Source organism: Dryobates pubescens, chromosome 9 (assembly GCF_014839835.1).
Source record: "Dryobates pubescens isolate bDryPub1 chromosome 9, bDryPub1.pri, whole genome shotgun sequence".
NCBI lineage: Eukaryota > Metazoa > Chordata > Aves > Piciformes > Picidae > Dryobates > Dryobates pubescens.
Window position 1 is genome coordinate 21,253,011 of NC_071620.1, and position 264,221 is coordinate 21,517,231.

Consider the following 264,221-nt stretch of genomic DNA (forward strand, 5'->3'; position numbering starts at 1 on the left):
CATCTGCTCCTGGTCTGACTCCAAATGCTTTCTGGTGAGTAATCTGAAAGCAATTTTTTAGAATCAATTTTGTATCACATTTTCACAATATGACATATGTAGCTCTAGGTCTTAAAGAGGAAAGAACAATCCCATCAGTAGTCTGCCTCCCACTGCAGAAGAAATTCCTCTAAATTAGGGGAGAGTAATTAGACAGATTCATTGATCTGATATAAATATCCTTAATGTATTGTCATCCCATTGTGGTTCATGGAATTAACTTTTGTTTTTAATGGCATTTTCTAAATTATCTCATTCCTGAGGCATGGATGAAATAAAGTTCAGTCCACATGCTTTCCAAACAATAATCGGTGTAAGAGGATCACCAAATCTTTGGAGGGAGGAGGGAGAACCCACAAAGTGATCAATGTAAGACCAGAAATGTCATCTGTCATCTTAGAACAAGGGCTGCATGGAACAGAATCCCTTGAGGTGGGCTCATAGAAGAGTCATGTTTCTCCTTCAAGGGAGCCTCCTTGCTCAAGCCCCAGTCCTGCTGAGGCCTTTAAGCCATCCAGCAGCAAATCTGTATCTGCATGGGACAGCGAATGTTAGAAAGGTGGTTGGTCAAGGAGAAAGAACTGAGGTTCCTGGTAGGTGCAACTGTCCTGCAAGTCTTTGCAGAATTGATACTTTCTTTTCATGCTCGTTAGTCTTTTCTGGGTCCAAATGGCTTATGGTATTAGGCAGAAGTACACCTTTAATCTGCTTTTAGAAAAATAGAGTAAGTCATAGCTAAAACTTGGGCTATCAGTGACAAGTTTGCCTGCTCAAAGGTTCCAACTGTAGATGGTATAAGAACTTCCTAAGGGGCACCAGTGGATCTCCTCTCAGCTGCTGTAGTAGGGCCTGTGAGATTCCCTTAGACTCCTCATTGTCTGTGGACCTACACTGCTGCTGAAGGTGAACATCTGGGCTATGATACTGTACCACATTCTTGTTTTTCTACTTCACATCTGATGTATCCTCCACTTTATACCTGAAGCATCAGAAGAAAATAATTAGGGACAACTTGACCTTAGTAACTTTAATTACATTCTTTGATAGCCAAATGAAAAACTACCCAAAATTTACTTCTCAAGAATGTTATAAATCACACTAAGAATAAATGCAGATTACTTGCATGCATCTGACAATCATAGAAAGGATGTCCTTTGACAGATAACAGCCTTGATAGTTTTGAAGGGAGATCTGCATTTTGTCAGGATAGTGACTGTTTGAAATGTTGCTCTCTTAACAAAGGCTGTATGTCATGTGGAACGATTTGTCCTCAAAGGTTTTTTTAATAATAAAGATTCAGTAAATGCCTACTTCTGGCCAGAAAACCTGAAGTAGAAGTCCTCTCAGGATCTGCAAATTAAGAATGTGGCCTCTACTGACAAAAGCATTCTTTGAGCAGACCTTCCAGATTCAGTGTAGTGCAGATAATTGCTAAAAGATGAGAGGTCTGGCCTTTTTCCTCTTACAGTTTGATGAGATGACCCACCTAATTGCAAAGTCCACCACTGAATCATGTCCCTGTATGCCATATCTACATAATTTTTAAACATTTCAGGGATAATGATTTCACCATTTCCCTGGGTAGCCTGTCCCAATGTATAATGACAGTTTCAGTGAAGAAATTTTTCGTATCCAATCTAAACATCCCCTGAAGCAATTTGAGGCCATTTCCTCTCATCCTATCTCTTGTTACTAGGGAGACGAGACCAACACTCACCTCACTACAGCCTCCTTTCACGTAGTTGTAGACACAGATAAGATCTCCCTCCATGTTTCCTCTTCTCTAGACTAAACAGCCTTAGTTTCCTCAGCTGTTCCTCATGAGACTTTTGCTGTAGACCCCTCATCAGCATCATTGTCCTTCTCTGGACACACTCCAGCAACTCAATGTCTCTCTTGTAGCCCAGGACCCAAAACTGAACGTAGTGCTCAAGGTGTGGCCTCACTAATGCAGAGTACAGGGACACGATCATTTGCCTACTGCTGGCCACACTATTCATGATAAAGGCCAGGATGCTGCTGTTGTCCTTCTTGACCACCTGGGTACACTGCTGGTTCATGGTCAGCCAGCTGATGACAGACAGCCCCAGGTCCTTTTCTGCTGGGCAGCTTTTCAGCCACTCTGTTCTAAACCTGTGGCGTTGCTTCAGATTGTTGTGGCCCAAGCGCAGGGCCCAGCACTTGGCCTTGTTGAACGTCATACAACTTAAGATCCCTCTTTAGAGCCTTCATACCATCAAGCAGATCAACACTTCCAGCTAACTTGGCCTTGTTTACAAACTTACTGAGGATGCTCTCAATCCTTGCATACAGATCATTGATAAAGGTATTCAAGAGAACTGGACTCAGTACTGAGCCCTGGGGAATGCCAGTCATGACCACTTGGATTTAACTCCATTCACCATCACTCTCTGGGCTTGGCCACCCAGATAGTTTTTTACCCAGCAAAGAGTACACCAGTCCAAGCTGTGAGTAGCTAGTTTCTTCAAAAGAATTCTATGGAAGACAGTGTCAAAGACTTTATTAAAGTACAGGTAGACAGTGCAGCTTTTCCCTGATACACTAGGGAGGTCACCTTGTCACAGGAGATTAGTCAAGCAGGACCTGTCTTTCATGGACCCATGCTGTCTGGGCTCAATTCCCTGGTTGTCCTACATGTATCATGTGTTTGCACTCTGCTCCATAACTTTCCCTGGAACCACGGTCAGGCTGACAGGCCTGTATATTCCTAGATTCATGTTCTAACCCTTCTTGTAGATGTGTATCACATCTGCTAACTTCCAGTTAACTGGGACCTCCTCAGTTAGCCAGGACTGCTAATAAATGATGTGAAGTGACTTGGCAAGCTATTCCACCAGCTCACTCAATGTCTTTGGGGGGATCCCCTCTGACCCCATAGACCTTGTAAACATTTAGGTGGAGTAGCAGGTCACTACTGTTTCTTTTTTGATTATTTGGGCTTTATTCTGCTGCTCCTCATTTCTGACTTCCATCTCACAGGGCTAAATACTCTGAGGATAAGTGGTTTGACTTTAACAACTGAGGCAAAGAAGTAATTAAGTAATTCAGCTTTTTCCTTATCCTTTAGGGCAATGTTTCCCCTCACATCAAGTTAAAGGATGGAGATTCTCATTGGGTTTTCTTGTGTTGCTAATGGCTTTGTACAACTAATTTTTGTTATCTTTTATGGTGGTGGCCAGATAAAATTCTAGCTGGGCTTTCATCTTCCTAATTTTCTCCCTGAATAATGTAACAATAACCTTATAGTCTTCTTTTTCATCCTGAGTGCCAGCAAAAGCCCCCTGTTCAGACTGCTTCCTCACCTTTTGACACAGGTGGACAGCCTGCTACTGTGCCTTTAAGATTTCCTTCTCAAAGTATGTCTAGATTATTTCAGTGTGTCTTTTTTAAATAGCTTTGCATTAAATCATTAACTGAGAAGAGCAGGAAAAGTTAGAACAGTATGTAATAATTAAAAAAGCACACAGTAAATCCTTCATACACTGAAGAGTGAAAGTCAGGTCTCTCCTGTTCTCCAAGGGTGTGCTACTAAGCTTCATGGTCGTTCTCATGTTCTGTCCTTGGCTGATTAAATATTTTGCCAAACAAAAATAAATAATTTAGACTGGAGAATGACTTGTTATTCTTTTCACGTGGTCAAGTGCATAGACAAGACTTGTAGAAAATACAATTTTAAATCACTGCAGAAAAAACTTGTATTTTAATGCGAGTTCTCAATACTCTGCATAAGCAGCCTACCCATGTTTTTTTATTGATGGAGAAGGGTAATCTTCTCCTGCCACCTGGTTTCTAGGAAAGGTTTGGCTTAACTGGCTAAGGAGAGATTGCATCCTTTGCAAATGGCAGATTAAATACAGGAAGTCTGGTCCAGACTTGAATGGACTATTAGATGTCTGTGTTTCACTCGTTTAAAGCCACATGATGGGAATGCTTTCAAACCTTCATGGTGGCCTGCACTGAACATTGGCAGAAAACATGAACTGACTGTTGCAAAGTAATGGTGCCCACAGGATACAAAAATCACCTGCCTAATGTGTGCCTCAGCTCTGCATTCCTACCCTACAAACCAACAAAAGACATGTTGACACCTTGCAAGGCTATGTTGTTCAGAGGTGCATTTTAATTCAGAGGATGCTGAGATTTGCACACAGCTTATCACACAAACCAAGGTAATACCTAGTTTGTGTCCAGTACAGCTAGATTGCTCTGTCTCTTCTCTCAGCTTGGTGAAATTGAGCTCTATATAATCCCTTCTCATTTTTGGATGGTACTAGCTTGATGATCCTGCTACAGGAGTGGTGGAAATATGCTCCTATAAGCTCCAGTATGCAGGGCAGGTTACAGCATTGAAGATTTTCTTTTAGCTTTATTCTTATTATAATTCCCCACCCCAGGATTCGAGTTGAAATCACAGTCATGCTAGGGTCCCTAAGAGTTTTGTCACTGACTGTAGTGTCAGTGGCTGGATTTCATTCTGAGTCACAGTCCCTATGTTCTCTCCTCCTCTGTGGTAAATCTATGAATGAACATTACATGTTTTGAATAAATCCCAATTTCTCATGTCAAAAATGAGAATACATGGTATAGCTTGAACGGAATCTCCTATCGCAGTACAATTTTGAATCTGTCTTCCCATCTAGTGTTATCTGGCATCCTAGTTGAAAACATATTATGCATCTGGAAAGCAGCTGACTTTGATTTGGAAAAAGTGAAAACACTTTCAACATGTCATTTCACTTAACATCTTTGATGTCCAAAAGTATTCATTTTCTTTATCACATTATTGGAGCTTAGAGAATACAGCAATTTACAGTTACTAACATTAAGTTAGTCAATGTGTTAATTGCAGGTCTAGCACTGAGAACAAAGGTGTTTTTGTAGAAGGGTGGCATGAATGTATTAGTCTCTTTAATGCTGTTTCTGTTTGGATGATCAGCATCTCTTAATACTCCCTTCTCTTCTCTACCACCTTGTGTTACTGCTTTATTTTGTACAGCCCAGAAAGAGCACATCTCTCTCATTGGAGCTTAGAGCTCCATCTCAAATTACAAAATGTCCCTGACTATTCAGCCTTTTGAAAAAGTTGTAAATAGAGATATAACTTACCTAGCAACAAACACCATGTAGTCTGTGAAGACAGTGAGTTTATTCAGTTATTGTAATGCCATAGCTCTTGGTTTTTCTGTCAGTAGTCTTTTCAGAGACCAACCACAGAAAAAATCTTTTCTGTACTCAGCTAATGTTAACAAATCCTCTTGATAACAAGCGGGCAGAATATGAACAATCTAAACTTCTGAAATAAATGTACTGATTAAGTTTCTGCTAAGTCAGGTAAAAAACAGAATTGTGTGAACACTGGAAGAAAACACAAAGTTTTGAAAATGTCAGGCATTTGGCTAAATACAATCTGTATCCTTTAGCTCATACAGATATATTTAGTCAATATTTTTACAGATAAGCTTACTTTCTTTCTTAGCACTTTCCTTTCCCCTCTCAGTTTTCAATCTCCACCATACAGTGATAAAGCATAAGGGAAAAGAAAGATGTAGACAGAAAGGAGAGAGAATGTTTCCTCATCTCTCCATCTTAACATTAAAAAGACTTATTTTCTTCTTCAAGTTTAATAAAAGCAATAAAAATATTGACAAAATAAACTTACTAAGATTTCAAAGGTTGGTCAGCATTTTTGCCTATATACCTTCTAGGTAATAATGACCATGATGACTCTTTTTTGATCACTGAAATATTTTATCAGTGTATTCTATCAGTTAAAAATGATGCTCAGTAGTGACTTCCATACAATTCTGTCATAAAAGTGCCTGTGAGAATGAAAATGGCGGCCAGACTCTGATCTCTCCTCTTCAGAGCTTCTGCTATTGGATTTCAATGTTCAGTGTTCATGTTAAAGAAAATTATGCCTGTTTCCAAAATATATGTGAAATCTAAGAATGTTTCTAGAAGAATTGGTATCTACTAGACAGTTTTCATTAGTCAATTTAATAAAACTTCAAAAAGACCTCTGTTTTCTCTTGGAGCTAACTTAATTGTAAAGCTTTGTGTCCTTTGGACAAGTTCTGAAAAGGAAAGTCACCCTACAGAGTCCGAGTCTCTGGAAAACAAACGAAGTCCACTATTGCCAAAACTCCAATAGTCGTTTATTATTAGGTCCTGAATCTTAAATGTAGCACTAAATAGACAGAGAATGTCTATATTACAGTTAAATTTCAGACCTGTTTTTGAGGCCTCAGCACACAAGAAACTTAATGTACAATTTCTAAGGAGTGAAAATGGCAAAGAGGGCATTTTCTTGGCTTTCCTAGTGTTTTGAGTAATAAATTGGAGAATAAATTGACATCCTAAACCCATTGCACCCCAGGCTTTGATCTTGGTACCTGTGGGATAGCAGGACCCTCTCCAGCTGAGAGAGGACTGCATGTCCCATCTTCTTCCCCATTGCCCCTGCTCAGGGGTGAGCACAGCCAGGGAGTCTCATTATTTCTTCCATCCAAGGGGCAGTGGTATCAGTGTTCTCTAACCTGAACCTTAACCATTACAAAGAAGAAAACAGGGAGTTGGGATGAACTTCTCCTGGCACAACTGCCTGGCACAGAAGACCTGAAGGCACTGAGGCTTCTGTGCTGGTATTTGCCTTTACTTTTTGGACTGCCCTTAAGCAAGAATAATGTTTCCACAGTCAATGAACATTATTGCCATCATTATTTCTTGTGTGGTTTTTCTTGCAGAAAATTACATCATTTTTTCTTAGAGAAAATACTGACTTTCAGGGGTTTTCAAGAGATTTGTTACTTAAGAGAAAAAAAAAGTTGTCTGTCATGTCTTTTCACTGCTATTGGAGGGGTGCATTGCTACTTCTACATTTAACAGTTTTAGTAGTGCTATTTTGAATAAAAAGCTTTATGGCAGTTCAGTTTTGTCTTGAAGGACACAGCTGTAGTCTAGGAAATTAAACATAACTTTCTTAGTGTTTTTATTTGTCAGAGGAGTATTTTCAACACTGATGAGTATCATTTTTTTTAACTCACCACAAAATGAAAAATACTCTACCACCACAACTTGGACAGTCTCTCATTTTTGTATGTATTAGAAAGAAATTTAAGTACAGGCACATGCATAATAATAATCCAATTGAACATTTTATCATTGTCAAAGACATTTGTAGAGGAATCCATCAACCCTTCTGATTACCATACAAGTCAATTTACTGTCTTCAAAATGTTTTCGCAATTAATGGCACTCAGCGTACACACTGTAATCCTTTAAAATAATGTACATGGCAAACGGATATATTCTCATGCATTAATAATTTAAAAGTTAATTTTAGATACTTACTCAATATGATTAACTGATGGATCAGCAGTCTTATATAGAGAAACAGTGAGCACACTTAAAGGAAAAGCATGCTGGAAGATGGCCAGGTAGCTGCCTGCCTGTGTGATGGTTCAAAGACACCTGGGCTTTATCCCTCCAGTTTCCTTTTGGCACTGAATGCAGCGCATCATGGTTAGGGTGGTCTCTGTTTTTAAGATTAAATGTGTGAAGTGCCTTTGAGGTTGAGGTAGCAGGACTTTTGGGTGAAGAAGATGGATGTTTTGGAAAGCAGGAATCCCTGTGATGCAATCCTGCCAGTGGCTTGCTGGGTCTTCAGAGCTGTCCCAGTTATATAACTTCTCTCCTTTCACGTCTCACTTTTTGAGGACACCCTGTAACACTGGGCTGTAAGTTGATATTCCAGGATGGAAATACTACAGATGACAAAGTATAACCATTTCATTGCACAACTAAAGAATGTGCTGAGGCAAATAGCAATAAACAGTGACTAGAAATAAAGACCTTGGTTGTGCCCATAGCACTGATCTCTGTGAAAGCTTCATGAGCCTTACACCTATTGCACAAACCCTGGTCAAATACTACAAGCATGTGCATGGCTACAAAGAGGATGGAGGCGCTCTCTTCACAAGGAGCCACAGTGAGCAGACAAGGAGTAATGTGTACAAGTTACACTGGGACAAGTTTCATTGTGATACAAAAAAAGAAAATTTTTCCAGGAAGAAGAATCAGCCATTGGAACAACATCCCCGGGGACATGGTGGAGTCTTCATCACTGAAGGCTTTAAAGCTGTGATTGCAGAAGCTGCCAGATAACCTCATCTAGACTCTTTCCCACAAAAGATTGGCCTAGATGATCTTTGGAGGTCCCTTCCAATCTTGGCTACTCTTATCATTCTTATGTAAGCATGTGGGCTGTGATGTCAGCCATGCTGGTCCTGGGATTTGGCAGGTAGCAGCTGCCTCCTTACCTCTGGAGTAATCTAGGGCAGAAATCTGATACCACCTGCCTTTCACCTTTTCACTAGGTAGTAACCTGGATAGAAGCCTTCTGCTAGTAGCAGTGAGGAGGCAGTTTTTCCTCTGGTGAGGTACTAGCAGTCTGAGGATGGACCCACAAAATACACAATTGGGGTGAACGATGGTTCACAGAAAATCAGAGTAAACCAGCCCAGCAGTGGAAAAAGATGGGTGGACTGGGTGCTGACAAGTGATGGCGCATGGAGCAAGTTCCCAAAGGACCAGGCTAGGCTGGGCTGGGCTGGGCTGGGTGCTGATGGTGCTGACAAGCTGAAGAGCAACGCGCAGCACAGCATCAAGTGGAGACGGCTGATGGAAGTACAGTCTCAGGCTGAAGTGTTACAGAGGAGGAAATTGGAGAGATTATTTGAGGAGCTGAACAGGGAGAGCAAGTGGTGAAAACTGAGTGAGACCAGAGCAGGGCTGGATCTGCTTTGGGGATTGGGAGGGCAGACTGATAACAAAAGCATTCCTTTAAATACGGTAAAGAAGTGCCAAGGAGGAAAAAAGAGAAAGAGCAAGGAAGGCATCATGTTACATTTCAAACTATATTCAGTGGAGGTGCTCATCCTCAATGCTCCCACTAGCGTGCATGCATTTGTCTTAGGAGGAAAAGCCCAGAGATTTCTCCAGCTTCTCCCTGATTTCCTTTTATAGTCCTGGCCACTTCTTATGAGAGGTGTTTTTGTCTGGCGAGCTCCTCCCAGAGTTCAGAGGTATTCGCTGAAGTCCGTGCGCTTTAAATAAGTCGCTCTTAGAGAAGTGTGCCACTTCAGTGCTCCTCGAAGAGGTTTTCTGCAGTCCAGGTTATTAAAGCTACTTGCAAATACGATTGCCTGGAGCTACAGTAAAGCTCTGGTGATCCACGGAATGAAATACCAAAGGTCTCAGTGCACAGAAGTTGTCAGCAGCAGTCTGTGGGAGTGCTGGTGGCAGCCTGAACATTCAGGGAGAGCAGGGTGTTTGGCAGTATAGAAGAGTGTCCTGAACAGTCCGCTTTACAGCTGGCGCTCAGTGAACGCCTGTTCGGTGCTACCTGGAAGGCAGTGCCCCAGCTCTCAGGCCACCTATCCCTGGGCAGTGTGTATGGAAGAATGCGAGAACACGGCGGATGAGGCTAATGAAAAAGTACACACACAAGTTTCTCGTGTTTGTAGCTTCCCCTGGGCTCTGCTGGCTTCACTATAAAGAAAAAAACATCCTCCCCCTCTTTCCCTATCCACCCCGAAAGCATGCGCTGGTGCTACTTGTGGACAAGCTCTGGTTAGGGGTAGCGACCCTCAGTAATAGCCTCCTAACTTGCTAACCCCAGCGCTTCTCCTCACGGGAAGGGGTGCCGCCGCCGTGCCGCCCGTCACCACCGGAGCTCCCAGCCGCCCCCTGCCCTCGGCGGGGCGGTGGCGGCGGCAACAGCGGCTAGGCGCGGGCCGGGGCTGCGGCTGCGTGCGACGGGGGCGGGAGCGGGGCGGGGCCCCGCCGGGAGTCAGCTGGGCGCGAGGGGAGAGCGCGGCGGCGGTGGGTGCCGCTAACAGCGGAGCCGGCGGTGGCAGCGGCGCGGGCAGAAGTTTTTTTTTCCCCAGACTGTAGCCGGGGGTCGCTTTGCAGAGGCGCGTACGGCCCCTTCCGCATTGGGTGTGTTTTGCATATTTTTTTGTTTGTTTAATTGTTTTTTTTTTCTTCTAATTTACGAATTTTTTGTTGGTTTTGAGGCGCGTGGCTACTAGAGCTTGCCCTCCCCCACCCGTGCCTTCTGCTCCCCGCCGCCTAGAAGACCCCGCTCCTCCTCCGCGCTCCTGCCCCCGTTCACGACCCTGCCCCCGACCCCCTGCGCTTGCCCGAAACTTGGCGGGTGTGCAGCGCTCGGCGAGGAATCGTGCCGGCCGGCCGCCTGCCCAGCAGGTAAGGGGTCGGGGATGCGGCGACTGCCCCCGGGGAGCCGTAGCGGGGGAGGCCGGGCCGGGGGAGGGTGGGAGCTTGCCGGCTCCTTGGTGGCGGAGGCCGGTGGGAGGAGGAGAGCAAACTTCCTTTTCCTGGGGCCGACGGCGAGACCCCCATACCCGCGGGGAGCGACGTCTGCGCACCTCCCGCCGCCCGGCGGGGCAGTCCCCGGGGTCAGACGCGGAGCGGCCGGCGGCTATTCGCCGCGGAGCTTTGGGGGAGCGGCCTTTCTCCCAGCTTGGGGCTTCCTTGACGCGTTTTGTTTGCTTGCCTCCGTGCTTCTCCCCGGTGGTGCCGGGAGCCGGGCTTTCCTGTCGCCCCGTTTTGGAAGGGGCTGAAGACCTGCCCTGCCAGCTGCTGGCGGTACTGCCGAAACTCTCCCGTTTGACCCCACCATGCTCCCTCTTCCTCTCCCGCCGTTTAGTGTTTGCGGGAGGGCTGGCGGATGGGCAGTTCGCAGAAACGCCACCCCGGAGTGCTGCCACCTTCCTGCCTATCCGCTGCGCGGGTCTGCGGCGGCGGCCGCCCCGCGGGAAGCCGTATGCGTGGCGTGCGGGAGGGAGACGGCCCTGCGCGCCGCCGCCTCCCCTGACCGTTCCGGGAAGCCCCTCTCGACACCCGGCATCGGGGGATAATGCAGGATTTCTTCGTCCCCTGGTCCTCGCCGGGGAGAGCCGCGCACGCATGGATCTCTCATTGTATAACTGTGGTACTGCAAGCTGGATCTGAAACTGTGGCATCTCCGTAAGAACAGTTTGCAGTTAATTGGTTTGGCAGATGAACCCTGCAAAATCCTCTTGCCCGCTTCTGTTGCTTAAGTGCCAGCGCCGCCTCCCCCCGCCTCCTCTCCCACCCCCCTTCTCCCTTTTCTCCTGCTTTCCTTTGAAGCGTAGCATAACTCTATTGCCAGCAGGATGGAAAGTGCTGATTCAGCAGCTTGGAACCCCACTCCATCTGAAGTGGTGGTCTGCCTGAAATGTTCCCATTTGTTGAAATGAGAACATGTGTTGCTGGTATGTCAAAGCAGCATTGATTGGGTTTTCTAAAACAGCCCCAAAGACTTGTGGTTTGCTTTTCCCTTCTACTAAAGAAGAGTGAATTTGGGGAGGAAGTGACAGGGTGATAGAAGCACATGAGTAGCTACCATGTTGAGTTATGCTTGAAAGGGATAGTTGGAGTTGTGTTGCCTCGTAAAAGTGCTGAGCAATTTCTCTTTTTTAACAAAGATTTTGTAGAACCTGTAGCAATGATGCTCTCTATGCCTGCTCCTAGATACTAGCTGTGATTAAAGCTCTAGAAAAGGTATGGAGAAGGGCAACAAGGCTAGTCCTAGGATTAAAAGGAGTGAATTTTTGAGGATGGGTTAAAAGAAACCTACCACAAACATGTGGAGATTAGAAAACCTGCATGGAAGAAGGAAATATGCTTTAAACTTTAAACAGCAGCTCTAGATATGCTGCATGATCATTTTGGGGCTAGGGAAGAGTGCAGGAGGTCAGCAGACTGCACTTTTCATGGAGTGTTAGACTTCCTGAAGGGTGTACCTTGCACTGCAGTTGAAGAGGGAGAGCTGCTCCAGGGCTGTACCTATGTACAGTTATGCCAATGTCAGGGCTGTTCAGGTTTTCTTTCCCTCTCTTTAAAACAACAGAGCAAACAGTAAAACCTGAAAAGCAGTGTTTGGTATCCTTGTTGCAAATTATAAACTGATGGACCTTGATGCTTGCTTGCTGTGATCATTTTACTGTTATACTGTGAGTGCTTTTCTTCACTTAGACTTTTGAAGTAAGTCTTGTCTACTCTGACTACATATTAAAGACCTTGTGGTACAACTGTGGTTTTACTTGGTTTTATTGATCAAAACATGTCCTCCCTTACTGCTGTGTGAGTTGGTTTTCATTCTCAGATACAGCTACACCTGTATGTTAGTAGCATATTTCTATGGTTTTTTTATAAGGTATTTAAAAAATGCTGCTTAAATGCAGACTTGGTCTCTGTATTTTGGTTCCGTTTAAGCATTTACAGTGCACTCTGTAAATAAAAAAAATTTGCAGCCCCTTTCTTGCAGATACTTAGATTACTCCAGCAAGAGTTGTCACAAATATTTTTATTATTGTTTTAGAAATCTTTGATTGTGTTCTCTGCTGCACTTGGGATGTAAATGGATGAAAAGTATCTGGATCTCTCTGGCAAAGGGATCCTCCCAAGGTGGGAAGTTCCCAGCTGGCAGAGGAGAGACATAGCAGGGTCATGTGCTGTTTCTGCCAGGAGTATGAGAGTGTTGTGCTGGGAGTTTGTTTTCTGACAGCACTGAACTAACATATGTCCCTCTAGACAGTGAGGCACTGGCAGCTTTCCTCAATGCGTATGACAGTGGCAGCAGGCTAGCCAGGGGGGTCCCAGGTAGTGTCATGCTGGATGGGACCCTGTTCTTGCTTCTGTCTTTTGACAAGCCGTTACATGTGTGCTTATGGAGCTTTGTAGTGACAGTGCTAAACAAGGCCAGATTTTCAGGCAAAACTTTTGCTTAGACCAGCTGAGCTCTGTCTTTAGTAGAAGTGTGTCTATGCATGCACTCAGGTGCTTCTTCAAACACCTGGAAGCTGGGGGGCAAGGAGTGATGAAGGAGATGCCTTTTGATGACCAGTGGTATGCATTTTTAAGATGCACTAAAGTATTTGTTCAGGTAAAATATTCATTTGTTACAGCAGGCAGCTGTGGTGGAAAAACATTACCAGTTTCTACTGGCTTTTTTACTCTAAACCTCTGTGTGGACTTTATTAGTGGGGTCAAGGAAAAAACTTTTCTTTTGTTTTTTTTCTTTTTAAGACAGCATTTCTAATCAAACGTAAGGCTAAGGATCCATGTTCTTTGGATTTGTCTCAGCTATGAGGGTATTGATAGCAGTTCACAGTACTGCTCTTCTTATGTGTGCCCACCTGGCCTGGTGTTTTCACAAACAATGAAGATAACTCTTGAGACCTCTGCCTCTGTCAGGCTTGCATGAAATTTGCCAGCTGGCTTGGCTACAATGTGATTGCATAAGCCGCCTTCTGTAGGAAAGCAGGCTAGGGAGTTAGCATTGTATTTCTTGGAAACAGGAGCTGCTCCTGGGCATGTCCAAAATATACCAGTTGTGACTCTTCACCTAGGGAAATCTAGGAATGGAGATCCTTTTCCTGAAAGTTGAAACTCCACAATCTCTTTAGGATTTCTGAGGAATGAGGCTGCCAAGGAATTCTTTTATAAGCATGGAACTTCACAGGTTTCCTGTCCTTGTGCTACATGCTGCTGAGGAGATGGCTTGCAGCCTAAACTTGGATGTTACAAAGTAGTCTTGCTTCTCATCACTTTTTTTGTCTCAAACCACTGGTAGTTATGAAACACATTAGCAAGTAAATGGATGTCACCCTGTTGATTTTTTTTTGTGACTAGTTGATCTGTGCACTTCTGGACTAGTCTTGCGCCAGGTTTTTCCTATTCTATGTTGTAAATATGTATGCTTCCTATCCTATGTTGTATTGGATCATCTTTTTTTGGAAAGCAGTTCTCCTATTACCTCAGTATGGCTTCTCTGCAGCGTCGTAGTTGTGGAGAGGACTATTGAAGGAAGCTAGGTTTCACTATGAGTGCCACAAAATTGTTGATCAGTATGAGGCATTGTGTCTGCAAACAGACTGTTAATCTCCTCAGTAATAAAACAAGAATGGCCTGACTTGATGAGATCTGGTTGGATATACTCTACAGTCTCTTACCTGGCATGCTTTATTCCTGGGGTATCGTCTCTTCAGCAGATACCTGATGTGAGAGAGAGACAGGCACTGCATTTTTTGTACAGGTGTATTCATCTGCAGTCTGTGGTGTTTGTGGTTTCTAGCAGCTTTTGGACTTACGATGTGCATAGGAGCTGAAGATTGAGGGTTTTACAAAGCAATTCACCACCAGTGACCAAGTTATCCTGAAACTCTTAAAAGACTTTTTTTCAAATTCAAAATGATGCATGTCTATAACCTGAAGACTCATCTCCCTCTTTGCCTTTGTAAGTCGTAGATGGATAAGTTCATGAAAAGCAAATGGGTTGGGACTGAAAGCATCACAAGTTCAAGCCCTGCTTTACAGTAGTGTGCTTGTAAACAGTTCTGTTGTTCTTGGAAAAGACCAATGATTTCTGTTTAATGGTGAGGAGCCAGTGCTGCTAATGAACTGGACATCTTGTAAGACAAAAGCATGAGGGTTTTGAGTACTGGGTGATTCTTTTTCTATTGGGAGAAGGCAGTGGTGGCTCTGTGAATGCTTGAGATTTTGCAGGCCCATAGTGGACAGGATGAGAATCTGAGGTGTGGATTGAACAAAAGTATAGGCAGGATGAATGGTGGAGGTTGTTTAAAACCCAACATGAATGTTCATTTACAAGTCAAGAGAGATTTTAAGGAAATGTGCTAATCTCATCCGAATTTTAACTTGTGGGGAGATGCAGGTTGCCACTCCTGGATGATTACAGCAAAAGATTGTTTGTTTTAAGTGGGTGATCTTTATAGCAGAGTAGGAGACTTTCTCCAGTAGCATGGATGATAGAGTGTGTGACTAATACTGTTAGTATGAGGGACTTTTCCCTTCCTGAAGCCTTTCAGAAACTGTTGATAAGTAACTTTTGGTAAGTCATTACATCTTTAGGTATCAAATGATAACTTTAACCTCTTCTTGGAGAAAAGATCAGTGGTAAGAAATTTCCCTTTTGCCATATGAAGATGGGACAGACTCTGCATATTCTTTCCTGAAGTGAGAATTGGGGAGAGGATGAGGAGAGTTGCAAGTCTTAATTACACTGCACAGTGTATTTCTGAAAAGAACTTTATGGTGGTAGTTATGGTCCTTGTGTGCAGAGGTGGTGAGCGCTCTCGACAAGATTGCTGGGAACACCATGACTATCTGTGTTCTCTTACTGCAGGCAGATACTGTATAGTATCTGAGAAAGAAATGTGGTATCCTATTTCTGTTATTTTTTTTGTTGGACTCCAAGGGAAGATCACAAGGGGTTTTTCCATTTTCTTACCCTCCTCCTGCTATGCTGTGAGCCTTTGGCCAACGGCAACAAGTTGAGCAGCCATGTTGATCTTAATGCCCAACAGTTGCATTAATGAGTATAATATTAACTGTTGTTCAGTTCTGTTCTTTCTGCAAACAGTGTATTTCTTAGTGACTCTGTTTCAGCTTTTTTGAAAGCCCAGTCCAAGGAACATGGGCAAGTTGCAAAAAGGCAGTTTTACACAGGCAAGTCATGATGAACGGGGTAATTGTAAACACATGTTTGGTTAAACCACTAGCGAATCAGCCTCTGATTCTTCCCAGCCTCCATCAGTGCTGGCTTCTACTAGTTCTCAACATGACAAAAATAGGAAATTACTTTCCTGGCAGGCAAACCATAGAGGAAATGCCATGCCATCTTGTTGGAATAAACCTATAGCCCAGTGGGAAGGAACTCTCCTGCTGAGCAGTGGTGGGGATTTCTACATTTGATCACAAAGTAAACTTTGGAGCACAGTCCTCGCACTGCGTTCATGCTTACTTCTGCAGAATTTGTGTCAACAGAGAAATCGGAGAAATGAAGTGGCCACTGTGAAGTTGAGCCTGTGGTTGCTGAAGGCAGCAGATAAGTAAGGATGGATTATATTCCATGACCCCAGTATCATTCTTCCCTTATGCATCCCTGGTGAGAAAATCAATAAGCAGGAAGAGTCTAAATGTGTAGATTCTTTTCATGGTGGAGATTAGCACTTGATGAGCACTTGGAAACTTCTTTCAGTGCCTGGGATCTAAATTCTGCCTTTCTGATGACTTGATTAAGTGGCTGCAGCTCTGTTCTAACTCATGGTTTTGGTTTGTAGCACAAAGTAAGTTTTCAGAAGCTCTTTATGTTGATTAGTTTTATTTCTAGGTCATCTCAGGTGCTAATTTCAGTTAAAACCATGGAGATGGGAATCCTTGAAATATCAACCAAATTTCTTTCACTGTAGATGCTCTTCTCACAGTGTGGTTTGCCTCTTAAATGTGTTCTGGGTCAGGGAGTTGCATGCTTCATACGTTTGTAGAGTGTTTCAGACAGATTTCAAAACTAACTGGCAGCAAGGATTTGGCTTGTTTTCTAGAGGAGAAACTGCTAGAAATTTTTCCTAGATCTTCATGTAAATGGAGCACAGTAGGACAAGATAGTCGTACATTAGAAAGGATTGGACCAGAAGTTGTTGAGCTGAAAGAAAAATGGGGAACTGGTTATTTAATTTTTGTTCTATAGTTGATGCTAAATAGGTCAGGAAAAATCTCTGTGGAGTTCCTTGATAGCAAAGGTGGATTATATTGTTACCACATGAAAAGTTTGAGGGGCATTGCAAAGCAGTCTTGCAGCTGATGCTGTGCAGGACAGATGAGTTCAGGTGTATGATGGTGCTTGCAATACCCAGTTGAATTGTACGTAACTTCCCCACTGTCCTTTGGAAAATAGTACTGCTAGTACAGCCTTTGGAAGGAGAATAGTTTTTCAAGGTGTCTTATGAGTCTTAGCCTCAGCTCATTTTGGTAAATGTATAATCAGTCCTGGTTTGCTTGCAAATAGTTCAACTGTTCATCCCAGGAGCAGGAGAAGCTCTTGTGCATTTGGAAAATGGGCCATTTTGAGACGTGAACAGTCCTGTGCTGCAGCAGACTACTATAGAATCATAAAATTGTGTTGTTTGGAAAAGTCCTCTAAGGTCATTGAGTCCACTTGGCACTTCAGGCCATGGTGGTCTTATGTTGACATGCCCCTGTGTTTCTTGAACACCTCCAGGGATGGTGACTCCACCACTTCCCTGGGCAACCTATTCCAATGCCTGACCACTCTTTCAGTAAGGAAATTTTTCCTAATATCCAATCCAAACTTACCCTGGCACAACCTGAGGCCATTTCCTCTTGTTCTATCACCTGATACTATGGAGAAAAGACTGACCCCCACCTCCACCATACAACGTCCTTTTAGGTAGTTGTGGAGAGTAATGAGGTCTCTCCTCAGCCTCTTCTTCTCCAGAGTAAAGAATCTCAGTTCCCTCACCTGTTCCTTTTAAGGCTTATTCTCCAGACCCCTGACCAGCTTCGTTACGCTTCTCTGGACATGCTCCAACACCTCAATGTCTTTCCTGTAGTGAGGGGTCCAAAACTGAATGTAGTATTTGAGGTGTGGCCTTGCCAGTGCAGAGTATGATCACTTCTCATGCTGGCCACACTGTTCCTAATACAGGCCAGGGTGCTGCTGGCCGCCTTGGCTGCCTGAGAACACTGCTGGCTTATGTTCAGACATCCATCAACCAACACCCCCAGGTCCTTGTCTTCTGGGCAGCTTTCCAGCTGCTCTGCCTTAAGCCTGTAGTGTTGCATGGAGTTGTTGTGACCCAAGTGCAGGACCCAGCACTTGGCTTTGTTGAAGCTCCTACAGTTGACCTTGGTCCATCAATCTATTCTGTCCATGTCCCTCCATAGAGCCTTCCTACTCTCAAGCTGATCAACAGTCCCACCCAATTTAGTGTCATCTGCAAACTAACTGAGGGTACACTCAATTCCCTTGTCCTGATTGTTGTTAAATATGTTAAAGAGAACTGGTCCCAATATTGAGCCCTGGGGGACACCACTAGTGACTGGCCACCACCTGGATTTAACTCTGTTCACCACCACTCTTTGGGCCTGGCCATCCAGCCAGTTTTTAACCCAGTGAAGTGTCCACCCATCCAGGAATGATGCAGTCAGTTTCTCCAGCAGGATGCTGTGGGAAATGGTGTCCAAGGCTTTACTGAAGTCCATTTTTCCTTATATTTGCCTCCCAAGATTTTCTTGTCCTTCATAACTTGTCTAACTTTTCCTTACAGGGTTTGTTGCCTATATCTCTTATTTGAAATTCAGATAAACCAGGATGCCATTTTTGTGGGTGATGTGAAATAGCCTATCAGGTTAGTTTGTTGTTGCTTGGTAGAGTTTCAGGGAGATGGCTAGAGTGCAGCCAGCACTGATAAAAGTCAATTTTCACTTTTTTATTGTGCTGAAATACAGATTTTACTTGTGAAGAATCTGCAGTGTGAGCAGGTGAAGAAGCTTTTCTGCTGGAAGTGAGGCAGGTCTTCATGTCTCAAAATATGTTGGCCATATTAAGAGCTTGCTTCTACTAAAAGATGATGTTATTTTTGTTAGAGCAATTGGGTCTCTTACTTCAGGCCAGTGTGGTTGTTCACTGCATGTGTTCATGGTTGACACTAACCAGCTAGAAAGCTGTCCTGTGTATGTTTGAATAGAATAAACCAGGTTGGAAGAGACCTTCAAGATCATCATGTCCAACCTATCATCCAACACCACCCAATCAACTAAACCATGCAACCAAGCATCCTGTCAAGCCTCGCCCTGAACACCCCCAGCGACGGCGACCCCATCACCTCCTCAGGCAGCCCATTCCAATGGGCAATCACTCTCTCTGTGTAAAACTTCCTCTTAACCTCCAGCCTAAACCTCCCCTGACGCAGCCTGAGACAGTGTCCTCTTGTTCTGGTACTGGTTGCCTGGGAGAAGAGACCAACCTCTGCCTCACTGCAACCCCCCTTCAGGTAGTTGTAGAGAGCAATAAGGTCACCCCTGACTCCTCCTCTCCAGGCTAAGCAACCCCAGCTCCCTCAGTTTGGTTTTGTTTTGTTCTGTTGTGTTTTTTGGTGGTTGTTGGTTGGGGTTTTTTCTTTGTCTGGAATTGGTTATCTTCTGGATTAGAGGATAGGATCAGCTCTTGGAAAGATGTGGTGAGGCAGGTGAGGTGCTGTTCCAGGGAAAGGATGAGAAAGAAAAGGTAAAGAGTGGGTCCTCTCTCCACTCGCTGGTAGCAAGCTGCCTGGGCCAGCTTGGCCAAGGAAGCCTGCTGATATTTCTGAAGACCCAACACAGGGTTGTTTCTCATTTGAGTTCAGCAAATATTATAAAGCTATACAAGCAAACAAGCTAAAGATTAGACTTGGTTTTGCAGAGAATGTCCAAAGCCTGCCTGTACTTGCAAGGTTTACCTGTTGAAAGGAGTATTCTGTAATGTGAGCATGTAGGGAAGAGTGTTTTGTTAGTCTTGCATCTCATCTAATCAGTGCGATGCTGTCTTTATTCATGTTGTTTTGTTTGTTTTTTTTTAATTTGGGTTTTAAGAAAATGGATGTGTTGTAGGGTTGTTTTCTTAAAATGGAATTGACATGCACCAATGCTAGGTGTTTTATTTTTAAGCATCTTAGCCGTAACAAAAACGTTACTATTGCTCTTGTGCATTTAAAGATAAAAATAGCACCTTCACAGTTGGAGAAGATTATATAAGGTATGTTTAGCTGTATCTCATTATATGATCATCATAAACCAGAGCAACCAAGAAAGTAACTGGTGATAAATCCATCATTATTCGTATTGCAAGAAATACCAATCATAATAGCTGGTCATGCATACAGCAGTGCTGTGAAGAACACTGGAGATTTGGTTGACTTGCCCTGAAATGTTGTGGTAAAACATACTTGTTTCAGGCCAGTTACCAGCTGAAATGTTTTTTCCTGGAACATCTTGGCTGTTCCCAGTCTCATGATCCCAGAGCTGGCTGTGAGCTGGTTTAGCCACTCCACTCTGACCCAAAGGGATTTTTATAGCCAAAGTCAAATAAAGGCAATTAGAAGTACCTGCTCTTGTGTCTCCTAAGAAGCAGACTTGGTGGCTATAGGGCAGATCTTGTTTGTAAACTCTTGTGACTGTTGAACCTTGGGTATAGCTGCAGACTTTTCAGTGTTGCTAAAGCTAGTGTGCTTTAGCCTGAAAAAAAAGCCCCACCCTGCAAACTGAAAACCAAAGTAAGTTCTTCAGTAATTTTTTCCTGTGGTAAGTGCGGAATCATTTTGGGGGCAAAGTGACACATCATGGATTTCCTTGGCTCTACCAAACACAGCTTGAAAAGATGTGGAGTTCAGGTTTTGAGTTGTGAAGTGCACAGCAGTGACTGGCTGCTTTTTTCCCTTCCCCCCCCCCCCCCCCCCCCCAAACCAAACCAACACAAAACCAACCCCCACAAAAAAAACCCCAAAACAAAAAAACGCAACACATTTCATTTCTGGTTGATTTTCTCCATAATTTTAACACACAAAAAAGGTTCAACTAATTGATTTAGCTCGGTCTTCGTGGCTGGGTGCCAACTCTGCTATATGTGAACTCTTGGATGAACTGAGTAAGAGATCTTTTCTGAACCTTCACTGCAGATGTCTGTCCCTTTCTAAAAGAAGTTTGTATTTTGCAGAGTTGTTTGGAGAGTGACAAACTGCTTATTTTATGTTCTCCCCATACCCTGTGTTTTACTTTGAGTGCTCTGTATCAGCTGCTGAATAAAGTTAAGGTTTTATCATTTATGCTACTCCTGATGTTTCAGTTGCTTTGCATAGCTGTATTAGGCTTTTGGGTTATTGAGATGAAGGAAGTAATGAATGAGAAAAAAGTCAATTTTGTGGCCACACTAAAATGGTTGCACAGAAAGAGCAAGTTTCTTCTTTTTAGGATATGTGGCCAACCTGTGTGCTTGACTTGAGCCATGTTGTGTGTCTGCTGACTTTGGCAGTGATTCAGGGAAGATTCATCCAGTGAGAGAAGCATCAATGATGCTTTTCTTTGAAAAATTATTTATATGTTAAAGTGTGTGGGGGCTGAAGCTTTCTTCCTGTGTGCAACTGCAGCTTGTCTGTTGTCAGTATTTGAGTATGGATCTACATTGAAGCTGTGTGGTCAGGGTGAATTTTTGCCTTGACCTGTGGTTGAGCTGTAGGTTGTTGCGCTGTGTGGGCAGTGATGCTTTCATCCAGTAGCTGGTCTTAATTCACCTCTTCCTGGCTGCATCCTCGAAGTCTGCAATTGTAACTCTGAAGACAAGCAAGGAAGTGTGTGTTTTGTGTGAGGAGCTTGGAAACTTCTAAATCCTGACTTGCTGAGTGGAAAGACCAGAGGTTTACAAAGTGGTGTTCTTTGCTTTGTCTTGGTGTTCTTTGCAGTGTCATGCCGCCAGGGCTCCTTCCCAACAGCTCACTTCTGAGCAAGATTGCCTTCTGCTCCCAGCAGCCCTGTGGGCACACTGTGTCCCCTCCTGACTATTCAAACACACCATTTCAATCTTGGGAGTGGGTGCACTCTATGCATCTCAGGGTTGACACAACTGTCAGAAGTTCCTAGCTGTGACAAAGTATGCAACAGGGAGCTGGAGTTGATGGTATTATAGAGTAGAAGAGGAAGAAGCTTGAAAATGTGTGCTGAGAGAGACAATATTGTAGTAAGACCAGTATGCCTCTTGTGCTTGCCACTGTCTTATGTGATGTACTGACACTTTTGAATTCAGACAGTTTTTTATGGTAGAAATGGTCTAACATACAGAGTTTTCGGAGTATCTTACAGATATGGAAGGCCAGTCATTTGCTTGACTTCAGTATAGACGTTATAACTGATCCACAGATAAAGCTGGCTCTTTATGTGGCATGGGAAGATGAGGGAAAAGGTAGAAGGAAGATTGTATTGCTTCTCATGGTCAGGGTAACAAATATCTGAATTGAAACTATGTAGGTCAGGATTAGGGCATCATCATCATGGTTTCAATTGAAATTTATTAGCTTAGTGTACTCTGACTGTTTGCTATGTTATATAGACTCATTATGGTATCTGAGAGCAATGTATCTCCTCTGCAGCTCAATGCATGATGCATCCCACAGCATTCAACACTTCATTGATACCTTTGGGATCTTAAGAGTCTTTTAGCAACATGGTATGTATGCAGGGCTGGTTCTTGGCAGAGTGTGGAGCGGGAGCTGTAGTTGTTAGCTGGACCAGGGTCTGTTTGGACTGGTGGTAGTGTGGAAGCTTTGCAGGGCTGTGACTGTGTGCAGAGCTGGGAAGGGATTGAAGGAGGAAGCTTCAGGTTATGTATTCTGATGGTCTTCTGGGATTCTCTTAAAAGTGCAGCTATAATGGGGTAACTCATGATACCTGACACCTTTAGCTGTGTTGAAATGAGGTGGACTGAAGGGTGAAAGTCACTTTTAATATAATTCTAAGATTCATAGACTGCCAGGTTGGAGGGAATCTCAAGCATTATTTAGCCCAGCCTTTCACAGTAAGAATATAATTTAAATGAGATGGCCCAGCACCCTATCAAGCTGGGCTTTGAAACAATCTACCTCCTGCCTTGGGAGTTTATTCCAATGTCTAAATGCCACCTCTGAAATCCATTAGGGGTTTAAAATTAACCAAATACTCCAAGTAGCTTAAATAACTTCTATCTGAAGAGTTTGTTTACAGCCTTGTTGCAGCCTGGACTAGAAAGTGTGTGTGGGTAACTAATGAGTGAAGATGATTTTGCAGTGTGGCTGGAAATCTCCATAAATATGTCTGGTCAATGAAGAAATAACAGAATTTCTATAAACCAAAGCAAAACAGTAGCTATATCCTAAAACTGACCTAACCTATAAAGCTTTGAGTCATGATGTCATATTCTACCATGGAGCATTGCAAAGTCTTAATCTGAATACAGACTGAAGACCTAAAATTTAAGAGTGGACAATATACCCTGAGTTTTGGATGTAACTAAAAATGGGTTTTGTTTGGTGTTGTTTTTGTTGGTTTTTTGGTGGTGTTTTGTGGGTTGTTTGTTTTGTTGGTTTGGGTGGTGGTTGCGTTTTTTGGTGTGTGGTGTTTTTTTTTTTTCCTTTTAAAATTGTGATACTTACTGTAAAAAAATAGGAAACTCTCCCGTCTGGTTTTGGGGATTTGATTGACCTCTCTGCTCATGTGTGTTTTGCAGCAGTGGAAGTGTAAGGTAGAGGAAAAATTCCTTAGAAAGAGAGTTTGGGAGATGTGATGAGAGCCTAGGAGAGAAGGTGCAAAAGGTGATGCTGACACGACAGTGGAGTTTCTAATTGACCTGATTTTCTTACTTTTTCTTTCCTCCTAGTGCTCTCACTTTTCAGCCATCTGAAAGGAGAAGGAATCAAATGAATTTCCATAGTCATATAGGTATTTCTAGTGTGATGGAGAGAAAAGGCAAAGCAGGCTGCTTCCCCCACCCATCTCTCGAGTGAAGATGGTGTGGTAGATGGGGGAGTGTCTTAGCTCACAGCATGTCTAGATCAGGGCTCTGAAACTGATTACCCATATGATTATGTTTTTGTAATAATGCTAGCACTCACCAGACAGATGCTTCAAGAAAAAGCCTGTTGTTTCTGGGGGCTGTCTTTTGCATGTGTCATAGTGTGGCCATTTAGGCTGGGTGCCTCTGAAAAAAGAAGCCACAGGGTTGAGACCACTAATGTCCAGAGTGTCCAGCCCAGTGGGTGGACACAGGAAATAGTGTATTTCTACCCATAAACCCTGCACTCTTATAAATCTGGCTGCAGAATTATTGTCTGTCTTCCCTCTCTGCTCCTGTGGGAGAGATGCTGGTTTATCTAGTAATGATTGGGCCTTTTTAGTCTGAAAAACTTTTTTTTTTCCCCCTCAGCACAATTTTTGTCCTGTTTATGCCTAATGCCAGGGTAAAAAGGGGGGCAGTTCAGGCCTGGCCAGCCTGAAACCAGCCTAGCAATAGTGGGGGGGGGGAAAGAAAGAGCCCTGGGGTTTTTGGTGAACCCCAGGTGGGGAGAATGGGAGTGTTGTTTTTTCTTTTTCAGTCTGGTGTAAAGGAACTTGTGTGTTAAGTTTAGAGTGGGGATTTCTTTGAACTTTCTATGCTTTGCTATGCTCATCACTCTGTTTTGTGGTTTTTGTAGTATATTAATTGATTTTCCATGTAAACTTTCCATTTCTATCCAGTCCCTCTGTGTGAGCGTTATTCTTTTGGCCCTTCTGGAGCAATAGAGCAATCTGTCCCACTCTAAACTAGGACACAGGGCTGTATTGCTCTTGTGTTCTGCTTCTACATACCAGCTCATGGAAACAAAATTCTTGGAGAGAATGATTGCTTCATCAAAAGTGTTAGGAAGAGTTAGAAAATGAAAGAACAAGTATCTATATCACAATGCATAGTAAACATCCTGCTTGTTATACAGGTAGGTAATTCACTTGTAAAACTTGGCATGACTTCAGTCCTGGTCTAAATCGCAAGTGTCAGTTCTGAGTAGATGTTTATTTGCCATGCCCTGTGGTCTGGTGGCCATTTGGGCAGCTGGAGATTACCACACAGTGAGGTGCCTGAGCAAAAAGGCTGCTGCTTTGGATGCAAATGGTGGGTGTCTGAACTCCATGAAACAGCAATCCTCACTGAGCTATCTTGACTTAAAATGTCTGTACCTATTGATTTTTATTTATTTTTTTAATACTTTATTTTCCAGCCATCTCACTGTTTAGGAGTGACTATTGCTTTGACTTTGCAGCAGAATTGTCAGCCTTGTACGCTAAGATCCCACTGTTTGCAGTTGAAAAAATGCAAAGTGGGGAGCAGACAGTAATTTTTGTGAGAGAGGGAAGGGTACTGGTGCTAATCCAGTAAATCCAAACCAGGCCTGCCCCTGCCTAGAAACCTGATCTTAACTCTTAGATCTTTCTTGCCGTTGCTGTGATACTTGCATATAATTCCTACTTCTTAAAACAAGAAAGTGTTTGGTCTAGTCAGTTTTAAGGAAAACTGCATGAGCTAGACTTATAAATATCTCTGCATCAGCATCCTACTCTGGCATACTCTATTTAAAATGGGAAATGACTATGGTTTTTGGTATTCAAAGTATATATCTGGTCAGAAGAGACCTCTAAGATCATCCCAGTACTGAAGGGTCAACACTAAACCAGGTCCCTAAGCATTAGGTCCACATGCCACCTGAACACTCCCAGGGATGGTGACTCCACCACGACCCTGGGCAGACCATACCAATGTTTGATAACCCTCTGTGAAGAAATATTTCTAATATCTAGTCTAAAACTCCCCTGGCACAGCTTGTAACCATTTTGTCTAGTTTTGTCTCTTGTCATCAAGGAGAATCTAGGCCCCCCCTTGCTCCAACCTCCCTTCAGGTAGTCGTAGAATGATGAGGTCTCCCCATAGTCTCCTCTTCTCTAGACTGAATGACCCCAGCTCCTTCAGTTGCTCCTCATAGGTCATGTGCTTCAGGCCCTTCACAAGCTTTGCTCTTCTTTGGACATGCTGCAGCACCTCGGTGTCCTTCCTATAGTGAGTGGCCCAGGCTTGAACATAAAACTCAGTGTAGCCTCTCCAGTGCTGAGTACAGAGGGATGATCACCTCCCTGTTCTACTGACCACTCTTTCTAATGCAAGCCAAGGATGCCTTTGGCTTTCTTGGCCACCTGGGCACACTGCTGATTTTTGTTCTGTCACCCATCAACCAATACCCCCAGGTCCCTCTCCAAGCTGCAGCTTTTCAACCACACAGCCCCAAGTCTGTATCTTGCCATGGTGGTTGTGACCCAGTTTGGGGACCTGTCACTTGGCCTTGTTGGACATCATACAATTAACCTTGGCCCATTGGTCTAACCTGTCCAGGTCCCACTGTAAATCTTCCTCTAGCAGCCTGGCTTGGTGTCACCTGTGTATCTATTGAGGGGTGCATTCAATCCCCTCATCCAGATCATTGATGAAGATATTAAAGAGTACTACTGAACCTTGGGGGACCCCACTAGTGACTGGGCATCAGCCAGACTTAACTCCATTCACCAGCCAGTTTTTAATCCATTGCAGAGTGCACTTACCCAAGCCTTGTGCTGTGAAGAATGCTGTGAGAGACTGTACAATATAAAGCAAATGCAATTCTGAAGTCTCCCTTAAGCCTCTGTGATATGCTTAAATATTTTTCATGTGCATGGTTAAAGGATAAAATAAGTCTTGTACTTAAGAGAAGTCAATTTGTGAGATTTGTAAAATGCCTGTTCCCACCTTTTTTGTGACACAAATGGCAGAGGCCAAACTGTGATGAATGAGATGAGGCACTGGCAAGAGAAAATTAGCTGAACAATATGACAATGCTTGCAGTTATGTTTAATGTTTTATGTTTTACATAGTAAAACCAAAAGGAAATGCAGTTTGGAATATGGTGGTGGTACAGATCAATGAATGCTTAGAATTGACAAGGTGGAAAACGAAAAAAAAAGGATTGAAGTTTTGGGTTGGTGATTTGCTGTTGTGGTGGGGTTGGTTTTTTTCCCCCCCAAGACCTCCAGAAATTTTTCATACTGAGTAAGTGTTAATGCCAAGCTGCAGAATGATAGGGTTACAGCTTACATCAGTGAGTTCAGTTAATTGTGCTGGGGTGAACATGTATAGATAATTCTCTGGCACACTCCTCAGGAAGAAGAAATTTCTCCCATACTTGTACCTGTCAAAAACCTGACAGCCAAGGAAACAGTAAGATTTTGATCTACGACTCAGGGATTTTGGCTAAGCATTAAAAAAAGTATTGAAGACCTTAAAATCAAAGTGGTGTTTATGCAATTTGTTCTCCAGAGGGAGACTGGAGAGCAAACTTTCTAGCACTGCTCTCCACAGGATGTTGCCCATGTGTGCCTCCTGTTGTCAGGTTCTGGTTTGTTTGTAGTGTTAGAACTTCGATGGATCCTTGTATCAACAGAGGCAAGTACATGGGTTAGACTTTGGGAAAAAGATACTTTAATACTTAAGATTTGCAGTGTTTTAGGGTGGTGGTGTTTGTTTGCTAAGACATTATGCCTCTAAAGGTTACAGTTGGCATGTAGCTTCTTGTCATTCTCACTTTGGCGGATGTTCTTAAAGGAGACAACATGTCCATGTTAAACTTATTTTTCTTGTAGCACAGACCTAGGTCTGGAAAGGAGGCTTTAGAGAGGTCAGTTAGTCAATGAAAAGCTGGAGCGTAGTTGTGGTTTTGATGGCAGTTTGGTGACGTTGATGGGGAAACTCCATGTACTCCCCAGACAGTCTGTCTCTTGACTCAATTTTTTTCATTATAGCCGTTTTGACTGTGTTTTTTTCCCAGTACCCTCACACCACACCCTCCCTGCCACTCCACACTGTCATGGTTTTCTAACTCTTTGTTGCTTTATAGACTTTTCCATTTTTTTCTGGAAATTGTGGGCAGGGATGCCAGATTCTTTCCTCTCTTTACAGCAGGCTTTCATGTATTTCAAAGATACCATCATGACCCTTAGGTTTTCTTCTTTTGGCTGAGCTCCAGTTCATTCTGTTTTTTCTCTGACTCCCGGATATCGTTGCCTTTCTAAATGTGTGATCTTCCTATTACTTTTGGATTCTTTTCTCTTGTTCTTTTCTGAAATGGATACAACTTTATCAACCACAAGTAGAACAAAACTGTTACTTAATGATTCTCGTGTGTTTCTGTATATGTTCTTGTATGCTATTTACCTCTTTTCAACAAAGAATTTTTCCGTTTCTAAAAGTGGCTTTGAATTGAGTCTCCCAGCAGCTGACAGCTTTAAGTTAGCAGTGTCCCCATGTTTAATGAGTGCAATTTTCTCCTTCATTATATAGATCATTAGAGTAGTATGGGACTAGAGAAGATCGCTGCAGAAGTTATTCAGTACGTCAGGATGTTTTGTGAGTCTTTACATTTGTTTTCAACTCTGAGCAAATGTAAAGTCAGTGGAGTTATCCAGTCACTTTCAGTTCTGCCGTAAGATGACTGTTTGTGCTGATAACCTCTACGACAAAGTTTGCCTGTTTTTTCATAAGAATTTGATTTGAATCTTGACATAGTTCTGCTAATGTCAAGATTCATCATCTACTGTTTCTGTGTTTCTAAAATACATGGAGTTGGTTTGACATGGTTTATCCGTGAATGACCATTTTTTGTTGAGTTCAATCTTTCACGTTCTTCCCAATGCAAATAGATAGGTTTAGTGGTAATCCATCTTTAAATATGCCACAGTTATCATTCTTCTTCTCATTCCTTTCCTACTTTACTATATCACTGTTTACCTACTCTCCAGCCTCTGTTACCTTGTCGGTATTTCATGAACTCTGAAAAATAGCTGTTAATGATTTAAAGCTTTAAGAAAAGCCCAAACTGTTCTACATTTTTATATTTCATGCAAAAAAGCTAATTTGAGAAAAGACTGATTCAGCTAATTTTTTTAAATCTCATTTTTATTTTCTTCTTCTGTTACCTGCCATAGCTAGTATTAGAGATTTTAATTGTCCTTGTTCCCTATAGTTTTCTTGAGAAGGTCCTGTGTGAACTGAGCTTCCTCTTAATCGTTTTATTGCTATGGAATTAGAAACTGAGTGATATTTTTGAACTCTCTTGCTTTATCCTTGCTTATTCTGATATTACAATAACTGTCCTCAGACTGTTGCTCTTTTAGCGGAGTGCAGATTTTGCATGACCTCTTTAGGAAGGAAGAACTACTAGCTGTTGGCTTTTGGTCATGTATGATCAACAGCAAAACTTAAACATTTTGAGTCTGAGGGTTAACTGGAAGCCAAGTTAAAACTGGAGATAGAACAGTCAGTGGCAGAAAGCTCTCATCAAATATGAAGGCAAGATCTTTAATCTAGATCAACCTGTCAGAATGATTAATGGGCAAATGCCAAAAGATCGGATCTTCCCCTCAGCTGGTATTGTCAAATTTGGGTTTGAGAACATCATTTAGTTGGTGCTGTGGTGTGTTCAAACATAATTTGGAAGCCATGTAGGGTTTTATATATGGTGCTTCTGCTGCTGAGACTAGATAATTTTAAATGGAAAGTACTGAAATGTATTACTGAACCCCAAACAGCTAGATAATCTTATGATAAACTACAGGCTTGGTAGTTTATCCTGTGTCATCACCAGATCTACAAGCATGTTGGATAAGAGGATGTTTACCAAGTATAGACAGTGAACCATGGAATGCTAATTTTGTGCACAAAATAAGAACCCTTCTGAGAAGTAACATACAGTTTCAAGAACACATGGTCTGGTTGTAGTAGAGACTGAAGTTGTTGGCTAGCAGCCATCTTTCAGGTTAGGAGCTTGTCTTGAAAGCTCTTTCATAGAGAGAACTTCTTTTCTGCAAAGTACTTGATAAAAAAGCAGAGTAAATTCCTCATGGGAACTTGTTCTTCCGGGTCTAACAAAACCATCTTATGATGAAAGCACAAGGTAAGTGTTGGTGAGCTCAGGGAGGCAGGTTATCTTTGTTAGAGCAGCCCGTGGCTATTTCAGGTTCTGTTCTGTACTCCATAATTAGCATGTTGCAGGACAGTTGTCACCTCTTTGATGGAAGATGGGAAGACTGATTTCAAAAGCCTTTGTTTGATCGACTCATTTCTTCTTCAGAAGCAGCATATTGTTTGAGAGACAGAGCTTACATAATCCTCCTTCTGTGTGTGTAAACTTATTTAACCACAAGCCTTTTGTTTCTTGACTAGTTCAAATTTATCCAAAGTGTGCATGCAGTGTGGAAGGGGATATAAGGGGGATGAGTTGCAGGATGCATTTTGGATTTCTCCTCTCTTCCAGTGTTCCAGAACTTGCAGAGACTCGTAACAAGCAAAAGGGAGGTGAAATAAGCCTATTTTTATTTTCTATTCGTGCCCTACCCTGCTGAGAGCAGACTGACCGTCTAACTAATCAATGGTCTTGCAGCCTTCACTCTTGCCTTGCTGTCTTGATTCTTCTGTTGCACAGTAGCTGGTAGACTTTACAGGCAAAATTAGCCTATAATCTTGTGCTGGTCTTGGCTGGCTGTTAGCATTTAAAATGTTTAAAGTCACCCACTGAGGACAACACATAAGAACAAAAGTCGGCCTGGATATGTGGCATGTGTGTTCTTGTTTAATATCAGAATTCCTGGTATGGCCAGGGATACATGCCAGCTTTGGCAGTACAGGGCACAGTTCAGATGCTTAAGTACTATACTAAAAATAACGGGACTATTTTAGACTGGGACCCAATTAGGGAGAGAATAACTTGTTGCTCTGCAGTCAGTAATCTGAAGTAGCAGACAGGCTGCAATGTGCAAGTAAACTCAGCTGTTTTACGTGTGCAGTTGCCAGTTTTGATGCTGCTTCCTTGCTGTGCTCCTTGGATGTTTCGCCAGAGGTTTTAAAAATAATTAAAAGCCTCATCTTTCAGCAGACTTGGTGTGCTTTAGTTCAGATTTTGATATTACAGTGTTTAATAGCATTACAGCTCCTAATCTTCTAGTGGTGGCTTGGGGAATTCCTGGAAGGCAGGGAGTGAGAGGCGAGGAGCTGTGCGGTGCACTCCCTGTCACAGCAAGCAAGCTTCACTCTGCCCCGTGGAAAGATAGTTAGACTGAATCTGGGCAGCCAAGAAGCAGAAAGTCTGGTTTGAAGACTGTTGAGTTTTTCCCCCAGACTTACCTGCTGGGGACAAAGACATTATGGTTCCAGAGATGTGCCATTTGCTTTTCTGTGTCAAGAACAACAGTGAAAATAACTTGCACATCTAAGTGCCTGAAACAAAGTGTTACATTACACTTCAGTAGTTTCTCTGATGGTTTTATTTCGGGTGATGCTGTTTTTCCTGACACCTTGCCTGAATTTCAGTGAAGTGACTTAGAGGAATCTGAATTTACTGGTGCATGAGGTGTGGGGGGGCAGTGGGGAAGAAGTAGGCATGCTCCAGCATCTGAATCCTCTGGTCTCAGAGGGTTTTCAAGTAATGGGCTACGTTTGGTGTCAGTTGTCTGCCACTCATCAGAGCAGGGTTGTGGGTGAGGAAACGCTTACGCAAATGCTGCATTGGGTAAACTTCTGCCGATGTTCAAGATGAAAGCTAAATGCACCTAAAACTTCTATTTTTGTAGATGTCTTCCTAGCATGGTATTTTGAGAACATGAAAAAAAGCCAGAATCTCTTTGGTGTTGTGACACATGCTATTTTGAAAGCAACTTTTTATTTAAAATAAAACGCTGATAAGCATTGAAGGTGTTGTTCAGCTGTGGTCTCTAAACAGCTTTCTTACAGCATTGAGCTTATGCTCTCATTTCAGAAAGACTTCATCAGATTTATGCAGAAAGCTTTATGTTCTTTAAAATCCTAGGTTTTGATTTGTTCATGACTTGGCCCAAAATGCAAAGGAAGAGACTTCCTAGATGTCTGTTATGAATATGATGCCTTTCGTAATTGGTGCTGAAACATAGCACACCCTGACTGTAGTAAATCCCATGGAAATGGTGGTAGAGGTACCCTGGTGAAGCAGTTCATGTTTTGTGTTTTAGAGAGCCAGCCTTTAGGCATGCGCTTGTCGACCTGCATGCTACATGTATTTTACCTTCTGCATACTGCAGCAGCCTGTGGGACTTGCTGTTAGAATGAAATGTTACATGGAGGATGCCTAGCAACTCTAGTTTTTAGGTCTATGCCAAATTGTTAAAGGTGTAAAGCTGTGAAATGGATGCAGTGTTTTTTGGAGGATGAAATGTGATGCTGAGGCTGTGATTCTGGACCTGTGATGGGGCTGTCCTCCTAGCTCTCCTTCACCATCCCTATTAGGTTAATGTCTATCACCCACAATTCACATCCCAGAATATTAATTTAAAAATAAATTAACAAACTTAGTTCATATGAAGGGCAATGTTAAGGAGCCTAGCTGAGGGGCAAGTAGCCCTCTGTCGTGCTGGTTCTGATGAGGGACATAACCTAGACCAGAGTGACTGAGGGCCAGAAGCAGGGAATGGTGATGTCTTGAACACAGAGCTTGTTGCTCAGAAACCTGCCTTCTGCCAGTGCCTATGCTCAGGGCCTGCTGGGTGACTTAAATTCTTTCCAGATCTCTGGGTTTCTCTGAAAGTGGAATTGATACAAGGCTCCTTTGGGGAAGAAAAGTAATAATCTTACTAAAAGTGGGAATAGTTTTTGCTGTTTTTCTTAGTAAGCACAACTGTAGTGGATCAAACCACCAGTTCACCAAGAACTGTTTTGGATGTCTCTGGGCCATTGGTAGCAGATGCTTAGGTAGACAACCTGCAAGGAACTTTCCTCTATTTTTTAGGCCCTTCTGCTTCATGGTCAGCTGTCTTCTCCATGCTGAATGATCCAGTTTTAGGAATTAGTCTTCACTGTACTCTTTCAAATTATATTCTACCCTTGTTAATGTCACAACAGCTCACAGTTTTCAAGAAGTGGGTGTGCTTTGAGTTTAATGACTTGTCATGATTCTGCTTTGCTTGTGGCAGTTCCTTAATTCTTAATACTGTGTTTCCTTGTGAGATTTTGAGGTATTGTCTCTTTATTTCAGTTATTTTTCCTGCTATGATGGTACTTTCAAACAAGGCACTGACTCTTACATCAGTGCTACACACAGGCAGCTTTAGTTTTCTTTTTGTGTGTTGGCTTGAGTCTGTGGAAATTAAATCACCATTGCCCTATTGGTTGTCCATTTGTTCATGATCGTGGGATTGTTGCACTTTACATAAAGCTACAGCTCTGACTGAACACATTGTTACTGCTATCAAACTCTGTACCACTTCCATGTCTGTTTCAGAGCACCTAAGAGTACATTGAAAAAATAGTCACTGCAGTCATTCTTGAGACATCTTGGATGGAAAAAATGCTTCCCCCTCATCCCCCCCCTTTTAATTCTTATCCTTCAGCTGAGTGTTAAGGGGGGAACCACTCCTGCAAACTACAGCAGTTCAAAGTGCTTTTAAGAGTGTCTAGTTAGGGGTAATGTCCAAAAATGTCTTTGTCCATATAATATCATAAATTTTGGGTAGGTTTGAGTTATAGCTTCTGCAGAAGCTGTATTGAGACTTTCTCATGTCATCTTTATTTATTATTAATGTCTGTTACCTAGTTTTAAGTATTTCTTTTGGTAAAGAAGTCACTTCCTGTTTTGTTGTGGTGTTTGGTGTTTGTTTTTTGTGTTGTGTTGGTTTTTTTTTCCCCCACTAGTTTCCTGGATTTACCTTCTACTTCTAGAAACTCTAACTTGATTGTTTTTTTTCATGCTATGTCCAAATCAATTTAGATGTGACCATGTATATACAGCAATTAATAGTTTGGTGGTTTGATATTTCCTTTAAAATTCATGTCTGAATTCATTCTGTTCTAACAATTTACTGCAGCCTTTTAAGGTTTGTCTTAAAATTTCATCTGACAGTAGTTGTTCAGTATATATGGTGCCTGGTGAACTTTTTGAGGTTGGCATACTTATTTAGTAATGAATAAACAACATGTCTTAAAGCAAAAGTGGTCCTTATCTTTTCTGCCTGTCAAAAAACCTCCAAAAAACTTTGAAGACATTTGCAGCTAAGGAGAATTTTGAGAATGAGAGGAGGAGAAAGACTTACTTCCTGTCTTTTGCTGTAGAACTGATAGCAGGTGATGTTCCAGTCTGGTCTTTGGTTCCAGCCTTGTGTCCAGGTTCACCCTGGGCATTTGTTTGAAGGTAACCATAAACATGAAACTGATCTTCACTATCCTGACTTCTAGGGCTTTTGCCTTAGGTTATAGGGTGCGCCTGTTGTAGCATCAGTACATCCTGTGTTTCATTTCTGAACTTCAGTGTAGCCTGTTCTCAAGTTACTAGGATACCAAGTTAACATCTTTGAGTACACTTGGCAGAACAAAGTCAGAGGAATGTACTTCTTGGTGAAAAGACTTAGCCTCCAAAAAGATGACTACAAAATTTCTCTCAGACAAGCCTCCCACTGACAACAGAAAGACCTGTGAAGTTCTAGTGTTATCTTTTTCAGTGTTCCTAGCACATAATGAAATGCTGCTTTCCTGTGCAGTGTGAGAACTTGTTTATGAAATCTTATATTGCCCTGCGAAACTCAATACTTCGCTGCTTAATACTACAGCCTGAGTGATGCTCAATGAGGTGGATGGAGTGCTTTGTGTATGAGCTGTTTCAGGAGTCATAAAGTCTAAATACAGCACTTCCTTAGCTGGCACTTGGAAGCTTCACCCGCTGTTGGGAGGGGAAAGAAGTCTTGGTGTCACAGCACAACCCTGTAGCAGATGCATCCTCCAAAAAAATAAATAAAAGAGCTGAGTCATTAGTTCATTCTCTTTCGTACTGCTGGCCAGTGCCAGGGCTGCTGTATTTTGTGCGGGAGGGAGAAGACAGACAATATTGTCTCTAGTGTCCTGCAGGGTATGAGTAACAATCTCCTTCACAAAATATGGGTGGCGTCTGTCTGTCTCCGCGCCATGGGAAAGATTAACAATTAAGGTCAACAATTAAGGTTGTGAAAAACTTTGAATAACTGCAACATTTGCTCTTATGCTAGAATAAATAAAGCTGGAGCACTAATTACCAGCAGAGTACTTGCTCATATCTGTTTTGTAACTGTGGGCTCATAAAATTCATACTGTTAACCAGTCCCTTGCTGACCAGTGGTCAGTGCAAGTAGAGGTTTGGCCAAGAGCCGTGTGCTGAAACTGGTTGCAAGATGAGAAGGGGGAATCCTTTATAAAACCTGGGGCATTGTGAACCTTGCTATGGCAGTGGTAGTCAGGCGGCTTCTGAAGCAGCTGTGGTATGTCATTGGCCACTCACCTCAGACATGGCGGTTGACCCACTGAACTTTACAAATCATTTCAGTGTCACATAAACCAAGTTTTCCTTAACTGCTGTTGATTCTGGTTTTACTCTTGCTCTGAGACACAGTAAGGCTGTTGAGGTGCAATTTGCTGTGTCTCAGCTGATTATTTTTTTCCATAAACTCCTTAAATATGATGGCAAGAGAGCACCTGAATGTGTTCTGAGATGGATATTTCTGGAAGTAGACATTGAGGCAACAGTGGAAATTGCTGATTTATAATGCCTTCAGACCTTCTGCTAATCCATCAGGAAAAATTTACAAGTAAAGAGAGGATGTCCTGAACTTCACTCTTAGCATCATTCATTCAGATAAAGCTGTTTTGGTATCATGGAATCAATGTTGGAAAAGACCTCCAGGTTTGAGTCCAACCTAGCACTAACAAGTCCATTGTGGAACTATGTCCCTAAGCACCACATCTATATGTGGTGTGTTTGGGTGGTTTGTTTTTTTTAACACTTCCAGAAATGGTGATGCCAGCAGAAATGTTCTCCTATGAATGGAATAGACTCTTTCACTTGGGAGAAGTGATCTAGTCTGATTGCTTCACTTCAGGGCTGATTAAACCTTGAAGCGCATTGTTAAAAGCATTGTTCAAATGCCTCTTAGACACTGACAGGTTTGGGGCATCCAACACTTCTTTAGGAAGCCTGCTTGGGTGTTTAACCACCCTCTCTATAAAGGAAATGTTTCCAAATATCTAGTCTGAACCTCCTCTGATGCAGCTTTGAACCATTCCCACACATCCTGTCACTGGATACAAGGGAGAAGGTTTCCCAGAAGTAGGAATCACATTACTAGTTTTGTCTGACTGTACGGGATGATTTCTTAACTTTGATCATTTTCTCTGCTGATGTGTTGCACCTTCCCTCCAGAGAATGAAAACTTCAGTGCTGCTCAAGTTCTGGGAACTGGAACCTAGTCTTTGGCACACATGGCCTCTACGGAGGGAATAGTTTGTGTTCTCACTTGGTGCAAAAGTGGAGTAATCCTGCTCTTTCTAAGGATTTTTTTGGGTGTGTTTAAAAATGTGGCGTTAAACCTGAAGAGACTTAAGCTGATAGAGATCTGTATAAAAAGAACTATTAGGGATCCACCATCAAAGTCTGTTAGAAAACACTGATGCCTTTCTATCCCTCAGACCATGGGACAAATGCAGGTCTATTGTTCCTTGGCTTGCTCAATGTTTCTCCTTCTTGCATCTATTGGTAGTGGTTTTCTATTGCCTTGCATTTCTTTAGCTGCCAGTGCTTTTCTGGCCAGTGCTGCTTTTTGCTGTCATAGGAGACTCCTGCTGCTTGCTTCACCATTCTGAGTATTCCTGTTGAGACTGACCAGAGTGCTCTATTGGGCAACATGCCATTGCACCTCACCAGGAGCAGGGCATGAGGATATGCCTATGGTTAGGAGACAACACTGGGAAGGTTTACAGCTGGGAGCTTCTCTGGGGGCCATGGCTATATTCCACAGAGAAGAACCCTTCTTCCCTATGGAGCAGTATTTTTAAAACTGTGTCTTGAGAGGCATCCAATTTCAATGGACTTTGGTCATGTGTTTTGGAGGGAAGCTTTTTGGGTTTGTATATTGAGTAGATTCTCGTTAAGTTAAATGAGACAGTTCTCATGAAAATCACACTGCTTATTCTAGGCTATTGACTTAATACAAGATAATGGGCTAGAAAAGATGCAAAGGTGGTGAAGAAAACAGATGGTTTCCAAGCCATAGGGCAACTTACCTAAGACCAACAATGACATAAAGAGGGGAGAGTGTTAGATACTGATGGCAAATTCGGTGGTATTTGAAGGAGAGGGGTAATATTTCAAGCTAGGTATTGTGAGCATCAGAGCCTCAGATGAAGGAAATAATATCCCTTTTGCAGTGAATGAAAGTAGCATGAAAGCCTACTGTACTTGTGTAAAGCAGGCAGTTGTGTGAAGCTATCTCTTCATGCAGAACTGGGTTTTAATAACATAGTACTGCCAATTAGTGAAGATGAAATGAAAATCAAGTCTTCTGGTGCATCTGTCAAAATGATTGTATGCTTTTAGAGATGAAAATGTGGAGGAACAAAAAAGAAACTTTGAAAATTATTTTGTCAATAGTAGCAAGTGGAAATTTCAAATTTCAGGTAGCCAGAGACACTTTTGCAACAGTTTTTTTCTTTCTTTTTTGTTGTGGAGAACTCACCATGCTGAGCTCTGCCATATTGGCTGAAGAAGTTCTGTTTTGCTTTCTGTTGCTGCTAAAGAGACTCTTCATCTGCTTACTGAGTTCACATGCATAATTGTGTGTATTTATAATATATATGTATAACACACAGTGAAATTAAACCCTAAAAGTTGTTGGAAGAAGCTGAAGCTTTGGCAGGATTGACTTCAACAGTACAGAGACTGTATGTCTGTGGGTGCTGTGTGACTGGTCTGGCAAGATTGTCAGTCCTGTCCAGAGGTGCTTAGAGTTTGAAGTGACCATGCTGTGCTACAGGGAGGGATTCCTGTGGCTGGTTTTGTGCCATTAGAATATGAATCATAGAATGGTCTGGGTTGGAAGGGACCTCTGAAAGTCATCCAGTCCAACCCCCTCTGAAGTAAGCAGTAGCATCCTCCACTAGATCAGGCTGCCTAGAGCCCTGTCAAGCCCTCTCAATATCTCCAGGGATGGGGCCCCAACCACTTCCCTGAGCAACCTTTTCCAGTGGTCTGCCACTCTCATAGTAAAGAACCTACAACTCTACAACTACCTGAAGGGAGGTTGTAGACAGATGGATGTTGGTCTCTTCTCCCAGGCGGCCAGTACCAGAACAAGAGGACACAGTCTCAGGCTGCGCCAGGGGAGGTTCAGGCTGAATGTTAGGAAAAAGTTCTATACAGAAAGAGTGATTGCCCATTGGAATGGGCTGCCTGGGGAGGTGGTGGAGTTGCCATCACTGGAGGTTTTCAGGAGAAGACTTGATGGGGTGCTTGGTGCCATGGGTTAGTTGTTTGGGTGGTGTTGGATTGGTTGATGGGTTGGACGCGATGATCTTGAAGGTCTCTTCCAACCTGGTTTATTCTATGTATTCTATAACCTGTTCCTAACATCCAATCTAAATCTACTTTTCTCTAGTTTGAAGCCATTGGCCCTTGTTCTATTGCTCCAGGCTTTTGTAAACAGTCTCCATCCTTCTTGTAGGCCCCCTTCAGGTACTTGAAGGCTGCTGTTAGGTCTCCCTAGAGCCTTCTCTTCTCCAGGCTGAACAACCCCAGCTCCCTCGGCCTATCCTCACAGCAGAGGTGCTCCAGCCCCCTGATCACTCTCATGGCCGTTTTCTGTACCTGCTCCATCAGCTCTATATCCTTCCTGTATTGAAGGCTCCAGAGCTGGATGCAGTACTCCAGGTGAGGTCTCACCAGAGCAGAGCAAAGTGGCAGAATCAACTCTCTAGATCTGCTGGCAATGTACCTTTTGATGTAGCCCAGGATGTGATTTGTCTTCTGGGCTGCAAGTGCACACTGTCTGCTCATGTCCAGCTTCTCATCCACCAGCAGCCCCAAGTCCTTTTCCACAGGGCTACTTGCTATCACCTTATCCCCCAGTCTATATTGATAGGATTGTTCCAGCCCAGGTGCAGAACCCTGCACTTGCACTTGTTGAACCTCATGAGGTTCACCTGGGCCACCTCTCCAGCTTGTCCAGGTCCCTCTGGTCTATTGACAACACCCCTCAGCTTGGTGCCCTCTGCAGACTTGCTGCTGGTGCACTCAATCCCACTGTCTATATCATTGATAAAAATATTAGACAGTACAGATCCCAGTATGGACCCCTGAGTGACACCACTTGTCACTGCTCTCCATCTGGACTTTAAGTCATTGAGCCCTATCCTCTGAATGTGACCATCCAGCCAGTTCCTTATCCACTGAAGAGTCCATCTGTCAAATTTGTTTCTCCAACATGGTGAGTGGGATGTCGTGGGGGATGGTGTGAAAGGCCTTGCAAAAGTCCAGATAGATGACATCGATAGCTCATCCCTTATCTACTGACATAGGCACTTTATCATAGAAAGGCACTAGGTTTGTCAGGCAGGATTTGCCCCTAGTAAAGCCATGTTAGCTGCCTTGAATCAGCTCCCCATTCTCCACGTACATTAGCATGGCATCTAGGAGGATCTGTTCCATGATCTTCCCAGGTACAGAGACAAGACTCACAGGTTGGTAATGACCAGGGTCCTCCTTTCTACCCTTTTTAAAAATCAGTGTAATGTGTCTCTTTTTCCAGTTACCAGGCACTTCACCTGACTGCCAGGGCTTCTCAAATATTATGGAGAGTCTCTTGACAACTACATCAGCTAATTCCCTCAGGACTCGTGGATACATTTCATTAGGTGCCATGGACTTACGTATGTTCAGGTTCCTCAGGTGACCACGCACCATGTCTTCACTTGCAGTGTCTCCCTGGTCTCCAGCTTGTGGGCCATCAACATGAGCGCCATGAGGAGAGAGGTTGCCAGTGAAGGCTGAGGCAAAAAAGTTGTTGAGGATCTTAGCTTTCTTGTCCGCTGATGCAAGTTCCCCACTGTTGCTCATCAGGGGGGATGCTTTCTTTAACCCTCCTTTTCTGGTTAACCTACCTGCAAAGCCTTTCTTGGTTTTCTTTACATCCCTGTACCTTGGCCTTCCCAACCTCATCCCTACACAACCAGGCAACATCCCTAAAGTCTTCCCAGGATACCTGTCCCTTCTTCCATTTCCTGTGTAGTCCCAATTTGCCCTTTAGTTTGACCATCAGGTCACAACTCGGCTATGGTGGTCTCTTGCCTTTCTTGCCTGATTTCTTACATGTCTACATCTGAGGGAGTTTTCTAAATTCCTTGTGTAGTGCTGTGCTTCACTGAATCGTGTAGGTTGGAAGGGGCCTCTTGAGATCATTAGTCCAAACCCCAGCTTTCTCAACTTCTTCTAGGTAGCTGCCAGGGAATGAGATGAGCTGCATGTAAAGAGTACTTGTTTCTTTTTACTGACTGATATGACAGCACACCGGTGTACATTTCCCCTGTACTTATACCACGTGGGATACATGATTTTCTTCATGCCCTGTAGTAGAATTGTGATCAGCTCCATACACAGCCTGGAGGTGGATTTGTTCCTGTAGGCAATGTACTGCAGGCCTATGAAATGATGTTGTGTATAGGGATGCTTATGTGCTGGCTCCTTCTGCCTTTCTACTGCTGCCAGTACCAACTGGACAGCTGTAGGGTGGGAGAATGCAGATGACAACCTGTGTGTGGGCTCCAGGCTTGGCGTACAGGTGTTCTGTGGGTTGAAATACATCAGCATGTAGGGAAGACACTTTGGCTACATCTGGAGCCCACACCCTTTGAGAACAAATGTTCCCCTTCAGCAGCTCTGTAGTCTGAAGGTTAACTTGTTTCTCGTTTAACACATACCTAGTTAACCTTCAGTTCTGGTGACATTCACTGTCTTACAAGGCCTGAAACAACAGATTTTCTTTATGGCACCCTGAAAGAACAGGGAAATAGCTCTTAATGTAGGTGGCTTGGCAAAATATTCTGGTCAAGTCAACTATTTGGCCTGCTACCCAGCCTTCGATACGTAATCTTTGGGTGCTGCCAAAATACCATTCTAATTAAGCTGACATAGTCTATGAAGCCTGGGTGGTATTACTTTGGTTTTCTTTGCTGTGCTTTCCAGCACTGCATTTTGAGAGGATTGATGGAAACTGTGACAATTGGACCCTCACCAGAGTCTTCATTAAGTGAGGATTTCAGTCACCTTGTGACCTGCAGGATCAAAGGAAGGAGTATTCTCTTTCTTCCTCTCTCTGCAGGTGCAAGTTAATAGCAGTAAACAAATGTACACTAATGCACATTGAACATGTGATCAGTTGGACAGACTTCAGCTTTCTGTTGAACATTAATACATTAACCCTTCTACAAAATATTAACCTATTCTGTTATTTTTTGTTCTGTTTACACTTAGTCAATCTATGCTCTGTTTGTCCCAGGGTGGTATATTTGCAAATAAGCCAGCATACTCGCTTTTGAGATGTCATCTTAAATCTGTTTTTCAAGAGCTGGAAAGCATAAAGGGGTAAGAAAGACTTTGCATTTCCTATCCTGTTTGTTTATTTAGTTTTTCAGTTATTTTAGACATTCACAGCCTGTAGTCAAGAAGAGAGCACCAGTGATATTCTAGCTGTGTCTTGAAAGTCAGGCACTGCAGCAGCACTGTTTTCTTGCTGCTGCCTGTAAGCCACCCGTGGATTTGGAGCTTGTGTGTTGCATAATACCAGCAAATGTATCAGAGGTTACAAAATGGTCTCCTTCCTCTAAGAAGAGATTGTTGTTAGTGAGGCAGCATTAAAATATGTGAAGTATCTATGACATCAGTATCTTAAAACTGCAAGTAGTTTTCTGTAATTGAGCATGCTCTGGCACTGTGTGCTTCACTGCACAGGAGTGAATACTTGTAGCCTCCAGGTTGTGTACTGCAGGCTGGACTGGCACAATTTTTGTTCCAGTCAGTCAAGGGTGTATGTATTGCTTTAGATTTCTTTCGGTTCCTTTGCAATTCATACACTTCTTTACTATATTCTTGAATAGATGAGCCTGTTTGCATCTAGAGCAGTATTTGTTGGAGCTGTCTTGCGCTCTTTACAACTAGAAGTGGTGTTGGCCATAATCTGCTTTCTTGGAGCTGATGTAGTCCAGGACTTGCCTACATGGTTGAGCTACTCATGGCTTTGAGTTATTGCTTACCAGCTATACTATGGTAGCTCCTACCCTGCTGTGCATGAGAGAGAAAATGGGTTTGATTGTTTGTTTTTACTGCTTACAGCTATGCTTGCTTACTGCTTTGCTGCATTTCTGCTGATTTGTGATATCTTTATCTTAGTTGTTTAAACGGTTGAATTCTTTGGAATAAATTGTACTTGGGAGTGTGTTACCACAAAATTCTCTAGAGGATGAATTAATGTCCTGTTGCTATTGGAGAATGCATCTCTGCCCACAGAATGTATTTTTCTTCAGAGGCTGAGCAGAAGGGCTTTCTCTTGAGTGTTTCAACTGCAAACAAGAGGTATATCAAGAATACATACCTCTTATGGTATCTGAAGAGATGAGTGGCTTGCTGTTTGAATTGAAATGCCTAAAGTTGCCTTCTGGCTTCAGCTGTTGATTAGACACTGTAAATAAACTAACAATGCAAACTAACTAGCATAAGTTAGAGCTATCTGTAAAAGCCTCTGTCAATTGATATGCTTAAAAACATGAACCTTGCTGTCTAAATAAAAGCTTTTTTATATTCCTAGTTATTAACTCTTGCTGTACCAAGAGGACAGCAAGTGATGCATGTACACTTGCTGTGCTAACTATTGGTATTAAACACTGTGAATAATCAAAATGGGGGGGGGGAGAAAAAGTCTAATGTCCTTGATCCACAATGATGACTTTTTAATTTTTTATTTTAATTCAGGAGAATTATTTTAACCCATCTGAAAACTTTAGAGGGAAGGGCAGACTGAAGGAGCAATGTGGATGGTGTTGATATCTGCCTATACCTGTCTGTGCATGAGTGTGGAATTTAACTTTGACATCAGTCTTATGGTCAGCCCCCTACAGCCTGTACTGTTAGAAAAACTAGCAGGTTTGGTGACTGAGCCCCCTGTGTAACTCTTACCAAGAAAGGAACTTCGTTGTGGAAAGTGTCCAAGTAAACAAAAATGGGCGGTAAATAACTGTAGTGATGGAATAGTTCATCTGGATGAAGCAGACTTAAAATGCTTGAAAGACTGATCAGTGGGGACTGTCTTTTGTTCTTTCTCTTTTTTTGTAATTGTAGACAGGAAGGGGTTGGTCTCTTCTCCCAGGCAACCAGCACCAGAACAAGGGGACACAGTCTCAAGCTGTGCCAGGGGAGTTTTAGGCTCGAGGTGAGGAGAAAGTTCTTCACTGAGAGAGTCATTCACCACTGGAATGTGCTGCCCAGGGAGGTGGTAGAGTCACCATCCCTGGGGGTGTTCAAGAGGGGATTGGATGTGCCACTTGGTGCCATGGTTTAGTCATGAGGTCTTGGGTGACAGGTTGGACTTGATGATCTTTGAGGTCTCTTCCAACCTTGGTGATTCTGTGATTCTGTAAACAAAGAAAATGAAAGCTCACAGGTTGCTTCAACCAATGTAATAGTCAGTGGAAAAGGGGAGCCTGTTCTCTTCCCTGCTTGCTCATGTTCTTCTGCTATTCATGTTGTGCCAGATGAGCTACTTGTCATATCTAAGTTTATTGCACTTGCTTCCTTAGCAGAAAACTAACCCAGCAAAATAAAGGAGTTAATTAACACAAGATAGACCTTAACTTGGCACAAAAAAGGGGAGAAGGGAGGGAGGGAGTGCTATGAAGCTGCTGGGAGGAAGTGGGGAAAGAAAGCAGAGCAAGTGGGATGTCTGTCCTGTTCTTGGCAGTAACAAGCTATTAAATCATCTTAAGTTGTGTAACTTCACTCAAAGTCTTCAGGTTGAATAAGAAAAGCCTAAAATAACGGAAGGTAATGACTAGACTGCTTCCCCAAATTACAAAACTTTGCATTGTCTTATAAAAAATGTGTGTGGGGGAAAAAGATCAGAAGATGACAACAAGGAGGACGGAGGTAGCATTTTTGTTCTACGAAAGCAAAAAAATGTAGTGAGGAAATGTAGATACAAAATTAAGAGACAATTAGTCACCATGTTTTCATTGTGTTTGTCCTTGGGCTGCTTGATTATGCATCTCTTGTCCCAATCATACATCTGTGCACCTACCCTGCTATGACATATGTCTTGCTGATGGGACTGTATACTCTATAGTTCTTTATTTCTGTTTCTAATTAACATTTCATTTAGACCCAGTACGATCTCTTTGGTTGTCAGTTTCTGCTTCAAAGCTGTAGATTGTTTGTTCTTGAAACAAGTTATTTCTTTGAGTGTTTTTTGGAAGGGGGGAATACATGCTGCAGAGTAGCAGAAGGACCCATTAATGATTTGACTTGATGATCTCACAGGTCTTTTCCAACCTAAGTTATTTTTTGATTCTATGATTTAGCTATTAAGAGACAGAAGAGGATTTTCACTGACCAAGAAAGATAGTAGAACTGCAGAGTTTTATAAGTATTTCTAAATTTCATTATAGATTTGGATTTTGAGCTAGAATACTTTCTTCAGAGACAAGGGGAAAAATTCCTTACTTACATGAACTAGGTGCAAAGTCACTATTTTTCTCACAGGACTTTATCCTTGTTATCAGTGAAGCTGCCCTGCCAGAAGGTGAATGTGAATTCACAAGCTATGAGTCTTGAGGAGCCTTTTCTGAATTTTTAGGCAGCTTCAGAAAAGCAAAAAATGCTGAACTGTGTGTATTTATTTAATTTTATTTGGCAAGACTTGAAGCAGGATGGCATCAGCGCTTCTGCGCTGCTGCTTCAGTATGTATCTGTTTTGGCTTTCAGAAGCCTGAATTGCTTTTGCCAAGATTTTTCACTTTCTGGCAAAATTACAGTGGCAAATGGGTTCCTTTACAAGGTGTAATATTTAGACTAACAGCTTTGCAATTAAGAATGGCAAAGAGAATTATATTCCCTTTTTTTTTTTTAAAGACCAGATTTTTTAAAGTATGGAATCGTGGGAGTGTTTGGATGTAACTGAAGTGCTTTTGATTGATTTATATTTTGAACAGTGCTTTTCATTCTAGTGTGCAACACTCACTTGAAATTTTAGCTGGAACAATGCTTTGTTTTCAAAGATATTCAAAAGTATTACTCTAGTTAGGCAGTTGCTTTATATCATATACTTGCAAATGCCTTTGGGATACACACATAGAACAAGAGGCATATACCCATGCAAACCTGGGCAAGGGAAGTGGGAAGAAATGAGGAAATCTGCAAGTATTCTTAAATAGGACCTGCTGCTAATCCCAGTAGGCCATCAAGATGTCAATGATCGTGTGATTGAATTGTTTGCAGTTGGAGAGTGATTGCTTTCGTCTTTGAGGAGGTGTTTTGGAGGCAAATTTTCCAAGCAGTAATTTCCAACATGGGAAACCAAAGACTTTGAGTGTGGGGAGGGATTTTTGAAGCTGTGGAAAGAAGCAAGCATGTGTTTGGAGTGAGCAAAATGACGAAGGGGAAAAATAAAAGTTTTGAGATGATGAATCCAGGCCTCTGACTAACAGAGCAATGCTGCGTTCCTTGTACAGGAAGCTGCCAGTATTATTTTGAAGTCTGTGTCTTTTGTTTGTATTTGTTTGGCAGCCTGTGGTAATGAACCTTTGAGTGCTGCTGGTCTTGGGGGTAGAGGGAGTCCTCAGTCTTGTAAACTGGCAGAGTCGCTGCATGAAATAGTCACTAAAAAATGGGGAATTGCTTTAGAAATCCTTATGTACTGGTTGCTAAAGCTATGGTGGAATCTGGTGGCAAATGTGTGCTGCCAGGGATTCAGCTAGCTAAGGAACCTGGTGTCTCTTTCTTTCCAGCTCACATCATAGAATCATTCAGGCTGGAAAAGATCCTTGAGATCATCAGGTCCAACCATTGTATTGATCCTACTCTACCAAGCTCACCACTAAACTGTGCCACATCTAAACAACCTATAAACACATCCAGGGATGGTGATTCAACCACCTCCCTGGGCAGCCTGTTGAAATGCTTGACTACTTTTTCAGTGAAAAAAAAAAAAAAAATTTCCTAATATCTAACCTAAACCTACCCTGATCCAGCTTAGAGTTGTTCTCTCTTCATAAGACTCTAGGCCCTTCACCAGCTTAGTTGCTCTTCCTTGCATCTGCTCCAGTGCCACAATGTCTTTTTGTATTGAGGTGCCTGAAACTGAACACAGTATTTGAGCTGTGGCCTCACTAATGCTGAGTACAGGGGTACGATCACTTCCCTACTCCTGTTCGTCACACAGTTTCTCATGCAAGCTAGAATGCCATTGGCTTTCTTTGACTTATGAGCACACTGCTGGCTCGTGTTCAGCTGCTTAGAACCTCCAGGTCCCTTTCTGCCGCAAAGCTTTCCAGCCACACTTTGTCAAGCCTGTAGCATTGCATAGGGTTGTTGTGGCCCAAGTGCAGGACCCAGCATTTGGCCTTGTTGAAGCACATATCATTGACCTTGGCCCATTGATCCAGTCTGTCAAAGCCTCTCTGTAGAGCCTCTCTACCCTCGAGCAAATAAACACTCCCACCTGACTTGGTGTCATCTGCAAATTTACATCATCAGGCTTTCGTCATGTGAGAAGTTGTGTGGATATTGTCTTTGCATGGAAAAGCACATCCAGGTCCCACAGTTTAAATTCACGTGGGAACACTGTTGGCTGTCAAGTCTTTCAACTACAGAAAACTCATTGGCATATCTCATACTTGGCTGCTCATATGCAAATCTTATTTCCATTGTAATTATGACAATGGGAATAGACTAGTAACAAAGTGTGTGTCCTCATGCCCTGAGTGGTGTAAAGGATTGCTGGATACGTCCATTTACCTTACCTGGAAGCCATGCTTCAGTGATGTATATAGGTCTGCAAAAAAAGCCCCAAACGCTCTTGTAGATACTGTGAAGTAGTTGGGGAGTTTAGAATCAGGTGGGTGGATAGTTAAGATCATGCAGATTTCTCTGTGTGCAGAACAAGACGACAGCATTTCCCCCCTGGCTCTTCAAGATGCTAAATTAAAAATCCAGTAAAGTTGACTCAGACAGTCCTGAAGGTGACTTAGGGGAGAATATTTTATGAACTCAGTTGTTTTGAGACTTTGTTGTAATTTCTCACAGAAATCCAGGTTTGGTCTGTTAAGCCTCATGCTATGAGGCTAACTAACCGTGGGTTAGTTGTTTGGGTGGTGTTTGATTGGTTGATGGGTTGGACGCGGTGATCTTGAAGGTCTCTTCCAACCTGGTTTATTCTATGTATTCTATGTAAACTAAAGGGTGACACTGAACGTCTGAGAGAGTGAAAGATAGGTAAAAGAGAGGGGAAGATTTGAAATCTGTATGTTAAAACTGAGGTTTTGGGAGAAGATGGTCTTAAGATAGATCAAAACTTAAGGCTATATTGAAGCTTCTCCCCCACAGAACTCTTTTCTATAGTGGTTCAGTTATGGAAAGCAAAATATTACAGAATAAAAAATAATTAAATAACCCAGGGCTTGCAAAGGAATAGTATTCAACCAGTTGGTTAAGTTACCTTTCATAAATGAGCATAACACCAGTTTTCAAGGACTATGGGTCTTGTCTTGCAACTATGCCAGGTTATTTTATTTATTTTATTAATTTTTTTTTACCCTTCCTCCTGTTCCTAACTAATCTGCAAGTGATTGCATTTTAAAAATTCTTTTCTCTTGAATCTAAGGACATAGACAGATGGCACACGTAGAAACTGGAAAACTTCCTGAATTGGCAGACTGACCATACCCCTGCCATCTTCCCACTGCAGTATCTGTAGGTGCGTAGGCTGTGTGTGCTTCCAGAGTGCTGGAAATGATGAGATACTGTTTCCTCTGCTGGAACTATGCAGAGAGTGAGTAATGAATCAGAAAGGCATACCTGGTGACAGGCTTCACTTGCTATAGGCAACTTAATCTGTTGGTTAAGTGGGTAGTTCTGATCATGACTAGAAACGACTCCTACAGAGTAGTGGCAGAGTGTGTACCTTCAACATTTTCCATGTGGGGTATCAGTCTTTAGATGATCTGAGGTGATTTAACACTGTTGAGAGACTGAGATGCCAAAACTATGCCTCATGATAGTCTTCTTTAGAGCAGCAAATATCCTACTAAAAATGAATCTAACGACCTACGAAACTTGGGGGTTTTGTTTGGTGGTTGGGTGGGTGGGTTGGTTGGTTGGTTTGTGGTGGTGGTGTTATACATCTTTCGGGGACTTTGTTCAAGGAGAGCCTCTTAGGCCAATCAAAGCACATGAAGTTGTTTGGTTTTGAACATGCATGAGCTGTCTGGCTTGATGCTACGTGACAGTCATTCTTGCTGCTGAATGTCCTGAATTTTGCAACAGGGACTGACTGCATAGCTTATTTTCTGTTTACAGTCCTTTGGAGTTTCTCTATCCTAAGTGTTTTAAGATGAGGGTAGTAACTTGGCTGTTAAGGTCTCTGAAAAAAAATTGTCATGCTAAAAGTCAGATTTAAAGACAGTCGTAAAAAAAAGTTGTGATTTTAGGTGGTGGCTTTTTGTTTATTTTTTCCTTTTAAATACTAATTTTCATCTGCTGAACATGTGAATTGGTATAGAGTTACATTCCTATAATACTACTCATTAAAGCAATACAACAGGGCCTTAAATCTTAAAGGTGAGCAATGGCTTTTTGTATTCTTACAGTAGGGCTATGATAAATTGCTTTTAGACAGACAAGAAAGATTTGATCTTAAATCAACGTTAACGTGTGACTGACCAGGAATGATATCATCTAGAGATGATTGCTTTCTGTTTCTGTGTTAACCAATGAATAGTGAAGTACATAGCAGTGAAGCAAATAGGTGTTAGTTGTAGTCAAGACTGCATAATTCCTATTCTTTGAGAGAATTTATGCTCTTCCATTGGCATAATGGGCTATAACAAACTATAGCACACCCTAGAGTAGACAAATTGGGCTGGTATTATTTAGGAACATATTTAATCCATCTTTCTGTGAGTCAGTACCTTTTGCTGAAACGTGAAAGACAAGTGTTTTGATACTTAGTCCTAACTAACCTACAGTTAGATTTTCAGCAGTCATGCCTTTCCTCTTCTGAAGTGATAACAAACATAAAGCTATTGCAATGTAAGGCAGATTTTTGTTGTTGTTGTTATTCCTTAACCTAAACTTTGGGTTTATGGAGTAATCCTCCAGTTCTCATTGTTCTTAATGCACTGTACCCACTTCAGAACATTTATTCCAGCGCCTTGCCTAACTTCACTTCAGATGTATTTACAGAAAAGTGTAATCCTCAGAGTCAAAAGATTTTTTTTGTTTCTCCCCCTCTTCCCTCTTTTCTCTCTTGCTTACTTTGTCCCAGTTTTTCTTGATACGTCATCCAAGCTAAGAGTTTTCCATAAATCTGTACTTAATGCTCCCAGAACAAACCAGGTGAATGAGGCAGGTCTTGCCCCGAAAATGAAATCTTCAGATCCATCTTAAAAAACTGACTGCAAACTTTCAGCTGTGGAGTAGGAGTTAGGTGATTGTAGACTGCTGTTTGTAAGTTCAAAGACTAGCAAGAGTGCAAATTCTACAGTTACATGTTTGAGGTGGTCTTCCTGCCCTCTCCCTCAATGTGAATTCTTTTAAGAATTTGGTTTTAAACTTAAGTAAATGCTATGGAAAAGAGTATCTAGAACAAACAACTTGATTTATGCATCTTCAGTTAAATAGATTTTTAAACTTCTTGTTGCCTAAACCTTTTTACTCCCAAGTCAGTTGGTATATGAATTGATCCCAGAGGTTGCTACCTGGGGAATACTGCAGAAGCCCAGTAACCCATTCCTGGAAAGAAGCTCTCAATATTTTGCCTGCCTTTCAGACAGAGGAGGTGGCTACTATATATCATCCAAACTTATCCTGGAATTAGATAAAGTAAAGCTTCTTCAATGAATGTGAGGTTTTTGTGGGCCATAGATGACAACTCTTTAGGGAGCAGTTTTTTACAAGATACCTTTTATCTTTGTCCATAACCTAACTGTCTTACAAATTCTGCTGGGAGATTTGGTTTGATGACAGTGTACGCCTGCTAGCAAGCATTGGCTAGCCTCTCTAAGACGCTAACTTTTGTTTTGAATACATAACATACATAACTGGTAATTAGCACTGAACAAGACAGAAGTTCACTTGTGGTTGGTGTATACGTTCTGACTCTGCTTTGTTTTTTCTCCCTCAGTCACCCTTTCTTTCATGTGCTCAAAGGTGACATCACTTACCTTAATCTGCAGGGATATCTCTAGTTGAGTGCTGGAGCCAGCAAATAGTTCTTTATTTATGTTTATATTTTGTTACAAAGCAGGGAATGCTTTATTTGATATATTGCAAGAGAAAAGCCATGAAATAAAAGGCAGGTGGGAAAAGGTGTTGAAGGCTAATGCTGCATAACGATCTCCATAATCTTTTCCAACCTAAATGATTCTATGATAAGTGACTGTCATCTTCACTAACTCCCAGATTTCTAGCGTTTTCTTTTTACAGTCAAGCTGGTTTTCAGATCATTAGTATCAAGGTGTGAAGAGAGGCTTTATTTTTAGCCTGGAATATGAAAATAATGGAAGAGCCATCCAATCTGAGACTAGTGATGCTGGGCTTCTGAATGCAATAGTGACTTGGGCTTTCCAATGCAGTAACAGATTGGATGTGTTTTCTAGGCTACAGACAGCAAATATGCAGGTTTGATACTCCAAGTTGATGCAAATTCTTACAGCCTCATCTGGCTCATCTCAGTCTTTCCCCAATTGTTTTCAATAATAGGTTGATGAAATGTCTTCATTATGGTTTCTGACAGTTTGTTTGTGCTCTGCAGGTCCTGTGAAACAGTAGATGTAATTTGAAGAAAATTTTGAGGAACAAATGGCTTTAGCTGGCTGTCCAGACTCCTTTCTACGTCTTCCTTATCGGATAGTAAGTTACAAAATTGCATGCTCTTGTCAGCTTGTAGTATGATATTGCTGTGTGCCAGTGATTGATTGTGCATTCAAACTTTTCATCAAACTGCTAAGAAGTGTCTGTCAATTTTCTGTGTGTTGCTAAAGTTTGGGAACAGACCCTCTGTTATCATCCTGTATGCAAGACCTACTGCTGAAAAAAATTGAGTCACTAACTTACACTGATTTTATATCTGTCTTCAAAATAACCAGTTCTTATCTGGGAGAAGGTGCTTGTTTACCAAAAAAGAAAAAAAAGGCAAACTATCATACCATTGAAATGCCTTGTACCCAAAAGCATCAGTCTGCTAAGAATCCTATATTTGTAGAAACGAAGGCAGATTTTTACACATGGTTAAATGCTATGTTTGTCAAGTTGTTATCCTCTATCTATGCAGCCAATACAGCATATGATGAGGATTACATTTTAAAAAGCAACAACTCAATTGAAAGGTGCTAGGCAAAAGTGAATTTAGATTTTTGTTCTTGCAATACCCCCAAGGCAGTTGTGATGGGCATAATGCATGCTTCTTGTTTTCATTTTTTTGTTGTTTAGTTGTTTTGTTTGGGGTTTGGTGGTGGTGGTTTTCCTTTTTTTTTCTTTTTTTTTTTTTTTCTTTTTTTTTTCTCCTTGTTTGGTTTGTTTTTTAATGAAACTTCAAGTTTGTTAATTTGGGCATGACCTGTTTTTTGCTCTTGTTTTCATAGGGTGTGCTTACCACCCTAAGGATTCAGTAATAACGGATACAAAAATAAACCTATGACATTGAAACGTTTTTATCCTGAGAGCAACATTACTGGTAGTGATTACTACAGTCATGCTACTCCCTTAAAAGCAAAAAATCCCCCAAACCAACCAACCAAACCCAAGAACAACAAAATCATTAGCAAATCTGTATAGGATTTATACATCTATTTCATAATATGACAGTTTATACTTTTTCCCCAACAGGAAACTTCTGATCAGTTAAAATACTACTGTTAGCATATGCTGAATTGTTGTTTGTATGTACCTGAGTGCTTTTCCTGATAACAGGAAAAACAGCAGTTTCTTTATAACTCTGTTTGCAGTTATAAAAATAGAATGGACTTCAAGAAACTTGGTGTCTTGAAAATCTGTTACTATACTTGGATCTGCGATTTTAAAAATATGTGAACAGATATGCCTGGACTTCATAATTTTGATGCACTGTAAAATTATGCTTCCAGTTAGTGTCATCTGCATCATGACAAAAAGCTAAGGGAAAAGGGAGCTATGTAAGAGAAACGTGACATTTTGGACAGACATTTCTGAGCTGCGAGTTCTTTTCTGGATGTTAAAGGCTCAAGTCTGAATGACTTTAGTGGTTTGTAAGCAGCTAGAATGTGAATTTTCCATGGTACTTTCTCTTGTTCTTACAAACCTTGTAGATAATCTGCTTTAATGTGGGGGCAGTCAAGAGGCTGAAAGTATCAATGCAACATGACAAGATGGTGGGAAAGTGACTCCCTATTAAGTAACTATTTTTGGTCCTAACTTATTGTGTGTTGACTACCCTAAGTGCTTGTAACTGTTTTAAAGACTAGCTTAGGAGCCCATTCACAACTACTGTGCTTTCTGTCAAAAGTGAAGTTTGCATTAAAAAAAACCCTGAACATCTGTTTTTCCACCCCTACTAAATCATAGAAGCTTTCATCAGCTTGTCTTTCAAATTTGCCTACAGTGCCAGTATTGTGTTGGTAAAAGGTTGAAAGAAGGTTAAACTAAATAAGCTGTAGAGTGTAATGAAGGATTCTGTTTTTTCCAGTACTTTCTGACAATGTGAATGAAAAGCTTTGGAGAACATTATTCCAGGGTCCCCAAGGTTGGGACCTTAATGCTGTAACTTCTGTGTTTAGAATAAATTGACACATTGGAGTTTGGGATTGTATTCAAAGCACAGCACAAGAGAAACAAGAATCTGGATACATGCACTATAGAATATCTTTTAAGATGCCCTGTTGCCAACCTTGCTCTACCCTTCCTTTTTCTAGGTCTTGTGGGTATTTTTGGGGTGGGGGGAGATGGGCAAGGTCCAATCTTTGACTTCTACTGGTCTCTTTGTTGACAGTGTTTGCAGCTTTCAGGTCTTATTTAAGAACTTCCCCCCCCCCCCCCACTTCTTAAATTCATTTAAACTTTTTTTGTGAGCTAGCACATAAACCAGCCACTCTGAGTGCATTCTCCTAGAAACAATCTCTAGTTCTGTGGAAAAAAATCAATGCTACCTTTTAGTGGCTTTCAGGAGCCCTTTCCAAATTCTCAAACTCTTCAATCAAAATCCGGCAGAGAGATTTGGCAGTGTTTGTCTTCTGTTCCTGGAAATTCAGAACATAGTCCTAGAATTTCTCAGAAAAAAAAATGGGATGATTTACTGTGTTTCCGTTCTTTTGCAATCTGTAGTCACAACAGTATTTATGCACAGTGACTTGAACTCTTGAGGAAGATCTAGTTTTTTAACCCTTGGAATGAATTGTACAAGTCACAGTGACATAACTAACTAAAAGATATTTATTTTTTTCCCCCTCACTGAGGATAAAATTCTGAGCATGCAGGGATGTTATGTTCATCTTCCATTTTCTGTCTTCCATTTATTATTTTGTCAAAGCCAAAATGCTGGCATGACTTTATTAATTATTAATAGATTTTGTTTTCAAAGAGCTGAATTCTTAATAGAGAAAGGACTTGTTCACATGATGCTCATCATCTAATTTGGCATAAAATGCACTACAACCACTTGGTCACAACAGGAAGAAAATGGAAATGGCTTTCTCTTACGTGTGCAGAGCTGTGGAATTCAGGATTACTAATAGTCCTCTTGGCCACTGGATTAGAGAGCAGGATATTACACATCATACTTGAGAAGTTTTGTGCACTTAATGTGGGGATGTAAATACCTAAAAGAAATACTCAGGGGCTAGGTACTACACTAAAAGCCTCCTTTAATGATATCAGATTTGTGGATGTGAAGATGATGTGTTGTTGTCACAAGTCACATTTCTTTACCTTTATCTGTAATAACAACTAAGCACAGGTTTTCCAGGTTTTAATGTGGCGGCTTTGATCCTTGTTTTCCATAAAATGATACATGTTAAAAGATACCTTTGGAGACCATCTGGTTCAAGTCCATTTGTGATGGTTTAACCCACACACATCAAACAAAAGCTCATCTGAAGCCAGTCGGAGAAGCAAATGAAGCTGTATTTTACAAGCAATAATGGAATGCCACGAATACATACAAAAATATACAGTATTTACAATATTATACAAGTATTTACAAAAAGCAAACAGCACAGAAATCCTCCTTGGACAGGAGGCTTCCACCTTGCCTTCCCCCCAGCCTCTCCTTCCCTTTTCTCTCTAGGAAAAAAGAGAAAAGGAGAAAATGTTAGAGAGATTTTTAGTTAGCTCAAAGCATCATTAAGAAGTTAGTATTGCTTATCTCAAGGTCATTAGATGATAAGCTGTCTCTCTCTCTGTCCAGACCAACAGCATGCATGCCAGCAGAAAAAGATGGAATGAGAGAGGAATATAAGAGCGTAAAACTACATCCCACTCATCTGCCAATGAAAATTTGTGTAGAACAATCTTTGTTTTCCTTTTTATACCAACAGTAGCTCCTAGCTTAAAGGCACAGCCTAAACTGTCACACCATGGTATATCAAGATTATGCTTGTTTTCCTAGGGTGAGTTCTTCTTAGTGAATGTGGTTATTTTGGGAGATGTGCTTTTTCCATTTTAAGGGATTGTTTGCTTTGATTGGGTGGTTATAGAGGGTTTCTCTTCTAGAGGGGAAACACCACCCAGATGATGCTTATCTCTAATTCAGTTACCTTGCTGGATGCCATATTCCTCATCCCTATGAATCCCAAATGCCTTCCATGTGACTTAGTCTTGTCTCTGCTTATTTGAAATTGAACAGTCTGATACTGAGTCTTTATGTATGTGTATACATGCTGCTGTTGGTTCTTTGCATTAATAAAATCTATTTCGTCCTAAAAATCAGAGCACTAAAAAAAAAAAGAAAAAATTGCAGAATTTGTGCCCAAGTAGACTGAAAACCTGTGTGGGAAGCGTTGTCAGGACCTATGATTTGGCCCTCATTATCTGCCTGACTGTTTGAAAACCTTCATTGACTTGGCTATTGACAGTTGTTTATTGAGAAATCTTAGGATTTGTTGTGTAATAACCTTGGTTGGATACCACTTGCCAACCAAAACTACTCTTATCACTTCCCTCCTCAGCTGGACAGGAAAGAGAAAATAAAACAAAAGGCTTATATGGGTCAACATAAGAATGGGGAGATCACTCAGCCCTTACTGTCATGGGCAAAACAGACTCAACTCAGGGAAATTAATTGATTACCAATTAAAATCAAAGTAGGGTAATGAGAAATAAAACAAAGTCTTAAAATACTGTCTTAAAACACCATCCCTTGCTCCAGTGCAGGCATCCCACAGGACACAGGATCACAGCCTCGTTTGAATATCCACCTGCTCTGTCATGGAGTCCTCCCCAGGCTGCAGGTGGATACCTGCTCCACTGTTATCTCAGCGGGCTGCAAGGAGGCAACCTGCCTCACCATTGTCTTCACCACAGGCTGAAAGGGAATCTCTGCTGCAGTCACTGGGTCTGTCGGACTGAGGGAAACAACCTAGCAGCTCTTCACAGAAGCCACCTTTTCAGTCCCCCTGCAACCAAAACATTGCCACACAAACCCACTACTCAAGTCTTAAGATTTGAAATAAATACTGACTTAATTTATTCTCATTAGGCTTAAATGTACAAGGATACTACTTGTAAGAATTTGGGCTGGAGTTTGGGTCTTCCATGCTAACAGTGCAAACAGACTTTCAAAGTCTGTGGGCATAGTTGAGTGGGGAAAAAAACCCACATCAGAGATATTATTGCATTGCATCATTCTTCTACATATTTTATGAAGAAATTTAGCTGAAATGTTGCTACTGCCAGTGCAGAATGCTATCAGATTTGTGAAATATGGTGTCAGTCAACAGATTTTGTCAATGATGCTCTTGTTTTAACAGTTTACGTGTATGTGGTGTAGAGGGTTGATGGACTGCAGCAAAGCACAAAGCAGTGAGAACATTAGCAAATGCTTCTACAAGGCATGTTGCCTTCAATATGAAGTTATGAAATCTGTCTCTGAGTGCAGACTGCAAATGTTTTTCACAGAGAGAGTTGATGCTATTTGGTAGTTTTAGTTGAAGAGCAACTGGACCTTAATTTATCTGTTTTTCTGAAAAAGAAATTTGTTTTAATAATTGTCCCAAAAGCAGTTGTTTTCACTTACATTTAAATAAGTATGGTGCTTATCTCTTAGGGCATTGGAAATGCACTTGCCCCCACTATTGCATGTCACCAGAATATTGTACATGAAGCAAAATCATGTCAAATAAATTTGTATTTCATACTAAGCTTTTATAGAATTGATTACAGTTTCCCTTCTTAAAAGAAATACCTATCAGTTGTGTGTTTTTACTGTACCAGTTTACCTTTCTACAATTCCATTTGCATTTACAGTTTCATGTTCAAATGGATGCAGAAGTTGATTGGCAAAACAGGAGGTATTTTTTGAAGGTGAATGGGAGCAAGAAATTTCAAGTGGATAGGTCCCCATTTTTTAGTTCTGTTGTGGAATCATATGAATTACAGAATGGTTTGGGTTGGAAGGAACCTCAAAGATACATAATTCTAACTCCCCTACAATGGGAAGGAACACCTTTCTCTAGACCAAGTTGCTCAAAGCCCCATCCAGCCTGGCCTTGAAAACTTACAGGGAAGGGGCATCCACACCTTCTTGGGGCACCCTATTCCAGTTGCACTAGTTGACCAGCAGGCCACAAAATGATAGGGGTTAGAAGGGACTTCTAGAGATCATCTAGTCCAGCTCCACTACTAGAGCAGGTTGCACAGGATTGTGTCCAGGGAGGTTTAGAATGACTCCAGATATGGGACTTCCACCATCTCTCTGGGGCAGCCTGTTCTAGTGCTCTGCCACCATCAAAGAAAAGTTCCTCCTCATGTTTAGATTGAACTCTTTTATGTTCAAGTTTGTGCCCCTTACCTCTTGTCCTGTCTGAAGGAATACAGGCTTCATCCTCCTGATGCCCACTTTTAAAGTATAAGCATTGGTAAGATCTGGTCTTGTCTAATCTTTCTTGAAAAGAGATATTCCAGTTCCCTAATCATCTTCATAGCCCTTTGCCCTACTCTCTCAAGCAGTTTCCTGTCCTTATTGAACTGGCTTCATGGCTGTCTTATGCTTAGGCTGTTAGAGACGATTGCGATAGGCCAGGTGGACTCTTCTGAGAGTGGAGTAGAGGACAAGAATCACATCTATTGACCTGCTGGCCTTACTACCCTTGGTGCAGCCAGCCCAGGATGCAGTTGACTTTCTGGGCTGCACGTGCACCTTGCTGGGTCATGTTGAGCTTCCTGTCAACCAACATCCTCAGGTCCTTCTCCACAGGGTTGTCGGTCTAACCCAGCTTGTATTTGTGCTTGAGACTTCATCAACCCAGGCACAGGCCCTTGCACTTGGCCTTGTTCAAGTTTGTGAGGTTTGTACAAGCCTGCCTGTCAAAGTCATCCCTTCCCTCCAGTGTGTTGACCACACAGAACACAGAATTAACCAGGTTGGAAAAGACCTTCAAGATCATAAAGACCAACCTATCACTCAACACCGTCTAATCAACTAAACCATGTCACTAAGTGCCTCATCCAGTCTTATTTTAAACACTTGCAGTGATGGTGACTCCCTGGGCAGCCCATTCCAATGGCCAATCACTCATTCTATGAAGAATTTCATCCTAACATCCAGCCTAAACCTCCCCTGGTGCAGCTTGAGACTGTGTCCTCTTGTTCTTACACAGGTTGCTTGGGAGAAGAGACTGATACCTCACAGCTTGATGTTGGCAGCAAACTTGTTGAGGGTGCACTTGATTTCACTGTTCATATTCCCAGCAAAGATGTTAAACAGTGACTATCCAAATACCAAACTCCTGAGGAACACTTGTTATTGGTCTCCACTCAGACATTGAGCTGTTGACCACAACTTTTTGAGTGGGACCAATCCAGCACATTTCTCATCCACTAAGCGGTCCATCTGTCAAATCTGTCTTTCCAGTTTAAAGACAAAAAAGTCACATGGGGTAGTGTCAACTGCTTTGCACAAGTCCAGGCAGATGATGTCAGTTGCTCTTCCCTTATCTGTCAGTGCTGTAATCCTGTCACAGAAGGCCCCCAGATTTGTCAGGCACAATTTGCCCATCGTAAAGCCATGTTGGCTGTCACCAGTCACCTCCTTATTTTCCGTGTGCCCTAGCACAACTTCCAGGTGTATCTGCTTTATGATCTTGCCAGGCATATGGGTTAAACTGGCTGGCTTGTAGTTGCCTGGGTCTTTCTTTTTTTCCTTTTGAAAGTGAGAGTTACTTTTACTCTTACTCTTTTCTTCTCAGTAGAGCTGCACTGCTTTGCCACTGCTTTTCAAATGCAACGGATAGTAGCTTAACAACTTCATCTCTCATTTCCCTTGGGACCTGTGGATGCGTCTCATCAGGTCACATGGGCTTCTTCAGGTTCCTTAGATGGTTTCAAACCTGATCTTCCCCTACAGTGAATGATTATAAGGTATGTTTCAACCCAAGCCTCAAGCATTTAAAGAGTCAAAGGACTCTAATTGTCAACCATACCATTTACTGCTTGCATTACTTGAAACATTGGTGAGGAAACAATGTAGACATTGCAAATCAAGTGAGAAAAGAAGTTTAATTTTGTGTCTTCCTGTTAATGGTTTCATGCTTGAAAAATAGACTGAACCTCTTTTTTTAAAAATCTCATGTCATTGTATACAAGCAAGCTGTAGTTTTCTTACATATTGAGATTTACATTTTATTGCTTTTTTTCACTTGCGAGGAGACTGAAGGTAGATCTTATTAATATCTGTAAGTACTTGAAAAGAGGATGTAAAGAGGACAGAGCCAGGCTCTTTTCGTTGGTGCTCAGTGACAGGACAAGACAACAGGCACAAACTGAAACAGAGGAGGTTCCCTTGGAAAACTGGGCAATACTGTTTTACCATGAAGATGACTGAGCACTGGCATAGGTTTCCCAGGAAGGTGGTGAAGTCTCCTTTCTTGGAGATACTCAAAAGCCACCTGGACACAGTCCTAGGCAACTGGCTGTAGGTGGCCCTGCTTGAGCCAGGAGGGTGTACCAAGTATCTACAGAGGTAGGTCCCTTCCAACCTCAATCAGTGATCCTATGAAAATCAAAAGCAATGGCTCTTTTTAGGTTTTGATTTGTGTGCAAATTCAAAGATGCTGCTTCCAGAATGATGATAAAAGTAGGCCATTTTCTGGTGTTTTCTTACAAAACTTTGTGGGACCATTCTGAAGTAACAGGAACAATCAGTTCAGCACCAACTAAATCCTGCATATCTCCTTTTTATGACAGATCTTTTTCAAACAAATATTTAGCAAGCTGTTTACCAACTGGTTAGGTTGGGCAACTATCAGTATGAATATTTTCATGTTAGCAACAGCACTTACTTACTGGAAGAGAGAGGTTGATGTACCAGTCCTGAGACAGTCTTATAATTCCTCTGTAAATATAAAAAAGTAGAAGCATATACTTTCTAAAATTGTTACAGTCAACTAGAATTATGTTAGTGATAGCTTAAGAAGGGGTATTTTTAATGAGCCATTCTCCTACAGATGTTCTATGCTCTGCATAATGAGTAAATAGCCACTGGAGAAGATTATTTGGTTTTTAAGAGCGAGATAAGAGTGCTGTGCATTTGGAGCTATCACCTCTCAAGAAACTGCTGCAGCTCAGCTAACTCCTAGTTTTGTTGCTCCTGCCAGTTGGCTCAGACAGGCTTTTTTTATTCTTAGAAAAGACCAGTAATATAATGTTGTCTTAAACGTAAGTATTTCCAAGAAATACCTCTAGACCTGGCTAAATGTCTAGTAGATTTTCTTGCCGTACAGAATCTGAAAGGATACTGTTTGATCAAAGGAAGATCAGTATTTCACAAGCCATTACAATATTGTCTTTTTTTTTTTTTTTTTTTTTTAAAGTTAAAAAAGGACAGGAACATCCCCAACCCCCAAAAAACAACCACCACAACCAAAACCTTGTGATTCTGCATTAAGTTGTTCAACCATGATCAATTTGAAGAGGGGAATCCTTCTGTTTCTAAAAAGCAACCATGGGTGCAGTTTCCAAGCTTAGTAGTTAATGTGATGTGTCATGGCAAGGGTGTTTTTTATTTTTATTGTATGTGGTTGCAGACCATTTAGTTGCAATGCAGCAGCTGAGTCCTCAACTGAAGCTGCTGCTTCAGACAAGAGTGGGTAGCCTACACTCACCATGGCTTCAGTGCTGGATGTGCCACTTACATTGCAAAGCTAAGAATAAGTACATTAAGTCCACCTTAAGCACTAACTATGACTGATTTGCTTGCTGCTTTTGTATCCTGCAATTTTTTTTTTTCTTTCAGTTCCTAATACAACAGTCTGACTGTTTGGAAAGTTCTCTCTGCGTTCCCACAGAACTCTTGCCACTTTTCAGGTGCATCTTTCTTCCCTAGTGTTGCTGCTGTTTTCCTTCCTTGGAGATGCAGACTAGAGAGTGCAGCATAGAACAAGGACTTTGTTCTTGAAGGATTGGCTTTGCTTTTCAGGATGGAATTTTACCAAACTGATCAGCTTTCAGGAATCTTGCATGAAAAGAGAGCCAGATTATTGGTATTAATGGGCTTTTATGCTAGATAGTATTGATATTTTAATCTGAGGCATTAAAATACAGTGTTTTTCTTTCTGGTTTTGAAAGAATAACAAGCAATCAAAGGTAGAACACAAATGCCCAGCAAAGCTCTCAGGCTTTAATGCTATTTTAAGATGGTTTTGGCTTGCATAGTGGTAAGACCAGTGTGCATATTTGAAATTTCTAGCTTCTACAATGAAAAGACAAGCCCTCGGAAACAGCCAGTGGTTTTGGAGCATGCTTGTCCTTTGCAAGCTGAATGTTAAACAATGACTTAAGACAGTACTACACACTGGCTGTAGGTCTTGATGTCTTACACACTGGCTCCATTTTTTGACATAATTTTGGCAAGTGGGAGAACCTGGCAGTCCTTCATGCTAGAGGCCTTAACTCTAATAAAGCGCTTAGTTATTAGCACAAGTAAATAGTTGTCCATTTGTGCTTCATTAATGTGTATTAGTCATACAGTAAATACTGTCATGCTGGCAAATTCCCCAGAATACTGAATACTTCTGCATGGTTCAGGAGAGGGTTCCTGACAAAGTGGTGTTGGCACCTTTCTTGAAGAAGTTCTTGAAGCTATTAGTATAGGAGAGTGACAGACCATTATTGCAGTTTTTGTAAAACTGATACTCCAGTGCAGGCAAAGTTGTTGTTGTTTTGTTTCATTTTATTATTTTTGTGCTGTTACAATAGATTGTGCTCAAGTTTGCGGTTAGCTTTCCTATAGTCTTCATCTGTATCTGAGGCAGATTGTTCTGGTCTGTAGGGAGCACAAACTAAGTGCTGACTTCTCTAATTAAAGTGGTTATGTATTCTAAAATGCCACAAGGTTATAAAATATTAACTCTGTAGCATACGCAACAATATGAGGAGATCAAAATGCATCACAGTGTTCCATTGTTGGTGTGGATTTGTTTCTTGGGAGATAAAACCCTTAATATAAATGGTATAAAACTGTACTGAAATGTCAGGTCTGACAACTTGTTTCGAACAGCCAGAACAGTTTTACCAATTGCTTTTTTTCATCCTTTGTATGCCTGGCAGTGACTTCCAGGAAGACTTGCTCCATAATCCTGATAGAGACTGGGCAGGGCTGACTGCTTTCTGGTTCCTCTTATTCTCATCCTTGCATATTTTGAAGACTTTTTGCTTTTGTAGGTATCACAATTCTTCTCTGATCAATGACTTCCCTTTTGGAGATAAAAGGCACTAGCCTTACAATTATATTTGTCAACTTCCTTAGCACCTTCTAATGCACCCAATCGGGTCCCAGGAACTTGGTCCAGCTTGTTTGGTTCATAACCTTTCTTTACTGTGAATAATGGTTCAGTTCCCTAGATGCTGACACTATGCTCAAGGAAGGGAGATGTGAGCATGAACTTCACTAGGAAAATCATTCATCTTTTGTGTCCTTAGCTGCTGGGTCACATCCACAGCTGAGCACTAACTAGACTAATATTGGCCATCTTTTGCCCTTGCTTTTCTGTAGAAACGTTTCTTCTTTTTTTTTCTTGGCATCCTTTGACTGTTTAAACTCTTCTGCTTGGGCAGTATCTCCTTCTGCATAACCTCCTCCTGCTTCAAATCTTTTTGCATTTGACCTGAGGCAGGGGTTGCCTGTCCATTCATCCTGGCTTTCTGCCATTCCCCTGTGAATTTCTGCATGTCAAAGTGGACCTTTCTAGAGCTTTGAGGAGCTATGCTGGGAAATCTGCCTGTTGTCCTGGGCCCCTTGCTTCTTCAGGGCAGTCTCCCATGGGAACCTGGCAAGCAGATCCTTAAGCCGATAATATGCTTTCCTGCAGTCCAGGACTGTAATTCTGTCAGTGGGGTTTGGTCCCTTTGCTTTGCTCTTATTACTTTTGTCTTGGCATGGTATCAGGCTGCTATCAATCTCTTACCTTGCTAACTATTTCTTCTTTGTTCATGAGTTGGCTTTGCTAGTTTGTTGGTCAAGCAGAGACAAGACAGCTACTCTAAGCTTTCATGGCCAAGATGATTTCTTTTTTTGGAAACAAGCATTGAGATGGAAAATGAGGGACTTGTTAGTGTGACAGAAGCAAAGGAGAATCCTGGGGTGCTAGTCAATAGCCTAGGTGTTTCCTGGCCCACCTGTCCTAGTGGTCTCCCAGCCAAGACATGGATAGTCCATTTCCTGGCATGGCACCCTCCTATCTTCCCTAGTTTTTACTTTCTACCTCAAGATTTTCATCCAAGTGGGCTGTCTCCCCTGCTGCCTTCTCTAAGAATGTTCTGCCATCCATGCATGAGACAGTAGGAGTCCTGGTCAAATGTTTCACTTTTCTCTCCCCTGTGGGGCTCATCGCAAGAGATGTGACCCTATGCCTGAAGTATGAAGAGGCAGTGCAGGAAGTAAAGGCTGATACAAGCTTTGAAATGCATGAGCTGTTTTATTGATTGTAAAGAGATTGTACCTAGCTTGGCAAGGCTAATATCTCCTGCCCATCAGTTTTCTGTCTACTCTACCCTGGTTGCAGGGGTGTGAGCTTTCCAAAATTTCTTTGAGTGGTTGTGTGCAGTCTGATGGAAAGGAGTGCCCTGGGGGAGGTTGGGAGAAAACATTTTGGCCCTCCTGGAATGAGACCACTTGCCTGTTTCTGGAGGGCATATTGGCAGTGATGACATCAGGAGGCAGTGACCATACCTGTGACTAGTCGACCTCTAGAGTCTCTCTTTCCTATTCAGGTTCTATGGGCTCTGGTCTCCCGTTTGAGTGAAGCCCTTTAGTCCTGCACAGTTCTCCTTTGTGCATTTATGCTGTTCCCCTTCTGAATATTTTTATTCTTCCAGAGCTCCCCCTTCCTTGGGCTTATCCTACCTTGACTAGCAGGGAAGCAGGAACCCTTTGAAAAGTCGAGTAGTTGCTGACCGCTTGTTGTGACCTGTCGGAAAGATTTCTGCAGGATGTAACTCTAGGATCCTGTGTTAATAAGTATGCATTCTTTAGTGTCTCATGTGTTGCTTGTACTTGTTAGACTCCTGATTTTAGCAGATACCCATTTATTAAAACAACTTGGAGCATGTTTACTTGCCCACATGTGCCCACTTGATTTATGGAAGGGGTTTTTTTCCCTTTTCAAATTCATCACAGACTCAACATTTTTCAAACCAAATATTAATATCAACATTTGAAATAATCAACTTAAATGTTTTGTATCTGGAGTCACTTGTAGAGCCCATTCTCTAAGGTGAATGCAAGTAAGAGTTCAGAGTGCCCATTTCTCTATTTCTGGCTATACAGAAGTATAAGGCAGTTTATTGGGTTGATGGAAAGAATGCCTTCCTACATGCATGCTGATCAAAGTTCTGCATGGACTCTTTTGTTTTTACTGACATGAGCAAATAGTTAACTGAGTGTGCCAAAGATCTTCTGAAAAAGGCTTCTCTTGCAATCTTGATTTTTTTTCTGGAGTCCTTTATGTTGTCAGAATCATGACAAACTGCTAGCTGTTGAACATCAATTGGCTGTATGGTTTAGTCAGAAACCATAACTGCTATACTGGATGAGAGCAGGTTGGAAAAATAGTTTTCTGACAGCCTGTCTTTAGAACATGCCTTGCCCTGAAGAGTAGAATAAACTCAAACCCACAAGACCAAAAAGCTTCTCATTGACTGTCCCATTAGCATCTTCTGAAATAGGAGTATTGACACAATAACTTGCATTATTAGGATGCAAGATTACACACATGCTGTCAGTATTGTGGTGGTGTGCTAAGGAACATCTAGGTAGTTATATACAGTTAATTTTCTTGGTTTAGCTAGGTGTAATGGTCTTCAGTTCAACCCTGTCCAGAAGATGGCTTGTTGCTTCTGAAGCCCAGTTCAATTTTTTCCTGTTTCCTTCCTCCTGCATCCTGGGGTGTGTGTTTTGCTTGTTTGTTTTGTTGTTGTTTTGTTTTGTTTGTTTTAATTGGGTTTGTTTGTTAGAAAGAACTGCTCAAAACTAGGGGAAGCAGTATAATAAATACTGATTGTACTCTGCAAGTTACCACCCTGAAACCTGAAGTTCATCACCATCTCAGCTGAAGAGGGGCAGCTCCTCATGTGCAAGTTGCTAATCCCTTGAACTGCAAAGTAAACAAGTCACACTTCTTTAGGAAACCCTCATCTTCAATAGTGGTTTTGGGGAAAAGGAAAGAAGTGAAGGAATGATATTTTAAAGCCCTTTCAATACTGATTGAACAGCTGCTCATCTGTTTGTATCCTATCTTCCTCAGAGTGAACAGCAGAAATCCATTTATAGAAATGCTGTCAAGGATGGTAGCCATAGCATCTCAGCATTACTAAAGCCACCACAATCAAATGTTGTGCACATGGCAGTATTTTAACTATGGGGTTTCTTGAATTTTTTCTTTCATCTGACCAGCTTTTCAATCTCTCTTGAAATCTCTCTGTGTTTAGAGACCATGTACCTGAGCAGGCCTTGTTTGGATGGTTTGCTACCCTGACAATTTTTGGCACATCAGACCTTTCTCTTATAGCAGCCTGCTAGTTAGGAAATTGAAACTTTACTGTAGCCCAGTATTCAGAAGGTTTCTGTAGAATTAAATTATCTGCTTCTGCTAACCATGTTGAAGCATTCTGGTGTATGTTCAGATGTACCCCATATAACACTGTTGGATGTGCCCAGTAGGCATTAGCAAAAAGTGGGAAGAAGGCTGTACAAAATAAGGGGTCACTTGGCACACTTAGGCTGTGAGCTACTAGTTATAAAACAAAAAAAAAAATCAAGCCAAAACCTTCCAAGTGTGAAGAGCTACTTGACAGACTTGCTTTTAGCAAGCAGATTTTTTACAAGTGACAGTTTGTGCAAAACTAAATCTTTACACTCTGTATCGGATTTTCCTGGGACAGCTTGCAACTTTACATGTATGTAATCTGTTACTATTTAAATGCAAACTGCTGAGCTTTTGTGAATTTTCTTTCTTTAGAGAATGTTAAGTCAGCAAAGATAGTCTGTTAAAGCTATCTTCTTGTTGCAGGATAACTGATAGAGCTACTTGCAGTCCTCTTGCTTTTCCTCAAAGAGGGGAAAACATGGCAGCCACCACATTGATTTACGTATAAATATTTCATTTATGTATAAACATCTGTATTTCTTAATAGTGGAACAAGTGTAGCAATTGGATGTGGCACTTGGTGCCATGGTCTAGCCATGAGGTCTGTGGTGACAGGTTGGACTCAATGATCTTTGAGGTCTCTTCCAACCTTAGTGATACTGTGATACTGTAATTAAGCACATTTCATATTGTGCCTAGATTTTCGAAATTAAGAGATGCCTAAAGTAACCAGGGCACTGAGTGAAATTCTCTGGCTAAAAAGTACCTTTTCAGCTACTTACTTTTACTATAGTTGAACTTGGGGTTTTTTTGAGGTTTTTTTTGTGGTTTCATTCTAATAAAGACTCTGAACATGTAGAAAACACTGCAAGTTTCTTTCATTCTGAAAAATGTGGATAAGGCATTGGCGCACTGAGCTGCACAGGACAAGCACAGTTGTTTTGAGCATCAGTGTTAAAAGGTGTGACGATGTAACTTTCTTAAAACTGAAGATCAAATTATATTTAAATGTGATTAAAGAAAGAAATGCAGAAATACAGGTGTCTTGTGGTGGTGTGTTTTAGGGGTTTTGTTGGTTGGTTTGGGGTTTTTTGTTTGTTTTGTTGTCTTTTTTTTTTTTTCCTGAGGGCTTGTAAAGTAACCTGTTACTGCAATGTAAGCAGTACAAAAGAAGTCTACAACATACATATATATATATATATATATATATATATATGTTTCCTACAGTCCATCATTTTCTTTGCATAAATTACACTACTGATTTGCTCTGAGAGAGTGGAACCCTGCTATCTGGTTAGGGGAGAGCACAACTGTGTGCTCCAGCACAAGAACTGATGATGGACTGTAAATAATGAAACAGTGTGATTGTTGTGCTTTAGAGATGTGTCTGTGAATATCTGAGGGGTTTTCAATAGATTATGGATCTGTTGACTGAGGTGTGAAAATCTTTATCTCATTTTCTGAGATTGTTAAATAAAATAGAATTAACCAGGTTGGAAGAGACCTTTGAGATCGAGTCATCATCATCCAACACTATCTAATCAACTAAACCATGGCACCAAGCAACCCATCAAGTCTTTTCCTAAACACCTCCAGTGATGGTGACTCCACCACCTCCTTGGGCAGGCCATTTCCGATGGCTAATAACTCTTTCCATGCAGAATTTCTTCCTAACATCCAGCCTAAACCTCCCGTGGCACAGCTTGAGACTGTGTCCTCTTGTTCTGGTGCTAGTTGCCTGGGAGATGAGACCAAATATCTTCTCTTTGGTAAGGCTTGCTATTCTGGAGATGTGTAAAGAGTTAATTCTGTGTCTAACTAAAAGTAAGTCACCTGAGCTACAAACGTCCTTGTCTGAGTAGAGTGTAGAGTTATTTCTGGGGCAGATTGTACCATGCAACAGGTAAACGGCTCTTTGTGTAAGCAGAAAGGTGCATGTTCAGTGTAATTAGGATTGTAGGTTTGATCAAATCAAATAGAATTTCTAGACACAATTACTTAACTAGCGCCAAGGATCACTTCAGGGAAGGAGGGGTGTCAAGCACACACTATACTTCAGCAATTGAGCAAATTGGTTAGGGAGTAGAGACATAAGGTCCATACTGCTGATAGAAATTGTTGAATGTGATGCTTGAAATAAATCAGATTTTCAGCCTGAAGAAAATTTCATTAGCAGTCTGAGAATTACTTTGTATTCTGGTGTCTGGTTAATTTGTGAGGTCTGAGCACAGTGGCTCTTGTCCCACTTGAAATTTATTGTTTCATCATCTCTGTCAAGGGCAAGAGTAGGGAAGAATCATTTTGACCTATCAAACCCTCAGTTTGAACCTGAACCAACAAGAAGACAGTGTAGCCACTGTTGCCTTCAGGACCCACATTCAGATGGGCTATATTCCTTTGCTATGTGTTTTATGTCAATTTCATTCCTTTGTTAGAGTTCATTGGTCTTGATTTTTCAGGTCTGCCTAGCTATAAGGATGTATATACTTAAATGTAATTTAACTTGGTGTCATTGATGCTTCCCAAAGTGCAGAGATTTGAACATCTATTCTTAAAGAAAATGCATTTGTATGGAAATGGTAGTTTTGGCAACCCAGGTACCATCTTCCCTTCCTTCCTCCTTCCCTGGTCTGAGACACTCAAATGTGTTGCCGTGGCAATGCCAAATTGCAGAGTCCATGAGGTCATTCTTTCAAGCATTGAGTCTTCCAAGGTTAATGCAGGGCATCATTAGCCTGTGCTGGGACAGGCTGTCCGAGAGAGTTCACAGAACATCTCTTGTCTGTGTGGTGCAAGGGTGCTGTCAAAGTGTGACTTCCAAAGACAGTGTTCTTTGATGCAGCTGGTCAGCGACACTGTTACAATCAGAGCTCTAGTACATATGATGCCAAGTAGAACACATGAGCTACCTTTTATTTCTCAGGTCTGAGCATGGGAAGGGCAATGGGCTGAAAAGGATCAAGCATCCTGTACCTTATTTCTGTGTGGTAGAATTTCCTATGAAAGAATGTTAAAAAAAAAAAAAAAAAACAAACAAAGAAAACAAAACACAAAACATAAATATTTATTTACAAGTGAAAGCTAAATGAAAGTAATTTTGAAGACACTTCTTCAGAATACACAGGTGTGTTAGCAGACGTGTGGCATGCTTAAATATTCCATAGCACCTGAGTACAAATATTCCTATTACATTTGTTTTCATAGAATCAACAAGGTTGGAAAAGACCTCAGAGATCATCAAGTCCAACCTATCACCCAACACCTCATGGTTAAATAAACCATGGCTTCAAGTGCCACGTCCAATCCTTTTTTGAACACCTCTAGGGATGGTGACTCTACCACCTCCCTGGGAAGGATATTCAAATGGCCAACAACTCTTTCTGTGAAGAACTTTCTCCTCACCTCAAGCCTAAACTTCCCCTGATGCAGCTTGAGTCTCTGTCCTCTTGTTCTGGTGCTGGTTGCCTGGGAGACAAACCCCAACCTGGCTACAACCTCCTTTCATGTAGTTGTAGATGGCAATAAGGTCTTCCCTGAGCCTCCTCTTCTCCAGGCTAAACAATCCCAGCTCCCTCAGCCTCTCCTCATAGGGCTTGTGCTTGAGGCCTCTCACCAGCCTTGTTGACCTTCTCTGGACACGTTCAAGTGTCTCAATGTCCTTCTTAAATTAAGGGGCCCAGAACTGGACACAGTACTCAAGATGTGGCCTAACCAGTGCTGAGTACAGGGGCAGAATGACTTCCCTGCTCCTATTTGCCACACTATTTCTGATGCAGACCAGGATGCCACTGGCCTTCTTGGCCACCTGGGCACACTGCTGGCTCATGTTCAGCCAGCTGTCAACGAGTACCTGCAGGTCCTTTTCTGCCTGACTGCTCTCCAGCCACTCTGACCCCAGCTTGTAGCACTGCATGGGGTTGTTATGGCAAAAGTGCAGCACCCGGCACTTGGACTTGTTAAATGACATCTTGTTGGACTCTGCCCATCTGTCCAGCCTGTCTGGAGAGCCCTTCCACCCTCTAACAGATCAATACCTGCTCCCAACTTGGTGTCATCTGCAACCTTACTAATGGTGGGCTCAATCCTCTCATCTAGATCAGCAATAAAAATATTGAATAGGATTGGGCCCAACACTGATCCCTGGGGGACACCACTAGTGACTGGCTTCCAGATGGATGTGGCACCATTCACCACTACTCTCTCCTCATCTTTCTGATGAGGAAGGACGAGTCTGACAACTACCTTCAGAAACTTGGACAAAACATAGAAAGCAGCAGTTGTAAGGATTCTTGAATAGGCTAAAGATTTTATGAGCAGCAGCACATCATTATGTAGCAATCGGACAAGGGGCAATAGTTTTAACCTAAAGAAAGCTAGATTTAGATTGCATATTAAGAAAAAATTCTTTACTGTGAGGGTGATAGAACTCTGGAGCAGGGTGCCCAGCTAAGTGGTAGAGCCCTATCCCTGGAGACATTCAGGGTCCGGCTTGATGGGGCTCTTAGTGACCTGATCTAGTGCATGATGTCCCTGCTTACTGCAGAGGGGTTTGACTAGATGAACTTTAAAGGTCCCTTTCTACCCAATGCATTCTGTGATTCTGGTTTGCATTACTTCATTAGATTGCATGAGCACTATCCAGTGTATCAGTTAGTATGTATGAATCACTAAGTTCAGCAGAGCCTTACTATGATCTTAGTGCAATTCATGTAGTGTTGTCTATTAAGTATTAGTTCTTTGGTAAGAGAATGATACAAAATCTTACTGAAAAGCCTCTCTAAAATGAAGAGGAGTATGACATATTAGCATATTAGTTTATATTTTCTCAGGATATCAATTTTTTTTTGTTTGTTTTGTTTTGGTTTTTTTTTTGTTCCTATTGGTAAATAGAATACTCCCCCATAGAAAGCAGACTTTTTTAGGAACATTATTGCTGTAGTCAGTATTGACCAGAACCAAAGATCTTGGAACATGCAGTAACTGATGGTTTGGTAGCTTTGTTGGTGGCAGTTCCTTGCCAGTGACAGTGAGTTGCTTTGGAGGTAAGGCTATCTTGCAGTTAAATACAACCTAATGATACATTAACAGGATCTATGAGCCATGAACAGAAGAAAAAATTTCCATATAAGCATGTAATTTTCTAATGTGAAGAAGTGTCTAATATGAACTTCATTTATTCAGTGATGACTTGTTAGAAATGAAAGGGAGCCTAATTTATGTGTTTAATTTTTTTAAAGAAGCAAAAAAGATACTATCAGAAATTAACTGCTTCATTTTTTAAGTGCTTTTAGAGAAACACAGCTTTAAGAAGTGGCTTCTTTCACTGAGTACCTTGTGAATGCCTTTTCTGTATTCTAAGACACCTTTTTAGCTTTAAACTATATAAACTGCCTTTTAACAGCCAAGGTGGTTTTAGGCTCATTAAAAATAGAACAAAGCTTTTAGCATTTCTATGCCTGTCAGTTGGATTCCCTCCTTGCTAGCTGATTAAAAGAGAAGAGTAACCATGATGCATCAAATTTTTTCCTACCATAATAAATGGCAGTCTAGTCCTAAAAGTGCACACTGTGGATATACTATCCATTTTCTTTGTGCACAGTACTGGGAAACAGCTAAATTCTTCAAGGAGTAGTTAGTTTTACCCAGAGAGGACTGCATCTAGTGAGAGAATTTTAATGTGATGTAGTTCTTGCCAAATTCTGGGTTCAGTAGTGTTGAAAATCCTTCTAATGCCAGTTTTGCAAAAACCAGCCTAGAGAAGCTTAATCTGTAGTGCTACTGTGTATGCATGCTGTAAAAGTGCATTGCTGAAGCAGTAGGCTACCATGGTATGCTCACTCCTGCCTTACTGGAGAAAAGCCTTTTATGAATAAACTGCTGCTACCACATGCAGTTGGACATTGCTAATCATGGTTCAGTTCCTGACAGATCAGATTTTAAATCTGTTCTTCCTGAAGAGCTAAACAACCACACTTTTTTTTTTAAAAAAAAAAAAATGGAACAACTACACCAAAACCCAAAATGAACCAAAACACACACAAACCAATCAAAAACCCAACACACATACACACCCACCACCCCACCACTCCCAAAAAACCCCAAAAAAGGCAAGCACTAAAACCACACAAAAAAACCCCAACCCATAAACCATGAGAAAGGAAGAAGCTGGGTAGTTGGTAACACTTCTTGCTGTAAAACCATTCTGTTGTGATAGAAGTTGCAATGCAAGTAACGAGAAGTCACATAACTGGTAGAATTTCTAAAATAAATCTGAGACACCTTCAGAAAAATAACTTTCTGGCTCAGCTGTAGCATTATATTATATAACTATATCAGCCCATGCATTAAAGAAAGCTGTTTTTCTAGGTGCTGGAGAAGAAGCAGTTTGCTGAATTGGGACACACACTACAGGATTTCAGCATTGACAACAGGGTCCAATTTTTTGCTGAATTGGAGGACTTTCTGGTTGCTGGGTTATTGAAACCCAGGTGGGTGGTCAGGAAAGAAGTTACTTCAAGGTTAGGCTGACAAGCCTTTCTGCCTTCCTCTGCATCATGGGATGTAATATAATTCCTGTGTTTCACTTAACAAACTCCCTGCCACTACAGAGGCATGGAACATGGATACAAGTCTGTTAGTCTCTCATTCTCCTTGTTTGCTGATTTCTGGTCTGTTGTGTTTCTCATAGCTATTGTGTATGTTGCATGGTGGGCTGGTAAGCCTGCTGAGAGTTGTATGAATGTTAGGATAGTAAGAGGTCTGTGCAACCTGTGAGGTTACTGCATATTTTCAGTGATTTGCAGCACCAAGGATCAGAGACGCTGTGGTATGTTGGAAGGACTGTGTTGCTGCCTTAGCTACTCCCACAATCCCAAGATGGGCATGTTTGTTCCTGGTCTCTAGGGTTATTGCTCTCAGTCTTGAGAGCCAGGACTGTAAAATCAGGAGGATTTCTGACACTACTGGCTTTGCCACTTCAGGAGGGAGAGTTCCATTTTTGACAAAGCTAAGTGGATTTATTTTAAGCCCTTGTTTGTACAACCTCTCTTAACAATGGGAATTCTAAGATTCTAGGTTCATGGTTACTCTGTTGACTTACTGCGCCTTTCACTTGGCTCTTACCTAGTCAGATGACTATGGTTAAGGGGCAGGAAACCTAGTTACAAGTCTTTAATTATGTAATAAGTGAGTTTTCTGAGAATGTGCTTTAAATATTTTTTCCTAGTGTGCACTGTCTGGTTGTTGATGTTTGTTTGTTTTCTTTGCTTCTATGACATGTTAAGCAGTGGCTCAGGGAAGATGTGATTTGAGCGTGGCAGAAGACAGTAAAAAGTATGAACTGTATTTAAGTAAACTTTAAATCATTTGCAAAGTAGTGACTTTGGACAAACCTGAGAGCCTTGCTGTGACCTCATGACCTTTATAGGGACAAATTTTCTCAAACTCTGGGGTGTTAACTGTATGAAAATACATTATTTCTGTCGTACAGCTGTCTGGTAGGGGACTATCCTGCGGCATTTAGTCACTGAGAAGCCCAGTGACTTAAATATTTTAAGAAATGAGCATCACATGCATTACTAATTGATCGAGATTGTGCAGTTTGGATTAGAACTTGGAACACTGGTCTGGAACTGTCAGGTGGATTTCTTCCTTTAACAGCCTATGTGTTTGCCTTCACAGGGCTAAGAGTAAAATTGTGTGACAGTAGAAACTCTGTGGGTGGCTGTGGGTGCCAGTAAGCTATAGGGAATTTTATTTAGATGAGAAGCTGGATACTTGTCACTGTATTTGAGACTATTCTCCTCCATGTGCATTTGATGCTTTAAGTAAACTAAAGCTGCAAAATCATGGTATAAAGAAGCATAGCTTAGAAAACAATGCAGAAACTTACTTAACATAAATGTCTTTTGTTTGAGCAATGAAGAATCATATGAAGCAGTCCTTGTAAGAAATGCTGCCTAATCTGTTTATGGCCTAAGGAAACTCCTGAAGCATGTTAAGAATGGCAGTACTTAGTAAAGAAAAGTCTGCCTGCTACCATATCCTTTGTTTAAGAGCAAAAAGTTGTGGATATAAAGAGGCAGTATAATTTTTTGAAGTATCTCTTTCCTGGAGCTGGGAGGTGTGCCTACTCTTTCACAGCCCTCGGTGGACACCTCTTCAGTGAATTTTAGTAATTGGCTTCTTTTGGGAAACAATCAAACCTGAATTCTTGGCAATAGTTTATTCAGTTTGTGCTATCAGAATTTACTTCATTTTGCTTTACAGAAGTTGCCTGAAGAGAGTAAAGGTAAGGTGGCTAAGTAATGACTGACTAATTTTATCTTTATCCTCAACTAGTTTTAAGACATCTACATAGAAAGACTAGGTAGGCAGAGAGCTCCTGGCATGGCAGAAGTGCCTCTGTTCAAACTGAGGCATATCTGCTTTGATAGTCTTCTAAACTGCAGTGGAACCCATCAGCATGTTTGACTTGACTTTCTGTTCTGCTGGATAGCGTACAAACATCAGAAATATGTCATGGTCTTAATTTGTTGCTTTGGGACTGCTGGCATGAGTATGCGTGACTCTTGCTCAATTGAACCTTTTGTTCAGGGGCATGGCTGTGTGGGTTTGCATACAGCTACAGTAAATTCAAAACCAGGGACTATCATCTTGGTGGTCTGGATGTCCTTGGTCTGGCCATGCTCCCAGGAACTTCCGAGAAGCTGCACTGCCACTCACAGCTTTCCTTCATCTTGTAAACTTGCAGTGACTGCTGAAGTTAGAAAAAGTTGAAGCCTTCAGTAAAAGGGAATTTTCAGATCTCTTGAGAAAGCTACTCTGTCTGCTAATGTAAAGCCCCCTTTTTCCCAAAAAGGAGGAGGAAAGCATGGATGATACTTCAGTATTTGTACTTTCAAATCTTCTGTTCTCTTTTAGCATTATTCACCTGTGAGATGGTAGAGAGGCTCTGCAGAGGGACCTCGACAGGCTGGACAGATGGGCAGAGTCCAACGGCATGAGATTTAATACATCCAAGTGCCGGGTTCTGCACATTGGCCACAACAACCCCATGCAGAGTTACAAGCTGGGGTCAGAGTGGCTGGAGAGTGGCCAGGTGGAGAGGGACCTGGGGGTGCTGGTTGATGGTAGGCTGAACATGAGCCTGCAGTGTGCCCAGGCAGCCAAGAGGGCCAATGGCATCCTGGCCTGCATCAGGAACAGTGTGGCCAGCAGGAGCAGGGAGGTCATTCTGCCCCTGTATACTGCACTGGTTAGGCCACACCTTGAGTATTGTGTCCAGTTCTGGGCCCATCAGTTTAGGAAGGATGTTGACTTGCTGGAATGAGTCCAGAGAATAGCAACAAAGTTGGTGAGGGGTTTGGAACACAAGCCCTATGAGGAGAGACTGAGGGAGCTGGGGTTGCTTAGCCTGGAGAGGAGGAGACTCAGGGGGGACCTTATTGCTCTCTACAACTACCTGAAGGGAGGCTGTAGACAGGTGGATGTTGGTCTCTTCTCCCAGGTAGCCAGCACCAGAACAAGAGGACACAGTCTCAGGCTGCACCAGGGGAGGTTTAGGTTGGATGTTAGGAAGAAGTTCTATACAGAGAGAGTGATTGCCCATTGGAATGGGCTGCCGGGGGAGGTGGTGGAGTCGCTGTCATTGGAGGTGTTCAGGAGGAGACTTGATGGGGTGCTTGGTGCTGTGGTTTAGTTGTTTAGGTGGGTTGGATTGGTTGAGGGGGTGGACGTGATGATCTTGAAGGTCTCTTCCAACCTGGTTTATTATTATTATTATCCTGAATGACTGAGTGGATAACCTTTGCTGAAGGTATTAGGATGAGAGAAGCAGCAGTAGAGTAGTAGCAACACAGTGGTCAGCCTTATAGTGTTGTCTTGTATTGCTGAGTACTCTTCTGAGCTTTACTGCAGGTGGGACCAGTAGCACTTGAAGCTAAAAAGTGATTAAAGAGCACATGTTCAAAGAGCAGGACTGCTGTAGTATATGGCTGTCTGATTCCCTGATTAAAAGACCAGATTTAATGTTTCCTTTGATAATTGAAATGCTTATCATGCTGGCACAAACAGCGGCAAACATTTTATGTCATAGTTGAGTGAGTGCAAGTTGAAAGGCTTGGTTATAGATTGAAAAATAAATCCAGATTGTCTTGATTACTGGTATGCAGAGATAACGCTGTCTATGAGTGGACTTTGGCTCCTAATGCAATGCAAGCGTGTCTCATTTTGTGTCATACAATATGGGTTTGCAAAAGGACACTGAAATCTAACCTGCCATGATGATGGTATGTTCACCTATAAGAAAGGCTAATGCTTTGAAGGACTTCAGAAAAAAATAAACTCTGCTTCAGATCTTTCTAGCACTCTTGCTAGTCGCTTGATTAAATCGTCCTTGGTCACAGATGCTTCTTACTGACAGAGAAAATAGTACATGCAAACAAGTCAGCAAGGGCTAATGCTTGGCTGGCTTCTAAAAATACTACAATAGCTGGATGGTACAGTAAGTTAAGTAACAGTCTTTAATTTCGTTTTGAGAACATTTATTGGAAGAGGGAGAGATGGAGCTTAAAATGTGGAGCAAACATGATTTACCAGAAGCCTGGTTTCAGCAGCAGTGGAGGGGGTGATAGACCAAAGAAGGTGCCCACCTTCCTGAGGGAGGGCCTCAGCCAGGGCCTTAAGCTGGAGCTCAACAAGGAGGCCTCTGGCATGGAGCAGTTATGTAACTCTTTTTTTTTTCCTTTCCATTTCTTCTTTCAACCTTGTTTCAGTGTCTGCATGATCTCTGCTACAACTGGCCAAGTGCCACGGTTTGTCTGTGCACAACGGACACAAACAAATTCTGGAGGATCGTGTGAAACTACCCTGAGCTCTTTTAATCACGACACCCTTACCTTTTCTCCTCTGCTGCCCACATTGCTTTAACAGGTGTGGCTTTGTTTTTGCATATCTGTTGATTTACTTCAGCACCTGGGTTGTGCCAGCCCTCAGTGCCCGGAGGAAACCTTTGGTTCCACACTTTGCTCAAGCTGCAAGAGAATTCTGTAGGCCTTATGGGCAGGGGTTTACATCTAATTAGGCAGGTGTATCAGCTTTGTAAGGACAGTACACGCAGTCATTAATCATTGTAACATCTGCTTCTGAAAACATTGATGTATTTTACTGTGACTTGGGCTTAAGCTTTGTGAACAAGGCTTGTGGTTCTCAGCATCTTCTGCACAGCTGATTCCAGAGAGACTGAATCCTATTCCTGTACATTACCAGCAATTGCTAGGTGCTTGGGGGTTTTGTGTAGGGTTTTTTGTTTGTTTGGGGTTTTCTTTCTTTGTTGTGTGTGTGTGTTTCAGTGTTTTGTTTGGGATTTTTTTTGGTGGTGTGTGTTTGTTTGTTTTAATAAAAAGAAAATTTAAAAAATAATCTGTTTTAGTTTAAGAGTTATGGGCTGGCAGCCAGCTGTAAGCCTGGAACAAGCTCTTCTCAGTTAAGTGTGTTACTGCTGTGGAAAACCCAAAGGTAAAAAGATGCACCTTGGCCACATCTCATCCTCTGCTACTACACAGTACTGCACAAATCTTGCTTTCCAATAAGAACTTTTTAAGGCTTGGGACAACTGAAAACTTACTTACAAGTGTAACAAATGGCTTATGATTGTTTTTCCTGTTTCACCTTTTGTTTCTTTTGGGATGTCTGTGTCTCAGATGTCTGGACTCATTCCTGGGAAGTGGAAGCAATGCTGTTAAATTGTGTCAGTGAGGTTTTAGCTACCCAGTAAAAACATGTGATGTTGAATTGCATAGGACGAAACGCACAAAGAAAACTGCACTAGGAAGAGGGATGTTCTGCTGCTTTGTTCTCTGTGCCTTCAGTGTTCACCTTTCAGCCTTTGTACTAGGTTTGAAATAACCAGAGAGTAATTGATTTCAGCCTTAAGTTTTGAATGAAACTTTTCCTAGATAAACATTTCCTTCCTCCTGATGTCCTTGGAACATTTGAAAGAATTACACTAAACTTTCTGGGGAGTAGACTCTTAGTTTTGTATGTGCTTCCTGCAAGTGGCTTTTTCATGATGCAGGCCTCAGATTTCCTGCCTGGAATTTAAAATTGAGATGCTGTGGGCCAGGTTAGTGCTGGTTCTGTGATGTCCCATAGAAAATGAGATATATTCAGTGAAAAAGACTAGCCCTCCAAATGTGGTAATAATATCAGGATGCAATACCCTGCACTTACAAGCAATTTGACAGAGATGGGAGGTCATGAGTTGCTTGTTCCTAACACATACTCTGGTTAGCTCAAGTGAAAGAGCTAGAAAATACTTCCATGTTTCAAGAAACCAAATGCTGGTAGGAGGTCTAATTTTTGTCCTCATTCTTAAGAAGAAATTATGAAAACATGTGAGATTAGCTAGATGTGTCTCATGAAACAACAGCCAATGTCACAAAAATCAGCCGCAAGGACGTGAAGAGCTATAGGGGGAAGTAGCTGATTTGGAGGCAGAGTGCTGAGTGGTCCCAGTTTTCTTTGGCATAGATAGATCGATGCCATATGTATCTTATCATATATTGTTTATTTGTGAAAACTCTCCTTAGTCATACAACTGTTGGTAGTTCTTGCCAGGGGCCTGTGCACTCTTGAGTTGATCCCTGATGATGAAGGCACTCAGGAGTGATGCTTGAGTACTTGAATCAAAACTCAAGTATTTGCTGTTTGAGACAGACGCTTTGAAGAAGAGATATTATAATTTATTTCATCTCTTGTATAACTATATACAGTTCTTATCCCCAAACACTACATCTATTATGTTTTTGAGTATTAGCCTGTATTCCGTAAGCTGGAAATGTTGGACTCAGAGCTCATGGTTGTGCATAGTTGATTTACTGCTCACTGTGTGCGTGTTATTGTTCTGCCATAATTACAGTGTCATTTGCTGTGAAGGTGGTTCTGTGTTTTGACATAAATGTGTGTCATGCTGCTGTGTGTTTATCCCATGATTTGGGCATAGCAGAAATACGTATACAGTCACGTATATTACTGCGGCACAGTTTATGGGCAGTGATATACATTAATGTTGTCAATTTTATGCACTTGTTTCTGTTTTTCCTTACCCACCCTTAACTAGTATATGCAAAAGTATGCCAGCTTTGTGAACCTTGCTTTAAAAGTCCTTCTTATACTTCTAAAACTCAGTGTGACTTATCTTGCTTTTCTTACTTTATTTCACTTCTCTTGCTTCCTCCTGATTGTTTGGGTTTGGGTTGGTTGGTTGTTTTGTTTTGGGTTTTTTTTAATCTGTGAGTAACTGTGGTGTTTCAGACTTAGCCAAATTCAGTTTCTGTTAAAACTTCTTGAAACCTGATCTTCTGAGAGTTCTAGTATGAGAAAATGAAAATAAAAAATACAGGTTGGCATCCAGAGCAATGGATGTTTATCCAAACTGAACTTCTGATTCCTTCTGAGGTTTGGTAGTGCACTACTGAATCTGTTTCAGTCCAGTTAATTAGTTACAAACCCCTAAGCCACAGGCATTGAATTAAAGGAAACAAAGCCTCAAGCCTCCATATAATTTAAAGTAAGAAGAAGCTTTTATTAAACTAAGCAGCGCATTTGCATCCCTGTTTCCCAGTTTGAAATGCAAAATTGATGTACAGATGAGCCAACAGTGTAGTTATTGATTCTGGATTCATGCTATCTGTATTAATGTGATATTCTAGAGTCCCCCTGTTTTCCCTCTTCCAATACTGGTTTCTCCTTTCAAAGGTATGGGAAGGATTTTTTTTGTATCAGTGGTTTGGCTCTGTGCAGTGTAGCTTACAGGGAGTGCAGAATGCCTTGTTTTGATATGATTTTGTGCTTTCCTGTTTTTAGGACAATGTAGATCAGACTTCAACTCATGGTCGTCGGGATCTGATGGAACCGGGTTTCCAAGAACCATCTAACCGCATCTCCTTGAATCACCAAGGTAAGGAACAGTGGGGTAGGGATTCTGGGCTCCACAAGGGAAACCCAATGCACTGCATATGTCTCCTCATTAAAGAAAAGGGAAAAAAAATATTACTGAATGGTTAGAGGAGGATTGCTAAGAAATAGTTGGGGGGTTTTTGTCACTGTTGTCTTATGAACAATGGATGAAGACCATGAAGAACTCGTGCATCTCATGCCAGGTAGCCCAGACTGGAACTGCTGGTCTGGGTGGTAGGTATGCTCTACTCCTAGGAAGAGGGAGGAGGGAAGTACTGAAATTGAATTCAATGTGATGTTAAAGTTGCATTTGAAAAAATATTTGATGTCTGTAAGCAGGGTTCAGGGCTCTGGCTCAACTTTTGCAGGAGGAGAAAAGAGTATGCTTACTTGCTTTGCTTAACAGAAACTGGCTCATTTGGGGAAGGAAAGTTCTGAACAGGATGCAGCTCAAAAATCTTTGCAAGCTTTTGTCCACATATTTGAATTTAAAAAAAATGTTGTTATAGCAGGGACTTCTTATTTCAGCTTTACTTTTTCTTTGAAATCATTAATAACAGAGTATGCCATCTTAACCAGTTAAATCTGTTACCCTCAGAGTTCATGAGAGCTTAATTTGGAACTGAGTCCTTGAAAGTCATCTTTTGTTTTGAAACCAGTAGTGCAGTCAGCACATGCTACTGAAACAAAAGGCCACAAATGTATTACTTAAAATATTTACTAAATATGGCATGATTTACTTTGTCTTTGAAAATCCAGCTTCTTTTGTTTGTGAATGTCATAACTTTTAGGTCTTCAAGACTATTTAAATTTCACAAAAACGTCCCAGAATGTAATGTATGTCCCCAGAATGAGGAGGGTATTTTAATTTACTCCCTCTTCCTAAGTCTTCCAGTTGTTTAAAGCTTTGCTTTCAGTTGAAAACAGAAAGTAGAAGATAATATGTTATTCAATCTAAAGCTTCTAGCAGGACAGACATTGTGTTGTGGTATGCTTGCATGCTTACAAAACAGACCTTATAAATTCCATTTTCCATTTGTAGTAGAATAGTGCTGTCGCGTTGATTTCACTTACTCTGGGCTGTGCAAATCCTGGAGCATTTCTATATAGCTGACTTTTTCTGAAGGTATTTTAAAATACCCTTTTAATCAAGGGGTTTTGTTGGGGAGCACATCCTGTGCAGTCTAAGTTTATGTGAAGAGTGAGAACATGTGTGGCTGCTGAACATTTATTGAAGAGATATATCATATTGTATTTTGACAGCAAAATGCGGTCTTTGTAGCCTGATGTTTCCCTTACAGAGTATGCTTCCTTTTTAGTTCCTCCTTTGCCTCTGTCAATAGTGTAGTACCACAGAAAGATCCATACAGTGTCACCTGATGTGTGGGTTTTCCTCAGCTACTTTGAGACAAATGGACAAATGTCTGTATGTAAAACTGGCCCAAATTAATTTTAGAAACAGCTAAGTTTAAAGAGAATATTTTCATAGAGATACTGGCCGTTGAAGGCTTCTTTATAAAGAAAAACCTTATTAATGTTTTCCCCAGTAGTTTCTGAAATAAAGATCACTTTTGCACCTGCAAATTGTTTGGGATTTTTTCCTACAGCAGCAGACTGACAGTAATCAAATCCAGTATTTCTAAAACTCTTTATGATTCTGTCACCGAAGTAGTTATTTAATATGTTATTAATCTTGCCCCTACCCCTGTGATCATAAAATGCTATTATGGGAGTGGCATGGATTGAGAGCTGAAACCCAAATCCCCAGAGGTGGCCTGGAGTGCTGAGCTGGGTAGCACTTCTGCCTTTGTGCAGTGTTGGAGGGAAGCAGTGTGCCTTACGGGCATAGTATCTGCTGCTTTGGGAACTATTTGAAAGCCGGAAGTGACTGCAAGCGTGATGTTATGTCCTTTGTGTTTTTTCTGTCCAAGTGTGAGCATCTGTAGTCTTTCATAGCCTTGTCCAAGAACTTGAAAGAACCAGTATTTTAAGAGCTACCACATAATTTAGTAACTGATTAATGAGTACTGCACAGAAGAGTAGAGCATGCAGAGCTTCAAAGGGCATTATGGTATGGTCTGAACTAGCTCCTGTGCGGTTGTGTTAGTCACACAGCGAACAGGAAGATGACCTACTGGTCTTGCTGCTTGCAACCAGCAAAGGACTTGTGGGCAGATAATAATTAGGAACAATCTTGTGTATGATGTTCATGAAATGATAGGCTTCTCAATTGTTAGAAAAGAGGGGAGGTCAGCAGAACTGCTACCTGGGACTTTCAGTGGGCGTGCTTTGGTCAGGTTTGGAGACTGGTCAACAGAATCCCTAAAGGATGTGAGACTCCAGGAAAGCTGAATGTTGTTCAACAAGGAAGTTTTAAAGATGCAGGAACAGGACATGCCTTTGTGCCAAAAGATGAGTGGGCAGGGTAGAGGGCTGGCCTGGCTGATAGAGAGATTTGGTTGCTGCTTTGGAAGAAAAGAAGAGTTCCTGATCTTCAGAAGAAGGGGCAGGCCACTCAGGAGGACTAAACAGTTGTGAAGCTATACAGAGGAAAATGGAAGACCCACAGCTTGACTAGAAATTAATCTATCTTCAACTGTTCAAGACAAGAAGAAATTGTTCTACAAATACATTAGCAGCAAAAGGAGGACTAAGAGGAATCTCTGTCCTTTATTGAATGGGAGGGGGAACATAGTGGTCATGAGGACAATGAGGTCATGAGGTACTTAGTACATTCTTTACTTCAATCTGTAGTAGTAAGATACCCATCACTGAGCTGGAAGACAAGGATGGAGAGCAGACTGAAGCCCTCATAATCCAAGAGGAGATAATTAGTGACCTGTTACTCCACTGATACATAAGTCTGTGGGGCCAAAAGTCATACACTCAAGGGTACTGAGGGAGCTGGTGGAAGTGCTCACCAAGCCACTTGCCATTATTTATCAGCAGTCCTGACTAACCAAGGAGGTCCCAGCTGACTGGAGATTGGCAAATGTTATGCCAACAAGGGATGGAAGGATGACCCAGTGAGCTACAGAGCTGTCAGTCTGACCTCAGTGCTGGGGAATGTCATGGAGCAGGTCATCTTGAGTGCCATTACACAGCATGTGCAGGCCAACCGGGTGATAAGGCCCAGTCAGTATGGCTCGACAAAGGGCAGGTCCTGCTTGATGAACCTGATCTTGTACAAGGTGTTCCACTTGTGGAAGAGCAAAAGGCTGTGGGTGTTGTTTATGTGGACTTCAGTGAAGCATTTGACAGTCTTCTGCAGTCTTCTCCTGGAGAAACTGGCTGCTCCTGCCTTGGATGGGTGGCTGCTTTACTGGGGGAAAAATAATGGGTGGATTGATGGGCCCAAGGATCAGTGGTGAATGGAGTTCAGTGCAGTTGGTGACTGGTCATGAGTGATGACTGGTCACAGTATCATGCATGATGTTTCCCCAGGGCTCAGTGCTGGGGCTGGTTCCCTTCAATATCTTTATCGATGATTTGGATGAGGGGATTTAGTGCACCCATGTTCAGTTTGCAGATTAAGCCAGTAGGGAGTGTTGATCTGCTTGAGGTTAGGAAGGCTTTACAGGGGGATCTGGATGGGCTGGATTGATGGTCTGAGGTCGATTATGTGAGATTCAATGAGGCCAAGTGCCAGGTTTTGCATGTTGGTCACAACCACCCCATGCAACAGTACAGGCTTGGGGCAGAGTGGCTGGAAAGCTGTCCAGCAGAGAAAGACCTGAGGGTGTTGATGGACAGTGGGCTTAACATGAACCAGCAGTGTGTTCAGGCAGCAAAGAAGGTCAACAGCATCCTGGCCTGTGTCAGGAATAGTGTGGCAAGCAGGACCACAGAGCTGATTGTGCTCTGGTACTCAGTGTTAGTGAGGCCACACCATGAGTATTGTGTTCAGTTTTGGGACCCTTACTATGAGAAAGACATTAGTGTCCTGGAGTGGCTGCAGAGAAAGGCAGAGAAGCAAGTGAAGAGTCTGGAGAACAGGTCTTATGAAGAGTGTCTGAGGGAACCGGTGGATGTAGTCTACCCTTGACCCTAGCAAGGCTTTTGACACTGTCTCCTGTAACATCCTTGTGAGTGAGCTCAGGAAGTGTGGGACAGAAGAACAGACAGTCAGATGGATTAGGAACTGGTTACACAGTAGAGTCCAAGGGGTAGTGGTCAGTGGTGCAAAGTCCAGCTGGAGAGTGAAGTCCACCAGGGGTCAGTGCTGGGTCCAGTCCTGTTCCACATCTTTATCAGTGACATTGATGAGGGGACAGAGTGTCTGCTCAGCAAGTTTGCTGATGATACTAGAATGGGAGGCTTGGCTGATGCACCTGCAGCTGTTCAGTGAGACCTGGACATACTCGAAAGCTGGGCAAAGAGGAACCTAATGAGGTTCAAAAAGGATGAGTGCAGAGTCCTGCACCTGGAAGGAATAATAAACTGCACCAGTACAGATTAGGAGGTGGTCTGCTAGAGAGCAGCCCTGTGGAGAAGGACCTGGGAGTCCTGGTGGATAACAAGTTATCCATGGGAGAGCAATGTGCCCTTGTGGCTAAGAAGGCCGATGGGATCCTGAGGTGCATTAAGAGTATGTCCAGCAGATCAAGAGAGGTTCTCCTCCCATTGTACTCCGCCCTGGTAAGGCCCCACCCAACTGGAATATTGCATCCAGTTCTGGGCACCCCCGTTCAAGAGGGACAGGGATCTACTTGAGAGAATCCAACGGAGGGCTGCAAAGATGACGAAGGGACTGGAGCACTGCCCTATGAGGAAAGGCTGAGAGACCTGGGGCTTTTTAGTTTATAGTCTGCAGAGGAGACAACTGAGAGGGGAGGGGAGTTTTCTTTTTAAGGAAAACTCATAGTCTTCCTTTCCTTTTTAAGAAAACTGATAGACTTCCCTTCCTTTTTAAGGAAAACCAACAAAGCTGCTTTAATAGATACTTAATGTGAGGAGAAATTTTGGAAGGATTAAAGTTGGCTAAAATATTTATTGTGTTAGGTTCCTTACCTTTTTCCCTTTAGTGTACCTTGCTGTGCTGGTTTAACATAGCCCGTTCTCACACCCCTTGACACATAGATGGGAAGGAAAGTAACACAAAAAACCCTCTGGGTTGAGATAATTAGAGCTTAATGAGATGATAAGATGCACAATTACCTTAGCCTGTTTGCAGAAAAGTGCATCAAAATGCAGAAGCAGCAGCAGAAGCCAGTGACCTCCCCCACTTCCTGACATGCAGCCCACCCAGCGGGAAAATACAGCACCCCAAACCCAGAAACTGAAAGCAGCAACCTGAACAGGAAGCCTCTCATGTTGCAATCTCAACTTCAAGCCTTTGCTCCAGCTAGCACTTTGATTTTGAAGCTGGCATGACAGCAGCATGGTATACATAGAATAGAATACATAGAATAAACCAGGTTGGAAGAGACCTTCAAGATCATCGCGTCCAACCCATCAACCAATCCAACACCACCCAAACAACTAACCCACGGCACCAAGCACCCCATGAATATCAGCAGCAAATTCAACTCAACCCATGACACTTGCCTTAAACACCGCAGCTGAACATTGAGTAACTGTACTTACTACTTCATGTATATGCTTCCAGTTTAGACCTGACCACTTAGCTCAGTGAGCAGAGTAGATCTGCAGTTTCTGTTGAACATTAACTTGCGGCCCTTTGCTTTTCGCTGGGAGAGCTTTGGTAGAAGCACTTGGAATTCAGAATCAGGCCATGGAAAGCAGGGTCTATAAAAATGGTGGTTAGCTTCCTCCCAGGCATCTGAATCCCTTCAGCACAAGCTGGAAAAGGAGCATTCAAGTGGAGACTGAGATATCCCTAAGAACTGTCCTGTGTGAATAAGCTCTTTATTGTGAAGGGTATTTCAAGTACATGTTTCCTGATAAATCACTCTCTTTAAACAAGCAGATGCTTTGTAACTGTTCAGCTTTCTGCTTTAAAATAATGTCTTCTAAAGATTGGAGAGCAGAGAATTCTTTGTCAGGTGAAGAGACTTTAAAATAAGCAGGTTTCATGTGAAAGTCGAGTGCAGATGGAATAGTGTTTTTTCCTAGATATGGTTCAATAGCTGCTTATGTGTGGGTATGTGGATAAACTTGCTTAGTTTTAAGTGTTTTTATAAGACATTATTCAGTATTCACCTTTCAATGACTCTTTTTGCTGTGCAAATTTCATGAAGGTCCTAAATGCAGAGAGCAGGAACTAGGATTTCTCTTTCCCAAACTCTACTTCATAAATTAAATGCAATAGGAAAGAGCAAGTTTCATCCAGGTAAACAATACTAACATCTACTGATGCAAAGGAAGAGGTACACTTCAGTTGCCTATTGAAAGTTATAGAAAGCTGACAACAGCTAGGCAGGATTTGATATTTAATCAAGTCAAGTATTTCTCAAGCAATCCTTCCAGAAGCTGTACTAAAGCCTGTAGGCTTGGAAATGAAAAATGTCTAAACTATGTGGCATTTTCTGAAGAGTTAAAGAAGAGGCTAAGGAAACAGTCAAAATAATTATTTACCATGTTTAAAAACACCAAGAAGTGACACCATGCTCAGGGTGGGACAGGTATTACTATTTTTCTACTTTTTTTTCCTTCAAGAGTGGAGTGTGGAGATGAAGGAAACTGCAACCTACTCAGCCACATCTCGCTTGGCAGAACATTTAGCACACACAAATGTTTAATATTTTGCAATGATAGGTTCTTTGCAGTATGTAGCCTACAGCATTTGTAGCCTGTCCACTAATGAGAAGCAGAGCTGGGGAGCATAGGGACAATATTAATCAAAACACATGCACATGGAAATGCCATTTTGAGGCCTTCTGTAGAGATGAGGGGCTTAAATACTCATTCTCTCTGTCCTATTCCAAAGAATACTGCTGATTCTCCTCACCAGAAAACAGTGCTATGAGTTGCTTTAGCCAACAGCTGTACTTTGCCAACATCCAGCTCATCTTTTGGTGTTTATTGGCTTATAATGCCAGGAAACTTTGCCTAGAGTGGGACGATGAAGATGCTGTGGTTGTGGATTAGTTGGCATTGGGTTTCCTGCCTGTATGGGACAACTTGTTCCAACCAGAACTAGAGAGATCTAGATGAGCTGTCAGTGTGCATCACACTGCAGCCTGCTCTTGAAGTAAATGCTTTCCTGTAGCTCACTAGACAGCAGCTTTTACATGGTTGGTAAATGTCAGCAGTGGTGGAAACCACCCTTCTAGCACACTGCCTGGATCTAAAAAATACAAGCCCATGTAAATATGGACAAACTTTTGAATGAGTGTGGGCTTAGGTGAAGTATTACAATTTAACTCAGAGAAATAATCTTATGTAGTACTCTTCTTCTCCACCACTATTATTATTTGCTTTTAATAATTTTTGTGTCTGCCTCAGGATAGACATATGAGGTTAAGGCAATTTTGTTATTTGTTCTCTAATGAAGAAGCATGTTTACTAACAGCTTGTGCTGCTTCTAATATGCCTCAGTTGTGGAATTCAACTGGTTTATTTGGTGTATCAGAACTAACCCATGTTTTTGCAGAATCCAGCTGGTACTGAATTGAAAATGTAGAGTGAAAAACAGATAGTCTTGTTTGTATTGCAAAGACAATACTGCCAGACACTCATGAATTCTCATGCTTTGTATAAATGTTGTTGTCATTGTCCAGCCTAGAAAAAAACACCATTAATGCCAAAAAAATTTACACTGACTAGCCTTACTCAGAAAGCAGAGCCCTCGCTTCCTGCCTAGCTTTGTCTTGTTTTGGAGAAGGCTTCCATTATATTTGGTGATGAATCCTGTTAGCACAACTGCTAGGAGAGCAGCCATAAATAGCTGTGCAGGAGTATGACTTCTTTCATTATAGTAGTTCCCAAGCCCTTGGGCTGACAGAACTCTGGAAAAAGACGAAGTAGATTGATAGTTAGTGCAACTAATCAGAAATTTGTAGCAAGCTATGGGAAGATTGAGTTTAGCAGGAAGATTCTCTGTGTAACAAGGCTGCTTATGAAGATTGAGTGAAATAAAGGAAACCAGAAGAGCTAGGTTAAAAATATCTTAAAATGTTCAAGAATCAAATATGCAGGTGATTGATTATTTATTTCTTCAGTTTTAGGCATATTTAAAATGAAATATGTTCCTCTGAAGCCACCCAATATGAATAAAGAAAGGTTGAGTATCTTGTAGTTTACAAGATTAGGACATTAAATCTGTTTATAGTCTCAGAATTCAGTGTGTGCTTTGGGTTAATTTCTCTGACAAGGTGTCAGGCTTCAGTGCAGGGAAGGAACCCTCTGTCTTATTGAGGGTGTAACACAGGTTGCCTTGGGGCCTTTATCCTTTGAAAGTTTTACAAGTGGAGGTGTAGAAAAATTTGAGAAAGGTATGATTAAGAAGTTTTACAAGACAATAGATTAGTCTTCCTTATTTGTGTGACTATCAAAGTAAATTTTAAGCCTGTTTTCTTCTGTGGCCCGTGGAAAAATGATAAAGTTATTTCTAGGTTTGCAATGACTCTCTTGCCATGTTAGAGGGGTGATGGTTGCTGGGACAGAGTGATTGCATTGGGAGAGCAGGTGCAGCTGGGCTGGAGAGTTGGATTCCTCGCCTCAGATAATCCATGATGTACCATACCTATTTGACATCTAAAATGTACGTGTATGGGGTTCATACTGAAGATAGAAGGATTGTGTTCTTCCACCTTCCAAGATATGCAGTAATAGGAAGGGGGCTAGCAGGGGGAGGTGGGGCAGGGGTGGGGCAGGGGTTACAGATTCACAGGGTGTGAATTTAGGGTGATTAGAAGCTCCTTTTGTGTTATGATTAAATTATTATCTAAGGCTTTGGGAGGGGAAGGTGTAACTTAGGCTTCTGGATGATGTGATTCTTTTACTTCTTTCCATGTCTTTCTTGGAGCAAGAGGTCATTTACCTCCTTCACTCCTTGTGGGTTAGCTCCTGGAGAACAAATTAGTTTAATACTGGTATAAGCCTAATGTGATGCCTCATTAAGAAACTCACCACAAAACAAACAGGGAGAGGGAGAACCTGTCAAATAAATTAGAAAATTAAGTGTCCTTTTTAATTCACGTTTGTCCTTAGTATTAAGGGATGTGCATTTCCTGCTACCACTGAAGCAGAGCTAAGACTGACTGTTGGAGCAGTTGTCATTGTGCATGCTTTGGCTGGGTAGTGCAAGGGAAAGTGTAGGGATGCTTTCTCTTCTAGGGATGTGCACTTGGGCATCTTGCAGGAAACTTTTTCCTGTGCTGCAGCTATTGCACCAGAACCAGATGGGTGTAGTGGCATGCTTTGAGGTGGTTGGGGAAAGGCAGAGGTGCCGTGAGGTAGGTGCATAGACATATTAGTCTATTACAAGTATCTGCTTTGTTATCAGGAGGCAAATACTCATATCATGTTTTTGTTTACTGTTGGCACACTTCCCCAGGGGTACATCAACTCAGTGAGGTGTCACTGGTGGCATAAATACTTTCTGTGCTGTTGTGGCTCATACAGTTCTGTCAGGGCAGCTGGCTGCTTGCCATGTGTCTGTCTGCAGGCAGCCTGATGCAATAGCCTCACTAGGGACTGCTTTGGAGGAACAGCCCCTTGCACAGTGAGTGAGAGGCCTCCTCAGTGAAATCAATCTGCAGATCCTTAATGAAGATGATCTTGTTTAGGTTTTTAATTTTGGGGTCTTGAGCTTCAGTCCAAAGCTGCTGTTGGAAATGATGTGCTTGGGGAGGCTTGCATACCAGAGGGGAAAAAAGATGTCTCGGTATCTACTCATGATGAGGTGCTTCTCCCAGGGACCTGAGCTGAGCTCATTTCTTGTGCGCTTACCTCATGCCTTTTGTGAGCACAAGTCCCAAAATCCTATGGCTAGTGCACTGTCTCCTCTGCAAATGTATTTACTTAGCAACTTGCATCATCCCTCATCCTTTTTGTAAGCCGATCACTAATGTGCAATAGAATCTGCTTGGGGTTTTTTGTTGTGGTGTTTTGCTGGTTGTGGGTTGTTTTTTGTTTTGGTTTGGTGTTTTTGGTTTTTTGTTTTGTTTTGTTTTTTAAAATTACTTTATATAGCAATTTACTTACTGTCCAACAGGAATGGGGAGGCTTGTGGTGTCAGGTTGCCCTTTGCATCCTAGGTGGCTTATTTCATCCATTTGAGTTAATGGTCCGTAATTGAACTTAGTGATCTGAAATACCTTCTTCTAATGTAATCAATAGAAGTTAACTGGAAGATCTCTGGATGAGCTCATATGTTTGCTGGAAGAGATTTTATTGCCTTTATGTTTCCTTTTGTAATCTGACCATCTTTGTGCTGTTGAGGATGTTAGGAGAGTGAAAGGGCTGGTTGTTGATTTTAAAGATCTCTTCCAACCAAAATGATTCTGTGATTCTGTTCTATGAAAATTAACACTGTCAGCAAAGGCTCTTTGAAAGCTTCTGGATGACATGTTTAATGTTGCTAAGTTGAATTTTTACCTGTGCCACTCCATCACATCCTGCATGTTCTTTGGTTCTACGTATTCTTCCCTGTTAGGGGGCAAGTTTTAAGTGTATTTGGCTTTATATAAGAAGCTTTTGAATCTTTCAGTGAAGGTGTTAGAGTCGAATGACAAAATATGGCTGTGGGGTCTTAAATAGTCGCAGTACTAATGAGCTTTCCAGCTAGGTAAGTTGATTTATTATGTAGCCTAGATTTTAATCATACCATAACAATGGCAGTTGTTCAGTGAAAATGATATCTCTGCAGTATCAGAATATTAACTTCAAATTCTGACACCTTAACCAAAATAAAATCCTAAATCCCAAAGGCAGTTTGACATGTAAAGGAGGAAAGAGTATATTTAGAGATGGAAACAACTCCATACTCACTGCAGCTTTGCTGCCTGTTATGAAATACTGCTTAAAATAATGTTTTAGAAAATGTAAGTATCTCTGATTTCTGAGAAAAAAGTACAATGTCACCACACAAGGTCATCTTTAATGGAGAGAGAAAAATATCTTTCAGTATCCAATTACATAGAAGGCTCTAGGGCGCTAATCTTGTTTCATGACTGTTATGTTCAACTCTGAAATAAAGCTATTCTGCTTATTCAGACATTTAAGAGTGTCACCTATAAATAGCTCAGACATTGATTACCATTTATCAGCGAGGCATGCAGTGTTTGAAATTACTGTGACTGATTTGGGGATACTAATTTCTTTTTAAAATGCCTTTCCTGTGAAACTTACTTTCTAGAGTGTGGTAGCAGTGGTGTGGCAAAGTGGAAGAAGCAACTGTAATGCCAGAAACTGCTCCCTGAATTCTTGAGATTGATTAGACTTGAGCTTCACAAGAAACCTTTTAACAGCCTTAGGTTACCAGTGCATTTAGCAATTTGGGGACTAAATGTAACTTTTCAATATTCTTTCTCCTCAGAATGAAATCCATTTAACTTCTTCAGATAAAGCTCTGAGCTGCTCCCACCTCCTTTTAAAGCACACTGATTTGTGTCCTACCTCTGATCAACCATGCCCCTCTGATCATTCTTGTGATGGCAGACAATTTCTAATAGCTGACCCTGTGCAGCTCTCTTGTCTGTGAATGGTTCTAAGAGACGTGTACTCAATTTTAAGGTTTTTGTTTTCCTCTGACCTTCAAGGGTATATTTTTGGTCTCTATCAAAGTAGAGAGAGGGTGGAGAACAGGCAGTGCAGCTCTTGGTTTCCTTCTATTGTTTCTCCTAACGATAAAACTGTCCTAACCTTTCATTTCTGTGTCTTCTTATCAGTGCCTCAGGTAGAGCTAAATGTAAGCTAATTGACCTTTTTTATGAGCTCCATCCTCTAAGCAGAGCTTTTATCATCTTAGGAATGAATACAGAAATTCACTTTGCTTCTCTTTTGAAAAAAAAGAAAAAAAAAAAAAAAAGAACAAATTACATTAAAAAAAAAAAGGCAAGTGTAACATTTTCAGGGATAAGAAACAGAATGAAGACTAAGTAAGACTTGTTTGCAAGAGTGAAATGAGGCATATTAATGATACTGCAGTACAGGCAAAAGCTTCTGTTGCTTTAGGATACCTTACAATTCAGCAACTTTGTGCCCCTCCTTTTTCAGTTGTTAGAAGATCCTAACTAGGCGAATGACTACAAATGCTAAACAAAAGTTGTCTTCATACTTAGAATGTGTTTTGGAAGTTGGCTGATGCTTTCATAGTAAATTTAGGTGAAACAGTTTGGACAGGAACAGAATTAGTGTAAGGTTTTAGTATCCATTTCTTGTTTGTTAGAAAACCAGGCTTGTCATAAAGTTGTCAGACATCTTGCAGCTGAGAGTAGAATGCTGATTTCAAGTTATAGCTTAAATGTCATTTTTCTTAGCAATGCCTTTTCTAATCTGTTTTTAAAAGATACTGGTTCTGCCTGGTGACTGGAAAGTTGAGGAATGTGGATTTTAAGATTTTTTTAATTATTTTTTTTCCCAGCATGGGAGTGTATTTCCTTTAGTTGAGGCAAGTTGCACTGAAATGTACTTAGGGCCTATATCAGCAAATATAGCTCAATTCAGTTATATCAAGAATAATATATACTGTGGTATATCTGAAAAAAATGGAGGACACTAAAAATACCTAGCAAATTTTTGTGGTGTTGGATGAATGTGTAAGTGGGCTTTCTTAGTGCCACTGTTGTGTTTATTTAGGTATCAGCATGATTTTCTATGTTTAAAAAAAAAATAATAAAATCAGTGAAGTTTCATAACTGAAGTCAGACATAAGATAGCCAGAACAGAATAAAAGGGCACAGGGTTTGATTGCAGCAATGTGCTGGTCCTTTCTGTAAACCCTGTGTATCTACAGAGTGCACTTCCTGTACCCACAGCTTCACTTAAGGCAATTTGAAGGCAAAGGGGGACTTCGAGCTGGCTGCCTGCTTCATCAGTATCAGGGTCTTTCTTGGAGGGGTGGTTCCTTTTTCTCTTGTTTTGGAATTTGTATGGAGTAATGAACATCCAAAGTCTGTGCTGTGAGGTTGCCCAGAGACTCTTCCATTCATTTGCAACTAAGCCATTGCAAACTATAGCAGTTTAATTATGGCAGGTTTGACTTCCATGTGTTTTAAGTTGGTTGTCCATACATCAGGCAGGTAAAATCTCAGAATATTTGGCCTCCCTCAAGATTTTGATGAAATTGGAGTTGTTTGTATGACATGGAAACGGTGAAAGATAACGCATCTTCTAAGTACTATAAATGTGCTTTGATTGAAGGTGCGTGATACTTGACACGCAGTAGGGAGACTGTCAGTGAATCAAGCTGAAGGGTAGTTGAAGTTTCCTCTCTGTGTATATGGAGGTTGAAATAAAAGTTTGGAACAGTGACCAGCCTTGCAAGTTGGCAAGTTACTTAAAAAAAAAAAAAAAGTAATTTGACATTAAATTTGGGATAATTCAGTAAGGGAAAAACACTTGAGGCATAAAGCATAGTGAAAAGCCATGGAATTTCTTTAAGATGGTTTTAGTGTGTAGCCGAAGTAAAACTGTAGGAAGACATGTAATCAATTTTCATTACTGTAGGAGCTGAGATGTCTTCTAATACAGTATTTATATTTGTGGTAGTATCTTTCCACCAATGTGTATCTCTATAAACATTACGTTTATAAAAAAGACCAAAAAAAGGAAAAAAAACACCAAACAACAAAAAACAACCAACCAACAACAAAACACCAAAACCCAACCCATCCAAACAAACAAAAAACCTCCCAAAACCCAGCAAACCCTCTCAGCTCTCTGTATGGCAGTAGCGAAAGTGGAGATATTTGGGCCAGGATACATGTCTCCTGCTGTGTTAGGCTGGTGAAATACAAAGCAGAGACATCTCTTTCTGAAGAGCAAGTTTAGAGATGAATCTGCCAGATTGCTGGCTCCAAGGCAGATTGAGACTATTGGGGAGAAATTTGTTGAGGGTAAGACTGGAGTGAATGCCTCCTTTCTTACGGTGAGGGTGTTTGAACAAGAGAACTTGGTGATGACTTTGCTCTGAAAAAACATGTCCTTTCAAGTAGGCTGTTCTCAGACCATTTACATTGCCTTGGGTCTGGTGTTTCCCGGGGTTTGGTGGTACAGCTGTCCTGGCACACTTCCTAATGTACTTGCAATAGCAAAAAAAACCACCCATGTTCTCTTAAGGAAGTTTATTCAGTTTTGAGAAGTAAAATGGAATGCAGTAGTAGAAGCATTCCTAGGCATTTATAATGGGCTAGAAACAGGGATATTTTAACAGGAAAAGCAGTTGAAATACGGAGTAATTTCTACTGAACTGGTTGTAAGCAACCTTTCTTTGTATTTCAGACAGATCTATACAAAGTGAGGGCACTGAATTCAAGAGCTTAATGTTGAGTACTGTGTGCATCTCAGCTCCACCTTGAAATTAGTCCTTTTTGCTGATTGTGCCATGCAAACACAGAGGAAGGCTTAGTCCCACACCAACAAATGGAGAGATGAAGAAACACTTCCGTACTTGATGGTTTCGTGTCTGTGAGGTAGAAGAGAGATTTTTCAGAGCTGTGGGTTAAATAGCTTTTATATAGTCTTGAATATAAGATACAGGCTGGTATAAGCTATATGAGTGCTTTTCATATGTTAATGAGTGCTTGCTGAAAAGCATGGGTCAAAATACTTGACCTTTCTCATGCAGGCATCTAGATTACTTCAAGATGCATTTTATTGAGAGCTTGTGGAAAGAGAGTCTTCTAGTCAATCCTCAGTTTTGGAGAGCCCAACAGGCAGTCTAGTTGAGGGCAAAACTGTGAGGCATTGTTGACAGAGTGGACACCCTAGAGGTTAATATTGTAGAAAAGAGCTTGAGTGGCTCTCCATAAAATGGTATCACTGAAAGAAGGAGGAAGAAGATGATAGTAATACTCTGAAATTTATTTGAATTAAGTATAAAATAAAGTATTGCTCTTCAAATGAAGCAAACTAACTCAAAATTAGTTTACCAAGAATTGACATGAAGCCCATGTGGGATGTCCACTCTGGAGTGTTTGGGATGGAGAAAACTTTGAAGTGAGTTCTGGTGCTTTACATAGTACAGAAGCTCTTTGTGCAGAACTTCCCTGTTCTCACACCATATGTTGGGGTTTTATCTATTTAGTGATTAAAGCATGTATAGGTGTATTGGAAAACAAAGAACCTTCATCTACTTTTCTACTAATAAATCTTCAAAGTATTTTTAGGTAACTGTACATTCTCATGTTATGCTACAGCTACTGAGACTTACATTGTAATTATTATATGCTATGTTAGGGGCTTGTGTTAAGCTCACATAATAAGAGGAGGGAGAAAGAAAAAAGTCTAATTTTGTAGCTTAGTAAAAGAAGCAAAATCTGTAGAAAAACTCTTGTAGTTTGGTGTCAGTTCTGCCCTAAAATTTTTTACCACAATGAAGCGTTGTAACAATAAATCTCAATCCTCACTGTCTTTGAATTTATCTTACTGTGATAAGCAGTACAGTATTTATTTCTGCCTTTATGTAAACACTGTATTGCAAATGGTTTTTTACAGCACTTCAGTATGGCAAGTTGTGTCATGTCAGGAGGCTTTAGAAATGCATAATTTTGAAGTGGCTGAAATTCTTATATTGGGCACGAAGCAGGGTGCAGTGCTTCTATTAAAGCCAGGAAGCTTCAGGGGGGGAAATCAGTCTGAATTAGTTAATTTATTTAAGTCTTTTAGTGCCTCTTAAAAAGGACAACATTTTAGCAAGCTAGTTCTATGTTCAGCTAAAAAAAAAAAAAAAAAAAAGAAAAAGAAAAAAGAGAGAGAGAGAGACTTAAGCAGGGCAAACCAGCTAAACCAAACAAAATTGTTGCGTGAGAAATACTTAAATTTGGAGTTCTTCACAGCAAGAAGCTGCTGAAGTAATTGAGGTACATAAGGTGCTACTGACCAAAGCAATTAGTATGTAATTTTATTAATGGTATAAGGATTGCAGCAACAATATTTAGGTCTTTCTGTCCAAATCAAAATTGTGGGCAATTTGTGACATGTTACAACATGAGATTGGAAGCAGTGTAATGTTACCATGTGTTAGAGCACCACAGTCTGAGTGGATGTGTGACTGCACATGAGAATGTCTTAAACTGCTGTGTATCTTGTTAGTGGTTCTAATTGGGATGTGTTGATTGCAAGCTTACATATATATATATACAGACACACACACATATATATATCTCCTTGTAAATTTTTATAAGCTTGTATGTATCTAAGTTTATATATATAAAAGGCAGTTAGGTAGCTTCTATCCTCAATAACCATAAATATTCTTCAGAAGATGAAGACTAGCTAGAAGTTAGAAGAAGTTCTAGAGACTAGCTAGAAAAAATATGCATGAGAGAGAGAATATGGTAAATCCCAAATATAGGTCAACACCAAGGCTAGGGTAGCATTACTGAAGAATCAGTCAGATAACAGAAGCAATGAAAGCTTGCTGCTGGAACACTAGTGGGTATTACTACCACAGTAGCTTACTTGGAGTTGCTGACATTTGTTACAAAGCCATCAAGAGAAGTCCTTCAGAACATTAAGGCTTTACAGAAACACTTTTGGTCTGTCTTATGGTCTGTCCTCATCACACTTTGCCTCTTTCTAGGTCTATAAATATGTGGGTGTGCTTTTGGCAGAGAAACCAGACTTCTTGCTTTTTTGCACACTTGCAGCTTTTGTTTTTGGCTGATCCTCATCCTGATCCTGACTTCTTTTAACCAGTTCAGTTTACCTGTGAAATGATAAATAGTGAAGGATGACACTTCAAGTAGCTGATTTTAAAAAGTAAACTTGATTTGGTGAGTCTGGAAGAAATATAAACATATCTCTGTTTTTCTTAGGCCTGCATAAATTTATGCTGGTGTAATTGTTCTTTATTGAAGATTTGAATGCTAAATTCAAGTGATTTTTTTTCTTTTGTATTGCTGCTAGTCTTTGGTAAGTGACTGAAATGTTTTGGGTTTGATTTCTTTTGCAGGGTTTGAGGTTTTTCTCTGTGTTGTTTGTTGTGGGCTTTTTACTTCAGTTGGTTGGTTGTGTGTTGTTTTCTGTGTGGGTTTTTTTGGGTGGTTTGGGGTTTTTTGTTGGGGTTTCTGGTGGGGTTTTTTTTGGTTGTTTTTTCCCCATGTTTTGTTTTGTTGTGTGTTTTTAATAGATTGGCTAATAGGAGCTCTTTGGGTCAGTGTAGTCGTGGCACAAGAAAGCATTGTGGAGCTTTTATAAATGACTGTTTTTTGTATTAGTGGTGTGGGGTGTGGATAACTTCATCAGTGGTTCCACACCACCATTTGGGATGTGACTGCAGCAATATGCTCTGCCGTTTGGGGATCTGTGTGGCAGGATTGTGGTACATTTTCTTCTCACGTAACCGAGGTTCATGCCTTCTTACAGCAGTAATTCCTCACAAATTATCCACCCTTTGCTGACAGGGCCAGGGGAGATCTTGTTCTGCACCCAAGAGGACTACATGCTTTCCTGACACAACAGCTAGGCTTGAGTGAAAGGAGAGCCTAAAATAGATGTCTGACTCAAGGACAAAATATCCATGTGCACATGAAGTTAAATGCATGCCCCAAAACTTTGTTCCCTTAGTAGGGCAAAGAAATGTAGGAAAAGCTTATATTGAGATGCTGCCAAGGACACCAGAAGGCCACCACCTTCATCTATGAAGCAAAGCTAAGGTAGGCAAGGTTGCTTAGTATTTGTCAGGTGTCAGGTTTGAAATTCCTGAGTCATGGTCTCTTAGACTTTTTTGAAGGAGCACTGCAATGCCAAGCAACTCTCCCCCAGTTTAGTCTCTTGCACGTGATTTACTGAAATATCAATTGTAGTTGATATGAAACTATTAAATAAACTGGTAAAGGAAGCCAAAATTACCCTGGTGTTAAAACATTTTACTTTTTCTAATGACTTTGGTTCTGTTAACTAAACTCTGACTACAGGTACCTTAAATGTGAAGTAAACCTTTTGTCTGCTTTGTAAGTACACTGGTCAAAGCTGGGTAACGATTACGTGCTGAAAATGCAATCTTTAATTAACTCGGAGGAATAGCTCATTCATTAATTGCTGTATGCAACTTTGGGAACTTGAATTACATCCTTTTAAACATGCTTTCTAAGCCAACAGTGAACCTGTTCAAAGCAGAAAAAGTTAGCTGGATGAAAGGTTAGCCTGAGTATCAATTGATGAGGTACATGCCTAATTTAATAATGTTTCAGCATTAGCTCAGCAGACCTATGGCTTCCTGAGGAGAAACACTAACAGACTTTTTGGGTTAATCCCACCACTTTTCACTTGAAAGTTTTATTTTAAGTTTTTGTAGAGTGAGTTTTGAAATTAAACTTTGACACAGGAGGCCTGGGTTTTGCTGTCTGCCAGGTGAGGACTTCCCTGAGCGGGTGGGAGACGCTCTTGCTGAGCGGTTGCTGGCAGTGGTGCTGGAGCAGGCAGGACTTTAGAGGCTTCGGCTGGAGCTACACAGCAGTATGTTAGGAGATTATGCACAATGTTTCCCAAAGTGGGATAAAGCTTGAATTTCCTTGACAGGACAGGAGGGACTAATACTTGCAATGGTAGTTGCGTTGGTGTGGTGGGTTGAAATTCCTGCCAGCATAAAATTGCCAGAGCAGCTCAGTTGAAATGAAAGGAAGCTCTATTTCCAAGCAAAGCTACAATCTAAAATATGAAATGCAATGACTATGGACAAAACAGACTATATTTACATATATTTGCAATTCATAAAGTGCCCAAGGACTACCTTGGACAGAACCAGGGGGTTACCAACTCCCCCTCCCTGCTCCCTTCCCTCCCACCTGTACACAGGACAAGAGAAGAAAGGAGAAAAGCAGAGAGTCGCTTCTTAGTTCTTAACCACAACAAAGCAACACAGCCAAGGTCAGCAAAGCCAGCAGAAGCAGTAGCTGCCAGAGTGAAGGAAGCTGAAAAAGAGAGAAAGTTAGTTTGTACAAACTAACTTTAGTTAGTTGTCAGACCAGTGGGATTATTTAGACCTTACCTTTTTACATGCAATGGTATTTTATTTGCATTCTACCATTTTGTGTTCAGGATCTGTGGAAAATTTTCCAGGCACAGCCTGAAACTACCACAACTGGCTTATAAGGAGTGTTCAGCTGAGATAGTTCATCTGGGTGTTATGGTTTTAATCATGGAGGGAGAACACAAGTTCCCTAAAGGAAAGCAACAGATGCTTCAATTTGTGTGTTTAATTTTGCCATTAACAGCTTTAGACTTGCAAGATGCAGTTTTTCTATTCTCTGAATTTTTGACCCATTTTTGAACTGTGACTTGTTTATTAGTGTCAATTGTATATATCTGATTTGCACTCTCTATTTAGGTTTGTCTTTTGTCTGTGACAAGGGCAATAAGAAAGAGATATAGAAGTAAAACTTTAGAGAAGCGTTATGAGTAGAAATGTGCACATAGGAAATTTTGGAAAATAATATTTTTTTTTTTGTCATTCATGCAAGCACAGGGAAAACATGTAGTATTTTAAACCTTTTGTTTCCTTAATGGAAAAGTATCTCATCTTAGTAAATATGCAACTAAACTTGACTTTTGCTGTGTCATATTGCAGCTTTCACTGATACAGCATATCCCCTTAAAGCCGTTCACTTGTAAATGCAACTGTTCAATATGAGATGCAGTCTGCCAAGCTTTACCGTGTGGCCAGCAGACAGTATTTCAGTTAGTCAATCCACTTCCATCCAACATTGCACTTCCTGAGTTCTGACTTAGAAGTACCTTAATGGCTCAGTAGGTTAACAAGGTTTTCCCTATTATCTGGACACATAAGTGGACTTTCTGCTTGGTTTTGTATGGGCTACACAGTCTAAAAGCTGTTGTGCTGCCCAGGTGTTATGCTGACCGTGCTATCTTGAGGGGTTGGTGATGGTCTTTCTATAATCATCATTGATAAAATCAACCATATGAGGTTTAAGAAGGGCAAGTCTTGCATTTAGGTCACAACAACCCCATGCAATGCTACAGTCTTGGGGCAGAGTGGCTGGAAAGCTGTCAGCCAGAAAAGGACCTTGGAGTGCTGACAAACATCTGACCATGAGCCAAACAGTGTGCCCAGGCAGCCAAGAAGGCCGATAGCATACTCGCCAGGATCAGGAATATTGTAGCCAGCAGGAGTAGGGAAATGATTGGCAGTGGTGAGGCCACACCTCAAGTACTGTGTAATTCAGTTTTGGGCTCCTCAATACAAGAAGGACATTGAGTTGCTGGAGTGTGTCCAGAGAAGGCCAAAGGGCCCACAGACCAAGTCTTATGAGGAGCAGCTGATGAAACTGGGATCGTTTTGTCTGGAAAAGAGGAGACTGGGAGGGGGAACCTCACTGCTCACTACAACTACGTAAAAGGAGGTTGTAGGGAGGTGGGTGTTGGTCTCTTCTCCCAAGTATCAAGTGAAAGAAGGAGAGTAAATGGCTCAAAATTGCACTAGGGGAGGTTTAGATTGGATATTAGGAAAATTTTCTTTACACAAAGAGTGATGAGGCATGGGAATAGACTGCCTCGGGAGGCAGTGGAATCACCATCCCTGAAGATGTTCAAAAAACATGTGGACATGGCACTGTGGGACATGGTTTAATTGGTGTTAGGTTGACTGTTCAACTCTGATCTTAGAGGTAATTTCCAACATAAGCAATTTTAGGATTTTGGAATGTCTTGCCAGAGCTCTCCTTCCTGCTTTTGCAGTAGAGGTGATTCACCAAGACTGAGGCATCCAGTTTAACAGGAAGAGACTATTTGCACATCCCTGTGTTGGTCAGCCTATCCATCACGTGCATTCAGTCATTATCACTCTGTTGTTTTCTCACTCTTATTATTCTTTTTATCCTGAGTAAAGAAAGGGCCACAGTAAGGGTATAGGTATGTGACTGTTCCTTGCACAATGGTGACTTAAGCTTTGGATTTCCATTTGTTCATATCTCATTCTGGGTCAGGAAAGTCAGTCTAGCCTGCTCACCCTGTGGTGTATCACATCCTTCACTGATGCAATCAATCCATTCTTCTCAAGCTTTTTTTGAGGAATTATCTACTCTAACTCTAGGTTTGGCATTGAAAGGATACCCTATTCTACCCTCTGTGGTGCTGCTTCTCTCCCCAGTTAATGTTATTTTCTTCTGCCTTGATAATCCCAATGAAATGCTACCTTTTAAAGTCTGTCTTGGTGTTTTTCTTAAACTAATGAATTGAAAGTAGGTGACATGAAGACATGGTATAGGAAAACCACTAAACCTGATGTTCATAGGCTAAAGCTGATGAAGTTCCAAGTTTCTTGAAGATGAATCTGGACTTTGTAATCAGTTCAGAAATAAGTTTTCCAGAGGTATGGTTAACCTCAGCTTTAAGTGATCTATTTACTCAGTATTTACTGTACAGCAGTGATTCTGCAAGCACTGGACTGCAAAGAGGGATTTGAAAGGCTGGCAGTTGCTGGCATTTGCTGTTACCAGGAGCTCTGCTGTCAGTGTTGGCTGGATGAGAGTGTGGTGTGTTCACCCAACAGCAGACAGTCTCACTGTGCAGTCACACAGGATCTCCTGGTGCCTATTTTTGACTTTGGGTTCAAACATGAAAATGGTTAAAGTGGCATAGAAATCCTATGGATGGCTCTCAACAGAGAGCTATCCAAATAATAAATAACATACTGGATTATTTGGCAGGCTGAGACATCTGCTGGCACTTCCAAGGTAGGCTGCAGCAGTGAGGTTTCCTATTGCAGCATGCTGAAATCTCTCCAAAATGTAATGGTGTTTAGTAGTAAATGCTCTTGTATAGAGATGAAACTGTATGAAATTCAAGATTGCAGGCTTTGTCTTACGGATCTGCACTCTGCAAAAGTTTCATAGCAAGACTGACGGCTGTTACTAAAAGAGCTACAACTGCAGAGAAAAGGAGCTGACAGAGGAGTGAAAGCAGATTCTGGACTTTAGTGCAACATATTATTAGGAAAACTCTATGTGCACCTTGTCAGTGCTTGTGCTGTTGGAAATTGAATTTACGTGTGTAATTGATATTCCTAAAAGCCTGCTAATGGTAATTCAATGCTTTAAACTATGTACTTGGGTTTTTTAGTATTTTGCATAAAGTGCCTCACTTTATGCATATTAGATTTCCTGTTATACCTTTGTGTCTGTTTGATTATTCAGGGATGTCTTGAGCTTGACTCTTAATCGTTCCTCCCATGTTACAATCGTCTGAAAACTTAATGATCTTGCATACGAATAGTTTTGTTTAAATTGTTTATAAATTAACACCCTTGGGGACCAAGCCACATGGACTTCCACAAAATGTACACCTTGACTTTCTTCCCTTCCTGCTTTTCATGCTGCTAAACATTTGCTGTTGCTGTAATTAACTTCCTGGCTCAGTGGCCAGTGTCTGTCTTTTATATTTTCTTCATCCAACCGCATAGCTTTTACCTGACAGCCATCTGACACCCTACAGCTCAGTCTTCTGGTACTTTAGATGAATGATAAAATTCAAAAGCCTTGTAATTCAGCCTCTCCCTTTGTATAGTCCTACTCCTGTCGTTCCCTTGCGATTGCTCAAGAAGTATTTTCTCTACTCCTGTCCAAACAGGATAAGAATCAGGAAGACAGAATGAAATTTAAATTGTAACGCTATCTTGAGATCCCTAAAAATAGCTGTAAAATTACTGTAGACTTTATCTGAGCCTGAACTAGATGACAGAAAAGATGGTGTAGCCTAGTGAAGGTGAGTCTTAATAGTAGGGTAGTAGCTGTTAAGTGCAGAGACCTAGGGAAATAACCAGAAAGAAATGACAGGATGAAATCTCTTTGTAGGTAGATGGTTTTGTTTTGCTTAACACCTACAAATCCTTAAGTTTTCAGTGAAGGCTAAGTGGCTTTTACTTTACTAAAGGACCTACTGAATATCATTGAGGAGTATAGTATTTCAGGTCATTAACCAAAACTTGGACATACAACTCTGAGAACTGGGATCATCAGCATCCAAAATAATTGCTGCATAATTTCTGTGTTCAGTTCCTGTTATGGTTTTGGAGACATGGTATTGGTGGAAAGAAATTAAGTAGTGCTGTTTAAGAGTATATCTTCAAAGAAAGTGGTATTTGCACAAATTCACAGGATCTCAATGAAAGTACTGTACTTGGTCACAAGCTGAATAGCTGCTCCTGTTGGTTTGTATACCTAGAAAAAGAATGGTTATCAGAAAATATTTTAGCTGTGTAGCACTGCTTGCTGACTCTACTGCTTGGGTTTACTTTCTATCCTTGTCATCAAGTTCTGCAAGATACAAGGTTTGCAGGCAGCAATGGTATGTTTTACCAGGCCAGTTGATACAACTGGGAAACAAGGGCACATTTTTGGATGCACAAAGTTATGTTTGGTTCAGGCAGTGGCTATGCAGTAGTGAGAAGCAGATATCAATGTGTATGTTCATCAATCTGCTGAACTCTTGATAGGGAGTAATTGCGGTACTCTGCAATAGGAGTTCAGAGAGTGGTTAGTGCAAAGGACTCAGTTTTCCTGTCTTGCAGAGTAATTATGATTGTTAAGGAGGAGCAAATAAGCATAAGTTATTTATTGCGAAGTAAGGTGGTGTATGTAGAAGGGTTTATGCAATCTTTGGTTACTGATATTCCTCCAAACACCCATATCACATCCCTAGTTGATTTACTTTGAGCTCTTTAAGGTAAGGGGGGTCTCTCTGCCACATTAAAAGAGGAAGGGTACACAACTTAAGAAGTCTTTGGAGTGACAGTTAAAAGCTTGTATTGCCTTTCAAAGTACCATATCACAAAACCAGGCAGAAATACAGGCAGGATTTTTAATAGACAGGATTTTTAACAAACTATAATGATTGCTTTCCAATGTGCACAGCAGAGGAGTGTGTCTTCCACCTATTGACTTCTGCAACACTGTCTTGGTTTTTTGTCTTCTGAATTATTGAATATTGCAGTCTCTATTGCAGTGTTTGACAGTCTGAACTTGATGCACTGACAAGCTGAACTGAGCTATGTCTAAGTGATATTTTCTTGAAGTGTATGTCAGTTTATCAGTAAGTGAAGTCGTGCTTCACATTAGCATTGCCATTATTAAAGATCCCACCAAATACTACAGTAAAAACATTTCTGTCAGTAGCTTTTCACCAGGAGAAACAAAAGAAATATCCATTGCTGGTCATTGTTAGCTGTGTTTTCCTGTTCTTAAAACAAAAAACCATTATTTCTTAGGTGATAATTTTACTGAAGCTTAGTCCTTGATCTTTTCAGACTTTTCAGACTGATTATGCTGCCTTCATTTTGCCTTCCAGATGATGATGTGGACTTAGAAGCTTTGGTCAATGATATGAATTCCTCATTTGAAAGTTTATACTCTACATGCAGTATGCAGTCAGAAACCACTCCACTCCTTCAAAATGGTCAGCTCAACCGCAGTCAGTTGCCAGCCTCAGGATCTGGTGCGCTGCAGCCCATGTCTCCACGGCAGAAGGTGCAGCGGTCTCAGCCGGTGCGCATTATGGCAGTCAGGTAAGATCAAGAGACTTGCCTCATTTTTGGTAAAGCTGTCATGAGCTAGCTTCAAAAGAGACTGGACTTTTGCACAGGCAAAAAGATGTACCACGTAGGTGAAGGACATACATTTTCCATATATTTTGTAAAAGGCAAAAATGCTACAGTTTCACCTTTTTTAGGTCAGTGTTTGATGTACTTGTAGTAGCAGACATGTAGAAGCAGATCTTTGGTACCGATATGTAGAACTAACGTCTGTATTTGGATTTATTTTCAAACTGATGTCCATATTTAGATTCATTTTTTAACAGTATACCTCTCAGGTATACTGACAGTTTCTTGGGCTTAGAAAATGTAAGAGATCATGTAGGTAGATGAGGGTGCATCCAGCTAGTTTTGATACACACAAAAAACTTCTCTTTGTGGAGGTTTCCTGAACAGTCCCAAGACAAAAAAGGGAGATCATAATTATTTAACTGTTCCTTCTAGAGTGCTTTCAGCTCTTTCATTTGACTGTGTCATGTGAATCACTGGAAAAAAAAAAGAGAAGTATTTGCCTCCCTGTTGAGATGGGGACTTGAATTCAAGCTTGAAGTGGATTGCTCTTGGTGGTGATGGGAGAGTCTTTAGAAGATGCTGAGGCTCCTAAAATCTTTAGGCAGAAGGAGGAAAGGAGCTTCCATCAGAATGAGTAGGTCAATCACCTGAATCAGAGAGATTTTGAGTTTTACTTCCAGTTAAGTGTCTTCTCCAAAAGAAGTTTGAAGTAATAATAATAGAAAAATCCCAGTTGTGGAAAGGGCTGCTCCTAATTCTTTGCACTGATGTATGTCCTACAGGAATAAGACAGGCAGCTTTTCTGTCTGAGCAGGTAGTATACTCAACCACTGTACAACAAAGTCTGCTACTGATGCAATCATTTTTACAGGTATTTCATACTTAACCTTGAAAAGGGCTGTACTTGAAAATTTGCTCTCTAGGGTACTGTAACTGTTGATGCTTTGTAAATACCTCAGTCGAAACACTTCTTTTAAACTATTTGTGGCATTTCAAAACATAGGAATCTTTTGTGAGAAAACTCTGCTTTTCCAAACTCTCTACTTGCATATACGCAGGAACATCATGTGTTCAGCAATAAAGAAAATAATGGCAAAACTTCTGTTCAGTGTTTGTCTAGACCCCTTTCCCACAGAGGTGGTTGGATGCACCTTTTTTGCAGCCAGAACGGAATGGCTGACATGGTGGTTCTCTTAAGAACACAGTTTTATGTGTGTATGAGTCATGAAGCAAATTATGCACTACAGCAGTACAGGCAGAGTAGAGTGCAGCACAGTGAATTCTCCTTTTGAGAAAACCACACCTATCTAATGAAGTTGAGTCTGTAGTTCCACTTCTTAAAATGTAGATCAGTCAAAACCTTGCAATACAGAGCACCATCACACAGCTGCCAATAAAATTCTACTAGGCTGAAGAAATCCTGTAACATCCTTTACCCTGTACTGTAGGGAAGCACATACACACAAGAAGCACAAAAAAGACCAAGCAGGTCAGGTAGTCATTTGCATGGTTATGGTTGGACTCTGCTATTTATAGCAAAACCCTAAATCTGTAAGGCTCATTTGTTGAACACCAAGGCAACTGAATTGCAGGATAGAGTTGCCTGTAGAGCAGATTTCTCAGCAGGTAATCAGCCCTCCACAGGTGCTGGTACAGGCATAGCCAGGTGTTATACCCAGAGCAGGACATGCTGCCAGAGACAAAACTATCAGCTGTCTCCCATGCAGCTCTGTTAAGAAGGTTCTGCTTGATGAAAAGCATGGAGGAAAAAAATGACAGCAAATTGAGTTTCTAATGATTAGCTTCCACGATTGCCACTAGGTGGTGCCTTCTGCAAAGGCATTTCAGGCCAGCTGCTGCAGGGTCATGTAGTGCATCTGTCTTAGTGGTGATGCCCTCTGAGTAGGGAAACCTAAAACAGTTTGTGTGGTCATGAATAGATCTTACATCTTCTCAAACTTTTCTGTGGCAGTTTATAAGCTTTAGTCCTCCTTTTGTTGGTGTGGGCAGCACAGGAACTTGAACTTAAAAACTCTACTGGTCCTAAGTAGGCTTGCGAGGTGTATCTCAGGAGGTGCAAACTTGTCTGAACAGTAACCATACAACTATCATAAGATGAGAAATTGTAATTACAGTTTATTATTGAAGCTAAGTCTTTGCATTTCCATTTCTCCAGGCAATGCAGAGTTGCTTGGAGATGGAATCTGGGTTTGTAATGAGGTGATTAATATTGGCTTCAGTCTCAGTTTAGAGAGTTTACAAGGGTTCATCTTCATGTGCAGAGTTTGGCTCCAAGTGACCCTGCATGTGTTTTCCTCTTTCGTGTCGGTTTGGAAATGCCTAACTGACTTTCTGGCACAGAGGGCTTGAGCTTGTAAGCTGGTGCAGCAACTACAGACTGCTATGTCTGTTTATTTTATGTGCACAGTTACCTTAGTTACTCAAATGGGTAACCAAATTATAAGCAACAAAACAGCGTAGATACCAAACTGATCATTTCACATACAGTTACCTACTTTGTGCTCGCAGTTGCTGTAACTATAGCAGCTGCTTAGAGAATGGTTTTGATTAATTTTCCTTAGTATCATTGTTATATATAGTGTGGCAGGAGATTCAGGTCTAGTGATGCCAGTTTGCTTTCTTAATCCTTATTGCCTCTGTGTTTCTAGGCGTCTTCAAGAAGAGGAGCAGCAATTCAGAACATCATCTTTGCCAGCCATCCCAAATCCATTCTCAGAACTTTGTAGCCCCGCAAGCTCTCCAGTGCTGGCCCCTGGATCTTTACCTCAGAGTCAACCTGCTAGTAAGCATGTGAGTATGCGATGAAGCTTTGGGCCAGCCATTTATGATCAAATAAACAGTGGACTATTGCATTCTGAAGGCAGAAATAAAGTGTCAAGATAAGTAGAAATACTTGTGGGCTTTGTCTATGAGTAGAGCAGCACTGGCCAAGAGATTCTCCTCAAACAGGCTTCAGGCTGTTTCTTAAAGGTTTGTAAGAATGAAGTGTAAAATTGAAGCAAGTCTCAGATACATGCATGTCGTGGATGAAGGAGTAATGTCTAATACCATTCTGATTTTGTTATCCAAGGTAATGGCTTACTAATTCAGGCATCAAGTTAATTAGCTTAGAATTGGAGGAGAATCTGTGCACGTTATGCTACATATTTTCAGTGCCACAAAGATAAACAGCTGTTTGCTTTAAGGACATGGTGCTGCTTTATATTGCTGTTTTTCATGAAGCTGTTCAAAAAGCAAAATAATGTTCTTGGAGCATATAATTAGGCAGAGCTCTGTGTAACAGGACTTAAGGGGAGCACTGTCCTATGGAAAGCTGGTTCAGCAGCTCTTTGGGTTCTTGGCAGTAAACGTAGTAGTCCAGGATGATAACCTCAGTGACACTGCAGTGTCTCTTCTCTATCCTACTCCACTCTGAGGAGCACCCATCTTGTTTAGTATCCGTCTTTGTGTACCTGCTGGCTTGTGTTGGGATGAAAAGATTTATTGCTCTTACTGACTAATGGCTTATAACAGTTCTGTGCTTGCATACCTGAAACCGTGATAATGTTCTGTATCACTGCTGAATTAGTTTGTAAGTAGCTCCTGCATCTGCTAGGACTGATAAAAGTGTCTGGGTGGACAGACTAACTGCAAGCAGTAAAGCCCAGTGTATGGGCATCTTCCTTACTGCTTTACACTGCCATAAAGAGCTGTCTGCTTTCTTGAAGTACAAAATGTATTGTCATTGGTTGTATTGTATTAAATGTACAAGACAGAGAAATAACCAAACAGTGCCCTAGGAGAAAATTGAGTCGTCCTGTTGCAAATTTAGCAGGACTTCGTAAGAGGCTGGGGTACTGGTGGTAAACAGAGAGGCTGTTTTACTGATGCAGTGCTAGTCTGACTTCGGAGAGCAAAACCAAGGGGGCAATTCTGCCTCCTGGCACTTGCTGGGAGGACAGAAGTGTAGTTGCTTTTCTGAGGCAGACTGAGGTTCTTGAGGAACCTCTGTTTACCTTTCCAAAGGTTTCCCACTTTCAGGGATCGTTTGCCTTTTAGTTTTATGTTTTACTGAAGTTAACCAAGCCACCTTAAAGATTGCTGTGTAAAGCCTTAAGGACCCCAAATAATCTGTGCACCAGTTTTTGGTGGAATTTAGAAACTAGTGATTTAACAGCACATAAAAATAAAAGTAAACAATCTTTAAATGTATGTGACAGCTGTAATGATAGAATAAAAGTAGATTTTTTTTTTCCCCCCTAAATTTTACTGTTTGTTTTTTTTTAAACAAAGTTAATCTACCTAATTTTAAAATGGAAACTTTTGACAGGCTTTTTAGAAAGCCTAAAATGAAATAAATATGATGGTGTATATGCTTGTGGCTGAAGCTTTAATCAAAGACAATCCATTATAGTGGTAAAGCCTTTTAAGGTACGAGATGAGGAAGTAAAGCATGCTGAACAATAGTGGTAAATGCAGATACACTTTTCAGTTTATCAACTGATTGGAGGCAGATGAGAAACACTGTCTCAGGGTGAGGGAAGGGTAGGAAAATGTTCTTTAATGAATTAGTACCCTGTCTTTAATGAAGGACTAGGGGAAAGAACTAAAAAAAGTCCTCTAGTTTTTAATTATTTATGGACAAAAGAAAGAAAAAAATAATGAGAAAGTCCAATTTCTTCATAAAGGAAGAAAATTTTATTTTTAGTATTTCAGTTTTAAATGCAAACTATCTGGGGGTATAACAATCTGTCCAACCTCTTCATAGGATGTTATGTTTAATCCAGTTCAGGTTCCCTTTAGTGGAATCTGTTTAAACGTCGTGAGTAAAAAGATGGGTAACTTAAGAAATGATATACATCCTTCCAACTTCATGCCATGAAAAAAATGTAAAGTTTGGGAATTTGAGCAAATTATTCTTGCTTAGATGTATGTCTGTAGATACAGTATAGACTACTGATTAACAAAATAAGTGATGAACTAAGTTAAAGGTCTGCATCAGCATGTTCTAATGTCTGAGCTGTGTTTTGAGAAAAGATATTAATAAAACATTAAATGCAAACCAAGACGAAGCATAATGATGCTTAATTTTAGGTTCTGTGCTTTTAGATTATAAACAAAGATTGACACTGGAAGCCAAAATGAGCCATTCTGATTACATGGAATATATGAGGTGTTAGTAAAAAGTAATTCTCTTTATACCTCTTGAGCATATGCAGGTAAATGTGCAAATAGCAGTTCTAGCTCTGATCACACAGGGAATCATGGCACACACGTGGTGTGAAGGAAATGCTGCCTTCAATCAGTTGGTATCTAGGGGACTTGAGAGGAGCTCAGGTTAATGCAGTCTAAGGGGATTTCATAAAGGAGTGAATATTTGGTTTGCTGATCACGCCAAACAATCCATGTGGGGTCACTGAGAAGCTGGGATGTCTGATATACCTTCAGAAGAATCAAAGTAGCATTAATATTCTTTCTCATGGATCAACTCAGTCTTATTTTTTTCATACTTATAAAATAGAGCTCTGCAATGACAAAACCTTGTAGTGGTTATATAAGAGGAATTTAAAAATCCACCTGTGTTAAAGACATAAGAGTTTCATGTCATCTTGCCAAGCCTTGAGCATAAAGAAATGCCAGTTCTGTTCAGATTTCACTAAATAAAAACTTTTTACAAGTATTTTGCCTGCCATGGAAAAAGATGCACCTGTGGATGAAAGTGAAAGAGCTTTCAAGTCACAGTATCACAGTGCATTAGAGTTTGGAAGGGATCTCCAAAGAGTGAATCCAACCCCCCTACCAAAGAAGGATCACCTAGGGTAGTCTGCATGGGAATGCATCCAGACAGGTTTTGATTCTGTCCAGAGAAGAAGCCTCCACAACCTCATTGGGCAGTCTGTTCCAGTACTTCGTCACTCTCACAGTAAAGAAGTTTCTCCTCATGTTGAGGTGAAATCTTCTATGTTCAAGCTTGTACCCATTGCTTTTGTCTTATTACTGCACAGCACCAAAAAGAGCTTGGCCCCCTCCACTTGACACCTACCTCTCTGATATTTATAAACATTGATGAGATCCCTTCTCAGTCTTCTCAAGACTAAACAGCCCCAGCCTTCTCAGTGTCTCTTCATAGGAGGTGCTCAAGTCTCCTAATCATCCTCTTGGCTCTCTGTTGGATTCTCTCCAGCATATCCCTGTCTCTTGAACAGGGGAGCCCAAAACTGGACGCAGTATTCCAGGTGTAGCCTCACCAGAGCAGAATAGAGGGGTAGAAGAACCTTCCTAGACATGCTGGTCACACTTTTCTTGATGCACCCCAGGACACCATTGGCTCTCTTGGCCATAAGGGCACATAGTTGTTCCATTGAGAACTTACTGTCCACTAGAACTCCGAGGTCTTTGTGGAGCTGCTTTCCAGCAGGGCAGCCCCTAACCTGCACTGGTGCCTGTCATAAATCTTGAATTATATTTGCCAACTGAAAAAATGGATTTTGTCTTTTTTCATATGCAAAACTTTATTCATGTAGCTGGAACCTGAGATATATTTCTTGTTAGTAAGATGCTTCTGATGTTCATGCAAAAAACTACTTTGAGGCTGACAGAGCACTGGAACAGGCTGCCCACAGAGGCTATGGATTCCCCTTTTGTGGGATGCTCAAAACCCACCTGGACATTCCTGTGCAGCCTGTTCTAGGTGAACCTGCTAGAGCAGATGGCTGGTCAAGATTATCTCCAGAGGACCCTTCCAACCCCTACCATTCTGTGATTTTGTGATCTTTTTACTTGTGCCTTTGTGGTGTTTTTTTTTTTAAATACACAGTTGTCAAGATTGCTTATGCACTGCTCTGCATTGGTTTTGTGCTCGCTCTTGTCTTGGCAAAGAAAGATAGAAGCAGTAAAGCAGAAAAGTAGCTGTAATAATCCTTTCTTGCTCTCTTACAGTAGAGTTTGTTTTCTAATGACAGTGAAGCATTTTGTCTTACTCAAAGTGCACATATCAGAATAATAATTTTTTTTTAATAAATTTTCTAAGATCTGTTGAGTAATGGTACTGATTTCACCACACCAGGAAGCAGTAAATCACCTCTAGCTCTGCTGCCAATCAGGCTCTGAGTACTGCTTTTAAAGCTGACGGTTTCAGGAGCGTAATGCAGCTGCTCCTCAAAAGACAGAGAGCGTTGGGAAATAATGGATCTTCTCTACTAGCACAAAACTAAAAATACAGGTAGGCAAACGGGCAATAATTTACTGGGAGCATGGATACATCAATTTGGCAGATAAAACTGGAATATTAGGCTTATTGAAATCAGTGAAGATTTTGGTTTTTCTTAATTTGACTCTGGATAATCTCTTTTTAGGAAAAAAAGCCTAAATTAAGAGATTTCATAGATACATAGGCAGGATGAGTAATTGACACATAATTCAACAGTAGAAGACTTAGAAGAAAAATAACCATGAATATTTAGGTTATGTTTCAAAGGCTCTTCTGCACTGAGCAACCTCCGAAGTGTCAGATTCTGGGCTAGCATGTGTGTGTGACCAAACAGCTCTGGTGGCAGAGGTTAAGCGATTACTTGTAATTAAACAGATACATATGCTCCTTGGGAGTTGAGCACTATCATCCTTTGTTACTGTTCTGCAAGTGGAAACTTGTAGCTAAATTTTGTGGTGAGAAATGTCAGATATCAACTTGTTGATGGTGAAAGGCACATGGTTCTGTAAGAACTGGCACCACTTAAGTATTAGTAAAGTAGTCACTCAGATGGTGAGTTCCTGAGTGAAAATTACCAACTAGCTGTGCTATTGAGGTAGTAGCTACTGGTGTGGTGATCAAGACACTACAGATGTCTTGTGTTTGGAGAAAGTTTGACCTTTCAAGCAGTAATTGCCAAAAGCTCTTACATTCTTAAGAGCTGTGCTGTCAGTGAGCTTGGGCAAGGGAAGCTAGTGGGCGAGGAGATACCTCATCAGTGCATACACAAGTGTTTCCTTCTGACACCTATCTGCCTCTCACTGTGGAGCCTGACTGCAAGCCAGGGGAAACTTCAGCAGACCTCTGTAAACACTTGAGTGCTCTCACTTTCTGAGCTGGAAGAGACAGGTAAAGGCAGGAGAAGGAAGGACATTTTCTGTGGGGTGCTTTTCTCCACATCTGATTGGGACATTGATTTCAGGATGGAAGAAGGGACAGCTGACAGGCTAGATGTTAGGAAAAAGTTCTATACAGAAGGAGTGATTGCACATTGGAATGGGCTGCCTGGGGAGGTGGTGGAGTCGCCATCACTGGAGGTTTTCAGGAGGAGACTTGATGGGGTGCTTGGTGCCGTGGGGTAGTTGTTTGGGTGGTGTTTGATTGGTTGATGGGTTGGACGCGGTGATCTTGAAGGTCTCTTCCAACCTGGTTTATTCTATGTATTCTATGTATTCTATGAAAGCTTTTAAAACATCATTTACTTAACAGGATAAATATGTTTGTCTAAGAAAAAGGAAACCAAAAAATTACACAAAACCAAGACCAAACATTTGTCCAAAATACTGCTGAAAACATCAGACAGCTAGGTTACTGCTGATTGAAATCCATCTTTCTGATGCTGGTTTAAACTAAGAACTGCTTGGTAACTTAGGTTATAATTTCTGGTTGTGTACAAATATTTTGGAAAAAGCGTGCAATAATTACATGTAGGTCAGTGCAATGTCAGAGGATATTAGGCTAAAGTATCTTGTATGAGTCAATGAAGCTTTCAGCTGTAAAAATAGGGCAAATTTCTCACATCCCCCCTCTATACAGCTCAGGCAAATTTCCAAATAGCAATGTGATGTACCAGAATTATTTACTTTTTTCTAGCAAATTACATTCACATATGGGTATGAATTAATGCCTTCCCCCCCACCCTGATTTAGTTAGCTTTAAGGGAACTCCTATAAACAGAGTTCTTAGTGTTAATTGTTTTCATTGCATGTTATGATGTGCATCTTTATTTTTCTTCCTGTAAAACTTTGGTGTTGCCTCTTCTGAAGACAAGGATGTTGCTTTACATAAGAGAAGCTGTATAAAAATACTAATTTTTGTATAATGAAAACTTCATGTACAAAGTTAGATTCTGCATGTATGAAGACAAATTTTGTGCTTAACCCTGCAGTTGAATCAGCTTTAGCAACAAAATATTCTGAAAGTAAATACAGACATCAGGTTGAGTCAAGAGGCTTTACTTTTCCTATATTGGCCAAATCCTGTAGCTGGATTTATCTGGATAATTCCTTAGGTTAAGGTCTGGGCACTCCATTTGGTCCAACTTCAAAATACAGAATTCTGTGGGTATCTGCCATGATGTATCATGTTGTTTCTCTTACATCTTTCTTTGAAGCGAGGCCCTTAAGATAATCAAGTAAATAAATAGTGCATCGATTGCTCTGTGGCATGTTGCTTCTTTTTGAGCAAGTTGGAATTGTGCTTGGGAAAAGTTAAGAAAATCAGGCCTCTGCTGTGCAGGGCTGTGATCTAACTGTATGGAAACAGACTTGCACTTCCCTGGGTGGCCTTCTCTTGTTTGGAGAAATGCCTTCCCAACTTAATTTGTTAGCATAGGGAAAAAAAGTTGGATTAATTTGTCTCCCGTGTTACACAAACATGTCTTCCCTTTACTCTTGAAGAAACTGGGAGGTTGAGCTCCCATTGTTTAGCTTGTTTACTCATTTGCTTGTTACTGAAGAAGAGAGTAATGAATATTAACAAGTCTGCCGGACTAAGCTAAAGGCAGGTAGTCCTCAGTGCTGTTAGGGTTGAGCAGTCCATGAGTCTGCAGGATCTTCAGCTGGAGCTGCACACAATCTGCCAGAAACCTGATCAGCTCAGAGTCGAAGTTGTTCTTTCTCCTTCCACATGCCTATTACAGTAAGAAGCTTGGTGATAGAAAGAAATGAGTCTCTTCATTCCTGCTTTTGAAAAGTGCCAGAACAGTAGTTACAGTCCCAACATGAATTACTGGAAATATTAAGGGCATCTTACACTCAATCCCTGAAGTATGTTATTTGTTGGGAGTTTTTGTTTTTAATGACACAAACCTGGCCCTGCTCCCAGGAGCATTTTGGCTCCCTACTCATAAGCGATGCTCTGGCAGCAGGAGCGTGCTGGGAGGAGGACCAGTAGCAACGTGCCAGGGGATTTGTTGCCCATCTAAGGGTGGTCTGGCACACTCGGTGGGACAAGACTGGCCTGAGCCAAACCTTCCCTACTGCACATGTGCTGGTAGCCACACCAGGTGTTCAGCCACACAGTGATGCTTGCAGTTACTTTTAATATCTCTTTTACTGTAGTAATGCCATTGCAATTAACCTTTAGGACTGCCTTGTGTGAATACTGAGCAGTGTCTAGTACGTGCTGCAGTAGCTGTGTATTAGCATATTCACACTAGATTTTTGTGTGTGCATCTTAGTCATGTGTGCCCTTCTACATTTTTGTTGTGCAGCATTACTCCTGCTATATTTTATTAATGCTGTTCTATGGTTTGATCAGGAATTGACAGAATTAAGAAACTGTCAGGCTGAGAGTACAGAGAAAAATAGGAAAACATTACATGAGAGAAATTCTAATCCTCTCTGCCTAGTGAGGCAGAGTTGGGAGTAGGGAATTGAAAAAAATAACAGAACTCTACTGAGTGATTTTAACTATACTGAGAGTGTATGTTTGAGATGAATCAGAGATGTCTTAAATTTATACTGATAGCCTTTAAGGAGTTGTTCAGCACAATGGGAGTAGCTACACTCAGTCTTTGCTCTCCTTGCTGTCTGGACACAAGTTGTGCAGGCCAGCTTCAGACATTTTAGGTAGAAACCTTTTAGGATCTCTGCTACGTGCTAGGACAGATACAAGCAAGCATCAACTCATAGGTTGGTCTCTGATGTGTATCCTACCTGACCTTGCAGTAATCAGTAGGTCAGCTGACCACAAAGTCCTTTCTGAAGTGACCCTGAGAGAGCCCTTACATAGCTGTAGGTGCTCCCCTGGTGGATGATGTGGACATATGTAGTGCAGGACTGGGAAGACACACAGTTTTTTGCTTGCTTGCTGGCATCTGCTTCTAGGGATGGAAGGCAAAGCCAGTGTTTAGTTTATTTCCAAAGATGCAGTACAGTGGTTTCTTAAGAATCAGAGTGAGGCTGTTCATTCACATCAGGAAGAATGCTTCCTTGAGCTTGCTTTAATTACCTGTACCTACATTTGAAGTGAAAATCTGTTTGAAATGCCTGTTTTCACTTAGGTGGTGTTTGTGTCAATGCATAGCAGAAAGATGGGCTTGCAACTTCATTGGTATAGTAATGGGATGTTTAACATTGCTCCAGACTGTACAGATAGAGTTTTGTTCCATTTCCTAAACTGAGGGGATATTAGGTAGAATTTAATAACATTGTTTGCATTCAAAGAATACTGCTGGGCTAATTAAATCATTGTGGGCTGTTTCAGTGCTCTTGTTTTCTTGATTTATAGTCTCCTTACTGCTATCAAATTCTCATTGTATTACTCTTTCTCCTAATAGAAGTGCAGAATTTAGTAATTAGTGATTTTAGTAATATAGTGATTTTTTTTTTCTAATTTAAGCACCTTTAATCTGTTACTCATCTTGGCTGTAATCTGACTGTCATTTCCAAAACTTACATAAAAGCAAGTTTAATCTGAAGCTGTTAAAAGGCTATCACAGATAGCTGAGGCAGGAATGAATAGTACTCAAAAGTAAAATGATCAACTGTCAATTAGGAGTTTGGATGTGAGATTGCATGTTGATCATGAGATTTTTCTGGGGCAGGTGAGTAAAGCAACTTTGTCCCAGCAGACCTGTTGCCAGTGAAATTTCATTAACAGTAAAGCAAAAACTATACTGCAGGTTTTTATGAGGGAAGGGTGAAAGTGGGAGAGACCTTTAAAAGCTGTTTTTGTTTCTTACCAAACAGGTGCCACTTTAAAGCATCCAGAGCAACCTTTTTTATCTGCCTAGATCTTGTCTGGTCAGAGTGAGGAACAGCTCTGCTTTTTTGAGGGTATTTAGATACAGGTTATGGGGACACCACCCTGTGCACACCCAACATCAGCAGTGTGCATTGTCCATACAGAAGTCATCCCTGCCACTGCCGTGCCTCACGCTTGCCAATGGTCCACACCATTGCTAGAGGCATCAGGCTCGCTGATGCATGCTCATGGCAGCTATGCAGCAGTGCCTGAGCCAGTGTGAGGAAAGGGCTTCAAGTACTGGGAGTACTGTCTGTGCCCTGAGGCCATGGGGGAAGGTTGCCTGCCACCTCCTGCAGTGATATTGCACATGTTCCTCCTCTCACCTTTTAGGTTCACCTTTCAAAATCACCTTTACATACCATCCTTGCCAGAATAGGTAACTAGAATAGGAACAAGCTAATCCTAAGCAAAACCCCATTATTTAAAACAAACACCAAAAAACCAAAACAACAACAAAGCCCCAAACAAAACAAAGGAGGTATGAAACATTTATGGAAAAGACTACTCTAAGATAATCACATCCTGACAGTAAAACACCAGGATTTAATTCTACACATTATTTGCCCTTTGGAAGTAATCTTTTTAAATCTTGTCCTTGCATATAAACTGTTAAGAGCAGCTAATTACTGTAAAGTAACATGTTTGTAATGTCATTACTAGTCATGCTTATTTTCTGTAAATTCACTGAAAGTGAGCCAATCACAGTATTTCCAGACCTTATAAATAGTTTTACAGATGTCTATAGCAATTCCCATTCCCCAGGTGTGCTCAGTTATGTAGAACAAGCTATAGAGGGATCTTTGATAAGTGTCAGGTATCAGGTACATGGTTCTATCATATCTGTTGGGCCTGAGTTCGTGAATGCTGTTTATTTAGTTGTTGGAGACTTTGGAGTGATGTTTCAACTGTTTCAGGTATGTGTGTGTGCATATATATGTATGACTATATACAGAAGAAAATCAAAAGATAGCTTGCAATACTGTCACACACATTGTAATGAATTTATGGAGCAGCTTGAAAAGAAGTAGATATTAAATGTATAAAGGTCACTCTCCTGTTCCTTAGGCAAAAAAAAAAAAAAAGGAAGACCAACATCTAATCATGCAAATAAAACCTTGTATTTGATATTCTCAAAGTATTTTTCTGTATTATATAGTGGTTTGTTCTACAGATTATTATTTTTTCCCGACAGCTGACCTTTGAACTTCAACAGCGTAGCTTGGCAAAGCTTTGTAAAGCTTGTCATGTGAGGCTGAACCTTGTCACTTCTGTTAGGGCCTTCTCAAATGAGAATCCTCTGACAGGCAGACTCAAATAATGCTTGGCTGAAAAATGTCCTTTCTGTGCTTGGAGCTAATTATCATTTCACTTGTAGCATTTAAAAGAACCTAAATATGTTTTAGAATCTAATATTAATTTCCTCTTTTGTCTGAATCACAAGAAGGTGCCAAGGCTGGATTTCATCCCTGAATAAGGATCCAGTCAATGTTTTAAATGCTATTTGGTGAAAGCTTGGTTTACACATTCTGTTTATCTTTATACTTACCTATCATGATGTGCATCATAGTGTGTTGGGGGTTTTGAGTGTATTTTTTGAGAGGTGAGGTTGAGGTTTTTTGGTTGCACAGCTGGAAAATGCAATCCAAATTCCAAGTCTTTCATCATCTACAGAAAGAGGCTGTCTTGCCATGGGAAGTGGAGTGCTTGTCAGCTGAGAGGATGGGATAGCTCCACATTCAGTTCCAGTGATGGAGAATGTGTATTTTTAACCATTTGTAGTATGACACATTTCTCAAGATTTTCTAGAATATTAATAAGAAGGGAAAACCGTGAGGCAGACGGCTGTGTTGAATGTACCCTCCGTGTCATTTCCCTCTCTGAACGTTTGGTTCAACATTACATTGCAGGCAAGTTGCAAAGGAGCGTTTGCTTACAGACTACTTAAAGCAGTACTCAGTTGCAACACTTCAAGAAATACAGAGAAACTTCAAGCTGATGTGGCTGACAAATTAGCTTCGCGTTCTGCCCAAGATTTGAGCTAGTTACTGCGTCTGTAAGGTTTTGTTACTTGTACCGTGTTCACAGTGAAGTGAGATCCATTGTGGCTCTGGATACGCTCAGGCATCAGCAAGATGCTGAACCATCATTTTAAGGCTTCAATTGTTTGGGCTCCTGTGGCCTCACTGGTCGCTGTGGCCATGGTCAATCCTGAGGCTACTTTTGCACCTACCAGGATGTACTTCCTGCCATGTGACGGCTTCAGGGAACCAACATACTCAATTTGCCAGGTACTCCAAAAGTCTTATCCTGTCCGATATGTTGGGCTGGCTCAAGGTCCAGGTGGCTGCCCTTCAGCCTTATCCTGCATTGTGGACAAGCTGAAATAATAGTTTCACACGTTGCCACGGAAACCAGCCATCCACAGGACCTGCTCTATTCACTGGCTTTTACTTCTTTTTTTGCTGCTGCTGCTAAGTGGCATGTAAACTAATAAACATATTTGAACTAATGAGCATAGTTGTTTTTTCCAGCTATAGGCAGCCCTTTCTCAAATTTCAGCTTGCAAAAAGTGGAGATTAAAATCTTGAACTTTAGAGTAGGATACTGGGATTTCTTGCTGAAGGTAATCATCCCTTTTTGTGTGTGACTTTGTATTCTGAGTGTTTGTATCAGCAGTTGGCTGGCACTCAGTGTAATAAGCAACATGGTAATGTTTTTTTACATCCCCCGGTCTCTTTTATGTAGTATTAGGCAACCACATTTTTCAGTGTCAATAAATGCAATCATCTTTAAACAGCAATTCAGTGGGGATGTGTGTGTGTGTGTGTAAAAAAACATGGTTATATAAAAATTAAATCTCTCATTTGAGTTGCTTGTCGGAGTATCTTCGGTCAGCAATGAGATAGACTACTTTTAGAGTACATTCATGCCATCTAAGCGTAGCAAAACTATAAAAGATGATAAATTGCACTGACATGCCTCTTTCCATTGATCACAGTTGGAACCTGAATGGTAAGTGAAAAGTGATGTGCTTTGACTGAAGTGGCTAGTAACAACTGAAATGACTGCCACCTCTGTATAGTTTGAGTGGAATGCAAACCAAACTAGGAAGTGGTCTGTGATGGAGAAGATCCTTTCCTTCCCCTAAGTTATGAAGCTGTTTTATTAGGACTAGATTTGGCCTTGTTTCTAAGTGGGATTCTCTTGTTGACCGTTTGCCTGAATGGCCAACTTTCTCAACAGTTTCTCTTCATAGAATCATTCAGATTGGAAAAGACCCCCTGGGATCATCAAGTCCAACCATTGACCCTAGTCTACAAAGTTCATCCCTAAACCATATCCCCAAGCACCACATCTAAAATGACCTTTAAACACATCTAGGGATGGTGACTCAACCATCTTCCTGGGAAGCCTATTCCCGTGTCTGACCACTTCCACAGAAAATTTCTTTTGTAATGTCCAGTCTAAACCTATCCTGTTGCAGTTTGAAGCCATTCCCTTGTGTTCTATCACTAATTATCTGGGAGAAGAGACCAGCTCCAGCCTCTGCAATGTCCTTTCAGGTAGCTGTAGAGAGCAATGAGGCCTCCCCTTAGCCTCCTCTTCCTCAAACTAATCATCCCCAGCTCCTTCAGTCACTCTTCATAAGATTTACTCTCCAGGCCCTTCACCAGCTTTGTCATCCTCCTCACTTCGACACGTCCACATCTCTCTTGTATTGAGGTGCCCAAAACTGGACACAATACTTGAGGAGATCAACCCTCACACCTAACTTGGTGCTGTCTGCAAACTTACTGATGATACTTTCCATGTCCTTATCAACAGCATCAAAGTTTGCCCTCCGGAAGTTCAAGGTGGCAGTTTTACTAACCCCTTTCCTTGTTTCCCCAAGGATAGAAAACTCAGTCATCACTGTGCCCTAGATGGTCTCTAACCTTTGCTTGCCCAACACATTCTTCCTTGTTCACAAGAAGCAGGTCCAGTAGGGCACCTTCCCTGCTTGGCTCTCTCACCAGTTGTGTCAAGAACTCCAGGAACTCCCAGGACTATACTCTCCCTGCTGTATTGTATTTCCAGCAGACATCTGGGAAGTTGAGGTCCCCCATGAGAACATGGGGTAGCAATTGTGAAACCTCTCTCAACTGCTTATAAAAAATTTCATCTACCTATTCATCCTGGTTGGGTGGTCTGTAACAGATTCCCGACACAATATCACTCTTTCTGGCCTTACTCCTAATTCTTACCCATAAGGACACAACCCTATCATCACCCTCATAATTTGCATGGTTTCATATGTCTCCCTAACATAGAGGGCCACTCCCCCACCTCTTCTTCCTTGCCTGTTGCTTCTGAAAAGTTGGTATCCATTGATTGCAGCACTCCAGTTGTGGGAGTCATCCTACCAGGTTTCCATGATGGCTACTAGATCGTAGTTTCCCTGTAGCACAATGGCCTCCAGCTCCTGTTTATTGCCCATGCTGCGTGCATTGGTGTATAAACATTTCAGGGAGGGAGTCAAGTACATAATTTTCAATTTTGAGGGGTGGTAGACCTTCTGGTTATCTAAGATGCCAACATACTGTTGCACAAGTGTTGGGCTACTACACCAAAGGTGCTTACTGACAATGCCAGTTACATCCCCCTCCCCCTTCAAAACCAGTTTAAAGCCTTGTCAGTGAGCCCCACCAGCTCATGTGCAAGGATTCTTTTCCCCTTTATGTGACAGATGAGCTCTATCTGTCACCTGTAGACCCAGTGCAGTGAAAACTTCCCCATGGTCAAAAACCCCATAGTTCTGTCAGTGGCCCTAACCTCTAAGCCATGTGTCAATCACATGGGTTTTCCTCTTTACTTTGAAATTTCTCCCTGTCACTAGAGGGGTTGAGGAAAACACCTGTGCTCCCATGCCCTCAAGAAATCTCCCCAAAGCCCTGAAGTCTTTTTAATTGCTTTTGTACTCCTGTCTATAATCACTCCCAATCTACACAACCCCTGGAAGGAACAGCAGAGTTTGTTTATCTGGACAGATAAACTGGCATCTGCAGGGCTGATTTTTTTCCTTTCATTGTCTCTTAAGGGCCTGTGAAAAATGATCCATTTCTAATCGCATTCTTGTTGTGCAAATTAAAGTTAGTGCTCTTCCCCAAGTCGTCTTAGTATTTTAACTTCAGCATGCAGTGTTCAGTCATATGACATAGCCATTTTCAGTAGATTAACATATATAAGATTTGGGGAGGGAATAGAGGATTTCATGAACAGATGCTTTTAGCCATTGGTACTTGGTACACAGTAGTGACACTGAATCTTGAAAATCTTTGGCTTTTTTTAAGGAACATACAGGAATCTAGGGGAGTAAGGTGTGTGAAGATCTTCTGAAGAGCCAGTAAGCACATAGAAACTCCTGCTACTACTCTCCTTTAAGGTAGAGAACTGTGTAATTGGAACACCATTTCAGAAAGTAAACGACCTCTGATTTGCCTGCTGATTTTGTACTGGGGAAAGGTACCCTCAGCTTCTCCTTTGAGTGGAGGACCAAGTGCAATAAATATCAGTTTGTTTGTGAAGAAGGAGGGAGAGTTGATTTCCCCCCAGATAATTTGTAATGGCCAGTCATTAGGATGTCCCTCTGATGTTTTAGTTGAAAAATACACATTTGTCATCTCAAGATGGTTTCCATGTCAAACCCTAAAATAAAGGTACCTGGTAATGTATTTCATGTAGTCTGTGCACCTGGTAAATAATGGCTCTTTATGGAGAAGGTTAAACCATTTGGCTTAACACAGCACTGTCTGTGGAAGAGAAATGTGTTACGCAGTGCCTAGAATAGGATACACCTTTTCACTTACTCTTTAAACACAGTATTGCTTGAGTAAATCCATGCACTAGCTATTTTATTACACTTTAAAAAGTGAAACTCATAGAGTGCATATGTTGGCAAAGCCTCATTTGACGTGAGCCAAGCAAACTTGGGTTGTTTTCTGTACAGCTGGGTGCACTGAAAGAAGAACCTGCAGAACTCTGGCAAAAAAAAATCCCCAAAATGACTTATTTCTTACAAGTTACACTTCAATCCTGATCAGTGTCTGTTGTGTTGAAGGGTGTATAAGCAACAGTTAAACTGAAAATAGTTTCAGTGCAGAGTAGTTTTTTCTTAATACCCTACCGCTAGCCAAAAATTTTTGCTTTTGCCATGTGCCATCTTGTGCAACAAGATGGGGGAGTTGTGGAAGCAGAAAATGTTGTGGCACTTATCTACAGTGTACAAAAGGCGAGGTAGATTTTTCTCCAGTAAGAAACCAATGGTGGTTATGCTAAACCATCATCCAAAGACACAACCTTCTGAAGCTGGGAAAGGGTATAAAGACTTTCCCACATGTAGAATTATCTATGCATGAATTAATAAAGAGTGATAAAGAGCACCATTCGCTGAAGTCAGCGGATTTGTGTTGGATATGGAGTTAGAAATGCAGTAATAATTATTAAGAGGTGATATTAATTGTTATTGCTAGTTATAATTATCAATGCAATATGTTTTTCATGAACACTTCACTTCAAAATAAATCTGTTTTGACTCATACAGTTCTGTATTTAACCAAAGAAATTCTACATGAAGATTAAACGGAGGAAGTATGTTGCAGGCACTGTTCTGAGGGCAGCTGCTGGATGCGTGCATGATTCCTTAGCTGACCAGTTCCTTAGTATGCTGTGTAGAGTAAAACAATAACAATCCATGTGTGGCAAGAATGACATCCTCATGTTGGCACCCCTTGATTGGAACATGCTGCAGAAGCCACCTCCTTGGCATGCTGCCCCCTCTTATTGGGAAAAGATTTTAGCTTATATAAATGTGGTTGGATTTTACTGGGTAAGGGATTGATAACAAAGAGTATACAAACAGCCCCTCTGAGCAATAGGAATCTTCAGTTAGGGATTCAGCTAGGGCTTTGGTGTAGGGTTGCTTCTAGGGATATGCTTCTGTTACCTGCTTCATTCGTTAAGGGCTTCCGGGACTACTTCTGTAAATGGCACTCTGAGACTCTGTAATGCAAGGGATTCTACAACTCTGCAACAAAGGACTTCTGGGAGGACTTCTGAGATTCTCTGCATTTCTGGAATCTTGTTGCTACATAGCAGCAGGGTTTGTGCCTTCATTTGTCACCCAGTGGCCCCCGAATTGGGAATAAGAACAACAGAAGTAGATGTTATTATTTGAAATTTATAAAAGGAAGTTTAAATATATGTTACCAGATGTATACATGTAAGACTGCAATAGGCATACAGTCTGAAGGAAGCAGATCTTAATGTTCAGATTGATCCCAAAACCAAGCTAAGGGGCTAAAGTTTAAGGGCCAAAAAAGAAAGGAAAAAAGAACAGTCAAGCAACCAACCCCAACCCAAACAACAAACCCCCCACCGTTTGCATTCATACAGATTTATTTGCAAAATTTTCTCTAGAAAGGATTTTTAAAATCATTGTCCAGGGAGATGTTCAAAAATATGTAACCTGGCTCTTTGGGACATAGTTTAATGGCCATGGTGGTGTTAGATCAACAGGTGAACTCGATGATCTTAGAGGTCTTTGCTAGCCAAAACAATTCTGTGTCCTGTAATACATACAAATACAGAGTCAGCTTTCATTGTTACTGCCTTTCTGAATCTTGGTTGATTTCTCCATTATCAGCTACAATAGTGAAGATTGAAAAAGATGTTAAAAGATTTCCCATTTAATACCACGTAGGGCTGGTTTCTAGAAAGTGTCATCTTACAGAAAAGATTTGCCCAATATATGGTCTTTTCCTCTGGGCATCTTCTTCATACTCATTTGCCTACGCTAACCCACAAAACTAGGCATGTGAACTATTTGAATATAGACGCTTTTTTAATACAGCTAATTATTTTAAATGTTTAATGAGAGCCTCATGAAAACTGTTGCATAAACTTTTCAATTAAAGAGAAAGCTTGTTGATTGCATTTGCATAAGATATTTAACTGGGTGGACAAGCTAGAATAAATAGATTTAGAAATTATCTCAAATTACCTACTTTTAGAGGGATGCCTATAGGGAGGAAAAAGCTTTGCTTCAATCAGCTTCGAAGATAGCTTAATTGGAAGCTGACTGTGCCTTGGCAGTTTTGGAGCAGCAGCGACTTCCCTGTAAAATAATCTGAAGCAGATGCTGAACGAAGAAGTAGCATTTTCTTCTTGCAAGCTTTGGCTTCGAATCGCTAGTGTTATCTAGTTCTATATCAGGAAGCATTTTTTTTTCATTGTGACATTGGTTTCAGCACACTACCTCATACCTCATTCTTAGACTTACACAATTAGGTTCATCAGCCTTTGACAAATGGTCTATAAGTGCTTCTGAAACACATAAAGGGAATTTTGAACCACTGTGGCATGGCTTTGGAAAATACTGTTAAAAGATCCTCAGAAAAAAAAAAAAATAGGGTTCCTAAATTGTGGTCAATCTTGACTAGATTTTTAAAATGCTTTTAGTTAATGTCATGGTATTTATGTAACTACACTATTTGAACAAAAGATTATAGTCCAGAGAAATGGGCTGTCAGAAACCTTGTGAAGTTCAGCAAGGGCAAGTGCAAAGTCCTGCACCTGGGGATGACAACCTGAGGCACTAAAACATGCTGGGAGCCGTCCAGAATGGAAAGTAGCTTGGTAGAAAAAGATGTGGAGGACCTGGTGGACACCAAGTTGAACGTGAGCCAGCAATATGCCCTTTGCTGTAACAAAGGCTGATGATACCCTGGACTGCCATTGGCAAAGCACGGACAGCAAGGGGGTGATTCTTTCCCTTTACTGAGCACTGGTGAGACCACATCTAGAATATCTGGTCCAGTTCTGGGCTCCCCAGTATGAGAGGTAAGGAGGTACTGCAAAATCATCCAACAAAGGCTGCAGAGATTATTAAAGGAGTGGGATATTTCTTCTGTAAGGTAAGGCTTAGAGAGCTTAGACTTTTTATCCTGAAAAGGAGAAAACTTGGGGACATCTTATTAATGTATAATAAGTACCTGAATGGACAGTGCAAAATGGACAGATCCAGACTCTTTCTAGTGGTACCCAGTGACAGGACAAGAGACAACAGGTACAAACTGAAACACAGTATGTTCCTTACAAACATCAGGCAGCACTCTTATCTGTGAGTGTAACTGAGCACTGGCACAGGTTGCCCAGAGAGGTTGTGAAATCTCCTTCCTTAGAGATATTCCAAAGGTGTTTTGTCCTGAGCTACAGACTCCATCTAGGTGATTCTGCTTCAGGAACAGGAGGTGGACCAGGTGACCTTCATAGGTCTTTTTCACCCTCAACTTTTCTGTGACCCTGTGATTGTTAAAATTTTAAAATAAAATTTAAAACAAAATAGAAAAAAAAGGTTAAGACAGGATGATTTCAAAATACATCATCTCTGTGTTATCTCAGAGGGATAAAGCTCAATGTAAATTCACTTTTAGCGACTGAGTTTCTAAGAAGATTAATCTTTTCACTTGCCTAGTGTGTGCCAGCATTATCAATGTAATCCACTTCTTGTAAGAATTCAGTTAACATTTACTTTATGGGAGGATTTCTGTGTTGAATATTTGACTATTATTTGCCCATCATTAGTACTAAAATTAAGTAATGACAGTCAAAATATACCTAAATAACTGTTCTACTTCATATATCAGCAACCTACATCAGCAAAAATAGAGATGAGACAGTTGTCTGATTTATAAATGCTGAAAACCTGAACCAGAACACTTAGATGATGATCTGTTCTCATGGGAAATCCTCAGCCTTAGAGGCACTAAAAATGAAATCACTCAAATGTTTATTCAGCTAATCATAAGGGATAGTACAGTTTTAGAATAAAAGATGATGAAAAATATTTAAATGAAATGAGGTTTATATGATTCAGTGAGACTTTGCACTGAAATCTGTTTGGTAAGTATCAGTGGATACTGATAGTGATGTACCCACAACAGTGGGGGGATATTGGTATCAAGATGAGTTGGTTTTGAACATGTAACTCTGTTGGTCAGCAACTTCAGTGGTGCTCATGTCTCTGTGGTGTGACCTGCGAGTGTAGGTGCAGAGAGCTGACATGTTAGTAACCAGGGATAGGCTAAGGAGAGGCATTCCAAGAGGAGGACAGAGTGAACTCTTATACTTAAAATTAGGCTGCTGAAAACAGTGTGGAGAATGTGAGAGAGTAGAAAGGCTGTTACTGTTCAGAGACAGCAATGGGGCCACAGTCCTTCAATGCAACTTGTGTACGTGTCTGCTAATATTTTATTCATTGTAGCTTTACAAGGTAACCTTTTTTCCTTTTAAAGTTGGATTGAAGGCTGCAGACTTCCAGCCAATAATACCATCTATAATGAGCTAACTACTACACATTTGAGCATCTACTGATCCAGTGTTTGTAAACCTTGTTACACCTAGGTGCTAAGGGGAAGCTTCTAAGAGGCTATTGTTCTGAGTGAGATTGTATAGAGGAAAATTTAGTTGTTTTTGTTTCCTGGCTTTTGGTAAAGACTGGTTGAATCAGTTTCTAATGGACTGTGTTCAGATACTAAGCTCTCTTGTTTCTATAATGTCATGTATTGCTTGTTCCATGTCCTTGATATTTATTTTTTTTAGTCCAAATTAAATACGCCAGATGTAGCTGATTTAGAGGCTAACAATGATGAGAGAGGGGAGGGAGAGCTAACATTATAGCCGTCTGTTCTTAGGGAAGTTGGTGTGTTGTGGTTTTTTTTTTTTTTATTCCTAGTTCCACAAGAGAAGTTGGAGTGGTAACCATGGCAGCAGGGAATTTGTCCCTGTGAGCTATGCAAAGGGTTGGGTTGTGTGGGATTTTTTGCGTTTGGTTTTTAGTTTGTGGTGCTCTTACTAGGATGAAGAGGTATGCAAAACGGTCTGGATCAAGCCCTGGAGAGGGAACGTAGTCAATGAATCAGAGGCATTTGCCATGGAGTTAAAACTCATGTTGATCCTGCCATAGCATATAGGGATGGATGGGTGCAGCAGCAAAGCAGAGCAGTGAGAGATGTGAAAAATTTCTTGGTAACTTGGATCTCTATGCTAAATGTTTTGGGGCAGGGTGCTAATAAATCTATTGTATGGTTGTGTTCGGCTTTTCTCCAATATTTTACTTGCTTTTTCCACTGAAAATGAGTAATTCTGACAAGGTTGGGAGTGAGATTTGTGTGGGGCTAGATGCTTGCAGAAGAGAGTATCTAGCTTAGTCCTGATGACATAACCACAGATTTTACATCAGTCCCAGATACTCTTCCTGTCTCAATCTTGAAATGAGGGGAAAACATTGTTTTCCTTTGTCTATATTTACCAAAGTGGAGCAGTTTTATGGAGCAGTTTCCCACTAAAGCAATTGGTGAAAATGAGAACTGTGTGCATGTTGAGAGGATAATGTAAGTCCTCCTCTCCCCCACTGACACAATTTTTTCTGGGCTAAGATCTACAGGGGGTTAATTCTGGCCACACAATCGATTCTTACATAGTTGCACAGAAATACTCTCCGAATGTGAGCAGCTCTGTTAAAAGCATTTATTGTGTGTGCATGACAAACTGACCCATAAAACATCCTGAACATTGCAGGCAGCAACAATTAGCCAATACTTGCTGCTTGACATTGCCAGCTTCCAGACCTGGTAGCTTGGGAGATGAGAAGTTAAGCAATATTGCTGAATACTCTAGAGTGAGGAGGCAGCTGATGGCTGGGCATTAGGGATGCTTTGCCATGCTGCTCTGGTTAAGCCTGTCACCTACTCATTATAAATCACTCCTCTTTTATTGTCAGAACAGTATGAACTTGGTCCTGTCAGGAAAATCTATTGTGGGTTGAGACTTATCAAATCAGAGTGTGGGAAATTTGTATTTCCAAGGTGTGCTTGTGCTTTTGGTGTTTTCAGCACATGGAGGCTCCGAGGCTGTGAGTTTCATAGCGTATTTATACTTCAGATTCCCATCGTTAAGTGTTCATCATTCCTTGAGTGCCTGGAGGTTATAGCCAGTCTTCAATAGGAGTCTTTCTCCATGTTTGGGGTGCTTTTTTTTTCATTAGCTTCCATTACTTTTGTCACTGCCCTAAGTTGTTCTCATCTTTTCACGCAGTGGCTGGTTGTAGCCATTGATTTTTCTCTGAACAAGCTGCACATACTATTAAGTTCATAGAATTTTTTCTTAAGTTTCAGGTTTTTTGTATTGGTTTCCACCTTCCACCTCTCTCCCAGCAGTTTTGGTGTAACTGCCTGGTCTGGGATGTCAATGTTGGTTTATGGGGATGTGGAAGAGAATAAAGAGACTCTTGTAATGACAGATAATTGATTAAAAAAAAAAAAAATCTTGTGCACCTGTATGTATCATGGAGCTGTGACTTCAGCTAAGAAACGGTGCTGGGGAAAGGGTGTATCTTTGTCGTCTTCTGTATTTCGTCCAGCTTTGCATCTTATGCTTGCTTAGATTTCTTTGCTACCAGACTAGGTAAATTGGATTCCAGTTATTCAAGACAAATTTCGTAACTCCTGCTTCTTAAAATAATGTGGTGTTTTGTTTTGTCTTGTCTGGACATTCCAAATATAGTTTCTTTGGCATTGTCCCTGATTGTTGGCCTGTTGTTGTTTTGTTTTGCTTTTGTTATTGTATCAACCACAGTCAAAATCCCAAGGTCCCATTGTCTCAGATAAGAGAAGGTCACTGCACTGAATGTTTTTCCATGTATTAAATATGTACATTAAATCAAATGCTAATCCTCAATTTCCAAAGGCATCTTCAAAGGTGGTCTCTGATCCCTTTCCTAATAATACATAGCTGGACCAGTGTGTGCAAGTGGAGGGCTGGAGCTGAGTCTAGCAATGTCCACAATCTTTAATGTAACCTCTCTGCTCCTTTCACCTCAGAAGAGCTTGCAGGGAAAGGGGAATTTTGTGGACTGCTTATGAAGAGGTTGTAGTTGGACAATAGTAAATAAGTGAGAAGCCAGTTGTACGTTGCTGAACCTTGTGTGGGAATGGCTTTCCAGATCATAGGGTGGCCTAGGCTCTCAGATGGCAAGTGCCTGAGTTGCAATTGTCACAGTGTCCTGCTGGGAAAGAAGAAGACATCCAAATCTTTGGGATCTGCACCGTTTTTCTAAATCCTGTGGGAAGCTGCTCCCTGGAGCCTTGTTGCACAGTCTGCCAAGCTTCAAATTAATGTGGTTCCTGTGGTTGAAAGTCTGTGCCGCTAGGAAGCTGTGGTAATAATTCCTTTTCTACAGAGTAATTTATAATAGCAAAACAACTCAGTAACTAGCTTGGTTACTTAACAATTTTAATCAAGAAATTATTATGTTTTTTCTTTGTAGTGCTCTTTCTAGGGCTGATGGTGACTTGAATTGTGTTTACAAGAACTTCTGCTCCAAGAGAAAGGTTTAGTGGAAATTCAGACTGTAAGCACAGCTGAGGATGATTGTAAATCATCTAGGGATGAATTTCACAATAAAATACATGAAAGTTAAAAAGTTAATGCCAGCAACACCACTTAATGCCTTTCATTACATAATCAAAGGAGTGTAACAGTGCCTGTGAGTATCTTTTCTTTCTGTACATAAAGGAGCTTGAAACTAGAAAGGATCTTTGTATGAAAAGCAATTGCTGTTGGGAGGAGCGGTGTGGAGAGAAGGGAGCTCATTTATGGACTTTTAATCAAAACTAATGGGAAATTCTGAGTGGGGGATGATGAAGGAGAAGAAGAAAATGTAAGCTGTCAGTGCTGTGACCACAGGAAGAGTCTGGACCCCCAGGTTCAAGACTGGGTGAGATGGCTGTTGCTGGGCTGCCTTTGCAAAGGTATGGACTGGTACTGTGTCAAAAGCCTGTCCAGACTGCTTCAAAGCTTTCTCTCTTCCAGCATGCTACAAATACCCACAAGCTTCAGCACCATTCATAAAGGACTATTGTTAATCCTAAAAGGATTGAAATTTGCTCTTCCTCCTTTCTTTTGCCTAAAAATGAGAGGCAAAAGAGGAATTGAGTTGAAAGATGTGAAAACGTTGAACAGGTCAAATGAATTATTTGAACATGTCAACATTAAACCAAAGTGGGAAGGAGTGAAACAGCTTTTGGGCATACTGTCACAAAATCGGTATGTTGTCTGTATGTAGGCATCTATCATTTAAACTGGTGTTCTGCCATACTTACAGTTTCCAAACCTCCAACCCCCAAGTATGTGAGCACACAGAATAAGTATTTTCTTCAGTGGTTATGTCTTTAAAACATGCTCTGTACAGTCTTTTCTTAAAAGTACATAGCACATTTCACACCTTTGTGTGTAAACAGCTGAGATTTTTGAAGAAGCTTCCATACAGTTCCTATACAAGCCTTAGCCTATACACAAGGCATGAGTACTTTAAGTTTTGAGAAGGTAGAAACAGACGGGTATGGATTTCATCCAGTGTGTCTGTAACAAATGGCCATTTTCATGTGTAGTTTTGAATGAGATAAGGAGAAGCTTTGTCCTGTCTTTTACAGCATTTGGGTTTTAGACTTGTTGGATATGTTCCTTTTAAATGTGCTTTGTGAAAGTGAAACATCACACCCTTTGTTTATTGTTTTGAGCTCAAATGTCAACAATTGCAGTGTGTAATTATGCCAGTAGTAAAAGAGACATATTTGCTTGATTAGTCACTGTGGCCTGAATTCAGCTGATAGAGTTTACAGTGTCCAACTGAAATCCAGAGTCAGGAGCCTAGATTCCCTCTGCAGCTAGCAGAGACACACAAATGCCTTTGTTATGTGCTTTAGGTCAAAAGTTTCCACATTTCTCTACCTTAATTTCAGAAGGAATTTAACTCTCTAATGCTGCCTGGGATGAGCATAGGCCTAGGCATTTGTACATAATGGATTCAGAAGCACTAAGTCTCCAAATACTGAGGCTGACTTGAACACTATTCTGATACTGCCCTGCCCTTCTCTGCCCAGGCCACTGTGATTGCCAAAACCTCTCCCACTGATGCAACCTGCGCAAAATTCATGACTTAGCATTGGTGTTTGATGACCACTGAGCATGTGATGATACTGTGATTCCCCTTCAAGTCAAGTTACACATCTGACTCTTGGAAATGTGTTTAAAATTTAGCCCAGCAAAGGACAGAACCAACAGAATCAGGGGTTTGTAACATGGCCAAGGCATGTTACAAGGCTCCCCCTGCCTTTTCTTTTTAAAAGATTGCTGTTCTGAATATGGAAGTCAAAGACTAAGATCTTGATCTTACAACAATTGTTGTACTTTGTTGTTCATAGGCTTTCAGACATGTACCTAAATATAGTATATACCACAGGAGAGTTAATGTTGCTATGAAAACCTTAACCTCAGAATTTCCTTGGGTTTTATGTCTGTATGTAGGGGGAAAAAGCAATGATCAAAAAACTGAGCAGTTGTTTTTCCTTTTTAAGGAAGTGCTGTCTGATGCCTTGTATGTAAATGACTATCTGCAATGTATTGCTGTTACTGCTGCTGTTTGTCTGAAGGGCTTTTAACCTGCCTGAAGAGATATGAAGAGCCATAGGGTTGACTTACATATTTATTTCATTGTAGCACTTGACATTCCCTTCTCTTACAATTCCGCCTTAATGCTGCTGGGCAAGTAAGGGGGGACAGACTGGTGTTTGAGTGTGTAGATGTGGTTGACCAAGTTGCTTGCCTGTCAGGTGTGTACAAAGCTTAGAGACTTTTTTTAATTAAAGGTTTGTTACTTTAGGAAGTAAGTCCTTCCTTTTTTAGTTACCTCTTCAACTAGGCAAGTAGCAGTTCAAGGGTAACCTGCATACAAAGCTTGGGTAGCTTTGAATTGACTGAGCCTAACTGAAAAGCATCCCTGTGCCTCCAGTGCCTCTGACTCTGTTCTTGTGAGCACATGAGCTTTGAGTACAGAAAGCTTTCAGAAAAATGATCTCATCAAAACAGGATTCCACTGAAAACAAGAACTACCTCCCTGGTACGTAGGTGCCTTCTGAGATAATTTGCTGCTTCTGCTTGCACAAGGTACATGCATTTCAATTCAATTTTCTTTGTTTGCCTTGCTGATGGTACAGTTGTCATGTCTGAACAATCTCAATGAGTGAAATCAGGAGCTAAAAGTAAAAACTTGCTGGACTGATTTTCAGTTTGTGCAGCTCTTGCTAGTGATTCTTCAGTGTATTTTAGTAGCAGTAGATCTCTGTGATGTCTCTGATACAGGGAAAGTCTTGAACAACTAGTGTACTGAGCCCTTTTATCTATTAGATTCCAGTCAGAGGGCCTTCTGATGATGGATACACTCTCCTTATATATTTAGTTTGGAATTACAATCCAGCATAAAAAAGGTTGGTTTGTACTGATACAAATTACACGGTGATTCTTTTCAGTTTGTAGAATGCAAATTGGGTTCTGTTTGATGCTGAAGATTTTCAACATAACGTCACTTAAAAGTGTGGGTTTGTTTGGTTTGGGGTTTTTCTAATTGTATACAGTCATAGGTTTGCTTCTGCAGAAAAAGGAAAAAATAGAGAAGTGGAGAAGAAGTAATGTGACTGTGATATGATTGCAGGATTTTTTTGTCCTCATGCAGTATAATGTTTGTGTTACATGATGTACACAAAATACTGCAGTGAGGTTGAGGAACTGGAAGATGAAACAGATATGAGGGTAGTCAAGATATACAACCCATTATATGAAATCACTGAAGTGATAAATATTAATGTTCTTCTAAATTTTTAAGTCTTTCTTTAAAAAAAAAAAAAAAAAGAAAAAAAAAGAAAGCTTGGAGGAAGAATTCTTCCTGGAACAATGGTGCAGTCTGTTATCTGCTCCTTTACACTGTAAAGCACTGAGTGTTCAGCCAATATAGTGCTCTGGTTGGCTTAGCATTCTTAACCTTAATTTTGAATAGAAGGTGCCTTGTGCTGCTGACGTAATTAGGGCCTTTTGTAAATCACTGTTGCAGGCAGTCTGCTGTTGCATTTCACTACATTTGTTGGAGGGATGCAGGGCAAAATGTCAGAATAACTTTCTGAACTTATTTTCAGGCCAAGTGCTTTCATTATTGGAGCATTTTATTCACAATTAGTTGGTTTATTTTCCTTTGTAGATTATAAGCCCCAAATCAGTTTTGCAAGTGAAACTGTGTTTCTGGTGGAAGAAGTTTGAATATGGAGCCTGTAACATCTTACAGTAGGGGGGGGAGGAGGAATATAGGAAATGTGAGAGGGTTAGATTTGACTTTAAGTCCCCTCTATGATACAGGAATATTATTTGCCTTTTTTGTTGCAAAAGATGCCACAAAGTTTGAGCTGAACCTTTGTTGTTGAGCCCATTCTGTATTTGTGGTTATACATCATGCTTTGCAGTGTGTGGAGGCATAAAATCCCCTCTCCTTTTGCATAAGCCCCTTAGGGACAGGGACTGTTGCACTCTTGCCTCCACAGAGGCCCCAGGGTTTCATCTCATTTCTGTCGCTCCTGTTCTCTGGGGCATGGTTCAGCTCAGGCCATTACATCCCCTCCTGATGCAGTCTTTTATATATCCATGATGTCAGTGGTGATACATGGCCTTGTGCTGTCCTTGATAGCAAACACAGCATTATTAATAGTCATTTCTGCATTCAGACTGTTCACCCCACTGCACTCCAGTCCCAGGGCTATAAAAGCATTAAAACCCCCAGCACTGACCAGTCCTGTGAATGAACATACCCACATGTTTAAGGTAGCTCCCAGAGCACTGTGGGAACAATGGGGCGCTGCCTGTAGGGCCTGGCTCACGGGATCAGGAAATGTGGGATTACAGCAGAGTTGTGCACTGGACAACAACCATTGTGTGTCCTGTACCTGCTTTAAGATGCTGCTGTACACAGGACATCTGGCATTGGCTCAAACTCTGGGCAAGGAGGGGGAGTACCCCTGACCCCTTCACACTGAGGCAGTGTGGCATGAATGAGCATGAAAGACAGCTACAGCCTTCTTCCAGTGGCCATGCTCCATTAAGTCTCCTCATACTTGGAAGAAGGGGAAAACGTGGTGGCTGTCCTATGGCTCTCTTTTCTGCCTGCTAGGACTTGAGAGGCACCCACAACAGAGTAGATTTCCATCTTTTCTGGGACTTGGCAGTGACACGGATCAGGTGCAGCCTGCTTTATATCGCTGCCTCATTCCCAGCACAGCTGCAGGGAAGGAAAAAGAGGGGTTCTTTGTGCTCCAGGTGTTGCAAAAGTGGCAGCTCGTCTAGCGTGTGCCTGGTAGAGGCTCTCATGTGAAATCTGAGGCAAAAAGCACAGGGCTGTGCTGTGCCTGCTCAGTGACTAATGAATGAATGGATGATGTCACCAGGTTGGTTCCTGAGGCAGGAAATCCGTCCAAAATAGTTTCAATACAGAAAAGCGGTGTTATGTGCACAGATTAAGCAGAAAGTAGAAAGGAATTCTTCCACTGCCACCTTTTCAGTTCTTTCCTGAAAAGTAGTTTGAAAAAAAATGTATCAAGGGGGTGTCTCTCCCCAGCTAAAACAAACCAGCAACTTTCTGTCCTGTTGAACACTGGCGTGTTCGTCCTATTGCAAACCGGTGTAATTCCTGACGAGTATTTCGGGCATCCATCTGTCCGCCCGCCCATGTCCCTCTCTTCTCCCCCCGAGCGCGCTGCGCTGAGGCCGGTGCCGGGCAGGCGGCTCGCTGTGGCGCGGTGCAATGGTCTGCTTTACTTCGGAAGAGGTGCTGCCGCAGAAAATAGACCTGCCCGCAGGGACAAATAGCCGAGTGACACACCCCAAGGCCCTCCACCAACAAATTTCTCTGTGTGTGATGCCTGAAGTCTTGGCAGGAGCGGGAGTGCAGCTGTAACATTGTGCAGCACGCATGCCTTCCCCACAGCTACAGCAACCGGGATGCCCCCTCCCTCCAGAGCCTACTTCTGAAAGAGCTGCCTCATCCCTGCTGTCAGACGAAGCCGTTTCCTGAACGCACGGCTTTGAGTCACTTGGGCTAAAGGCGGCTTTAACTCCTCCCTCACTGGGCTTGAATTTGTACGTAGCGAGGTGGGAGGGTGGGAGAGAGGCGGCGGCCGGCGGGAGCTAGGCGTGCGGTGCTGCTACCGCCCTCTCGTCCCCGGCCCGCAGCGCCCGGCCCGGGGCAGAGTGTCCCGCGACTGCCGGGGGCCGGAGCGGGGCTGGGGCCGGGGCCAGCCTAGCCCGGCGGGGAGCGGCGGGAGGAGAAGTTCAAGTGCTTTAAGTTGCAGGCAGATGACATCAGCCGCTGCCACGCCGGGCTGCGGGCAGGCTCGGCGCCGGCGCTCAGGCAGCACGCCTGCCTCCGCCGCCGGGGTCGCGGTTCCCCCGCCTTGCAACTTTGGGACTGCTCAAACGCCCGTGGGTGGTCATAAAAACAAATTTCCTTTGTAATTTCTCTTTCTTTGGGTGGGGGGGACGAGAGGGGGGGGGGACGGGAATAATTTGGAAGTCTGATAGTGTGTGGGAAATGATTACATCAGTCAGAGGGAGGGCTAGGATTGGTCTACACAGTGTGGTTTGATTCACTACCGCAAAGATTGCGTGTAACCCTTTGAGTGGAGCTGTGGCAGAGTTGTTTCCCTCCCCAGAAACAGTCCCCATAGCAGGGGCTACGTAACAGGTACGGTACCGCCATCCGCTGACACCGCCGGCACCCTGGGCCGCCCAGCTGTAGGCTACAAAGGGTCGGTGGAGGCAGAGAACAAACTCTCTCAAGAGGCACTCTCTATTTAAAATGCCATCTTGTTCTTCTGACTGCTGCCTTTTACGTGCTGTTGAGGTAAGATTTTCGATATCAAATTACCCTCTGGGTTTTTGTTAGAATCACCCTTTCTTGCCAAGATCTGGAGTGTTTTAAACGCGGAGCTGATTTAAATCTCAGACCTGAATGTCCACCCAGAGATATAATTTTGTGGCAAGTGTCTCTCGCTTGAGCAGAACAATGCAAAGACGAAAGCATCTGTATAATTCAGGAGATGGGGAGAAGGTTGCTGACTTGTTCTCTCATCTCCATTAATATTTAGGATATGCAGCATATGCACATTTGGTTTCAAAATGGAAATCAAAATAGAAGTATGAGCAGGGAGAGAAATGCGTGGACTGTGCTAGCTGATTGATCCACCGGCAAACTGCAAGTTGGACTTCCCTTAGCGAATCAGTCAAAAGTTAGGGAACAAGAGAGCCATTTTTAATTTTCAGGGCCTTGTCCTGCTCCTAAGTATGTTTGGAGGCCTCCAACAGGATCACAAAGAAAATTGTGTTACGTGTTTGGATGCAATTTTTCTTGCCTACTCTTGCTGAAGTACTCTCTTGATATTGTTTCACATTTGGTTACCTTACGCAGCTTTATACAGAACCTGCTCTCTCACTGTTTCTGCCTATGTGTTCACATTAACCCTGCTGAACCTTTGTTTAGTGCAGGGAGGTGTTGGGGGAGGGGAAACAGGACAAGAGGGCATCAAGAGAAAGTGTTGGGAAGTGAATCATCCATGTCATTTGTCCTGGCCGCCAAGGTGCTTGGAACCCTCACACGAAGAGGATACTGTTCTACAGTAGCTGTGTGGTTTGCCTATGTTCAGAGCTGTTGATCTGTAAGTGTACCCTTTATGTTGCAGGATGTAAAAGTCTTTAGTGAAGATGGAACAAGCAAAGTGGTCGAGATTCTAGCAGACATGACAGCCAGGGACCTCTGTCAGCTGCTCGTTTACAAAAGTCATTGTGTGGATGATAACAGCTGGACACTAGTGGAGCATCACCCTCACCTAGGATTAGGTAGGGAATGGTCAAAGGGGTGGAATTGTTACCTGGGAACATAAAATATGTGTAATTCATATTAATGTGCTTCCAGCCAGAACATTTTTTCTTTCCACTGCTTTTATTTGTACAATTAGCTGAAGTCGTGTACGTGTTTTTCATGTATTACAATTTGATGTGTTAAGCATTTAAGCCATTTAAAGTCTTTTATTTCCCATCCTGTTTTTTTGTTTTGTTTTGTTATTATTGTTATAAAAAAGGAAAATAACTGCCAGATCTTCATGCTAACACTCTGTTGCTACCTTGCTGTGTCTGAAGCTATTGCAAATAAACAGCTTAGGCAAATTAAGCTTGATCCATAGAGTACTGGTCCTGTGAAACAGCTCGGCTCATCACCAGCTGGTAGACCTGGGTGAACAGTCTCAGCTTTGCATACCTACAGTAATGCTTATGAAAGCTAGATGTGCTGTGGTGGGGAAGGGGGGTTGGCTAAACTTGACTTCAGGCAGCGAAAAAATGGTGGCACCACCTGCAAATCCATGGGCATTTTCTGGACCAGCAGTGGCATCTGCTCTCCAGTCAGCAGCTCTTCCACCTAATTGAAATTAAGGTGTCATGGTTACAGTTTCAAGAAGGCAAGAAGAGGAAGAACGGTGGAGAATTAAATAACACCGTGAATTGGTTTAATTACAGTACCTGAAAGGATCTCACGTTATTCAGTTTTTCTTTTCCTGTTATTATGTGTCAGTGATTAGTTGCAAGGCTCTGCTCTGGATCTTGTAACTGCATATCACTCAAACATGCTATCTATAATTCTATGTAGCATTCAATAATACTTTTAAAAGTGTGGCATTTGGGATATTAGTCAATATATTTCACAATATATGTTTTCCTAGAAAGTAAAGGAAGGCAAATCATAATAAGCTGTGATCACTAGCACTGTAATTGTGAATAGTATCTGTAGCTCACAGAGGGTGGGTTTTTTTTGTCCAAAAATATATTTCAGAATCCTTACGAATAAAAAAAAATGGAAACAATATGCTGGAGATGCAATGCCCTAAACTGATACTATTAAACACAGGTACATTTGCTGCTCTACAGAATAGCACTAAAAAAAACCCCACAAACCCAAAACCAATTAAATCCTGATTATTTAATGGTTTTATTAAATATCTCTACTAATATAGAAATAAGTGGAAAAAACCAGCATGGAACACTTGTTTGTATACGTCCATGATAAACTTTCAGTTCTGAGAAGACAAGGTGAAGAATTAAGGTCTAAATACAGAATCTTTATCTCCGTAGCTTAATATGCCACATGCATGCTTCTAACAACCTTTACAAATTTTCAGTTTTATCAATGCTCATTAAACTACCAGGCTCTATTTTTCTATATTCTCTTTCCCATCATTGCTGATTGCCAAGGTATTGTGTAAACAGAAGCCTTCTCCTTTGTAACCAACATCCTTCTCCTGCCAGATTCATTCAATGATGCCACAATTCAGTGTTTGTGACATCACAATAGCTTCCATGGTGACTAATTGTGCTGTCAAACTCTGGTGTGTGACATCTCTGAATGAATCGGGCAGGAGGCTGATTAGGAAATCAAAAGCTTCTGTTTACACACAAATAACTTGGTAATTAACAATGATGGGAAAAGAGCAAAATACTTATTGAGCTGCATTTATATACGTGGGGACCTGCCTGTCTTGGACGTTTGTTTCATACTGAAGCACAAAGACTGGCCTGGCTGTCCCAGAGAAATGAGGTGTGCAGGTTGGGGCTTCTGCAGCCACCAAACTTTGTTCTGCAGGGATTGCTCTAGGGCCATCCTCTGCAGGCCACACAGTAGATCTGTGTGAAAAGTAATGCAGCTTTTGAGGGTGTAAAGTGAACAAAAAGAAGCATATTTAAAGCATTAAAAAAAAAAGTAATGATACAGATTTCAGATATTTGAAAGGACATAGACAGGAAAGGGAATAAAACAGTTCATTTAATGGGAGACAAAAACATCCAGTTTCTTGTCCAACCAGTTTTGGTTGCAGTTTGATTTTTTTGGTTATTTGTTACTATTATATTTGGGTGGTTTTTTCTTGTTGCTTGTTTGTAGCTTCTCTATAGATAAAATGTTTCCCTGTATTTCAGAGACTGTCAGGTCAAGGTAGTAATATGTCTGCATCATAGATGAAGTTATTATCAGGTGTGTGATGTTCCCTACTTTTTCCTCAGGAAATAAGATTGCCAGTATAAGTATGAAACAATGGCAAACAGATCTTTAGGACTGTGTAAAAAAATACAGCTGAAGAGCAGTGAGAATTCTGTATCTCCAGAAGATGTTATTTCTTACTCAAAACATCGTTTCTGACTTAATGCTCTAAGTGGTAATCTTGAGGCATACCACAAAGAGGGGAGTTTCTTTGTTAAGATCACTTTTTTTTTCTTCTTTCTTTTTCTTTTGTCTTTTTTACCCCCTGGTCTTGCCTAATACTGCTTCCTAATAAAGCTCACTTTGTGGAACCAGTTCGTATTTTCACTATTGGGCAGTCTGAGGACAAGAGCACATTTCTGAAGCCAGCTACTTATTTATTATTGTATTGATCTTTGAGGTCCCGGTTTTTAAGGAACCTTCATCTGACTACTTAGTTTGCATGGAAAGTGAACTCAGTTCCAAATAACATGTGCACTTGCAAATTACTTCAAACAGCTATTGGACTATGCATAGTATTTGTGTTCTTATGGGAGGCAATGGTATACCAATTAACATCAGACCTGTTTAGATTTGACATGTGCACTGTCCCACTAGTATCTAAAACACTTTTTGGTTGAGATTTAAACAGTCTGTGAAACTTGAATTGGTCCCATTATTTCATTTGCAATTAAAAATACACCTAACCTGTTCATAGTGTGGTATTCTCCCTTTATGCTGGTCCATAAGTAACTACTGTCAGTTTAGGATAGAGACTGAGGTATCTGTATTGGGCATTAACAGAAACAATAATAATGATGAAGACATTGTGTCATGATATTATGTCTGGACCCTGATTGCTTCCCGACCTGCAAACCTCATTTTATCAGCTCTAGAATTGACTGTTCATCTTACTCAATATAACTGAAACAAGAAAGAAAACTAGCAGGGCTCTGAGATATTTGTAGGCTTAGAAGAAAGACTTGCTGCATAGTTTTGTACATAGATTTTCTTGTTTATGTGTGCATGGAATTTGATTTGCCTTAATCTGAATGAATTAAAAGTGGAACAGTTAGACACAGCACTTGCTAAAATACAAAACCAAGGTGGGCCATTTCAAACTTCAGTCTGCCTGTCATTTGTAGTGATTCTCTAATTGGTAATTTGGGGCTAAGCTTGTGAGTTGTTCATTATGGAATCTAGCTCCTTTTCTTATCTTGTAATTTCTGTCTAATACAGGACAATCAGGGGGAGGGGGACAAGGGGAACGTGTCCTTTTCTTCTAGCAGGTGTGTAGGAATGACTGAGCAGAGCCTATCATAGATTAAAAGGAGACATTTCTGCCCACTTCAACAGCAATGCCACTTGAAGACAGACTGACCTATTGAACTTAATATACTGACATCTGTGCTAGTTTTGTAGCAGGAAGCTCAAAGCAGGGCTGAGGCTGAGCTGCAGATGTGTCAAGTGACAGTTCATCTCATTTGTAATAACCAAACACACATTACCAAGGACTTCCCAAGTGCACAATGTCTATGAAGTAGTAACAGACTGACCAGGACTAGCTTCTTTTCTACATGCATATGCTTATGAAATGCTGCACCTTTTCTTCTAGAGGATTTTTAACTCAAAATGAAAATATAAATATTAAATCAGTGCGAGTATCACCACAGAATTTCAAAAGGGCCTTGATTTAATAAAATAATACATCTGGGTCAGTTGCCTAAACCATCTAAGAAACAGTCACTGAATATATTTACACAAACTTTATCAAAATACAAAACATACTGTTCATCTGCACTGTACTTTTTTTCAGGAGAGAATGAACAGGATATGATTTGTCCCTGCCCTTAGGCAAGTGTTCTTCAGTGTGTTAGGAAAGTGAAGACCACACTTCGTGCAATGACAGTAGCAGTCAATAGCAGGATGTTTGATCTTTCAGGATTCCCACTGTGATGAAGATTCATGCCAACATAATGAATTTTTTTTTTAGAGAAAGTAGTATTTAAAAAAGCAGAAAGCCTTTCACCCTTATAGGCCCACTGTTCTCATCAGCCTGTGGTTGTCTAAAACCTATTACAATAGTAGCAGTAGATCAGCTGCAGCGCTTTCAGTTTACCTGTGAATCCCCAAGATCATGTGGAGCTTTAAGTGGTAAATTCTCAGTTGGTGCAAAATTACTTAATTAACTCTTGCCAACGGCAGTATTGTTGTGTATGTTAAAGGCCTACCCTTTAAAAAGTGGTATGATGGCTGATGCACTGAGAGAAAGCTCTGTACTTGAGAGCAACCCACTCTGGAAAACGTTGAGTGTTAACCCCTTGACATGCAATCTGTATCAAGGCTGGACATTGCAAATGTGCAGTAAATGCTGAAGTCATCAGTGAGGTGGTGATCACTGATAGTCTAAATGCAGGTGAAAAAGATAATGGGATTATTTAGCGATAGGTTGATTTTTCAATCAAATAATTTACATTAATCTGCTAAATTGGAGAATGCAAGTGACATTTCAAGAGCTTGCTGCTTTGAGATATCAATGATGCTCGCCTTCTATCCTGAAAACACCCCTAGAGAACAAATGCCTGGCATTTGTAACCATGGGAATGCAAGGATGCATGAAGTGGGGAAGGGACTCTTCAGACTTCCTTGGGCAGCAAGTCACACACATTTCAGATAGAGCTTTGCAAAGTTTATTTTTTGTTTGACCTCATTTTTTATTTCTTGTTATATAAGGGATCAAAGTACTCACTATTAAGACAACTACCTTGCAACCAAATCTAGAGCAGAAAATTGCCCTGTCATGTGTACAAAGCATTTGTCTCTGTCAGTATTCCTGTAAAGTAGATCCTGTGAACTCTTTCATAATAAACCCCATTGTCTAGTATCTACAATAACGACCTGAAGTTCACCTTGAAATGAACTGGTTTTATAGAGTGTGATCAAATAGGACAATGTATTTCTGTGATAATTGGAGACTTAATGGTGGTCTTTCTGCAACTTTTTCCCCCTTAAATCTGTCCACCTTGCCAGTTCCAGAGCGTATAGCCAGCACCAAAAGAAGAGGTTTTTGTGTGTTATTTAACTGCACTACTGCACACATTAAAAAATCTTACGTTCTTTTCTCAGCAGTCTGTGCTTAGGAAGCCCTGATGTAGAAAGTCTGTGGAGAACACTGCTATGTAATGTTAAGCTTTGTACTATTTATACCCTGGTTAAATGTTTCATGGCAGTATGGTTTGAATGCTGTAACAGGTTTTGTACACTTCTTAAACAATTACACTAGGTTGTCTAGCTCCTGTTCTTTAGAAGCTGGTTTTGCTGCTCCTGCTGTTTGGCTCTGCATTAACATCGTGTTCTTTTTCCACAGAGAGGTGCTTGGAAGATCATGAGCTCATAGTTCAAGTTGAGTCCACAATGGGAAGTGAAAGTAAATTTTTGTTCAGAAAGAATTATGCAAAATACGAATTTTTCAAAAATCCCATGGTGAGTCTCATTACTTAGTTGTTTACACCACAGAGAGATTGCAGTAACATTGCTGGGCACTGTTATGTCTTAACATATATTACAAGAAAAAAAGGTAACCAACAAACTGAATTCTTTCCAAAGAAGTTTTAAACAGTGTTTAAATTCCTCTCTTTCCAGCCTAAAAACCTCAAGTGTTTTCAAGTTACCAAATATACTTGTTTCAGAATGACTACTGTTACATTGGACAGTGACCAAGACAGGAAAAAATCTTTATTGGTTTAGGAAGAACAGAAGTGTCATTTACTAATTTTGTTCAAACTTACTTGATTTGAAGCAGTTTGATCACGTAGTGGGCAGTACCCAAACGTTTTAATTTCTGACGGTAATAATTTTTCTTTAAAAACCCTAAGAACAAGCCCTAAAGTGCTTGTTATGTACAAGGAATTGCCAGTTTATTGTTTTGGATGTTGGACAAGTGCCTCCCCTGTGGCTGTGCTTTGCTAGTATGCTCTACCTTTTTTACTGATTGGAGTAACTCACCCCCTCTATGTCCTAATGTGTATCTGTGCATGAAAAGTATCATATGTCATAGCTATACTTATTCCTGGATTTGTAAGATCCTTTGAATGTTGTAATTCTAAACTGTTTGCAGTGTAACTGCTTATTTGGGGATTGTGTTTCAAGTTTTATCTAAACATTTAAGTTTGGACAGGCTGTTGGCATGAAAGTGATGTCAGCTGATGTGACCCATCTAGATAGCTGAAGAAGGATAATCCAGAGGTGATTTAGGTGGGAACAGATCTTGGATCAGCTGGGTGTTTGTGGTGCTAGAAGAAAAAGGATACATGAGGTCATATGAAAATTTATTGCTGAGGTTACTGCAGACGATACATTAATTCCTTGCACATGTGCTTGCATGTATATTTGTCATCTGCTAGTGCCTGTTTCAGAGACTGTGTCTTGACTTACTGTGTGAAACATTTCTGTACATGGACTGTTTGTAATCTGTCACTTGTGTTATTTTTCCTGTGTGATAACCTATAAACATCTGAGTGTTGTACAAAACTTTGGTATCATAGAAGCTAGCACACTGTTTTCATGTGGTATACTTTAATTAATAATAGAGCATGGGTGTAAAACCCAGAATGCTTGGCATTTGGTCCCAGGCTCCTCCAATCAGAGAATAAACGATTCTTTTGGTGTAAGAATGTGAAGGCTCCATATCCGTTGCATTAGCTGTTGCCATATGGCACTGTCTCTGCTCAAGAGAGGCTGGTAGATGTGAGCTTTCGTAATTGATTGTGCAACTTACCTGGCAGAAGAGCGATTCCTCTTCAGTCTTCCTCTTTATGCCCTAAAGACTAAAATTTCAATTGCCTGAAGAATGACAAATTTTCTAAATTGAGAATGTCTTCCTTGTGATTCATCTTGTTATAATCAGTCATTGTTTTATTTCAGACATTTCTGCATGCCTTGATGCTCTAAATAATGCATGCCTCGATGCTCCAAATAATGTTTAAAAAGTTCAAGATTTGTTTCATATAATTGCTGTGCATGGTAAAATACAGGCATTTTAAAACATGGCAGATGGAAAGGGGAAGTGGAGGAATAAATCTGAAGTCAAGTCACCAATGTGGAAGTCAGGAAACTGTCTGGCCTTTGTCATGCAAAGATTCAGTATGAATGAGATAATGAAACGGACGCCTGAAACTGAAAAGCTCTGTAGAAGCACCTGTTTGTGTGTTAAACAGTATTTGCTTCTGTGTTTGTGGAATGGGGGAAAGGAGGTAGATGTCTGCTTTGAATTTATTCAAATACAGCACGTGAAGTAGGGCATGCAGTACAGAGCCTAATTATTACATGGCCTTCAATGAGTTTTTATTATTTCATTTCATGGAATGTATGCTGACCTACCCTTAGAAGAAAAAAATACTGTGCTCCATTATGTTACCCTGAAATACAAAACATTGGGGTACAATGTGCAAAGGGTTTTTCTCTTGACAAATTGAAGGGTGTGAAGCCCTGAACATAACCTGGTTTTTGAACAACTGAATGAAAGCATCAGCAGTCACACATGAACTCTTTCTTATAATTAAGGTCTCCAAATAGCACTTTGTAGCCTTCTGAGGGAGTGAGCAGGTTATAGGGTGAAGCAGACACAGAAGAACTAACTGTATTTTGTATAGAAAGAGACTGCCATCAAAGGTAAAGATCTGCAGCATCGCCATCTGAGAATTCTTGTAATGCTTTTATCTCCATCTTACCCCTGTGAGGGTAGAGAAAACTTAATTCTTCTTCCTCCTCTGCATCTTCCACATAGCAAGTGGAATTACAGAATTTGTTTGCTGAGCAGCCTTTCTGGATGGAGAGGGAAGCTCAGAAATTTGATGGCAGAATATGCAATAAGTAAGTAGTCAGTGTATACCAGACCTTGAGCACCATTTATCCTGCTGTGTGGCTGTCAGTGGGTCCATGTCCAAGTGGAAGCCAGTGACAAGTGGAGTCTCTCAATGATCAGTACTGGGACCTGTGCTGTTTAGTATTTTTATCAATGATATAGACAGTGGGATCAAGTGTGCCCTCAGCAACTTCACCAATGACACCAAGCTGTGTGGTGCAGCAGACAGGCTGGAGGGAAGGGAGGCCATCCAGAGGGACCTTGACAGGCCGGAGAGGTGGGCCCAAGCCACCCTCATGAGGTTCAACAGAACCAAGTGCAGGGTCCTGCATATGGATCACGGCTGTCCCAGGCACCAATATAGGCTGGGTAGTGACTGGCTTGAGAGTAGCTCTGAAGAAAAGGACTTGGGGGTGTTGGTGGATGAGAAGCTCAACATGAGCCACCAGTGTGCACTTGCAGCCCAGAAAGCCAACCAGATCCTGGGCTGCATCAAGAGAAGTGTGGGCAGTAGGTCAAGGGAAGTGATTCTCCTCTTGTACTCCACTCTGGTGAGACCCCACCTGGAATACTGCATAGAGTTCTGGAGCCCCTATGACAGGAAAGATCTGGAGGTGCTGGAATGTGTCCAGAGAAGGGCCATGAGGGTGATCAGAGGGCTGGAGCACCTCTCCTATGAGGATTGGCTGATAGGGGATTGTTCAGTTTGGAGAAGAAAAGACTTCAAGGAGACCTTATTGTGGCCTTCCAGTATCTTAAGGGGGCCTACAAAAAAGCCGGGGAGGGAATTTTTAGGGTGTCGGGTAGTGATAGGACTGGGGGGAATGGATCCGAGCTAGAGGAAGGTACATTTAAATTAAATGTTAGGAAGAAGATCTTCACCATAAGGGTGGTGAGACACTGGAACAGGTTGTCAGGGAAGTGGTGGAAGCCTCTTCCCTGGAGATTTTTAAGGCCAGGCTGGATGTGGCTCTGGGCAACCTGCTCTGATGTGAGGTGTCCCTGCCCATGGCAGTGTGGTTGGAACTAGATGATCCTTGAGGTCCCTTCCAACCCTGACAATTCTGTGTGGTTCTGTGATTCTTTCTCAGAAAATACAGGCTATTAGAGATCCCTGAAATCTCTCACTAGAAGAGAAAAGGATGGAAAAATGCACTTGTGAAATGCTGCATATAAGATATTCCTGAAATCCACATTCTGTCTGCATGGATTGTTTGGTGAACAGAAGGAAGAGAAAAACTATACTTGAAAGCTATAGTACTACTTGGAATATCAGGAGATCTCCAAGCTCATTTAAGAGCAATAGTTTCAAAAAATAATAAGTGGGAAAAGTTTCTCTTCTGTGTAATAAGTGTTCAAATATGTCACTTCCAATTCTCTTTTTGTGTCTAGAATTTCTTTCCAGAGCAAATGGTTGCCTGGTGCCAGCAAACAAATGGCAGTATCCCACAGTCACAACTTCTGCAGGTACTGTAAGTTTATCTGTATTGACAGAGAAAGTTTTGGAGCTTAAGGGTCAAGGTTGAGAGGAAGGAAGAGAGAATTCAAAGGTCTGGAAACAGGTGGTTGGAGGAAGACCAGTGTAGTGAGCTAGTGTGTGGTACTGATATTGAAAATACGTGACAGAGATCTTGCCCAGTGGCAAAGATTTGTAAGTTGTAAACACAAGGTATTCATAAATATGTTCATGTCTGTGCCATTAATATTCGGCTTACTCTGTGGGTATGTGGTTTGGCCACCTAGTTTTGTTCCTAAAACAGTCTCAGTGAGTACATTTCTAGAAAAACAAATATACCTCATAAAAATCAAAACAGAAGTACTCTTCTATACTCCATGTCATAGCACAGGAGAAGGTGTAAAAATGCATGCATACATTAGAAGATGGGTTTGAGCTGGTGAGTGCTTTTTGTTGTACTTTTTATATCCCATGTTTTTGCCTGGCAATGATTAAGAATAAGGACCATGGTTCAGTAAACTAGCTGGGGTTTTTTATATCTAGAAAATCAGTTCCCTGAGAAGTAAGTGCAAGCAGTTAGAGAAGATTGTAGCATTTGCAAATTAGCCCCATTTAAAGCTTCCCAAGTTAAATTACAGAGGTTTGTACCTTATGCATACGTGTTGGTACAGTTGTGTAATCTGCATGCCAGTGGCATGTTTATACTGAAGTTTTGATACATACATACATAGAATAAACCAGGTTGGAAGAGACCTTCAAGATCATCGCGTCCAACCCATCAACCAATCCAACACCACCTAATCAACTAACCCATGGCACCAAACTAACCCATGGCACCAAAAAATAATGCCCACCCCAGATGGGACATGAACCCACAATCCCTGGCTTAGGAGGCCAATGCCTTATCCATTAGGCATGATGTCACTGTACAGTTTCTTGCTTGATGAAGGAGCTGGTAGTGACACAGATGGCCTCCAAGGGTGATGCTGAAGGGTTAGCTACCTCTCTGACCAGTAACTCATTCAGTTAAATGTCTCAATTTAAGCACTTCAATCTAACCCTTGCAATCTAAATCTTTTTCACTTTAATTGTTTTCTCAAAACACTCAACTCATGAGGCCAACTTAAAACAGTTTGTTAAGAGTACTTTATTAAGCATGTAAGACTGATACCTTGGAAACAGTACCACGAGTATGAGGCAAATTACAAAGCCAGAAGGGCCAAAGTATACGTACAAATAGCTGATGTTAGCTTGTTTTCTATCATTTTGCCTGTTAGCAAAATGCTCTGAATCTCTTTTTAAATACAAGAAGTTTCCACTGACTTTTGAACCAGTGCACTCATTTTATTCCATTAGCACTTCAAAGTACTGTCTCCAGATTCACTGAGAAGAATTTAAAATGCTAGCATCCATGCTCAGCTGGGAAGCAAAACAAAAATCAAACCAATTTCTGGAATTAAAAATGAAATTCATGTGAAGCGAGGCTGCACTTGGGAACCAAAACTGTCACAAACAGAGAGAATATATTCTTCATTTGGTCTTTCCTTTTCATAGTTCACAAGGGGATTCATAGTACAAGTAACAGGAAAATTGCCTGTTCATTTCCATTGTGTTAGATGAGATGGAGAGGAAACTGGAAAAAAATAGGTGTCAATGCAACTAAGAACTCTTAACACAGGACACTGATATTTGGTATTGTTTCCTATGGGTTTTGTCCACCAGATAACACCAAAACACAACTTTAAAACATTGCAGAGGCATCTAGATCAACCAAGTTTGTGTTTTTTCTTCCTACTGTTGAATCTGTTAGTTTGGCATTTAACTTCAGCAAGCCCTCTGTTATTTCAAAATCTGACCCGCTGTAATAAGGGTGAGATTCATCCATCAATTCTCCAACTGTAGTTAATGCTTCCTTTCTTTGATGTATTGCAAATCAGATAATTATAGTCCTTCTAATTAAATCAGTAACTTATATACTTCTGGATCTTGAAGTCTAGTATAATTGGTGACACTTACTGGAGTGATCTATGTTTCTTTTTGAGTTAAATATTCTTGTGGTCTGTCATACCTCTTGTCTTGGGACAGGAGCATGTGCTATATATGACGTCAGTGTGGGAAATCCTAAAATAGGTTGTTCCCATTCTAAAACTTTGGAATAAAGTTGCAGATTTTAGCTCATGTTTCAAAGTTAGACTAGTTGCCAGAATTGTTGTGACAAGGTATTCTCTAAGAATTAATAATGACTTTGTGTCCCTTCAGGATAAGTGCAAGATGAATGAGAATAGAGGTAAATGATTAGCCTTTCAGAGACTGAAGTATTGAGACAGAGAACAGGAAAATGTCGGTGTCAGGAGAATTTATCTAGGTAGATGTAACAGGAGGAGCAGGAATATCCATTTTAGTCCTAAATCAGTTTAAACATCTAGTTCAGTTTAAGCATACTGTGAAACTGTACCTCAAGCCAGCAAAGTGATTTGCCATTTGCATTTCTGTTCTGCAAATACTGTGACAATTTTATGATCCATCAGTAGGACACAATCCTAATTTACATTCTCCTCCCCAACAGAACTTTTTAAACTCCAGTAGCTGCCCTGAAATTCAAGGTTTCTTGCATGTGAAAGAGCTGGGTAGGAAATCATGGAAGAAACTGTATGTGTGTTTGAGGAGATCAGGACTTTATTGTTCTACAAAAGGAACTTCAAAGGTAAGATTAAAAAATAATTGGCACAGCATGTGAAAGCATTTTCTGCTCTTACAGTGGGTATTTTTTGCTGGTTTTTAAATATCTGCACACATAGTTTCTTTTTTTTATTGCATAGAAAAATATAAGCAAGCCATGAAGAAATGACAATCAAGCCCTGGTTCCTCAATGCATGAAAAGAGCTAATATAGCTTTGTTATATAATAAAACTAAACTAGCCAGACAACATCATTGTGGCTACTAAAGTCATGTTAGCAAGATAAATCCTGCTCCAGTGGTACATGAATTCAGTTTAAATGATACATTAAATAATATTTTCTATTATCTAACTCTGAGATTGCTCTGGAACAATGTAACAGACTATGCTGTTTTTAAATCTGATGTGTTTGTGTATTGGGTTTTGCTGAGCTGGAGTTAATTCTCCCCAGAGCATCTTTCTAGTGATACGTTTTGCAGTGCTGTAGCTGGGTGTTGATCTCACACCAGTGTTTTGGCTACTGCTGAACAAGCATCAATGCTGTGCTTTTCCAACATTTCCCCACCCCAAGAGTATGCTGGGGAGAGGCAAGATAATATGTATTTTGTCAGCTTCTTGTCTAAAGCACCCTCTGCTAGTAGGCTGATATTTAAAAGATGACACACGACGTCCACTTCAGGCTGACCAACGGAGGAGCAGCGTGTTTGTATACTGCCCTCTGTTGGAGGCTGGTCTTAAGAGACTGCAAAGCTGGCAGCAAGATCTTTCAAAATCTTACATGTAACTACGATAAAATAACACTATTTCCCTAGGAGCCAAGGCATTTGCAATTGTTGGCTGACCTAGAAGACAGCAATATCTTCTCGTTGATAGCAGGCAAGAAGTTGTATAACGCGCCTGCAGAGTATGGATTTTGTATAAAGGTAATTATTCTCATTAAGTTCTCCTTAAGTTCAAGATAATGGTGGTAGCTCAGACCTCCCCCTGCCCCCAGCTGAATGGCATTCATATGTAAAATTCTGCAAGCATTTCTGTTGTGAGGACTTGATCTTTAACGTCTTTGATTTGGCAGGCATGTCCTGTGAGTCTTGCCATCATTTTCCGTGACACTTTTAACACTTTATCTGGTGTTCTTTGGCTTGGGAAGTTTCTGTGCAAGATCAGCTTAGTGCTGAAGCATGATGTGCCTGTGAGGCCTTGGTTCACCTCACAGAAAATTTTTTTCCAAGTGCTTTAATTGAATAGGAAAGTTTCTCTGGACAGTGAGCAGCATAGCAACAAAGGATCAAGCTGTGGTTGTGTGTAATTGTACCATTACTGTAGGCCAGAGATTTACATTTCTTTAAAGAAGATGATTGTCTTGGAAAATGAAAATAAGAATAAGCAGCTGCCTTCAAGGATCTAAAAAACCTCTTGTGCTCCATGTAATTTCCTGAGAAAAAATTAAGGCTGGGAGATGGTTTTATTGATTGCAGCCATTCCAGAGCTAGACAACATGGACTTGCCTCATAGAGCAGGACAGATCCTAAACTGTGATAGAAGCAGACTTTCAGTAACTTTCAGTTATGGAAATTTTGGTTCCATCTCAAAATGAAGGGTCATAAAACTTCTCACGGTTCTAACAAAAAACCAAACCCAAAACAGCAATGCTTTGGTTCTGGTTCCTGCATGACCCAAGTACCTTCTGGCAAACTATCAGAACTGCAGGGTATTTCAAAGCAAGCGCTGATGTTCATCTTACTGGATCCAGCTAAGAAACTGATTTCTTTCAAAGCATCTCTAGCTTCTCCTAAGCCTCAATTCAGGGTGGTGGGAACTCTTTTCTGGCCAGTTCTTAGACTGTACCTGTATTTTCTGTGCGGTAAACTTAAGAGTGTTGTTGGCTTTCTACTGAATGTAGCTGACTTCCCTTTAATGCTTTATAGCCCAACAGAGTGAGAAATGAAACTAAGGAACTGAGGTTGTTGTGTGCTGAAGATGAGCAAAGCAGGACATGCTGGATGACTGCCTTTCGACTCCTCAAGGTACTTAATCTCTTGTATGTGAATGGAACTACATCTATAGTTAAGGTGTATTTGTTACTTTCTTTGTGAGAAAATAGCTATGTTCTTTAACATCATCTGCCTCCAGAATGACACAGCTAGGAGCAAACTGCCAGGTAGATCCTGTCCCTTCTAAATGTTAGAGCATAGAACTGAGCTCAATTCCTTCCACATAAGACTCAAGTATCATTTTCATTTTTGAGCCAAACTTGAAGTTATAAAGCTAAAGAACATGTTTTATCAATGGTAAGTAACTTTATCTAGAACAGATTGGTATCTGGAGCCTTTGCAAATGTTTCTGTTTTCTAAGGTTCGGTTAAAAAAAGTAACAAAAATAAGCAGCCTTATCTCCAGGTGTAAGTTGCTCATATCTCAGAGCAAACAATGAGATTTCTTGATAATAAGGTGGGAGGCTTCACAGGGTTTTTTCAAACAAAATCAGCATGGAAGGAACTGAGGAGAAATTTGACTATTTTGTGCTCTTTGAAGCAGAGAACTTTCTGATCTTCATAGGGAAATGTGCAGAAGTTTTAAGGTTGATTTGGTTTGGTTTTGAATCTTTTCCCAGAAGATGCTGCCTTGAAAACTACTGTGTTTTTTGTCCCTTACTACAGCCTCCTTCATGTTAAAGGGAATACACACCTATATTTAAAAATACAATAAATACGTACAGGAGCTGCCCTTGAAAATCCCACCTTAATTCCATTCAGTTGTCCTACCCTCTAATATTCTGTGCCAAAGTATAATACACAGAATGTGATTAAAAAAATAGAGTTTTTTACAAAATGGTATTGCAGTACTTGATCCTAGGTAGATGTCCACCAAAACAGGATGGAGAACCTTGAGTTCAGTCAACTTCATCTCTCTCTGTAGCAAACAGATAATTTCAGATTTGGAAATGAGGGAGGCATGGCTGTTCCCTGTGGTTGTTAAGGTCACTGTGCCAGTATCCTTGCTGGTGGATGCCATGTGCCAGGCTCTACCCAATGTGGGATGTGTAATCAGGGGTGCTGCAGGCACTTGGTCTCACTGTCCTGACTGAACAGAGCTGCTTTTCCTGCCTAAGTAGTAGCCCACATCAGTGAAGCCTTCACACCCCTCTCTGTCAAAATACTCATTTCATACCCACCTGTTGAAGAAGATGCATTCCTGCAGCATGGGTCCAAGAAGCTAAAAGGGAGCAGATGCAACAGAAAGTACAAAATTTTACTGCTTCCTGGTCCGCATGTGGCAATGACTAGGAGAAACCACAGAGATTCCCACTGCTGTGTGTGCATCATTTGTTCCTCCCTTTCAAAGAAGTTCATCTCTTTTGTTTATCCCCAAGACATGATAAATGTTTGCTACAATGACCTGTTCCTCTTCCTGTGCAGGCTGGCTATTATGCAAAAACCTATAAGCACAGGGAAAAGCACATCAGAATCCTAGGCTTGTGGGTATGAAAATACAATTCCTGTTCTCCCTCTGCATTAAGTGGTGCTCTCTAAATAGTAACTCATTTGTTAATTGTAAGAGATTCTTGTTTGAGTACAGAAATTCCTAAGTAGCTACCAAAGCAGGTGCACTAGCCTTAGTATGAGCCAGGATGCAAGAAGCAATTCATTACAAGAGGCGTATTTGATTTCTCTGGTGCTCATACCTCTGTTGGCTCTAATAATCTGGTCCCCATTTACTTGACTTGTCTGGAGCTGAATATACACTAGCAATTATGGGAAGAGTTTTAGTTCCAAGGCAATTCCAGGTATTTTTTTCTCAGCTCTGCCTTTCCTGTTTATACATTGTTTGCATTGTGGGGAAGTACTCAAGCAGAAGATCAGCTAACAGTAGTGAACGGTGCATCGAAGATACCACTTGTTCTGAAGAGATCAGTTACACTGATCAAGGCACAGGTGTTTCTGAATGGCAATGAAAAACCTTCACAGTATACAAAATCAGCTGTTCTTACCATATGTGTAGACAAGCATCTTGCCGTGACCATTCAGGGGAATTGTTCTTTGGAGTGCAATCTATGGCAGCAACAGTTTGGTATGGCAGAAATTTTTGTATGCTAGCATACAACATTTACCCACAGGCAGTTAACATTGCAGGAAACCTGGCTAGTCAGGGAAAATTAAGACTATGCTCCAAGGTTGTAGCTGTGACCCTCCTTTTTATTAGCTTACTGATTTAGCTTTCCATAGTCACATATTACCCTGTTTCCAAAATCATACACACCATTTAAGTTGCAACATTCAGTAAGCAATGTTGCTACACATCTGCACCGTGCCTCTAGGGAAGGCACTGCATAGGTGTTTTCCTACGATCCTAACTGCTAGTGTTGTTAAAATCTACCATGTTCAGTGCCCTCACTGGAGTTCAATCACCTTATTTTTATAGAAATAAGAAAAGCATCAAAAGTGTTCTTTCCTGCTAAAATTCATTAGAAGAGCTCATATATTAGAAAGATTATTATTTTTTATAATGATGAAAAGAGAGTTTGAACATCTTATGCAGACGGGCTTTTTACAGAATCACAGAATTGTCAGGGTTGGAAGGGACCTCAAGGGTCATCCAGTTCCAACCCCCCTGCCACGGGCAGGGACACGCTTCACCCTCAGGTTGCCCAGAGCCCTATCCAGCCGGACTTTAAAAGAATCCAGGGATGAGGCTTCCACCACTTCCCTGGGCAACCTGTTCTAGTGTCTCACCACCCTTAGGGTGAAGAACTTTTTGCTAATGTCTAATCTAAATCTACCCTCCTCTAGGTAGACTTAGATCACATTAACCAAGGGTAAAAAGAAGGAAGGTTAATACGTGTTCTACCCTAGAGTGAAAGCTTGTCTTCTATAAGGAAAACATGGTGATGGCTGAAGTCACAGAAATTACCTGTGTGTTTCTCTCAGGCTTGTACAATTGAAATCTTTTAACTAAAACTTGTCCTGCAGATTTACTGCTTTTTTGCCACCTGCCAGTCACTGTTGCTCAGTTCAAAGGCTTTTGGACAGTTTTTGATCATAAAAGAAAGAAATTGGTGGCACTGTGTTCCAGTGTAAGTGGTATTACGAAATCACTACTTTTTTTTTTCCCTAGGGTGTATATTTGGTTAATAATGTTCTTGCATTTCTGTTGGCAGTATGGAATGCTACTGTATCAGAATTACAGAATTCCCCAGCAGAGAAAAGCCATGCTTCCACACTTTTCCACTCCAGTAGTAAGTAATGAACTTTACCTCATTAATGTATGATGTTGGAAAGGATACATTTACTTTTGCATTTTAAAAGTGGAAAATACTACACTAAGAAATGTAAATTCATCATTGTGTGGCAAATCAGTGTAAAGTTCACATTTTGTGTGAGTACAGTTTATGTGGCTGGCTCTTCGTTATCTTAGGCTTACATAATCCACATGACTGAAAAATCTTGGATACGTCAGGCACTTCAAGATCTACAGTACAGACATCTGGCTGTCTCTGTAGAAGCCAGCTTGGGTCTGGCAAAGCTAACACATAAATTTCCTAAAGTATATCGGGCCAAGAGCTGACTGTTAGATAGCTAAAAGTGAAAAACCTATATCTGGATCCCAACTGGCCCTGAAAATGACTGGATTATAGTAATAGGCCCAGTGGGCAACTTGAGCCTTTGAATCCTCTCCCTATGGCCTAAAAAGAGAAGCCATCAATTTTTGAGGCTGCAAATATTTTGGAAGTGGGGAAAAAAGATGTCTTTTCTGTGCCATTGAAAGATAATTTTGGACAGTCTTCTGAACCAAAATATCTTTGAATTAAACTCTCAAGCTGGTTTTCTCCTTCCCTGTTTTTTGAAACAAGTGAAAATTCCTTTTCAGAGAAGTGTATCTGAAAACTCACTAGTAGCAATGGATTTTTCGGGGCAAATAGGAAGAGTAATTGAAAATCCTGCTGAAGCACAGAGTGCTGCCTTGGAAGAAGGACATGCGTGGAGGGTAGCTATCTTCTCTTCTTTTCCATTTTTGTAATTAGTAAGTGTCTGTCAAGAGCCAAAACAGAGAGTGTGCTATGATGTTAGTGCAGTGCTGGTCACAGTATAGTTTAGCTCCGACCTGAAGCAATCACACTGCAAGCATGCAGATCTGAAAGTCAATATCCATCTTTAGCAAAACTGTCACATTCACAACAACCTTCTACCACTGCTTCTCTGTCCCCCTAGTGTCCAGAGGAAAGTTGAGGGGGAAAGCAGACCCACCAGAACTTTACTGCCAGTTTGCAAAACCAGTCTCTGAGGAGGAATATGTCAAATTAAATGCTTCCCCACATGGAAGAGGCTGGGGCTCTGACTAATGGCTTGCTCCCAGTAAGTTTAATTGCAGAATATACAAGAGGCAGGACCTCTTGCAATGAAAACTGATGTAACTTGTTTATAGTGTCTTGTGGACAGACAGCTGCAGTACAAGTTTTCAAGTTTTCCCACATGCTCGTCTCTTAGGGAATAGGAGTCATTCCTGAAGCACTAGCTGGTGCTTTATGTACGGGAGGGAAATACTGCTTGATTTACTGAGTGCCTGGTGTTTTGCCTGAGCAGAAACATATCAGACTTTTCTTTTTTCTGTCTTTTTTTTTTTTCTTTCATTTTGTTCTTGGTTGGTTTGTGGTTTTTTTTGTTTGTGGTTTTTTTTTTTAATGTATAGATACTGAGCTTTCATGATTAACATCTGGCTTGTGTTTTAAGCCAACTGAAAATGAGCTGCTGCTTGTAGATTAGCTCCCTTCAAAGTTTGTTTCTTTTTCTCATCTTTGCATTAAACTTGCCCAGCCCCCAGTTTCCTATAAATTAAATCTGTATTGCATGTGCACTAATTCTCTTCTGTTGAGGCTTTAGTGTGGATTTAACAGTAATTCATTTTTTCCATAGAAACGTAGCACAAGAATGAACATCTTGGGTAGCCAAAGTCCACTCCATCCTTCCACACTGAGTACAGGTAAATTCTGCTGGTTTGTAAGCGTAGCCTCAGCGTAAACAAAACTTTCATTTTGTGTAGAGGCAGAGTGTGCAGTCATGTATTATTAATGCCTTGATGTCAAATACAATGTATCAGTAGCTTCTGCATCATTAACATGCTCACCCATATAGACATGGTAGAAGGAACTTGTTTTCCTTGAAGGTGCCCTTCAAGCTTTTCTTCAGTATGAATTTTTTGAAACTCATTTTTTATAAAAAGAGACTCCATAAATGTTTACATTTAGAACAATCCAGAAGTTAATTGCTTTGTTTACAAGAAGAAAAGTCAAGGAGTGACCTCTTAGTCTTTAAAGCAGTATAAATGAGAGTCTTAAAGGCTAAAGAATAGCATTCGTTACATAATAACTGAATAATGTAAAATATAGATGGTTGTAATGTGAGTTCTGAGCATCTCTCCAAGATTCTAAGTTTATTAAAATATTTGTAAATTGTGGATTAATATCCTGGACTTAGAGGAGACACAGCTATGCTTAGTTTCTGTTCTGTTGAAAAACAATATAACAACAAAAGTAAAAATATTTGGGGGTAACGCTACCCTTGAAAGCATAAGCTAAAGTGCTTTTCATTATTTGAGAGTTAGGGGAACTTAGTTCTACTAACTGATTAGCTTATACTTTGTCTTCTTTAGTCACAACCTTTTCAAGAAGCTATGAAAAGGCAATATTGTGAGACATTTCTCTCGTTAACCTAATTGTGCATCTACAGATCAGAAGATAGATGAGGGTAATGCCTGTCTACTTGGTATACTAAGTAGATGCAATGGCTGGTGCATCTTTTTATATCGATTCCCTTTTTTACATGAATTTATGAAAAATATTTGATATCCCATGAGAAAACTATACCCACTTGTAAAATGTTTAAATAATTAGTGCGGGCGGGAAAAACGATGCACGCGTTACTGATTTAACAGTCCTCTCTTTGCCTTCACACCTCCAGTTATTCATAGGACACAGCACTGGTTTCATGGCAGAATCTCTAGAGAAGAGTCTCACAGGATTATTAAGCAGCAAGGCCTTGTAGATGGGTAAGTATTCCTGTTGCTTAGGATTTGTAATCTGATAGTCTGTGTTCTGACAAGAACACAAGTTTTGCTGTAAAGTGCTACAGGATCATGAGCACTTCTGAGTAACGTCATTCTTGAGTGTAACCTACCTGGATTTCAGCAAGTAAGAGTGTGTTTGTTAGAGTGGGTTCTAACTCCTAATTTGAAAACTCAAATATCAAGAATACACAACATTTTTTCAGAGGCAATGAAGTCTCAGAGAATGTTAGAATTTGAAATGGCTGTACCTAGCCATTTGCCTACAAATTTATAATTCACCATTTGTGCTCATTTGCATGAATCAGAGCAGTTATGATGAGGTCTTACTATTTCTGTTCTCTAGAGCAAAGGAATGAAAGTACCTGTTGCAGTGCTCTGTAAAATGCCTGTAGTTGAGACTGAAGTATTTGCTGAGCATTATTTATATGTAATAATAGTTACTGAAGTGAATTTGCTTAAACTGCATTCAGTGGTTTTTCATTTGTAGGATGGGGGAAGAGCACAGTTGCCTTCAGTTCACTAATCTCACTGCTGTCACAGTTAAGGTAGAAACTTCCATGCTGGCTTCTCAGGAGACAGTCAAGTTTAAACCTTTTTTGTTGTTTTCTGATTCAGGAGCATCACTAATCTTTGTGAAAAATGAACCAGAACAGAGAAATAGAAGTTGCTTGTGCACGTACATACTCATCACGGCTTTTTTCTTTCCCCTTTGGGGATTTTTGCTGGGCTGTGGCTATTGGGTTTTAGCTCAGCAGGTCAAACAGAGAAGAGAGGCTGAGAAAGCAAAGGTGCACTGCTGACTTGTCTGGTTCACACTACAGATCTTGGGCTCATTTTGACTTGCTGCCTTAGGCATCACAGAATGGTAAGGGTTGAAAGGGACCTCAGAAGATCTAGTCCAATCCCACTGCTAGAGCAGTGGTCATCCAGAGTAAATCTCACAGGAACATGTCCGGGCGGGTTTTTAATCTTGTGACCCATCCTTCTTGGGGCTTTCATAAACGTGTTAATGCCTTTGAAGCAGTGTTAGTTCTATTCCTAGACAGTTTACTCCCTGTGGAAGGTGAAGATTTGTTAGTTTGGCTGTAATGAGGTCATTCAGCAGTGGCAAAAGGATCATGTTATCTATGTTCTCTGAGATTTAAAGATTGTGATTTTCACAACATAAAAGTTGTGCCTTGTGCTTTCCTGTTCTATGTGTCCTTAAACAAAGGCAGGCAGAAAGTTAACAGTATTCTGATGGGTCATGTAAGATGTTCAGTGAAATATATTTGCAGCTGATAATGCTATCATTTGGTTGTTTCTGGAAGCTATTGTTGAGGAGGCATCTATCTTTATAGACATTGTATGGACAGCCTGTTGCTTGCCAGAGGTTGATTAAACACCTGCAGGATTAGTTGGGCTGAGCTTTGTTTTGTGCTACCATATTGTGATACCATGCGTTATCTGAAATAGCTAGATGAAACATAATTTAGATACACCTGCATGAATTGCAGTAACCATAGTGCAAGGGCAAATAAGATCTTTCTCTCTGAGATGAATCCTAATGTGTAAAGTCTTTGGTCCCTTTTCCATACATCTGGTCTTGATACAACTAAAAAGGAATGTTCAAATACCATGCATCATTTCCAGTGATGGCAAGACAGGCTTGTCTCTCAGTATTGAACTGACTCTGGTTATGATGGTGCACTCTGAAGAGCTGGAGTAAGTTCTTTTGGGTTCATAAAGCTACATGTAGTTTTTGCAACTAAACTTTGGAAAAATGTGTTCCTAAATATGTGGTTAGCAATGCAGAGGGTTTGTGGGGCCTGCCCTAGTACTGTGCTTGTTCGTCTTGCAAATCCACTAGTGATCAGTGCTGTGAACCTTATGCCAAAGGTAATTCTTGTTTCTTGTAGCATGGAGAGGTTCTCCTTTCTTAGCTCATAAGTGTCCAAGGAAGTAAACATTTTTTTACTAGATTTTTTTTTTCCTTTTCTAAGTATGTATTTAAATCATTTTAGTTATGACTCTGGTTTGTGGGTCAACATAAAAGTAACAGTTGCGTAGGGTATGATGTTGCTATCAGAACTCCTAAAGTATATTCATTTCCAGTGAGGAAAGAGGGGAAGAAAATACTGTGACCATTATTAGAGGAGAAATGAGTGTGTATTTTCCCCGTCTTGATGATGTGGATGCCACTAAACTGTTAAGTCATTTTAAGAAAGTACTGAGCTGTTCCTGCACAATTGGAGGTACTTAACTGAAACATAATTTTGCTAACACTGATGCAAAATATTGGAGAGTGGGAACAGATTCTCATGTATTACTTTCCTATCTACATAAATTCAGATTTGGAGTTAAATGAGTACATTTGTTTTCATGAGAGTTCATGTCAGTAATGGAAAGCTCAGACAGAGACAGCCTTAAAAAAACCCTCCTGCATGCATTTATAGTGGAAGAACTACTATCATCATCTTTCCCTTCTTGTTTCTTCATCTATTAATGTTGCATAAGCCGTGGTAATAAAACTGAAAGCAGCTTTCCAGTTACGGAATTGCCTGTTAATGCAACTGAAGAGAGTTAGGCAGTATGAGCACAAAATGACTCAGTAGTTCTGATTATTGATGAAGAAATGGATTGTGGTATTCAGTGTGCACTTAAAAATGTTCTCTCCTAGACTATTTCTTCTCCGGGACAGCCAAAGCAATCCAAAGGCGTTTGTACTTACGCTCTGCCATCATCAAAAAATAAAGCATTTTCAAATCTTGCCGGTAAGTAGATTAATTTTAATACTCATCGCTAACGTTTCAAATCCTAAAGCTTTGCCAGCATCTGAGGAGACCTCTTACCAATTACTGATGTAATTAATAGGGATCCATTAGCAAGCCATATTAGCAGTATTCTTTGGAATTGTCAGATGTCTGATTAAATTTCCTGACGTTGCCTGGAAAAGAAGTGGAAGTCACTTAGGTATGGAAGTAACACACAAAACTTATCTCTATGACCAATAGCAACGACAGCAGCAGTTGTCCTCCTATCACTTAGGCAAACATAGAATAACTGTGGTGGTTTGAGCCTTAACTGGGGCGTAAAAGCTCAGATGGGGGCAAGGCTGAGAATCCCCTTCCCCAACAGAGAGAAGGAAGGGAGGGGAGCAAATCCACCAAGAAATAATTCGGGTTTGGCTTGGAAGTAGAGAGGCAAAGATTTTTTCTTTAATCAGTGTGTTTATATATATATACACACACATGTATATATATATTTATGTAACAATGACAGGCAGGCTTCACAAGGGTGAGGAACAAGGATGGGTGGGAGAAGGAAAGGAAAAGGAAAAAAAATCATGAGATACAGAACCAATCCTTTGCAAAGTGTGGAAGCAGCAGGAAAGAGGGCAATGGCCACAATTCTCCTCCCTCTTATACCCCTGCTGGACAAGGAGGGGGGGAAGTGGAACAGACCAAGTCGGTTTCCCAGGGGAGGAAACACCCCCCAACCCCCCAGGATGAGCATAGCCCACCACAATAACCTAGAGAAACTTTAAAAAGTTTTATTATGGAGGTTATTCAATAAACTCCAGAGCTTTAAATAATGTTACACTGAAATGTCAAGAACCTATTTGATTTTTATGTTGATCAAAAACACCATGAGAAGTTTAAGACCTCTTTATTGGTTCAAACCCTTGCTTCGCCTGCCAGTTTTACAGAGTTAACAAATATTTTAGGGATATTTTTTGCTTTGTGCAATAAAGAGCAGTACTACCTCTGCAACTTTCAATTACTATGCCCACAAGCTTTCACTTTCATAAACAAAACAAAACTGCTTTAACATATATTCTATTCTAGTGCTGTGCATGGTTTCATGAAGATCTCTGGGCACTTGGTTGGTTGAGCAGCGCCCATCATTTATCTTACGTTATACGCTTCTACTCTTTTATGTTTTGCCATGCTCTTCATGTACAGTCTAACTTGAAAAGGATGTTTTGTTTCCCCAGTGTGAAGATGATGGACAGGTATTTTTCAGCCTGGATGATGGAAACACAAAATTTAGTGATCTAATCCAGCTTGTTGAATTCTATCAACTAAACAAAGGAGTCTTGCCCTGCAAACTCAAACACCACTGCATCCGAGTGGCCTTATGACCTCAAATCTGACTCTCACTGAAGACTGGATTTGCTAGAATAGTAATTGTAAGAGAAGGTTGACACTGGGGAATTGGCTGATTTGTAAGTTGGTAAAAATAAATAAATATTATGCACCTTGGGACTCTGAAAGGGATGGATTCAACAGGTGCCAACAGACCAAGATTGCTGGTTTGTCACCTAAGAGTGATTGCTGCTGAGTGTCCCAGCATCCCAAAAACGGGGGGAGGGTATGTAAAACCATGAGTAAATTTGAAACAAAACTGGAAGCTATCTTGGCTGGGCCACTTAACAGGAACAAGTGTGAAGAGAAGTCTTTGAAAAGAACTCTTGCCCTGGAATAATCTTGACAATTAAGACTAGTGTGTTTACTTTTTGTATTGATCACTTTTTTTGCACTCCTTTGTTTTGGATATTGTATGCAGCCTATATCAGGAGCTGATGTGGCTTTTAAAATTCATGCAGGAGTTGGGTATTAATCTGCACCCTAAAAATGTATGGAATGCTTCAGCCTAAAAGGATCTAGAAGAAAATCAAGAAAAAGCGTGTGTGTGCCTGTGTGTGTGTGAGCCTATGTGTCTCAGAACTCCTCTGGAGACCTGACATGTTTAATGGTCTGCAGATGTCTTTGAAGAAGCAATGAGGATGCAATTCTAAAAGAACTTACCACCATACATACTCTTAAAACTTGTAGCATTATGGCTGTAGTATGTTGATGGCGTATTAGTGGCATCCAGTCATGCAAAGACTGTATTAGATTCTATGCACAAATTTTTATTACTGGAGTGGTGGTTTGTTTTTTACAGCCTTTTGACTGTTTTCCTGACGAAACTTACTGTTACTAAATAGAATAGGATTGAATGACTACACTTGTATTTGAAACCACCATTTTTTGTGAGAAGATTCTTCTGCGGGTAGTCTTAGTATGACAAAATAACTTTAAAAAAAAAGAAGAAAAAACAAAAACAAACTATAAAAATCTAAACAGTGTTTTTAGCTTTATAGCTCCTTGAATTTTCAGACTGTTTCAGAAAGCTCTTTCTGTATAGTAAAGCTACAGTGACACAAAGCTCTGCTGGCAAATAGGGCATAAAAAGAACTGTACCCCTCTGCTTTCTATAGAGCCATGAAAGTTTACAGGGTGAGAAAGAACATACTGGGAATGGAAACACATTTGATTGAGAACTATCTGTTGGCAGTATCATCCATCAAGGTAACTAGTGATCCCCTTGTCATACACACTATAGCATGCCAATCTCTATGGCAGACAGGCACGTATCCTACTCTGGTGCTGATTTGTCGTCAGAACTACTTTATTGTTAATGTTTAAATCAATATTTAATATTTACACAACAACACTTTCTGATGATAAATCAGTATTAAAGTTAGACAAGTCTCACCTTGATCATTCTTTCAACAGGGTGGTTGGTGCAGGAACTGCTACTGAATTAACTTCCAGTACTTCTTACAGTTAGCCACAGTGAGAAGTGTTCCACCCTGGGAACTTGCAGAGAATGGAGCATTTGGAAAGACTTACACAGGCTAGTTCATCCTTACTAATATTTGCCACTAGGTTTGAAATCCTAGCCATCTAAAAGGATAAAGAAGGAAAACCAATTCTACACCTTTAGGTCTACATGTAGTGTTGAGAGTAGTTTAAGAGAAACCATAACCTGCCTGAGTCGTCCATATCAGCTTATAACTATGTCAATGGTATAGAAACACTGTATTTTAGTTTACAGAACACATTTAGTATTCTTTTTTCCATTAATGTCTAGATATTAAAAATGAAGAAACTTGATTTTGGTTTTGGTAGAAGCCTTTTCTTTTTTTGGTGGTTTTTGTTTGTTTGTGGGGGGGTTTTTTGTTGTTGTTTGTGGGGTTTTTCTCTTGTTGTTTTGTTTGGGGGTTTTTGGTTGGTTGGTTGGTTGTTTTTTTTTAATTGTACATAGTGAAATGAGTGTTCCTGCTTTCTAGACAATGTGTTTTAAAACCTTGAAATTAAGCTAACTTAAGTCTGACTTCACTTTGCATGCTTCTATTTGGCCCCTATTAGGAGGAAAAAAAAAAAGATACTTGTATTGACTACATTACCAGTTTAATAAGACCATTTATGCTGTAGTTTTTAAGTTTTTCTGTTTACATAGCTTAGCAACAGCCATGCATTTTTCCCAGTAGGCAAATAGTATTTGCAGTGTTTCATATTTATGAAAAAAGGAAGAAAAAAAAAAAAACAACTAAAAATTGCATCTTATTTAAATTGAGAATAAACCTTTGACTATGAATCCTGATTTTTGTATGTAGATAGTTGACTTAGAATTTTGTACTTTTCCCAGCTTAAGTGAGCTGTTTTGAGAAAGTGACCACCTTAAAAGTGGCAACAATCTTACTTTAGCAGATCACTGCTTTGTCTTCTTTCTGCTGGAAAACAGTCAGCTCCACCTTAGTTTTCCAACAGATTCAGCTGGCTGCCAGCTCAGAATACCAAGGACTGAAGGACATTTGACTCTTATTTTTGTATTTAAATGACATGAATGTAAAGGGGATGCTCAGGGTTGTTTTGGAGCCTGTTGAATTTTTATCTTTTTGCCTGTGATTTTATTTTCTAAATAAATACTTCATGTAGCAATCTTGAATATGTTGAGAAGGAAAATGCCAAACCATTTTGGTAATGAGGTTACTAGTTAAGTTATGTTACGATAGGTGTTAAAGTACAAAAAAACGTTTTATTTGTTAATTAATCTTGAAGAAACACGTGCCTCAGTTTAGATGTTTTGTCTTATCTTTTCTGCACTAAATACCTGACAGTTTGACCAATCAATGCACCTTTCCAGTGGCAAGACTTGCTTATCATAAATTATATTGTCACAATGCAAGATTTAGTGACTGTAAAATGGAATAAAGTTAAAAGTTTCAGGGAATGCAAAAGGTATTAACTTAAGAGACAAAACCTTTATTCAATATGCTTTGCTTCATACTGTAAATAGCTTTTTGGCTTGTGAACCTAAATGTAATCTTTCAGGTATTTTTGTACAAATAAGGGACTGATATTCTGTTTCTTGTAATTAGAAATAAACGTTAATACAATGCTATTCATTTTACATTGGAATGAATGTCATCTTTTGGATATATCTATATTCCAGGTATCTCTTGCCTTAATTGTGGGTTATTTGGGGTGGGTTATATTAAACAGACAACTTTAAGAAGACCTAAGAGGACAACAGAATCCCCAAAACTTCTTTTCTGTCTCATGATTCCTATTAGGACAAACTGTCCTTTGTTTAAAAAGGAACTTTCTCACCCTTTTTTGTTCGGGGAGAATTCTTTGGGATATTCTGCTGTGATATTTACAGTATTCATTTGGGAAGGTTGCTAGAATCAAATCAGGATATATACCACAAGCATCTTTTGTGTCACAAACAAAGCTATAATTCACTGAAAACATGCATTCTACAAAAAGCACTTTGTTTGCTTGATAGCTGTTGGATCAGAAAACTTTTCAATAGTATTTTCAGAAGGTAATTATTTCACCCCTGTAATCCTTGTATTTGAATGATCCATGGTATTTGTATAGAAAAACACAAAGCATGTTTTTGCTTTAAAATGCCATTGAGAGGGAAATTAGTGGCTCTTCTGGTAGATAGAACAACATAAAGTTGGAAATGTTTCACTTTTCTTGTTGGACACAATCCTTTCCTGTTTCTACCTTGCTAGTCCATAAAAGCCTTCAAATGCATTCCACTTCAAGCCTCAGTCACACTCTGGTGTCTGCATACTACATCTTCATGTGAGTTTGCATTGCACTGGGGCATGAGTTATATGTTAGCATTATGAAATTTATTCATCAACACATAAAGGCAGAATACTTATTTGGGGCTTTGATATTCTCAAAAATGTTTATATCTGGAGATGCATTAGAGCACTTAAGAGTTCACTGTCCTCCCTGTAATAGCTTACTCTTTCAATTGAACAAAGAGGACTGCTTGCTTCCAAAAGATTTAAAGACACCTATTTCTTGCTTAGCTAAAGGAAGCCACATTAACATTGAAAATGGCCCCCTCTCTAATCATTACAAGTCAAGAACTATAATTGTATACAAACCTGAGGAAAAAAATACTAAAAACAAATGAGAAAACAAACTAACCCCCCCAAACCCACTTACTTAAAAAAAATATATGTATATGTATATATACACACACACATATATAAAATGTTTGGAACAGACATCTTTTGGCAGATGGCACCAAAAAAAAGCAGCATGGTAAAAAGGTGTTGGTAGGCATGCCCAGTGACAGGGAAATACTGTATGCATATTTGTTCAAATTGCCCACAACTGTGGCAAGTACAAAATTATGCCTGTAAAATCTGTCCCTAGATGTTAACAGCAGGTATCTTGGGTGTCAGAATGTCACCAGTACAAAATAATCTGGGTCAGAAATGAGCATACAGTACAGATTTTAATTAATTGCCTAACAGAAGGGTTGTGCTGCTTTTACATGAGTTGAGGGACAACAGACACAATATCTGATCCTACATGAATCCTTCTAGCATCAAGTTGACCTTGCAAACCAGCTTCAATGCATCTGATCCTATGACTAAACTTGTACTAGACCAATGTTTTACAGCACATGGCTGCAGCACTTTTATCCTGATACACAGAACCCTAAAGCTGGGTTTACTTTAACATTGAATTGCTGTTTCAGCCTGTTCCTGCAAAACCAGATGAGAAAAACATCACCAGATGAGTCATTTGCCTTCAAGCAAGTCACACTAGATGACTTTGGGTTTATGTTATTGCAAATTTAGTGATGCTTTAATCTGGTTTGCTAATGTTTGTATATTGCTTTGTGTCTTAGGCAGTTTGTCTTAACATCTTGAGAACCTACATAACAGCACCAGCAGATGAACCAAAAAGATACCTTACTTGGAAATATCCACAATACCTTAATTTAGGTTGCTTCTGCATGCTAAATCTTAATGTCTTCCTTCCTTAACTTGAAGCACAATCCAATTAGTATTTCAAAATCTAATATAACCACAACAATGTCCAAGAGCCATATGATTTTCATTAGATATTGTGGTTGGTCACATCTGAGACTTCAAAATAAATTAGTTTGCAATTCACATTGCAAACTTTTAGCCCAAAGATATTCTGCTCTAATTGTTCATCATTTTGCACAGATACTAGCAGGCATTTTAGCAAAAAAGATCTGTTCACTGAAAGAGACAGAGCTGTGATTAGCAGGGTCTTACAACACTTCTTGGTTACCCAGGTTTGTATGCTTTGCTGTAATCAAGTGTTTTCCATCTGTGGGCTGCAAGATTCTGGTGCCACAATTGGGAAACAGGAAAGTGAAATTACAAACACAGCTGCCAACTCGAAGTTCAGCCTGAGTTTATGGGCTCTGAAGCTCAGCTCAACTGCAGTCAGAAGTGTAACTTCACGAAAGCTCAGAAGAGCTAGACTGAATGGGAAATGGAGAAAATAATTACTCTTGGGCAGTATTGTCCAAGTGATGGTTTGAGTGTGACCAGGAACATAGTGGTGTGATGCCTGAGTGCTGCTCATCAGTCCCTTAGTTTCCTCTCCCCTCAAACTTGTAAGGGAACTTCTATGTGAAGACTGCCATTTTATTTGCCATTTGAAACACATACTCTAGAGGTGTGAGGACTGGTATTTTGGGTTTTCAAGCAGAGAAACAGCTATGGAATTGGTGTTCTCTACAACTTGTCCCTTCTACAGAACTGTTCAACTGCCATTAAGAGAAAAGGAAGGTGAAAGTGTAGTTCTGCCACTGATGATGAGACAGGTTAAAGGAAATGGCTAAACTCAGAACTGAAAATCTACAATTTTAGTGCCCCGCAAAGAAGGATACATCCTATTTTGAATCCTTTAACTCAATATCTTTTCTCTTTGCTGCTGAATTTTGGTCTCTTCTCCCAGGCAACCAGCACCAGAACAAGGGGACACAGTCTCAAGCTGCACCAGGGGAGGTTTAGACTCGAGGTGAGGAGAAAGTTCTTCACTGAGCGAGTCGTTCGTCATTGGAATGTGCTGCCCAGGGAGGTGGTGGAGTCACCATCCCTGGAGGTGTTCAAGAGGAGATTGGACGTGGCACTTGGTGCCATGGTCTAGTCGTGAGGTCTGTCGAGACAGGTTGGACTTGATGATCCTTGGGGTTTCTTCCAACCTTAGTTATACTGTGATACTGTAATTTCTGCAGGATATCAACGTGCTCTGCACAGCTCTTACCAACTCTTTAGTTTCCAGGTTACTGTAGTGGTCTCAGAATCAGGTCCCAAAACAACTATGGAAACCAGGCAAACCGTGAGGATTAACCTTGAAAAGTTATCCTGCAACACTGCTAGTCTTGGATGAAAACAAATGAATAATTGCAGAGTTGGTGGGTAGAACAAGTAATTTGTTGTGGGTTTGGTTTTTTTTTCACTAAAGACTATGTGGTTTGTGAAAACAGATGGCTAAACAACTATTAAAGTAGGTAAAGGCTTACAAAATATTTACAATTCATTGCCCAGATAACTGTTTGATGTGCTCTAGAAAACAGGTTTTTAGACAAGTGTGCCTGGAAAGGTATTGCACGCTTTTGCTTGTCTGTATGCCATCACACACAAAAAATAACAACCCATACCACCACACACAAAAAAAACAACCCCAAAATCAAAAGCCCTAGAAGCTGCTGTCCTGGAAAGCATAAGGGAGTGGGAACTCCTAGAAAGGAGTGGAGTGGGAGGCTTAGGATATAAAAATGGAAGAGATAACAAGGATGGCTAAACAGGATGGTCAATCAAGATAGTTTGGCCAATAGAAACCAGAGACTGCGGGTAGCATAACAGACTTACAGAAAGGCATAGGCAACTGAGCAGAATTTAATTGTGATCTCTGTTTTCAATACAAAAGTCACAGAGCATCACCAGAAATGTGAAGGGGCCCAGTTCAGGAAAACCATAAATGCTGCTTCATAGGCTGCACATGCAAGCTCTAGTGTTCTCTACCACAAAATGTAGCATGTAGAAAAAGTTCACAAAGGGCTTAAACATCATGACAGAGAACACTCAGCTGATAAACAGTAACTGCAAAAATAATGTATTTCAATCTGGAAGTCTGTGGGCCACGTGTCATCAAATACCAGGAACAGTATTTATGCAACAGCCCATATTTGTACCCTTTCTTACCTACATGTCCACTGCTAAGTATTGGACAAGGTCTAGAGACTTTTAATGATTCTATTCTATTCCTCAGCCATATGCCCACATGAGAGCCAGCTCATACAGAAGCAATTGGAGGTCTCACTAATAGCTGAGGAAAGGCCATGAAAGCCTAAACTACGATCATTGGCTAGCTTCCTTCAACTGAGTTAAGACTGATTAAGGGCAGCCATGTAAGAAATAGCAATGTAAACTCTGAATTTGCTCCCGAATACCCTAGAACATCATCTCCAGGGCCTGCAACAGCTGTCCCCTCAAGCCTGCCAGCAGGAGAGTTTGCTGGTTCAGCCGCTACAGCAGACAGAGCCCATTGAGTCAGTGAAGCTGTGTGAAGGTAGTGTGCAGCTTCATTCAGCCCCGGAATGATGGTAAATGACAGTGTCTGAGTTTAGCTTATGCCTCATCCTCACAAATGAGCACTAGACTGGGGACACTGCTCACACGCCTGTCAGGAGCAGGTATCCTGAAAGCTGCACATAAATGGGTATCTGCATGCATCGGCGGTGCACAGGGGTGTGTTGTAAAGACTGTTTCCAGGTAAGTTGAAAATTTTCTTTCCTCTGTGTGGAACAGAAATGGGCATATACCTGCTAAAGCCTGACACCTCTTCTTGCAAATGAAAACCGTGGTGCAGCAAGAGGGAGAGGGCTGTGCTGGGGCAAGCAGGCCAGGCCCGAGGGGGTCCAGGGTAGGCTGCAAGGCTCTCCTTGGCCATCCACCACTGGTCAGGTGGGGTGAGAAGGGAAAGAGCACATGCTGGCACTCACCCCAATTACATCCCAGAGTGCCCCTGGGGAGCCTGCTCCCAAATGGCCTCCCAGCAGCACACATCAAAAGGGTGGCTGGGTCCAGGGACCAGCCAGGCAGTCTCCTGCCCCAGGAAGCAGTTCTCCCAAGACCCTGAGGCAGCTGCTGCCCTCTGTGGGGCTTTGCACCCTTCCAGCCAAACACCAGTTTTGAACAGACAGGAGCTTGTGGTGATAACATCCCATTTTGCTAATCCCCAGGCTCCATTTCTGATCAGTTTAAACTCTGGCATGAATCAGGGGGAAAAAAATAAAAAAAATCCGTCTTCCAAGAGAAAAAACAAGCCAATAAAGAAGTAGCTGGCGACACACCAGCGCAGGCCAGCTGAAATGCAAATGCAGCCTGGACTTTGCCGCATTCCTCAGCTGAAGGCAGCCGCGCTTTGCATGCCGGGAACCTGCAGGCAGGCAGAGCTCCTTTTTCCCTCTGCCGCTCACGCAGCCCTCCGGCGGCCAGGCCAGGCCGGTCCAGCGCGGGCCGGCAGAGGGCGGCCACGGCTGGGCTATACATACGGTGAAGCCCGAGTCGGTGCGGTGTCACGGTTCTGCGTTAAATACGCAAAGGCTTTGGGGATGTATTTTTCTTGCTTTGCTTTATGGCGGCAACGGAGCTGGGCCTTGCCTCCTGTGAAACAGCAGTAAAACAGGTGTAAATTCAGCTCAGGCTCCTGGGAGGCACTCGCTGCAAATGGCGGCCCTGGCTGAGGGCTGGCCCTTCGGCCCCGGGCGAGGCCGACCCCGACAGCAGCGGCGTGCCCGTGCCCTCCCGTGCCTCGCCAAAGGCAGCTCTCCTCAGCTTTGTCAGCGTGAGGGTTTCACGGCTGAGGCATCCAGGTGCAACCAGGCCTAGGTGTGCAGAGTGTCTGCCTTTGGTGTGTCCTTAACTGTCCAGCTTGCGTTGCGTGAACTGCCAGTCGTGTTAACTTTTGGCCAGTGCAATTCCCTGTCTTCAGTCAGAGACGGGTTCTGCTGAGGCTCCCAGTTCTCTATGACCAGTCTCATTGGCACCCAATATATTTTACCTTGAGGCTCTGTTAAGTGTAAAGTCAGTCCCTAATGCCTGTGAACTGCCACTGAATGAATTAGTAAGATTTTCTTCCCCCACCCCATCATGTTGAGAAAGAATGACTGGTAAAGCTAATGAACATAGAGCTATGTGTGGTTAATCATTAATGAAAATGTGCAGGGCAACAAGAGTATCTTCCTTGTACCAGATAGTTACTGTGAAAAAGTGTTAGAAAGTTCTTAACATTAAAATTCCTTAGCCACTTCTGACCAGCACAGGACTGGAGAATATAAATTATCTACAGAAAATACCACTTCCCAAAGTACCTGGGAGAGGTGTGATATCTCCAAAGAGGTAAGGATAAACTCACTAATGCCTGAAAATGAAGTTATCTCTGTACTTTCGCCAAATGATCCACTCTGGCAAGTCCATGTAATTTGTTAAGTATGTAAGCTAGTGAGCATTTAGAAATGCAGCATAATATGCTAAATGGTATTCTATTTTAATTGACACGTGCTTAAGCCAATTGTGTTGAAATAGTCAAGAGTTTATGAAATGTTTTAATATCAAAACTTTGCAATTCACAACATTTAAAAAATAATCTCTTAAGTGCTTCTGAAAACTGACTTGAGGGCACTGCTGGTGAAGTGAAGGGATGGCAATACCTCGGGATGATGGTATACTGGGCAATCTCAGAACTGAATCACAGACTCACAGAATGGTAGGGGTTGGAGGGGACTTCTGGGGATTGTCTAGTCCAGTCCCCCTGCTAAAGGATGTTTGCCTGGATCAGGTTGCACAGGAACATGTCTAGGTGGGTTTTGAAAGTCTCCAGAAGAGAATTTACAGCCCCTCTGGGCAGCGCATCCTGGTGCTCTATCACCTTCAAAGTAAAGAAGTTTTTCCTTATGCTTGGGAGGAATTTTCTATATTCTGTTTCTGCCCATTGCCCATTGTGTTATCACTGGGCACCACTGAAAAGAGTCTGGCCCCAGCACCAGCTGACAAAGAAATGTTACTAACCTTTTCAAATTTGGTCAGAAAAAAAGTTGTTATTTGTTGAAAATTGAGTTCTCCTGTTCCTGTAGCTTGGTTTCATCGTGAATATGTCATATGGTATTTGTCCTCTTGTAGAGGTGGTGTTTACTACACAAACACTATGTTGACAGTACCATTTTATGTGTGGCTAGATGTAGAACAGTGGGGCAATGGCATTTCATATGGTCAGTTGTTATGCTATCATGGAAAGAAAATTGCTAAAGATTGTTTAAAATTGTCCAAGTTTGTTTGGATGGACAGTTGATACACATCCCTGGGAAATAACCCTGTTGTTTTAGTCTTTCCAATAGTCTCCCATTAGTATATGTTTCGTGCTCTGTTCCTTCCATTCTATAACAAAACCTGGTTTCTTCATTCTCTTGAAGCACCAAAGATTATTTATTCTTTTCATTCATTGCATCATTAGCAAAAATATCACATCAATGATATTTTGTAACACCATCGTTTGTAAGTGAAAACAGTTAGTCCAACCTGTGCAACAAACTTGACTAGCAACACTTCCTGATCACAGTCCTGTTACTCAGCTCAGCAAAATCTGTTGCCTTTGCATGTATGCCAGCCTCCAGTGTTCCTCTCCCCATCCTTGTGCTGCTTATATGTTCTATCTCTTGGCAAAAATATCTTTCCTGTGGATAACATTTTGAATGCAACTGTTTTGTTGTACGTTTTTCACCTTCTTTCTTGATCCATTGTAGGTTGTATCTCCATCTATTGACAAGTACATAAATAGAAGAGATCTTCCAGTAAGTAGTCATTACTTGAAAGATAAATTGGGATTTTGGGATTAGTTTCTTTGTCAGAGAACTGGCTAGAGCGTTGTACAATTAAGATTTTGCTCTTACAGTTTACTACTAAATACTGCCATGCCATTTCCCCCCTTTTGCTTTTGAAAGGAATGTTTGTTTTTAAAGTTTCAGGGAAAGTTTGCTGAGTTTTTCAAAAGCGTAAGAGATTTGCATTTTACCCTTCCTGGTTGTGTATTTTCACAGGAATTGAATGGTTTATAGGAAGCCAAATGTAGCTTAATTCTTGTTTTATGTCAGGTATTTATTGCTGGTTTTATTATTTGCAGAACTCTAAGTGAAGGTTATTATTAGCATTTTAGGGTTTGTGACATTTCTTCAGAAATGTCTTCAGAAAATGCTTCAGCAAATTGTTTTTCAGATATACCTATCTACTCTCTGGTTGACAGGGTAATGTCAAGCCCTGCTGTTAGCAACACTAAGTTGGAGTTCAAAGGATAAAGTAGCATCCTAAAATTCACAGAAGGATGCTACAAAAAGGAAGGAAATAACCTCGTCCTATTTGGTGGGCAAGATGTAAAGTAACAGACTAAAAATGATGGAAAAGAGATCCTAGAAAAAGTGTATTGCTTAGGAAAATGCTACTGGTAGGTTGCTTGCTACCCCTCCCAGTGTTTTGCTCTCATTTGCATTCAATTGTGTTGTTGACAAACTGGTTTATTTAAATGAAAAAAACTCAGTTTATAGATTTCTTTGGCATATGACAGTGTGGGTACAGTTAATATGAAAAAGCACGAAGCAAGCATCTTTCTGTGACTACTTAGTTGTGTAAAAGGTGAGATGGGGAACTGCAGAAATACTACATATGGTACTTTCTGCTCTTAAAAACAAGCTGAGCTCAGAAAGCTAGAAGCAATCCAGCTATTTGTAGAACCAGGTACATGAATTTCAATGTGAATAAACATTTCCAGGTACTCTGGACAGGCTGAAGGCTGCTGAAATTCCAGCATGCTGGTGAGGTGGCTAGCAGACATCTCTTCGTCTCAAACAGTACCATAAAGGAACTGGTCTTTCAGTAGGGCTCATATTGTCCCTTTCTGTGCTGATCCTTTACAGGGAGGGAGGAAGAATGAATGCAAATGATTTAGGAGGAGGTGACATTTTTTTAATGGCATCCTCTGGGTACATTATCTCAAGGAGACCTTTTTCTTTGTGTCACACTCTGGTTAGCACATTCCTTTGTGCAGTTTTAAATGGTTGGATAGTTTTCCCTGAAGAAATACATAAGCCTTCCAGAAGTTTTGAATTGCTCCTGGTATGTGTGATATCCTTGTACATCTGCAAACCCGTCAGAATCTTGCTGAGTTCTTGACTGCAGTCTTTCCTGTGGTAATTATATTTTCTGCAGTTTTAACCACACATCATGTGCAAAAGTGTTTCCTTATGTCTGTTCTAAATATGCTGTCTTTTATTTTTACCAAGTAGTCCCTTTTGTAATTTGAAAAAGAAAAATAAGTCCTTTATCTTCTCCCTTTACTCTTTCTTTCCCTCATCCTTTCCCTGTCTTCCCTCATGTTGCTATGTTTTCAAAGCTAACCAAGCCCACTCATTTGAATCTTCCCCAGAGAAGGGAGTAAGTGCCTTTGAAGAGCAATCTTCTCTTAAACTTCAGGAGTGCCTTTTTGAAAGTGAAAATTTGAGAGAATACTGAACATTCCAGAACTGCCCCAACAACTGATCAAAAGTCACCAGAATTTCTAATTCCTGAACTTGTTCTTACTGGATCCAAACTTCCTGCTATTCTTGATCACACTACTTAGTAAGCAGAAGCTTTCATTTGACAGTGCCACTGAGGTTGCTTAGACTAAGTCCATTAGTTAGGCCCTTCAGATTTTTTGAGACTTAATTCCACTCTCCCTGTGTTTGCTTTGTTACTTCAGAATTGTTACCGAGCTTCCTGAGACTGTGCTGACTATTTAACATGCAACATTCCTAGCTGTCCTCCCCAGTTTCTGTGGCTGCATCATTAATAGGAAAAAGAAAAAAAAAAGGGGGGGGGGGGGGGGGGGGGGAGAGAAGGAAGAGAAGAGGGGGATGAGATGGTGGGATGATGTCCTTTCAATGACAGTTTTCATATGCATAATTAACAAATAGAAACCTCCCCAGGTAATGCAGCTTTCATGTATTTTAGGTAGTCTACCAGACATCATCTGCAGCAAATATGATTGAGAATGGGCATAGAACAAATGGATCAGGAGGAATACTCACTGTAGTGATGGTTAGTGACAGATCTGAGATGGGAGAGGATGAGTAAGTGTACTGTATTAAAAATTAATAAGAGGAATGCTGTGTGTGTTTTGCCCATGCCTGTTGACACCTGTTCAAGATGTTCCATAAAATGATCCAAAATAATGTGTAAAACAAATTTAATGCTAAAATGTAGATGCAGATGAAAGCCTGGACTGTACTGAAATAGCTTAGGAATCTATGCATGACTGTACTGAATGCTATTCAGTACTAAGGATCGATGATAAATTGGAGTATACAGTCAAACTTCATACCAGATGTAGATACAGGATTATCATTGCTCTGGAAGAGAGGAATCTTGAGATCAGATACCTTTTTTGGTATTCATTCATTCACCTTTATTAACTAAGTCAACTGATTTATTCAGACTAACCAATTAAGTGATAGAAAACATTTTGAAAGCTTTGTAAACAATAACAGCATTTGCATAGCTTTAAGGAATGTGCATACCCAAACATAAAACAATTCACACCCCACCCAGAGTGCAAGCACAGGCACCCCTAGGCAGTCACCAGTTCGTAGCAGGGCCCTGCTGCAGTCCTGGCTGTTTTCAGCACTTGCAATGTGGCCTGAGCCAGCAGGGAAAAAAGCCATCTGCAGCTGGATGCTGTAACGCTACACATACTCCCTGTTTTTCCTTTCTTTCTGTTTTTCAGCATTTTGGTCAGTTTTCTTCTGGCAGGATCTTTTGTTTCTTCAGTATTCTTTTTTACTCCAAGGAAATTTATATTTAATGTTGGCATCTGTCCCTAGAATCCTTCCTTTGATCATGTCCTAGAATTTATTTAATTATTTAGTGATCCCTTCCTTGTCATGTTTGCTGAGGATTATGACATACTACTGCACAGCCTTTACTTGGGTGGGTACATGCTTGTATACGTTCAGCTTCTGTTACAAAATCACAGGCTCACAGAAGTCATTTATTTGCGGGTTGCTAACATGACAAGTGCCGCATGCTCACTCTCTGGTTCTCTGTTGCCTTGCACATGCCAGAATTTGTTTCTTGGCACTGCTCACTGGGATGATGACTTGTCCCCTCATGCGCCTGCCTCGCCAGCTTTGAAATAGGCTTATGTCATGCCATTATCTTTACATACCTGTCAACCAGATGCCTAAGTGTTGATTCCTAAGTATTGCACAGCCAGAGTCCTGAGGCCCGTCACTCCTGCCAGGATATTTGCCTTACTGTGCTAGGCTACTGAAAATAATGTGTATCATGATGCAAAGTTTAAATTAAAAAAATAAACCCCAGAGCTTTACAAATGCATAATGAAAGATAAGACACTCATTATGAATTCTTATGATTATATGCAAGTGTAAGGACTCTCTGGAGTGATACCAGCAACTATCTAGTTACAAGGCTAATCTACAATAAGATGACCCACTTAGTGGATGAGGGAGGTACCATGGGCATTGTCTACCTGGACTCCAGTAAAAAAGGTGGGTGTTTGGTTTGGTTTGGGGGTTGTGTTGTTTTGTTTTGTTTAAAGCAAGATTAAATGAGCAAAAAATATGTTTGTATCTCAGATTCTTGGATAGCGCTAGAAAAGACATCACCCAAAGTCAGAAGCATGCTCATTAGGAAGTAAAATAGAAATATGCATAAATAACTGTGAAAAGGAGGAGGTATTGGTAGGTGCAAGAACAGCCTAGGGCATGGATTTACACAACAGCTGTGTGCCATGGGGTGATATACTTGAGATCAGCATTCTCCTTCAGAAACTCATAGCACAAGGCTTGGATAAGTGCACTTTGTATTGGATAAAAAAAGTGGCTGGATGGCTGGGTCCAAAGAGTAGTGGTGAATAGAGTTGAATCTGGCTGGCACCCAGTCACTAGTGGTGTCCCCCAGGCTTCAGTACTGGGGCCTGTCCTCTTTAATATCTTTATCAATGGTCTGGATAAGGGGATTGTGCATGCTCAGTAGGTTTGCAGGTGGTTCCAAGTTGGGTGGCTATGTTGATCTAGAGGGCACGGAAGATTTACAGCAGGATCTGGGCAGGTTAGATTGAAGGGCTGAGCCTAATTGTATGAAATTCAACAAGGCCAAGTGCCAGGTCCTCCATCTGGGTCACAACAACCCCATGGTAAGCTACAGATCTGGGGATGTTTGGTTGAAGGCTGCAACTCAGGGAGGGACCTGGGGGTATTGATTTGCAGTTGACTGAATATGAGTCAGAAGTGTTCCCAGGTGGCCAAGAAAGCCAATGGCAATGAATTTGAAAGACTGTGGAAGCTTCACTGCACAATGCCTCTAAGCTCCCAGTTCAGCCTCATTTTCCCTGGGGGGGGGGGGAGGGGGAAAAAAAAAAAGTTGAAATTTTTCCCTGATAAGGATGTGAATACTGTTTCATTGTATGAAGCCCCATGGCTCACTCCACCTGTCTATCTTCCAAATTAAACAGGCAGAGACATAGCAAATGTTTTGAGTCTTAACACATGTTCTGGATCCCTTATGCCCCAGTTATCTTCCACATGCTAGCTGAGGATGCTTGTGGTCACCTTGTCATCACAGTTTCACATCTTGTCTTCCTGGGTAGCAGTAAGAGCAGCCAATAGAGCTGCAGGCTTCAGCGCTGAAGGGAAGTGTGTGGTCTTGAGGACCTAGAAATACTGTCAGGCTTTTCATGACAGCTTGCTATCCTAGGATTGTTAGAAACCACTGTAAGTATCCACAGAATAGATAACTCTGTTTCTTATGTCTTTTTTTTCCCAGTAAATAGGAAGTGTCTGCCTTTGTAAGGAGGTCATGTAATTGATCCCTTGTTTAATGTTGTATTTTCTTTATTTAGCAGTGTTGCAGGCTTGGGATATGCTTGATGTGAATTGTACTTGCAATTGAAGAATCTAAAGTTAAGCTGGACTGGATGACCTTTGGAGGTCTCTTCCAACCCAAACCATTCTCTGTTCCTATGTTTAATCTTTATATAGTAGATTAATTACTTTTACTTTTCCTGAAGACTGCAGTTACATTACATGTAGACTACTGACCTGGGTGGTATGAGTGTATTATTGTGCAAGATGTAGTAACTAGATAACAGTTTTGATGAAAGGTTAGTGTGATTTTACATGCTGAATACACAAATTAAGAAAAAACAAAACCCAAAAAACAACCAGTATAAAATATGTAAAAATGGAGATGCAGAGCAGGTTTCTTTATTTTCACTTGAGTGGGCAGTAGGATTAGGCTTAGACTGATGTCTTATTAAAAAGAGAGAAATGAAAAATACTGTCCCTTAGAATTCAGTAGAAGCCATAGGCAGGTAAGATACTTGACTCCATAATAAGTTGTAATGTGTGTAACACAAAATGTGGTAGTGATTCTCCTTCTTTCAGCATGCTTTCCCTCCATTGCATATTCTCTGACCACTGGAGAACAGTGAAAAATGACATTTCTTAATCTCTTCCTGCTTACAAATGTTAGCCTGGTGTTAGCGGTGAAAGAGATGTCTCTTGAGACTATGCAAATCAAGATCGCTCCTAAATGAAAGAGAGGTTTTTTTAAGAGTTAGCAGGAAAGAAAAAAAAACAGAAATCTCAAAATTCTCCAAAGTTATCTGACTGTCTTTCAGGGAGCTATTGAGAATGTCAGGCTGCTGCAAAGGGAGGTTTCTTCTAGACTAGCGCATCTGACCTCAGCACACTAAGTTCTCTGAGCACAAAGGTAATAACTGCATTGGACTATCCTTCTTATTTAACTACCTGTCACCTCCAGTCACATCATCACAGAATTATGGAATCATGGAATGGTTTGCTTTGGAAGGGAACTCCAAAGGTTATTTAATCCAACCCCCCTGCAGTGAGCAGGTACATCCTCCATTGGATCAGGTTGCATAGAGCCCATTGAGCCTGACCGTGAATATTGCCAAAGAATGGGCCTCAACTACCTCCCTGGGCAACTTGCTCCTGTGTTCCACTACCCTCATGGCAAAGAACTTCCTCCTCACATCCAACCTAAATCTACTCTTTTCTAATTTAAAACCATTGCCCCTCATCCTATCACGTCAGGCCTTTGGAAATGGTCCCTTTCCAGCCTTCTTGTAGGCCCCTTTCAGGCACTGGAAAGTCATTCTTAGGTCTTCCCAGAGCCTTCTCTTCTCCAGGCTGAACAGCCCCCGCTGCCTCAGCCTGTCCTTGTAGGAGAGGTGCTCCAGCTCTCTGATCATTTTTATGCCCCTCCTCTGGACCCGCTTCATCAGGTCCATATCCCTCTTGTGCTGGGGGCACCAGAGCTGTACACATACTCCAGGTGAGGTCTCACCAAAGCAGAGTAAAGGAGCAGAATCACCTCTCCTGATCTGCTGGCACAGTTCTTTTGATGCAGCCCAGGATACAATTTGCCCTCTGGGCTGCAAGACATGCTGTTGGCTCATGTCCAGCTTTTCTTCCCCAGAACTCTGAATTCCTTTTCTGCAGAGCTGTTTTGTATCACCTCATCCCCCAGGCTGTATTAGTAACAAGGATTGTTCTGACCTAGGTGCAGGACTCTACACTTGCTCTTGTTGAACTTCATGAGGTTCACCTGGGCCCACCTCCCCAGCTTGTCCATCACCTTCTGGATGACCTCTCATTCCTCTGGAATATTGACAGCACCACTCAGCTTGGTGTCATCTGCAAACTTGCTAATGGTGCACTTGTCATTGAGAAAAATATTAAACAGTACAGGTCCCAGTATGGACCCCCGAGGGACACTGCTTGTCACCAATCTCCATGTGGACTTTGAGCCATTAGCCCCTACCCTCTGGATGCAACCATCCAGCCAATTCCTTATCCACTGAACAGTCTACCCATCAAATCCATGTCTCTCCAACTTGGCAAGCGGGATGTTGTGGGGGACCATGTCAAAGGCCTTGCAGAAGTTCAGATAGATGACATCCATAGGTTGTCACTTGTCCAATGATGGACATCATCTATCTGTGCCTTGTCAAAGCGTCTAGGAGAATCTGCTCCATGATCTTCCCAGGCACAGAGGTGACAGGTCCGTAGTTCCCAGGGTCCTAATTTCTGGCTTGTATTAAAATGGGTGTAATGTGTCCCTTCTTCCAGTCTCTAGGGACTTCACCTGACTGTCAGGATTTTTCAAATACAAAGGAAAGTGGCCTGGTGCCTAGATCAGCCAATTCTGTCAGGACTCTGGGATGCACCTCATCAGGTCTCATATACTTATGTATGTTCACGTTCCATGGATGGTCACAAACTTGATCGCCACATACACCCTTATCTCCACCCTGTGTTTTATTAACTTGGGCATAAATCCTCTTTAAATGAGATCTTGTCTGTTGTAAGGATAATGTGGAAGCTGTGATTGTATGAGGTGTGGCAGCGAACAGTACCATAAGGAGAGCAGACGGCAGTTGGTTCTGTGTGGGGATCTGGCTGGCTGTGCTGTGGTGAAGCTACCTGCAGCAGCTTAAGCTGTTATCTTTCCTGGCTGGCTGTTTTACCTCCTAGCTGGATATGATTGGGCAATCTTACAGAGTTGGCAGGATGGAGTGTGTGAACACTTGGTGGCTCTGTCACCCAGCGCTACAGGAATAGGCAGGTCCATTTCGGGATCTTTGGTAGAACAAGGACTGGATACAGGGCTGTAGTTACAATTAGAGCTTTATTATTGCATAAAATATTTAATTATAGGCATAGCTTATTGTTATCTACAGTTTCTAGATTGTGTAACTTGTTCTTGCACAAGGTTTTTATCAATTATCATACTTGCAGTTAAGCAAAATATCTAGCAATCGGTGTAACTTTCTTACTCTATAGAGTCTTTAGTTTCTAAGATTTTTAAATACCTGGACCCTCTGCAGATCAAGTTAATAATCAGTGCATGATTCAGTAATCAGAATGTGGACTCAGACTTCACCCAAAAGAACACGAGTCACTCCGTTTTCAGAGCAAGAAGACAATGGTGGATGCACCCCAGACTTCTAGGGAATAACAGGTTTTGCTGTGCAGCAGAAGGACTTGCAGCTGCTAGATTTTATAGGCAATATCTCATGTGCTGTTGACTTCCCTGTTCCTTAACGGCTGTCACCACATCCTGGCAGCAAGGCTTGGTGGTCAGATAGTCTTGTCACAATGCCAACAGGGGATCTGTCTGTTTTGTTATGGGGGTGATGACATAGAATCATAGAACTGTTTAGGTCGGAAAAGGCCTTTAAGATCGAGTCCAACCATTAATTTAGCATTGCCAAGTTGACAGAGCTGAAAAGGGGAAGAGAGAAGGAGGTGATATGTGATCAGCATGCTTACATTTTTGTGGTCATTTGGCTTAGGAAATGGTGTTGGTTATGCTAATAGTATCACCAGGAGTCCAGGAGCAGGGCATAGCAGTTACATGGCTCCAATAGAGAGCTTTATCTTAGTGTAAATGCATTTTCCTAAGCAAAAGTCACACACTGCACTCAGGCAGTTGAGGTGTGTACATATATCGCTGCCACCTGTGAGACAGAGACAATAACCCACAGCAGAAGGTATCAAACATTGCCTTACTCATCACTTCAGCTGTATGTGTCCATGACCAAGGAAACCTGTGGATGTGAAGATTCAGTTCCCACTCAGTTCTTCAGAGTTCTAGGTCTGTGATATACTTAAAGTAAGTCCATAAACTTGGTAACTTCTATGTTAAGCATATATTCTCCATCAAACTGGCATTGGTCTTTTCTAGAAAGGTGCTCATGTTAGCACAGGACTCAAGGGATGTCAATGACTTGCAACAAACCAGTCAGTGAGGAAGGGCAATGAATCCCTGTACAATCCCTTGCCACAGTACTTGCTGTATTCTCAAGCAATTGAACACCGACATGCTCTTTATGAGAAGACTCCAATGTTGTTATGGATCCAACCTAGAGGAGGGTAGACTTAGATTAGGTGTTAGGAACAAGTTCTTCACCATAAGGGTGGTGAGACCATGGTTGCCCAGGGGTGGCGGAAGCCCCATCCCTGCATGTTTTTAAGGCCAGGCTGGATGTGATTCTGGGCAACCTGATCTAGTGGAAAGTGTCCCTGCTCATGGCAAAGGGGTTGGAACTAGGTGACTCTTGAGGTCCCTTCCAACCCTGACAATTCTGTGTGATTCTGTGTTGTTCTTATCCCATAAAGAATGACTCAAGGCTTGTACTGGTTGCAAATGCTCGTCCAGGCTTATTGCAAGCATTGCGTGATCCTCATCATAATCACAGAATCACAGCCAGGGACAGAATATGTTCTGCACCAAGCATTGACTCAAGGCTTATATTGGTTGCAAATGCTATTCCAAGCTTATTGCAAGCATTGTGTGGTCCTCATCACAATGCATTAATCACAGCCAGTGACAAAGCATTTTCTGCACCAAGCATTATGTGATCTTTGATATCTTTGTAAAGAGTGAACAAAACAAATTAGGTACATTAAGAACAAGCACTGCATTATGTTCCTTCTGTATCTGAAGCCATCTTGTTCCTCATGCCTCACCTAGACCTGTCTTTTCACTCACACAGAACTAAGTCCTACAATTTACTTTTATGACATGAAGTCTCAATAGCACATTTAAACCCCACATTTAAGTTCATCTATCAGCCACAGCTCCTGTGAGGCTCACAGTAGCCACTGCTTGAGAAACTTATTTCTGTGAGTAATATATGGCTGGACAAGTGCCCCAGCAGTGTGTGCACCCCTATGGTAAGCACATCATCTCAGCTCACAGCAGAAGCTGTTCCTATCACAGTATTGGAAGTGCCTGCCTACTGTGATTGCAGCCTGCTCTCACTGTCTCTGTGACTCTTCACAGCCTGTCAGTTTTTCTATTGACACTTTTTCAGTTCATCACAACGTGTCTTTCTTCTGTAGGCTTGCTTCCATAAGAGTAGAGTGCTTCGGTTCCCTCAAACCAGCAAGTGGTACATTAACACCTCCAAGGCTTTCTGTTTGAGTCTGTGTCCAGGTTCACTTTGTTAGCAGTTCCTTTTTTATTCTTGTTGGGTTTACCTTCACATGGTGACACAGACAGCAGTACGGAACTGAATGGGTGAAACAAGTCACACATAAAACATTCATGAAAGACAAACTTAACTTGTGTTCTGCAGGAGACTTAGTTTTCATCCTTGTATAATGCAAGTAATCCAACTATTAATGTCCGAGGGCTTTATTAAATTCTTACTCTATTCCAAAGAAAATGCAGCTTCTGTTTTATTCAGAAAATTGTTAGTTGCACATTTCTGAAAAAACAACTCTTCTGTCTTGTCTCATCTTTATGGCTCATGCAGATTTGGACCTTTTTTATGGAACATGTAGGGACTTTTCATTCCAGTATCTGCTTGATTCTTAGAGGCTCTTTCTTTGCTTCTCATTTTTGTAGGGAGTTTTCTTTTACATTACTAGTATTATTACATTTATGGAAAAATATATTGAGATGAAAAAGACAGACAAGGACAGAGGAGGAGCAGTAGAGAGAGAAGGAAAAAAAGCCTGGAGCCTCCAAGTAGCATCCTCCAACTATGGAAGAGTAAACCAAATACTAGGCAACAAAACTGTTTTCTCTTATGCTTAGGCAACAGTGACTGTTCTTTTGATACCAAATATTGAAAAAAGGCACAAATATTGATGATATCTGAGTCAAAAAAGCCTTTCACATTATAGCTCAGGTTTGTTCAAATAATGTTAGGCTCAGTGATGTACAAAACAAACAAATCTTGACTAATTTTAGTAGCTAGAGCCACACTGGGAGGATAGCACGCCCTTCAGGTGAGTGAAAAATAAGGTTGGGAAATAAATTCATCTAATCATAAGTGGACTGAAGACCTCAGAAGACTGCCTTATAATTTCTAGTCTGCATTGTGTAACAACAGAAGAAGTTAAAACTATTGGAAAGTAGGTACAAACTGTTTAACTCCCTCTGCTTCGATCCATGTCTGTGCACAGGGACTGGCAGTGCGACTGCAAAGTGACTGATAACTCATTGTCTGCATCATTCACCAGTGCTGCATTGTAGCCTCCTGTTCAAACATGTTATCTCTCCCACCTTGTTTGCAGTCCAAGCAGTTCAGCAATGGTAATAAATTGGTACCATTACTGCATGGGCACAGCATCATTATATATCATTATCAAGGTGACATACCTCCATGTGCAAAAACACTTTGAACCCTGTCTCACGTTAGCTGATCTGTTGGTTACTTACCAACAAGCCCTTTCAACCTTTTAGGATCATCTGTTACTTCTCAAATGCTGGCATCTAGAATTTGGAAGCAGTTTGGCAGTAAAGGGGAAGTCTGTATTCACTGTGTTTCAGCAGTAAGTAAAATTCTTTGTGAAAGAGGCAGCATACTGGAGGTCTGGACCAAATTTTAATGGCCACAGCAAGTATGACTTAGCCAGCCCCTGTTAGGGAAAATGTAATGAACTTGCTTTTGTCCACTATGGAGAGCTTCTATTAAGCAAAGATTTGTGTATTGGCAACAGCTGATGAGGAGGATTAAGAAATGTAGTATGAGCTAGAAGAATTACTAGAGTTATATAGGGACATTGGGATATACTTTTTGGAAGAGCATTTCATTCCCTTTGCCCACCTTACCTATTGTACCTCTCACATTTTATTTCATTATTTTCTTCTGAAGAAATAATTTTTAAAAATTGATAGAAAATGCAACTACTGCCTGCTCACAGCAAATTTAAGGTAACTTAGAGGTATAGCAGAGAAGTGAAAACTCATCAAATTACTTTGAGATGGTATTTCATCACCGATTGATTACACCAGCATATTAATACTCCAGCCTTAATTTTAGTTTCCATTTTTAATTTCTTTTGAAAATTGTTTACCTTTTGCAAGCCATGGAGACATCTTCAGTTTCTGCATCTCTTAGACCCTTACAACACTTTTTTTTTTTTTTTTTTAAATGGAGTCCAATTTGTCCAGGCTGTGACCCTCCACACTCAGGAGTTGACTTGTGGGGCAAAGCAACTGAAAGCCGGATGTAGCTGACCCTGGGCTTACTGGATGTTTTCAAGAGTAGAGACTAATCATTGCAGTAAAACAACTGAAAATGTAAGAACTGAAAATATAAGTCAGATCACAGAGTAACAGCTACCACAGCTAGCACAAGTGCAGTGAAACCTGCAAGCCAGTCTGTGGGCCAGTTGCTGCCCCAGATCTCCTGCTACACTGCCTGGCTGTAAGTTGTTCAGGACTATGAAATGCTGATTTTAAAACAAACTTGAACTAAATAAAAATGACAGGCAGTTACCTGAATTCATCCAGGAACAAGAACTCCCAATAAACCTTTTCTTTTACAATAAGGAAACAAGTCTTGAACATTTACCATTGCTTTGAAGTTTATGTATGATGAAAGAGAAACTGGAGAAAGTTAGATACAGCATATCTGAAGATGTTATGTGTACCGTGTGTTCAGAGCTTACAGTCACTCAAGTGGTATTTCAATCATATCTATGGGCTTTTTCTTGAGAACTACAGAAGTGGTTCATAGCACTCGCTTTTACAGCAAAAGCCACAGCAGAAATGTCCCAGAACGTGTTAACCCAGACGAGGAGCATATGATCAGAACTCACTGTCAGACCTGTTTACAGAGTTCAGGGAAGGAAACACATATCCCTTCTCACTTAACGTAGGCAGTGGCCGTTTCTCTGTCAGATCTCTCTGCCTTTTGGGTAGCTTGCTTAGCGAGGTGTATTTTGGAGGAGGTGTGGGAGGAGGGAGAGATGCTGCTGCTGCTGCGTGTTCAATGCAAAGTACTTGGCTGTGATAGGCTGAGGGGATGTGGATACTCTGCCGATGTATGCTGGCAACGGCATCCTTTGCTCTTTATAGCTGTCACAGAAGAGCAAACTGTGACAGAAAGACAGTGAGAAAGACAAAGGAGAGAGAAAAAAACCTTTCCAACTCGCTGTAAGTAACATTTTTTGTCATTAAAGCTTTGTGGCTGTTGACTTCAAGCAGGTACATTTGGATTGGTGCAAAAATTGGTTACTTAGAGTGAGAGCTCAGCTAATAGTCACCCAGGGATAATCCAAGATATTAAAAAAAAATATTTCTTTTTAATGTAAGTTTGCACAATGTTGTGTGCACCTCTCATTTTGTGTTTGTTTAGTGCTATATATGATGTATGTCAGCTATAACCGTTTATGTACATTTATGCAGAATCCCCTCTATTCAGAAGTTTATATCTTTCCAAATGCAACAGTTCTGAACAACCAAACAGGCCCTGAGAAATTATCTGCCAAATGTTTTAAATAATATTTTCAATATAAATTTAATACATGACCTTTTAGTGTGAAGTTTCTCTCATAAATTGCCCTTCCCCAGCACTATATTAAAACCTCAGAAGGGGGAATTACCAAGTTGCAGACTCTGTGCCAGTGACAGCAATTAATAGACCCAACAACTTCTTACTGAAAAATTATTTTTTAAAATTAAATATAGGGCCTGTGCCATATATACCTAATATCTGGCTTGTACAAAAGTACAAGTACAGAGTAGATTGAATTGCTTTTTACTCATGCTAAAAGAAAATTGATCCTACAGTCCTTATCCAGGCAATACGCCTATTGCCAATAGCAGAAGTTTAGCCTAAGAGTAGCCACAGCTGCAAAGAGCAGTGGTTTCAAGAGCAGAAAGTCCTCATGGCTTCAGTTGTGTCACTGTGGCACCACAAGCCTTGGAATTGCATTATATTCTGCAGCAATCAGTTGGTAGAACAGAAAGTGCACTTACCTCATTTATTGAAAACACACAGTTATTATCTTTTGGGCCAATCCAGCTATCAGTTTGAAATGCTATTAAATGCATCTATGCATTCTTCCTTTATGTATGTAGTAACAGGAGCTGCTAAAAGATTTTATTATGTTAGCTGTTTTTTGTTTTACTTTGATGAACAAAAAACCAGGCATTCATAAAGTTCTAAACATTTAGTATACCTCTTTCTTAATTCCCTTTTTTCCCCCCTCTTTCCCCCCCTTTTCCTCTATTATTTCTTGTTCTTCCTCATAACAGATTTCCCGGTAGTATCTTTTAAATTTCTATTTAGTTAATACAAAATGTAAAAAGTTTAGACAATACTTTTAAACAGAAATAATAAATTGAATGTTATAACCATAATAATATACCTATGCATTTACTTAATACTTAATTGTGCATAAACAGCTCATTTTTATGGTTCCATTTCAAATAAAGTAGAAAATTATTTGCACCTGAACTTTGACTTGAATGTACACTCTAGCAACAGTTTTCAGTAACTTAAAATGGCAATATTTTACTTCAGTTGAAATTTCAGTGGACTGAAGTAGAAGGAGGATGTATCAACTTTACATTGTGTAGCTTACTTGTACTGTGGCAAATTCCAGCAAATTAAAGAGCAATGAGTTCATATATAAATTTTTTAAAAAAGAAATACATTTAGATATAGTTCATGTTTTTACATGATTATTCTTGGTTTCACTTGAAGTTAAGAGCAAAACTCAATCTTCTCCAGTACAATAGGACTTGATTTGAAGAAGTATACAGTGGTATAAAAATGTTCACAAGCTATTTAACAAAGTATCTGTTGTGGTACAATGACAAAGTAAGTTTATTTTTCTCTCACACTATTATTTTGAGCTTACACACAATGCTATTTATGCCATTTGAGTTATATTTTGGGAAAAGACTATATTTGGGAAAAGAAGCTTCTATGTTAAATCACAAAATAACAGAATGCTGGATTGGAAGGGACCACAAGGATCATCATTTCTAGGTGATAGTCTAGTAGAAGCGAGATGGTCCATCACCCTGTCAAGCTGAGTCTTAAAACTGACCAATATAGGGGAATCCACTGCTTCCCTTGGGAGATGATTCTAGTGTTCTCATGGTGAAATATTTTCTTCTGGAGCCCACTGGGAATCTCCCCAGGAGTAACTTTTACCTGTTACCCCATTTCAATGGGACTCCTTCTTAAAAGAGACTCTTCATCCTCCTGGTTGCAAACTTTTATGTACTGGTACGTGGTAATGAGGTCCCTTTCTCTTCTCAAGGCTGAACAAACCCAGTGCTCTCAGCCTTTCCTCACATGGCAGGTCTGCCAGCCCTCTGCTCATTCTCGTGGCCCCACATATAGCCTCCCTGAAAAATCCACCTTTGGACACCACTGTGTGAAGGTGTGTCATTCTTGAAATGCCTTATGAATAGTATAACGATAGCCACAGACTAAAACAGTCAGCTACTGAGTTAAAATGCCAGTATTAGCAGGAGAGTTTTGGTAAAACTTCACATATCATCCCACATGGAATTGATGATAGCTGAGAATGAGTTAAGCCAATGGTAAGAGGGGCAGATTGAGCCAGGATGAGCTGGCATTCAGAGCAACAACAGCAAGGGTAATGCAATTTCATAGAAATTAAGTGTTTTAAATAAAAAATATAGCTCTGTGACAAATAGCCTTTATTTCCCCCTGATTACAGATGATGTCCTGTATTTGATATAATAGTAATGGTAGAGAGTGGTGTGGTGATACTCCTACCTGTGTGATGTTGTACTGACAGTTCATTGGACTCACAGATACTGAATGAAATGTTAGTCTGAAATGATCCATGTGTAAAAGTTCATAGGAACAACTGTAACTCGGTAGTGAATAGCAGTAGTGCTAGAGACACCAGATCTGAGTCATTTCAGTCTCAGGAAACTCCCAGTAATTAGGCTATCAAGGGTTAAATTCTTCCTTTCACAACTTTCATCTCTGAAAGCTCAAGCAAAAATAACATTACCGCATGCAAGTTCTTCAGAGCATGCTATAGCAATGAAATGAAGAATGAAGTATCATAAAAGAAATTATAGCATCAGTTAAGTTAGAGATACTTTAAAAAGAAGTGAAACAGTACAATATTTAGATTTCTTTTGGCAAAAATATCTAAACCTACGAGCTGAGCCTTGAAGTGTAATTAGATTGCTGCCACAGGGATGCATATGGATTGCTGCAGTCCCTGCTGATTTATTTAGAAAGTTTATTAAAATTTTGAACTGCAACCAAAGATGTGTTAAATGAAAATGCACATAAGAGTTGGGGGCTATTGAAGAAATGGAATCATCCTGAATGTAAAAGAGTACAAACAAAACCTGCTTGCTTAAACAGTCTTTCAAAGGAGACATGGCCCTAATGGCTGCCCATCAGAATCTGTTGAGGACTGTAATGACTACTGGACATGAATTTCTGGCAACTTAGTAGCAAAATGTGAGAAATGTCCTAATTCTCCTTTCACAAAGGGGAGAGAGCCAAATAAACAGTTAACATGCTGGATAAACTGGGTATAATACAATTTCAACAAAACATCAGCAGTAACAGCTATTTTCGGGGGGGGGGGCGGGTAGAAGTCCCTAGATCCTTGCTTTCCCAAGTTGTTTACTACCTACTGTAGCACCCTGCCCTCATAAACAGCAGCAGCAGCTGCTCCACTCAGATACTCTGTAGCAGCAGAGATGATTCTAGGACAGTGTTTATCAATGACGCCTTTCTTTTATAATGTGATAGCACTGATTGAAATATGAAAAGGCCCAGAAAGGTCTCTTTTTTTTTTTCTCAAAATAATGTCCTCAGCTATAAAACATAATAGTCATTTTAGTTATAAAGTCCAATAGTCATAATAGTTATAAAGCTTATTGTGCTTAATAAAATTATTTCTTATGAAGTGAAGACCTGAAGGTGTGTGAACTTACAGTTTTCATATTGGAGCAGTGAGGAACAGTATCACTTACTCAATTTGAGTGTGCAAAGACTCTTGACACATTTTAGCCGCTGTGATCTCAACCCTGGATTCACTGGACACTCAAAATGCACAGCCACATAGAGTAAAAAGGTTGGTCAGGATGACAGGAACAAGTGCCTTGGCAATATGAATTTATGTTTGAGCAGCACTTTGCAGGCAAACTGCAGCTCGTCTCAGCTGAGCTATATATCGCCTTCGAGGTGCTCACACAGTCTCTGCCTAGCTCAAACAACACATAGAGCTCCAGCCCAACATCTTGGAAATAGGGACAGCCCCAGACAGAGCTTCCTCATATCCTCCTGAAAAAGGCAGTATTCTAAGTGAGTTCTAATGGAAACCTCAGTAAAGCAATAAGGCTTTGTAAATGGCACAGCATGTGCATTTCCAGAGAAATATTAAAGAGGCTGTATCTTGAGGCAAGACAGGAGGCAAGAACTAGATAAAATGACAGGGCAGCACAGTGAATCATAGCTTGTTATTAAGAGATTATCATAGAAACACACATAATGCTATTTTCTTAGACTTCTTTATAAGGCAGGAGGGAATTATATGCCACATAACAGTACCACATCCTTGGGTCAGCCAGTAGCAGTAGGGATTGAATCTGTGATTTCTGAGTCTTCATCCACATGCCTCTGCTGCTTTTCTGTGCAAAAGGCACAGCCCGTCTGTGTTAAGCTAATCTACATCATGGCCTAGGCATCAAAGTCTTAACAGTGTAATTTACTTCTGTATAATATCTAGCTAATACTGGAGTGGAGCAGAATTCTGCACTACATAGGCATTGGTCTAATATACAGAAATAAAAGAGCATATAATCTTTTCAGAAAGGCCACATGAGTCATGCTATAAATCATCTGAATAATGGATTTAAAACTAGTAAGATTTTCTTTCAAAAGTGACTTTTGATTTTTTTCTTTTTTTTCCCCTCAGGGTTTTTGTGATAATCCATCTTAGCCTCTGATACCCATGGATGCTGCAGAGTTCCGCAAGAGAGGGAAGGAGATGGTGGACTATATTGCAGATTACCTGGAAAAGATAGATAAAAGACAGGTCTTCCCAGATGTGGAACCAGGATATTTAAAGCCCCTCATTCCAGACTGTGCACCCCAGGATCCCGAGAGCTTTGAGGATGTTTTTAAAGACATTGAGAAGATCATTATGCCAGGGGTAAGAAAAATGAATCTATAATGTTCAGTACTGCATTTAGGTTTTCAAAGACATTAAGGAAAGTGTGAATTGAAGCCTGTGCAACTGAACTATACAAACATAAGTACCCACACTGATTAGCTTTTAGAAGGCAGGAGTCTGCTTTGTTTTATAGTTAAAATTGATCTAACACTTTACACAACTAATGTTTTTTACTCCTGCTGGAAATAGTCAAATCAGTCTCTTGCTTCGTGCAAAGTTTGCTTTTGAAAATAATCCCCTTTCCTCCCTTGAATTTGTTAAGGCAAAGCTTCATAACTTTAAATTTCATGTGATGTTTTGCCTCTTGCAAAGCACATTAAATATTTTATAAATAGGATTTTTATTAGTCTGCCTTGCCTACAGTGTTCCCTCAAGCTGATCTTTAAATGTTAAAATTCTCTTAGGAGACTTCTTTTTATTACAGCATTGACAGAAAGGATTCTCCCCAATACATGTTCTGTTGACTTACTCTCCTAAATGTCAACTTCCTTTACTATGTTCTAAGGCAAATGGCCACAATGTAAATATTACTCTTTGGTCAGTGTTAGACAGATTATGCAGAAAAAAAACATCTGGCATTTGTCCGGTTCTGAATCGTTCTTGGTTTTCCATTTATGGTATACCTTTTTATTTTAAATATGTTTGTGTCCTGGTTTCAACTGGGATAGTTATTTTCCTTACTAGTAGCTTCTGTAGTGCTCTGTTTTGAATATAGGATGAGAATAATGTTGATAACACACTGGTGATTTTAGTTTTTGCTAAGTAATGTTTATACAAAATGGAGGAATTTTCAGCTTCTCATGCCCTGCCAGTGAGGACTCAAGAAGTTGGAAGGGGACACAGCCAGGACACGTAAGACAAACTGGCCAAAGGCATATTCTATACAAGTGATGTCCTGCCCAAAATCTAAACTGAAAGGAGTTGGTTGGAGGAGCCAGTCACTGCTGGGAGTCAGTATCTGTGCATTGATCAGTGTGTGGTGGGCAATTTCATTGTGTGTGACTTGTCTTCCTTGGGTTGTATTTTTGTTATCTTCTTTCTCACTACTGTTATTAGAATTGTTACTTCCCCCCCCCGCTCCTTCCCCCCACTTTTTCCATTATTAAACTGTTCTAGATCAGCCTATGGGTTTTACTTGGTTTTGATTCTTCTCTCCATCCCATGGGAGGCTGGGAGGAGTGAGTGAGCAGCTGCATGGTGCTTAGTTGCTGAGTGGTGTTAAACCATGACAGCTTGTCTCCTAAGGCTTCTAAGCAGCTTGAAGAGGACTGGATTATTAGTCAATGTTAATGATGAGTCTCTCCTTTAGATCTCTGCAATAACCACTTTGAGTTGCTTCTCTGGATGCAGGTTGGTGATATTACTGCTATGTGACTGAACACGGAACCACTGCTCTGCAAATCTCTTTAGTCAGCCTACTAAAATACCAATTACTTTTCACTGACCAGTGTAAATATTTGATACTCAATATGACTTTATTATGTTTCTCTTAGAGCCAACCCTGCTGTCCTTTCACAGGCAAAAGCTCCACTGAAGTCAGTGGAAGTCTCTCCATTCTTCTCAAAGATTTGTGGATGAAGTCTTAAATCCAAGAGAATTAAATCACTGCAGATTAGACAAGAGAATTATGTCCAACACATGCAAATACTTTCATTGCTGGTCAAAGATATGGTTGTATTTTCTTTTTCATTAGAGGAAAATACTAACCACATTTCTTTGCCTGTGAAGTAGAACAGAAAAGACTTTGCTTTCAATGCTTGATAACAGTCAATAAATTAATATCAAATTAAAAAAATAAGAGATGAGTAATTTCAGAATAGAAAATGAGACAATTCCAATTATGTCATAAACATGCCATGTTCCCTCTTAACTAATTGATTTTTTTTCTTGATATTTACATGCCCTGCAAATAAATTTACTTTTATAAAGTGATACATTGTGAAGAAGAAATATTCTACCCAAAACTTTTCTCTGGCATGAAATGTTAGTGGCACAAAGCACAAGTATACAAATCCCAGTTCTTGTAGTAAGTCTGATTTTGCCTGTATTCTGAATACTGAAGACTTACATGGGCACCGAGTCTGTCAGAGAGCCACAGTCACAGTATAGTAGAAGTTGGATGGCACCTCTAGAGGTCATTTAGTCTAGCCCCACTGATCAAAGCAGAATCAGTTGGATCAGATTGCTCAGGACCATGTCCAGCGGGGTGTTGAATATCTCCAAGGATGAAGTTTTCACAGTCTCTCTGTTGTCTTGTTCCAAAGTTTGACCACCCTCAGAGTGAAAAAGCTTTTTCTTATATCTAAGTGGAATTATCTGTTTTTCAGTTTGTACACATTTTTCTTGTCACTAGGTACCATTGAGAATAATCTGGCTTCATCTTCTTTACACTCTCCCATGAAGTTTTTACACATTGACAAGATAGCCCCTGAGCTTTTTGCAGGCTGAACAATCCCAGCTCTCTCAGCCTCTCTTGTATGACAGATGCTGCAATTAATAATCTCCATGGTCCTTTACTGGAATGACTGCAGTATGTTCATGTTGCCCCACACAGGGCACCAGCTTCAGCTCTAGATGTTTTGCATTTCCTAAACCTGTCCCTACATATTCAGGCACTGTCTTTATAGCCTTTCTGTCCTGAGTCACTTGACCCTCCGTGCATTCTTACATGCTTGCTTTTTACATTTGAGCATTGTCAGGAGCTAATTGCTCACCTATGAAAGCCTCCTGCCACTCTCATTTGAATTCCTGCAAGTAGGCTGGATGATTTTTGAACCTGATGATCCTGGAAAATCAGCCAGGTGTCCTGGACTGCCTTCTCCCTTTCTGTCTCACCTGGGATTCTACCAAGCATGTCCCATAATGAGCCAAAGTATGTACTCTTTGAGCCCAGAGTTACAATCTGCTTTGTGCCTTTCTTCCTGCTCTCGTGATCCTGAACTCCACCATCTCATGGTCACCACAGTCAAGGCTACCCCTGACTTTCCCATCCCTATACAGTTCATGTTAAGTATGTGGTACCATGATGTATCTCTCCTCATCAGTTCCTCCACAATTTCCTGTGTTAGGAAATTAGCATCAGTGCACTCTGGAAACCTATTGGACTGGTTGTACCCTGCCAATGTTATCTGTCCAGCAGATATCAGCTTGACTGAGTCTTTTGTGAGGACTGTGACCTGTGAACATGAGGTTTCTTCCAGCTGTTAAGAATGTTGTATTCATGTGCTACTTCCTGGTCAGGTAGCCTGTAGCAGACACCCACTCAAATGTTTCCCATCTTGAAATCTCTAGTAGTTCTGACCCATAATCTCTTGGCTGGCTCATTGTCCATTCCTAGGTAGAACCCCATGCATTCCTGCTTCTCTCTTGCATAAAGGACGACTCCCTTCCTCACCTTTCTGGTCTGTCCTTCCTAAAGAGCCTGTCCTCATCTACTGCTTCAGTCACATCACCAAGTATTTGTGATCTCAATGAGTTCACAGACCTGTAATTGCATGCAGCCTTCTAATCCTTCCTGTTTGTTCCTCATGCATCATGTCATAGCATGAAGGTGCTTCAGAGAGGCACTCATGCTGATTTCCCAGAGAAGTTATGGGGACTTCTCCCTACAATGCTGTCCTCTCAGCACTTCCTTATTTATGTGCATGCACTTGCCATCTGCTTTACCCCTATTTTGTTTCCAAGATCTCTCATCCACTTCACACTTCAGCCTTTGCTTGTCATCTCAGTCCACCTTCCTCCTGTCACCTTGCACATCTACTGTCTCATCTCCATGTTATAAAGGAGGAACTGGCCTTCTTCAAAGAGAATAACTAATGTGACAGAGGTTGTAAAACCTTGTTTTGGCCATAAGCAATCAGTGGCACATAAGTAATTCTTGTTTCCTTCATGTTGACACTGTTAATTATGTTCAGATTTTTGCTACTTATTGGATGATTGAGAATCTGAAATTTATGTTCCTTCAGAGGAGTAAGGATCAATAAATTGTGTAAAGCAGTAATGCAGTATCCATTGCTGTCTTTATAGGAGAAGAAACATTCATAAAGCTTCTTTATGGAGACTTCTTGTGAAATCAGATGTTCAAAGGTCAAGCCACTAAGATTTAATGACCATAATGGCACTAAGTTCTTAATATTAACACAGGGAGTGAGGGAACAACTAATGAACTCCGATCTCCACAGCAGGAAAGTGGAAAGGATCTGCATATACAAACATCAGTAGGAGTCACCTTTCTCTATCAGACTCTCTTTGTTCTCATGAAATATATATACTCCTTTTTTAAAGCCTAAAATGATTGAGTTTAGCAGTAACCACAAACATCAGTGCTTGAAGATGCTAATTGTTTTCACACTGGATCCATAAATCTATGAATTTGCAGCTGTGATATCTATCCTTCATGTCTGGTAAAGGAAGATTCTTGCTTGGGCTGAGCAAGCTACAGAAAGACAGACATCCGTAGAAGAAATCTGGGAAATACAACATCTCTGAGCAGCATTAGAGTGGTAATTACTGAAGCCAAGTACAGTGTGTTACTGTTTATCAGCACAGGGCTGAAAAAACAAGCATCCATTATGTCACACTCTTTGCAATATTTGACTAAACGTGTCTGTTCCAGCATGGTGAAAGAAATGAATTTTACAGCTCCTTAAGGGAAAGGGGAGGTGGGAGGAAGAACCGCAGCTGCGCTTGCCCTAGGGCTTATGGCTTTTTTGCTTTGTGTGAGGGCTGCAACTGGAATCTGCTGTGTTTCATCAAATAAATGGCTCACAGCAAGTAGGCAGTTTAACTTGATTAACCCAAGATGAATGTCGTAAGTCTTGCAGATCACAGAGGATTAGAGCTGGGTAGATGAACAGTGGCAGTTCTGGCTCATTGTGGATGGCAGTCTGTGTATGTGGGTCCTGTCAGGGACTGCTGTTTATTGGTTACCTTTTAATCTGTTTATTGTTTTCCTGTGAAGAACCAAGTTCCAAACTATTTTTTTCTAATTTCTGAAAGAAGGTGTTTGCCACAAGTGCTTTAAAACTTTGTGGCAGCAAGAAAATGATCAAGGGTTTGGAGCACCTCTGCTACAAGGACAGGCTGGGGGAACTGGGGTTGTTCAGCCTGGAGAAGAGGCAGCTCTGGGGAGACCTAATAGCAGCCTTCCAGTACCTGAAGGGGGCCTGCAAGAAGGATGGGGAGAGTCTGTTTACAAAGGCCTGCAGTGACAGGAGCAACAGCTTTAAGCTGGAGAGGAGTAGATTTAGGTTGAATGTTAGGACCAAGTTCTTTACTGTAAGGGTAGTAGAACACTGGAACAGGTTGCCCAGGGAGGTGGTTGAGGACCCATCTCTGGAAATATTCAGAGTGAGGCTTGACAAGGCCCTGGGCAGCCCGGTCTAGTGGAGGATTTCTCTGCTGACTGTGGGGAGGTCAGACTAGATGACCTTTGGAGGTCCATTCTGGCCCGGACCATTCTATGAAAGAGATCCTGGCCAGGTGTAAGAGATACAGATAAAAATGTTCATAGTGGCTTATCTTCTGATACCTAATTTGACCAGTTTTAGACCTAGTGACCAGTAAAAGTGAAATCTTGAACATCCCAGGTGCAGGGCTATTATAGATGGTGAAAAACTGTAGTGGCTAGGAGCTGTTTGCATATGAAAAAGATAAAATCATCCAAAATATATATGGTATGATACAATAGAGAGAATGATATCTGACTCATTGGTTATACAGGAGTTAAGACAGTTCCCCTTAGCATGAGCATGTCCATTCAAGAAGATCAGGTTATTGACATGAAAAAGCTTAGAAAAGAAAACACAGAGATAGTTGCAGCATGCATAACAGTGTGGTATACAGTAACCCCTGATTTCAGTCCAGAACGCAGAAATTACAGCCTGGGAGAGAGAACAGTGTGAAAAGTAACGCTCCTCAGAGGTGGGAATACTCAGGCAAGAGATGTATGCCCTTACTGTCCTCCAGCTGTAACAGAAGAACTTCTGTATTAAAAACAAACAAACAAAAAACAACAAACCCCCAAACAAAACAAACAAACAAACAAAACAAAATTATATAAGAAAAAAATAGGTTTTAATAACTCAAATAACTCAGCAACCAACAAAAACTCAGCAACCAATACCTTTCCAGTGAAAGATCTTACATACATTCTGCTGAATTCTTGCTTATCCTTCATCTACTCCCCTAGAAGCACTTTATTTTCTTAAAATTTGCCTTTTGTCTTGAATGTGAAAGCCTACCATATCACAGTATTTCCACTGAACATAGCAATGCAGTCCTCAAATTTTACTGAATTGGAGTTGTGGAGCTCTATCAAGTATCTTATAGGTCCTTAAAGCTGCTTAGATGTTGCATAAGATAATTCTAAATATTGCTGCTGCAAGTTGACTGTAATTTGTGCAGTTGTTGTTTGGTTCTCTCATACTAGTCCATATAAAGTGAAACTGTATATAAGTCACAGCTTGTTATAGGAAGACAATAGTTAAATTTTCTATGGAAGGTATTTGATATTGGGATGGATTACTTAATGTTGTGGTAAGGAGCTGTTGGGCCAGACTCAAGTGTGGAACTCAAGTGTGGGAAAGAGAGTTCTGTGCATGACTGCTGCACTGAAAATACAGTTGTATGTCAGAGATGAAAGAGCAAAATACTGGAGTGTCTCTGAAAGCAAAGGCTCAAGAGAAGAAACAGAAACTCATGCGGCCACTACCCATAAAACTCTTGTCTCCTAGGCAGGCAAAAGAAGAGCTTTGCTTTTGGAACTGTTGGGAAGTGTGGGCAAGAACTAGTTTATTTCTAATTTCAGTAAAAGATTTAAAAATTGAGCTTTTCTAAACATTAGATCATTTGTTGCAGACATAGTCAAGAAGTGTTGACTGGTCTCAACCTGTTACATTTTCTGATATGGCAACGTATTTCTGCTTCCTGTATTAGTTTAAAATGATTATTTTTCCCTTAATACAGGTGACTCACTGGCACAGTCCATACTTTTTTGCCTACTTTCCTGCAGCCTCTTCCTTCCCAGCTCTTCTTGCAGATATGTTATGTGGTGGAATAGGATGTGTGGGTTTCTCTTGGGTAAGTTTTCTGTATTGTGTACTACTATGTGGTAATGGTGATTCACATTGCCAAGACTGCAAGCATTTCAGTAGCATTCTTCAATTAAGTTATTGATTAATAGCAGTGAAGTCACAGGACTATTTTTATAGGTACATTCTTTGACTAATGAAGTGTTTTCATTTAGACATCCTGAATGACTCCAAGAATAAAAAGCTATTTCCTCTTAGAGGTTTTGCCCTTTAAAAATCACCATGATTTAGAAGTAGTGGACACAGTGCAAACTTAATGCTAACTCTTTAAGCAGTGGGAATCTTGCCTATTAGCCCATGTTATTACTTCTTCTATCATCTGGACAATTGTGTAAAGCTCCCCACATTCATATGAGATGGGCTCTTCTCAGAAAAGGTTGATACTTGACGTCAAAAGCCATAAATGCAAGATGCAAACCCTAGCTTTGATATTTGATAGTCATGGGAGACCTGTTTTGATAGTTTTTTTACTTATTATTAGAAACAGCATGCAAAAAAATGATCCTCAGGTCCCTGATTTATCTGTTGGAGTTAGTCAGCTAGTCTCTTCCTCTATAGTCAAAAGACACTGATAGAGAAAAAGTATTTTTGCTCTGATAGGTCCTATTTCTCTTCACGGTCTAGTGAGGTTATTCTCTCTGTGATCGTTTTTGGTGGTTTTTTTTTTTTTGCAATGCAGGCTGCAAGTCCAGCTTGCACAGAACTCGAGACTGTCATGCTGGATTGGCTAGGAAAGATGATTAGTTTGCCTGAAGAGTTTTTAGCTGGGAAGGATGGCCAAGGTGGAGGAGTCATTCAGGTAAGAGAAGAAGTGAAAAAAGAATGAGGAATGAGTTTGCGGACTTTATGATTTTGTAAAAGCTTCATACCAAAACACTAATAAAAGAAAGACACGTTTTTTTTCAGCCACATCAGTTCCTTGATCAAGTGAAGCCAGCTCATTCTTATTGTCAATGTGCAACAATATTGCATGGCTGAAATAAATAATAGGTAATGTCATTTTTAGACTACACTGCGGCATCCAAAATAGAATAAAACCCTTAAAGTTTGACTTGGCTTAATAAAAGCCTAAAATGTCTGAACATTATAATAAATATATCATCAAGGGGCAGACTTCCATACATAATAAAGCTATTTTGTTTGTCAGCCATGGCTCCACATTCGCAGTCTTTTTGCAAATGTGGGCTCTGGTCACAGCTATTACTATAACTAAAATAGATCTCTACTATGAAAAAGACTGATTTTTGAATAACTGTTCTGTTGTGCATTCTGGTCATTGGAGGCTGGGGCACAATTTGTTTTGTCCTGAACCAGACTTTTAAAATGTATCTGAAGTGGGTGCTTCTTTCTTTGATCTTGTCTGCAAATGCATGCAGCTTGTTCCATGACGTATTCCCAGGCAAGTATGAATTTAACTCAACTGTTACGATTCTCCTCAGTGGAGTTACGCCTCTACTAGTGCATTTCCAGTACAACTCTTTACTCACTTAATTGCTCTGTCAGGATCTTTATCATTACGATAACTAGGGAAGGTGTTATGTTCAAGAAATCAAGCCTATGTCCTGCATCTCAGCAGTATTTATTTTGTACCAGTGAAAGCAAGAAGCTATGCCTACTGATCATCAGGAGAAAATAACGTCCTTCCAGGCTGACAGTGCTGGATTGCCCATAATTTTCATCAGAAACCAGTCAGTTTCAAGAATCAAAAATGGGTTCTTTGTTCCTGCTTATGATGAAGCAATTTGTGCTTCAGATCTTCTTGTCTTGCTCTTGAAACTATAATGATCCAAATAAGAGAGCGTGAGGGAAAGACAACATGAGCATATGAAAGTGCCAGTCATTCTCTTGGTAAATACCAAATAATTATTGTGGTATTGGACAAAACTGAGCCTGTGAAAATTGGCTCTTAATTACATTTGAAAGTCTATGTCAATATAAAGCACTTTGTTGTTGTGTGCAGGATGACACTTGAAAATGGCAAAAGCTGAAAGAAAATTTCAGTTCAGAGCTCTGGTGAATATGAACATCAGCCCTTGCTGATATTTCTTCCGCCTCTTGAGCCTGCTTGCCATGGTAACCTTTGTTTGCTTGCAGTAAAAGGAAAGGTATCATCATCCTTTACTTAACGCAGAATACAGCATTCAAGAGGAGAAAAAAAATAGCTTTTAAAAATGAGTGAGAAAGCAACTTTCTCCCTGAGGTTTGTATACTGCTGTTCACTCTAGATAAACTGCTGAAAAGTGTACCTACTTTGAATTTTAAAGAGTATTTTTATTCTGCAAGGAAGTATTTTAAGGGTGAAACACAAGTGACTCAACTGATCTCTGGCCTGGCAAGGAACATTGCTGATTTATCTTTCTTGACAGTTAGACAAGCAGTTCAAGAGCCAAGGGTTTTTGTTTTTCCTCGGAAGTAGTTGTCACAATATTTTGGTGCCAAGTGAGCAGATAATCCTTAAAATCGGGTTCTGCAAACATCAGTATAGAAAAGGTGACTTATGGAAACCAAGGCAAGTTGAAAATGTCTGTCACGAGACATACAAAAGTATTTCGAAGTTGGTGGGTTCAAGTCCTAGCTGTGTATCAGAAGGCAAGATTCAGCTGGGCAACAGGCCCTTTTTCCTTTTTATCTTCATTTCTGTGTAAGGAAACTTATGCAAGAACAGTTGTATGCACTGATTACACACCAGCCTGGACGAACAACCAGGATGCCAGGACATCTTGTGGTACTCCTCAGAAGGCTGAGGCTATTCTTGAGTCTGAGTAATTTTCCTTGAGCCAGGCAGTCTCCAGAATAGTGGGTGCTTAAATTTGCAGATTTCAAATTAATGCCTTAACCTTTGGAACATCCTGCAGCCATTTTCTTTTATATATTTGTGCACATTTCTTCAATATGCTTATTTCTTGCATGTCCTGTAAAGACACTAACAGTTTTACAAACAACAACAACAACAACAAAACCCCAAACCAAACAAAGCCATTTTCTCTGTGTGTACTTGAAAGATATTAATGTACCCTTTAATTATATATTTTAATAAAAGTAATAATTAGTATTGTTTCCCACTGATTAAGTGCAAGGTTGCTAAAGCAAATTTTACTGGGAAGAACCCAGGTTTAGAAAGCTTGTTTTCAGTGACTTGCCCTATGTGAGACTGAATTAAGTCTTGCATACAAGCTTTATGTTGCCCAACTTCATTATGGGAGAAGCAACTCACCTGAAAAAACTATGAATGCCACGATGAGTTGCAGTGGTCTGCATGAATGGAAAGTATTCTTATCTCCAAATTGCTGGAAAGGGTATTTCAGCCAACATTGTCTGATGGTGTATGTCCAGTTATGCAGGTGTTCTGGTTACAGTGCTGGTGAGTGAGGGAAGAGCAACTGATGTCATCTATCTGGAATTATGCAAAGCGTTTGGCACTGTCCCACACAACATCCTTGTCTCTAAACTGGAGAGACATGGATTTGATGGAGGGACTGCTCAGTGGACAAGGAATTGGCTGGATGGTCACATTCAAGGATTGTGGTCAACAGCTCAAAATCCCAGTGGAAAGTGGCGCTCCTCAGGGATCTGTTGCTGTTTATTATCTTTGTTAGCAGCATGGACAGCGAGATCAAGTACTGTACTTGAATCAAAACAACCCCATGCAACTCTACAGGCTTGGGGAAGAGTGGCTGAAAGGTGCCCCACAGAGAAAGACCTGGGAGTGTTGATTGATAGCCAGCTAAATATGAGCCAGCAGTTTGCTGAGGTGACCAAGAAGGCAAACAACATCCTGGCCTGAGTCAGGAATACTGTGACAAGCAGGACCAGGAAAAATTGATTCTCCTAAACCCACTGAAATTTATGAACATTGTTTACAAACTGATAGTTTTAGTTTAAAAGAGTAGTTTAAACCATGCTTCATCTGCCTGTTCTAGAGGGAAACCATGAAAAGAATTTGTGGAACTTGTATTCTTTTAAATTTACAGAGCAGTTGATGCAAAATAATTTCCTTCTGTGTTGTCACAGCATATCCAAGACACAATTTGAACTTGTTTTGTGACTCAAAGTCACACAACTTAGAAATGTTGTGTGAATATTCCTTTCATCTCTGTGTTTTTGATGAAGAACATGTACATAAGTGTTTTACTTTGAAGTGTAGCTAGCTATATTGAATCATAGCATTTTTGCTTTGTTAGGTTTTTTCTCTCTCTTGTAGCCACAATAATTGGCTTGCCCAGGGTAACTCTAAATATTAATTAAACTTTATAATTATGCATGTTGCTTGATAGAAATGAGAGCTGACAGATTGCTATAGAAGTTAAATATGCAGAAATCTAAAGTAACAGCAGCAGTTACTCTGCCATTGTCACAGGTTAGCAAAGGATTGGTTTCCAGATCAAGAGCTTTTCAATGTACTGTTAAGTCTGTCAGTTTGACTTTCTACCACTGATTGCAAGGCTGGTGCCTAAACTGAATAGCACAGAGATCAGAAAGGGTAAGACCAAGATCAAATAGATTTCTCCCTTGCTGTCCCACATACTCTTAAAATAAAAGCATGAGATTCCACAGTTTCTCATAAGTAGTTTCTATTAACAACTTCACAGATTGATACAGAAGAAAATGTTACTTTATACCTTCTGGGATGTCTTGCTTTTGAGCCTTCCTCAATTTGTCCCACAGGGAAGTGCAAGTGAAGCCACCCTGATGTCTCTGCTTGCTGCAAGAACAAAAGCTATCAGTCGGGTACAGTCAGAAAACCCTGAGCTAACGGAAGCAGAAATCATGAGCAGGCTGGTGGCCTATGCTTCTGATCAGGTGAGTACCTCTCAAAAACATGGAAGCATGAGGTCTATACTTAATGATTTCAACCTTCTCAATAGGCAGGTGAATTAAGTATAAACTCTTTTGACTGGTGGTTTATTGGTTTTGCTTGTTTAAATCTTTTTATACATCACAAGTGGATTAGACTCTTCCCGTGTGCTACCATACTGCAAAGAATAAATACATAAAGGCCAGTGTTACTTAAGTATTGCTTCTTTGCAAAAAGAAGCAATCTAGACTTGTGTGTCCATGTGTGCACATATTATTTCCCTCCAACATAAACATGTGTGAACACATATACATCCTCTCTCTGTATGCATGCATGGGTGAAGGTGCATGCACACGGACAAATCTAGTGCATAAATATAAAACAAATTGGTCATAGTACTTAAAGAAGTCTAAAAAGTTACTATCTTTTTCAAGAAAAAGATCTCCCTATGTCAATCAAGCTACAAAATCTTATAAAGAAACACCAAACATAATCCTGGATTTTTGACTGTGAGTGGTATTTAGCAGCTGGAGTTAGGCTAAATTCTCAGCAGGTCAGGACCATGAGAGGCTTTTACTGTTAATGAAAGCAAATTTTAGGCTTGTGAGATCTGATGCTGCTACCTTCTGAAACACTAATCCTACTGAAGGGCCAAGCAGTGCTGTGTCTGCCAATAGCTGTGACGTTTTCTTATCTAAATGTCAATGAGATAAACTTCCTTACTATGTGATGTTTAGTATAAAGTAATAACTGTTAAGTAGAATAAAAGGATTTGGTTTCAGGTTCATCTTGTTTTACTACTAAATGTGTGCTAAAAAGCAATGGAGAACAAGTTAAAAGTACACTTGCTCTTTGCTGATGGGAAAAGGCACTACAATTGTAGAGTGCAAAGAGTCAGGAGAAGAAAGTATGAGGAAAGATAATTGCTTTGTCTGGGACCTGAAGGTCTGTATTGTGCAGACTACTACTCCCAGAGCTCAAACTCTGACCTGGTGATGCACAAAGTCTTTTTATTTGATCTCATTTTTTTGTCTCATGTAATTGTCTGACCTGAAAATGAGGACTGACAGACTTTCCTGCTTACTGAAGGTCAGAGGATCTCATGGTTACAGAAGGATTTGCCTTAAGATATGGCTGACCTTTCAAAACAGATTGTTGCAGAGCTCACTGCTCCTTCTGCATTAAGAACAGACCTGTGTGACTCATAGGAAATAATCCACAAAAGAAACTATTTCTCGGGAGATTATTTTAGCTTCTGGGAGTTTTGACATCTTTAGCCCATTGAAGTAGTCTTGCTTTGTGTTACTGAGGACAGAGCAGGGCTGACAACAGAAGATTCCTGTCCGGTTTAGTGCCTGGGCTATCCTGGCTGAGGCTTCTCTTGCAAGACATGTGAGACCTCATTGCCAAGAGCTCTGAGCTCTTGAACTACTCCTGACCGTAGGCACCTGACTGTTTGGAACTTGGACAGAAGTTAGGGTAGCATTTCAATATTCTCACATTTTCTCAGGCTCTTTCCTTCATCAACCTTTTTTTGACATGTTTATTTGTCTGCCTTAAGCACCTGCCCGCTCATTTCACTGATTTCTGTTTGGTTCCTTCCTCTCCTTGAGTCTGCTGGGACATTCCTGGGTACTTGCTGAAGGCTAAGAATTCCGTGGAGCAGTAGGTTGCTAAAGATTCATTATAAGGCTGTGGTGGTTTGGCCCTGGCTAGGGGCCAAATGCCCACCAAAGCCACTCTATCAGTCCCCCTCAAATGCACAGTGGGGAGGGCAAAATATAACAAAAGCCAGCTATACAATAGAAGCAATCTAATAATAATGATAGGCACAAGCAATAGACCTCGGGGAAATGAAAGCAAAGAGAGATGTTAGTCTCTACTTCCCACCAGCAAGGATGGTGGTCAGTGTTGGGAAGCAGGGCTCTCTACACTTGGTGGTTCCTTTGGAGAACAGATGCCATGGACAAAATCCCACACTTACTTCCTTCACTTCATTCTTATATCTGAGCTGATGTCATATGCAATGGAATACCCCTTTGGCCAGTTTGGGTCAGCGGGTTCAGAAATGTCCCATCAAAACATCTTGCCCACCTCTCAAGTATACACTTGGGCAGGGAAATGTAAGAACACAGCTTGGATACTTGTTCAGCAGTAGCCAAAACACTGCTGTAAAACACAGCACTAGAAGGATGCTTTTGAGAATCATTAACTCCAGCTCAGCCAAACCTAATACAAATGCAAAAGGATTTTGGCAGTTTTAACCTTAAAATTGTGAATGGTTGTGGTTATCAGAATGCCTTAATGCAGTTACAGAGGCTTGAGAAAGCAGTTCAGAGGTTCTGACTGCCTAACAACCTCAGTGTATTATTATAGTTTGCTTATTTGTACTTGTATAAATCAATTATAAAATACCTTTTTCCACTGTACACTTGAAAGAAATATGGTGTTGCTAGGGTACAAACATTGTTTTCCACTTCAGAAGTTATATTTCAAGTCTAGACTTCCAAATAGTTTCAAGTTTCTGCTTAATTAGTTTACTAAACCACTTTAACAAGCAGCACTACTGAGATACAAATTAATAGTAAATCTGCTTCTAAAATATGTCTTTCCATGTTTATCTTCATCTGATCTTGTTCAGCCTATGTTTTGGCTTATTCTTTTCTGTGGTTATATCAATTCTACCTAATTGGGAAGTTCTTACTAAGGTTAATTGAACTCCTGTCTGCATGGTGCCATGGCAGTGGTCTCAAAAATACTTCACGGGTTGTCTGTGAGTGTGTGTCTGTCTATACAAAAGAGGGACAGGTATGTATCTGTTACATGCCAGCAGCAGTCCAAGGATATCAAGTATTGCTTTAGGTGAAAGAAATGATTTTTTTTCTTTTAAAATTCAAATGAGCTTCTTACATTCAAATAACAAGTATCTGAATTAAAACTTGCCCATTTACTTGCAGGCTCATTCATCAGTGGAAAGGGCTGCATTAATCGGTGGTGTGAAGATTAAAAATGTTTCTTCAGATGATACGTTTAGTGTTTGTGGCTCAGCTCTAAAGAAGGTTTTGGATGAAGACAAAGCTTCTGGTCTTATCCCATTCTTTGTGAGTATATTTGGCATGAATAGATGGTCTCATCCCTAACAAAGGGATTGATAGGCAGCCTAACTAGAACACTAGGATGAGTTCCATGAGTGTTCTTCACATACATTTCTGTGCAGAAGTAGTGAATGATTTGAGACTGCTTGCACTTCTCAGCAAAAATGGTACTTTAAAATAATGCAAAGTTATCTGAGACAGTTGAATAAATGGAGGTAAATTCTGGGGTTACATGTAATCCTGCAGTGTTACAGTTTCCTGACACTTGAATTCTGAACTGCCTCTTTTACAAAGGTATACCTTTATTTTTCGTGTCCTAACTTATTTACACAGAAAATAATTTTAAAGGCAATAAATTAAGCGATAGTATTTCAAAGTTGAGTATTTTCAAGAAAGAGCAGTTTCCCTCCTCACTGCTTTCGCAAACAAATGAGCCTCCATAATATACCTCATCTGTCCTCAAGACCAGACACTGTCACAGAACAATTTGTGAGTATGTGACTTAGATTTCTAAAAGACAAGCTACAGAGAATCTGGCTGTGGAAGATTTAGGTTTTACCTCTCGTTATCTGCCAACTTTTTTTTCCAGAGATTCCTGCTTCCACATCAGTCTAGCAAAAGCAAATGTCTCAGCAGCTAAAGCTCATAATCTCCCATTTCTTGACACAGAACATTGTTAAATTAGATCAAATTGTAAGATTTGGTTCTACTATAGTAAGTATTGAATAGAATATTTGCTTATTCATCAGATCCTGTCAGTTCAGGACACCATCTTATTACTTCAAGTTAAACCAAGAATTTACCATTTGTTTTTTTGCATGAAGTAACCCCTCTTACGTTTTTGTATATCACTGACTAAGTGTCTTGATTGTCTCCAAGCATCATACCTCTACAAAACTTGATACAGACCATGGGCTGTAATGAGAATATAGTTTTAATGGCCTCCACTGAAGAGAAAATTGGAGACAAACCTCTTCCCCTCTATTTTAGAAACCAAGAACTTTAGAAAATATGTGATGATTTTTTTGAGAAAGGTCATGTCTGACTTGATAGTTGTTTCTTTTCTTCCAAGTGCTAACATTTTGAAAAGGAATAACATAACTTAAATCCCTATGAACTGCTTTCAGAAGAATTAGAAGATCCAGCTTACTTACAGTTATGAATAAGTGCCAAATGGGACAAAGAGGCTTGAATTTCATGAGGCTCTTTTGAAAATTTAATCTTTTTACTCTCTTTGTTATTAAATTTTAATGTCTCTTTTTATCTAGTATGAGGATGACTGGAGTGAAAAGTGATTTTGTCTGTGCAGAATGGTGCTGATTTCTAGCCTGCCTAGAACTTAGTGAGTCCTTGGGATGACCAAGCAAATCCCATTGATTGCCTTTCAATATAATAAGACTATAAAGGAGAAAATAAACATATTTAGGGCTTTCAAAATGAACTTTCTTCTGTGTGGTGCACCTCTTGAAGCAGGCATATGTCATAAGGCATATTTTATTTATTTGTTCTATGGTAGTACCTCATATATAGGTTGTAAATAGTAATTCCCTACTATTCTTCATATGTCTAGCAAAGGAAATAAAAAATTATAGTCTGTGTATTCAGTGATGCATTTACAAAGAGTGATTTAATGTTGTTTTTCTTCCTCTGTTTGTTTAGCTATGCAAAACAGGCTTTCAAAGACAGCAGAGGCTCAGTCTGAGCTAATATGGCCTGTACAAGGTCTTCATTTATTTGTATACATAAAACATGCCAGCTTAGATTAAACTAGATCTCATTATCCTTATGGTTCGCCTCTTAGCTCAAAAGGTGCATTAATTCCCTGTCATGCTGAGCAGCAGTCCACACACTGTTTTACTGCACTCCTTTCAGGCTTGTGGATTCCAAAAGCCTTCCCACTTCTTTTGTCCTTGAGTAATTTGGTGCTGCTTTATTTTTGTTCTGGTAAAGAAGATATGCACATTTCCAAGAAAACTCCTTATGCCACTTTATTCCTTGTCTCTCTGTATTCACTGATCCTTCATTAAGAGAAGTAGTTTAATAGCCAAACAAAAAATTGTTAACACAAGAAATTCTGCCTGAAGAGGCTTGTGGCTGCAGAAAGTTCATTCCTAATGAAGACTTCTTGGCTACATCCAAGCCAATGTAGTCTCCTTTATCAGAAAAAACAAACCAAACAACAACCAAACAAGACACAAAAACCCCACACCTTTTGTAGAGGATTAAAAAAAATAGAAGAAAATTACAATGCCTTATAGGCATGATTCTTCTCATATTTATTTAATAAATGAGAAATTATACTGAACTTGATAGAAGCTCTTTGCTTGTAAAGGTGAGTGGAGAATCAGGTGCATTTGCTTGATGTGAAATCGATGCTCCCATTACAGCAATCTGGAAATTATAGGTTTGTTTTTCACATACATAGGATTTGGCAGTCAGCCTTTTTTTTGGAGTGGCATTGTCTCTTAAAATGAGTATTTGATTTCCTATCCACCATCAATAACTTTTAGCACTAGTAATGCGTGTATCTTTTTGTTTAGTGAAGGCTATTGCAAATTAGTGTACCTGTATCTCTACTTCTGCTTCCTTTTTTATTTCTAAGTTCAGACTTCTCTTTCAAAGTATGTTTGCAGCAATTGGAACAGAGTTGTTTTCATATAGTAAAGCAAGAAGACTGTGTAAACAAAGTATTTAACTGTGTCAGGTATTGGCACTAAAGTTGCCATGGTTTACTGAGGAGCAATTTCCAAGTGTGGCTGTTACGCAGCCCTTCATCTAGCCACCAGCTAAGGGGGAATCTTTAAATCACATGCTGAAGTCATGTCCATCTCATTAATTATAAGCACTAACCAGTGGATCAGCACATCCATAAATGCCTATCTCAGCAGGGCCCTATGCTCCCAGCTTCAGACAGGCCTCCACACTGGATGAATGTTTACTGGGATGCTGAAATGTGGAGACCACAAAGCTAAGCACTTCTAAATTCAGATTTAGGGTCCACTCCATTCCAGCTTAGTTCACTTGGCTGTGAGCTTTATGCCCTCTTTCATAAATCAACTCTGATACATTTCAGCTAGCATCTATACAGTACTATATGATTCATCAACCTCATCCAGTATAAAGCTGCTATAAGATGATCATGTTACTGCTGAACAAAGGCCCTGCGTGAATCTCTCTGGCTTCAGCCGAAATTACCATTCTGAATGCTGATCTGCACAATATTAAGAAGCAGGCTGTTTGTATCGTCTTACTTCAGAATTAGACTGACAGAGGAGCCATGTTTTCAGTAGAAGATAACACTTAGTTCCTCACCACAGATTTTCATTTGGAAAAGCATTCTCATATATACTCAGATATCTAGGGCAATGCTTCTTAACCCACAGTTTGTCAGTTATTGCTGTTTCATAAAATACTGAATTGTGATTTAGTAAACTGTTGCAGTATTCTTCAAGCCACATTCTTATGAATGCAGGCTGGCAAACAACTGAGTAGGAGAAAATAAAAACAATGAGAGAACTTTAAAACTTCTTCGCCATTTTAGTTAACTGCAAAGGAGAAGCTTCATGGTAAAATTATTCAGTGTCCTACATCTCTCAAAAGCTGTAGGAAGTCTTCCAGTTGAGAAGCTTGAGTCATTGCTCTCAGGCATTGTAAAGATTCATGCATGTTTACTGACACAGCTCTTGATTTCAGCAAAGGAAGGATTTTAGCTACTTTGTATTTGTAATCAGGGATGAATCAAATTTGAAGTGCACAACCTGAAAAGGATAAGGCCTGCAGGCTATACTGAACCATCAATCCCATTTCAGTGATGCAGTCTGTCCCCTGCTCTTTGCACAAATGTAATTTTACTGGTGTTACACAGGTTAGCAATTGAGTTAAATCCATTGTGTAGTACTGAGGCAGGGTAATGAGAGTCCTGACAAGAACAGATGCTGTCACTTGAAGAGGTTTCTGAAAATTAAAGCAAGTAGCTTTGAGGTTTAGACACCTGCAGAGAGGACAACAAAATTATTTTAGAAACTGAGTTATACTTTGTAGAATCAACCATTATTTAAACAACTAAGCATACATTTGAATTCATACAATCTCTCAGTGAAGCAACATACTCTTAATCCTGATTAGAAAAAGAATACTGAAATGCAGTGTAACACTGAAATAATGTGTAAGTTTCTGCTGTAAAATCTTAATTGTTATCTTAATTGCTGGACTAGCCAAGGTAATGTCTAATCTCTCATCTCTAATCTTGTCATCAAGTCCACACTATGTTATGTGTGTAAAAGCAGTGTAAAAATCTATAGTGAACTCTTTAATTGGGTGTTCTTCCAGTCTATGGGGTAGACTCCTATCCTTTATGTATGTAGAAAAAATAGAGCTTTTCGGCATGGTATTCTCCTTTTATTGTGGCCCTATTTGCAGATCTGTAGTGCAGCCAAAGATGAAATGCAGGTTTTTCCGGACTGTAGGAACATCTTCTGGAGACAGCAATGTGATAAAAATTTTCACTCCATACATGCATGCCTTCTTATTTAAAAAAGGGATCAAACATTTTCCTTAAAAACAAACAAAACCCCGCAAACAGCTACATCCCTTTTAAAGCAGCCTCCCTCAAAGGATAGTTAAGCTTCCAGAGAAATCATAAACATACCTCAAGACACTGTGATTATTCTATTTCTTATGTGACTCAGGAATATGGGAAGGCCTAGTATAGATAAAGGTTATGAGTATTTTGAGGGGAAAATGTACTAGCAGGAGAATTGTATTAAATATATAATCTTTGTGTTTCTCATTTTCAGTACCGTATTTGCTTCAAACTCAGATTCTTAGTAGCTTGATAGATAAAAAACACTGAATTGTTCTTATTTTGGTAATAACTTTTTCAATAGCCAATGTTTTTATTGGTGCAATGAAATTCTTAATTATAGTTATTAATACTGCTGTAATTGTAAAGTTGCAGGCACGTGCACTGTGAGGGATAAAATGTTTTCAGGGTTTTATATGGCTTTGTATAGACCAAACATGATTAAATAAAGGCAGGATATGACTCCTCTAAAAATGTAAAAAAATTTACATGAACTGACTACTATCTGAGTACTTCCCATTAAATAGAAAAATTCAGCTGTCTACAACAATTTAAAACATCTTTAAGGTATATGGTATAATATAGATGTAGAAATATTAAAAAATGTACTTAAAGGAGAGATTTTTATCTCTCTAGCAACAGATTATTGAAGTAGTACAATATTCTCAGGATCTATGATTTTACATTTCTGGCTTTTTGAATACATGCCCACCTGACCTTTTACTGCATGCTTACATTAGTGTAGGATTTCTTGGAAATTTGGAAAAATCTAGTTTAATAAGCAGTAAAACAACAGTCTCTTCCTTTTCATGAATTTGGTACAACCTTGAAACTTACAAAATTAAAATCCTACCACATTTACTCAACTGTCTCATAATCAGATTATTTATCCCAAAATGCCAGACCTTTCTAGTGTGTTGTTCCCACTTTATTTCACAGAATGAAAAGGGGGGAAAAAAAGTTTGATGGGAAGTATGGAAATTAAAAAATAAACAAACATGTTAAAGTTTCATGAGAAGTTAGTGGGAAGGACTGGTTAGGGGACCCTCAGAGGGAAAGTAAAATCTTAGTCCTGATATGTGTACAGAGCCTGCTTTGAGATGTGACTGTAGATGATTTGTAACAGTCTCCAATATCCAATAACTGGTAGCAGTGAAAAGGTCAATTAGATCTCTAGCTTGAAAGCAGATGACATGAATGTGGGTGAGTAGTCAAGGGAACAAACAAAGGGTAAAATATTGCTAACTATCAAGCAGGTCTGTTGAGTTAGAGCAGAAATACTGCAAATGTGTATCACCTTTTAAAAAAAAGAAAAAAGTCCCTTCTGAAAAAAACTGGCACCATTTAACTTTTGAGTAACAGGAACTCCTAGAATTAACAAGGTAAAAGTGAAATACAGGAGAGGCAGCATGTGAATGCCTGAACTAAAAGAACAGAGAAGAAGATATATTTGGTAAGTGAAAATGTGATACTGGGCTAAAGCAGATTATATGATTTTGGCAAAAAAAATTGCTGCTGGCATAATAAAATGAAATATTTTTTTTCAGCAGTATTTATTGTAAAACTGTGAGACAAAAATGCATTGTATGTACTTTTAGTGTATAATTATATCTATGTTCTATTAGGACAGTATGTTTGTTTCTTGATAGGTCTAGCGGATGGACAAGTATCATTGAATTATTCCATTGTCTTCTAATAGGTCTTGTCACGACTAGTTGCAGATACATAAGGAAAAACAGTGAAAGCAAAAGACAGTACATTGACAGTGTACTAGGCAGACAAAGTCATTAGAAGTACAGAATCAACATTCTAGATTTTACATATTTATAGTTGCCTCCTGGCTGTGCTATAGTTTGTGTGTGACCTCCAGCACCCTGCTTGAGTTCAGAGCTATATTCTCAAGAGTTCTCAAGAGTTCTACTAAAGAATAAGTATTGGCTAAAAGAAATTTATTTGCTGTATCTCATCTATCTTTGTTTATTGTTGCCTCTGCAGACATTTTCTTTCATTTGATAATTTTCTTTGCTGTAACACTTAAAATTTGTTGCCTTTTTTTTTTTGGCTCTGCAGTTTTGTGCAACACTTGGAACCACACCTTGCTGCTCCTTTGACAAACTATTAGAACTTGGTCCTATTTGTAAGTCTTTGCTACTATTTCCTAAAATTGCAGATACAAGTTCAAGCCATGCTGAGTCATTTCCAGGGCATTGTGTGGCGTTGGCATGCAAATTCAGTAAGGCTCCTTATAAACGAGACCTTCAGTTACGGTTCTCATTCTAATACTAGGTGAAGCCTCAAGCTTGCATTCTCAAACCTTTGAGGAGTACAGAGGACATTGCTTCTAAGTTTTTTTGTGGGAGAGTGTATTTTGGAACACTGTCAGTTAAAAATTACTGTAAGCACTTCAGTTTGTAGCATTTTTCTTCAAGCCCTTTACCTGCAAGCACCACTAGAGCAATGCTGAGGAACAGAGAAAAGCTGAACTCTAATTCTCCTGTGCACCGTGTGTTTTGTTTCTGTTTGGTTCTAACAACTCTGAAAAGCATATAAACACACACCAAAAATCCACATGTATTCTCCTTAATTCTTCCTCTCCTTTCCCCTGGCAATAAAACAAGAAAAATGCCAGGCTGTTTGTTCCAGTGACCAAGCCATGGACTCTTCCCAAGTATTTCTGTGTTACGATCTGCTGTGTGAAGCTTTGATCTGCAGCAAGGCTTGGTCAAAAGCACACAATTTTTCTTGGCTGATGAAAAGGCAGCAGAGCACATCTTATCTATTTAAGTGTACACTTAGAACAGGAAATTTATAGCTATATTCTCTTTGAATCAGCCTCCTAGAAACACAGCTAGATTTGTTGTTCTGTTAATTTATTGAGGTGGGGCCTAAAATAGTCAAGTTTTGCGTGGTGGTGACTTGCTCTGTGAGTTTTCCTGCCTTTCAGGGAACAGCACAAGTGTCAGAGGCTCAATTTCTCCTAGTCCTCCTGTCTAAAAATGTTTCTAGTTTTTTGGTTAGAGATTATTTTGCTGTTAATGTTATTCCTACAGACCTGACCTAATACAATAGTAACACCAATACTTTTAGGTGTAGCAACTAATTGTGTGTGTTTCACATTAATGTGCAACAGAGATGAGCAGAAGGATTGCATGCTACTCAGACTGTAATTCTTATGCTAGCTTTTCTGCTTGCAGGTGAATAGTCTTCTTACTATGCATGACCAGTAGTCCGTTGAAATAAAGGCAGTCTCTCAAACCAATTATATTTTAAAATAAATAATTGGTTGAGCTTTGAACATGTTTTCAAATAAATTTAAGTCATGGATGTTATAAATAAATTCTTACTAGCTTTCTTTCCAGACATTTATGCAAAACAAAATGTAGTTCACAATAATGTAAACTCCAGCACAAATTTGGTGCCAAATTGCAGGTCTGAAGGGCTATACTTCTAAATATGGAAATACCCATCAGTAACCAGTGTAAAGATGTTATGTGGGCTTTAATCATCAGCTTGTAGACCAGAATTGCTACTGTGTCCAGATGATGTATCGCAGAGTATGGACACTAAATTACAGAGAAAACAAGAGACTTGTATGCTAAAATATTTCTGCACAGACCATTCAGTGACTAATCAAAACTAGCACTTTCTTAACCTTTTGGTGCTTGCTCTTGCATAATCATCACAGTCCTTGAAATAAATACTTTGCTGCACTTAGTACAAAAGCTGGCACATGCACGTGTATCAATATTTAGAAAATAATGTCTGGAGATGTGTTTGTGATTCGTGAGTTAGATTGGGGAGCACAGCTAAAACATTAGCTCCTTTTGCTAAAGTAGATAGTTTTATTACCATAAAAATATAACTACATCTATGGATACATTTTAAAGGCATATAATTATTCTTAAAATAAGTTAGTATTTTATGTTGCTTAATATTAATAAGATAAATCTATACCTATAAGGACTCTGTTCCAGTAGAAGTGTGGAGAAAGAAGAATGTGTTATGTATACATCTTTGTGTATTAATGGGAACCCAGATGGTAGAAACATTTAATCTCTTAATTTAATTTTAAATGGGAAAAATAATAACATCAAAGGAAAGTCTCTCAGGCACTTGATATCATGCAAATTAATAGAGCTTTTTAAGCTGCTGTTTAATTTATTTCCCCTTCAATTTTTTTTTTTTTTTTTTTTAGGTAATAAAGAAAATATCTGGATGCATATTGATGCAGCCTATGCTGGAAGTGCATTCATCTGCCCTGAATTCAGACATCTTTTAAACGGAGTAGAGGTGAATGAAGTGTTTCTTCTCTAACAGCCTGCTAAGACCTTGCTCTTCCACAGAATTTGTGTGTTTCTCATGCATCCAACATTAGTGGCTCTTCTAGAATCGGAGTATGCTGCACTTCAGTTTGCACTACAAATCCCTGTCTATACTGTTACATTACTAATACTAATTATTTTTTGCTGGTTTATTCTGGGAGTATGGAAGTTACTACAATGTGTAAGTTTGGCCCTCAAAATAGTAAATAGTAGTGAATCAACAAAGTGTCTTACAAAATAGAAAAAAGGGACTTTTTACTGGTACTCTAATTCTACGTTACACATGCACAAAAAAGTTCAACAAATTAATGAGCTCATCTTTTGCTTACATCCTGAAAGTCATATAAGATACAGCCAGTAGCTGTATCTCAAACAGACAGGATTTAATAAGTGAGAGAGCTAAATGAAATATTATCCCAACAGCACTCCTGTTCCTTTCCCCCACCCCCTTGCTGAGCTACTTAGCATTCAAGTTGCTCAGATAAGAATACTTCAATTTCCTGCTGCTCCCCTCAGACAGTCAGATAAGTCCTTGCCTTTCACTTCATTGGAGAAAATATTACTGTTTGGTAAAGCCAGAAGTTTAAACACAGGACTGATAGGTAGTGACTAATGAAGAAGAGGAGGGACAGCCCCTTCACAAATAAAGCATTTCTTTCTGTCACTTTTTTTTATCAGCTTGTTGTAATTTCCTGTGGGGGCACATATTTTTTAAATTGTTGTTATTGGTTCCTGAAGGAAATGAAACAGCATCCTTTGTCTGGGCCAGCATTTGTCAGAAGAATAAATATTTAACATCTGTGAATAGGCTTCCTGCCTTACATGGTACAAGAAGATAGCTAGATAGATGTATAGATAGATGTATAGATAGATTATTTTCTCATATGAGAGGAATCATTAGTTGTTTACAAGTGACAGGGAAGGTTATAAGAAAGAAATGAGAACAGAAAAGTGATGAAGTAGTCAGACCCTGGTGCTGCCAGGCCCTCAGCTCTCTTTTTTTTAAGGCTGATGGCTGCTGCCTTTTTTAACACACAAATCATGGACAAAGCTTTTTTCATACAATGTCTGCTTTTCCTGCCTGGGTTTCTTCTGATGCCATGCCTAAATATATGTCAAGTAAAGCAGTCCTGTTATATGATTTATATGAAGATGTATTGTGAATGCTTACTTTGTGATGGCTATTCTTTTGACTTGGACAATAAGACATATTTCTGATAAAAGAAAAATACCCTGGCAGTTATAAAGGAAAAGAAATTTCCTGGTCAGTTGTAATTTTATGAATGAATGTGACAGAATCTGAACACACACTCTCTCTATATATATATATACAAGTAAAAAAATATAATATATATATATAAAAATATATAATTTGTCTCTCTATATTATTTTTTTGTATATATGTTTAATATTCTTGGAAACAGAAAGCTTATTGAATTGTTGTTGGAAATTGGAATACAAACCACAGTGGATGTTCTTGTATATACAGATATTTGCGGGTTTTTTTTTTAGTTTACACCGAGATACATACTTTTCCATAGTGTATGTATCTAAAAAGTAACATTGTTAGCAAATGCTCAACATATTGATAACACCTATAGCCTACCTGCACACATAACCTGAATTTCATCCCCCAAATAAATGAAGATTTAATAACTACTACAATAGTTTTTATGTAAGTGGCATCAGCATGAACATTATCTACAAAGGCCCAGTTGTAGAATTCTTTGGTAGTTAAGCTGTACTCAAAGAATCTGTCAAAGTTGTATTGTTGGTACATGTATCCTTTTTCATAATTCTGTTTTTTGTTTATCCACTCTTAGTTTGCAGACTCATTTAACTTTAATCCCCACAAATGGCTCCTAGTGAATTTTGACTGCTCTGCTATGTGGTAAGTATTACAGTAAAAGGAAACATTATAAGAAACAAAATTTGCATGTTAAGTTAGTCTACCTTTCTAGCAATCAATGCTTATTTACATTTCTCTGTTGAAATTAGGAGTTCTGGATAGCTTTTGCTCTTGTAAATTATTTACAAAATCCACTCTTTCATTTCATACAAGTTTCAAAAAAGTAAAATATAGAAATAGATTTGAGCTCCACATGATGTTCTAGAGAGACAGAAATTCTGAGAAGTCTGCATATTCAAACTGGCTCCATTTTGAGACTGTTTTAAAATGAAAATTAAAAAAACCCATTATTTAAGGGTGTTAACAAACAGCATGCCATGCAGAGCTTTTTATTATTTTCCATAAAATTTCTTTCTATTTGAGCCTAGATTCTTTCAAAGGCCTTTCCAAAAATGAAGAAAAGTAGATGACTTAAAAAAAGACAACACAGTTTTGTTCTGATTTTCAGTTTCCTCAGATGGCAGCAGGTATGAGATTTTGATATAAAAAGATGCCAAAATAGAAACCCATAGACATACTTTGAAATTATGCAGTAATCATAGTAGTAATATAATAGCAGTAATAAAAATACCCCACAATACCCTATTGTGTCCCACACTGGAATCTCCAGAACTCCATGTCTACTATCATCATGACTAATGATGCTTGCTACCAAAGCAGCTGTCCACTAAGTGCAGACTATTTAGCAAAATAAATTAAAACATTAGTTTCAGTTACAATGGAACTTAATTTGCAAAAGTGAAAAACAAGAAGTGGAAATGGAATGTTAAGAAGGAGATACTAAAACATCATCCAGAAAAAGGTCACCTTATTTAAAAGAAGAATAAATGTGAGACAGTGATCACTCAGTTGCCTCTGGTTAACCTTCAGCTCTTTTAATAGTCAGCAAAGCTGACCTTTCTACAAATACACAGATTGTTTAGGTATTACATTTTTTACTTTAGTAGGTTTTTTCTGATGTAGACACTTCAAATATTCCAAGTAATTTGGTTATTTTCATTTTTCCTTAGAGTAAATGGGTTACATTTTGATCTTGATTCATCAGTAGTGGCAGTCCTTAACCCAAGGCTTCAGTTTGTATGTACCTCATAATGATATGTCTCTCTCTGCATGTAGAAATAGGAAGATGATAACCTCCTCTCCTTTGGTATTTTCTTCCATCTTTTTGTCATCACTTGAAGACATTGTTAGCAAAATAGCCACTCGGGAATGAGACAATACACAATTATTCTCTTGAATGTCTGTAAGACAATTAGAGGTTAGAGTCCAGTCCCTGCCAGTTTAATTTCTCATTAATTCTGCCTTCCTCAAAGTCATAGAATCATAGAATGGTCCAGGCCAGAAGGGACATGTAGTCTGACCTCCCTGTGGAATTCTGCTAAAAGTATTTTACTAGGCTTTCCAGGAAAACAAGATATATACAATCCACTATAATATTGCCTGAAAGGCTGAAGGAACATGGTAAGAAAAAGTAACTGTGAAGGATACATGGAAAGGATCCATGGGAATTACTAGCTATGATATTGTAATAATATGGGAAGAGTTCAATAAACAGTGAACACCCTTTCAAAATCAGATTAAGCTGAGTTCCACTGACGTGCAGGATTCTAAGTCACCCGGACTCCTCAGTACTTTCCCCAGTAAACACTCCCAATTAATTTCCCTGCAAATTAAGATGATCTAGTCATTAGATCTGTAATGTAATTATTTAACTAATCAGTGCATCATTGATGTCATTTGGGATTAAGAGGCAATGTCATTATGAACCTTTTGCAAAATATTCTCAGATGTCTTGATGTATGTACAGAAAAGAATAGTCAATTTCCTATAAAGATGAATTTAATATAGCCACTCTGATGGGGATATATTTCCTGTATTCTAATCTCAGAAACCTTCAGAGGCTGTGCCTTGAAACTACCACTCAATTTTACCTGGCTTGTTTTATTGGTACCCTGGAATATTATGAAATAGGAAGAAGTGTCTTCTTTTGGAGAAAATGAAAAATATATCCTTAGAAAGCCTCGGTATTTTCATTTTTCTACCACTGTTTACAGGGTTTAAGTATTTGGTAAGAAGCTGCATACAGGAAATGATTATCTGTAGATGGAAGTGTAGTTTTCCTGATGGTTTATAATATAAAGGCAGCTTTTTGGTTATTGTATCTATCATTTTAAATGGACAAAATGGAGTGAGACTGTTAAAAGCCACAGATGTGCAATCCAAGGAAGTCACTTTCCACAGATTTTTCACTACTTTACTTACCAGGACTTTTGTTGTCTATGAGCACTCTGTGCTACTCAAGCTAGATCTTAGTAGGTCTGTTAGCATAATATCAAGCCTTAAAACACATCTAGTTTATTGGTGACATTTTTGAAATATATATTCACAATCCTTCAGTCAACCAGGGATATTTGCAAAGAAAGCTAAGAACATTACTTCCTTTCATTACCAGGCCACAGAAGCACTTACTGCAAAGACGCTTAAATACATATGGTGAACTGTAGACATGGTGTATAAAGGTGCAACTCATCTGGTTCATTTTCTTTGATGTCCAGGATTTGGATTTATTTTAGTAATCCCTTTAGATTGTTTTTCATGGCTGCCAGATTAAGACCTGTGATGTTCCCAGATGGAACAGGCACCATCTTTTAAAAAGCGATAACATTGCCAAGGAAGTACAAGATGACAGAATTTTTATATCTTCCAAGTTAGATGTTCCGTCAGAATAGTCATCTGTTCCATTGTTCAGCACAGCCCATTACAGAAGAAAAAAGGAAGCTCTCACAAGACAACTAATGATATTGCTTGTAACTTAGGTTAGTTGCGTACAGAATATTTACCCTAGCTAAACCTGCTGTCAGTAAATTGTTTCTTCCTTCTGTCCAAAGGACGTTTCCAGCTCACAAATAGGTTATTGTTTTTATTGAGAGCGTTCTGAGTATCTTTTACTCCTATGCACTTTCCATACCTTAAGGCAAGTACTTAACTGTAAACCTTGGTACTTTCCAGACTGTTAGTGAGAGGAAGAATGTTTGTTTGTTTGAATAAATTTTATATGTGCAATTTTGATGTGGATGAGAGTGGGTGTATGTACTGGCCTGTGTGTTTATACATATCCACAAAAACACTGGAAATCAGATTTTTACTGAGAAATCCACAATTTTACATTAAAAGATTAAAAAATGGAAAATCATAAAAGGTTTGGCCTTTGATCATTTACAGTATCCCCATGTTGACATAATTATTGCTTACTTTGTAATATATTTATAGGCCTAACATAATGATGTAGCAGTCTTTCCCTTTTTGATTTCTGATTTCTTCTTCCCAGTAAACTCCAGCATTTGTGGAGGTGAGTCAGTCCTACACACAGAGTGAAGCATGAAACAGGAAAATCTTGTTATTATCCACTGGTAAAACATAGCTTAGTCTGAAAGGCACACACTGGCTTTTGAACCTCAGTCCAGTAACACCACACACTACCTGGCAATACTGAGGTATACTTCTCAGTTCTGCCTTGTGCTGTAGTATATCTGGCAGCAGGTACATATTGAATCATCTATGGACAATGTGGTATGGGAGGGAAGCCTGAGTCTGGACCAGGTGGCTCATCTCTAAGAGTGCTGCCACCATCGCAACGTGGAAAGACCATGGCCAGCATCCACAAAACCTCATTGTGGCTATGCATAGTGTTTGGGTAGCTACAGCTCTTCCCACACAGCTTTGTACTGCAGCAATTTAAAGGCAACTTCTGTTGACTGCAAACATTAACATTGCTTCAGCTAGTCTCACATTCTGGTGTGAGTGTCTAACACCATAAAAAGATCCTCTGTGTCTGTCTCTTGTCTGTTTTTAAACATGCAGTCATGCTGCCCATTCCTGCTGAGCCTTACACTTAACCACTTGTAAGTAGAGGACTGAGACGGCTGTGAAAAAGCACTGAAAATGGCACAGGCTGTGCTCAGGAAATGCACTAGTTTAAACCCATGCAATTTTGCTTCAGTTCTTCTGGAACTTTAACCCCTTAAATTTTAATTCTTAAATTTCTCAAGTTGACTTTTTTGTCTTTTTTTTATACAGGGTGAAAAAAAGATCAGATTTAATAGGTGCCTTTAAATTAGAACCTCTTTACCTGCAGCATCACCATCAGGAGTCTGGTAATTCTATAATCAAACGATACTATTATTAGCTTGCTTGCATGCTGATATTTTATGGAAAAAATACTTAACATGACAACTTAAAACTTCCTAAGATGTTTAGGACCCCATTTCTACTTTCATAGTACCCTAACAAGTTGAGCTTTTTAAAGTTCAAATACATCTAGTGAGACTTTTAGGTAATAGGAAAAGCAACCAAAGGAAAACCATTTTATAAAGCATTATGTTAATACTTTTGTATTGGGATTGTCTCAACTTACCACTGACTCTTTGGGGGAGAGTTGAAAAAAATCTTAATGATCTTTTTTCTGTCAAATCAACATATAAATAAACATCTGATTGGATGCTGTGTTATCAAGTCCCTCAACATGCCTTCCCCAACAGATCTGTCTGCAGAATGATTGCAAGATCTGATTTGGTTACAAAGTTTCTGAAGTCCATGACTCCTTTTCATAGCTCTGATTCAAATTTTCAAAACCCCATGTCAGGAGCAAACACTACCTGAAACTGCAAAGAAGGGCTGAGCTGCATTTGATATCTCTTCTCTAGTTTGACTGTAGCTACCTAGGCATTATTGTGTTACTTTCATGTTCTTACATTGATTGTAGTGAAGGCAGTAAGTGGAGGCTATTCATCTTGTACAAAATGCTCATAAAAGCTCTTCACAAAATGCTCACAGAGAACTTACAAATCTTAGGTCCTGTACAAAGCTCCTTAATGGGTTAGTGCTGCTCCTTGCACATACCTAGCAACTGCAGAATGGCATTTGCCATGCTGAAGCCTGTTTTTACACATTTGGTTATTAACTGATTAATTGTGAAGAAGGTCACAGTAGTGCAGTGTCAACACGTGCTGTAAATTCCCTCATAACTTTCTGAAGAGGGTGAATCACACATGGATGTTCTCTTGGAATTGCCAGTGCTGATCTGTGTTCATAAGGGTATTATGTGTATTTTCATATTTTCTCTGCTATGGCTATGAACTCATTGATATTTAAATTAATACCATCTGGAATTCTACCATTCACTGAGGGCCTTAGGGAAAATGGAATACTTTGCATTAATCCTAAACTGGCAGAAATTTTGCATTTTATTAAATGTTTGCATTACCAAACAATGCAAATATAGAACAGTGCAACACATAGGAAAATGCAGTAACTCTGCAAAGGCTATATTGTCAAGAAAAAGTATATACCCTTTTGGGGGGGGGGCTTTTAAAATTAAAAATACAAGTTATATCGAATAAACTTAAGTCACTAGTATTTACTTAATACACATGAAAAACATTTTTCTTCTGGAGAAAAAAATCCAAGCGTAATTAAACGAAAATATGTTCTTGTGTCAACTGACATTGGTGATTCAAGAACCTTAGATCTTCCCCAGGTTAAGTAACACCAGAACAAAACAAAACATTCCTTAAAACTTTCAGTGGCTCTCAGTGAGGCCACCTAGGTGGCCTGAAAATTTTCCCAGGTAGATACAAAGTTGTTCAGCTTTTGTCTGGCCTTCAGAAGCTCTGCTAACATGTTCTGTGATCTGGACATAATGATTTCAAAGAGATCAACTGATTACTGGCAGTCTTGTGACACAAAATTTTTCTGTGCTCTATTCCCACTTGCTATGAATTTTTCAAAGAGCTGGGCAACGCTTTTTAAATCCAAATGCCTCTCATTGTAACCATTAAATTAAATCCACACTTATACCTTCAATAAACATAGTGAAATTTGCAAAGGTGTTAGGCTGTTACAGGCCCTATTGATCGCTCTGTGATTTATAGGATGTCAGCACTCCTGGAAATATTACTTGTTTAATGGAAGGTCTTATTTTCTGAGCATGTCTTAGGTCTGAGTATTCCCATCGTACAAGGCAAATAAAGTAGCATTTTTGAATTCACTGCTCTCTCACTCAAGAATTTAAATGAGCAGAAAAATCTCTCTCTCTGTAAGCAATTACTCTTAATAACCATATGGCAATTATGTATGCCCCCAAGGGGAAAGTCTTTACTTTGTCATTAATTATAATTTTATGTGATTTGCATCATCACGCCAGGAAGATTATACTAGCTTGCATGGCAACCCAAGATATAGGTCAAATCCTAATCACAGTGTTAGAAGAATGCAGCTTTATACTCTATTGTGAACACCACATATGTTCCCACAATGCAATTCCTCCTGGTTAAATACAGATGTAAGATTAAGTTTGTAACCAAGGACTAATCATTGATTGCATTCTGCTTCACAGCCTGTTGTGGATCATTAGACGTAGCCCCTCACAGGAGTGTAAAATTATTTATCTGTCACCAACTGCTTTCTCTTTTGCTACCAGTCTTGCAGCCATCAAATAAAAAATGGCTGCTGCAATGCAGAAGAATGTGGCTGTTACAAAACTATCTTGTTACCAGGCCGAGACAACCATGTTAATTCCCTAAACTCTGGGAAGAGGTTAATGATTGTTTTTTGTTGTGTGTGGTTTTTTTCACCTGGAAAATAATCTACTGACAGGTTAAAGAGCCAAATAGCTTTATGTTGCAAGGAGGAAGGGCCATGGTTTTTAATGTTTTGCCTATGTAGATGAAAGAACATTGGCAATAGAGATTGTAATACAAGAAATAGAGTGGTTTTTTTTTTTGTTTTGTTTTTCCCTCATAGAGAATCTAAAGACTGAGAATTATGTATAGGTGATAGACGGGTCATATTCAGAAGGTACAGTTCTATATAGTATCTTGTGGTTCACAATTCCAGGATCACTTAGTACTTTCCATACTTTTCTATGAGCATATACTCCAGCACAGAGTAATAAATCAGAGTAAGAAACTAAGCAGACGCTTCCAAATTTTCCTAAAGAAGTGCTTTAAATTTTATGTCAGTTTAATTTCCATTAGTGGCTTACTCCAAGCAATCTAATTTTATATTATGGTTTCCTTTATTGTGAAATCAGTCACTTATTACGTATGCTAAAGGATTAGCCACAAATATAAGAATGAGTATAAAAGGTAGTTAGAAGTAGATTGTTTTAAAAAATGTTACCAGTTTGCCTGGGTAAATAGAGTGAGTTTGAGGATTCTGCAAGCTGTTGAAAACAAAATTAAATAGCCATTTTATCTACTGCTTCTTTTCCTTACAAGAAGAAAATAAACACAGTAATTAATCCATCATCTCCATAGCATCTGCAGTATATAACAGAAAGGAAAATTGTATTTCTTCTCCTGTAAACTGTTTAATTTGTCAGTGGTATATTCTGAATATTTAGGGAACGAAGCTTATTACAAGCACCTTCCTTTAGCTTGCTGCCAAGTATCCTGCTAGGTATTTAGTAGTACTGTTGACGCTGACGATGCTGAGGGATAGCTAAGGTACAGCTTTTTCAATAACATTAGAATGATTGAAGTCTTTGGCTGTTGTCATGAAGTAATATGAATATTTGCTCTTTAACTTGCAGGCCTTGTAACAGATTATCGGGTAAGTACAGCATCAATGAAAAAAAATAGTATTATTACTTGTGTCTACTGATATTTTCAGGGCTTTTATTTTTCATTGCTATCATAAACCTCAAAACTTTGTGCTACTTTCTTGGAAAGAAGCAGCTTGCTCAATTTGTAACATTCCTCAAGCTGAAACTGTACTGTTTGAAGAAAAAAAAAATTGTTTAAAGGCAGGAATTGCCTTTCATGTGCAACATCCCAAGGGTTAGGGAGGAGAAAGAAATGTACTAAATTGTTTTTTTCTTCCCATAGTGAATAATACAATCTATTTTTTTAAAAATGTATATGCTTTTTAATATTTAACCAATGGAAACGGTGCTGTATTAAAATGGCAAATGTGCCCATCATTGTATATGCTAGCCCCACAACTGTAAATATGCCCATGTGCATGAGCTTCTAAGTAAGATATTTTCCTAAAACCTTTGGGGAGGCTTCTGGATACACAAAGAAAATTTCACTTTCCTTGTAACCCAGCCCTTCCCTTCTGAAACCAATCACATCTTTTAATTTTAATCTGAAAATTTTGAGTATTAAACAGTCAAACTAGCACATTAACTAAGAACAGATATTTCTCCTATTATTTGATGCACCTAGGATGTGGCACTGTGATAAGCTTCAAAATCATCACAGAATGTACATTTTCTGCAGTGTCACTGCAACGATGACTTCTAATGTGGATGACCTCCCTTCTCCCTGGCTTTGCAGCACTGGCAAATCCCCCTGGGCAGGAGGTTCCGATCCCTGAAGCTCTGGTTCGTGCTGAGGATGTATGGGGTCACAGGGCTGCAGAAGCACATTCGCAAGGTAACTGGAATTTCCTCTCTTGGGTAACACGTTGTGGGATGGCAGAGGAAAATATGATGGCTACCTATCTACATTCCATGACGCATAGAGGACAGGGAGGTGATTCAAAAGAGCCAGCATGGATTTACTAGGGGCAAATCCTGCCTTAGCAACCTAGAGGCTTTCTGTGATAAAGTGACTAGATCAGTGGGCAAGGGATGACTTAGGGATGTGATCTATCTGGACTTCTGCAAGGGCTTTGACACAGTCCCCCACAACATCCTACTTGCCAAGTTGGAGAGATATGGATTTGATGGGTGGACTGTTCAGTAGATGAGGAATTGGCTGGATGGTCACATCCAGAGGGTAGTGAACAATAGCTTGAAGTCCAGATGGAGAGCAGTGACAAGTAGTGTCCCTCAGGGGTCTGTACTGGGATCTGTATTGTTTAATGTTTTTATCAATGCTATAGACATTGGGATCGAGTGCACCATCAGCAACTTTGCAGATGACACCAAACTGAGGGGTGTTGTTGATATACCATAGGGACAGGATGTCATCCAGAGGGACCTGGACAAGCTGGAGAGGTGGCCCACATGAATCTCATGAGGTTCAACAAGAGCAAGTGCAGAGTCCTGCACCTGGGTCAGAACAATCCTCATTATCAGTATAGGCTGGGGGAGGAGGTGATTGAAAGTAGTCCTGTGGAAAAGGACTTGGGGGTGCTGATGGACAAGAAGCTGGACATGAGCAGACTGTGTGAACTTGCAGCCCAGAAGGCAAATCACATCCTGGGCTGCATCAAAAGAAGCATGGCCAGCAGATCCATAGAGGTGATTCTGCCACCTGGCTCTGGTGAGACCACACCTGGAGAATGTGTGCAGCTCTGGTGCACTGAATACAGCAAGGACATGGACCTGATGGAATGGGTCCAGACGAGGGCCACAAACATGATCAGGGTGCTGGAGCACCTCTGCTACAAAGACAGACTGAGAGAGGGTTGTTCAGCCTGGAGAAGAGATGGCTCCAGGGAGACCTAATAGCAGCCTTCCAGTACCTGAAGAGGGTCTACAAGAAGGATGGAGAGAGACTGTTTACAAAGGCCTGAAGTGATAGGACAAGGGGCAGAGCTTTCAAACTAGAGCAGATTTAGATTGGATGTTAGCAACAAGTTCTTCACCACGAGGGTGGTGGAACACTGGAACAGGTTGCCCAGGGACATAGTTGAGGCCTCATCTTTGGAGATATTCAAGGTGAGACTCGACAGGACTGTGGGCAACCTGATCTAGTAAGGGATGTCCCTGCTTACTGCAGAGGGGTTGGACTAGGTGATCTTTGGAGGTCCCTTCCCACCCAAACCATTCTGTGATTCTAGGACTTCTGTATGTAACAGAAAGCACAGGCTATACAGGCTTTTAGACAGCTCAGTTCAATAGCAGTGCTGCTCTTTTACTTCACAGTATCATATCACAGCAGGATCAAAACTGTTATCAGATCTGTGTTAATCTTGAGGGAGGACAAGTCTGGGAATTTGGAATTTCTACAGTGTGGGACCATAATTCCCTCTCAAATTAAGCCATAGCAGGTCGATGATTTTATTGCAGAAAAACGTGTTTATTAATTACGTATTTGTTTTATTAGTGTGCACTAGATTAAGGGACACAGTAACTTATGGGGCATGTCTAACTGTGCTGCTTCTTTGTTTCTTAATTAAAATGTATCTATTTAAAATTTTAAAAAGAGGAAGTGGACAATTTACAGTTTGTTAACATTGTTATGAATAAATACTAAGTTTATTCTTTATATAAATCCAAGGGATCTGGTACCAGTCTAAATTACATATATTCTTCCTCTTTAGTAAAGTCAAATTCAAGTATACCTTTTGTCTTTATGAAGTCTAGGGAAAACTAGCAAGGGGTGATCCATGACTTGGCTTTAAATATTTAAAAAATCTCCATTGGGTAAGGTTAGTATAGAAAACTCCTCACAGACACACATTCCTTTCTGTTGTGGTACTAAACAGAGTAACTATTAAGAAAGGCTTTCTCCCCTGTTGTAAAGTCACTGCATGGGTAAGTCTCCTTGGATTTGGAAAGGTTCTGGGATGGAAGGTACCCTTTTTGCTTCTCATTTTTATCATACTGTAAGTTTCAACTGCCTACAAATGCCAAAATTAGATTTTTATCCTTAATGAGGCTTTCAGAAATAAATGTTGACAACAATGGCAATCCTGATGTTGTGTTACCCTTGTGGCAATCCGATACCTACCCTTCTGATGAAAAACTGATACAAGGTTTGTTACTGCTTTACTAGGCTACCATGACAATTTCTAGTAGGATTCTCTCTCAGGTTAAATTTCTGGATACTACATTTATTTCAATATTATGCTAATAGGGCTAAAACCCTCAGTGGGAAAATAGAGGGTTACAGTCCTTGTATCAATTACACAGCCTTCTATCAGGCTGGCTTCCACAGGTCAGTATTTACATTCAGTAAGTTCCCTCTTTATCTCCCAGATGCTTCCCTGACTGTCCAGCCAAAAAAATGCTTGTATTCCTACAATCATAGCTGAAGACCTGTTTGGATTTTTTTAAATATGTTTTCTGTGACAATACAGTTCAGGAAGGCTAAGCACATCAATGTTTTCTTAAAGATACTGACCCCAAAATAAAACCCTAATATGTTCCCTTATTTGTAAAGGTAATTCAGACAGCTAGCTTTCCAGGGGCTTGTTGAACTGAATGTGTATGTTTAGTATTTCCTTATGGACTAAATTGTTACCCACTATACAGAAAAAAGAAATTATGACCTCATGTTTACAACTTTGAAAGGGCAAGAGGGCTAATTAAGTGCAGAATTTGGCTCGCTGTATACATCCTTCAAACTAGAACCATTAAGTCAGTAAAAAGTAAAGGTGGTTGAGTTAAAGTTATATCGGTAGCTGCAAAATAACAATCATAAATGTGTTTCATATCCTGCACATTTTCCTCTCTTCTCAGGAATTAGCATGGGTTCTAGATATATTGTGATGATTCATCTTTTGGTAGTGTAGTAACGAAGTAAGTAACCAGCCTAGTACTAGTTTAGATTTTCAACCCTACAGTCAAGTTTCCAAATGAAAAGTAATTTAGAATTTAACTTCACGTGTTAACTTCACTTCAATGCTGCTTATCCCAGTGCTTGGCTGTGAAAAATTGCTTTCTTTCAAACCTGTTGTAGTTTCTTGCACATAACAGCTTTTATATTCCTGTCCTTGAAGATAATAGGGGGTACTGATCTTGGATTTGGGACTTATAGTTGAGTTTTAAGGGAAGGCCTGTAACTGCCAGAATTATTTCTGAAGCTCTGTTTATTACAGTGGGTGATAGATTGGACATAGCTTGAGTGAGGAGACTAAAGAGCAGTGGCAGACATTGTCAGCTTTCATGTGGAGAGTAGAGTGACTGGAGCTGGGGAAGTAGGAAAAAGTGCTTGCTCTCTGTTATGTTATTAAGGAGTTGACCCAGGAGGGACACTGAGTCAGACAGAAGAGCTGAGGTTTGAATGAGTAAATTGGGCTAGAACAGGGGGAAGGGGATGCCTATGTTTGGGGTGTATATGCGGTCATACACCATGTAGCTTTTCTATGTCAACATACCTGTGTGCAGGATATGTTGTTACCACTCATGCTATACAATAGCAGCTAAGGTATGCCTGTTCAGATGCAGGGCTGGGCCTTAGAATTTCAAGTTCTAGAGTTTCAATTATTTTCTGAGTTCATAAAAACTACAATATAGATGCTGTGGTTACCTAAGGGGGGAAAAAAATACACTTCACCTCCTAAGTTATTGAAGGAAGTTATAGTAGGAAGATTTATCCAGTGTTAATAGACTTGTAGTTAGGCTTCTTTTGTGCAGCCAGATGTCACTTACAAAGTGATTTGATATTTTCAATAGTGATGAGCTTCTGACATGATACAGAAGAAAAAAACACTTCATATTCTTAAGAAGCCACTCTACCAAAGATATCTGCAAGTATCTCTTAACAAACTTTTTTCCCCTTCCTTCCTCCCTCCCTTTTTTTCTCTTTTCTAACTATGTAAAATATGGTTGCTATATTTGCGACCTTAAGGTCTACATTAAAATGACCAGATAAACACTGCAACCACTGCATTTGCTTGAACTAAAATATTCCTGGGAGATGAGAATGTGTGACTTGGATTTAGATACAGTAACTTTTTTTGTTTTCCAAACCTTCCAGTTATGCAGTCTTTTCCCACACAATATTTAATATTAACCTATTACAAAGTATAGGTTTAAAGCAGTGGTAAAGGGGAGGACAATCATCTCTGAAGGAGGTGGAAAGAGAAAAATACAAAATTTGGAGGTATCATAGTATAGTAGTATCATAGTATCAGTCAGGGTTGGAAGGGACCACAAGCATCATCTACTTCCAACCCCCCTGCCATGGGCAGGGACACCTCACACTAGATCAGGCTGGCCAGAGCCTTGTCCAGTCTGGTCTTAAGCACCTCCAGGGACGGCGCCCCAACCACCCCCCTGGACAACCCATTCCAGGGCTTCACCACTCTCATGGTGAAGAACTTCCTCTTCACATCCAGTCTGAATCTCCCCACCTCCAGCTTCATTCCATTACCCCTAGTCCTATCACTAACTGACATCCTGAGAAGTCCCTCCCCAGCCTTCTTGTAGTCTCCCTTCAGATACTGGAAGGCCACAATTAGGTCACCTCAGAGCCTTCTCTTGGGTAAGTCCCCTCTCTTGGGTAAGTCCCAAAGCCACAGAGGAGATGTACAAAAAGAGCAAACCCAACAACAATTAAAAGCCTTCTACACTGATTCCAAACAGAGTCAGTATAAATGTGAAACCCTAATGCACCATTTGTAAATAGCCCGTTTTCAAACTGCTGGACCATCTATTCCTCCTTTGCTGGTTTAAGCCCTTTCAAAATGCTCAGAAGTAATTTGAGAAATTTAGCAGTTAATGTCAAATGTCTTTGTATCTGATCACAAACATTCTGACTCCACCATAGGACCAGAAGAAATTCATGTACCATGTCTTTTTTTCTTCACCAAGGATAATGAATTCCATTAAGAAGTAACAGGAGAGACCAAGAAACTGCAAACCAGCAATAACAAAGATAGTATTTCAACAGAGGAGTAGCACAGTCCAAGTAGTCATTGAGAAGATTTTGCCATCATTTTCCTTCAGAGTGTAGTGGGATGTGAGCTAAGGCAGGCAGAGAAGTGAAATCTATAGGAGGAAAAGTATGAAATGATCAAGACTAGGAAGGTATGCTTATTTGCATGTGCACAGGAATGTACTGTGATGTTCAGAGAAGTGCCCTTCAATCAAAAACTGCTTCAGTTCAAGAAGGCTTTGCCCAAAAATTGAAATTGAGTTTAAATATCTCGATGCAGAAGCATTTATTTCTATTACATTATTTATATATATCTTCACACATATACATACAGATTTTTTTTTTCAATAAGGACCACATCCTAATGCCTCACTTTACTGTTCCTGTTAGTGATTATGTAAGACATTTCCCTTAATCCTCAATAACCTCTCACTGCAGAAGAACATTGGCTATTTATCTGAGATAGATAATAATACACATACATTCCTTACAAGCTTCTTTTCTTCCATCTACTAAATTTCACTGTGAATAAAAGGGCTAGTATTCTTTTGCTACATATCAAGACTTTTCAGGCCACTTCTGTGCAGTCCCTGTGATTCCAATTTGGGAACCCATGTGGTAAAGGGATTGTCCAAATGATATTGCCAGAAACAGTTGGTTTGTATATGACTACTTTTTTGTTAAATTTTATAACAGTCCTAACTAAAACAGATTTTAAAGGTTAAATAATATGTGAACATCAGTTTTAACATCTTGACACAAATGTCAAAATCAAAAGCATTTGGAAGGTTAAAGTAGCCATATATCAGCCTTATTATGTACACATTCATCAGAAAACAGGACAGCCTGTCATTTTTTTTCCTCTCCTTCCTTCCTATTCTCAGTTTCAGTACCCACTTCTCCAAAGAGGACTTTATTTTCATAATTTACCTGCTTGTCTTGAGAAGTTCAAGCACGTGTCCTCCTCTGACTTAACTGCCATGCTCGTGTTCAGAGTGTGAGTACAGATCTTGGACTCACAGAAGCAGGTGTGATACCCAAAAACCCTTCAGTTTTAGATGTTTAACTTCCAGGCTTAATAATATTTAACTTTATTTTGTTTAATTATGTTTGGTTGCAACAATCTTTGTAAAGGCAATTCAGGATAATAGCTTACAGTTCAAAGGTGCAGGGCCTTGGGTATGTCAAGTAAATTTATTACAGGTGAAACCAGTTATATCGCCACTTTCTCTTGCTTCCAGTTCAGTATAAGCCAAAGCACTTGGTGCCCCCCAGTGGCTCCACACATTATTGCTACTTGTTAAGACGCTGTGGATCACAGAATCGTTTCAGTTGGAAAAAACCTTTTAAGACCATTGAGTCCAGGCATTATAAAACTTGACTTGCATCCAGACATGAACACAAAATACTTCTGCAATGCTGATTTGTGTTTTATTGAATAGTCTCTATTTTCTCTTGTATTTTAAATTATTTTTTCCTTTCTAATTCCTAAAAAGTCCAGTAGTGCAAATAATGCACTTAAATACCTGCCATAAAACATACAGCATGGGTGCAGAGTTTTCTTGTACTAAGTGCTTGCAGTAATCCACATCTTACATTTTTGTTTTATTTGGTTCATACCCAGGTAAATTTGTATTAACTTCCATTGGTGATTACATTCAATTTGTGAAATTTTCATCTCATTGAACATGTTGGGGGGTTTTGTAGCTTTGATCTCCAAGACCTAGCATATGCAGTATGAAATTTTGCAGAGCTGTGTAAAATACAGAAACATAGTTAAGTCTATAGAACACGAGGATAGGAGATAGTAAAAGATCCCTGTAACACATGTGCATACTTCACATATGTTTTCCATGTGGTTATGTTTACAGATGTATATGTATACATATACTGATGGTCAGTTTTTATAGTTGTAAACTTGTGCTGTTTATATTAGCAGAACATTCAAATGCCTTGGAAAGGATTAGGCATTTTATTGGTCTCACTGCTGACTCAAAGGGTTTTCAGTCTAATTTTAGAAGGAGGTCATAAATGGACATAATAAACAGCAGAGAGGAAGTGGTACTAACATCAAGATTGGCTGTTTGCATAGGACACCAGTATGCCCAATATGAAGGTTTTGAAGAAATGTTTTGATTCAATATAAACAATGTTTTTCTATTTTGAGAAATAAACAAACATCAGAAAGCTATGATTAAGATTGCAAAATGTGTTGGGTTGGATTTTTTGGTTATGTTTCTGTAATTCCTGTTTTGTGTTGTTCTTGCCCTTCAGGGAAATTCCTGTGAGATTAAACATTTTGTGTTTAATTTTTGCTTGATAACTGTCCTTTGACTTACAAAAAAGCAAAGTGCAAAAGCTGGAAAAGACATGTGCTTAGTTGTTTGGTTTTGTAAAATTATTTGCAATCATAAATATATCAAAACTAAGGAACTTCATTTTAGATGATGCTGATAATTTTTGGTGTAGACTGGCTATTGCACAAAGACAAACTTTAATTCTGGCAGCTGGTTGCTGTTGTAGTTTTATCTTTTTATTATTGTTTTTTAGGGTAGTGAGCACTACACTGGTGATAGCCAGGGAGAGGGGGACTTGGTAAGGTACTACAGGGACCTGATGATGATAGGGGTTCTTTTTTACTAAGTGCTTTTGAATTAATTTTCTGCTTGGAAGAAAGTGAAATGTAGTATGAATATGTAAGCTTCACTGACTGCTGTTAAGACTTTCCAGCTGGTTGTTAGCATGCCTGTTGGTATTCTTCCTATTTATTTGATTTTGGAAGAGCACTGGTTTCCTATGCGTCAAAATAATTGTTCTGGCTTGGTGTCCAATGTCATTCCCCCCCCACCCCCCAGTAACTACTAAACAAGTTGGCTGAGATTTTCTAACCATATTCTTGGTTATGCTGCCAGTACCATTCTTTTTAACAGAACCTTAACAGCCAGCTCAGAAGAGTGAGCAAGTTATCCACTTCTTTAAAGTTATTCTCATATTAAATGAACTATTCTAAAAAGCATAACTTTCCAGCTTATTTTGCACTGGAATTGTGATTGTTTTCTTGATGTAAATCAGTGCACCTACCCCTTTCCCCATAGAAACCTTTGGACTCCCTAGCCATACCCAGCAAAAACTGACAGTAGTAAGAAAACTGAAAGAATAATTACTGTTAATATAGATTTGTATAAAACTGTGATGAAATGTTTCACTGAGAACCAAACAAGTGCTGCCTAAGACAGACTGAGCTATTAATGTTGTAATGGCTCAGTATGGTCGCTGGAATGGGATGAATGTTGACAAAACCAGATGGTGATATGTAACCATTATGACATATCAGAAGAGGGAACAGAGAAAAGACATTAGGGATGGAAACAATATAGCACATATTTTCTCTTGACTATCAAATTTATACAATGTAGTTACTACTTTTTTCTTCTCAGCATGTCAAGCTGTCACATCTATTTGAAAACCTAGTCCTTCAGGATGAAAGATTTGAGATCTGTGCCGAGGTTGTCTTGGGACTAGTGTGTTTTCGTCTGAAGGTAAGGCAGCTAAGACCTCCCGTTTCTTTGTCACGTTTTGTAGCAATATGATAATTACCATTGAATATAGTCTTTGTAGTTACTATACTTTGTTTATTAAGGAAAATAAAAGGAGTTCCTGTAGATCAAAGCAGATCAATGGAAGACACTTAAGACAATACTGTTATAAATTATTTGAATGATGAAGATAACTCAAGTGTATTATGGTATGGAAATACACAGTCAAAGCACACAAATGGTCTACTCAGTCATGCAAAATGTTATATGCTATGGTTGATAGGCTTTGGTGAAGATGATTTTAAAAATATGTTTCCCTAGACATTTGTAGATGATGTGTGAGAATATGTGTCTGTGTTACATATTTCTTGTCAATTTTCTGTGTGCATATTTAATGTTCCATTATGTATATCTATATAATGACTATAATTAATGAAGATTAGAGTAGTAGAGACTTTTTGTGTTCCATAAAGAATACATTATAATTTATAAAATCCAGCAGTCAGACCGGACAAATTGGAGCATGATATGAGTAAGAATAGGTTGCACAGGAGGCCAGCTTCCCAATAGCCCTTGGCCCTGGTCTGTTTTTTTCCTGACCATGATCCTTTTTTCCCTCTCTGCTTTTTTCCCCCCCCCAAATCTCTGTAAAGGCCAAGTTGACTGACATAGAGATCTTGCCCAATAGAAACTAGAAAACTCACTCTGCACTCAGAGCATAAGAGGGGTCACTTGTCTAATCAGCTATTAAGAGGAGATCAGTGTCTTTATTTTAAGTAAAGGACTCATTTAATAAAGGAGCTCACAACTGAAGCCTCAGTGAAGGGCTGGATTGTGACGCTGAATCCGAACATTAAGCAACAACAATAACAGCACGGGTGTTTTCTAGTTCACATGATACCTAAAAGAGCTTTTAGCTTTTCTGAAGGCTCAGAACTGCATCTTGGCTCCTGGGTAGTATGGTATTTCTACTTCTCACAAATGCTTTTCTCAGCCATTCTGTTGCCCCAGTTGCCCCAGTTTGATGCAATTTGCTGAAGGAACTAACAAATCTTTAACAATGAATTAATGGTGGCATAGGTTCTGTAATAGGAAAATGGGTTTATTTTAGTTCATATTTTTAAAAAAAAAACAAACCAAAAAAACACCAAACCCCAAAACAAAGCAAACCAAACCACCAAGATGTGTTACTAGGGGATCAGACAGGTAAAAGAATGTGTAGTTATTTTTCCAGAAAGTGAGAATACGAATATAATTTTTTTCCTAACAAGGACTTTTAAAACAGTGTGAGGAATAGATTTTATGGCTTTTACTGCTCAATAAGAAGATGTTGGTTGTAGCCTGCTCTTTCACATGGAACAAGCAAACACTAGTTTTGCAGACTCAAAGACAGCTGTTAAGTCAGTGCTCTACATTTACTTTAAAGGAGCAAACACATGTGCTGGTGAAATAGAGCATAGCAACACAGGAATTGTCACTTTTGATCAGACCAGTAGTACAGCTACATCTGTTCTCCTGTCCCTGATGATCCAGAGGAATAACTCAGATGTACAGGGAAAGACAGTTTTGCATTAAGATGTAAATACTGCGCACCTAGCTAAGAAACTTTTCAATGTGTTATAAAATAAAGGCATGGTTCTGCTGAAAACCAGTGCAGAAATGGCAGCATTTTCATCGCTTGCCTTCCTTGTCAAAACAAAACACAAAAACTTTAAAATTAAGAGCACTTACCAGAAGTCTTCACAACTTTTTTTGCTTTTCAAATCACTCTTTCAAAAATTCTCCTTGATTTATAGAATTCATATTAAAATGCATCTTAGAAGTAGTAACTTTTCTGTAGTTACAGTAGGGCTGAGACAGGGGACTTGAACCATAATGCTGCACAGCTGTGTGAAATAACTTCCCTTCCTTTGTTCTTGAGAAACATTTTACCTTTTTTTTTTTGTTGCTTAACTATAAACTTCATTTTTTTTGCCATTCACACCGTTGAGTAGACTAATAATCCATAACCTCCATATTATAACTTACATTTCATCAAATGTATCATGCTGAAGGGTTAAGTTTTTGCCTTCTTGTCATGTCTGTAGATGAGTACAAGTCAAGTTAGTAATATCTCCAGGGGAATGAGAATACTGTCTTACTGAAGCCGACAGACTCGATCACAGCTGGCTTTTCAAAGCTCTGGGAGAGAATTAGTCACTACTAACTTCAATTTGACTTGACACCTGAGTGTCGCAGCAGTCCATCGGGGCTGCTGTGAGAGCAGAACACAATAAAGACACATGAATCCTTTTCCTTCCTCTCTTGTCCCTGCCAAGGGCATTAACTTAACAGCAGATGGTTATTTATTAACTTATCATAAGCAAGCTTGCTGATGATATGAAACTGGGGGGGATAGGGAGGTGGCTGACACACTGGAAGGCTGTGCTGCCATCCAGCAAGATCTGGACAGGGTTAAGATCTGGGCAAAAGCGAACATCATGAAGTTCAATAAGGACAAGTGCAGAGCCCTGCATCTGGGAGGAATAACAACAGGCACCAGTACAGACTAGGGGTTGTCCTGCTGGAAAGCAGCTCCATGGAGAAAGACTTTGGAGCCCTAGTGGACAGCAAGTAATCCATGGGCAATATGGTCTTGTGGCTAAGAATGCCAAAGGCATCCTGGGGTGCATCAAGAAAAGTGCGTCCAGCAGGTCTAGGGAGGTTCTCCTCCCCACCTTGTCTGCTCTGCTGAGACCACACCTGGAATACTGTGTCTAGTTTTGGTCTCCCTAGTTCAGGCTAGAGATGGAGAGCTAGGAAGATGATTGTGTGACTGAAACATGTCTCCTGTGAAGAAAGACTGAGAGCCCGGGGACTGTTTAGTCTTCAGAACAGAAGGCTGAGATGGTATCTTATCAACGTCTATAAACAGCTGAGGGGTGGGTGTCAAGGTGAAGGTGCCAGTCTCTTCTCAGTGGTGCCCAGTGACAGGACAATGAACAGTGGGTACACACCAGAACACAGGAGGTTTCACCTCAACATGAGGAGACACTTCATTATGGTGAGGGTGATGGAGCATTGGAACAAGCTGCCCAGAGAGGTTGTGGAGTCTCCTTCTCTGGAGACTTTCAAAACTTGCCTGTATGACACAAAACTGGGAGGAGTGGCTGACACACCTGAAGGCTATGCTGCCATTCAGAGAAACTTTGATAGGCTGGAGAGTTGGACAGGGAGAAATTCAGTGAAATTCAACAAGGGCAAGTGTAGAGTCTTGCCAACAACCCCAGGTATCAGTATAGACTGGGGACTGACCTGTTGGAGAGCAGTGAAAGGAAAAGGACCTGGTGGTCCTAGTGGATGGAAGGTTGACCTTGAGCCAGGAAAGTGTTCTTGTGGCCAAGAAGGCCAATGCCATTCTAGGATGTATTAGAAGGGCTGTGGTCAGTAGGTTGAGAGAGGTTCTCCTCCCCCTCTACTCTGCCCTGGTGAGGCCACATCTTGAATATTGTGTCCAGTTCTGGCACACTCAGTTCAAGAAGGACCTCAGGGAACTGCTTGAAAGAGTCCATTGCAGAGCCACAAAGATGATTAAGGGAGTGGAACATCTTCCTTATGAGGAAAGACTGAGGGAGCTGGGGCTCTTTAGCTTGGAGAAGAGGAGACTAAGGGGTGACCTCATTAATGTTTATAAATATGTAAAGTTGGGCTTAGTCAGAAAAAGGTTTTGCTCTAACTCTAATATGATGCAAAACCAGGAGAATAATGTTTCTCCTCAGTGCCAATGGGAAAGTGTCTCCTTTATGTTTTGTTTTAATTTGGAAAAGACTAAGCAGGCAAGTCACAGCTGTGCACAAAGAGAATGAAGTACACTAGAAGGAGTTAAAATTCAATACTGCATGCATGTAGAGTCCCGCTGACCTTCTGCAAAATAATTAACATCTATCTTTGTTTCCCGGAATACAGAAGACTCTCTACTTCCCGTGGGAAGTCCAGGTCACCATATTTCTAAAATTCTGCTCCCACAAAGCCCACTCTGTAGGATTCAGAACTTGAGGAAAAGGCTTTTTTAGAGTGTCTGCTATTAGTATGAAACTCACTTATGATAGAGTTACATTACCTTTACAATAGTAATTCTTAATTAGGGTAAGATTTACATCTTCATAGTCAAAACACTCTCCTACAGCAGCCATGATTAAAGAACACTAGAAAGATTGTTTTACAAATGATAGAACACTTTATTGCAAAACCTCCTTCCATATTTGTTTGATTAGGTCTAGCAAAAATGTAATGAAATGGGTATAATAATGAATGCTTTTACTTCAACCTACATAGCTCATGACCTTAGGTCACAGAAATGCAGCTGGTTGTCACAAATGTCCCAGTGTGAAGGCTGCTTCTAAACCTTAGTTAATCCATAAATCTCTCTGTGGCTGAGAAACTCTCTCTTGCACTGTCATCTTTGTGTAATCCTTTGATGGCAAAGCACTGAGAGATGAGAAACTGGCTGCATGCTATTGCTGGTACTTGGGCTTGGCTTTTTGGTGGGATTCATATATGCCAAACTTGCTTCTGAAATTCACCACCATATCCATTGAATTGCAATGATTTCAGGGCTCAAATGAACTAAATGAAGCTCTTCTTAAAAGCATAAATCAGGCCAAGAAGATTCATCTGGTTCCATGCTATCTGCGAGAGAAATTTGTGCTACGTTTTGCTATTTGTTCCCGCACGGTGGAATCCGCCCACATCAAGTTTGCCTGGCAGCACATCTCACAGCTGGCAACTGATCTTCTGAAAACATGGGAGCAAAACCACCAACAACAGTAACAGCAGTGAAGTAGCAGTGGGGAGGAGGTTAACTGGCTTCCTCTGCATTGCCAAGTTTTATTTTAAGGGTGGGTGGGAAGGTCAAATTATGAAGGGAAGGAAAACAAGAACAAAACCTGTTGTTACATAGCCAAGCTGCAGTAGCAAAATCCTTGTGAGCAAGTTGTATTGTAACCTTAGTCATTCTCTGTGTGGTTGTTTCATCTTGCCTGTTTCCAGGGGCTTGAGCTATCATTACCAGTTTATATTTGTTGAAAAAGGCAATGGAAATGGAAGGGTCAGTGCTGCCTCCATTGTCCCCATTCACTTCTAGCACACCCACTCCTTTCTTCACAGATGGAACTGTGAGATGTTATAACCAATTATTTTAACATTACTATGACTTCAGAAAGAAAGTGCAGGTTGGGGGAAGTTTATAATGCTGTTCAGGTCTTCTCTAAACAAGCATGCGGAAGTGTTGCCGTGATTTGGGGAACTATCCCGTCATGAGAAGCTGCAGTAATTCTGTACATGAAGTTAGGACTTAAAAACTCTTTCATTACATAGCCAGATCAAGGGGACAAGCACTAAATTAATACTAACTGTCTTCATGGCAGGTTCTCTACTTTGTCCTAAAGGGTTTGCATTTAAAACAGTGATTTTGTCAAATCTCAGCAAGTAGGTTATGCCGGCTACAGATTTTCACTTTGGTCTTTCACTGGCCCTCTTAAAAGCTCCTTCTTAAGAGTACTGTCAAAAGCCATGTGCTACCTGGTAGTCTATATTTTTAACTGAGTTACTATAAGCAGTAATTACTTGAAAATAATCTCTAAACTATATTCTGTGACACAAAGTTGTGATTTCTTTTTACGACTGCCATTCTGATCACTTCATTGTGTAATAAATCTTTGGCAAAATACGCCATGGTGCCACCATCAGTGGTTTTCTTTCATTAGCACATGAAATATGAACATAATGGGGGGAAAAAAAAAAGTAAAAAAATTAAAAAGTCAAATAATGTGTACTTGACACAAACCATTGACATGTCATCCTGTCAAAGGCACATCAGGAGGGGATATAAAAGTCGGAAACACTATCTGACTTTAATAAGAACTTCTGCCATTTTGAAAATGTAAATTCCAATTATTTCTATGTCAAACACCACAAAATACATAGCTACCCTGCAAAACATGATCTGTAGGATTAATTTCTGCACTTGCATTTTTTGGTCACTCTGTTTCATTTTGCTGCTTCTATTAATTTCTGAAGTATCTTGAACCACTTGCACAGTTATTAAGCTTTCTTGCTCTATCCCTTGCAAGAGTACATCCCATATTTGTGGAGTGGCAAGTAAATGATGACACATGTAACTGGACAGTTAATTTGCCACATAGTTTGGTCCCACTCTCTGCCTCTCCAGAAGGGATTAAAGAGGTTGACTACGGATTGGGTGGATTTTTCTGGTGGTTCCTAATCACCTCAACTTCTGTGGTGGAAAGTAGGAGGGTTAGTAATAATATGTGTGCAATTGGTACATAAAAGATGGGCATTAATCCTGACATTTAGGAAAATCTGACCAAGTTCTGCATTCGCAGAATGTCAAGCTATGTGACTATGGGAGGTGAGAGCATACTACCCTTCAGTAAGGCTAGCCAGTGGCTATGTTATCTGCCCAGACAGAAAAAACTGGTTACTATTTCTCTAAGGAACTGATTTCACTACACAGATGAAGCAAGGGATGACAATCTTGCAAAACCAAGTAATATTCAACAGGTGACTGAGCCATTCCAAGAGACACTACTCTTATCTATAGTATTAGAAATTTTGATAGTGTCATTCTCTTTCGCAGAACTAGTAACAATTTAAACTTTTCTGTAACAGCACAATGCAACAGATTGGTGGACCAAAGAGAGCAATATCTAGGCACCAGGGAATTACAGATGAGTGTTTTGTATGTGAGTTATATAACTAAATATGTCCATGAAAAGAAGAAAAGAAGGAAGGAAAGAAGGAAAGGCAGGCAGGGAAGGAAAGCAGGCAGGCAGGCAGGAAGGAAGGAGAAAGAAGGAGAGAAAGAAAAGAAAGAAAAAGAAATAAAAAGAAAAAAGTAAAAGAAAGAAAGAAAAGGAAAGAAAAAAGGAAAGAAGAAAAAAGAAAAGGAAAGGAAAAAATAAAAGAAGAGAAAAGAAAAGAAAAGAAAAAAGAAAAGAAGAGAAAAGAAAAGAAAAAAAAGAGGAAAGAAAGATCAGTTTCTGATCAAAGCTATTATAGAATAAATCCTGGATAATTCCCCTGAAATGAAATGAGAGACACTTTGAGTTTATGTGACTATAATTGAAATTAAATTCTAACTAAATCTAACTAATAAGTATTGAAAAAGAAATGCATAAAGGCAACATTAGACTGAACATAAGAGGATTTTGGTGGAAATCCTCTCCATGGAAACCAGAGCAGAGGTGGATGATATATGCCTGTGTGTCTTAGACTGCTGCAGAACAGTGATACAGGCTAGAGGCACATTCAGACCCAGGAGAAGTAAAACATACCCAACAGCCCACAATTAGATTTAAGTCCATGTAGGTATCTGTGGGAAAATGTTGCTAATACTGACATTCACCTAGCATTTTTTCAGCATATGGGTATCAGTTTTAGAAGAGGCTGTAGTCCAGATTCCAAAACTCCTTTTGGAAAAAAAATTAATAATAAAAAAAGTTAATTTAAAATATTGTAAATGCAGTACATTGAATTGATTTGTGTTTTTAAAGAAATGATATATGTAAATCTCTAATTAATAGCAGTTACAAGACCCATGGAATTACATTTTCTCATGGCCAGTCCAAACCATGGAACTGAAGTTCACAGTTCTAATTTATCTGAAATCCTGAGATGACTTGAATATGTAATTAGGGAAGGCCTTCTTAGAATTCAAACTCCCAAACTGTCTTTTCCCCACATGATAATCCCATTGTAGGCTATTAATGTTAGATCATCTGAAGATGAAATCTGGGCTATGTAATCAACCCGAGAAAAAAAGTACTTTAAAGACCATTTCGAAAGAACATAGTTGCTGTTTCTGTGCTGTAGCTCTGCACCTTATCTGTGAGAACTACCATATATATGAGTGGTTAATACGTAAACCTGGATTTATTGTGCCTTGTGTACCAAAGCTAATATAGTCTGTGCTGATTAGTACTGTTTGATGTGAAAAATAAATAATTACAAAATGCTAGAATTGTACTTTAGTGGAATACCTACACGACAAGGGAGGCAGTGTAGCTACTGGAAAAAAAAAAAGGAGGGAAAAAAGGAACTTTGCTGTAACCACGCCTTCTCTTTTTTTTATTAGAATGTTAATACAATAGTTACATTCCAAATGACAATTATATTTTATTACTGATGGTGAAATACTGAAAGATAGGTATGTATGAAAGTATACACAATGTTCTGCACTCTGGAATTCATCAGTATTGTCAAAGCTCTAATTTTCTCTAGCCTTCACATAGATGACTCTGATCGTGGTGGGTTTTTCTGTTGTTGTCTCCTGTAAGGACACTTTAGTTGATAAGCAGTGCTCACACTGTAGTTGCCTTACAACAGTAGCCTAAACCTTGTGTATACTTGAATTGCTCCAAGACACGAGCAAATGAGTAATAAAATGGAGAACCCTGAAGACTGCCCCCTGGTGGGGGCAGATTAAATAATCATTGATTGATAATGTCTATGTAACAGGTAGTCTGTATGACCTCAATGGAAAAAAATCAGATGTTTTGAGCTTTTCAATTTGTAAGTTGTCATGCTCCTCTAAAATCTGTATCTAAAGCCTGCTAAACAGACATGTAGGTTTTAACTGGCAGCATTAATAAATGGAAACAGAACTATGACTATTGCCTTTGTTCTTTACCAAGCTTTTCTCATTCATGTCAGGTGCACTGTAAGGAGTCCAGCTTCCTCACTCAGCCCACAAAATTCTGATTTTCACCACTGGTGACTTTTTCTCAAGGTTTTCTTTGAACACATTGCAAATGAGAGTTCCTGTGGGAAGTTTCCTCCCTAGCAACACAAGCCAGAATACCTGACTGTAACCAGGGTCAATGCCATCCCTTCTGTAAAGTTCTGCATATTCCTATATCTGGTCTCCACTGGAGCCAGCTGCCCAGCTTCAGCTTAGATCTCTACTGGAGCCAGCTGCCCAGCTTCAGCTTGGGTTTGCAGCTTGGGTGCTGTCAGGTAGGTCGGAAAAGGCAGCCTCCCATTTCATTAGCCCAGTCTGGCTGCAGCCTGTGTTCCCAAGGGGAGCTCTAGGAGCTTGCAGCTGCAGGGTCCATCACTCTCCATCCCTGTGCAACCAAGGGCAATCAGAAAAGGATGCACTGGGGGAAATTTGATGGCAGACTGTTAATCCAATTTGGTCTTAGATGATAGTGTGCACAGTGGAGCAGACAGCTTAATATGCTGTCTGCACTAATGGTGTAACAAGCCTGCTGTATAACAAAAACCTGACAGTAAGAAATGTTTCTCTTGGGAAGTCAAATGTTCACCCACACAAAAGTGGCTATGTTAATACCAGAGGTGTAACTGCAGTGTAGTGTGCTAATTTGTATGTAGGTTGGTGTGCTAATTGGAATGTGGGTTTGTATGATCCAGCTAGGGACTCCACGATCAAATTCAGTTCATAGGACACATCCATCTTGGCTACCATCTTTTGCCCTGTCAGGCATCATGTTACTCATCTTGTCCTTCTGCCATTCTTCAGCAGCTGCTGCTGAGGCTTTTAGCAGAGCTGTTCCCCCCAGATGCCTGTTCAGAAGCTGTTATATTTATTATTGGCTTGTGATGCTGGCTGTGGTGGCTGTGACAGCCTTGCAGCCAGTGCCATGATGGCAGAGATGAAGTTAGCAGGCACGGAAGGCAGGTACTGCCTGTGCAGGTGTGGGTGCCCATCCCCTAGCACCCCAACCATCAGGTGCACCAGGGCTTGCACTTGTGCACATCTCTCCTGGAACTTGTTTCCTGTGGAGCTTAGCCCACACAGAGGGTGGTCTCTGTGGACAGAGCCCTGGCCTGCTCCAAACTGAATCAAGGGCCTTCTGAGAGGAATAAGCAGCGGTCAGCTGGGCTACAGTGATGGCAGGCAACTGCCCTGTCGGTCCGGGCAGCCATCGAGCCCTGAACACGAACCGCGGCTCTCCTGCTCCTGCATTCAGCGAACGTCTCCCTCACAGAACAGCTCATCTTCATCTCCTTTCTCTGCTGCCACTGGAATCGGCCCGATGGGCGACACACCTGCTGGAGTTTATTCAGTCCTCTAGCGCTCCCCTTTTCGGCTGCTCTTAACGTTCAGCTGCAGGACCAAGCTGCTTTGGAGACCACTGCAGCCTTCCAGGGGGCGCCAATTTCTGGGCAAGCAACAGCCCCCGAAAAAACGCGACGCTTCTGCACGCCCCCGCCACGCACGCCCCCGCCACGCACGCCCCCGCCACGCACGCCCCCGCCACGCACGCCCCCGCCACGCACGCCCCCGCCACGCACGCCCCCGCCACGCACGCCCCCGCCACGCACGCCCCCGCCACGCACGCCCCGCGGCCGGGATGGAGCCAGCCCACCTCCCAGAGCACGGATCTCGCGCCCATTGGAGGGCATGCGCCAAAGTCCCAGCCAATAGGGAGCTGGAAGGCCCGCGCCCGAACTTCCCCCGGCACCCCTCCCGCTCCCCTCGCTCCAGGACTCCGATTCACCCGAGCGCGAGCTCGATCCCGAGTCCTGATGACGCAAGCGCAGCGACCTTCGCACTGTCCCACTCGGCCCTCCCTTCCGATCTCTGATTGGCTGCGCCTGGCAGAACCCTGTTACTCTGTGGGGCGGGAGGGGGGCGGGACGGGGCGTCGAGCGGGATTCGCAGAGGCGGCCGTGGCTGGTGGGTGTATGCACGCGCGGTGGCGGGAAGTGGGGGCCAGCAGCGGTGTGGGTGCGGCGATCGCGGCGGGCGGCCTGCCGGGCCCCCCGCTGGCGGTGATTGACGGCCGTCGCGCCGCCTGCTCGGGGGTGTGGGCGGCCCGCGCGGTGTGCCCGTGGCTGTGCCCGCACGGGCGGCCCGCCCAGCGCAGCCGATTTCGAGGTTTGTGTTGGGGGGAGGAAAGCAATTCGCCCTGGCACGAAGGTACGAAGGCCACTGGGGAGCCCTCAGAGCTCTAATCTCCACTTCCTCGTCCCTGGTGTGGTGATGGGGCTGACGTGCTTGAAGCTCTGTCAGTGAGGACTCCTCAGCTGGGAGCTCTGGCTTCTTGCTGGAACCGAGCTGTGCGTGCGCCGCTGCAGCAGGGAGGGCTGAGCCTTGCCTGGGGAGCTGGCGTGCTTCGCTTCTAGTGTTCTTGCCTAGGGGCAAGCAGGTCTTCCCTGTGCGCTGAATGGGTGTATGTGTTCATGTGTGAATGTAATGACATCCAGCACGTGGCTTGTCGGGTAGTTGCTCATCTCTCTGCTGAGGCCCCAACTTGCGTGCCAGAAATTAATTACTGCCAGTACTTTAGTAAACCCTCAGGAAAATATGATGTCCACAACATCTGGGAGCAGCTTTGGCTGTTGAAGAGCAGCAGTCTCTGTGTACACATTTGCTGGTATCCTGGGGAAAAACAGTAAGACTATGAAGACAACTAACAGGAATAGGGAGAGGATGTGATGTTAGAAAATACTTCAGAAAAATCAAATTGAAATTTTAAACTAGCTGACCCCCTTCACTTAGGACATCCCCTCAGTGCTGTGAAGGTGATCACTACATCTTTAGGAAATGTTTATGAACTTGAGATTATATGTTCTGAGTGATGGGAATAATGGAAATATTTCAAGGGAGCAACTGCTTGCTGCTAAACTTTTTCTGAATTTAGCTGTTATGTTTCAGAAGGTGGTTTTGATTCAAAAAAGTTATGCACATTGGGATAGTCATTTAGTATGTTTAGTTGTTCAGAGAAAAGAAGGAAAAGGCTGCTTCCTAATACCTCGTTTGCCTCCTGCTCATCTGCAGATGAATTATGGTGACAGTTTGCAGTTTGTTCAGTAGGTGCAAGTTAGACTTCTCACAGTGCAGAAGTTGACAGTAATTTTTCAGAGGTCTCATGGGTGTTTTGGTTTATCTATTTTGGTTGGTTGGGTTTTTTTTGATTGTTCTGTTGGGTTTTTTTGTCTTCCCATGTAAAGGCACTGAATTTGTAGGTAAAGTATTTTGACTTTTCTGAACATCTCTGCAAAATAAGGATGAGGTAAACATAAATAAGTAAAATAATTGATCTCCTTTTTCTTTATTATACATGTAACCTGTATAATCATTCTCTGCTCTCAGCTAACACTGATGAAAAGATTTTGAAAGTAAACAGAGAACCCCCACCCTTCCCTTGGATTCCTTCGTCCACAGTCTTGTAAGTACGCCTGTAGCTTGATCTGCATTCATGTATTGTCTGTAGCTGATTCAGAAGACGATTGTAAGTTGACCTGTACTCTGTTGGAAAGGATGCAGAATATGTTGGACTTCCACTTCAGGGGTTTTTAAATGCCATGAATATTGTAATTAAAATAAGATATATTAGAATTTGGTATGTTTTGGTCATATATTAAATGTATGTCCCACGTGGACAGATGAGAAAGTTGAAATGGCTTTGTATGAAGAGCCTTCTGCAAGACCTGTTGAGTGAGTGATAGGTTTCTCATAATTTTGCTTGTGTCCCTGTCTCTTAGGAAAGAATAAATTCTTAACCACCACCACCACCAGAAATATGTCTGCATGTGATGTATTGCAGAGAAAACTTCTTTGAAAATATGACACAAAAATGAACATATATTCTCAAGACTAGAAAAATTCTCCTTCTTAGCCAAATGTCATCTTTCCTATTTCATTAAGTAAAAAATTGCTCAAGGGTTTCAAATTCTGCTTTCCAAAACTGAGCAACAAGCATCGCTTTAAACACACAAGAGCTTTGTTTCTCTAAAATGTAAAGTGGGGACAATGTATTATGTTCTAAATGAAATAAATAGTTTTGCATATTTGCCATGAATTTCTAAATATTTTCTTAATTCAGAAGTTCCCTACATTCACTTTTAATTCCCCTCAGAACCTTTGCATATAATTTTATTTACTAGCTTCATTGTTTAATTTTTATTACCATCACTGTAATTAACTTCCTCATTCTGACAGTGATGGATAATCTGTCCTCCTCTGCCCTGTGCAGTATTGTGTCAAATAAAAATGAAAGCACTGGTGGTTTCATTTAACAAGGCCCTTCCTGCGCACCCCCCCCCCCCCCCCCCCCCCCATCTGTTACCATTCTTTTCAGTCTACTTACTTCCCCTGGAGACTTCTGGTTAGAAGCAAACTGGTGCTTTTGCTTCTTTGTTTCTTCTTTGAATAGGGAGGAAAAGAGAATCTCATTCTAAATGGCTTTACCCCACAAAGTAGGTTGCTTTTAGAGAGAGGTGATGTTTCCAGACTGACTAAGTACCTTACACGATGTACTGTGCTGTTTCTCTCAAAATAATGTTTTCATGTATATATTTTTAGTAAAGGAGGGAAATAGCCAAAGCAAATAGCTGTGAAATGCATTTTATAACAGCAAGTATTTTCTGTATGTTTCAGTGTCAGTGATGGAACCCCCCAGCCACAGCGCTGTGCACCTGAGTGACTGGCAGAAAAGTTACTTCGCTATTACCTCTGGGACCTGCACACCTGGACAGAAGGCAGATGAATACCGTGCCAAACTCCTGCGTATTCAGTATGCATGGGCAAACTCTGAGATCTCTCAGGTCTGTGCTGCCAACCTGTTTGAAAAATACGCAGAGAAATACTCTGCAATTATTGACTCTGACAACATAGAGACTGGCTTGAATAACTATGCTGAAAACATTTTGACTTTGGCAAAGTGTCAGCAAAATGACAGTGACAAGTGGCAATCTGCCTTGACAACAGATAATGTATTTGAATTAAAGTGTGTGCAAGAGAGGGTGCAGGCTGTCAAAAATTTCCAGCGCTCTCAGATGGCACCAGCAGATGCCTGTGTACAATCTGGTAAAAGGGTCAGTGCTTTTGCTGCTTCAGGACATCCTAAACTCAGTATCTGCAGCAGTACCAGAGAAACTAATCTCTCTGCTGGATCAGCAAAATGTGCAAGTCAGGGACCAGATCTCCTTGAGCATCCTTCATCTTCAAAGTCTCTTCAAAGCAGTGTGTATCCTGTAACTAAACCTTTGGATAAGCTTCCTGCCTCCTTAAATGAACAGGTTCATACAGGTTTCCAGGCAGCTCCACTGTTTGGAAGTAAAGAAGCAACAAGTAGCAGTTCTGTGAAAATGTTGGATAACTGCTGTGATGGACAAAATTTATCTGTTTCAAATCAGTCAGTTGCACCTGCATGGTCTTCAGGTTCTGGAAAAAGAAAAGCATTTTATGCTCAGGCCAATGAAGGCAGTGTGGTGATTCCTAGCCTTGCTCCATGCCAGGCTTCCGTTAGTACAGAAACCAATGATTTTTCAGGTTACAGGAACAGAAATGAAGAGAGCAGTGTTCTTGGTTTTAGAACTGCAAAAGAACAGCTATGGGTAGATCAGCAAAAGAAAGCTCAAGGTGTGCCCCAGCGTAACGCTGTCTCATCATACGGAGGTGTAAAAAAATCACTGGGTGCAGGCAGATCTCGGCGTCTGTTTGGCAATTTTATTCCTCCAGTTCCAAAACAAGATGTAAATGAAAATGGAGGAGCACAGTGTAAACCTCATTCAAGAGGATCAACAGATTCATTGCTACCTGTAGATGAACGACTAAAAAACATAGAACCAAAAATGATTGAACTCATTATGCACGAGATCATGGACCACGGGCCTCCTGTCAACTGGGATGACATTGCTGGAGTTGAATATGCTAAAACTACTATAAAAGAAATAGTAGTCTGGCCTATGCTGAGGCCAGACATCTTTACTGGGTTACGTGGTCCTCCTAAAGGAATTCTGCTCTTTGGCCCCCCTGGAACTGGCAAGACTCTTATAGGCAAGTGCATCGCATGCCAGTCTGGAGCGACCTTTTTCAGCATCAGTGCCTCTTCGCTGACTTCCAAATGGGTAGGTGAGGGGGAAAAGATGGTCCGTGCGCTGTTTGCTGTGGCACGATGTCAACAGCCAGCAGTGATTTTCATCGATGAAATTGATTCTCTGTTGTCTCAGCGTGGAGATGGGGAGCATGAGTCATCAAGAAGAATAAAAACTGAATTTCTGGTCCAGTTAGATGGGGCAACAACCTCCTCCGAAGATCGTATTCTAGTGGTTGGAGCAACAAATCGACCCCAAGAAATTGATGAAGCTGCCCGAAGGAGACTAGTGAAGAGACTGTATATTCCTCTTCCAGAAGCCTCAGCTAGGAAGCAGATTGTTACTCGTCTAATGTCAAAGGAGCACTGCTGCCTAAATGAAGAGGAAATTGAACTCATAGTTAAGAAATCAACTGGATTTTCTGGGGCAGACATGACACAGCTCTGCCGAGAAGCTTCTCTGGGCCCTATCCGCAGTCTTCAGTCCACAGACATTGCGACCATCATGCCAGACCAAGTACGGCCTATTGCTTTCCTGGACTTTGAGAGTGCCTTCAAAACTGTGCGTCCCAGCGTTTCCTCAAAGGACCTGGAACTCTATGAAACCTGGAACCAGACATTTGGCTGTGGTAGATAATTGCATCCTACTTGTTTTGCAGAAACATTTCCTGAGCCTCTACCCCATATTAAGCCCATGTCTGCTCTCTATGTTTCTGTCTTTGAAATAAATCTTACAGTATGCAGGCAAGTGTCTAGGCCTTGGCCTGAGGTTTTGCCAGTTGAAAAGACCATAAGAAACTGCTAGTCATGATAGGAGAAATTGCTAAACCTAAGTAAGACAAGCTGACAAAAATTGCAGGTAACTTCTTTGAGCGATGGATGAATGCCACTGATACTTAAGGGGAAGATGCTTAAACCTCACATACAGTTGGAGTACTGGGGGGGAGTCTTGCAAGGCCCACTGTGCTGTGTCAGTAATACCATGCAATGATGAGAACATCCAGTTAATGTTACCAGATATACCAGTTTTGGTTAGGAATGTAGCAGAACTGGAACTCATGGGGAAAAGTAGTTAGAGTCACATTATTTGGGAGGAGATAGTACCAGAGGAAGGAAAGAGTCAAGGTGGGTGTGGTAAGAACATGCATGGGAAAACATGAGGGGACATAAAAGGGGAAGGTCTCATGTAAGCAGTGGTCTGGTCTGACTGAGCCACTGCAGTTTATCCCAGTTTCTTATTGGAGACTTTCTGGTGAGCTTCAGTCCTGTTCAGCTGGAGATAAGGCAGAAGATGGGTCTGTGTGGCTGGGTTTATGTGAGCACATTTGCTGTGTATGTGTGTGCTGGTAAAGGCACTACTTGCTCTGTGTCCTTGTTTCTGTGTGTGTGGACTAGGGACTTGTCGTCACTCCTGTCTGGACCCAGAGCAAAACCAGCAGCAATTGCATCTACCAAACTAAGATGGGAGAAGCCTTAGCCTGAGAGTGTGTCTGGTTGGGCTTTAGTGACTGGGAAGGAGAAATCCTATATCCCCAGGTTGACTGAGTGCTATTGCTCCTTAAAACCAATGATAAAAATGCCTGGCTAGCTTGTATTGGGTGTTCTTATCTAAAGGCTGGAAAAAGTGCACAGCCTTTTGTTCACATAACCTGTCCTTTCCCACTGGCTGGGTAGAGCTGCCTGTGAATGGAAAATAAAAGTTTTTCCTTGGAATCAACAGATTTGGCTGCTGTGGTGTCCATGCTTTTCCTGGATTAACAGTCTGCTCCTTCAAGACTACTCCCCCCCGCCTCCAGCCCAGGGAAAGTAACACACAAAAAACCCAACCAACCAAAACCAACCAAAAAAGCCCACAACAACCTGGGATGAGAAATAGTTTAATGAGATGATACAATGCATGATTACCTGTTTCACACAAAAGCACAGCAAATTGCAGAAGCAGCATCAGAAGCCAGCAATAAAACAGCACCCCCCCAGCCCCCACCAACTACACAGCCCAGCAGAAAAGACCAACACCCCCAAACTGGAAACCAGAAGCAACAACTGGAAACAGGAAACCTCTCACGTTACAATATGAACTTCAAGCCTCCTGATACTTTGCTCCAGCCAGCACTTTAATTTTGAAGCTGGTATGATGGCAGCATGGTACTGAATACTCATCTGCAGATTCAAGTCAGCTTTATTTTTAGTTTCTCTGAAGCACTTTTACCTCTCCTGGTGAAAATGCAGAGCTTAAAAGCTAGTCTTACATTTTTCTAAACACAGCTAAAGGCTCTTTAGCTAGTAGTTTTATAAATCCATTTGGGATCTGCAGGGGCCATGAGACTGTAGTGAATCTTGAATTCAGAGTAATTTGGAAGAATTGGCATGTCATTAAACAATCAGTTCTATTTTTAGCTTATGTTCTAGTAAAGTCTGATTTGCATTAGAAATTGTTTTGCAGAGTTACAGAAATTCAGATATGAAAGTCTGTCTTAGTTTCTGAAGCTGGAAGTATTTTGCCACAATAAATGATGCAGTCCAAACTGGTTGACTTTTCTGCCATTTGGGTAAATATTATGAGATTCAATCCCTTACAAGTTTTGTTTTGGAGAGCTGTAAGCATGCACTAGTTAAGATTTTTGCTCTTCAATTGTAATGAAAACACAGTGACTGAAAACTCCACAGAATTTTATTTAGTAAGGCCTAAGGATTGCTCGTGGGTAATGAAACCCTTATGTATGATTAAGTAATTGCCTAGCATGTGCTGGGAATTAATCTAGTATGCTATGTGAGCTATGCTATGTATCTGAATATTTATATATTAATGGAAGTGGGAAATGGCTCTGCTGAAGGAACCGGTGTGAACACACATGGTCACATAAGATAAAACTATGATGATGACATGGACTGGGAGAGAAATGCTGTACTGCTGTATTTGCCTCCTGCAAAATGGAACCTGTGGAAGAGAAAATAGCTAGAACCAGCAGGCAGTATTCTTCCTCCTATTCCTGCGTTATTCATTACTTAGCACTCTCTTGATTCAAACAAACATGCTTTTGTTTTAGAAAACACACAGAAATAGTGAAAGGGAACATTATGTAAAGTTTATTCTTGTACAGTAATGGTGCAGGTAATACGACTGTCTCTTCAGCTATCTGGCAATATTCAGGCTTTGCTACAGGACTCACAATTCAGCAGGACTTCCAATATTAGCCCAATATGTATTTCATAACCTGCTGCAACAGTGCCACCAAACAGGAGATTAGATTGCCAGTAACATCATTTCACAAAATACAGAAAATTGCATGGAAGTGGGGCATGACTGTAATTTAAGGGAAATGGTGCAGATAAATCCACTTTAATGGATTGCTTTAGTGTATGCAGAAACCTATGTACTTCATTATTTATTCTTTTTGGCTGGATGAACTTTGTAAGGAGAAATACAGGACTATCCTCTGGTTTTGTGGTTCAGTAACATTTGGTGCACAATCTCTTAGTTTCTCTTAAGAAAAGGTAAATAATTTCTTTTCTGGAAAAAGTGAGGTCTTATTAATAATCAAGGCAATTCAGACTCTTTGTTTTCTCAGTGCATCTTCTGTTTGAGTTAGCTAAATTGTCTCTGAGCAGTATGAAATCCCCAGATGAATTTTTATTTATAGAAAACTCTGCTGACACAAGCAGGTAAAAAAATGATGAGCAGCAGCAATGATCATCATCTGCTAATGGCAAATGGATGAAAACCAGGCTGGCCTCTAAAACACTGCTAAAAGTGTCCAATTGAAATGAGGCAATTTCTGTTATTCTGATAGAAACTATGGAGTTTCTTGCAATGACATGTCACTGGAAAAGAAACCCACCAAACAAACAAGAAAACCCCACTTTTCCTGTGGTGCTCAAAGGGGTGGGAGGCTCTGGTCTGTATATCTTTTCCCAGCTTGGTTTCTCCCTGTTTGGGGGCCATTGGGTGATGAATGAAAGCACAATCTCCATTGCTGTATAGCAATGAGATTCCAGAAATGTAGAGAGCAGACCATCTCAGAAGCCCTCTGTGAAGTCCTTTGTTATGGTGGTGTAGAATTACTTGCATTACAGAGATGTAGAGTGTCCTTAACAGATGAAGCAGCTAAGAGAAGTCTCGAGCATCCCTAGTGGCATCCCTAAACCAAAGACCTTGCCAGAAGAAGTAGCTAACAAAAGCAGAAGTCTCAAGCAGCCCTAAATCCCCAAGCTCCTCTATTACTCAGAGTGGGTGTTTATATACTCTTTGTTGAATATGGTTTACCAAGAAAATGTGCACTGGGATGATAATAATTTATTAATGTCTTCAGAAAGCATCTTCAGAAAGTATCATGCAAGAGTTGTAAAAGGCTCACAGAAAGTAAGATATGTTCTCTATTCATATTCTTGTATTGCCAAGGCTTATAGCCTGTTCTAGAGCAATACTAGGTTGTCTTCTTATGATGCAGGAAAGTGCAGCAGCAAGCAGAATTCAACATTCTCTTTCAGAAACTGAGGGTAAAAGAAAGTGAATGACAGCTGCAGGGTTGCTGAAAAAATCCTGAATGTGTTTTTCAGGCTGACAGGGAGACGATGCAATGCCTCCTCACTCTAGGGATACTGGGCAAAAGGGGAGCCACTGCCACTTCTCCATCTGGGCATGACTGGAGCTATTAGTTGAGCAGGGAGGAGGGGACCAGAAAGAGAAACTTTCAGCTGTGCAGGCTCAAGCAGGGACAAGGCTGATGCTGTTGTAGCATCACTACCACATAGTTCCTGCTACTTTGGATGTGTGCACCTTAGATGGTCTCTCAGATTCCTTAGCAACATCCTGAACTTGAGTGCCCCTCTATTTGGGTTGAGTTAGTTTGTAGACTCCGTGGGTCAGGTGGCATCTTGTGTTCTGAGGTACTTCTGGACATACCACACTTCCCTTTGGCTACTGGTGTATGCAGCATGATCAAACATCCAAGCTAGAAGTACAGCTGGGCTCTTTTGATGCTTTTCACCAAAGCCACGCAAGAAAAGCCTCCAGGAGCATGGGTTTTCCTTAAATTATACCAACAGAAAATTCCAGTTTGAAATTAGTTTGCCTGCTTTTGGAACTGGAATACTGCAATCTGAAGTTCTCTGTAAAGTGGAAACACCTGGGTGCTTGAAATGAAATGCCAGGTCTGATAACGCTCTCAAAAGACCATCTAGAAGGACTGTGCATTTACACTCAGGAAAGAAAAGAAACAAACTGGGTTTTGGTGATGGTGGTGGTTGTTTTAAGAAGCAGATCACAAATTTCTAGGCATTGGCTTGTGATAATTTCTACCCAGTTCTTACAGTCTTCAAGTTCTGGCCTATGAGTTGAAATGCAATGAAAGATGAAATTGTCTAGGCTTCTGCTTTAAAATTTATAGTAGCTTCTATGACTATTTTATTCTGTTTACTGGTATTAATAAGACTGGATTTTGATAACTTTTTACTTGTAGCCAGAGGAAAGGATGTCTCTGTCAATTGGAATTGTCCTTCCACCTAAATCTGCTACACAATGTTATTTTGATTAATAGACATTACTAGTTAGAAATGTTACTCAGTTGTGGTTAAGACTTAAAAGTCTGTTTTCTTGTTTTCCAAATAAGTAATTTTATTTTTGTGCCAGTTACAACTAGTGACTGCTTACCCTTACAGACTGGATGTAACCAATGAAGTTTCTTTCAATACTTGTCATGAAATAGATTGCACTATGTTTTTGCTCTTTCAGCAATGGAAAAGCAGTACCACCTTATTTATATCACTTCAGAGGGATATAGCCATTGTCTGTAGGTGAGTCCTAATATCCTGTACGCATTTGCCTGCAGATGCAGGTGGGAATAGTGCTCCTGCATCCACAGACTTGGGATGTCTTTTGTCAAGAAAAAATGTGCAGTGAGATATGTGAACCAGATGAGTTCAAATGCTTTTGCTAGACATGCATTTAGGACAGATTTAGCAAGACTAAAAGATGTCTTGCTGAGTCTATCCTCTATAAGGCTGAGAAATTTATGGAGGAAAATAAAAAGATTCACAACAAATCCACTCCATTTAGTAAGGGCAGTCTTTCCAAGGGAAAGTGACATCTCTGTGGTCTTGACATGCTCGTTTTTCTAGCCTACCACCAGATGGAGATCTTTTCCTAAAGAACTCCAGTTTCTGAAGGAAAGCCCAAGGCTAGTCAAATTTATGTTTCCTTGTATTCTCACCTAAAATCACTCAGTATTAATGACTTGTTACCGGTATTTTATTAAGAATTATTGTTGATTCTTTTGAGTGGACTTTGATCTTTAAGAAGATTCTTTTCTTGGGGAAGCTGTGAAAGCAGGCCTGTGGAACTCCCTAATTAAAAAAAGATAGTCCTTTTAAAGATTATTTTTACCTTGCATCTCAAGCTGTAATATTATATTTGTATTAGGAAAATAAGTGAATCCTGATACAAGTGTATTTGTGTTGAAACCGATCCTTGTCTTGGGAATATTAATAGACTAAATGAGCAGATGTGAGAGTTCTCCCAGGATGACGATCCTGAAAATGCATTGAAATATAGATACATAACAGGTAGGTAGCAGGAGCTGAGTCCAACTTGAATTAATTCAGTCTCTATTCATCTGAGTTTTTGCCTCACAAGTAAAAATCATTAGTGCTATCGTAATAGGATCAAATATCTGTAACTGCTACTGCCCCAGTGGTGCAGGGACCATGTCCTGACCCACCTGACAGAAGTCCCAGAAGACAAACCTCCTACATGCTGGGTAGTAACATGCTGGGTAATCCCTCTCCTAATACTGAACTGAGTTGCCTGGACAGCATAGGGCATGCCTGTCTGCGGTCAGCATTATATATCATTTTCATGACTGAAGAAAACACTTGGCTATTTTCTCTGGAGAAAGAATTCTCCAGAGCTGCTGGAGACTTCAGCCCCATGAACACATTTTAGGTGAAAATTGATGATGACATCCATGACCATTATCAAGTGTATTTAAACCCCATAAATATTTAGGTACAGGTGGCTAAAATTGCTCTATCTTCCTGAGTCCTACAGTTTCTCACTTCTCTGCTTTGTGGGTCAAATGCTTTGCAGCCAATTTACATCAATTCCTGGCACTGTTTTTAAAGGAAGCAAGGGGGAACAGCATGAAGTCTCACTTTCTGCCAACAACAGGAAGTGTATGCTCTTTGAGTCAGAGTGCTTGTTTCAGCCATGCCTTTTGTTGAATCAAGTTGAACCAAACAATTACTGGACTGCAGATTTGGTCTTCCAAACAGTAGTGCCATTTTGAAAATCCCTAGAAAGTCAATGCCTCAGAGTGGTGACATGGATTGTTGGGAAGAAAGCTGTATTCCACTGTATATCCCTCTTTTGGAGGGAATGTTCACTTTAAAGACCAGTTGTCTGAAGGAAGAGAGAGGAACTGACATAACATTTCTCTCTTGTTCTGTCCTCTGGCTCTGAATGTGCTGCTACTGAAACCTTGCTAGGGGTGACCACTGGAGGAGTCTCATGTTGGTGTCTGGGATGATGCCATGTAACACAACTGTTATGATTATTGCCTGGAGAGATGTGCACCCTTCGATCCTGTATTTAATTTTTGTGCTTAAAGCAGGCTAAGATCCTCTGTGAGGTCCAAGGATTTGGTATGTATTTATTCAAGACTTTCATAAACCAGTCCCTAATCCTTGATACATTGTTAAAATGCAAACTAATATGAGGCTACCTTAAAAAAAAATAAAATTAAGAAAATCCCTTATCTGAAATATGCATATTTGCAAAAGTTGTTTCCAGGTCTACTTTATGTCTGCTGAGTGAACGTGGTATTTGCCCTATGGTTTTCTTTTTATTTATTTTTTTTTTCTTATCACTATAATAAAACTTTTTAGAAAGCTAGCTGCAAAAGTCAGCCATCAACCATTGTTACTCCCAGTACTTTTCTGATGCAGAAGCAGGATGGGTCTAAAGAAGCCAAGAATGAGCAAAGTGCAATTTTCTGCAGAGATTATTATTCTTCTTTTACTGCCCTTCCATATTTATTTTTTTGTTAATAGTGTAAATTTACTTTCCCCTTTCCACTGCCATCAAACCTTTGTGTGTTTGCTTCTTCTAGGTATTTCCTTTCAAAGTACATGCTAGCAACTTGGCAGTGTGCTGTGGGGCTGAATACATGCCTCATGAGGAAACAGAATGTCTGCAGGTGCCTAGTGAAGACTGAAGGCAGATGAATGTCCCTACGGCAGTTGTCTGATGCCCAAGTGCCAGAGCTGGAAGCTGCACAGTCCTGTGCCCTTGCTGCAGGCTCTGACACTAGAGGAGCTTGCTGATGGGCTTCAGCAGGGCACATCCCAAGCTGAAGATAAGGAGCGTGGATGTACTGGGGGAAGGGATCTCTCTGACACCAGGAGGGAGTTGCAGTGGGAGAGCATAGAAAGCAAAAACCCTGCTAGCCTACCTAAGATGAAGCATTTATTCTGCTTTTCTGGAGAAAAAGCTCCAAGAATGACCTCAGAAAACACTGAGAAAGACAGGCTGTGTAACTTCCCCTGTTGGTGTAACACAAAACAGCAAAGGCACTTGGCCCTCTGTTCCTCCATGCCTTTTGGAGAGGTTCTGCTGAGAGCTGCTGAACGGCACCATCCTTCCTCTTCCTACTGTCCCAGTGACTTTACCTTGTTATTAGTGCAACCTAGGCTTTAAGTATGATATTCATAGAATTCTAATGCTCATAATATAAAATTACATAGGCTTAGAAGCACAAGTACTCAGCATGGTAAGAAATGGAAAGGATGGGGGTTTGATCTAAATATTTCTTTAAAATTGCAAAGGAAATTAGGCAATCAGTTTATGTAGAAGAAGCAGAACCAAAAGGAAACCTTTCCCCTTCTGTACACACTGTTTCTCCAGAGAAGCTGTAGTGATCCTGCAAAATTTGACAAGGAGGGTGTAACAAGTTCTTCCGTATTTTCTGGAAATCCCACCCTCTTTCCACGGCTTATCTGAAGTTTCAATTTTGCATGTTGGTACTTGTGTGAAGTTTCCAGTGAGCCTTCTGTTTTATGTTGTAAATTAGCCTGCTAACTAAAGCCATCACAGGCTTCATTTTCTGCGTCTGTTTGTTTTGTTTTAGTTTATTTCTACTGAGACAGTTGGGAGGGCAAATACAATGATTTTGCATTGTGTTTTTAAGACTTAGAGAAGCATCCAAATTTGTTAACTCAGTTGGTTACCATAAAACTGCTACATGAGCAGCTCCTTATATGTCCATTGGCCCTTCTTCCAATAGTGTTTTCCCTTTTTACCTATACATCATTTAAAGACAATTGCAAGGCAAAAGGTGTCTAACTTCAACAAGGGCTCATGGAAAGAATTAGATGTCTCTGCATGTTTGGTCAAAATATTCTATAATGGTAGGTAATATGATATTTTTAGTAAGAAGGAAGGGGAAGAAAAGCTGGCAACTGGTTAAAAATATTTAAATTATTGAATATTTTGAATTAGACATATATGCAGAATATACACACATGCACACACACAGCTTGATGTAATATGAAGCCTGAATTCTTAGACCTGTGGCCTTGCAATAAGTCTTAGGAGTTAGTGCAAGAATCTGCAAATACAGATTATTGAGTTTACTACCCACTGAATAGGAAGCTAAACCTGAACCTGGAGAATAAGCAAATGTTAGAAGACCTGGTTACCAGTCCTCAAAACCTCACCAGATAGTATTTATTTCTTCTGTATAAGGAATCTTTTGCATTTGACGCATAAAGAATTTAGGGTTTTGTTTTGGGTTTCTTGCTACCATTTCCCTTTCAAGGAAGGGAGGTGAATGTAAAAATTTCACAGTAGTGCTGCTGTTCATCAGCTCTTAGAAACTGTACCTTGGCTTTTGGAATCCCTAGAAGAAATTTAGAGATAATAGGATGAAATGCTACTCCAGTTCAGCAGCATTTGCACTTACTGTAATCTTATGCATTTGCCTGCACCGCTGCTCCCGCCTCCTCCCCAGGTAAACATGGCTACACACCTTCAATACTAGGAGACCTAATGACAGCCTTCCAGTATCTGAAGGAGGCCTACAAGAAGGATGGGGAGAGAACTGTTTACAAAGGCCTGTGGTGATAGGACAAGGGGCAATGGCCTCAAACTAGAGAAGAGTAGATTTAGGTTGGATGTTAGGAACATGTTCTTTCCTATGAAGGTGGTGGGACACTGGAACAGATGGTACAGGGAGGTGCTTGGGGCCCCGTCCCTGGAGATATTCAAAGTTAGGCTTGACAGGGCTCTGGGCAACCTGATCCAGTGGAGGATGTCCCTGCTGAGTGCAAAGGGTGTTGGATTAGATGACCTTTGCTGGTCTCTTCCAATGCAGACCATTCTATGAGTCTATAATTCTATTTGAAACAAAAATAGATAATCCTCAGGACTGTGTGTCTCTGGAGACTGGGATATTAAGAAAAGAGAAACTTTTTTTCATGTTAGCAACAACATGAAAATGTTCAAAAGTATTTACACTCTGTGATATAACCTATGTGACACTCTGCTTTGTCAGGTATTGAAGAAGGAAGTATGACTGTGTAGCAAGGACACCTGCACTGGCTGTCTGGATTTGGTAGAGGAGGAAGTTGCTAAAATCCAAACAAAAAGTAGTTTTAGTTCTCAAATTGATTCTAGATTCAAGGATAAGCAAAGAGAAGTGGCCAGTTATTCCACAGTATAAAAGCAATGCAACTATTAAGAATGGTAGAAATTATTTTTCCCCTTGCAATGCACTGATTTGGGCTTTTCTTAATTGTGTAGTAATAACCTTCACGGTCAAGAGTAATTTTGTAACTGCTGAACTCATTGTGTTAATTTTTCCACCCAGTCTTATACCACTCTTTATTTCCCTCTTAGTCTTCCTATCACTTCTGGTACATTTGCCCCTACCATCAATGACCAAATTATGATTCAGCTATCAAGAACTATTTAATAGAACTCAGGTAGATGCTTATAGTCTCCTTCTCCTGGTTTGGGCACTGGAATTCTTTTGATAATGCTTTGTTTTAGACTTCTTTGTGTGTTAATACCTACATTTCATTGTCTTCCTAAAACTAGCTTTTCTTCTTGCGCATTTCTATACTTTCTGCTGATTAGGATCCAGTCTTCTGTGGAAAAGCAGCATGTGGTATGTGCATGAACCTCAGGGTCTGTTGATACTGTGTGTTTTTCAACAGTTTGCTTGTTTTCATTTGTCCACGTTTACTGTGATTACTGCAGTAGAAATTCTCCTGTCCCAGTATCAACATTAGACCATATAAACCTGGCCTGTGGCTCAGCCAGCTTATATTTACAAAAGATGGCAAGACAGATGTTTTCAAAGCAGAAGTAATCATTCTAATTCATACGAGTATTTAATGAGTCCAAAAAACCCCACAACCCTAAAACCATGTGTAACTCTAAGCGCATTTCCCATGCACATTCACTAGACTATGCAAATAAATTACTATATTTATTGTTACTCTAGAACTAAGTGACTAGATGCAATGCAAAAATAATTTGTGACTTCTGAGGTGGAGAGGTAAATTGCAAATACTCTGTGTTAAAAAATAGTACCAAAATTCATATAGCAGTGCTTCTGTTAGTGCCAGCAAATAGGTTTTCATTGAATATTTACTCCCTCTTCTTTTTCTCTAACACAATTGGAACATAGGCCTATAGTCTCTCCCACTGCTATGCACAGGAACCTCCCTAAGAAAATAAAGATAATTTTTGTACAGTAGGACCATCAGCAAAACAAAACCAGAATGTTTGAATCTGGATTTGGACTTGCCTTGATGTGTGGAGCTCTTTGTATCTCTGTTTTAATTTATGTGATATAGTAAAGCTGCGGTATATTTAGTCCTTGTTGATGCAACAGGAAATGATTGCAGTAAAAGCTGCAATCAAATAGACATTGCTATGTCTATCTGAAACAAAATAGGGAAGAAGAGAAAAAAGAAACACCTCCCTTACTTGTAGTACATTATATCTATGTGTTAAACTGCCCCTTCAATATTCATGTTTTGTTCCTGGTTTTTTTGGTGAAGTTTTCTTTGTGCAGCACTGGCAGGTGTAAAGGCTCTGACCAGCTGGTGAGGTTTTGCCATCATGGCCCACTCTGCTTTGCCCACAGTGGGGAGAGATGCTCTGTGGCTCTTGGCTCTGCTCCTGGTAGAAATGAGCTTATGAGGGGTGTTAGCCCAGGCTAGTAACATACCCGTATCCACACTCTGTCAATAGCAGTGCATGCAAAGAGAGAGCATTAGCTCAGGCTTGCTTTTCCTGGTTGCTCGTGGGATGATGTAAAGTTTATGGACTTTCAATTGAAAATTAATATCCACTGAAATTACTCACTAAAATGTTGAGTGACTGAACAGAGATGAGGATTTTGGCACCAAAAGTTTCTGTAGAGACTCCGAGTCATCCCGATGTGCATCATAGGTTTCCTGAGAAGATCGCTGAGAGCAACATCAGGCAAATAGCAGGTTCAAAGTTATAATTTAATCTGCTTGAATGCTGAGTGGGAAACAAGAAGTGAAAACTGTCAACTGTGCCCAGATCCATTCAGATCACTTCTAGGGACAGTTTTGATACCAAATTATCCTTGTTATGCAAATTTCCTCACCAACCGGCTGGTTCCCAGTTATGCATGGGGAGAAGCAGTGGCCACATCTGCTTCCCGTTTTGCCGTTTCAGAGACGAGCCATCTGTTTGGCCTCATCCCGAACAGCCTGCTTGGTGCTGATTAACTTCCTCACCCTGCCAGCCCCAGGCTCACTGTCTGCTGCAAGGTGTAGATTTTTTTTCCCCCTTCTCTAACTGCTTATAAACCAGAACCTTCACTTCTCTCCCAAGGGACAGGAAGGCGTTGCTTTGTGTGATTTGCAGCCGCCACCAGCGGCCCCAGCTGCTCTATCACTCACATTTCATATGTGTGGTCAGGAAAGATAAAACTGGGAATTGTTCTGTGTCCTGGGACAGACTTTAGAACAGTGAGACCTTACCCTATGAAGAAAAAATGTAAATAGAATACATGTAATGTACATTGTAACTTGTGTATACAGAAAGAGAAGGGGTTGCTTAATGAAAAGTGGGGTTCTATAGCATTGGGAGAGAACATATTCAAAGAAGAGCAACCAATACCCTTTTTCTATACATTAAAACCAAATCATACTTCACAGAGTGTATTTCAGGGGTGTTCTATCACATACCTGTTTGCTTGCCTAGTGACACAAACCAGGCATGCCACGATGGAAAGCAGCTGGAAAGCAGTTCCATGGAAAAAGACCTTGGAGTCCTAGTGGACAGCAAGTTATCTACAGGCAATGTGCCCTTGTGGCCAAGAATGCCAATGGCATCCTGGGGTGCATCAAGAAAAGTGTATCTAGCAGGTCTAGGGAGGTTCTCACCCCCCTCTCTGGAACAAGCTGCCCAGAAAGGATGGGGAGTCCCTTTCTCTGGAGACTTTCAAAACCTGCCTTGATGTGTTCATGTGTGGCCTGTCCTAGGTGATCCTCCTTTGTCAGGGGGGTTGGACTTGATGATCTCTGGAGGTCCCTTCCATCCCTAATTAACATTCTGTGATTCTGTGTTATCAATATCAGAAGCACCCTTGCCGGTGGAAACATTTTACTTCCTACTGCCAAAACAACTCCTTTGGCTGGGGTGTCCCGTTCCACATCTGCTGTCTGTGAAGTCATCTGAGATGGGCCCCTCCTTCTTTAGTTGAGTTTAATCTACCCAAAAGAGTCAAATAATACCAGGAAGTCAAAAAGCACACCTCTGTGTGTACCCTTCCCCACATATCTTGCCCACCCCCTGCCTGACATCTTGAAGCCTGCCAAAACAAGCTCAAGTAAAAACTATCCTGCCCATCCTCCCCTGAGTAAGGTGCACCAACCACCCATAAAAACTAAAACCAGAAAAAACACATCGGATCTGCAAGGTCCAGGTCTGGCTCCAAGTTCTGATTTTGATACTTGCTAAAAGAATCTTATGCTTTTTAATGTGTTTCTTGCTTTCAAAGATTGACTAGAACATATTGGTTACTGAGCACATCCTAATACTGTTTTGGTGTTTAGATGGTTATGTATGGATTGGGAATCCTGTTTGGGGCTCAAGACTGAAAGTACTCACCCTTGGTCACCATATGTTTGTATCTGTGTAACAATTTGTGTCTGGGCCCCTACAACAGTTTCTAATATGATTTTTTTCCAGCTGTTGGAGTAGGAAAAAAAAAGCAAATCTGATGATTTAACAAAGTCTTCGAAACATAACAGTTAGATACCCAGAATAGATTTTGGGGTGCATAGGCTTGAATTTAAATCTGTGGATGTCTCCAGTTCAAAAATTTAATAACATTAATTGAGAATACTACATTTGGTCTATTATTAATTATCATTTTTTTTTTGTTAGTGTGAGCATGAGTATTAGTATTTAACAGATCACAGTTACTTTGCAGAAGAGTCACCTGCTGAAACAGAAATTTGGTTTGCAGTTTATTTCATTTAATGAGGACTAGCTAAGATGATGAGCAAAAGAATTGTAACACTAAAAGGTTCCTTGTTATAGAAAAGTAGTCATAATTTATGATGAAACCACATCACAGTATTTTAAGGAAAAGTTTCGATTTGGGAACCTGTAAAATAATTTGTTGTGGTATTGAATTCAATACCATTGGAATGTGGAGCTTGTTTTAATCTCATTTTCTTCATAATAATGCAGTTTTACAAATAGAAATAGTTCCAGAACTTTCTAAACAGCCCTTTTCCTAAGTAGAACAGTGATTCTTGTTTGCATTAAGTATGTGATGTGAAATTTACTGTGCTGGAATCTGAAGGAAATGGGGACACCTGCAGAGAAATCATCCTTTTTTTATGGCTAACAGTAGAAATAAATTCTCAGTGTTTTATTTTGAATTACCATGACTCTACATGCAGAAGTAATTGTGTTCTGTAATGACTGCAGCTGGATGGTGGAAGGGAAAGGTGAAAGGGCTGGAAGGAAGCAACCTTCTCAAAGTCTGCTGCTTGCAGAAGTTGTGTGAGTTTTGTGGCCAGGGATACTGGACAGGAGATGCCCAGTTTAAGACTTGATCTTCAGTTGAAGTTTTCTCATCAAGGCTAACTCACAATGATGAATGCTATATGTGTGGCAGCAGGGGCTGAGGCCATGTTCTGCTGCTCAGTAATCCCTTGCTGCCCACCGAACAGTCTACCTGTATCTCACCATACATTGCCTCCTTACACACACAGAGCCACCACCCCCAAACACAGGGCCCCTAGCTGTGCTGAACTTCCTCACCCACTAGGAAAGTGATGGAAATATTCTGGGGTACGGGTTTGGGTTTTTTACCATGTTCTCATGTCTTAAAAGATACATCTCACTTTGCAGACATAATTTAACAACATTTCCAATTTTTATGAAACTTGCATGTTTTTTTAATACACTGTTATTAAAGGAAAATGAAGTTACAATATAAAATCACAGCAAAAAAAAAAAAAAGAAGAAAAAAGTGTGTAAATACAATTTTTCTATTAGAAAAGGCAGTGTCTGAGGAAGGGCTGGAAAGCAGCTATTTTTTACTCAAAAAAAAAAAAAGGAAGATATAAACCTAATGCCATTTTGATGTACACACAGAGAACGTCCTATTTTCACACTATCCTTGCATATTTTCATAAATAGTTCTTGAAACACTTGTTTCTAAACAAATGGAAGATGATTTTTGCACAAAAAAAAAAGAAATAAACAGCAGAAAAATCAATCCCTTTCATGAAGACTCCTGCCTTTAGACTATGCCCTCTGGTACACTGTGTCTTACACTTACTTATACTACAATACTGTTTAATATACAACATCAACATTTTCTGTTATAGTATAAATAAGAAAACTCCAGACCCAGGAAACAAACCCACTGTGATCAACAGTGGCTCATCATATCGTATGAACCATTTTAGCTATATATACACATACCTATGTATATAAAATATTAATGGGACACAAACCCACAGATAGGGCATGTGCATGTCGATAAGAAAAGCGACACCGAAACTCAACATGTGCACGTGTGCACAGAGATGTTGCAAAGGCAGTGAACCTACCTGCTAATCAGAAATTACATTTAAAAGCTAAGTTCAAGGCAGTTTTAAACTCCACTGGAGCCGTGCTTCTTTACACAGTTAATGAATGTGGCTTTGTGGTGGATTTTAGTAAAAGCAAAGAAGAAAAAGAAACAAACCACCTGAGTAAGCTTCTGTCCCCTTCCCTTTTATAGTTTGGGGTGTTCTAAAAGGAAAGATTAAAAAAAAAATATGGTGGGGGTATATAAAGTCCTAAATCTAACAACAGTAGCAAAAAGGTGTAAGAGCGCTAAAAGCAGAGTGTTTCTGTGCAGCCAGCATCTGACTTCACAAAGGATATTGTAGCAGTGCTGGGAAATTACTTTGTCCCTTCTTGATTGGTATCAGTTGAAAATGGAGAGGGGTAAGAACAGCTGAATACGTCCCCTAAAAGCTATCAAAAAACTCCAACCAACCAACCAAAACCCAACCACATTTAAACTTTGTTAAACCCAACCATAAATGAAGGAAACTTATCACCCCTTGAGGGTCCTCTTCAGGTCATTCCTATGCAAAAAAGTAGGTTTACCTCATTGTTAGGTAAAGTCTGTTTTGAAGCTGAATGTGCAGCAGACATTGATGTTAAGAAACATAGCCGGGGCATGAAAGTGGCCAA

General features: G+C 40.5%; 4 protein-coding genes across 6 annotated transcripts; 3 read left to right on the top strand and 1 right to left on the bottom strand.

The window, feature by feature from the left end:
• Nucleotides 1-9,707: 9,707 nt before the first annotated feature.
• LOC128897445 (translation initiation factor IF-2-like) lies at nucleotides 9,708-11,105 on the bottom strand. Its single transcript, XM_054164421.1, has 2 exons — nucleotides 10,159-11,105; nucleotides 9,708-10,047 (listed from the first exon to the last, which is right to left on the bottom strand). The coding sequence occupies exons 1-2, from the start codon at nucleotides 11,103-11,105 to the stop codon at nucleotides 9,708-9,710; spliced, it is 1,287 nt and encodes a 428-aa protein (XP_054020396.1).
• GRB10 (growth factor receptor bound protein 10) lies at nucleotides 10,102-162,532 on the top strand. Its single transcript, XM_054164071.1, has 17 exons — nucleotides 10,102-10,326; nucleotides 50,431-50,528; nucleotides 78,812-78,905; nucleotides 103,277-103,493; nucleotides 106,202-106,343; nucleotides 136,182-136,338; nucleotides 141,873-141,988; nucleotides 145,761-145,835; nucleotides 148,391-148,528; nucleotides 149,315-149,425; nucleotides 150,428-150,526; nucleotides 153,657-153,734; nucleotides 154,367-154,483; nucleotides 155,410-155,476; nucleotides 156,454-156,541; nucleotides 159,219-159,312; nucleotides 160,536-162,532. The coding sequence occupies exons 2-17, from the start codon at nucleotides 50,478-50,480 to the stop codon at nucleotides 160,680-160,682; spliced, it is 1,791 nt and encodes a 596-aa protein (XP_054020046.1). The 5' UTR covers nucleotides 10,102-10,326; nucleotides 50,431-50,477; the 3' UTR covers nucleotides 160,683-162,532.
• A 26,957-nt stretch (nucleotides 162,533-189,489) lies between these two features.
• DDC (dopa decarboxylase) lies at nucleotides 189,490-237,443 on the top strand. Its single transcript, XM_009906540.2, is given in 13 exon segments — nucleotides 189,490-189,718; nucleotides 196,706-196,819; nucleotides 197,510-197,629; nucleotides 201,496-201,630; nucleotides 204,583-204,726; nucleotides 211,373-211,439; nucleotides 213,498-213,592; nucleotides 215,448-215,515; nucleotides 219,611-219,687; nucleotides 223,125-223,144; nucleotides 223,873-223,971; nucleotides 232,527-232,628; nucleotides 237,219-237,443. Coding segments are annotated over 13 exon segments (1,467 nt in total). The 5' UTR covers nucleotides 189,490-189,517.
• Nucleotides 237,444-243,305: 5,862 nt separating this feature from the next.
• On the top strand, nucleotides 243,306-248,147 carry FIGNL1 (fidgetin like 1). 3 transcript variants are annotated; one of them, XM_054164332.1, is made up of 2 exons: nucleotides 243,306-243,327; nucleotides 246,034-248,147. In XM_054164332.1, the coding sequence occupies exon 2, from the start codon at nucleotides 246,042-246,044 to the stop codon at nucleotides 248,106-248,108; it is 2,067 nt and encodes a 688-aa protein (XP_054020307.1). In that variant the 5' UTR covers nucleotides 243,306-243,327; nucleotides 246,034-246,041; the 3' UTR covers nucleotides 248,109-248,147. The 3 variants fall into 3 exon arrangements, with proteins under 3 accessions (XP_054020307.1, XP_054020308.1, XP_009904847.2); XM_054164333.1 differs by lacking the exon at nucleotides 243,306-243,327 and adding an exon at nucleotides 243,554-243,570; XM_009906545.2 differs by lacking the exon at nucleotides 243,306-243,327 and adding an exon at nucleotides 244,758-244,822.
• The last annotated feature ends 16,074 nt before the right edge of the window (nucleotides 248,148-264,221 follow it).

Coding starts and splice junctions, on each gene's coding strand:
- LOC128897445 (XM_054164421.1), bottom strand. CDS start 11,105: ATGCCACAGTTTCAGATCCAGCTTGCAGTACCACAGTTATACAATGAG. Junction 10,048..10,158: donor GAAGGCACGGGTGGGGGAGG/GCAAGCTCTAGT, acceptor CCAATGCGGAAG/GGGCCGTACGCGCCTCTGCA.
- GRB10 (XM_054164071.1), top strand. CDS start 50,478: ATGGCTTTAGCTGGCTGTCCAGACTCCTTTCTACGTCTTCCTTATCGG. Junction 78,906..103,276: donor CATCTCCTTGAATCACCAAG/GTAAGGAACAGT, acceptor TTTGCCTTCCAG/ATGATGATGTGGACTTAGAA. Junction 155,477..156,453: donor TCCTTCCACACTGAGTACAG/GTAAATTCTGCT, acceptor TCACACCTCCAG/TTATTCATAGGACACAGCAC.
- FIGNL1 (XM_054164332.1), top strand. CDS start 246,042: ATGGAACCCCCCAGCCACAGCGCTGTGCACCTGAGTGACTGGCAGAAA.